The sequence below is a fragment of the Cygnus olor genome, chromosome 28 (genome assembly GCF_009769625.2).
Source record: "Cygnus olor isolate bCygOlo1 chromosome 28, bCygOlo1.pri.v2, whole genome shotgun sequence".
NCBI classification, from domain to species: Eukaryota; Metazoa; Chordata; class Aves; order Anseriformes; family Anatidae; genus Cygnus; species Cygnus olor.
Genome location: NC_049196.1, coordinates 2523810 through 2746636, shown reverse-complemented (window position 1 = coordinate 2746636; position 222827 = coordinate 2523810). Strand labels below are relative to the sequence as shown.

Genomic DNA, 222827 nt, shown 5'->3' with positions numbered 1-222827 from the left:
TCGCACATGAGCTTCCTCTTCTCTCCCAGACGTGCCTGCAATTCCCATGAGCGCTCACAGAGGATGCATCTGCCTGCAAAGATGCCAGGCTCGTATTAATGGCATTTGTGTCCCTTTGCGTGGTTATCAGGATGGAAGAAGCTATCTCCATTTCCCAGAGCCTGCTGGCCTGGCACTCGCACAATAAGGGTTTCTCAGCAGGAACCAGCTGTGAAATGCAATGGTAAATTACGCTTTTCTACCTAAATGGGTATTTCTGGATTTCCTGCTGGGGAGCAGCCGCTGTGCTTAAGCAATGGTAACTGCTGCGAACCGGCTGGCCGAGGGGGCTTTGCTGCAAGACCTCCAGACCAGTTATCGCCTCTTCCATGCCAGTATTTTGACAGAAGTGGGGGTCCAGAAGTGGGGGTCCAGAAGTAGAGTCAGATTCCTGCTGCAGAGGAGCTGCTGGGTGAGAGGGGAGTGGCTGTGCCCACGTTGTGCTGGTGGAAGGGGAGACGTGGATCAGAAAGACCAAAGAATTAAAACCATAAGGTGTCATTTTCAGAAGTCCTAGAGACCTGGCCAGATGCTTGCAGGGGCTGAGTTTGAGCCTGCTTGACAAAGTTCCAACCTGACCTAGGAGCAGCGAGCACAGAACCTGGTTCAGGCAAGTCCCTGAACGTCCTTTCAGAATTCAGGAGGCAGAAAGCAAAGAAGTAACTTCACTGAAAGTGAACATCATCCTTTCCACTAATAAAAAAGCAAGCTGATATTCTGAAGCTAAATATCTGCTCCTGTGTGCTACGTACGCCTGCCCTTAAGGCTGCCTCTGGAGGAGGGTCGGCTCCTGCCCCGCCCTGGCGCTGGGCTCTCAGGAGCACGCTGCTCTAGGGATGTCTTCACTGGCCAGGTACAAGCCAGAAGCAGACTTGAACTTGGATGAAGCCACTTGAAATCGTAGCCACGACAAACAGTTTAATGGCATTAAGCTCTTTTCCATTCGAAAAATGCCATTGTGTTTGGGGTGATAACTGGCGGGCGGTTTCCAGGCGAGGGCAAGCACCAGGGCAGAAATCCCAGTGAAGTGTCACGTTACCCGCGCGCTCTCCTCCAATGCCTTGTGCTGACACGGCTTCCTCTCCTCTCTCCTCCTCTGGCTCTTGCTGCTTGGAAGAACATCTCAGACCTTGGAGGTGAGCCCTGTCCCCAGGTGCCGAGGTGGCACCGTCAGCTCTGCGCCGCTCCCCGGCTGCTCCTCGCCTCGCGCTGCCACGCCAAGCTGGCGTGGAGCCGGGGAGGATGCTGCTTGCTCCAAAGCTTGCACTGAACGTTGGTTGGGAGCAACAGGTTTTGTACTAATTAAAGAGGAATCAATTAGGCTGCAAGATATTCAGCCACCTGGTGCTTCTGACTATTTTTTCCTCCTCCTTCTCTTTTTCCTTAATGTGCTGCTGCTGCCTCCAGGGAAGTCATGAAAGAAGCAAGACACGTTCCAGTTTCTTGCTTTCTTTTAGATTAAAAAATGCTGTTTGTGGGGAAATCTGTGCAGACCAACCAATTAAAGCACCGTACGTGTCCCTGAGATCTGCAAACAACTATCTTCCGTGCCATCCATCATTCCCTCCAGCCGCCCTCCTGCCTACCCATCTATGCGAGTCACTGATCTACAGCTCTCGGCTCTGTCAGCTGGGTTGTGCCGCGTGAAAAAATAATTCACAGCGAATAAAGAAAAAGCCGAGAAGAAGGTGTAATAGGATCCTGTGGGAGGCACAAAGAAGTCCTACACGCAAGGAAGCCCTTTGGAGACCCGGCTGCGCCAGGCTTTCCCTTGCGAGACAATCCATTAAACAGTCTCTCTGTGCTCAATAGCTCCATAAATAAAAAGGAGCTGAGAGCAGCGGGCTGTCTGTCTCGCTGCCTCCCCAGGCAGCTCCCGAAGTTTGCAGAGCGCTGACCTTGAAGAAAATGGCAGGGTCAGCAGGGAGGCGGCTCGGCTGAGCCCTGAGGCAAGCGCCGCGAGCGCTGCGGATGAAAAGCCGCCCCTGGCTTCCTGCCCTCGGGGTGGTGACGAGCAGCAGGGGAGCTGCGAGCGGGGAGCCCTGTCTGGGGGTGCAGCCCCAGGGGATGCGTTCTGCCCCCGGGCTGATGCTTTTCCCAGCCGAGGGATTGTGAAATCCCTTTGATTTGTCTGAGTGCACAGTAAAGCCCTCTCCCTGCCAAATCAGATTTAATATTAAACACAAAAGGGAGTAGCAAAGGGCAAAAGGGAACTGGACTGGGTGGCAACGTAAAGGTTACAGAAGAGAGTATTAATGCCATATATTAGGGAGCTCCTCGGAATCTGGCATTTGGAAGTGTTCATTAATGTAACTGATTCACTCTGGGAGCTGCTGCATCAATTCTCAGTGGCCGTGGAGTCCCCTTCATGCTGATCCCCCTCCAAGAAATCTCTGCGAGAGGTGCTGGGCGGCTGCAGCCCAGGGTCCCCCTGTGGTGCTTCAGCCGCCACCCGAGGGACGACAGCTTGATAAGGAGGAGATGACCAGGCTGGAGCAGCGTGAGCCACGCCAAGGAGCAACGCCGGTGTCTGAAGGCAGTAAAAGGCCAGAGAGCGCTTGGTCACGGTGGCAGCGGCGGGTCTTCCTGTCCCCGAGCCAAAGGAGCCCCTGGCAATCGTGGTGCGAGACTGAAGGAGAACACCCCAGGGAAAAGTTGCCAAGTGGACACTACGATGGCCATGAACCCACGACAGATAAGCCTGTGATCATCCAAGAGCTAAAGGCGAAGGCTGTGCTCACGTGGCATCCCCAGCCACGCGAGGATCAGCCGGCGGCGGTGCCACGCTCCGTCTCTTGCCTGTTTTCCAAGCAACGCCCTGCCTTTTGTAAGAGCCGGCACAAACCTGCGCTCCTCGCCGCTGCAGCTGCGCTGGGAGTCACTGCTGCGGCTCCTGCCACTGCCGCGGCTCCTTCCACTGCCGCATCTGTGCCTTCCACACCTGCCTTCCCACGCCGTGCTTCCCAGCTCGGCGCTGAGGACGTCAGCCGCAGGAGCGTGCTGTCCCGTCCCCAGAGCAGGGCAAGCAGCGTGTGGACGGGAGAAGCGGCAGAGTCCCCCCCCTTCCCCTCCGCACCGGGAGCTCTGGAGATGAGTAATTGCTGCTGACATCTCTGGAGAGCAGACATGGCAGCTGCCGGGGCTTTATCAAAGCTCAGGTTCACGCCTTTGCTGAACAGCAAGGAGCCTTGGAAGAAAAAGCTTGCGCGATGCTCCGCGTAAGCCTGCTGCTTCGCCAGCTGGGAAACAGCCCCGGGGGGGCGGGAGCAGGCTCGGAGGGGTTGAAGCAAAGCAAAGAATGGCAATTCAGCACCTTCCCCTGGTGCCCCAGGCTCAGGATGGGGCAGAATTTCCCATGTTTGAGAAAAAAGAGGCCGAGGGCTGGAGGTGTGAGCGCAACCTCCCTCCGGATGAGCAGGTGTCCGTGCATCTGTCTGACGGCGAGCGCCAGCTGGTCCACGCAGAGCTCGGTCCTGTCCTGTGATGCTGTAACAAGCTAGGAGTAATTCTTCTTCAGGCTGATTAATTGCTAGACACTTGTATAAAAAACGTACCACCAGAAACACACTCCTGGATGGACCCATCGAGTTACCTGCGCGGTGTTTTTAGCTACAAAAAAAAAAAAAAAAAAAAAAAATTATCTGTTGGGGAAAAAAAAATCCTTTGCATGGGAACTGAAGGCACAGGAGCTGCAGTTTTTCCACGCCAGCTCCCAGCTTTGCATCTGCGCCCAGAGAGTGAAGAGCAACGCTGCCTGTTTTGGAGAATGTAGGGGCTGAATCAGCACAATTCCTTGTGCGAGGAACCTAGAGGGCTTGATGGGGGCTCCTGCGAGAAGGCCAGCACCTAATTGCACCTCTCGGATCCGCAGCGCGAGAGCAGAGCTTGCCCCTGGGGTGGAGGGGAGCAGGCACCGGCAAGCCCGGTAACGCAGCACCGCTCCCAGGGCCACGTTCAATTAACCAATGCAGTCATCTGATCCAGGAGAGTAACAAAACGTCCCCTTTGCAATCGAGCCATCAGCTTTTATCTCCCTGGTAGGAACAGGCTGACTTCAACAGCGAGGAAGCGATATTTCAGAGCGTCTAATAAAGCAGTTTTAAAATGAAGCTCGGCGGAACAATAGCCGTACCCAAGAGCTGGCATTCGAACAGGGAGTCGGGCGGGGGAGCTGTGCTACAATTTATTTCACCTCATTTCATTTCAGAAGAGGGAAGCAAAACAAAGCGGACACCTGAGGCATCTCCAGCCCGTCAGTGCCTTAGCAAATGCTGCCACCGCGCGGGGACGGCGGCTGCGGGAAGCCTCCCGCAGGGCCCCGGGGGAGCCCCCACGGGGCGTGGGGCGGGACGAGCCCCGGCGGCCCCTGCTCTCGGGTGGGTGCTGCTGCCGGGGGAGCGAAGGGGCCCTCCTCAGCCTCGGCCAAGGGCCGGAGGCAGCAGCCTGGAGGCGGCAGCCTCCGCCTCGGCTGCACCAGCACGGAAAGCGGCGATCGGCGCCTTATCTCCAGCACAAATTAAGTCCCCAAGCCCATTTCCAGCGAGCGGGAGCCCAGCGTTAGGCGGCTGCGATACGGGGAGGCCACGGGAGCTTCTGCCAGCACGAAGCAGATAACGCCGCCGTGCTAACGCCGGGCCTCCGGCAGCTCGGCTCGCACAGTCTCAAATCACGTTCCTATGGAAACGAGCTTGGAGGCTGCCCAATTTTCCACAAACGAGGAGAACGGAGAATGAACTCGTATCGATTAAGTGGCTAATTGTCGCATTCGGGGCGCTGCAATCCGAGAGGATGTATGGCTCCGTAACCCCAGCTATAGATTATTTCATGGACAAGGTATATCACATCGACACCACAGAGAGCAGCTCGGTAACCCTTCTGCTGTGCCTCAGGAGCTGCAAAAATGAATCAAATTCACTGAGGCTGGGTTAAAGCTTCAGAGCGATCACAGGAAATTTAAAAGGGAAAGGAAAAAACAAAAAGGAACAGATTGAGGATTTGATGGTTGTGTGCTCTGCACGCCGCAGTCATTCACGCTTCTAATGAGCGGGTGAGAAACGCTGCTTGTCTGGGCTGGTAGTGCCTGACCCCTGTGTCTGCAGGTCTCGGGTGAGTCTCATCCCAGGCAGGGTTTTCTGCACTCCCAAATCCTCCTAGGAATCAAGAGGTGAAAATTTCAGCTGACTGAGGGGGTCCTTTTTTAGAAAATGGGTATCCCTGTTACAGAAAAAAAAAATAAGTAAATAAAAATAAAATTCAGAAATCAGCCTGGGGAACACAAACCCCAAAATCTTCCAGAAAAAAAAAAAAATAAAAAAAATCCCAGAATCATTTAAAAAAAAGGGAAGGGAAGGGAAGGGAAGGGAAGGGAGGGAAGGGAAGGGAAGGGAAGGGAAGGGAAGGGAAGGGAAGGGAAGGGAAGGGAAGGGAAGGGAAGGGAAGGGAAGGGAAGGGAAGGGAAGGGAAGGGAAGGGAAGGGAAGGGGAAGGGGAAGGGGAAGGGGAAGGGAAGGGGAAGGGAAGGGGAGGGGAAGGGGAAGGGAAGGGGAAGGGAAGGGGAAGGGAAGGGGAAGGGAAGGGGAAGGGAAGGGGAAGGGAAGGGAACCTAAACAACCCTCAACCTGAGCTTCACAAAAACGTCACCAAACATGAGCAATAGCTGAGCCTGACAATTCTGGGGCCTGACTCACAGCTCCTGCGTGCCTGCAGCACTCCCAGGCTCACTTAAATGCCTTCGTGAAGCCGCGGGGAAGCAGCCCCGTGGGTGTGCGATCCCCACCCCGAGCAGCGACCTCGTTGGGCCTGGCAGAGGCTGGGGTCCTCTGAGGAGCTCATCCACGTCCTCGGGTGCTCTGGTCCCTGGTGGGCAGACGCTTTGAGGGCAGACGCTCGTGGGTGCCCCCCTAAGCCGCTCCCCAGCCCTTCCCTCGGGGCTCCCGGACACACGAGTCGGGGGCTCCCGCTCTGCCAGCCCCGGAGGTGCCCGCTGTCCCCCTGCGTACACCCCCCCCACCAGGCACACCCCCACGAGTGTGCACACCCACGCGCACGCTGCCTGGCGTGCCCGCAGCCTCCGGGACGAGATGTGCAACCTGCTGGGAGGGGGGGGGGGGGGGTTCCTGCCTCCCCCCCCCCCCCCACGGGCACCATCTCGCTGCCCGCATCTCGCTGCTGGACGGCGGCTGACACACGGCCGCGTACGGGGACGAGCTGCTCCGTGCCGGGTGTGATCTGCGGGGGGGGTGCCCGTGAGGGGGAGGCCGTGTGGGGGCCGAGGCTGTCCCCGTGATGGAGGATGGGGGGCGCGGGGCTGGGGGGGGGGGGGGGGGGGCGGCTTTGGGGTGCTGATTTGGGGATGGCGGAGCCTGGGGGAGGGGGGGCACCAGGGGGCTGCAGGATTTGGGGGGGGCCTTGGGGTCATGGGGGGCTGTGGGGCCGGCCCCCCCCCCCCCCCAGGGCTCGCCCCCCCCCAGGGCTCGCACCCCCCCGGCCCCGAAACCCTCAGGGCACGCGGGCCGTGCGCAGCGCGCATGCGCGGCCCCGCGGCGGGGCTATGGCGCATGCGCCGTGCCGGGCACGTGCGGGCCCAGGCCTGAGGCGGCCGCTCCCGCGGCTCCCCGGGATGAAGCCGGAGCCGCCGCCGCCGCCCCCCGCCACGAGGTACCCCCGCAGCGCCCCACCCCCCCCGGCGGAGCGGCCCGGCCGAGCCCTCGGGTGTCGTGCCCGGGCCTCGGCCACGCCGCGGCGATGCGTTGCCCTGCCCGAAAGCGGGCCCTGAAGCGCTGTGCCCTGAAGGAAGATGGCGGCCGCGCGGCCTCGGGGCGCTCCGCGCAGGCGCAGGCGGGGCTCGGCTGCGTCATCACCGTGCGCCCGCCGCGGCGCCAACGGCGGCGGAGGGGGTAAGGGGGGCGGCGGAGGGGGTGAGGGGGCGGCGGGGCGCGGGGGGGGCTCGGCACCGGGAGTCCCGGGGCTGGGGGGGCTCGGGGAGGCGGGCCGTGCTGCCCCGTGAGCTGCTCGGTACGGCCCGGGGCTGCCCGGTACGGCCCGAGGCCCCGGCTCGCCCCCCGCCCACCCCCCCCCCCGTTCCCCTCCCGGTGTCCCGGAGGCCGCACGCGACGGACACGGAGCCGTCCCGAGTTCCAAGGGGAACCGCCCCGCGGAGCGGCGGCCGTCAGGGGCCGGGGGTCCCGCAGCCCCCGGTACAACCGGGGGAGCCCCGGTGCTGGCGGCCGGGCCGAGGCTCCCGCCGGGAGCCGCTCCCCGATCGCTGCCCAGCCCCGGGCCCTGCCTGCGCCCCCCCCCCCCGCGTCCTTTCCCCGCCGCCGTCCCGGGCACGGGGCCGAGCCTCGGCGCCGCCCGCCCCCGGCGGGGCGGGGAGGGTGCGGGAACCGAAACCGAAAGGGAGCTCGCGGCCATCTTGCGGGGGTGCCCGGTGGGGCCCGGTGCTGCCTGCGCTCTGCCCGGTCGGGCCTCGCTTGTGCTGCTCTTGCTGACAGAGTAAGTGGCGCGTGCGGGAGCTTATGGACAGGAGCGAGGTAAGAGCCTTCAGCGTGGGGATAAACCTTTAACCCCCCCTTCCTTCCTGCCAGCCCTGCCTCCGGCGCGGGGCTCACCTCCCGTGGAGCCCGTGTTGTTCCCGGGGGGTGGAACAAGTCCCTGTGGTGGTGCCTGGGTGCAGGCAGGGGTTGTTCACCTCCCTGTTTAAAGAGTGAACCTCCCGGCGACCTTGGGCTGTACTTGGTTCTGTGCGTTTTGCTGTTACTCTGCCTTTAGGTGACTTTAGGAATGAGTTACCCCGCGCGCAGCCCACCTCCTTCTCTCCTTTTCACCGTGTAACTGCCAGCTCCTGCGTTTCACCCATCAAAGCTCGCACCACGTGGCTGCAGAACTCTCACAAAGGCCTCTTTACGAAGGAGGGGAACTTTCTCCACGAAGTTAGTTTTCCAAGGAAAGGCTTAGCCACATAGGTGAAGATAGGTGACTTGGGTGTCACCGAGAAGGAGGTAGGAGGGTATCATTGCATGTTTTTAGCCGCTTGGTTCACAAGCAGCCGTGGTGGAAGGGCTAGATTTTATCCTGTGCTTGGTTTGTTTTCTTTAAAAAGCGTGTAAAAAGCTTAGACCTATGCCCTGTAGCACAGGGGGATGGCCCAGCTGTCAGAGATGCGAGTGAAATTGGGGCCGCAGTCCCAAAATACCTTTCATACCGTTAGAAAGCACGCGCCTATCCGATTTCTCTGTATGTTATCACTTTACTCCTCTTGCGGTGCGATGCTTTACTTCTGTAGGTCACGTCCAGGAAGGAAAGTACATTTAGGGTGTCAGACTTCAGGCCACGAGTCTAAAAACTGCTCTGAGCCCGTTGCAGCTCTGCTCTGTCCTGTGCCAGCTGCTTCACCTCCTCGTGCCGCTGTTTCTCTGCACAACAGAGCTGTGATTCTTGCCTCCCTGAGGGCAGCCAAGTGAAAGCTGCTTGTGTTCTGCAGGCGCCCGCTGAGCCTTTGACAGAAGGCGTCGCCAAAAGGCAACCAGCCTCTGCGCAGCCGGCTTGAAATTCAGCCCCGAAAGAAGAGAGGGTCGCTCTTTTTTTTAAGCTGTTTTCTCGGGGGTAGCTTCACGTGTGATTCCCAACTGCTGGCTTTTGTGCTGGGCAGACAGAATTTGCCATTTGTGCCTACGTGAATAATTTAAACCCTGTGGAAAGCAGGGAGGCTTGGCAAGGCGAAGACGCCTCAGATGTCTCGGTAGCAGGGAGGCTGTTCGGACTGACTTTCTGGAAGCCTGTAATTGTGTAACTGGGTTTTGAAGTCCTGTTTTTCCCCCTCCTAGCAGGTTCCTGTTCAGGACTGGAGAACGCCGAGCGACCCACGGCTTCTCTTCTACCCCTGCGAAGGCAGCCCGGTTCCCCCTCGCGCTCCAGCAGTGCGCTATGAACAGAGGCACCGCTCGAGGCAAAGGCTCGTATTTTACCGGTTCAAGACCTAACTACTCCGGCGCTAATCCAGGTTTCTTTCACCGCCCCCATACCCCACAGGAAACTAACCCGGACGCCTTTTCACGACAGCAGTTCCTAGAAGGGCAGGACAGCGAAGTCTGTTTAATTCAGGAGCTGCGATCGTACAAGGAACCGCGCGCCGGAGGCTGGCAGGCTGTGGCACCGGCTCCTGCAGGGAGATGGCAAGCCAGGCGCAGCAGAGCGGGATGCCATAGGTTCTCCAACAAGTGCCTGCGGGTGGAAACTTCATCGCATTGTCACCCTCCTCAGTACCACGGTCAGGAGAACTGGGGGAGAGATTCTGACACCATAAGTCTGAATTTCCAGCGACTGTCTCTTGCTGGGCAGAACCATGAACAGGAAATTCTGAATATCTTCAGGCAGCTTGGGGTGGGGAAGACTTGTACGGTTTATGATCTTGCACGGAAGCTTAAAACCCGAAAGAAAGAAGTCAATCGTGTTTTGTACAAGCTCCTCAAAGAAGGCAAACTGCACAAAGGTGAAGAGACGCCGCCACTGTGGAGGATTGCCAGCCCAAGCGCGGGGAGAGAAAGAAACCCTCCGGAGCACGGGGGGGGCAGCGCAGCCTCGGCTTCTGAGAGCAGAGGGGAGAGGAGCGCGGCCGGCTCGAGAGACATCAGCCCCACAATGGCTGAGACAAAGGACAAAATCTGCAACTACTTGTTCGGAGTGGCAGAAACGACGGCGCTCAACCTTGCCAAAAACATTGGCTTTTCGAAGGCCAAGGACGTTAACGCCTTTCTCAGCGCCCTGGAGAAGCTGGGCGATGTCCACAAGGAAAACTCGAACCCTCCACGGTGGTCCCTGACGGACAGGAAACGCGAGCGGATGCAGATGCGGCTGAAGGGCAGCGCAGCAACCAGAAGAGCAGATCCCACACCTGGGTCGAGTTTGCCATCTTCCTCCGTTCCTCCAGACCCCCGGGAGATGACCGTGGCTGTAGCTTCGCCAGCGGCAGGATCGAGTATAGAGAACGGACAGCAGCCTCTGGGACAGACTGGTCAGAGCAGTGACAGTGACACAGAAGCAGCCGTGCCGGAGGACACCAAGCCCGTCTTTTCTAGCTTCAGTACCTACGACAGCTCTGAAAATGGCAGGTGGGCTTCGGATGACATCCCAGACAACCTGAACACTATCAACAAGCAGCCTGAGGAGTCGGAGTCCATCATGAACTCCCAGGCTTCCCCCAGTTACGCCGCCCAGTTTGACACTGGTTTCCCGTGTACGCCTGTCGAGAAACTAATGGCTTGTCAGGAGAAGAACCCAGTGAGTGGCCTTACCGAATATTCCCAGTACACCTCCCAGCACTGTGAGTTTGACATGCTGGAGCAGAGCGGGCCCTCTCACGAGCCACGGTAAGAAGATTTCCTAGCTTCCCTGAGCTCTTTGTTTAAACTAGCCTGAACCAACTTCACCTCAGCCTTGCCCTGAAGGGCCTGCTCATTAATGTTTACTTCATTTGGGACTGATTAGCCTAGCTGATTCCTTGTAGCAGCTTAAAAAAAACAACAAAACACTAAAATTTAACCCCAGGCAGCCCGGAGTTCATCACTTTCAGATTGCAGAGAGTAAAACTGGCATTTCGGGGGTACCTCTCACTTATCCAAAGGCGGTCGAGATGTTCTCTCTGTGGAAGTGGTATAAAGGGAGCCCCAAACAAAGCCCTTGGGCGTGGATATCTCGGGTTAGATGAGGTGAACCCGCTCGGAACATCCCTGTGGTGCGGCAGGTCAGAGTGGATGCCGTGCGAGCAGAGCGTGGCGTGACGCTACGGTTCGTGGAGTCAGTTTCTGGAGTCCTGCCTCCACTTGCTAAATTGTGGCTGTTCCTGAGCACCAGTGAGACGATGAAAAGTACGTATGTGCCACACTGGGGTATGTCAATAGACTCGCTAGACAGGAAAATTGGCCTAATTTCTAAAGACAGAGTCCCAGGCTTTTTTTTGTAAGGGGCGATCTGAATGGATTCAGCCCCACAACCCATCTCCAGATCCCACTTGACCCCTTTTTTCTGGAAGCAGGTTTCCTCTGCACGGAGCTGGAGGCCAGGAGAAAAGCCGTGTAGCGCTCACAAGGAGGAGGGAGACAAAAGCATGGAAGGCAAGAGGTTTACGTGCGGCAGCACCTCTCTGAGGTGGTGCGAATGCACTGGGTGGTTCAGGAGCACTTTGGGTAGTCAGGGAAAACACCGGAGGGACAGATGACCCTGAATGACCAGGTGCAGATGGAACTGCAGGCTGCTTTTAAGCTTCCTCCGTGTGCAGGAGACGTAACCGAGCTGTTATTTGCGTACAGCCATTGCACTTCTCGGGCTTGGCAACTGTGGAACGAGACAATTCATCCTTTACTTTCAGAACGAAATCTAGAGCTGCTGTACGTCTCGTGAACAGCTCTGGAAATGCTATGAAGCAAGGCCCAGATGCAGAGCTCTTGGCATCCCTGATATTTTTGTCCTTTCTGCACGTGGCAGCTAGCTGTTCCTTCTCACTTGAATCCCAAGGGGAGCTGCTTGCTCTGAGAATACTGTGGGTTTGCCTCTTGGTTTACCTTGCTTGTTTTTTTCTTTTTCTTTCGAAGATTTAAGTTCCAGGCAGTGATCAGCGGGCGCCGATTCCCACCAGCAGAAGCAGGGAGCAAAAAGCTTGCTAAGCAGGAGGCAGCAGCTAATGCTATGAAGGTGCTGATGCAAGAAGCAGAGAACGGAAGGCCCGATGGAATTAAATGTGAAGAGCCGATTCCATCCAACAGTTCTGAATCAGAACTGGTGAGTCTTGTCTTCTATTTGTAAGTCTGGTCAAACAGTGCTCGGTCTGAAATTGGTTTCTTGCTGTAGCCTTTGCATTCAGAGCCAGAGTCATCGTCTGCGCCAGCTCAACTGAACATGCTTCCCGGGAAGCACCCCATCAGCATATTAATGGAATACGGACAAAAATCAGGGAACACGATTGAATTCCAGCTGCTCTCTCAGGATGGCCCACCTCATGATCCTAGGTATGGCATGTCGTTGTCAGCTCTGGGGAGGATAGAAACCCTTTCTTTAATATCCTTGCTGTTCAGCATGCTACCCACGTTCCCGGGGTCATCGCTGACCTAGCTGAGTGCTTCTCTTATCCCAGGAGTCTGGGAATGGCTTCTCCAAGACATCTGCCTCCAGAAAGAGACCAAAAGTAATGCCTTTTCTCAGAGAAAAAGGATGCTGTTTGTTCTACCAAACCAGGAGCAGCTTCTAGTCTTGTACCGTACCCGGTAGTGCTGGACTGGCATTTTAAACTGTTTGAGGCCATCGTGGTAGACTTAAATAAGAGAGAATGCAGAAGGATTTAATTTGAGCTGGGAGAAGGGGATAATAAACAGACTGCAACATCTATGCTTAACACTCTCCGTATGCTATAATGTCCTGTCAGGTTCAGCTACTGTGTGAAAATGGGTGACCAAATTTTCCCTGCTGTGGTAGGAAACAGCAAGAAGGGAGCAAAGCAAATGGCAGCAGAAGTTGCCATGAAGATTCTTTCTGGAGAGCCTGTGCCACGTGTCTCACCGGAACAGGTACAAAGAGCTGCTTTATGAGACCCAAGTATTTTGTTTGTCGTATTTCCCCTTTGTTTTGTGTTCCATTGGATTTCACCCCACAAAGTCATGTTCTGGCTCTAGCAGAGGTTTGCTTTGTCCTGCAGTAACACCAGCTGTTCTGTATTTAACAGCCTTCTCCTGTCTAACTCTGCTCTAGCCTGTCGTGAAGCCCCAGGGTGAGCAGTCCACGCGCGGCTGTGGAGCACAGGTCATCGCTCCGGATGAATCCAAGGCAGCAAAAGCGAAGGGTGTTGGGGAGCTCATCAAATACCTGAACGTCAACCCTGTCAGCGGCCTGCTGGAGTACGCCCGCTCTAATGGCTTTGCTGCAGAGTTCAAACTCATCGACCAGTCGGGACCTCCCCACGACCCAAAGTAAGTAGCTGCATCCCTCCGGGAGGAAACTGTGCGTTTTTGCTGTTGTGTTCTCTATCCGTTCTTCAGGACAAAGTTCCTGATGCAGTTAAAGGTGGCAACAGGCCGTGCTGCTGCCTCCGCCAAACCTCGTGTCCAGACAACGATAAGCTACCTCCTCTCTGCTCTTTTCTACGCTGAGATATAAAAGCAGACTGAAATCCAGGGGTCTCTGAGGTTCTCAGAAGTGCACTGCTGTCTTTACAGGTTTGTCTATCAGGCGAAGGTTGGAGGCCGCTGGTTCCCAGCTGTAACTGCACACAGTAAAAAACAGGGCAAGCAGGAGGCAGCTGACGCAGCGCTCAGAGTCCTGATCGGGGAAACGGAGAAGGCTGAGCGCATGGAGGGAATCAACATCACAGAGGTAACATCCTCTTCCTCCAAGGCTGGGGCTGCTTTTTTAGCCCTGCCTGTCCTGTGCTGTTCAGTCCAGCAGAAAAATGCCTTCAAGAGCAACTGTGAGATCGTTGTTCTCTGAAGGTGTAGATAAGCTGATGCTCTCCTAAAATGGGTTAGATGTTTCCTCAGGGCATAGACGTTCTCTTCCCTCATGATGGTGCCTGCTGTAGGGCTACATTATCCTCAGATACTTCCACAAGCTGCTAAAATATGCTCCTGTGGTGGAGCAGGAACGTGCTCGTTTTTGTTCTTTGATTCAAATAATTCCATTCTGCATTCCTTCATAGTACACTAAAAATTCTGTCAGCTCAAAAAGTCGTGTATCAGATAAGAACAAAGCCCTGTTTGTGTCAGGATGGCTGTCCCAAACCTGTGCTTCTTTAAATCGCACTTGAGTTTTGTGGTGTCTTAAAAGCTGCATTCCCAGCTGCACAGCTGAGTGTAGCAGCTGTGTCTGTAAATAGAAAATCCATCAGGGACGATGTGGCAGTCAGCAGTGCTAGAGGAGGCAAGTGCCCGTTTGAGACGGAGTGACTGTGCAGTCTCCCAACAGGCAGCCAGAGAAGGAATTCCTGCGAAACCAGTAACAGATTTCCTTGGCTGAGTCTCTGGGAACGGGCAAGATTGGTTTTGTTCCTTTGCAATGGGGTTCCCCCGGCAATCCCAGGAGGCCACTCCTCAGCCCGTTTAGCTCGCTGCCAGGAGGACAGCTTGCTGCTGTCTGTTGATGATGCACTTAAAGCGGAGCTCAGCGCATTGGAGAGTATTTCCCCAGAAATAACCAAAAGAACCTCACCCACCCCTTGATACTCTCCGCGTGCTCAGCCCAAAATTGCGTTCCCTATGGTCTGTGTTTTCTGTGTCCCTGCCTTCTGCTTGGATAGCTGTGTTTCAGGCTAGCTGCTGCTGCTCGAGCTGTTTTGTTCACTGACCTGTTTGTGGTCTCTTAGCAATCCTGGTCTGCGTCCCCGTTCCAGCTCCCTGTAAGTGGCAGTACCCTCCACGATCAGCTGGCCATGCTGAGCCACCAGTGCTTCAATGCCCTCACTGCTCGCATCCAGCACAGCCTGCTTGGGCGGAAGATCCTGGCTGCCATCATCATGCGGAGGGGAAACAACGACCTGGGAGTTGTGGTCAGCATCGGAACAGGTATGGACAGCTTCTTCCAGCATGAGCTGATCTCTGAACCCCCTGCTCTTCCCTGTCAGCTATGACTAGGGAATTGCTGTAGGTTTCTTCAGAGAGGGCAAGAAATGCTGCCAGGGCTTGCGTAGTGTCACAAGTGATTTAGTTAGAGGGAGAGAACAAAGTGATTGTGCCTTCAGCTGTATTGCTCTTAATCTTTGCTTGCATTGCTCTGTGCTAGTCTGTGCGCATCCATCAGAGCGTGGATTCCTGCGTTGTATAGAACAAGATCCCCCAGTTTTTCACAGCTTTGTATACCTTAGTCCCCTTTCTAGTTAGCTGCTATGCTTCCACCCAGAGTGGTTAGTTGAAAAGCACAGAGGGTTTTGAAGGGACACTGCCCTAAAACTGTGGCAATTTAAGCCTTCACTATCCCTAAAGTAGCGTGTACTTTGTCCCTTATTTTCCTAACTGCCTGGATCAGGATAATGATCTAATAGTCAGGGTGCTGCTGCTCAGAAGCCCAGAGAAGTAAAACTTCAGGTGAGATAAAACCTTCAAAACCCTCCCTTCTTCTGTGAAGCTGTGTGTTGACTTTGTGACGTGTTTTCTTTTTTTTTTCTTCAGGTAATCGATGTGTGAAAGGAGAAGAACTGAGCTTGAAGGGGGAGACTGTGAATGACTGTCATGCGGAAATCATTTCTCGAAGAGGTTTTGTGAGGTGAGACAAGGGGAAACCCAAAGGAGAGGGAGAGGTGCCTGCCAAAAGGTGCTCACCCCATCCTAAAGGGATGTAGCCGTGATGGTTCCTTCGGAGGTAGCCGTGATCCTTTAACACCGCTGTTTACCCATGTGTTGTTAAACAGAGGGATATTATTTCTGATAAGAAAGGGCCATGCCTGAATGGTCCCAAATTAGTACCGAACTGGAAACCTGCCAAGAGCCCAAGGGCTGCTTTGGATGTACTTAAAATAAAGCATCCTGCAGAGGCTGCTTGGCCAGCACGCAAAGCGTGGTTTCAGTCTGAGCCCAGCTTTCTGTCAGAGGCAGAGTGCCGGGGAATCTGCCCGCCAGATCCTGCTGCAGCCTTTCTGGACCCAGGTGTAGAAAGCTTCAGGAAAATTTGTCAAACGTGTTCGTGTTGAGAAGTGAGAAATCCTTTTGCATTAGTTGGGAGGGGCTTTCCCCAAACCAAACAGCGCAATTGTTCTCATCTTTGTATAAACATTCAGCATGGCGCTTTTTCTTTTCTTAAACTGAAGTGAGATGCAGTTGGGCAAGCCTTTTATAATTGTCTGCCCTTCCAGTTACGAACCGCGAAGCCAGCTGATTTTGTAAAGCCTTTGTCTGCTGCTGTTAGGATCTGTCTTCCTCGGCGCTGGAAGGTGTTGAGGGCTGCTCCCCAGCAAGCTGTAAAATCAGAGCGTTGCGCTCTTGCTTACTGTCTGTCTCTGCTATTAATTTTGACAGCTGTGGCTGCTGGGCTGCTTTGGCACAGCAAAGCCTATCAGAGATGAGAATGGTGGGCTCCACCTCTCCTTGCAAAGTGCCTGCACAGGTTTTATTTGAGGAATCTCTGTGAAGCCGCAGTTTTTCTTTAGTCCCTGACAGCATGTTGGAGACCTCAAGGTTTTTAATCTGTTCCCAGACAGAAGCAGCCATAAAAGACCCAGCCGCTGTAAATGGATCGTGGGGTTGTGCTAACAATTCTGCTTGTGTTCAGCTGCCTTTGGGGCCGTTTACTGTTAATGTGAACTTGGTGCTGACTGAAGGTGCTAGGTTACCAACCTTGAAGTTGTCTTCACGCTTGGATCAGATGCGTGCAAGCAGCAGAGCAGAGCCAGCCAGGCTCCTTTCTCTCCCCTTCCAGTGCTTCTGTCTGCTTACCTGACAGAATACTTATTTTCTACTACATGTCTTCTGCATTGCAAGAAATCTGCTTTATTTCATGCCTTGTCTGGAGTGTCAAATGCTGTAGGTTGGCTTCCAGGTATTCCCCGCCATGACTCCTGGTCTTTGCTCTCGTGTGTGGCAGGATGAGGAGCAGCGTCCTCAGTTTGTGGCAGTGGTTGGGCTGAGGTACTCCTTGTTAGAGGAGCAAAGCAGCCTTTTGATGGTATGCTGCTGTTATTTTCAGGTTTCTCTATAGTGAGCTGATGAAGTATGACCCGTCTAATCCTTCTTCTGCAAAAGAGAGCATTTTTGAGCCAGCGGGGAAGAAGAGACTCAAAATAAAGAGCAATGTCACCTTTCACCTCTATGTCAGGTCTGTATGGGGTTGTACAGGCAATGACCTGTGTTGCTGCTGCACCGCTGGCCTCGGCAGCTTTCTGCAACCTGGTTCTAACCTGGGAAGCATTTCTTTTCTAGCACAGCGCCTTGTGGGGACGGGGCACTCTTTGATAAATCCTGCAGCGATCAGACGAGCGTGGTGGGGCAAGCCCAGCATCAGCCTCTCTTTGAGAACCCCAAGCAAGGCAAGCTGCGGACCAAGGTGGAGAACGGTGAGTGTGTTTGCTCCCTGCATGGCGGAGCCAGGCTGACTTCAGAGATCGTTCGGTGCCTTTGTGTAGAAGATAACTTCCTGTACAGCTGTTGATGGGGTTTTGAGGTTTATTGAATATCTGACTCTACAGAAAAGCTTTCTTCTTCCCTTGTGCAGGGGAAGGTACCATTCCCGTGAAGTCGAGTGACATTGTGCCAACTTGGGATGGGATCCAGCATGGGGAGAGGCTGCGCACCATGTCCTGCAGTGACAAAATCTTACGCTGGAATGTACTCGGTTTGCAAGGAGCGTTGCTGTCACACTTCATAGAGCCAGTTTATCTCAGCTCTGTTACGCTTGGTATGAGACCCACCGGTTCTTTCTGGGTTGGGGGGCAGCTGTGCTGCCCTGCTGCTTAGAAATGGGCTGCACTGACAAATAACCTCCCTCCCACAGGGGTGGAAAAGCTCGTTTGTGGAGGCTGTAGGAGTAACAGACTGAAACGTCATTCTTGGCAGAGCTCTTCTGTTTTGAAGCATAAAGGGAGTTTGTGGATTTTATGTAGTAGGTGGAGTGAGTTTTTCTCCAGGGTTCTCGATTTTTAGAAGGCACATGTGATCTAGGAGGGTGAGACAAAAATTGCCTGCATGTGTCTGGTGGTAAATGTCGCAGTCTAGAAATCTTCATCTTACACATCTAGGGGACGTGTAGCAATGAGGAGGTCACTCTTGCTGATCCCTGTGGCTGCCAGCTTTCTGTAGGTTGTGGGAAGTGCTGTGGTTGTCAGTGTTTGCCTTCTCCGTTACCTGTGCAGTTTCCTGTTTCCTAATGCCTTCACGTGTATCTTCACAGGTTACTTGTACAGCCAGGGCCATTTGACGCGTGCAATCTGCTGCCGCATGGTGCGAGATGGGGACGTGCTGCAGAAGAAGCTCCAGGCTCCGTATCACATCAACCACCCTGAGGTACTGTGGCCCTGACACCTCCTTATTTCCCTTCTGTCTTCCACCTCTGCCCGTGGGCTTGGACCTCACTGAGGCCCCTGCAGGGGTGTCACCTGGCAGAGTGCCTGCAGCCAGGGTCAGGAGGCTAGTGACCAGTAAACCAGCCCTCTTCGTGTTGTTCCCCCAGTGTCTGTGGGTTACTGGGAGAGAGGAGACCAAGGGTTGCCCCTGTAGCCTTCATGTAGCCTTCAGCTTGGTAAGAACCTAGCGCGTGGGACAAGCTGAGCCCCTCTCTACAGGGAACAGAAACGCCTCAGATTTCGCTTGCCCCAGATGAGATCAGCCCTAGCGCGATCACTTCCCAAAAGGAACAGCAGTGGGGTAGCTGGGATTTTAACGCTTCACGAAACCCTCCTTTACCTCTGACAATGCAGGTTGGGCGAGTCAGCGTATACGACTCTGCAAGGCAGACGGGCAAGACGAAGGAGTCTTCGGTGAACTGGTGTCTTGCTGATGAAAGCGAAGTTGAAGTCTTGGATGGCACAAAAGGGAAAGTAGATGGGTAAGAGGAGCCTCTCCTGCTGATTTTCTGTTTGGGGGGAGAGGGGCGCAGCCATGAAGAACCAGTATGCTCCGGGCAGTTACAGTATCATGTGTGGGGAGAAGAATTTTGAACTGATTCGAGCCAGTGCTCTTGAAGCAGAACAAACACTGCCCAGCCCAGGCCCTACACCAGTTTCACTGAGCCAGATCTTGCAGGCATCCGATTGTGAGGTTGTTCCCTGTGTCCCCTGCTCCTGCTTCTCTCTCTGTCATGTCTTTCATGGCTGCCTTTTTCTCTCAGACCGAAGCTGGAGGTGTCTCGTGTGTCGAAGAGGAAAACGTTTGCCCTCTTCCAGCAGTTATGTGCCAAGAACAACTGCAAAGACTTGCAGAAGCTCTTGGTGTACTCAGAAGCTAAGGAGGCAGCCACGTCGTACCAAGAAGCTAAGCAGTGCTTCTTCAGTGTGCTGGAAGAGATGGGCTATGGCAGTTGGATCCGCAAACCCCAAGAGGAAGATAATTTCTCTTTCCTTGATGCATAATGAGATTCCCTGTGGGTGTGTGGCTGAGTGCGCAGGTGGGAGCATGGGTGTACGCGTCCATCCTTTTTGAAATGGAGTCAGTAGTATGCAGCAGTTTCCCCTGTAGGCCTGGCTGCCTTCTCTTTGCTCCTGTTACTCTGAGACCCTGCCCTTTCTCTTTTAAAACATGCATGAAATTTGTTGTATTTTTTTTAAGCTGGGGCAGGCTCAGTCTCTATTTGCTTTTATGTTCACATCTTCTCTTTTTTAAAAGAAGGCACAAGAAACCAGAGGGATTCTCGGACTGCAAACCTGGAGCACTGCACTGTGCACCGCAGCTCCCTCTGGCAGGTTTTGAGGCAAATTCTCTCTTTTGAGAAAGCTGGCTGGTTTCATGTCTCTTGTTCTCTCTGTTGGATGGTGACTGGCAGCCCGTCTGGGCTGGGACACGAACTGATCTCTGCAAGATGGCCAGCACAACATTCCCTGTTTAATAAATTTTCTGTATTGTTAACTGGGTCTGTTCCACAGCTGTGTGAATTGCTGCAGGTTGAAAAAGGGATCCCTGGGTAGAGCTGAGGGCTTTTGTGGAGGGGGGAAGGGGCTATGTGAAAAGGAATCTTCTGCACAAACCTCTGGCAGGTGTGAGTTTAACCAAGAGGTTTTGGGGCTGGGGCCCCTTCCGCTCTGCGTGCCCCCTCTGTTATCCTGCTGGCAGCTCTGGGTGCTGTGGCTGGGGGACGGGGGCTCCTCCCCCCCTTGGGCTCTCACGGGGTCGTGGGGGTCTCTGCTCCCTCTGTCCTCCAGGCCTGTGCTCCCCCAGAACTGCACCCCAAAGGTGAGGCAAAGCATGACAAACCCCCAGCCTGCTGCGTTAAGTGGGGCTCTTGCCCTGTACGTACCACGGAGCACCCTGAGAGGAGGGGGTTGAAGAGCATTGACTCCAGCAGCCCGGGGTTTCTCTGGCTGGGTGAAACGTCTGGGTTTTAAATCCTTTCTGGGGCGCGGCTTCCCCCAGAGCTACGCGCTGCTGGTCACTGTCTGCTCCTTGCTCCCTGGCTGCACAGAGGATAAGTGGTATTTATAGAAAACACTCAATTTAAAATGTTCCCCCATGAGGCCAATTCCTGCCTGCAAGTGCCAGCCCGGGAAGCGCTGCTGCAGCAGGACCAGCTGGGGCTGCTGTCCCCGTGCCGCGACCCTCAGCCTCGAACTCTGCACCGTTTAAAATAAAATGAAAATAAATCACGACTGCAGCTCGTCTCAGGGCTGCTCTTGGTTTCAGTGGGCCGAGCCTGGGTTTTTGCAGGGGATGGCGGCACCGCTGCCGCGCTCGCTGCCCTGTCCATGCCTCCAGGTCGGACCTAAAAATAGCGTCCTGCTGCCAGTGCACTCACTGCGGGGAGCCGGAGCAGCCTCAGCCTCCTCCCGGTGCTGCTGCATCAGCGCAGCCCCAGGGAGCCCCGAGGGATGCAGGGCTCGGGCCCCTCACCCTGGTTTGGGCATCGCCAGGGGAGATGCTGGGAGCACCCAGTGCTAAAATGGGGACGTGGGAAGGAGTCAGACGCTTCCCCAGGAGCTGTTTTCACACCACTACGCTCCAACCCTTGGCAATTTTGGTTTTCTTCTTCCAGCGCGTCATCCCCCCAGCCTCTTACCTGGCTTGGGGGGGGGGGGGGGCCTGCCCGCATCCTGTTCCCTCACCTGCCCTGTGCCAGCACCTCTGGGGAGCAGTGCGGGATGAAATGAAAGTAAAACGAAGCAGTCCCCTCCTGTGTGAGTATTTATTGGTTTGCAGTGGCTGCCTGGAGCCCAGCGCCCAGCCCCAGGACCTGCCCGCCTGGCTCCACTGTGGGGCACGGGCAGGGAGCCCACGGTCCCCCGCTGTCCCCCGGCACTTGGGGGCTGGCGGGGAGGGCGGGCGGCCCCCGGCACTATTTGGAGGTGGGGGTGCCCTGGCCGAGCTGCAGCAGGGAGTTGGTGGCGTAGTTCTGGAAGAGGGGCTGGAGGAACATGCCGACGGTGCCGAAGACGCAGACGAAGACGAAGATCCACAAGAAGAGGCGGTCGATGACCATGGCCACGTACTTCCAGTCCTCGCTCACCTGCACGGGGCCGGGAGAAACTCGGTCAGCCCCCGAGGTCGAGCTGCCTCGCACCAGCTTTGCTCTCGCTGCCCGTGTCCCCACGGGCTCAGCTCCTCGCTGCTCTGCAGAGCCCCGAATCTGCACCCTCAGCACTGCGGCTCCTGGGGCCGCCTGCCAGCCCGCGGCACAGCCCCGGGGCCCTGCCGAGGCAGCCCCTCTGCTGAGCCCCGAAAACTCAGCTCGCCGCTGAGCTGAGCTGGGGGTTGAGCAGCCCCGGCCGGGACCGCCTGCGCTGAAATCTGCAGCCTCACGGTGCTGCTGCGGCGGCTGCACGGGGTCAGCCCTCCCGGGATCCAGGGCTGGAGCAGCCGCATCCTGCTGGGCCTGGGGAAGGGGCTGCAGCAGCGGGGTCGGGGCCAGGAACGGGGTCCCGAGGGGCCCCAGGGATGTGGCCAGGTGGGAACGTCGCTGGTGGTGGTGTGCACGAGTGCACGGCCCTTCCCCAGGTGCAGCCGGGCACCAGCACGCACACGCTGCACCACACGCACCCCACGGTCATGCGCGCACCCCACAGCCCCGTGTGCACCCCATATCCCTGCCTGTATCCCACAGCCCCACGTGCACCTCCCAGCCCTCCGTACACCCCGTAGCTCTACACGCACCCCACAGCCCTGCCCCAACTCACGCTCTGGTCGTCGTCCTCGCTGCGCATGTGGTCGGCGATGAAGCGCACGCCCTCCACCGCCTCCTCCAACCCGCAGCCGCAGGGGGCCGGGGGGGCCAGCGCCTGCCCCTGCCGCTCCCGGTAGCCATTGAGCCCCTCGGCCTTGGCGGCCCCGGGGTTGGCGTAGCAGGCGCAGGCGCGGGCGCCGGCCCGGAGGAAGAGCGTGGCGGCGGCGCGCTCCTGGGTGTGTCGGCGCTGGCGCAGGCGCTGCCGCGCGCAGTTCTGCCGTGGCTGCTTCATGAAGAGCAGCGCCGGGAGCTTGTGAAGGAAGAGGGTGCGCACCCAGGGCGGCATGGTGTGCGTGGTGGGCGAGCGGTGGTGCACGTTGAGCACGCAGACGCTGGTGACGATGGAGAAGGTCACCAGCACCATGGTGAACATGAGGTACTTGCCCACCAGCGGCACATCCAGCGAGGTGGGCGGCACGATCTTGGAGATGAGCAGCAGGAAGACGGTGAGGGCGAGCAGGACGGAGATGCAGAGCGTCATCTTCTCGCCGCAGTCGGACGGGAGGTAGAAGACGAGGATGGCCAGGGAGGTGATGAGGATGCAGGGGATGATGAGGTTGATGGTGTAGAAGAGCGGCTTGCGCCGGATGATGAAGTCGTAGGTGATGTCCACGTAGGTGGAGTCATCGGGGTTCTCGTTGCGCCGCCCCGGCAGCGCCACGATGTCCCACTCGCCGCTGGGCGTGAAGTCGTCGAGGCTGGCCACCTCGCTCTTCAGCACCAGGTCGATCTCCGTGCGGTCGTAGGTCCAGGAGCGGAACTTCATGGTGCAGTTCTGCTGGTCGAAGGGGAAGTGCTTCACCTCGATCTTGCAGGCGCTTTTGTAGATGGCTGGCGGCAGCCAGAAGATGCTGCCGTCGTAGGAGATCACCGCGTTGGAGTAGAAGGACACCTCGTACATCCCGTCGGCGCTAGGGCAAAGGGATGCACTGTGAGCCCTGGCCCTGCCCCAGTGGTGCAGCGGCACCACCCCGTGCCCCGGGCGGGGTTGGGGTGTGCACGGCCCCCCCCCCCCAAAAAAAAACAACCACCTACTTGTTGTAGAGCACCACGTCAGGCAGCCAGATGTGCTTGGAGGGCAGGCGGACCTTCTTCATGTTGTCGAAGTCCTCCGGCTTCCAGGTGAGGCGGTAGTCCTCCCATTCCTGCCGGCACCCACGCTCAGCCCGGCCCCGCCGCAGGCAGGGGGCATAGGGGGTCCCGGGAGACGGGGGGGGGGTCCCAGGGCACAGGGGGGTCCAAGGGAAGAGGACATGGAGGTCCAGAATCCGGGGGGCTGGGGGTCCCAGGGCAGGGAGCACAGGGGTTTCTAATCAGGGGGGTCCCAGGGAAGGGCACAGGGTCCCCAGGCAGGGGGGGTGCGGGTCCCATGGCAGGGAAATGGGGAGGGTCCTAGGGCAGGGGGCACGGGGGTCCTAAATCAGGGTGCATGGAGGTCCAGGGGGAAGGCTGCAAGGGGGGGTCCCGGGGCAGGGTGCAGGGATCCGGTGCAGGGGCCCCTGGTTCACAGGGTCCTGGTTCAGGGGGTCCCAGTGCAGGGGGTCCCGGTGCAGGGGGTCCTGGTTCAGGCGTCCCAGGGCAGGGGGTCCCGGGGCAGGGGTCCCGGTGCAGGGGGTCCTGGTTCAGGGGTCCCAGGGCAGGGGGTCCCGGGGCAGGGGGTCCTGGTTCAGGGGGTCCTGGTTCAGGAGTCCCGGGGCAGGGGTCCCAGTGCAGGGGGTCCCAGGGCAGGGGTCCCCGGGGCAGGGGTCCTGGTTCAGGGGTCCCAGTGCAGGGGGTCCTGGTTCAGGGGTCCCGGGGCAGGGGTCCCGGGGCAGGAGTCCCGGTGCAGGGGGTCCCAGGGCAGGGGTCCCCGGGGCAGGGGTCCTGGTTCAGGGGTCCCAGTGCAGGGGGTCCTGGTTCAGGGGTCCCGGGGCAGGGGGTCCTGGTTCAGGGAGTCCTGGGGCAGGGGTCCCGGGGCAGGGGGTCCCGGGGCAGGAGGTCCCTCACCTGGGTCAGCCAGACGTTGGTGGTCATGATCTGCTCCCGCTCGTGCTGCGGAGAGAGGGGCCCGGTTACGGGGTCGCCCGGTGCCGGGCGGGGGCCGGGGCCGAGCCCCCCGACTCACCACGCTGATGAGCTGCGCCAGCGACACCATGAGCTGCACGGTGACCAGCTGCGAGCCGTTGGTGGCCGGGCGGATCAGCTTGTTGTAGCGCGCCGGGTCCAGCAGGTACTCGACCAGCCGCTCCTCCGTGTCCGTGCCCAGGCCGCCTGCGGGGCGAGACGGGCGGCGGGGCGCGGGGTGTGGGGTGGGGGCGCGGCGGGGTGGGGGCGCGACGGGGTGGGGGTGTGCGGGGTGGGGGTGTGCGGGGTGGGGGTGTATGGGGTGCGTGCAAGGGGGTGATTGTAATGGGGTGGGGGGTGTATGGGGTGGGGGTGTAACGGGGTTGGGGTGTATGGGGTGAGTGTAATGGGGTGGGGGCGTACAGGGTGGGGGTGTAATGGGGGTGTACGGGGTGGGGGTGTATGGGGTGGGGGTGTAACGGGGTTGGGGTGTATGGGGTGAGTGTAATGGGGTGGGGGGTGTACAGGGTGGGGGTGTAATGGGGGTGTACGGGGTGGGGGTGTATGGGGTGGGGGTGTAACGGGGTTGGGGTGTATGGGGTGAGTGTAATGGGGTGGGGGCATACAGGGTGGGGGTGTAATGGGGGTGTATGGGGTGAGGAGTGTAACGGGGTGGGGGCGTAATGGGGTGGGGGTGTATGGGGTGAGCGCAATGGGGTGGGGGCATACAGGGTGGGGGTGTAATGGGGGTGTATGGGGTGGGGGGGGTGTAATGGGGTGAGGGGGTGAGGGTGTATGGGGTGGGGGTGTATGGGGTGCATGCAAGGGGGTGATTGTAATAGGGTGGGGGTGTATGGGGTGGGGGTGTAATGGGGTGGGGGTGTAAGGGGGTTGTATGGGGTAGGGGTGTGAGGGGTTGTGTGGGGTGGGGGTGTATGGGGTGAGGGTGTAAGGGGGTGGGGGTGTAAGGGGGTGAGGGTGTAAATGGGGTGAATGTAATGGGGTGGGGGTGTAACGGGGTGGGGGTGTAACGGGGTGGGGGTGTAAACGGGGTGAGTGTGCAATGGGGGTGAGCGTGCAGTGGGGCGAGCGTGTAAATGGGGTGAGCGCAGTGGGATGAGGGTGTAACGGGGTGAGCGTGCAAGGGCTGCAGGCGCAGGGCTGGGGCCGTGCCGCTGCCCCCAGGGCCAGGAGCACCGGGGGGTCCCCCCCAGCCCCGGCCCCGGTGCCGCGGGGCAGCCCCCTCCCGCCGGCATGGCGGGGCCGGCCGGGGGTCGGCGTCGGCCCGGAGCCCCCCCCCTCCCCCCTCCCCCGGGCCGCGGCGCTGCGCGGAGCCGCGGCGCGTCCCGGGGCCCGGTGCAGCCCCCTCCCCGCCTCCCCCGGTGCCGGTGCCGGTGCCGGTGCCCGGCCGCACTTACGTCGGAGGGCGGCGAGGAGGCAGAGGACGCGGAGCAGCGCCATGGGGGCGGCCCGGTGCCGGTGCCGGTGCCGGTGCCGGTGCCCAGGCGCTGTCCCCGGTGCTGCCCGCGCTCTCCGCGGTGCTGGAGCCGGCGGCGGCGGCGGCCCGGGCGGGGCGGCCCCGGGCGGGAGGCGGTGCCGGGAGCTGTGCCGGGGCCGCCCCGCGCCGCTCCGCCGCCGCCGGGGACACCGGGGAGGGCGGAGACAGCGGCGGGGGGGGCTGGGGGCTCTGGGCCGCCGGGGCCGGGCGGGACCGCCCCAACCGGGACCGCCCCAACCGGGACCCTCCCCCCCCCCAGACCCCCACTCCAAACCGGGACCCCCCCCAAACCGGGACCCCAAGCCCCGCCCCCTCCGCAAGCCCCGCCCCCCTCCCCGGGGACCACGTGACCCTCCCGCGCCCCTCCTCCCGTCGGGCGGGGCGTCGCCCCCCCCGCCCCGCCCCGCCCCGCCCCCGCCCCCTCCCGGTGCGCGCCTCCTCCTCCTCTTCGCGTCACTTCCGGCGCGGTGCCGCCCGCCCCGCCTGGCGCTCCTCGCGCTTCCGGCGCTCCGCCCCGCCCCTTCCCGTGGCGGCGGGAGGGGTCACTTCCGGCGAGCGGGGCCGTCCCGCCGCCATCTTGGGCCGGCTCCGGGGGCTGCGGCGGCGGCGGCGGCGGGGCCCGGGGCCGGTGGCGGCGGAGCGGGTCCCTCCATGGGAAGATGCAGCGGGCGGGGGCGGAGGAGGCGGCGGGGTCGCAGGCGGCGGCGGGGGGGCCCGGGCGGAGCGGAGCCGGGGCGGCGGCGGCGGCCCCCCCCGGGCGGCTCCTGAAGCGGGAGCTGCGGCTGCTCGAGTCCATCTTCCACCGGGGCCACGAGCGGTTCCGCATCGGCAGCGCCTGCCCCGACGAGATCAGCTGCGAGTTCGTCCCGGGGCCGGGGGCCCGCGCCGGGGGCTCCGCTTCCCGGGGGCCTCCCCCGGGGCCCGTCCGCATCCACTGCAACATCACGGTGAGCCCCGGGGGGGGCCGCGGGGAGGGCCCCGGGAGGCCCCCGGCTCGGCCCCGGCGTCGTTGCGATCGTTGACGGCCGCTACCGGCCCGCTGGAACCGCCGCCGGTGCGCGGGGCCCGGCCCGGTGCCGGGCCCGGTGCCCCCCCCCCCCCCCCGCCCCGCAGTCCCGTCCCGGTGTCGCTGCCGGTGGGGCACGGAGCGAGCCGGGGCAGCCGTTACCCGGTGCACCGGCGGTCCTGCGGCCAGCGGCCCCCCGGTGGGGGGGAGTTCCCCGGAGCAGCTCCGTCTCCTGCCCCCGGGAACGGGGACACGGGTACCGGGACCTCCCCCCGGGGCCTGAGCCCCGCGGTGGTGCTGCCCCGGGGCTCGGGGGAGGGATTTGGGGCACGGTTTTGGGTTCGGGGCGCCGCCGGGCCTCGGGGCAGGTGCCTGCTGCCGCAGCCCGTTATTTACGCCAGGCGGTGCCCCCCGGCTCTGCCCCGGCTGGGTCCCCGGGAGCCTTTTTCCATCGTTTCCAGGCGGTTTGGGCCAAACGGAGGCGCAAAGCGCGGCGGCAGCGCTGCCCCGAGCAGCCCTCGGCAGGCCCCGGGCTCGGCGCAGCGACCTGCGTGGCCATCGGGCACCGCACGCGCGAGCCTCCCGCAGCGTTCGTCCCGCAGCTTGCGGCGCGAGCGGCCTCTGCGGTCGCCTGAAGCACCCTTGGTGGCCCGCGTTAATCGTTCTCAGCCCCCAAACGCTCCGGGAGCCGCAGGGACGGCCGAAATTCCCCCCGAAATTCCCCCCTCGTTCCATCGAGGCGCCCCAGGCTCGCGGGGAGGAGCGGCGCCGAGCCCCGGCTGGCCACGGTGGTGGGACTGGGGCGGTTTGCGGTGGCTCCAACGCTTTCTCCTTCCTCCTAGGAGTCTTATCCAGCTGTCCCCCCGATCTGGTCCGTGGAGTCGGACGATCCGAACCTGGCAGCTATCCTGGAGAGGCTGGTGGAAGTCAGGAAGGGGAACACGCTGGTGAGGGGGGAGCTGCGTGGGGAGGGGGTGCCGAGGGGCCGGCTGCTTCCCGAGTGCCTGCGCTGAGCCCCCGGGGTTCTTAGGGGCTTAGGAAACCGGGGCTGAGCAGCTCTGACTTCCCTCGGGTGATTTTACTCTCCTGGAGCGGGGCGGTGTAGGAAGGAGCTCTCGGGGGGCCGTTACTCGCTCGGGAGGGGAAGCGGTCGCAGCGCTGAGGGGGGCTGAGGTCTCGGGGTCGCCGTGACGCTCGTCTGCTCTCCGGGCAGCTTTTGCAGCACCTGAAGCGAATAATCTCAGACCTGTGCAAGCTGTACAACCTCCCCCAGCATCCAGATGTTGAAATGTTGGACCAGCCTCTGCCGGCAGAACAGGTGAGGAACCTGGGACGAGGTTTTCTAAGATGGTAGGACGAGCTCCCTCGCTTTAAAGGCTGCGGCTTCCTAACGCTGCAGGAGGGGCGCGGCGCGTGCGGGGTTTTTCTCCCCTCCCTGGGGTTGAATCCCCTCCTTGGCAGTGCAGCTGCCTGGCCAGCTCGGGGTCTGGGTTTTGTCCCCCTGGACTGATACCTCAGATGTTATTCATCTGATTTATTCTCGCTGCTTCCCTCCCTTCGTTCCTGTACAGCCGCTCTGCTGCGGGTGCCTGTAAAGGTCCTCGGCTTCGCTCTGTTTTTAACCTGATTCTGTTTGTTGGTAAATCCCTGCCTCGGAAGTGTCGCGGGAGGCAGGGGAGCATCGCCAGGGGAAGCTAACGGTGCAGTCTCTGTCCTTTTGTCCTCGCAGAGCACGCAGGAAGAGGTGTCCTCTGAAGAGGAAGACGAAGAGATGCCAGAGGTAAGCGTCTCCTCGCTGCGCGAGGGCGCGCGCCCGAGAGCTGAGCACAGCAACTTGCTGTGAGCTGCCTGATGGAAGGTGCTGAGGCACAGAGATCCAGTGTGGGAGGAACTGGCGGAGTGCGGACAGGATAGAGCCCGCCGAAGCCAGCTGGGCTCAGAAGCTGGATTTTTCCCAGCGTTTTGCTGCTGGGGACCTGGGTCCTGAGCCCCAGGTGGGAGCAGTGCGTTGACAAAACGCAGGGACGCTGCTGCGGCCTCTGAAGGCAGGTAAAGCAAGTGAGGATGGAGCCCCTTGGACAATTTCTGTTTGTGCTGCTGTGCCCTAGAGTCTGAGATTTCCTCGGCAGCAGTTTGGTGTCAGAGGTGTGCGGGGCTGAGCTCCCGCTGCTGACGGGGGAATCGCGCCGCAGCGACTCCCGCAGAGAGGATTAGGTGGGACGGCTCGGTGTGCGAGCCGCGTAGTCACCGGGAGAGGCAGAGGAGGCCGTTCTTCACTGCAGGCTGAGAATATCACACTGCAAAACCCACAGGCTTCGCTTGTTTGGTTTGTGGTTTAGAGATCTCTACAAGTGGGTGGAATAATCTTGAATCTCCATGGTGACACTTCGCGGTGCACTTCTCCTTGGGCGCGCGAGGCCTGCGCACCTCGTCAGCAGCACCGCAGAACCTGGGGGCAGGTCACTTGGCAGCCGCCCGCGGAGCAGCTGGCGGGGTTTTAGCGAAGGTAACGGCCTGTTAAATCAAGGCCAGCCTTCGCGAGGGTCCCCGGGGAAAACGCGGCGGCTCCGAGCGTTACCACGAATAACCTCGCTTGTCTGCAGGCTTGCCGCTTCCCAGCAAAGTGGCGGCGGGTAAGTTGTCACGCTCCTGTGAGCTGGAAAAGAAATCCTCGGGATCTGAGGATTAGCAGCGAGCGTTCCCACTTGTGCTCCCTGCTAACGTCTTGCGTCGCGCGGCAGACAGCGCTCTCGTTCAGAGCAAAGGTTTCTCGCTGAGCAGCGGGATTTGCTGGCCTGCGCTGGAAGAGCAGAGCAGCGGAGCCGTGCCCTGGTGCGGGGAGGCGTTATACAGGTTAATCCACTCGAGGGATTTTCTAGGAGGATCTGTTTCCCTGTGTGGCGATCTAAAAATGTCAAAGCCCTTCCCAAAACGCTGCTCACCCAGAATAGCAGCAGCCAGCCCAGAGAGGCCGAAGTAAACACTTGCTCAGAGGATTTAAGGCCAGCGCCGGAGCTCTGCGTGTCCGCAGCCACTTGCAGGCAGCCGAACCCCGCGTGCTGACGCGGTGACGGCGGCCGCGTGCAGCACGAGCACTGTCTGCAGCAGCCGCTGGTTGCTGTGGCTCTTTTTTTGCTGATTATTGCCATCGGTGGCCTTGTGCACGTCAGCCTGGTGAGCGCAGGGGAAGGGGACGAGGGGCTGATCCTCCGACCCTTGCTGGGGGAGCATCAGGAGCTCGCTGCGAGGGCGGAGAGCTGAGCTGACCGTAAAAGGGCCTCTGGATACACCCTGAAACGTGGCCTCTCTTGGAGGGGAAGAGTGTCCTGTGAGTTGTGTGAGCGAGTCTCTCCTTTCCGTGCTTCTGGTGACCCGTTTGCGTTGGGAGCTTGTTCACGCAGCGGGGATGTTCGTGCCGCGCCGTGTTCCGGCGCCCAGAAAGCGGCACGGGGCTGCTCGAGCCCTGCCCCTGCCGAGATGCAGCACCCTGCAGTTCCACGGGACTTGCTGGGGAGCACGCGTAGGATTAGTGGCTAATTATGAGCAGGCGTGAGACTTGGCAGAGAAGAATCCAGCCAACAAAGAGCTTGTAGGAGCCCAATTTAAATCTGGAAAGGGAAGTGTGCCTCTCTGCCTGTTGGCTTTGGCACAGGAGGGCTGCCGGGGCCCGGGACCCGAAACTTCTTTATGGGGCGTACCCAGGCGTCGCACTGAGCCCTTGTGTCTCCCACCCCGGTGTCTGCACTTGGGATTTCCTGGGGAGGGAGATGGGCACCAGGAATCCTCCTGGGCTCAGGACACCTCGTCTCTACGCCGCTCGGAGCGGGGAGGAGTGAAGGTGGGTCTCGTGCTAGCTCACCTCTCCCCTTCGCAGGACACGGAGGACTTGGACCACTATGAGATGAAAGAGGAAGAGCCAGCAGATGGGAAGAAAACAGAGGATGAAGGCATTGGGAAGGAAAACCTGGCCATTTTAGAGAAAATAAAAAAGAACCAGAGGCAAGATTACTTAAATGTACGTGTCACCTGGAGGGCGGGAGGGTTGGGGAAGCAGAGGGACCCAAGGGCCCCAAATCAAAGGGGCCAGCTCTGGCCAGAGGTGCAGCAGCAGCTCGGGGGTGGGTGAGGCTTACGCAGAGAAGTCGGAGGAGTGCCCCCGAGCTTCAGGCAAGCCCGGTGCACCTGAGGCAGTGGTGCCACGCAGGGCAGCCGGGATTTGGGATTCCCAGGAGCTGGGTCTCGCCCTGGGTCCTGGAGAAGGTTGGTGGGTTGTGCTTTTATACCCCTGGGCTGAGGTCTCCTGCGGCTGAGGGGGCAGGGAGGTATTTCTGCTGCAGCTGCACCACCTGGGGCGCGTTCGTCTGGGGCAAGGGAAGTTGCTGCAGGGAGAAAGGGGAAAACTTGAGAGAGGTGGGGGCGCGGTGAGGTCTGGTTTAGAGGCTGGGAAGTTTAGTTTGGGCGTTCGCTTCATCCAGCTGCGGCCGCGGTGGGAGCAGTGTAACAGTGCAGCCCCCGATTCCTTGCAGGGTGCAGTGTCTGGGTCTGTGCAGGCCACTGACCGGCTAATGAAGGAGCTCAGGGATATTTACCGATCACCAAGTTTCAAGGGCGGTAAGTGCGGCGAGGAGCGGGAGGGAGGGGGCCGCTGGTTGTGGGGACCTTTCCCTTCCTTCTGGGCAGCACCTGAGGGGCCTCGGAGCTGGATCCTTTCGATCTGTGGTGTTGCTGCGGGGGGGATCTCGGGCCTTGGATTGCTGTGGCTCAAGAGCGAGCAGAGCAGCCCCTTATGGTCTCCGTTCCCTGTCAGGGCTGGATGGAAGTGAGGAGCCTGCCGTGGGTGGGAGGGCTTCTGAGGCAGAAGCTGTTTTTTGATGCCTTCAGCTGTTCCACCCTGCCGTATGTAACGGGCTTTGTGGGCCGTGTTGCCCATACCCTTTCCCCAGGGCCTTTGGGAAGGAGCAGCCACAGAAAAACTGCTGCCATCAGGCTGCCCTTTTCCAAGGGGAGCCCGTGCCAGGCTGAGGTGGTGCTGCAGGGGATTTGAAGTCCAGCTGGTGGCTCGGCCCCCTGTCCGTTCCTCCTGTGCTGACGTCTCTCCTCTGCCTTGCAGGATACTATGCAGTTGAACTCGTGAATGACAGCCTGTACGATTGGAACGTCAAAATCCTGAAGTAGGTGACACAGCTTGGGGTCACGGATCTTGGTGGTGGGACCAAAACATCCCCATGAGCCGGGGGGAAGCGAGCAGGGCAGGGGAGCACCTGGCAGAGCGGGGGTTAGCCTCTTAGTCTCACGGGCAGCTTGCTTGCTGTCTGTGCACCAGAAAGGAGGAGACATCTCCAGAGACAGATGAGATAATCTGAGGGCTCTGCAAGTCTGTCTGCTGTTCCTAGAGTCCTGGAAGAGGTGCATCAGGCAAAACCCCGAGCTTTCACACCCTCCAGACACCAGTGCTGCCTTTTCCTTGGGCCGGGCAGTCTTTATATTTAAGCTGGCATGCAAAAAGGGTGTGTGATGGTCTTCTCTGGAAACCAGGAGCAGAATGCTGGCAGCGCATGCTGTCACTGCCCTCTGGGTGTGAACCTGAGGGCCCACGTGGCAGCCGGGTTGTGCAGGTACGGTAGCTCTGGGCTTCACTGGCAGGGAGCGTGGCTGACTTGATGAGCGTGACCTTGACTCTGAGCCTCTGGGGTTTTCCTTCGGCAGGGTTGACGAGGATAGCGCTTTGCACAACGATCTCCAGATCCTCAAAGAGAAAGAAGGGACAGATTTCATCCTCCTAAACTTCTCCTTTAAAGTAAGGCCTCCCAAAACCTGTCATCCTTGATGCACGCCTGCTTCAGTGACTCATCAGAGGAGATGTTTCTCAATGGCTTTGCTTCCCTTCTCTTGTTCCAGGACAACTTTCCTTTTGATCCACCGTTCGTAAGGGTCGTGTCCCCTGTGCTGTCTGGGGGGTGAGTAACTCTTTGCCTGGCTCTCCTCTCTGGGGTCTCTAGCTCTGTTTTCTGGAGAGGTGTTCATTAAGAGTTTATCCGTTGGGGGGTGCTGCCAGTCCTGTCACCTTTGTGGTATGAGTAGTACCATGTAGTAACTCTCCTGGGAAGTACAGACAGGGTTGGTGGATGGTTTTTTGTGTTTTTTTTCCCTGAGAGATCCGCTCCGAGAAAATGGCTCATCTGCAGAGCACTGGGTGGGTGGGGCCCTGTCCATCTCTCGCGTAACTTTACCCAATTCTTTCCCCAAGGTATGTTCTGGGTGGCGGTGCCATCTGCATGGAGCTACTCACAAAACAGGTGGGTACCAGGCGTGACCCTGTGAAAGACCCAGGGCTCAAAGGCTGCCAGCATGGTCCTGGGTAGCTGCTGCTGCCTCTCACCCCTCGTATTCCAGCTGCTGGCAGCCAAATCCCGCTCCTCTTGCTGCCTGCGCCTCCTGCCAGCAGCTGAGAGCTGGCGTGGCTCTGCGATGCCTGTGCAGGGCTCGGGAAAGCCCTTCCCCTGCCTCGGGGCCCTGCTCCTGTCCGTGCCGGCCTCACTGGTGCGCTCTGTCCCGCAGGGCTGGAGCAGCGCCTACTCCATCGAGTCGGTGATTATGCAGATCAGCGCGACTCTGGTGAAAGGGAAAGCGCGAGTGCAATTTGGAGCCAATAAGGTAGGGGCCGGTCAGGCAGGGTCTTATCCTTCTTGGCACACCCCGACCGCTTTGTGCAGCTAAGGCAGAGCGGTGCTCGTAGGCGCTTGGGATCCCGAGAGCCCAGCGCAAGGGCTGGCTTCTGTGGGTGTGCTGTAGCCCAGGGAGTTTTTCTTGGGAAGGGAAGGGCAGGCATGTGGGAAATCCCCTCTGGCGTTGTGTAAGGGAACTGGGGAAGTGGTTGGTGGGGGAACAGATGCAGGTGAGAAGACAACCAGCTCTGTGGCAGCGCAGTTGGTGTGGGGAGGCCTGTGAGATGGCTCGCTTGTTATGCTGGCTTCTAGCCGGACTGATTGTCACCCTGGCTTCCCTTGCAGAATCAGTACAGCCTGACAAGAGCACAGCAGTCCTACAAGTCCCTGGTTCAGATCCATGAGAAGAATGGTAAGGCCTGAGGGACAGGGGGTGCCTTTCCCTTTGCTGGTCTGGATTGAGGCTTTTCTGCCCCAAGTCAGAGATCACCCAGAGCACGGTGATGCTCCCGGTCAGCCGCTGCTTGCTAAAGCAGGGAGCACGCTGCAGCACCCCTCTGCCCTTCCCGCTCTGGCCCCAGAGGTCAGAGGCGGCGTGGCACTGTTCGCATGGCGTTGTGAAGTAACGGGGAGGGAAAGCCCCCAGTAATTTGGGGTCCCTTTTGGACAGGCTCAGTCCTTGTCCGCAGCCCTGTGGGAGTGGACTCGGTGTGTTTGTGCTGCTGGGTATTCCCAGGTGTAGAGCCAGCTATTTCTGGGTATGGCATTTGTTTCTGTACAGCTGCATCCCTCGTGCATCTCTGTTCTTGTTTCAGGCTGGTACACACCACCCAAGGAAGATGGCTAGCACGGATACCGCAGGAGCGATCTGATCATCTTCTGAATGCTGTACTTGGATCTTACGATGCCTCTCTGGCTTTCTCCCAGGATATAATAGCTCTGCCTGTTGCAGGACAATAATGGCTGTTATAAACTCTAAAGAAAACTGTTTAAGCAGTTGGACTGACCTAAAACACTTGCTGGACCCTTGCTAGCAGGCATTCTTATTAAAACAAACTTTTGAGCCTCTTGTATCGCTGGAAACTTTCGACTCTACTCCAGTCTAGAGCGTCCTCCTTACCTATGCTATGGATTTAATTTATTTTCTTATTTCATGTACACTGCTTTTTTTGTTACAGTGTATGATGGATGTGTATGGAAAATGTATCTTTGGAGAAAAATTACAGTTTGTTAATTTGAAGATACCGGTCTCACTATCTTTTTTTTCCCCACTCTGTGTTGCTGCTGGGTGGCTTGAACCCTGTGCTGGCAGCGGCGTAGAGCAAACCAGTTTGTGGTGTCTGTGCCTGCAACGTCTTCCACGCTGGTCCAGTCCCGGGGTGGTGTTGGAGGTGGGTGTGAAGGAACAGCTGCAGCTCTTGGTGGTGTCCCTGCTGCAATGGGCCAGGACGAGCCAAGCAGCAAGGGCTGGTGCAACCTTTTTGGAAGAGAAACCTCCCACCCCTTTTTTTTTTTTTCTGGGCAGCCAAGGAGAGGGGCTTCTGCCCCCTCTCTTACACCAGGAACAAGCCTCTATACAAACTGCAACCTTGTACGCCTCTGTGAGGGGAGAGGGGAGTATTTGTAGCACTGGCCCCTGTTCTGCTGTGGACGACGGGGTTTGTCTGTGCAGCTGGGGGCTGCCTGCTCCCACCCGGAACTTTTCAGTAGTGTATTCTGCAAAACTGAGAGATGAGCAGGGGCTCTGCTGTGCCAAGCCTGGGGCTGTTGTCCTTCTTGCCAGTCTCTCCCCACTACCCCTGTGCCGAGGGGAGAAGCCTGTGTTCGTGCAGCTGTGCTCTGGAGGCTCTGCATGCACACAGCTGTGTGCGATCAGCCCTGGCCTTGTCCCTGTGCTGTGGGTGGAAGCCACCGAATTCAGGGAGTGTGGGCTGGGACCTGGGCTGCCTCCAGGCTTGCTCCTGCAGCATCCACCTGCAGCGAGCAGCCCGGCTCCGTAGGATTTCGTTTTTCCTCCTCTGCTGGGTGCGGGGCTGAGCTGCAGCCGCGACCGGGAGGCGTCGCGCAGTCTTGCCCCATTGCTCGAGCCTCGCTTGCTGCTGCTGGAAGGAGTTGGGTGTTGCGGCTGCTCCGGCTCCTGGTGCTGAGTCCTCGGCTGTAGGGCACAGCTGACTCATCAGCGGCAAAGCCAGGCCATTGGTATTAATTCATTGCGTTTGAATCAAAGTTATTAGGAAATCAAAGGGCCTCACAAGAAGTCCATTATCGTGTCCAGCAGCTGCTCTGCTCATTACCCGTTGCCCTGCTTCAAGCCCTGGAATAAAAAGATGCTCGATGAGCGGGATTACTGAGGGCTGTTCGCTGCAGGAGCGGCTCCAGCCTCTGCCAGGGACCATTTTAAGTGCGTGGCTGGAGGGCAGGCGGGAGAAGTGGGCGGCCAGGGACCTCGTGAAGCTTAACAAGGAGAAAAGCAAAGGGCTCTGCTCCCCTCCGCAGCTTCATTAGCACCAAGAACCGGCTGGGGAGAGGACGAGGGGTCACCACGCTCACGTCAAGTGGAAGAGCAGTGGGAGCTGGGGTTAAACGCTGCTGTCCTTCCTCCTCTGCCTTGATCCAGAACACCCAAAGGACACCAGGACTTCTCAGCCGAGCCGCTTGATTTAAGTTCTGCCCCAGCCTGCCCACAGAGTAGATCGGTAACACATGGGTAGGGGCTGGCGGGAGATGTCTGCACCCACACAAAGTAAAACATTAACTAAACCTTGCAGGAGGGATGATCACCGCCCCGCGTCCAGCAGTGCTGGCGACGAGCTGAGCTTGGACTTAAGCCCTGGGGGAACGTAGCGGCTCCGCTCCTTGCTCCGGATGGGTGCGAGGCTGGGAATCTGTCACTGCCTCGGGAGATGCTCCTACAGCCTCCTACAGCCGGAGAGCCTCTGTCCTGGGGCTGGTGGAGGGGCTTCACCTGCAAAGCCCCTGCCCCGTCCCCGTCCTTTCCTCTTGTCTTGCCGTGAATGGCGCAGCGCCAGCCCCGGCACCGCACAGCCCCGCTCCCCGCCGTGCAGGAAGCCAAATCTCTGGGCCCGATCGGGGTTTCCCGCAGGGGTCTCGGTGCACCTGGCAGAAATGGGGCTGAGCCCCACTGCCGAGGCCCAGAAACCGCAGCCATGGTGGCAGCAAGTGCGCTGGGGCTGAGCTGGTGGGTGCGTGGCGAGGGGGGGGGGAGCTGCGTGCGGGGCTGTGCATGGGGGTCTGTGGTGCCTGCGTGGGGTCTGCGCGCAGGGTCAGCACGTGGGGTCCTTGCATGGGGTCCGTGCAGGCTCAGCACCTTCCCCTCCCATCGTTCAAGCAGCCCCAGGACCCCACCGGCCCCGGGGAGCCGCCGGACAGACGGGATCAGGCCCCCCCCCCCCCCGACCCCGACCGGCCGCGTCCCGGTGCTGTCGGGGCAGGGTCCGGCCCCGCCGCCCCCCGCGGCCGCGCCGCCCCCTCCGGATCTGGGCGGGGAGCTCCGGCCCCGCCGCCCCCTCCGGCCGCTTCCAGCCCCGGCTCCGCTCGGCTCCGCTCCGTCCCGTCCCGTCCCGTCCCGGCCGGTCCCGTCCCGTCCCGATCCCGCCGCCGCCGCATGGGGCCCCCCGGGCCGGCCTGACCGAGCGGCAGCCCCCGGGGACCGGCCCCCGTCGAGGAACCGCGACGGCACCGACCGCCTGCCGCGGGGCGAGCAGCCCGGGCTGCGGGAGCTGCCCCCGGAGCACGGCGACAGAGACCCCCCCCCCGGGGCCGGCAGCCCGGGGCTGGAGCCCCGCAGAGGACCCCCCCCACCCCCCCCCCTCCCCGCACCTTGCACCCCCTTCCGCGGGTGCTGCCCCCGTCCCCTGTGGGGCGAGGGACGCTTGGGGCCCCCGCGCCCCCCCCTGCCCCGGGCTGGCCCCCGGTGCCTCGGGCTGGGGGAGCAGCGCTGCCCCGCGCCCCGCGGCTGAGCTGGCCCTGACCCCCTCCGCCGGCCCCGGGGGGGCCGCGCCCCCGGCCCCATGGCGGCCAAGTGGTTCAAGGAGTTCCCCGCCAACCTGAAGACGGTGTCGGAGAGGGCTCGGCCCGGCGGCGGCAGCCTGGGCAAGTTGTGCGGCCCCTCCCGCAAAAAGCTTGGGGCCCGGCGAGCCGCCCGGAGGGGCCCCCCCGGGGAAGAGCCGCAAGAACTCGGCGGCGGAGCTGGGGGGCTGCCGGGCCGGCCCCGGGGCCGCCAAGGACGGGGGCAGCCGGCTGTCGAGGGACAACCTGCAGGGACTGCTCCAAGCCGCCACCGGGAAGATGCGCAAGAACTCGCGGGCGGAGGGGGCAGCGCCCGAGGGGCCCCCCAAGACCTGCGGCACCTACATCAACCGCCTGATCAAGGTGGAGGCCCACGAGAAGAACGGGAAGAGCTACCCCAGCACCGGCCCCGCGCCCGAGCAGGACAAGGGGAAGAGCGCCAAGACGGAGACGGTAAGGGGGACCCTTACCGGAGTGGGGGGTGGGGGGAATGGTTCCCCCCCCCCCCCCCAGCATGGGGACGGTGGCCGTGCCGAAGCCACCGCATCCTCAGAGCGGGAGGGGAGCACTTGGCACTGGCAGCTCAAACCGCCTCAGCATCATTAGCCCGGCTGACCCCGGTGTTTCATCATGCCCAGCGCCAGCTGCCGTCAAGTTCCTTTCATCCCAATTTCCCTTAATCCGTGTTGCCCCCCCCCCCCCCGGTCCCAGCCCTGCAGGAGCCCGGCCTGACCCTGCTTGCTTGGCACTTCCTCGGGTACTGGTTAAATAAACGCTTACATAAAGCTGTGCTGGGACGAGCTGGGGGGGGGGGGCAGTGGGGCTCTGGAGCCCAGTGTGGCATTGGGGTGGCCTTTGGGGTCTGAGCCCTGATGCTTCCTGAGTGTCACCTGAAAACGTCCCCATGTCCTGGACTGCATGGGGATGGATGCTGCACCCCCCCCCCCCCCACCAAAAGGTGCCACTCGTGGGCATGTTCCACATCCCCAGTGAGTGCCCTGTACCTGGGGCTAGCACCCCACTCCTCGCCATCCCCATCCCACCTAGGGATGTCCCTGTCCCCTGCCAAGAGACACCACGGCACACTATGACAGCGTCCCCATCGCCACTATGGGACCCCCCCCCCCCCCCCCAAGTCCCCTCAGCCGGTGCCTGTCCCTCCCCAGGTCATCATCCTGGAGGACTACGCCGACCCCTACGACGCCAAGCGCACCAAGGGGCAGCGGGAGGCCGAGCGGCTGGGGGAGAACGACGGCTACATGGAGCCCTACGACGCGCAGCAGATGATCACAGGTGCGTGCCGCGCCATGCCGTGCCGTGCCGGGCCGGGGGGGGCCGCGGTGCTGGCACCGCTCAGGACCGGGGCCGTCAGGCGGGGACCCACCCGGCGCGGGAGGCTTTGGGAACAGGAAAGCCGCTCTTCTGTTTCCTGCTGCTGCACGGGGAGAGATAAGGCGCGGGTTCGGCGATGGCCTGCCCTGGCCGGGCACTGACCCACGGCCGCCGGTGCAAAGTCCTGGTGCCACTGGGGAGGGTGCACGGGGCCGGTACGAAGCCCCGGGGCTGGGCGCTGCCATGCGGCCGTACTGGGGGACCCGGCCCCACCGCGCCCCTTCCCCACCCCATGGGGACCCTGCTGCGCTCCCATCACCCGCCCCGGCTTCGGGTCCCCCCCGCCGCCCCTTGGCTGTGCCCCCCAGGCCGGCGACCCCCGCTCCACCCAGGAGGCCGCACAGCTGGACAGAATAACAGGAACTGAGTCGGCCGGAAGCTGGAAATAAAAGATTTGCTGCTGATGGTTTTTTTCCGTGCAGGGCAGCCTAGGCTGTTTGTCCAAGCGGTGTTGGTGGAGTCAGGGGCGAACGGGGCTGGGGAAGGGGGAGCCCTGGGGAAGGGGAGATGGGGCTGGGGGCGACCACTGGGGGGTGTCCCCAGGGTGGTGGTGGTGGGGGGGGGCAAGCCCCTGCTCAACCGCCCCCGCGCTGGGGCGTAGCATCCTGCAGCCACGGCCCCGCTTCCTCCGGGATCCCAGCGGCCCTGCGGGCGGGCGTCTGTGCCGGCGGCGCCAGCGCTTCGGGGCCGCGACGGCGGCCGGGCGCCACGGGGATGGGCTCCTTCCTGCCCCGGCTCCTCCCACCCCCGGCACGTGGGGTCCCCACCACATATCCCTCCCCACGGGCAGCGTTTATGGGGGTTGGGGGGGGGGGGGGAGGGGGGGGGGGGGGGGGGGGTTGCAGCCCCCTCCCCAACCCACCTCCCTTTTGCCCCACAGAAATCCGTCGCCGGGGCTCCAAGGACCCACTGGTCAAAGCCATCCTGCTGCTGGACGGCCCCAGCGAGCCCGGGGAGGTGGGGGGCAAGGTGGAGGCTGCCAAGCGGCCGGGGGGGCAAGGAGGCAGCGGGGAAGGGGCCGCAGCTCTACGACACCCCCTACGAGCCCGGCGAGGGCACCCCGGAGCACAAGGCGAGGGCCGGGGACGGGCGCCTGCCTGAGAACGACGAGCGCCCGGCGGCCGAGTACGAGCAGCCCTGGGAGTGGAAGAAGGAGCAGATCGTGAAGGCGCTGTCGGGTAAGGGCTGGGGCTGGGGGGCTGCGGGTGGGCGTGGGGGGGCAGCAGGGGCTCACGCCTCTCCCCCTGTCCCGCTCCCCAGTCCAGTTCGAGGGCTCGGAGCGGCCCAAGGAGGAGGCGCCGCGGCAGCACCTCCGCCAGAAGAGCTGGACCCCCAAGATGCTGAAGCCGGCGAGCGCGGAGCACGGCGAGGGCGAGCGGGTGGACCCCGCCTTGTCGCTGGAGAAGCAGCCGTAAGTCACGAGGCCGAGCCACGTGGGGCAGTGGTGGCGGTGGTGGGGGGAGGGGGGGGCTGGGTCACCTCTCAGTGTCCCCCCGGTGTCCCCCCCGCAGGTGGTACCACGGGGCCATCACCCGAGCCGAGGCTGAGACCCGGCTGCAGGCGTGCAAGGAGGCCGGGTACCTGGTGCGCACCAGCGAGACCGGCAGCGGCAAGTACTCCATCGCGCTCAAGTGAGTGGCCCTGCAGCCACGGGGGGGGGGGTCCCGGCACTGGGGGGGTGGGGTCCTGGCACGTGGGGGGGGGGGGGGGGGTCCCACCACGGAGGGATGTGGCAGCACAGGGGCCGCAGGAGTTACCACTTTAAGCATGGACACCCCAATGGGGTGGGCAACGCCCGTGTCCGGGGGCTGGCACCCCCTCGTCCTACCCCACCAAGGGGACACGGCTGTCCCTGAGCTGCCCGGGGTTGGGGAGGGGAAGGGGGGGGGGGGGGGGGGGCGGCGCGTCCCCCTCCCCACCCGCGGCGCATTGTCGGGAGCGCTGGCGGCATTTCCTTCCTGAGGAAGCGGAGCCCCTGGAGCCGAAACAATCGGAGCGGGAAGGGAACAAACAGGGGTGGATGCGGCCCCGGAGCGGCCGGGCTGGGACCCCGTGCTGGGTGGGTGGGTGGGCGCCGGGGGGCTGCCAGCCCCCTGCTGACCCCCGCGGCCCCCTCCCCCGCAGGACCAGCCAGGGCTGCGTGCACATCATCGTGGCGCAGACCAAGGACAACAAGTACACGCTCAGCCAGGCCAGCGGCGCCTTCGCCAGCATCCCCGAGGTCGTGCACTACTACTCCACCGAGAAGCTGCCCTTCAAGGGGGCCGAGCACATGGCCCTGCTGCACCCCGTGCACTGCAAGCTGCACTAGCGCCCACTGGGACTTGGCTGCCACCCCGGCACCGGGCAGGGGGCTGCATGCCATGGGGGGGTTGGGGGGGGGGTGGGGGGGGGGCGGTCCCGCAGCAGCGTCCTGTGCCCCCCCACCAGCCCCTGGGGCTGCCCGGTGGTTGCTGCCCACCGCTGGACTCTGGCAGGGCTGCGCTGGCCTCCCCGCGGGATGGATGCGGCCATGGGAGGGCTCGGGGCCCCGGGGGGGGGGGGGGGGGGCTGCAGCCCCCCCCCAAACACACCCTGGGATGGGGGACGGGTCGTTACGGGGCCGTGTAACGAAGTAGTGAAATAAACTCGTTGGCTGAGAGGAGGTGGGCAGGGATAGGGCTGGGGGCGGGGGGGGGCGCGCTGGGGGAGAAGGGTCCCAAGGGTGCAGGGGTGGGGATGGGGGGGGGTCATAATAGCGCAGAATGGGGCTGGGAGCAGACCCTGGGGGTGTAGGGAGAGGGCAGTGATGGGGCTGGGGGGGTGGGGGGGCACTGCAGGGCGGGCAAGGGCCCCCAGGGATGCCGAGCGGGGCTTGGGCATGGACAGATCCTGCCCTGAGCACCCTGCGTGGCCGCGTGGGACAGGCTCAGCACGAGGCTCTGCCTCACACAGCGCTGGGTGCTGCCGAAACCAGGGCAGGTTTCCGGGCCGGGGCCGTTGGGGCTGACCCCAGGGCACAGCCCCGGATGGGGCCCGTGTCGGGGCGCGGGAGAACAAGGGCAGAACAGCCCCGGGGGGGGGGGGGGGGGGGGGAGGGGGCACGTGGCAGGGCACCCCAGGGTGACCTGGGTGCCACGGAGCGCAGACATGGGTGGCGACCCCAAAGCCAGGGCAGCGAGCGTGGACCAGAGCTCCCCCCCCCCCCCCCCCCCCCGCTTTTGGGGTGGGGGGTCCTGGGGCTCCCCTCCTCCCCAGCCCCCCACCCCCCTCTGCATCCTGCTGGGCTTTTTATAGAGCGGGGCCGGCCCGCGGGGAACGCGGCGTCCCCAGGGCACTCGGGCACCCGCTCCCCTCGCCCTGCGGTTTCCTGCCTGGGCACAGCTGCAGCTCCCCAGGGCCTTGCACAACGCGGCGCGGGGTGGGCTGCTGCCGGGGGCACGGCCCCGGGATGCAGGGCATTAGGGGGCACCGGCTGGCACAGGGTACGTGGCATAGGGTGCAGATGAAGGGGGTGCACAGCCCAGCCTGCCCCCAGCACCGCCGGTACCGTTCCAACAACAGGGGCTGCAGGGACCCCCCCCCACACACAAGCAGCCTCGCGAGGTTGCTCTGTTCAAAACACCGGGCGTTTATTTGGGAGGCGCGTTGTGCCGCGTGGCCCCGACACGTGCTTTAAAAACAAAAAAAATAAATTTTTGCACAGGGCCAGGGCGGCGGAGGGATGGGGCTGATCCAGCCAGGCCCTCCCATTCCTGCGGCACTGGGCGTGGGGGGGGGGGGGCTCAGCCCTTCCCCACGGGACCCTCGGTGCCACCACCCCAAACCCAGCCCCGCCGGCGAGTGCGGCCCTGTTCTCACGCTCCGGCACTTCCAGCGCCTTAACCCCCGGCCACCCCAGCTTGGCCGTGGCCCCAGAGCTGCCCCCCCCGGGGACCCAGCTTGGGGCCCCCCCGGGGTTGGGTCCCCATGGGGGTGGCACCGATCCTGCTCTGCAGGGACTGCTCGAGCCCCAGAGCCTGGGGAGGGCACGGGGGGGCTGGGAGAGCTGCCAGCACCGGGCTCCCCCCCTTCTTCCCCCGGCTTCACCCATGGGTGTCTGCCAGCGTCCTCCCCCCCCGGCTACTTGCCCGAGAAGAAATAGTCCAAGTTGGTGACGTGAAGGGGCCCCGGCGCAGGGGGGGTGGCCGGCGGGAGCAGAGGGGTGACGCTGAGCGGGGAGCTGGGGCTGGGGGGCCCCAGGGGCACCAGCGCATGCTGCCCCTCGCCCGCTGGCTTGGCCCCCCGCCGCACGCCCAACCGCCACGTCTGCTTGTACCTGCGGGAGGGGAGAGCAGCCCTACGTCAGAGAGGGCTGGCGGAGCCCCCCCAGGTGCCCCCCCGCCCTCCAGCACTCACCTCACCACGATGGCGACGAAGAGGGCGATGCCCAGGAGCAGGCTCCCCCCAGCCACCAGGAAGGGGTAGGGGTAGGCGACGGAGTGGGTGCTGGCTTCCAGGACAGCTCCTGCGGCACAGAGGGGACAGGGGCTCGTCTGCGGGACCAGGGGTGGGCCCAGCCCCTCACAAAGCCCCCAGCCCTCGCCTCACCTCCAGCGCCGTCAGCAGCATCGTCCCCGAAGAGCTCGGGCGGCAGTGTGGCCCCGTAGCCGTAGGCGCCATCCTCTGTGGGGAGCTGCAAGAGCCAGCGGGGGGGACACGGTGGGACGGGGCAGCTCCGAGCAGCGCCGTGCAGGGGGACACGGGGCGGCGGGGGGCACCACGCCACATCCTACCTGCGAGCTGTAGGGCCCCATCTCGGTGATGTCCCTGGGGTCTGCAAGGTGAGAGGTCTGTGAGACACGGGGACCACGGCACAGCCTGGGGGTATGCACATCCACGTCCCCCCCCGTACCTGTCCACGGGGTGCCCACCGCCTCGTGGCTCCACTCGCTCCACGCGCCGTGGCCAAACTCCTCCTGCGCCCGCACCTGCACCACGTGCTGCGTGCCCCGCCAGGCATCGTGGATGTCCAGCCACGTCCTCGTCACCTGGTCAACCTGGCGGGGACACAGGTGGTGTGAGCTGGGGGGGGGACAGGACAGACCAAGCGGCCCCGGGGTCCCGCTCCGCTTGGGGTGGGGGCTCACCTCGGTGAAGGTCGGGGTGGGCTCGGGGCGGTAGCGGACCTGGAAGCGGAGCCAGTAGAAGCGGGGGTCCCAGGAGGAGGGGTAGGTCCAGGTGACACGCAGCCGCTGGGGGGCCTTCTCCAGCGCCTCCACCGTCACGTTGAGGGGGGGGTCCGGCTTCACTGCGGGCACAGGAGGGGTCAGGGACCAGCGCCGCGCGGTTTGGCCAGCGCAGGGGGGAGCTGGCACTCACGGATGCTGCTGAGGGTGATGATTTTGTCCTCGCCAGCCGAGCCACCCGCGGCGTTGCGGACACACGTGGACACCACGAGGGGTTTGTTGTCGTCCACGCCGGGGGGCACCTTCACCCGGCAGACAAATTTCTGCGCCTTGGAGAAGAAGCGGCACCGCTGCTCCGTGGCGTTCTCCACCGTGAACCTGCAGGGACGCGGCTTGGCCAGGGACGTGGCACGGCCGGGGACGGGGTGGCCCCATCCGGCATCGGGAAAAGGGCTCGCGGGGAAGAGGGGTGCATGGGCAGGCGGGGGGCTTACCCCCTGTGGGTACCCCAGAGCGCGCTCACCTCCGCTTCACCCACAGCATCGCCCGCGTCCCCGGGGACGGCTTCGCCCGCAGCCGCCACTCGCACAGGACGTCTTTGTCGTGGCTGCGCCGGTAGCAGGAGACGTGGGGGGTCCTCGGGGGGCTCTGCAAGGCAGGGAGGCGCTGGGGGGAGCGAGCAGGGGCACGGGGAGGACGGGGGGTGTCCAGAGCAGGCAATGCTCCAGGGAAGCCCCTGCCCCGGCACGGACCCACCTTCCACCAGCAGCCGCAGGGTGCGCAGCGTGCGGCCCCCGGCGTGGCAGCTGTAGAGCCCCGCGTCCTCGTACCGCAGCCGCTGCAGGAGCAGCGCGTGGCCCCCCGCCAGCCAATGGCCCCCCGCCGGCACCCGCTTCTCCATCCTCCAGGCCACGGTGCCGTTCAGCGGTCCCTCGGTCCCGCACGTCAGCGTGACGTTGGCTCCCGGGCGTCCCAGTACCGTGTCCTGCGAGAGCCCTGGGAGCGAGGCGGGGACAGGGGGGGGTCAGGCGAGGCCCCTCCGGGTGTCCCCCCCTCCCCGTCCACCTGCTGCCTCCACCCGGAGGCCGCTCAGTGTCAATATTTGCGCCCAGCGCCGAGCGGGCGCCAGCTCCTGCTGAGCTGGCAATTCCCCGGCTGAGCCGGGCACTGCCGGGGGGGACGCGGGCTGGGGTCCCAGGAGGTGGAAGCGTGGCCGGAGGAAAGCAGGGGCCTGGGGGGCCGGGGGGGGCCGCGGGCGGTGCCGGAGGGGTTAAGCAGCGAGGCCGCTGGGCTGCGCACGGGGCCGGGCGCTGGGCTGGGGCCAGGGAGGCCGCCAAGGGCAGCTCTGCCCCTGCTCCTTCCCGGGCCGGCCGCAAAGGTCAGCGGGGACCGGGCGGCTCCGCCAGCTCCCGCTGCGGGGAGTGGGGCCGGTGCTCAGCACCGCCAGCGCCCGGGACCCCCAGCGCCCCTAGAGCCCAGGACCCCCAGGGACCCCAGCGCCCAGAGCCCCCAGCGCCCAGGACCCTCGGCGCTCAGCACCCCCAAAGCTCCAAACCCCCCGGCGCTCCGGCCCCCCGGAGCCCCTGGGATCCCCGGTGCCCAGGACCCCCAGAGTCCCCAGGACCCCCTCAGAGCCCCGCCAGCCCCGGCCCCAGCCCCGACCCCCCCCCCGCCGGTGCTCTCACGGGGCCGGTAACCCCGGGCACACGCCTGCCCGCAGCTCGCAGCCCCCGGGACCGCGGTGGGGAGCGCCCCGACCCCCTCGGGCAGCGCCCGGAGAGAAGCGGGGCGGCCCCGCGAGCCGGCACCGGGGTGGGGGCGCTGCGGGAGGCCCCGGTGCCCCCCAACCCCGTCCCGTTCCAGGTGCCGGTACCGGGAGGCACTCACCCGCGGGGCCGCAGGGCCGCCGGGGCACGGCGGCGGCGGCGGCGGCGGCGGCGGCGAGGAGCAGCGCGGCGGGGAGCAGCGGCCCCGCCATGCGCCCGGGGCGAGCGGCGGCCGGGCCCCGGGCCGGGAGCGCACCCGGGGAACCGCCGGCGGCGCTGCCGGGCCCCGCGGTTGTGAAACCGGCGCGGGGGCGGCCGCACGTGCACCGGGGCGGGGCGGGGCGGATCCGCCCCCCCCCCCCGGGCCTCCACTCCCCGCCCCCCCCCCCCCCCCGGACCCTCTCCCACCCCCCCTGCCGGTGCCCCCCCGGTGCCCCCCTCTCACCCCCGGGGGCAGCTCCGGGAGGGGGGGTCCCGGCCCCGTACCTGGCCCGCGGCACCTGCGGCCCCCCCGTTCCACCCCCCCCAACCTCCGGCACCGGGCCAGGAAACAGAGACACGGCAGAAGCTGCTGAGAACATTTATATATATATATAGATATAGATATGTGCATATAAAAAGCTGGTTATTTTCCTCTGTGTACCCATAAAATGATACAGTTCGGCAAGTATAGAAATGTGTAATAAATTATACGCGACGGTCCTCGGCCCCCGCCCGTCCCCACCCCTCCCCACCCCGAGAAAACCAGAAAATAAACCAAAACTCCCCCAAAAATAGACTCTAGACCCCGCCAAAGCCGGTCCTGAACTGTTTCCTCTTTGGTATGAGCACGGAGCGGTCCCGGGGGCCGGCACCCCCCGGCCCTGCCGCCTTCCCAGAAGGCCGAAAAGGAACAAAGCGACCCCGGGGAAGGGCACGGAGGGGATGGGGACGTCCCCCTGGTGTCCCCCCCCTGCTCGGCCCCCCAGACCCTCACCCCAAGGGGCAGCACAGGGGAGGGGACGATGCCACGAGGTCCCCACGGGAGAGGGGCCCTGGCTGCCCAGGGGGCTGGGCGCCCTGCAAGGATGAGGATGAGGAGGGAGAGGTCCCAACGCAAAGGAGAAGGAAGCAGAGGCCCAGGGTTGTGCAAGCCCCCGGCGTGGGAGTGAATCACGGCAGCGTGCAAACGCCGCAGGGCCTCGGGCTCCTGCCCGCAGAAAGCAGGAAGGCGCCAGGGGCCGCTTCCCCTTTCCCACCGCACGCCCCACGGGGGTCCCGTGCCCTGAGAGCCTGGCCCAGGGCTCACCCTGCAGGGGCTTCTCTCCTGCAGGGACCTCTCCCTCTCGTGCCCACGCGGGAGCGAGTGGCAGAGGACGGCGACGTCCCCTGCACCCGCAGGGACCTTGCCCCCCGTCCCCGTCCCCCCCATCCCCGTGCTCTCTCCCTAACCAGCTGTGCCAACGCTGAGAGAAACGAGGCGCTCTGTAAACTTGGAGGGTTTTTCTTCCTTTTTGATGTTTTTTTTTTTTTCTTTTTTTTTCCTTTTATATATAAAAAGAAGACACGTGGGTGAGGGGTGGGGGGAGCGGGCAGGGCGCAGGGTGCTGCCCCCTAGGCCCCCCACGCCCTGCCCGTGGTGGTGGCTCTGGCATGATACATTCGCGTGTGATCGGGGTGTTTGCACGCTGTGGAGGTGAATACTGATAGAGAAGTGCCCCGGGGGGCGGGGGGCGCTGCCGGGGGCCAGCATCCGTCTGTCCAGCACAGGGACAGGGAAGAGTTTCTTTTGTATTTTTGTTTTTTGGTTACACTGCAACAGTCCAGCCTCCTCCAAACCTCAGCACCCAGGCCCGCACGGCCCCTGCTCCCCCCAGGGAACCCCCAGGAGGGGGCCTGGCTCATGGCTGCGTGGAGAGAGGGCACAGGAGCCGGGGGGAGGCCACAGGCTGGCGCTGGCTGGACCCTCCCCCCCCGGCTGCACGGGAGGGGACGCGACCCCCCCCCAGCCTCACACCTTGAGCGTCTTGTCGGCGGCGGCGCCGCTGGGGCTGCAGGCGGTGCTGCCCTCGCCGCCCTTCTTCTTGCGCAGGGTCTCGATCCAGCTGGCGCTGGGGCGGGCGGCGAAGCCGGAGAGCGCCAGGGAGCTGAGGCGCATGTTCTTGCCCGACATGATGAGCTCCCCGAAGCCCTCCTGGTGGGAGAAGGCGTAGCCGGAGCGGCGCGAGCCCACGCGCCCCACACGCCGCATGCAGCGGTGCTGGGTTTTCTGCTTCTTCCGTACCAGCTGAGTGTAGCGCACCTGGGGGCAGAGGCAGGGAGCGGGGGCACCGTCAGGGTACTGGGGGGGGGGGGGGGGGCACTGCGGCTCTCCGTCGCTCCCCCCGCGCTCCCCCCAGGGGCTTACCGTGTCTGAGAGCTCAGGTTTCAGATCCAGCTTGAGGAAGCGAAAGGCAACGACAGGCATGACGCAGACCACAGTGGTGAGGGCGATGGTCAGCCAGACGGTGGGCTGCGCCAGGGTGTTCTGCGCGTTACCTGGCGGGGGGAGGCATGAGCCAGGGCCTGGCGGGGACAGCGCCCTGCCCGAGGACCCCAAAAGGGGGGGGGAGCAGCACTCGGCCCCACGGGACTCACCCACGAAGCGGAACTGGTTGGGGAACATCTGGAAGAGGCCATCGCTGTGCATGGCAAAGAGGATGGCGAAGTAGGCTGCCAGGCTGCCCCAGATGAAGAAGTGGTTGATGGCCGTCCAGAAGCCTGTGTCCAGACCGATCTGGCAGAGAGGGGAAGGAGGAGGCAGGGCTCGAGGAACAGCCAGGGTGCCCTGAGCATGGCCACAGGCCCCTCACCGCACGTGCCCTCGGTGCGACAGCCGCCTCCCGGCATAGCACAGGACTCCCTCCCTACCTGCACGCTGACGACAATCACGAGGGAGGTGGCAACGGTGACAGCAAAGGACTGGTAGTCGGCCAGCTGGGCACCGTCGTCACGGGTGGCGTCAGCGAAGACGCCGTAGGGGATGAAGAACATGAGCACGGAGGTGTAGATGCCCTGGGCGATGCAGATGAAGAACTCCCGCTTGTTGAAGAGCAGGTTCAGCTGCCCGGGCTCGTAGAGCTTGGGGTACTCCATGCTCCGCTGCTCCGGCACGTCCTGGGGGCACGCAGCAATCTGGGCGCCTCCCTCCAGCCCCAGGCAGCCTGGGGCCGAGCCAGCCTTTGCCACCGCCAGCAGCAGGGACAAGGACAGCCCAGCCCAGCCCGGAGCAGCCTTTCCTCCCGCAGGACGCCAGGCGGGGGCAGCACGGATCCTGGGCAGCTCCCACAGCCGCACCCGGAGCCCCTGCAGAGCAGCACCAGCTCCTTGTGCCCCCGGACACCCCCTCAGCAGCCCCCGGCCTCGTCGCGCCCCACTGTACCTGGTCAAAGACGCCCATGGCGAGCACAGGCAGCGAGGTGTAGACGATGTTGTACAGCGTGATGAAGTACTGGTCGTACACGGTCTGCGTGGGACGGAGGTCTCAGGGGGATGCAAGACCTGCGGGCCCCACGCCCGAGCCAGCCCACACATCCCCGTGCCCACAGTCCCCAGAGAGCGGGGACGCAGGAGCCACCCCCAGCGCCTGTGGGTGCCCAACCCGAGCAGCGTGGGGTGCTGCTGCCACCGCCTGGCAGCCCTTGTGACACGGGCTCCTCGCACCGAGCACCGTGCCTCCAGAAGGAGCCCAGGCTCTGCCTGCTGGTGCAGGATGAGGCGCCCCAGGGACTGGGGCACGCTTCTGAGAGCGCAGCTCACGCACAGACCCTGCGATGAGCACAGAGCCAGTAACTTACCTGTGCCGAGAAGCCGCAGAAGAAGCCAAACCAGAAGTGGACCATGGTGAAAGCAAAGTTCTTGTAGAAAAAGTAGCAGAGGAACTTGCACATGCGTAGGTAGGACCAGCGCCCGTGCACGAGGAGCAGCCGCTGCAGGAACTTGAACTGTGAGAAGGAGTAGTCGGAGGCCAGCACCGCCTGGATGCCCTCCTGCCCGCTGATGCCCACCCCGATGTGAGCAGCTGTGGAAAGAGAGACGTGGGGTGAGTAGGGCCCTGCCAGGAGCACAGGGGACAGTGACAGCTCCCCCCAGCCCGGATTGTGCTCCTGCACGATGCAGAGGGGCAAGGACGGGGGCTCCAGCAGGCCCCAGGACAGCACGAGGACGGACCCGTCCCTCCCATGGCTCGCCAGACTCCGGGACTCACTCTTGATCATGCTGACGTCGTTGGCGCCGTCCCCGATGGCCAGGGTCACGGCCTTCTTGTACTTCTTCACCAGCTCCACCACCTGGGCTTTCTGCAAGGGCGTGACACGGCAGCAGATGACGGCCTTGCAGGCACACGCCGTCTCCAGGAACTCCACCTCCATGTCCGCCTCCAGCGCGTGGGCCTGCAAGGAGAGCGTGGGGACAGTCGGGGACAAGAGCAGGGGCAGGCGGGGCGCCCGGCCCCGCGCTCCCCAGGCCCTACCAGGCTGTGCCCGTTGATGACCAGGGCGTATTCGCCCGCGATGGCTTCCAGCACCGAGGTGAGCTTGGTGGAGGAGAGTTTCTCCTGGTAGGAGAAGCCGTTGCCCATGGGGCGTGACGCATCCATCATCTTCTCCCGGGCCTTCCTGAGGGGAGAGAGGTCGGGGGGCTCTACTCGGGGTACCCTAATACCCCCCAGCTCCCCCATGCAGAGCTGTGCCCCACAGGTGTCCTCTGTCTGCCCCCCTGCCCTCACCTGAGCTCCTCGCGCACCTCCAGCACCGTGTGGCCCGTGATCACAAACACCTCGGTCATGTCGTCGGTCAGCATCTTGCAGGAATAGCCGATGTTCACAGCTGTTTCTGGGGACGGGGAGCCAGGGGCTGAGTGGGGGGTGGTGTCCCTCCGCATGGCAGGATCCAGCCCATGGATGTTCTCATCTCCCACCAGCCCAGACGCCCGCCGATAGCTCCCCGCCAGCGGTGGCTCACCCTGCTTGTCCCCTGTCAGCACCCAGATCTTGATGTTGGCCAGCGTCAGGATGGCGATGGTTTCGGGGACCCCCTGCTGCAGTTTGTCCTCGATGGCCGTGGCTCCAAGCAGCTGTGGGATCCAAACGGGCAGGGGGTCAGCACGGGCTGCCCCCCGGCCACCTCCCTGCCCAGTCCCCCAGCCCACGCACCATCATATCGTGCTCCACCTCATCGTAAAGCCGAGCCAGGCGATCCTCACGGGCCTCGGGGGCCCCGCTGGCTCGGTGTAGCCGCTCAGACCAGTCCTCGTAGTAGCTCTCCTCCAGGTCTTTGTAGGCCAGCACCAGCGTCCGCAGCCCCTCGCCGGCATACTCCTGCAAGCAGCTGAAGCTGGGCACGCAGGCAGACCCCCAGCAGCGTTCCCAGACTTTAATTTCCCCCCAGGACGGGGCACAACCCAGGCTCAGCGCTTCTGGGCAGCCCCCCTGCCCTTCGAGCCCTGTCGGCAGCCCCCTGCCCCACTCACATTCAGGTGGTCAGTGGTGACATTCGTCAGGTCCTGGTTGGTGGGGTGCAGGCGCTCCAGCAGGATGGTGTCAGCGCCTTTGCAGTACAGCCGGATCTTGCCCTCGGGGCTGCGGACTGCGGGAAGCAGGGGACAAGCTGCCAGGCTCAGGGGTGCAGGAGCAGGTCCTGCTCCAGGCCCCAGCCGTGTTCCTCCACAGCCACATCGCACCACGCAGAGCCAAGCACCCCGGCCCCACTGCAGCCCTCCCGCAGCCCCGGTGCCGTGCCCAGAACCTCACCGATGACAGACATGCGCTTGCGGATGTTGTTGAAGTCCAGGATAGCCAGCAGCTGGTAGGTGATGGCTCGGCCCAGCTCGTGCACTGTGATGGTTTTGGGTGTGCGGGACCGGAACACGAAGCCGAAGTTCCTGGCGGCCGTGACTAGCGCCCCCTCGTCCGGGGACTGAGCCTTGTAAAACAGCTCCCCTGGGGGCAGGGGACAGCACGGGGATCAGGGCCGGTGCCCTTCCTGAGCTGGGCAGGCAGGTGCTGCCCTCCTCGCCCACCTTCGCTCTTCTCCTCGGACATGACGGTGTGGCAGAGCGAGAGCAGGCGGAAGAACTCGTGCACGTGGGGATCCCCCAGCTTGACAGCTTCGAGCAGGCTGGGGTCCCAGAACTGGAACCGTGGATCCGCCAGCGGGTTGAAGGAGAAATCAACCGGCTCTGGCCTCTGGCAGGGGGAGAGGACAGGGTGACATCCATGACACATGGCCACCAGCACCGCAGGCACCGGCCCTGAAGCACCCTTACCTCTCCCAGCTCTGCCTTGTGACCCAGCACGTCCTGCACGTCGCCTGCAAACCAGGGCACGGAGTTAACCGAGGCAGGGACCGACGCCCAGGAGTGCCACAGGACAGCCCCACGGCGCTGCACATGGCCCCCCTCATCCCCCCATCTCCCCCGGGAGAAGGAAACGGCTGCCCCAAGGCATCTGCGGGAGAGCAGCCGGTGCACCCACGCCCCGAGGCGGCCCCATCCTTATCCCCGGTGCTCACCGTAGCTGTGCCCGTTCACGGAGCACTTGCTGAAGACCATGATGTTCTGGGTGAGGGTGCCGGTCTTGTCGGAGAAGATGTACTCCACCTGCCCCAGCTCCTCGTTGAGGGTGGTGGTCCGGGCCTCGGCTGGCGTCCGGCGCTTGGCACAGTACATCTTCTTGTCCCAGTTGATGAAGTAGCTGTGCCCGAGCCGGATCACCTCCACGCTGCGTGGGGGGCACAGCCAGGTGTCACCGGGGAGGGCAGCCCGCTCTGCTGAGCCAGCGATGGGCACACGCACGCCCACCCCAGGCCCCCAGCCCCGGGGGCACCCTGGCACCCAGGGCCCCACGCTGCTTTCCGTCTCCCGCGCCCTTCCCCGGGGCTGGCCCGCACCCACTCCTGCCAACAGCCGCCACCAGGGACACGGAGGGGACAGCTCGCAGAGCTCCCCGAGCTTCTCACACACCTACGTGCCCCAAAACCCCCTCCCCAGCCCCCAGGGCAGACAGCAATGAGCTAGTGGGAGGGGTGGGGGCGACACGTTCTTACCTCGGGGCTAAGGGTGACAGAACCCATGCTGGGGAACGAAAAGAGAGAGAAATTAAAAGAGAGAGAGAAAGGGACAGTGCAGGAGCCTGGGAGCTGCAGGAGGGCAGAGCAAAATAACCAGCATGCAGCCAGGGCAGGGAGAGATGAGCAGCCAGACAGACACAGCCAGGGGGGCCCCGAGGGACCTGCAGGGCCTCAGGTCTTGGGGTATCCCCAAGGGCAGATGTGGCCCACCTCCAGGAGAGCAGCCCGCGCCCGCCCCGCGCACGCAGCCCTGCCCCGGGGTCTCCATCCCCGTCTCCCCTCCCCAGCCCTGCTCCTGGCGCCTGCCCCTCGCACGCCCACAGCCCAGCCCCACAGCCCCTGCCCTACCTCACGTAGAGCGAGATGGGCACCACAGTGTTGAGGATGATGATGTAGGACCAGAAGGAGAGGAAGCCGGAGAAGAAGGCACTGTGCACTCCCTCGTCCCAGGGCAGGTAGATCTGGAAGCAGACGCCCACCTCGTGCTCCCAGATGGCGTTGCCGATGGCCAGGATCACACCCATGCACACCAGGAACCCGAAGATCTGGGGACAGGAGGGGACATCAGAGCCCCAGCCGGGTCAGGGACGGGTTCCCCCAGAGCTCCCTTTCCACACACCCAGAGCACCAGCGTGTTCATCAGCCGGTCGATGCTCGTCCGCTTGAATTTGGTCCGGCCGCTGTTTTGCATCAGCTTCGTGTCGGGACCTGGGGAGAGGGAAAGCTGTTGGTGGGTCCCCTCCTCTTCTCTCCCCTCCCCGGAGGGCAGCGGCGGCAGGCTGTCCCAACCCACCTGCGAAGATGACGAGGCCGAAGCACCACTCCGTGTTGCGCAGGACGCAGCCCCGCAGCAGCATGTTCTGGTTGCTCAGGGGGTACTTGTTCTCCTTCCAGTACAGCGTCCCGCCGAACTTGTCCAGCTTGTTGTTGGGGGGCTCACAGATAACCTCGCCTGGACGCAGAGGACAGCTCAGCTCTAACACACCTTCCCCACCTGCCCAGCTCCATCCCAGTGCTCCCAGCACCCTCCCCAGAGACCCTTTTTGAGCCACGGGACTGCAGTGTCACACGGATGGTCCTGGTCTCTCCAGGAGCAAGGCAGACCCAAGCCAAGTGACGCAGGAGGATACCCGAGAGCTGTCCCCATCGCAGAGCGCTGCTTTCAGGTACTCACCATCAAACAGGGCCAGCTTGCTGGTGTCACCCAGCTCCGAGGTCACGGGGATGGCTTGTCGCACCTTCATGTTGGTCTCTCTGTGGGTAAGGAGACGTTGCACAGGGTTAGCAACAGCCTGGCAGGGAGGAACTCAGGGACGCTCCCCAGTTTTGGGCCCCCAGCAGCTCCCACCCTGCCTTCAGCCTGATCTCACTCCTACCTCTTGCCTTCCCCTGCGACCCGTGGCCCAGGGATTGCCGGCACCCAAGGAGAGCGGGAGTTACCTACCCATCCAGCTCCGCGGTCTCTATGTAGCACAACCCATGGGGTTCACTGCTGGAGAGGAGGAGGAGGTCAGCCTGTCGGGAGAGACACGCTGAAGGGCTGCGCTGGCACTGCGGCTCCCCTCTGCCTTCCTCGGGGAAGCTCCTGGCCCTCCGATGCAGCCCTGCCCTACAGAAGCTAAGGCCAGCAGGGTCTCTGGAGCTGACTTGGATGCCATTGCCTGAAGTGCCCGTGTCAGACAAATCCCCAGACCTCAAACGCAGCCTAAATGCAACTTCCAGCCTCAGGAAACCCCGCAGTCTCAGCCCCAAGAGATGACAAAGGAGCACGAAAGCAGCGTGGGCAGAAAGACCCATGTCCCCCGCACGCTGCCCAGCCAGGGCCGTGCTCATCTCGGGGCCAAACTCACTGCCACGAACTGGTTGTTCTCCAACTTGATGATGTCCCCAACGCGGACGTTCATCCACTGCTCCTGCCGGAGGCTGCAGAGGGACAGCGGGGCGGCGTCACACGGGAGCCAGCAGCATCGCTTCCCCGTGCCCCTCCGGAGGGGGCTGCGTCCCATGGGGGTCCCGAGCCCCCTCCCCGGCGGCCCTGTCCCCGTGACACTCACACTCCGCTGATCAGCACCTGAGACTGCCGGTTGTTCACCTGGTTGTCGCTCTTGTGGCGGAACTGGGCACAGAAGGGAAGAGACAGCAGCGTCAGCCACACTGGGGATGGGGTCCTGCATCCGCTGCCCCCCCACCACCACTGCCACAGCCCCAGCATCGCCTCCACCGGGCAGCACCATGCACCCACCCCAGGCTCGCAGCCCCCCGCCCAGCCCCAAGTCCCTGTGCCCGACACAGGGCGAGCAGCCCCGGGGAGAGGGGCGCACGGGGAGCACTCACGTAGTCGTCGGTGGCATCTTTGACAGCTGTGATGGTTAAGACAAGAACCAAAGGCACGATGGTGGTGAACCAGGAGAGCGAAGAGATCTGCGGGATCAGCTGGGGACGGGGAGAGAGAGTTATAGGGCCAGGGCAAGCCCCGGCCCCACGCCACCAACCCTGCAGCTCCCCAGGGGCAGGACGTGCCCTAGGCCCCCGGGTGCACGGCCCGGGGAGGACAGCGCAGGGACCCCCGTCTCTCCGGGCCCCCAGCACTCACCTGCAGGATGAGGAGGAAGAGGAAATAGGTGTTGGCCACTTCCTGGAACTGCTCGAAGAGGTTGACAGGCAGGAAGGTGACGATGTTGTACTTGGAGGTCTTGATGCAGTTGCTCTGAGGATGGAGCAGGCCAGAAGCGAGGCTCAGGAGTCGCCGAGGCCCCGTGGCTCCCAGCATCGCTCTGGGGCAGGGCTGCGGCACAGCTCACCCCCGATTTGGGGGCTCTGGATATAAACCCAGACCCCCGGCTCCTGCCCTAGTCCTAACACTGTGGCACCTTCCTCGAGAAGCCGATTCCTCTGCCGCCAGCCGGTACCCGGGGCTGGCCTCCTCCTCCAGAGCATCCCAGCAGCTCCCAGTCCCCCCAGCGGCTCCCAGTCCCCCCAGCGGCCTCCCAGGCGGTGAGGCTGAGGCAGGGCCTGGTCTGGAGCAGCCAGAAATAACCTCCAGCGTGGAGGGGGAGGCCAAGGTGAGCGCTGCCCCTCCCCCGGCCGCTCCGGAAGCTCGTTAATTAGCCAGACCTTGGTGCTCCAGGACCGGGGAGGGGGCTCAGGCAGATCTGGGGGGGTCAGGGCCCTGGTGGGGGCCGGGTAACCCCCTGGGAGCACAAGATGCCCCCCTCCAGCCCCGGCCCCGCAGCTCCAGGGCGTTAACGGCTGGTCAGCACAATTTCCTCAGGCACAAACACCTATTTTTAGCCCCAGCTCCCTGCACCCAGCCGGTGGGCAACGCAAGGCCCAGACCCCAGACCCCCGAGCCCCCGACCCCGGCGGGAGAGCCGCGGGGGTGCTGCCGGGGTCCCCACTCACCGCGTACTGGAACTTCTCGTTGTACTCCCGCGCGTTGGCTCGCACCCGCCGCTCCTCCTCTGCAACACAGCGCGTCCTCAGCCCCGCGCCCCCGGCCCCACAACTGCCCCCCCCCCAGCCCCACAACTGCCCCCCCAGGCTCTCCTACTCCCCCCCCCCCCCAACTCACCTGCACCCCAAATCCCTCCTGGCCCCAAAGCCCCAGCCCTGTCCCTGCACACCGTGAGACCCCCACCCGGGCTCCATCCCCCCCCGCAGCCCCGGGACCCCCGGCCCTGCGCCCCCGGGACCCCCGGCCCTGCTCTGGGCCCCCCCCGGCGCTGCGGCCCCGTTCCTCCTCCCCCTCCCTCGCACATCCCCGCAGGCCCGGCCCGTTCCCGGTGCCGGGTCCGGCCCGCACCCACCTGCCCCCCCGGGGCCCCGGACCCGCGGCCACTTCTCGGGCATCTCCCGGGGCACCGTCATGGCTGCGGGCCCGCGGCGCGCCCCGGCGGCGCCATCCCGCGCGGCCGGTGCCGGTGCCGGTGCCCCGGGCCCGCCCCGCCCCGCCCCGCCCCGCCGCTGCGGGAGCCGCCGCGTTGCCGGGGCAACGACCGCACCGGGCCCGCCGCGGCCTACCGGGGCCCGCCGGGGCCTACCGGGGCCCGCCCCGCTCACCTGGGGCCCGGCGGGCCGCGCACCGCTCCATGGCCCGCGGCCCCGCAGCCCATGGGGAGCGGGCGGGCAGGGGCCGGCCCGGGGCCGGGGCCGGGGCCGGGGCCGGGGCCGCTGCGGCCCCGTTGCCGCTGCCGCCGCCTCAGCGCCCCATGGCCGCGGCGGCGCCGGTCGGCGGGCGGCGGCGGAAGTGATGCGGGGGCGGCGGGGAGAGACCGGGGAGGGGGGGGGGGGGACGGACCCCGGGGCACGGCGGGGAGCGGGGCTCGGGGGCGGCCGTCGAGGCCCCCATGGCCGGGCCCGACGGTTGTGACCCCCCCCCTCTTGCCCGGTGCCCACCCCCCCGGTTCCCCCTCCTCCCGGTACCCCCGTTTCTCCGGTGCCCCCCCCTCCTCCGCCCGGTGCCCCCCAGCACAGACACACGGTGCCCGCATCGGGGCTCCTTTATTGGGGCCGCGCCGCTGCCCGCTGTCACTTGTCCCAGGGCCCGGCTCCCAGGGGGATGGCGGTGCTGCTGCTGTCCCGCTTGGCCCCCCGGGCGCCGCCGCCGCCGCCGTCCTCCGCCGGGTGGTGGAAGGCCACGAGGAGCTGGTAGAGCGCCGTGCCCACGGCCGCCCCCAGCAGCGGGGCCACCACCGGCACCCACCACCAGGCGTTGTCCCTGCTGGGGACCGGGGCAGCGTGGGCACGGGGGAGTCCGTGCTGCCCCCCCCCCCCCTTTCCCCATGTCCCCCTGTACCCACCTGAAGACCTCCGCGCCCCAGCCCGCCACGTAGGTGAAGAGCCGGGGCCCGAAATCCCGCGCAGGGTTCATGGGGCAGCCGCAGTTGGAGCCCATGGAGACCTCGATGGAGAAAACCAGCAGGGCCACGGCCACCGGCTCCAGGCCCTTGGGGACGCCCTTGTTGCGGGTGTCGGTGATGGCCAGGATGCCCACGATCAGCAGCGCCGTGCCCATCACCTGCGGGGCCGGCACGGCAGCTCAGCGCCACGGGGGTCAGCACCCCGGCAGGGGGCCGCGGGGCTGGCACCCACCTGGTCCAGGAAGCCATTGGAGAGAGAGAGGTACTTGGCAGGGTACGTGGCGAAGATGGAGGCGGTCTCCAGGGGGCCGGAGGCAGCGAGGGTCCCGTTGCTGTAGAACTGGATGGCATCTGCGGGGCAGAGCCAGTGCACGCGTGCCGGTGCAGGGCACATGCGGAGCCAGGACCCCGGCAGCACGCCCGCCCCGTGCACACCCTGTCCCCAGAGTGCCGGGGTGCACATGGGCTTCTGCATACCATAGTACAGGGCGTAGACGGCTCCGGCGGCGATGAAAGATCCCAAGGTCTGCACGGCCACGAAAATGGGAAATTTCCACAGCGGGAGCTGCCCCAGCAGGCACATGCAGAGGGAGAAAGCTGGGTTCAGGTGAGCCCCTGCAACAGAGCGGGGAAGAGGGGCTGGGAGCTGGGGGCCTGAAGGATCCAGAGCCGGCAGCAGCCTGGTGCTGGAGGGGCGAGCGTAGGGAGCGCAGAACAGAGCCCCCGCAGCAGCGCAGGGACCCCAGCCTCACCAGAGACTCCCCCCGCTGTGTAGACGGCCACCATGACAGCCAGGGCACCCGCCAGGTAGGAGGTGAGGATGTTCCCCTTGGTCCCGGAGCTGGTGACCATCTGCGCCGAGCCGCTCAGCGTGATCAGCTGGGGGAGAGGGGCACGGCTCCACCACCGCCTCCGCACCCCCAGCCCCTCACTGAGCCCCTGCACAGCACCTGTGGTCCCGCGCGCTGCGGCCACTGGCGGGACCAACACCACCCCGTGCCACGCGCTGCCCCGGTGCCTCTTCCCCTGCAGTCTCCGCGGTTTTGTGTGGTTGGGCGCGGGGCTCCCCCATTTTCTGGGCTCCAGCTGCCCACGCGGGACGGGCCAGGCAGGGCTGCAGTTACTGCCCTTGCTCACGTTTTTGATGATGAGGGAAAAATATTATCAGTAACTGAGTCATCTGCTTCTGCAGGGAGACGTCGGGGCTGGGGGGCGCTGGCAGAGCTGCGGTGCCAATGTTCACCGCTGCTGGATCCGTCCCAAGTGCCCAGCACAGCTCTGGAGCCCAACCTTTGCCTGCCTCGGGGCAGGAGGCGTCAAGGCACGCATTGCCCTGCTCTGCTCCCTCAGGCACACGTGGCAGCACCCGCTCCCTTATCACACCGAAGCGCCCGCAGCAGAGGGTGCATCAGGCATCGTGGGACCAGGGTTCACGCCGGAGGTGAGGCGGGTTTGGGGTCACTGTCAGTCACGGCACAGCCACCCCCCCAGGCAGCCCCATCCCATCCCCGTCCTGGGGCGCAGCACAGCCGCGGGGCTGCAGGACCCCAGCGGTGGCCGCCCCGCACTCGGCCCCGTCCCCAGCCCACCCGCAGCCCCCATGCCCCACTCACGATGAGCACGAAGACGGCCAGCAGCTCGGCCAGGCACTCCCGCAGGAGCCGGTTGCGGACGTGGAGCAGGGCCTGGGCCCTCTTCAAGAAGGACGCGGAACCCATGGGGCCGGCCAGGCAGGGGCAGTGGCAGCAGCACCGGCTCCCTGTGGCATTTTATGAGCCCCGGGCTGGGGTGGATGATAACGCGCAGACTTTAAACCAATCAGGGCTGCGAGATGCAGCGGGGAGACGCCTCGCAGGGACCAGAGTCCCGTGTGGGGCTGTGGGCAGCAGCCGCGTCCCTGCTCCCACCCGTCCCTGCCTGTGGTGCTGGAGCCCCCCGAGGATTCCCCGGCAGCCGCGGGGCACCGAGTCCTGGCTCGTGTAAGTCCGCCCTGCCCCGCGTCCCGGTGTGGGAGCCTCCCCAGCTGGAGAGCCACTGCTTTCCTCCGCCGGGTCCCTTCCCGAGCCACAACCACAGGCAGCGCTAATGAAAAGGCCTTGGAAGTGCTCCCAGGGCCCTCGAGAAGGGCCCGGGGGAGGCGATGAAGCGGGAGGGGGAGGCGGGCAGGGAGCAGCGCAGGCACAGGGCCAGGGCAGAGGAGCCCCGTGGGTGTCTGCGCCCGCAGGGCAGCCCCCGGAGCTGCAGTGGGACCCCCACCTCCAAATCTGGGGGGTCCCAGCCCACCCCGTGCCCGAAGGAGCCTCGCACGCCACCGTTAGCATAAATAGACTTTATTGCTCTGTACACATATACACGCTCGCCCCCAAAAGGCGGCGGTGCCCCAGAACGGGGGGCAGCCCCCAGCACAGCCGCTGCGTCCCAGCAGGACCTGACCCACCTGCAAGGAAAACAGGCGGGGAGAAGGGGCTGCACCCGCCCCGGGCAGAGCCAGGCAGCCCCCCCGGCTCCCCCCCACCCCTCTCACGTACGGGGGCAGCTGCCAGGAGGGCAGGGCTACCAGCCGGAGAACCAGTGACGGAAGAAGGTGCCCAGCACGGACGAGGGGTCGCTCAGGGTGGGAGCGCGGAGCTCGTCTTGCTGCGGCCACGTGCCTGCGAACTGCGCCAGCTCCCCTGGAGGGCAGGGGGGGGCTCGCTCGCAGGGCGCCATCCCGCTCCCCTCAATCCTCCCGCACCCCCCTCGGCGCCCCACTCACGGTCATCCATGTTGAGCACCTCCTCGCGGTAGTCCTTGCCCGTCCCGTCCTCCTTGGTGGTGGTGACAAAGGCCTGGTCGCCCCTCCGGAGGGTGACGGTCGTCTCGCGGCGCCCGTGGCTGTCCTGCACGGTGCGGCGCTCCTCCACCGCCTGCTCGGGGCACCCGCACCGTGGCACGGGGCACCCACAAAGTGTCACGGGGCACCCAAACGGTGGCACGGGGCACCCACGCCGTGGCACAGGGCAGAGCACACTCACCCCGTCAGGCAGCGTCACTTTGGTGACGGAGACGCTCTTGAAGTAGGAGCGGGGCTGGGGCTCGTCGGGCCTCAGGATGGTGCCCAGCCCCGCCGAGGACACCTGCGAGTCCAGATCTGCGGGGCGGCCGCGCGGTGAGCGCGGGGAAGGGGCGCCCGGCCCCGACCTCCCCCCACCAAAGGCGCCCCCCTCACCCACCTCGGTCCTCCCTGCGCTCCGGGGGGGCCGGGCGAGCGTCCTCCAGCTGCAAGGCAAAGCCAGCACCGGTCACCGGAGCCCGGTGCCGGGGCCCGGGGAGGGGGGGGGCTCTGCCACCCGAGGCCCCCCCCCGACAGGGCAGGGCCCCCTCCACGCACCCCCGGGAGGGGGCTCCAGGGCCGGGCCGGGTCTCGGGCGCCCTCGGGGCCGTCCGGGTGCTTCAGCATCGAGTCGCGCAGCGGCCGCCCGGGGCCGGGGCCGGGCAGGGGGGGCTCTGCGGGGCACAACCGGGGCGGGGGGGGGGTGAGGCCGGGCATGGGGGCTCCGCCGAGCCCCCCCACCCCCCCACGAGCCCAGCCCCGGTCCCGTTCCCACCTATGGCCAGAGGGGGCCCGGCCCAGGGCCCCGCGAAGACGCCCAGGAGCTCGCCCGCGTCCCGGAGCAGCTCCTCCAGGGCGCCGCCGGGGCCGAAGCCGAAGCCATCGGGGGGGCGGCGGCCGGGGGGGGCCCTCGGCGTCCTCGGCCCCGTCCTCGTCCCGCGGCGCTCCGCCGAACAGCGGCTCCCGGGGCCTGCGGGGGGGGGGGCGCTGAGACCGGGAAGGGGAACGGGGGTCCCGGAGGGGGTTGCAGGGGACATCCGGGGGGGGTTCGGGGGGGCCCCGGGCCCGTCCCGGTACCTGCGGCCCCCCGGGAGCCCGAAGAAGCCGCGGAAGGCGTCGTAAAAGCTCATCGGGCCCGGCCGCGAAGCGCCGCCGCCCGCAGCCGCAAAGCGTCGCCGCCGCCGCAAAGCGCCCCCGGAACCGGCACCGGGAACGGGACACGGCCCGGGGCCTCCCCGCAGCCCCCCCGCCACGGCCCGGCCCGGCCCCGGCGCTTCTGGGGAGGGGACGGGAGCGGAGGGGGCCTGGGGCCTGCCGGGGGCGCGCAGCGCCAGTAGCACACCAGTAACACCAGCGGTCCCAGTAGCACCAGCAGCCCCACTAACACACCAGTAAGAGCGGTAACACAGCAGCCACTCCATCAATGCCAGTGGTCCCAGTAACACCACCAGCAGCCCCAGTAACACACCAGTAACCCCAATCACACCACCAGCAGCCCCAGTAACACACCAGTAACCCCAGTAACACCACCAGCAGCCCCAGTAACACACCAGTAACCCCAATCACCCCACCATCAGCCCCAATCATACCGCCAGCAGCCACAGTAACACCAGTAACCCCAGTAACGCCAGAGCATGGCCCCGAGGCAGAGGCAGGGGGAGCAGGGCCAGGCGGTGACGTCCCTGTGCTGGGAGCCTGGGGGGCCCGAGGGGAGAAGGGTCCCACCGGGGGGGAGTCCAGGGGGGCCGGGGCCAGCGCTGCCCCCCCCCGGGGCACAGGGAGGGATGAGAAAGGACACACGTCGCTTTGTGATCTTTATTCTCTTCAGTAAATAACCCCCACGGGGGCTGCAGTTGAAGTGAGCGGTTTGAACTGAAAAATACAAGATCTGGACTGCATAGAAAAAAAAAAAAAACAACAAAAAAAAAGACCAAAAGTAGAGGAGAAGCAGGAGATACTTACAGCGTGCAGGGGGGGCAGGACCTGCGCTCGGGGCCCGTGGAGGGAGAACAGAAAATGGGGGGGGCCCTCCCCAGCTCCTGGGGGTGGTCGCAGAGAGCAGCGGGGCGGGGGTACGGAAATGAGAGAACTACAGGACGGCGTGGGGTTTTTGTTTTTATATACAAGACACATTTATCCATTAAATTTAGAACACGGTACAAAAAAAACACTTCAACTAATTCATCTTACAATGCTGTTCATATCAATTACTGTTCTTATTCCTAATAATAAGGGGGTTTGCTGTAGGCGACTCGCAGCTTCCACTCCTTTGGATCCGAGAGGTTCTGGGGCAGCAGGAGGTGCGGGGAGGGGGAGGAGGGAGAAAGGAGTAAAAACCAAAAAAGGCCCCTACGGCAAACGATTCAGAATCTGAATGCAGAGAGAGGAGGAGGAGGAAAAAAAAAAAAAAGAAAAAATACAAATTCTATATTACATACAACAGGAAAGGTGGCTGAAAACAGACAACGCGGAGCCGCCTGCTGGCCCGCCCTGCCCTGCCCGGGGGCCGTGGGGGCCCGGGCACTGCCCCGCGCAGGGCGCTCTCCTCCCCGCATCCGTCGGTGTCGGCTCCGTGGGACTCATCCGGAAGCAAGTGGTGGGCGAGGGCCGCCCCGGCCTCAGTTGGCGCCCCAGCTGTAGCTGTTGTAGGCAGACTTGTTGGCCTGGGATTTCTGGGGGATGGAGCTGCCTTGGCTGCGCTGCCCGGAGCCGCTCTGCGGGGAAGGGGGGCAAGGAGGAGAAGCAGAGGGTTAGCACCGGGGCGCGGGCGCTGCCATCCCTGGGGTCCCAGCCCCGGGCAGCTCCGCAGGGTGACGCTGGCACCGCTGGCCCCGGGCGCTGCAGGCTACGGCTCCTCGCTGACCCGCCTCAGCCCAGCGCAAAGCTCCCCGCGGCCTCCGGCACCGGGGGGCACGGGCTGCCTCCCGCACGGGCAACCGGAGACCCTGGCGCCGTGCCGCTGTCCCCCCCCCTTGGTGCCGTCCTCCGGAGCAGTGGCGGCAGCGAGGGCCCCGGCCGCACCGCGGGGGGAGAGAGGGGAAGGGGATGAGCACGGGGGTGTGTGTCTGTGCGCGCGGGTGTGTGTGTGTGCACATACTGACTGCGGGCCTCTCTCCTCGCCTGGCGGGGCCACGGGGGGGGGGAAGGAGGGGGCTACGTGAGCCTGGGGGGCCTTAGGGGCGGGGGGAGACCCCAGGGCAAGTGCAATGCATTATCAGAGAGGTTCATTACCTGATCTTCCTGCTGGCGTTGGCAGCACAGTATCATCTGCAAATATGGAAGCTGTTGCAGTACCAGGATATGTAAAATAAAGGGACAAACTATGACAATAGAAATCCACGGTTAGACCTGAAAGCTACGGCGGGGTCGTGGCTGTGGCGAGGAACCCCTTTAACTGCCTTACGGCCTGCGGAGCCGCCACTCCGAGGACCGGGGAGGTCAGGACGGACCAGGCATGTCTGCGTGAAGGGGCACTACCCGACCGTACCTGGTACAGCCCAGCAGCAAGGGGCTGTGCCGAGTACCCCCCAGCGGAGCGCACCCCGGGGCCTTCCTCACCTCGTCCTCATCGGCCCTGTGTGTATGTGCATGTGCGTGTCACCGCGTGTCCGCATGTGTCCGCTGCGGGGCGTGAGGGAGGGAGGGAGAGGGGGGGCTGGGGGAGCGAGAGCCCTAGAGATACCCCCGCGAGGGGTATAGGTACCCCTGGGGCGGGGGGGCTGCTTACCTGCCCGTCCTGCTGCAGGTGGTGGTGGAGGATCTGCGAGTGGGGCTGCTGATGCGGGGTCAGGATGTGCATGAAGGGGGTGGGGGGGTACGCCGCCGCCGTCGCGGGGTTGATGGGGCCGCCGCTGCCCAGCGCCGAAGGCAGGTTGAAGGAGGCTGCCGGGGTTCCAGTGTGAAATCCCTGCTTCTCGAAGGATTGCTAAGAGGGAGAGGCCAACGGCAGAGTAAGGCCAGGCACCGGGACGCTTCCCCTTCCCAACGCAAGTCATTGGCAAGGGAGCCGGTGCCTGGTGCAGGGAACGGACCGATTCTCTACCCACAGCCCTCCCTGGGCTCAGAATTGCTTTAAGTGAGGGTAGGCCAAGCGTTTCCCTTCTCCCTGTCCAGGGGCTCCAAGGGGAGACCCCTCCTCGCCCAGGGAGGCAGTGCCTGAGCTCCCCAGCAAAGCAGTGCACGGCAGGCACCCACCTGAGTTTTGGAGTAGACAGAGCCCGAGATGTCCGGCACGCCTGTGTTACTGGATGTCACAGATACACCTGGGGAGAAAGAAACACCAGCCTTAGGGTTCAGCAGGAGCTGCTGCTGGCAGAGCCAGCACCAGGTGGCAGCGAGCAGCCCGGCGATCTGCCAAGGCTGGGAGACATCCCCCAGGGAGCAGAGCCTTGGCAAGGCCAAGGTGCAGTGTGCCAGCACGAGGGCAAACTCTCTCGCTCTGAACAATGGTAGTTTCTGAAAGCATCCAGAAAAAAAAGTCAGGGGCCTGTTGCCACTCAGAGAAACACAAATTCCTGAAAAGCTCAGAAAAGAACTCTGAGAAGAGCTGAGAGGATGCAGCAAATTAAACAACCCCCCAGGCATGATGCACTGGCAGGAAGGGCCTGCGAGCTCCTTGGCCACGAAACAGGCAACGGCATGTGAAGGCGACTCAACTGTAGGCTGACAGGGTTGGTGCCTTTTAACAACTGGCAACACAGACACACAGTCCGCACTTGGTGCTTGGTGTTTCTAAAAGGTGGGGATACAGAGAAAAGCCTCTGCAATCATTTAAGGCATGCAAAAAGTGTTGAAGATTTGAAAGACTCAGGTTTTGCTTTCTCAGAAAGTTATTTCAGGTGACCTGTCGCATAGCTGAAGTATCTTTGTGATGAGAAAACAGTCCTAAAAGGTTCTCAGTCCTAAAAGGTTCTAATGCAGTGGAAAAAGGCAGCACAACTGGAATCTAGAGGCTGGAAGACAGATCCAAAAGCAGGCCCTTCACAATCAGCCAGATGCTGACCGGTGAAACAAGACAAGCGGCAGGTTCACCGCCACCTTGCGTCTTAGAATCGAGACAGGACACTTCTCTAGAAACATGCCAAGCACAGGAGTCAAACAAGTTCCCAGGCTCAGATCTGGAGTAACCGTTGATTTATCGATCACATGTACATGGTAAAATAATTCAATTCAGTGACATCAGCTCCAGTGTGAGCCAAGGCCCAGCCGTGCAGCTGCGAGTCTCAGAGGAGGGCGTGAAATGCTCTGTGCTCCTCAAACCCACACCAGGCCTGTGAATGCAGAACAAGCCTGGGCCTCCTCGAGGAGAATCAAACCACACGTGAGCTGCACCGAGGCCATTTCCCCTTCTGGATGCTGCTGATGTGAAGGCAGCGGTGCCCTCACGCAGTCAGGGAGACCGCGAACAAGCCCCACAATAACGACTCTACTGATGAAACGATGCCCGGCCAGGTCTCTTACCAGCGCTGTATCCGTGGGAGCCATAGCCGCTGGGCTGCTGGAAAGGGGTCGCTGATGCATTGACGCTGACATTCACACCATGCTGCTTGGAAGAGGTAGGAGCAACCTAAAGAAAGGAGAGGAAACGAGTGAGAAGCAGCTCTGCCGAGGTGTTCTCCTGACCCAAATGCCAAGCCCTGCCTACAGGGAACTCACAGGGAACACGGCGGGCCCGTACTGGAAGGTGCTAGGGAGCCCTGGTACCCCTGTGTAGTACGGCAGACTGGTGTAACTGTAGCCAGGAGGCAGCGCTGGGTTCAGGAACGTCTGCTGCGTGGTGTGGTGAGTCTGGGTCTGGCTCTGCTGAGGCTGGGCCAGAGTCGTTGCAGGAGCGGGGGAAGAGGCATCACCTCGACCGAATTTTGTTAAGTCACCTGGAACACAGATGAAAGGAGAGTGAGGAACAGACATGCCAAATCCTGGCCCATTGCAGCTCATCAGGAGGCTGTGTCACCTCTGGGCTAACAGTGACACGGGCCAACCCCTCTCCTGCTGTGCAGGCAAGCCCTCAGACCGCAGCGTGACGTGCCAGCTAGGTACCAGTGAGGCTGTGCAGCTCGCTGCTCGCCCACCCCTTGCTCCACTGACAGGCAGAACTTCAGCAGAGAAAGGAAACCCAGAGCAGCTGAACCAAGGTGCTGCAACACCCGACACCAGCCCACCTCCAAGCCCTGCATAAGCCCCGCTGCCGGCCGCCTGCACAGGAGCAGGGCCGGGGCGCTGGAGCATCCCAAGTTCCCTCTGTGCATCGACAGCGACCCCAAACACTGCTCCCCCCAAACCAGCCCCAGGCAGCCTGGGGGCCCTGTCCTCCCAGCAAACAGCTCTTTGAGGAGCTGAGCCAAATATCTTCCAGCTGAGGATGTGTGAATGGCCCCTTTTTTTTTTTTTTATTTATTTTTTTTTTTTTACAAGCAGGGCTCACACCTCCCTCTTTCTTGCCTGGTGGCACTGAATCAAATGTCACTGCGGAGGGCCAGCAGCCCGCAGGGAGTCATCGGAAACCTCGCTTCCTCTCTCCCCGGTCTGGACTCGGCTGCGGGGAGCGGGGAAGCCTCCCTTTGCCCTTCTTTAGGAGCACCTGCTTGGCTCCTCCACGCAAACACTCTCCCTATTCAGAGCTCACACAGTAAAGCCAGTGAATTTCTCAGCGCTGCCCCAGCTCACAGGCAAGACCAGGGTAGCCACACACATTAATTATCATCGATGTTAACTTGGCGAATTATGCAAGCAGCAGCCCTGTGCTCTGAGCTTGGGATTTCAGCCTCAGCACGCCAGGCAGAAGCACTTCTGCACAAACAAGCTCCCGCTGAAGCAGGGGAGAAGCCGTGCTGGAAAAGGAGCGATCCACAAAGTGCAGCAATTCCCAAAGCATGTAAAGGCTCAGAGCAACTGCTGCTCACAGGCCTCCTTTCTCTAATTCACCCAGTGAATCAGCAGTTCAGACAAACAGCACCTTCCAAGGTCAGTGAGAGATCAACCACCTGCTGGGCGTTTAGTTTATATCTGACAGATCCCAATTGCCCTTCTTCCTCTCAGACTGTTGCATGGTTTAGAAACCAAATCTCTCCAGATATTTCATCCCAATTTTCTTGATATTTTCACTCCAAGTGCCTTCAAAGCAGTGCTGACTGCTTAATCTCTGCCTTGCCTGAAAAGCAGCTCCCCAGTTTTATGCCGTAGGGGTACTTCCAGCCCTTCCTCACTCCTTTTCCAACAGCCCCATCATCTCCCACATCCCCATCCTCCTGGTAACACGCCTCCACATGACCAAAGACGTGAAGAATTCAGCTGGTGAGAAGAGTGCTCCAGACCAAAGGCAGGGCGGGAGGCTGGGGCTGACGTAGCTCCAGTGGACCACGGCACAGGGAACCACCAAGCAGCAGTGGTGTGTTTGGCAAGAACACCTGAGCAGACACACAGCCAGCTCTGCCTTTTCCCCTACCAGAGTACGGATTGCTGCTCAGGCTGCCATCTCTTCCAGTCAGCGGGGTGGTGGGTGTAGGGAACGGGATGCTGTAGTAATCCTGAAGGATAAAAACAGAGGAGAAGCAGCTTTATAAGCTCTGTTCTAATATGAAAAGCAGCATCATTTGGAAAACGGGGATTTCCAGACTGCAGCCACTAGCTGTGTTGGAGTATGGCAGTTCAATCAGTCACATCAAGGCTGATGACAGCCTGCAGCAACCCCAGGTTTTTATTGCATGCACCGTCCCCCTCGTCTGGCTATTAGAAGAACCAGATAAGGTCTACTGGTGTGCAGTCCTTAAAATGCCTGGATTTTCCCCACCACTTCACAAGTGACATACATCGTATTTCTAAATAAAAAAATCAGGTTCAGAGGTATCAGGTATCTACAGGAGCTCCTCACTCCACTGCTGGACACCACAGCTCTGCTTGCAGCAGCGCACGTGGTCCCTAGCCCCCCATCAGCACTGCTCCCTGAACTAGTGCAATTAGTTCCCGAGTGCGAAGGAGCAATCGATTAACTCCTCCCTAGTGCCAAAGAGGTGCATCCACTCGGCACCCCGTTCTGCCAGCTCTTCAATTCTTCCTCGCAGCCTGAGGGGGCTGTGCACCCAGCGCATGCAGCACGGGCAGCTGTTAGGGAACATGGAAGTGGTCTGTGCACGTCAGCCTTCAGTACTCACCAACGGGAATCTCGTCTGGAGCATTTGCAAGTCATCATATCCATACACCTGTGGCTAGAAAAAGAGCAGATGATGTTAGGGACACAGATTAATTTAATTTTACATTCAACATTCAGATGAACGTTGGATAAAGCCAGATCAGAGATTACACCAGCTGCAGACAGTCAGCATTCACTACTGCAAGACTGATGCCGCAAAGAGTTTCTCCAAGCTGCTCAGAGGAAGAGAGCACCAATGCCTAGCACCACTGCCTCAGACTGCAAAGGCACTCAACAATTCTCCTCTAGAAGTTACTGCAACACTGAAATATGCCTTCACCTTCAAAAGAAAGCCGTGACATAGCCCTAGCCTCTGTGGCAGTTGTCTCCCTTGTTCTGTTTTCTGTCATAGCACATTGCTAATGCAGCTCCATACTTTTATGAGCCTCTGACTTTGGCTGTTGCTCCCCAAAGGCTGGGAAGGCTGCAGAGAACGGACAGACAGTACCTGCTCTGTGGTGAGCAGCTACAGCCCCTTACCCACAAGCGTACATGGATTTCCTCTGCCACTACCTAGGGAGCAGCAGGTCCAAACTTCCTGGCCCAGGCTGCCCTGCTGGGCTGCTGTTACCAGCTTTAGCTCATGCTGTGAACCAGCTAAATCTGCCTGGCCATCTGGTGGCAGGTTTGGTTTCACTGCTGCACTCCGTCCCTCCCTGCTAGCTGCAGGCTGAACTAGAAAGGCCCTCGTGGCACGAGGTGGTCGTCCCACTCACCGGATAGGCGTGTAGCAATCCTGGAGCCATGATGTATGGGTTAGGCAACAACGGTGGGACTCCAGGAGGGAGATTGGGAGGGGCTTTTCCTGAAGAAGGAAGAGAAAGGAAGAGTCACACAGTGAAGCACACAGCAGAAGCTGTTTCTTTGTGCCTCCCCTCATTCAGCAGTACCCGGGAACATACCTGATGTCGTTGCAACGGAGCTGCGAGTCGAGGCTGTCACCGTGGAGTTACTGCTGAGGCTGAGGCCCAGGCTGCTGACACTGCTGAGACTGGATGAAACGCTGACGACTGGCGGGGCAGCTGATACCGTGCTAGAGGAGGTGGAGAAAGTGCTAGCAGAAGAATGGAGGCTTGCTTCACTCTCCACACTTGTGTGCTGGGGAAGGAAGAGAAGAGAGTGAGGGAACCGGGCTGACGTAACTGGCTGCAGAAATCCTGCAGGATGTGTGCAGAACATTGCGCAGCTCTGCCTGCTCCCAGACATTCCCGATAGCCTGCAGTGAACTCAGCTGCTGCAGCCTACAAAGAAACCTGCTCTGCACCTGGCCTGAGACCAAAGTCCTGAGGAAGCCAACCCCTAACGCTTCCAAGCCACTCGCGCTGCTGTGTCCCAACGCATCGAGCTGCTGGGAGAAGCAGGACTGAACACCACGCCTGCAGCGAGGAGATTTATTCTGCGGCAGAAGCCAAGAGCACAGGGCTCTACTGCAGGAGCTCCAGCAGTAAATGTTTGAACGGCGACACTCCAGCAGCTACAAATTTGCTCTGACATCTTGTTGCAACTCCGTGCCATTTTTAAGATCTACTACAGGCTTGAGAGAAGCCGCTATTATGTCTGAAACAGGCAGGGGGACAAAAGCCCTAAGCCAGGGGTGCACAGACAGCATCTGGACAGCAATAGAGGAGTGCACAGTGCTCGAGCACACCCAGACTCACCAGAAGAGTTGAGGTTGACGTTCGCCCAGAGGACGTGGATGAGGACAGACTGTTCTGCTGGGTGGGTAACGTACTGCGGAGAGAGGAGAAAGGCTGTCAAGCCGAGGTGCAAGAGTCTTCACTTGTAGCACCAGGCCAGATCCCATTCCCCACCTATGCTATGTGGTGAAAAAGTACATCCCCTGATGAGACACAGATCACATCCAAAAAACCCCACGAGGCCTAGCTGCACCAAGGTGCATCCCAACACAGCCAGCAGCTCCCAGCCCAGGCCTCGAGCTGGCAAGGCTTCCCAGACAGAGCACCTGCACCACCCTAAAGGAAAGGGCCTGTCTGCCTCCTGAGTGGAAGGACCTCCAGCCCCACAGTCACTCCTCTCATCTAACTCTGGATATTTAAAATTTGTTGTTGGGGCTGCTGCAACAGCCGACCAGCTCCAGATGGACCCAGACCTCTTCGAGGAGGCGCCTTGGGACGGGACGAATCATTTCAACCCATCTCCCCCTCCCCACTGCACGGAGCCCGTACAAGACAGACTTGGATGCTTTGCCTCCCTAGAAATCCACCCCGTGCGCTCACCTGCTGAGCTGGGCGGTTGTTGTACTGGGGAGCTCCTCGCTGTGGCTCAAGCTGCTGAGAGCTGTCGAGTGCTGGCTGGCTGTTGTCAGCAAGGCCGACGCAGACACCCCGTCGTTGAGAGGCGCGATACTGGGAGCAGAGGGGGAATCGGACTTGACTGCGGGGCCTGTAGCACCTGTGAACAAAGAGCTTTGGGTTAGGGGCAGCTCGTAGAGGACAGTTCAGTGGCAAGGATCAGCAAAGGTTCATCCACAGGAGCAGGGAGGTCTGGGGGTCTCAGTACTGCCAACCAGTTCCACACTTGTGACAGTGTCACTGTGTTGCATGTCTCGCTTTGCCCCAATACCCCCGTAGGGTCAATGGCTCTGCAAAGAGCTTCACGCCCTGCCAATGAGGAGCTTTTCACAGAGTAATTATTGTCATCAGGGAGAAGACGTGAGGGCTGACTCATCAAGGATTTCATGGAATCACCAGCAGAAGGCTGAACAGTTCCAGGTAAGCAAACAGTGTGAGTGGCAGCATTTAGTCCAGCACAGGAAGGACTTCCTATTAGCCCAGGTGAAGCTTTTCATCCAAAGCACAGAATCCCAGCACTACAAGAGGCCCAGGACACCCACGGCACTGGCAGACTCACCTTCAACGGCCTGTGTGGTTTGTAATGGCGTGGGTTGTACGGAACTGAAACCATTCTGAGGAAAAAAAATAAAAATAAATGAGTATTGGGCATCGCAGCTGCTCATTTCCAGAGGCAGATCTAATGTCAACCCCTGCCCACACTCCCTCCTCAGCTATGAAAAAGGGCACACTACCAAATGCCACCAGACCACACTGGGTTCAGTCCCTAGCTCAGCTAGTCCAGCACCAACGTGAGCCCCAAGCACATTTGAGACACATGCAAGAAGTGCCTCTGCTGCTGGCAGTTAGGCTGCCTCAACATCCCAAACCCAAGCTAGCCAAAAATCGACGTTACTGAACCTGTGTGGCACGCAAGAATCAAACCCTGCAGATAAAACTAAATCCTTAGCCTGAATGTCACTCTGCTGCAGGGTAATTATGCGCGACACGAAACATGGCCCGCAATCCACTTAACCTCTGCTAACCCCACTGGCCCAGCCCCAGGTAAGTCACGTAACTGAGGGCTCCGGTACCAGCCAGCAGAGCTCTCACCAGAGGCCACACGCCACGGGGTGAGGCTGGAGGATCAGACACGCTAGCTCAACCACTTGGCTTCCCCCAAGGCAGTGCTTCGTACCACACTTGCCCAGCAGAAAGGATGAGCGAAGCTGTTTGCCTACCTTGGCCTGGGTCAGATCTTTCTGGGGCGAGGAGGAGATGGAATTTGGGTATCGCCTCGTCTGGGTGGATCTCTGTTCGTACAGTGGTCCCTGAGCGCTGTTCTGGGAGGTAAACGTTGCTGTCTGTATTGTGCCGCTCTGGTAACCAGACTCCTGGCTTTGATTGGACGAAATTGTGGATGAAGATTCACTACAAAGAACAAAAAGGTTTCGTTTTCCTCCAAATCAGCCCCGTCTGCGAGCTGCTGACACAGACTGCAGGCTCACTGTTCCAAGTCTTCAAAATAAAGAGCCCCAAGCCCCGGCACAGAGGAGACACACAACGCAGCCAAGGGCAGGAGCAGACCCAGGAAAGAGCTGACCCCGCTGCAGGAGGGTGCTGGCACCCAGCTGCAGGCTCACCTCACGCTGCTCTGCTCCAGGTGACATTTCATGAGCTGTCACCACTCAGGTCCCAGCACTCAAGGGACCAGACACCGAGTGGCAGCCCAAGAGAAGATGGGAGAAATTTGTTTTGGCCACACATCAGCACCGGTAGCTACTCCTCCTGCACCACGTCCCGGTATGCCAGGCAAAAACCCACGGGAAGCACACGGAACCTGCTCACCAGGAGCGAGGAGGAGCTGGGCTGGGGATTCCCCTCCAGTCTTTCCAGCAGACCAGTTTTCTGCAGCAGGAAACCTCTGCTTTCTGTACAAGCACCCGAGGCCAACCGGTCACAAAGCTGCCCGAAAGCCTGCTGGCAACTTGCGCTTTGCTGTTGCATACCTTGTCCCCCCTTTGCGACCACGGGCAGGGTCAGAAAGGGTCTACTAGCATGCAGTGTGACTGCAGCCCACGGGGCAAGCTGCTCCCTGCTCGGATCAATCCCCCCTTTCCTCAGGGGGTCCTCACCTGGCGGTGCTGGTGTACAGGCTGCTCGGGGACTGGCTAACGGCGGCGCTCGTGGTGGGCGTCGATTCGTACTCCGCCAGAACAGGCTCTGAACCAAACTGTAATGCCCCAAACTGCAGGTTTAGCCCTGAGATATCTGCTGAGCCAGGCATTTCCACCGCAAGTGCAGGAATCTGCAAGGCAGGGAAAACAGAAATGCTCAGTCACTCCCCGGGATAAGCACAGAAAAAGACTTCAGCTCCCCCAGTCCCACCGCACAGCGGTGGCTCACGTCCTCTGCATTACTCTGTGCAACCCAGGAAGGCAACTTATCTCCATCGCCTCCCCTCCAGCCCCCCGAAGAGCCAACGCCAACCCCAGGAAGGCCAAGAGCAGCCTCTCCCTCAGCAGCACGAAGGCAGCTTGCTGGAATTCTGGCAACACAACGCCTCCTTCCCACCATCACTGTGCACCTTGGATGTTAACGACGCTTTTTTCTTTTGCTGCTTCAGCTTCTGCTGTGCCGGCTGGGGACTGGAGGACTGGTTGTCTGAGGAGCCCGGGGACATTTGGGGAACGGGATTGGTTTTGCTGGGCAGCGGCGAAGAAGGGGGTGCCGGCACGGTCGTGGAGGCAGTCACCACGGGCTGCTTCTCCTGCATGAACACTTCGATCATGGTTGAAGTTGACGTGAAGGCCTGACGCTTGGTGAAGGGACTATGCACAGAAGAGTCCGTCGGGTTCTTGAGATCTGCCGGGGGCAGAGAGCTGAGTTAGGCTGCGTTTCCATAAAACGGAAGCAAGTTCTGACATTTCTCACTACCAAGAAAAATAAAATCACTTCACACTGCGCCTCCTGGAGCCCCTTAAAATGAGAGCGCAGGGAACCCCAGCACCCCTAGTCCTCACTTTGCACTCTCAGCACCATCCATGCTGAGACTTTTAAGCCCCTGTCCCCAAAACCTATTCCATCACCTCCAGGGGACAAAGCAAGCTCGGACAGCAGAAGTCCTCCATCCTCCTAAAAAGCCAGACTTTAACGTCCCTTTTGTGGAGGCACCGCATGCCTGCCTGGCACGGGCTTGGCAGTGTTTCCTTCCCCTTCTCTGCCAACATTGCTGCGTTTCCTTGCCTGCTCTTTCCCCTGCAAACGCAGGGCACCCTGTGAGCAGCACCCCCAGCCTCAGGACCACCCTCCTCTGCCTAAAGCAGCCAGGAGCACAGCCTATTAATACACAGCTCCTGTTCCCTCCGACGCTCCTCTGTGGCTCCTTGTCTGAAAAGATCGGGAACTGCCAACACCGACTGCAGCTAGGACAGGGCTCAATTTTTCTTCAGCTTAGATTTGAACCACAGCCATATCTCTCCGGCAAGAAATGAAATGCACGATCGGAAAGAAACGGCACTAGTACCCAACCGCAGTATTTCTGAGATTCAGGCCTGTAGGGCTCAACATCTCATCTGAAAAGCACGAGCCTCTCTTAACTGGCGTTTGCCCCTTCGTGCCAGCCCAGAGGCAGAATTACTTCTTGGCATTTAGCAGTCACCAGAATCGCATTCCTTTAAAAGATGCATCAGGTCAGCAGCGAGACGAGACTGACAAGTGTTTGTGTTCAGGAAGCGTTTGCTGGAAGCACCTACTTGCAGATCTCCTGTTACACAGCTTTACACCCAGCAGTAGCTCTGCACAGCGAGGGGCTTGGGAACCCCAGATCCCCGGCCCCGAGGCTGCCTGGAACAGCCAAGAGGCTGTGGTTTGCCTGCTCCCCATATAAAGGGAACGGGGAAAGGCTCAGATGCACTACTATGCTTTACTCTTGTCAGGGAATGCCTTATACAAACTTGCACCTGTGGCTCTTTTAATTTCCCCAAGCTTGGTTGCAAACTTGAGGGGCATTTGGTCAAAGGGTTTGAACATCTGTTCCTCCTCCGAATCCCTCACCCTGCTGTTTGCAGCACGCTTCTGCAGATCTGGGAGAGCACAGAACGCGTCCCCCGTTGAGGACCTAAGCTGCTTTCCCTTACCGTACTGCACGAGAGACGAGGTCTGCGTAGTGGATCCCAGGTCCCAGGAGGAAGCAGTGGTGCTGCTGCCAGGCTGGGTGTGCTGAGCAGCCAGCTGAGCCAGAGCCTGGGCTGTCTTGAACTGCTCCAGGAACTGAGAACCCGTGGTACTGCTGCCTTTGGCCTCCCCGACATCTCCGAACCCTTTCCCCAGCATGCTCACCTGCAATTTCAGCAATGAAACAAAGTCAGCATCTCCCCTGCCTTGGAACTTGGCTCAGAGGACAGGCACATCTCCTAACACAAGCCCGAACTCTCTGCACCCTGCTTCTTCTCGCCGAGTGCCTCGGTTTAACAGCCTTGAGCTTCAGGTACACAGACACCATCGGCAAGGAGGCCTCACACTTGTCTCACAGCTTTTACCACGCTCGAGCCCAGGTAACTCTATCTATTGCCTAGCCCACTGCATCGTGCAGTGTCCTGGAGGCTTTCAAAGCCAGTTAACAGACAGATCTTTAAAAATGTACTGAATTATACACACGCACTCGGCTTCACCAGACAGGACAGCCACCACTAGAACTTGGCTTTTCCGTTGGGGTAGGTCAGGAAGGCGGCTCAAAACCACCTCATCATTTAACGCACAATTTCTTCGCTGAAGTTATATGACAATATTCCCAGGTCTGCGCACACCAATTCAGATTCAAGACCTCCTCCCTTCACCCATCAGCGCAAAGGTGCTAGCACTTCACCCCACACCAAACCCCCAGCCAGTTCCAGGTCTCTAACTGATGAACTTGCAAGCCTCTGGATTGCAAGAGCTTCTCCTTTCCTCTGAGCAGGAAAGAGGAAAAGTTGCAAGCCCGGCAAGGGCAGCAGGGCAGGAATGATCCCATTTATTTCTAAGTAAGCAACGGGTTGCATGCTTCTGCTTACAGCAGACTGGCAAATCACCCAAGTGGAAGACTCTGCCACACGAAGCAGACAGGTCTCAGAACTGGAATTTCCCACGTGGCCCAAATGCAGGCAGAGAGCGGCAGGGAAACCAACGTTTGTACAAGCCCGCATGCTGGCAGCGAGCGGCATTTCCTTACCATGCTGTGGTGAGAGAAGGAGTTACCGGAGGTCGGCTGGGCCATGGCACTCTGCTTGGAATTGCTGAACACCAGCGGCTGGGCCAGGGAAGGAGCCTGGGATGACTCCAGGTTTGTTGACTCGTTCTCCATGGAAGAGGGAGTCTTTCCTAGCAGTACTGCAAGGTCGATTCTGGTTGAAGAAGGAAGACAGCCCGCTGAGGTGAACAGGAGCTGTCACAGCCCTTGCCTTTACTAGAGCAGTGTGCTACCTCCAGCCACAAGATTTGTGCTTTTTACTTTAAACATCCGATGAATCTGCAGAACTTTAACTCACAACTGCCACTAGCGACCTCCAAAGGACAGAGACTAGGCAACATCCTGCACAGCCTTCTGTTTACATCATGGAACACGTACTTTTAGCACTGGCAAATGCCCCAAAATCTGAAGAACCAGTGGCAGAGCCTAGAAGAATCCTGTAATCCAGACCTTCTAACTCAACTTCTACACTTAAATACGTATTAGCTCATTCAGAGCTGCTGCATTTTTATCTAGTTGGCAAGGTTTAGTCTCCAAAAGCAAATTGCTCTGAGACTTGGGTGCCACTTGTCCCACAAAACCGGGCTCTCACCTCTGTCCAGCTGTGATTGTCACATTCTCTGTGGGCAGAGGCACTGAAGACACGTTGGAGGCAGTGAAGATCTTAGTCTCAGACAGCTGAAAGATAAAGAGGGAAAAAGGAATTCCAAAATTCACACCAGCATGGTGGGACTCCGAGCGAAGCACACAAGTGTTTAAGACACAGCCCCAGGATGATTCAAGAAATTAGGTGTTAAAACTTCAACATTTGGCCCCCATCAGAATCATCTTTCTGCGTATTTCTTCTTGGACAAGTGCACAAATCACCCCTAAGTCAAAAAAATAAATCCCTCTACAAATTTCCTGTAGTCCACAAGGCCCCAGCACCCCTGGTGGATTTAGTTAGGTGCTCCAAAGTCACGGTGTTCAGCACCCATCTGCAAAGCCCACTGCACGGGTTAGGTGCAAACATTGCTGAAGAAGTCAAAGGGAAAAAAAGCTTCAGACTGATAGTTTAGCTTCCAACACTCCTGGTTTCACCTGGGTGATCTGACCAGACACCTATTATACCAGATATCTATTTACACTGTGGAAGGGAAAATAACGCTTCTCAAAAACGAACGAAGGGGAGGTTTAACAACTACCTGAGGCTGAGCTCAGAATTCAGCTGAATACAAACAGCTTCTATTCCAGATTGAGGAGCTGCCAGCAGCTAAGCTGCAGGAGTTTAAAAACAAAACCACAGCAGAGGAACCTCTGAGAGCATATTACACACACTGAAGGCAAGACAGGCTACCAAGACACTCTTTAAGCAAAGACCTGGCTGGAACAGACGGGAGCTGCCTGCGTCTCCAAACCCAGCAGGAGAGCCTCCCTCAGACAGTGCCTGGAAAGCAAAAGCTTTCTCTTCGTGCCCGTTCCGTAGGCCTAGCTAAAATGAGCATGCAGAACTAGCAATGCTACTAAAAAGCCCAACCCTGCTCCCATCTGCAAGACCAGAAGTTCTCCCTCGATTCAAAGACTGGTCTGAAGCCCAAATCAGAAGAAACTGATAGACAGGCGTTAACAGCAGGTGATAACATCCACTGTCTCTCAACGGAGGCTCCAGGTAGAGAACAAAACTCATCAAGACAAGCCAGAGAGCAAGGCCAGTTGATGGAAGAATTCAAAAAATGCTGCTGGAAGAAATAAGAGGACCACACTCAATGCTCCAGGAGAACCCTTGCTGTCCTGGGCTCCTGGGACAAGCTCTACGACACCCATGTTTTAGCAATATTTACTCTCCTCGGTCATCAGAGCTCCTGGAGCTGGGAGCCTCGGGCTATGCCCGGAGCGTGCAGAGGGTGGACTTTGTGCTTCTCTCCTAGCTGTGTACACGGTCAGGACAGCACCCCGCCAGCAGCACGCGGAGGAGAGGGGTTCGGGGAGTACCTACATCTTCATTCCAGTCCTCCGTGCCCCATTCTTCCGTCGCTGCCCTCCACGCACCTGAAGGACAACAAGAGGCAGAGAAGTTAGGCGTGCATCGAAGCTCCGCTTACAAGAGCCGGGGAAGCACTGGGAAGCTTTGCAAGCAGCCGAGAGGACTTTTATTTGCCAACCAGACAAGTTAAAGCAGCCGACCCCAACCCAAAATTCACGGGCAAGTTACCACGAGGGGATTGCCCCAGCCTGGCTCAGGTTGAGCAGCACCAGGGGGGGCCCTGGGCCAGCAGCTAGGGCAGCGCGCGCCCCCCGGCACCAAACAGGAAAGCTGAGCCTGGCGAGGAAGCCCCGGCACCGTCCCCGGCCTCCTCATCCCATTTCCCTGCTCTCCCTCCTCCTACGGCAGCAGCACCCACGAGCAGTTGGTGTGACCCCAGCAGCTCGGACAGAGCACCTCTGCTGCGGGCCCCCTTTGTGCAGGACCCACCCGGCCGAGCCTTGAGCCTCCGCAGCACCCAGGGGCAACCGAACCGTTCGCACGGTTGTTACCCCCCCACCCCCCCAAAAAATGTCAAAGCCTCGCTGCACCAGAAACCCCCGTGGAGAGGGGAATGGGAATCTGAAAGGAAAATTTCTGGGGCTAACCAACCCATCAGTGTTCTAGGTCCAATTCTGGAGAAATGCTCGAAGTGAGGAAGCTTAGGGTATCAGGGGGAAAAGCACAAGGTTTCAGCCACAATAAATCGCAGCGCAATTTGCGAGACGAGCAAGATTTACCAAAGGGAAAAAAAAAAAAAAAAGGCAAGCTTTGCCTGGCTGCATCTTCAACTTGTTCGGTCCCACACAGACACCACCATTTAACCCCAGTACTTTGAGCTGTATGCGGTGGCTTCCAAATCCATTAGGCGAATGAAAATTTGGCGTGGGAAGAAAGCGGGAGCATTTTCCATCCCCAATATTCATAGGGAAAAAAAAAAAAAAAAAAGGGGGGCAAATAAAGAAAGCCCCCTGCCCAGGTCAGTTCAGCCCACGCAAAGCAGGTGAACAGAGGCCAAGACAGGCAGGGGGTTAATTCTGGAGGGAGTCACAAGGACAGAACAAGTTGGCATCAGCCCCTTTATCAGCTGAAAGCCTTTTACAGCATAAAAACAGCACGTGGAGAATGAGGACTTTGCAGATCCTTCTGTAGGACACGATCAGGCTCTTGGGTTTTGGGGGGAAGAGCTCAGCAGATCTCCCCATACACACTCCAATTCTGAGGCCAAAACATCTAAATAGCTGCTTATCTACAGGTGAGGTGTTCAGAGGACCAAAGAAGTATTTTCTTTTATTCTTTGCCTGACATTGAACCAATCCAAGAAGCTTTCCTGGATTTAAGTTCAATTTTGGGGGGAATTTTTTTTTCTTTTTTTTAACTCAACACAACTTCCCTGGCTCGTGGGAGTCTCGAGGCACACGACCCTTTCCTCCTGGGACAGAAGCACCGGATAGAGTTCAACACACCCAACCCAACACACAGCAGGGGTTAAGGAACAGCCTCCCCCCGTTCCTCAGCCTGGTCGTGCCCTCGCTCACGGGCAGCAGGAAGGCTGCTTTCCAGGCTGCAGGGATCGGAAAATCCCTGCCCGGGAGGGAAGCGGGAGCTGCGGGTTCCTCACCCCGCTGCAGTCCGCGGGGGAGAGCAGGAGGCTCGGAGAGGTCCCAAAGAGTTTGTGCACGGAGCGGAGCGCAGGGCTCGGCTTTAGCTTTGCTCACGTGGGGGGAAAGGAGAAGAAAAGCAAAGCAGCAAGGAAAGCGGGAAGAAATCCTGCAGACGAAGAGCAGCCACCGATGGGGCTTTCCTGGTGGGCATCACCCTGGTGCCAGGCACCCAGGGAGAAGGACGAGGAACAAAAGACCTGCCCGCTCCTGCCATGCTCATGGAATTCTCTGGAAATGCTCCAGGAAGCTCCCTAACCAGCACGGCACGCTTAGCTTTTTGGTTGGTTTGCCCTGAAAGAAGCCGAGCATCTCTCCCCACGCAGCTCTTACCAACGGGGAGAGCAGCAGCGCGGCACTGACACTGCCCCCGCCACTTCGGAGCGTCACCCGAACGGGAACCCCTCCTCCCTGCCCTAAGGGAGCTTCAAGGAGCAGCTGATCTCTTTAAGCTCCTCCAGGCAGGAAAAGAGGGCTTGAAAATAAGATTGTCGTGTTTTTTTAGGCAGAACTTGAGCGTCCCATCGTGCAGCAGAGAAGGGTGTAAGTAATTTAAGCCACGGCGTGCCGCTCGGCAGCACGGTGAACTAAGAGGCTTGCTGCAACCACTGCTGAAAACCAAAATCCCATCGTGTCGTCAAGGGTTTCTTTTTCTAAAGAAAGGAGCAAAGCAGAAGGCTCTGCAGAAGAGTTTTAGCCTGGATTTCCAGACCTCGGGGACCGCAGAAGGGCTGAGGTGGGAAGGGACCTGTGGGTCCAACCCGTGCTCAAGCAGGGCCACCTGGAGCAGGGTGCCCAGGACCACGACCAGAGGAGAAGACATTGGTTAAATGTTTTGAGCCTTCTCGGGGACACTAATGGGATTCGATGGGCTTAATAGGGCCAACTGGATCAGCCCATCGGTCTCTCTTGGCTTCCTATGGCGTAATAGTAAAATAAACTGGCCAGGCACCGAGCAGCTTCGCCATCAAGCATCCTGGTCATCCGAATATCTCGATGGAGATACGATTTAGTAGCTTAGTATCGGTGCTAGGAGGACGGTTGGACTAGGTGATCCTGTAGGTCCTTTCCACCCTTGTGCTTCTACGATTCTATGCAGATAGGTGGCCACCTTCGGCTGCAGGGCAGGTCTGCTCGGGGGCAAGCAGCGTGGCAGTCCGGAGGCAGCCGTAAGCAGAGGTAAAGCGCTGAGACGGTTGAGCAGGACTAATCACCCTCGCAGCAGCGTTTGGAACCTGGGCAGAAACCTAGCGGGGAGGCGAGCGGAGTGACTGCTGCAGAGCGAACTGCGGAGGCAAGGGGACAGCACGGGGAGTACAGCAAGTTATAGCTCTCTGGATGTGAGACAGGCAGGAGAGGGCTGAGCTGCCTCGTGCTTCCCCCGGGGCAGGGTGCTCTGTCGGTGCTGGGGACACAGCGCTGCTGTGGGTGCTGAGAAGCAATGGCTGAAGTCAAAATTTACATAATCCACAAGTATGCAGGTTAACCTCTCCCAATTTACATTCAAGGAGTCAGCATTAGTAAAAGCAGAGTCAGAACAAACGTCAAAATTCATTAAAATGAACAAATTAAGAGAGAAGAATGACATATCCACAGATATTTCAGTTTGTTTTAAAAAAAAAGCTATGAAGTAAAGGTATCCGGGGCAGTTAGTGCACCTGGATGTATCGTACCAGGAGCAGTGTCAAATTTTCGGGGATAATTTGACCCCTCACCCCCAATGAAATCAAGTCCTGAAACAAAAGAAAAGAAAAGAAAAAAGACAACCAGTGAAATTTTGACTTAAATGAAAGAGTTTCATTGCCCCCACGTACATCAGCCACATTGTACCTGTGGATATTGTTAATTCAAAGAGATGCCTGAGGCTACTACAACAGGAACAAAATGACCACACACGACACAGGTGAATGATAAACTTTATGGCTGCGCTGTAACTCTAGAGCAGATCCAAACTGCTGTGTCAGAAACAGTCTTAATTCCAACTCCGACCATGCTCTAAACCACTTTGTTCCGTATTTCCAAAAAACACGGACAGAGACAAGCACACACAGACGTCTGCTCAGACCAGACAGCTCAATTTGCAGCTCACAGCTCTGCTCCTTCTGCTTTTCCCTCCAGAGACACACGTGCCCCCACTGCCCTTAACCAACAGACTCCTATACTACACCCCTCTGGTACTTAGAAATGAAGCCATTTAGCTTTTAGAGTCATCAACAGGATGATCACTCAGTCTGCTAGAGTTTTACGCATCCAGGCCTACTTTCTCCTTTCGGAAAAGCTCTTTTTTCTGGAAAATAAAGTCTAAACTAACAACGTGTAGCAAAAGGGACAGCACTTTGCAGTCCTGTCCTGCTCTTTGCAAAGCTATTAGCTTGTCAGCAAACACAAGAAATATGAAGCCGGCCTAATGCAGCATTAACGTAGAGCTGTGAATGGTTCTAATAACCAAAACGTGATGTTTGAGCACTCGTGTCACGTACAAATGGTTTGCGGTACAAGATTGCTGCGGGGGGGACTCAAACATGCAAGGGCAGGTGGGTGTTTGGAACCACCCAGCAGAGAAGTGCTTGGCTCCAGCAGGGAAGCGATGAAGGTTTCTTTTCGGCTAACTCCTTGTATCAAGGTCTCACCCTACAGCAACCTGAGCAAGATGACCACGAAAATGTGAATGCTCCCCGTACCAAACCCAACATCTGAACTCAGAACAATATTCTCAGGAGGATGCACTGAACATCCAGGGAGCCTGCGTGTGTTTATCACGCTCCTGTCTGTAAAAAGGCTTCTGCAAAGACACAGCACGGTTTCTGCTGGAAAATAGACCTGAGGTGAGTGTCCCTGTGCCTCTGTCAGCAACAGCACACACAAGATCACACCTGAACAACCATCCAGCTCCAAACTTCCAGCACGGTTACCCCTAACAAATGACCTGATGCAGCCTTTATAGTCAGACCTAAAACCTCAAAGATTATTTCACAGGAAACCCAAATACGCGCTGGATACTCCTCAAAGCAAAGGCACCTCCGGATGCAAAGACGCCGAGCGACTGAATTCCAGCTCTGAACCAACAACCTGTTCCACCACCCTCAAGCCTAAGACCTGCCCAGAACCTCCTCAGCACGACTGAAGGGACACAAACCCCACTTTTGATCTAAAAACACAACAGCGACAAGCTGAAAGGCCGCTTACTTGTGCCATCGTCCGGTTCAAAACTGCCAGTGTTGTTCCACGTGTTGTTGTTGCTGTTCCCATAGTTCTCGTCCGTGCTGGCCGGCTCAGCGTAGTCAGCCGGGTTGAAAGTTCTGTACGAAACACAGGGAAGAAAATTTGTTATTCCCTCTTGCTAAACATTTTAAAAACAGCTGATGTTATTTGTGCTGTATTATAGCTAGGAGATTCCCCGAAGACTGCTCTGCTCAGCAGAGGAACGCCCCAGCTACAGCGGCCTTTCCAAATTTAAGTTAGCACGGTGCAGTTTTTGTTTCATTAAAAACAACAACAGAAGACAGAAGAGTGAAGCAAACGGTAGTATTCACGCACAAAGGTTTTATATTTTTTGCTGTGGTGTGTCCCAGCGAAACTTACCCCATGCCTTGGGCAGAAAATCTTCCCCCCCGCCTTCCGGAGCCACCTGTAAAACACACACACGCACTGCTGAGCATCTCTCTTGGCTCTGCGCCACTGGGAGAAGAAACATTTGAACAACATATGGAGTTCTGATGCCCAAAATATAAAGCGTTGAGGATCGTCCCGAGTAGATGGGATCTCCAGCAGCGGCTTCATGTGTACATGAATGACCTCAGCTGGCTGGCAGTGTAATTAGTGATGCACGATTCCAGGCTCAGATGGGGTTTCCAGCTGGCACGAAGCATAAATACCGGACCCCAGGTTCTGATTTCTGTACTGTGTCCTCGGCAACAATTCCTGAGCAGCACGGATTTGGGGGAAAAATGAATTTCTGCCACTGAGTCTTTAAAAACCAAGCCAAGTGTTTGCACAGCACTGGTGCTGAGAGACACATGCGCAGGGACGGGGCAGATCCAGGTGCTGTCGCTAACAAGCAGCCTGCCCGCCTGCCAACAGGCTCCTAGGTCTTCTGGTATCCCAGCTCTGTAGGATAAAGCCGGGCTCAGTTCACCTCCCCGGGTGGGACACAAGAACTAGTCACTGTTTCTACCATGCTTAAAAGGGGAAGCAAGGCGTAGGCACTAGGCCTAACCCTGAGAACAAAAATCAAGTGCTTCTTTTCGGCTTGCCGATTCCTCTGATAGAGGCACGGCACAGAGGAGCCGCGCTGACACCGTTCTTCTCCTCCCACCCCCTGACCCGAAGCCCAGCACGTACCTCGGCCTCGGCCACGTCCCCGTCTCCCTCGTTCTGTGCCTCTTCCAGAAGAGCCTCCACTCTTGCCACCGTCCAGTCCGTTCTCCTGGCCCCGAACTGAAAGAGAACAAGGCAAAGAAACCTTCAGGATTCCTCCTGCTTTAGGGAGGATACCAGAACAGACGTCAGGCACTGAAGCGTGGTGGCTGTGCAGGAGACCACGCTGCCAAACGCTCCCGGAACTTTTCTTTAACCGGCGATGCCGGGCGCAGCACCCAAGGGTGCATCTCAGGTAGGGGAGCACCAAACGGGTCGCCACACACACAAGGCTGATTCTCCTCAAAGCCGTGTCTGCCCAAGCAGCTTTACTGGTAGGTACTGGGTGTTAGTAAAGGGCCGGTCCGTACACTCTCTTCCACGGCTGGCACCTCGCCCCCGCCTCGGCGGCCCGCCACGTCGTCTGCTGAAATCCCGATCCCTCTCCCGGTTTTCTTTGCTTTCTTCACTGGGCTCTGTCTGTCCGCTCTCCTTCTGTCCTTGGACACCCTTCTTCTTCCCGACCATTTCCCAGGAATGCTGAAGGTTTGCAAAGGGGAGAGCAGTTAATCACAGGCTGACCAGCGCTGGATGCAACGTACACACATGCTTAATCAGGCTACAAAGAACATAACTCCGGCAAATAAATTGTTTCCAGCCTAATTTTATTGGGAAAGACCGTCTGCCAACACCAGGGTGCTCGTACAGCCGGCTGGGATGCCAGAGGAGGTACGAGAAGATGGCTCCTTCTATTTCTGCAATGATCCTTGGACCTCTGAAACAAAGCCTGGAAGCTTTGCCCTGTTCAGTGGGAACAAGGCTGGCACTTCACACAGGTCACTGCTTTGGGGGAGCTCCCGCAATAACCGGGTAAATATTCCAAAGTGCCCTGCAGTCAACGTTTCAGGGTGAGTTATTCTCCCAAAAGCAGCTGTCTAAGAAAACCCCTCCCTGACCAGCAGATCCCACGGAGGAGAGTATCAGAGTTTATCCACAGGCAAGTTCAACTCATCCCAAGTTGGGCTGTAAAAAGTTGAGCACGCCTCCAGCTCACTGTTCTAAGCCCACACGGGTTTGTTTTATGACAGTCTGCAATGGTTTCATATTCTTAAACTGATGCTGCACACTGTTAGAATAATTAAAAATAGTCACAAGTCATCGACAAGCACCTGAAAACATAACTGGCAGATAAACAAACAGCTGGGTTTGGATGGCAACATGCAGGGACAGTAACGAAAAACCTTAGAGGCACAAACTGCCTTCAAACCAAGGGCTTCTCAAGTCTCTCTCCATGGGTATCTGGCTCAGAAAGAAATTCAGGAAAACGTTTACTTGGAATACTGCAATTTTAAGCAGAGTCTAACTTAACGTGAAGATCGTGCTGGCTCCTCTCCCGTTTGAAATACAGTAAATTATGAGTAACTAGCTCAGCAGGTGAGCGTTTGAGCCATTAACAAGCCTGTCCCTTACCAGAAACCCCTTTCAGGGGACTGCTGCCCCAGCTGAACCCAGCCCAGAAGCAGCTCCGAGAGGCTGCCGGCGCTCGTGCTGCAGGTAGCAGCCCGCAGGCCCCCCAGGGCACTGGAGGCTGAAGAAGTGGCAGCCACTCGAGGGCTCTGCTCTGCCACCACCACCCCTGCCTCTACAAATCTTCCGCAGCGAGCGTGCCTTGCCCTGCATCTCGCGCTGCTGGGGGCTTCAGCTGCTCGAATAAAGGAGACGCCGCGGCTTGCTGCGCGCTACCCCGAGCGCTATTTTCGTGAGCAATGTGTTCATCTAGGAAAAGTAACTGCTGCCATAGCAGGGGTTTGGCGTTTAACTGGAAGCCGCCGGTTACAAGGGACGTGGAGGAAAATACAGTCAGAGCAGAGCTTTGCCTCAGCGATGCACATTCATGTCACCCCCCTTCCTAAAAGGGTTTTCCAACAGCTGTTTTGTTCAGTTATCAATGGAAAGGGCTCTCTGAAGGCAAGGCAAGAATCCTCACGTGCACCACATCGAACTTGGCCGCTGCCAGAGCTAGCAGAGCACCTGATGTTGGGAAGCAGCTGCCTTAGACAATACAGAGCTGTCCACAGAATCACAGAATCCCAAGCCATCCATCTACCTCATGGCTAATAAAGAGGGGAAAAAAAGAGCTGGTGTGTGACATTTGGAAGCGTTAGCTACAGCCTCAGCTTTGCACGCAGAGTTCGGCTGGCTCCGTCCGATCTCGGTGTGCTGGGGGATCTGTTCAGCAGCGGTGGGGAAGGGTCTGAGGCTCGGCGGCTTTCTGCTGGTTTGTAGCAGAATTTGTGTCTGCTGCCCTCGCCACAGCCCGCACGCCTCGTGGAGGAGCTCCCACTTGTTCACAGAGCTCACCTTGGCTCACCTAACTCGACAGAAAACACTGCTGGCACAGAAGGGGCAAAAAGACCCGAAAATGTGCGGCACGGGCAGTGGAAAATCAGCAAATCGCTGAGGACGGGGAGGGAACATTTAGGGCCGGAGAAACAAAAGTGCCAAAGTAACAGAAAGGAACCACCGCTGCCACACCTGCCCTTCACCACAAGTCCCTCAGCCCTCGGGAGAAAAGAGAAGTTACTTCCCGCTCACGGCAGTGTGAAAGCTTTGCCACCAGGACGCTGGCATCTGCACAACTGCTCGGATTCAGAAGGAATAGGAAGTAAATCGATTTATCACATTTTCCCCTCTATTTCCCTATTCCAGGCTGGCCATGCTCCTGTTTTCTGCAAACCTATGGCGTTAAGAAGCCCGGAGATAACCACACTTCCCATGCTACTCGTGTAACTAGTGAGTCATTTTGGCTTGTTATCTGCAGGTACAGTAGTACGTCTCGTCTCCAAAAAGGCAGTCACACCAAACTAGGCCTCACCAGATTTACAGGACCCAATCCTACCGTGTCCGGATTGCCCTCCAGCAGCACGTTGATGGCTCTGTTAACATCCCCGTTGCAGTCGTGCAGAGCAATCACACACTCATCCTGGTTCTTGCCTGTGATGTCGATCAGCTGTAGGAGAGACACCGCCACAGTCAGCGCGTTCCCAACCAAGAAAGCACCAACATCCCCTCGGCTCTCTTACGAGGCCAGCAAACTGCATCCCAAAACAGAAAGCGTCTGAAGGAACAATGGGGTTTGGCAGTCTTGCCAGCCTCCCCAGCTTAATTATGCCCCCGAACGAGAAGCAAATCCCCAGAACCGAGGGTGGGAATTTCTGAGTCACCGAGTTTCACCACAACCTAGCCTCCCAGCGCCGTGCCTCGGGATGCTGCTGAGCCTTGTGCTTTGGGGCTGAAGACAGCAGGCACGCGAGGCTTTGAAAATCACGGTGGCCTAAAGAAGCCCAGGGAGCAGCCTCCTGCCCTGCCCCAGGGTTTGCACTCACTTGTTTCACCTTCTCCTCAAAGTCAGCGTCGTTGTGGTCCGAAATCATCTGTGCAAGTCGGATCTGTTCCGCAGTGGCCTGAGGAGATGGAACATCAAAAGAGAGCGGGGTTAGCGTGGCACACCTCGCACTCGCCCTCCTCCGAAGGTCGTGCCGCTCCCGAGGACGCTGGAAAAGAACCGACGCGATGAGGAAGAGGCGCAAACGAGGGCCGGGAAGAGGCAAGCTTCAGAAAGCAAGGCAGAGAGAAGAGAAGCGAGGGCGGGGAGTCTAGGAGAAAGGGAAACACCGCCGGGCGACCCGTCTGCAACGGGTGAGCCCAAGCCACCGAACCTAACTCCACCTTGAGGCAGCCCTCAGCACCACCAGGACATCGAGACAAGCTGCAGACGGCTTCACGGCCGCCTGCGTTTGGTAAAACAAACGGGGCACAGCCGGAGGGAATCACAGAACTGTAGGGGTTGGAAGGGACCTCGAGAGATCATCGGGTCCAACCCCCGTGCAAAAGCAGGATCCCTAGAGCAGGCCGCCCAGGTAGGCGTCCGGACGGGCCTCGAATATCTCCAGAGAAGGAGACCCCACAACCTCCCTGGGCAGCCTGTCCCAGTGCTCCGTCACCCTCACCGGGAAGAAGTTGGTGCGGAACCTCCTGGGCTCCATTTTGTGGCCATCGCCCCTTGTCCTGTCCCACTAACCACTGAGAAGAGGTTGGCCAAACCCCTCCGTCTCCCACACTTCAGGTATTTGTAAACACGTTTACAAATGTTTACAAAGCCAGGGAAGGCAGCACCCCGCCGGCACAGGCTCCCAGGCGGAGGCGCCCGCCCGCCCTGCCTCCGGGAGCGCCCCGCGGCTCGCAGGGAGCGCTGTCGGCCTTTGTTGGGCCAAGCCCAGCGCCCGGCCGGGAGCGCCAGGTCTCCACCTCCACGCCAGCTGGTTTCCAAGGACGCTCCCCTTACCTGCGGCCGCTGCTTGTGCTGTGTCTGGCTCTGTGTCTGTGTCTGCTCCCAGTTCCCCCGGGCTCGGTTAGTGCCCACCGATGTCATCATTTACAGTATATACAAATAACAGTATTTACAAGGTAGAGCTCTGCGGTGGGGCGGGGGAGAAGAGAGAACAGGCTGTTAGAAACTGAAAACACAAGGCAGCACCGAGACTGAGCGACCGAGCGAGGCAGTCGGCACGGCCCCACCCTCCCGACGCTTCCCCAAAACCGCTGCGTGCCCGGGGCTGCCGCGGGCTCCTGCGGCCGGCCCCGCCACCGAGCGCCCCGCGTCGAACGCGGCCGCCGCTGCGCCCCGTCTGCAGCCCAGCGAGCGGCCGGGACCGGGGAGAGGAGCCCCGTGGCAAGGGTTCAGCCACTCGCCGCCAGAAGACGCGGGCGAGCGGGCACGGGGTCGCCAACTACAGCGAGGAGCGCTGCGAAAAGCTCTCGAGAAGCTTCTCTTTGAGAGCGAACATCTCCGAGCCTCAGGTGTGCCGGCTGAGCGCCCGGAGCTCTCCTCTCTCCTGGCTTGACTTCGGTGCAGAGGAAGCAAAAACCTGCCGGCAAAAGGTGCCGCCGCAGGTTTGGGGGGTTTGTTTTTAAAGGAAGACGATCCCGGTAGAACCAACCGTTTTCTCTTATTTCAATTGTTCCCCAGACCTAGGAACATCACGTTTTTCTTCTACCGAGTATTCTGAAGTTACCCAAAAAACGAACTCAGTGCCGACACGGAATAACAGCGAGTAACGCTGCTGGGGAGCTGCTTGAGGCCAAAAATCCCCGCAGGAGCCGAGGCCGTGGAGCACCCCTAGGAAGTGAAGTTTTACAGTCGCACGCCCCGGGTGTGGAGGAAGGAATCCCACACAGCGAAGGGCTTTATCCTGCCCATGATCTCCCCAAAGCAAGGAGCACCAGGTACATCCCGAGGCGCTCGGCAGGCCTCGCTGCCTCTGAGACCCTGAAATCTAAATAATTGCCGGCCCCACACCGCTGGGGTTTGCTGGTAACGCCGCCGAGCCCTCCTCCGAAGCAACAGGTTCTGCTCCAGCTGCTGCTCCGAGGCCTGGGGCAGAGGAAGGGGCCGCGGGAGGAGACCCGAGCAAGGAAACGCAGCCTGCAGGGCGCAACCCGAAGCCCTCCTCGTCACCATCACCGCAGAGCAGGACCCAGGGCGCAGGAGGGAAAAGTGGAAAAGCCGCGACAGCCAACGGCCCTGCGAGACCCGGGGAATCGGAAGTCTGCGAGCGCAGAGCAGCGGGGCTGGGGGCCCTTTCCAGCAGAGCTCAGGGACCCCACGTCACCTCCGCGCCGTGGCAGACCCCCTCCGGCTCACGCCAGCGCCTCGCGCCGCTCATGTGGGGCTTCCAAGCGCTCCACTGCTTCCCCCAAAGGCCGCCCTTCGGGGGTGCCCGCGCCTCGTGGCACCGCAAGAACGGAGCTTTCTGGTCACACACCTCCAGGTTTTAGGACCGGGAGGGAACCCACGCCGCCTCTGGGGCCAGCAGGAGCGGCTGGGCGCACCCCGCAGCCGGCGTTTCGCCAGGGGCTCCGAGCCCCAGCACCCCCCACAACCAATGCCGCCGCGGCCACGCAGCGCTGCCTCCCGCGCTCCTTCCCCACGGAATTTCTGCTCGCTCCCCATGGCCCCGTCTCGCCCAGCCCCACGTATTTCACACGCACACGAGCCGCCCCGTTAAACCCATCTGGCAGCGGGGCCGCGGGCCCGGGGGGGGGAACGACGCTGCGTGCCCGCAGTAACTCAATCTGCGGCTCCACGGCAGGCTGCCATCCCCAACCCTCGAGCAGCGCCGGGCATTGTTCGACAGCCGCCGCGCTCTGCTCGGTTTTGGTGACCATTAAAGCATTTTTTAGGTGTAAAAACCACCAGAGAAAGAGCCACGGCAGAAGCACCAGCAGGCCTGGATGCTGCAGAGACCTCCAGGTGAGCGCGCGGCGCCCTGCAGACGGGGGTTTGCCTGCTGGGACTTCATCCCTCCAGCAGGGAGCTTTGGTGCAGCTCCCGGGCAGTATTTAAACGCAAACATCAGCCCCGACGTTGGCTCCACACCTGGGCTGGCCGTGCACGCGTAACGACGAGCCTAACAGCTGGCTTAGAGCGGCGTTTATCGAGCGTTTTGCCTCTTTTTGTTAAAAAAGGAATAAAAAAACGCGTATGTGCGGCAAGAGGGACGTAACGGAGGGGCACGGCCAGCTAACCGCAGGACACCCGCGGCCGAGGGGCCGCGTTACGCCCGGCCAGCTCCACGCCACGAGGACAGCGATGCGTTCGCCGGGGTTGACGGAGAAGGAGAAGCGTCACGGCCGCAGGTCGCAGCGCCTCGGCTTCGCGGGGCTGCCGGGGAAGCCAACGCGCCCGGGGGTCGCCCGCGGTCCTTGCAGACCCCCCCCCGCGCCTGCAGGGCCCGGGGCAGGAGGGGTGCCGGGCCCCGCGGGACGCGAGGCGTCGAATGAAGCATCGGAAGAAGAGGTGATGCGCGCACGGGGCGCAGCCGAGCTCTTTATTGGGGCTCTGGGGCGAGGTACAGCACCACGGCGGGGCTCCGCGGCCCCGCTCAGCACCCCCCGGCCCGCGCCCAGCACCGCTCCCCTCCTCTGCTGGCACCAGGAACCCGCGGCCTCTCCCCCCCCCCCCGGTAACGGGCACGTGCGGCAGGGCCGGCGGGGGGCAGGGCTCCGGGGGGCTCTGCCCGCGGCGTGGGGCGGGCCGGGAGCACCCGAGGGAGGCGGGCACCGGGGGGGGGGGGGGGTGGCGGCTCGGGGGCTCCCGCCCGGTGCTGCCGCGGTGCCGGGGCCCGCACGGGCGGCGGGGGGAGGCACCGGGGGGGTGACGGGTTGCACCGCGGGGGTGGCGGGGAGGCACCGGGGGGCGATCGGGGCTACCGGGGGCGTCTCGGGGCCGCGCCCTGCCCACGCCCCGCGGCTCCGCGCCCCCCCCCCTCCGGGGTTCGGGGCCCTTTGTTCGGAGCCCCGGTACCGGGCCCGGCCGGCGGGGGGAGGCAGCCCGGGGCCGCCCCATTGTTAGCGCCGCGCCGCGGGGCGGCCGCTGAGGGCCCGGTGGCGGCGGACAATGGGGCCCGGCGGGGCGGCTCCGTTCCCGTTCCCCCCCCCCCCCCCAAAGCAGCGCGGCGCCAGGCCGGGCCCGCTTCCGCCCTCATGGCGGCGGCCGCCATTCCCCGCCCGGCCTCACCTGCGGCGGGCCCGGCCCGGTGCGGCGCGGCCCGGCGCGGTGCGGTGCGGCCGGGCCCTGCAGGCCGCGAGGCGCCCGGTAACGGGGGGGGGGGGGGGGAAGGGGGGGGGCGGAGGGGGGGGTGAGTAAGGGAGGGGGGAGGGGGGGGAGCGCCCCGGGGAGGGGGGGGGGCGGGGGGCGCGGGGAGGGGAGGGGGGAGCGGGGAGGGGGGGGGCGGGATTTAAAGGGGCCGCGCGCCGCCCGCCGCCCCGCGCAGCCAACTTTACCTGGGTCGCCGCCGCACTGACAAGCACCCAGCGGCGCCCGCCCCCATCACGTGACGCGGGCCGCGGAGCTTTCGGGAGGGGGGAGGCGTGGCCGGCGCCGGCTTCGGCCCACGTGACGCGGAGGGAAGGGAGCGAGGGCGCGGGGAGGCTTCTACCCCCCCCCCTTCCCCCCCCCCCCGCCTCTCCCCGCAGGGTCACGTGCGGGAGGAGCGGCGGCGTCACGTGGAGGGGGCGCGGGGAGGCTTCGGCGGGCGCCATGTTGTGCGGCCCCGGGCCGGGCCGGGGATGGCGGGGGCCGGCAGCAACTGGCTCTCGGGGGTCAACGTGGTGCTCGTCATGGCCTACGGCAGCCTGGTGAGGGCGGCGGGCACCGGGGGTGTGGGGGGGGGCCGTGGGCCCGGTGCCGGGGGGGCGTGGGGCCCGTGGGGCCCGTCACGGGGTGTCGGTGGGGCCCGGAGGCCCCGGTGCTCGGTCCCCGTGGGGCCCGCACCCGGTGTCTGGGGATCCCCGTGGGGCCCGGCACCGAGTGTCTGTGAGGCCGGACGCCGGGTCCCCGTGGATCCCCGTGAGGCCCGGTACCGGCTGTTCGTGAGTCCGCGTGGGCCCCGGGTCCCGTGGGTCCTGTCACCCGGCGTCGGTGGGGCCCGTAGGTCCCAGTCCCCGTGGGGCCCGCACCCGGTGTCTGGGGGTCCCCGTGAGGCCCCGCACCGAGCGTCCGTGGATCCCCGTGGGGCCGGGCACCGGGTGTTCGTGGGTCCCGTCACCCGGTGCCCGTGGGGCCCGTAGGTCCCGGTGCTCGGTCCCCGTGGGGCAGGCACCCGGTGTCCGGGGGTCCCCTTGGTCTGGGCACCGGGCTGTTTGGGGGTCCCCGTAGGGCTGGGCACAGGTATCTGGGGATCCCCGTGGGGCCCGGTACCGAGTGTCTGTGGGGCCGGGCACCGGGTCCCCATGGGGCCAGGTACCGGGTGTTTGTGGGGCCGCGTGGGTCCCGGTCCCTGTGGATTCCTGTGGGTCCTGTCACCCGGTCCCTGTGGGGCCAGTAACCCGGTGTGTGCGGGGCCCTGTGGGTCCTGTCCCCCGGTCCCTGGTGGGGGTGGGCCCCAGTACTGCGCGGGGCTCCCGTGGGACGCATCCTGGGGGGTCTCTGGGGAGCAGGCATGGGGTCCTCGTGGGGCTGGGCTGGGGGGCCTGTAGGGTCCTGCACGGCTCCGGCCCCGCAGCGTCTGTGGGGCAGGGGGAGGACGTGAGTTGGGGCCTCTGCAGTCAGTGGGGGGGTGCTTGTGGGGCTGTCCCGGGTGTCCGTGGGGCTCCGGGTGGGCTGAGCGGGGTCCTGAGACCGCTGGGGTTTGGGGGAGGGTGTGGGGCTGGTTGTGGGGTGTCCGGGGGCGCAGCTGGGTGCGCTGACCGCCTGTCCCCCCGGCGGGGTCTAGGTCTTCGTGCTGCTGTTCATCTTCGTGAAACGCCAGATCATGCGCTTCGCCATGAAGTCCCGCCGCGGCCCTCACGTGCCTGTGGGACAGCACGCGCCCAAGGTTGGTGCCGGGGTTGGGGGCATCCCTGCAGGGGTCTGCTCCGAAACGGCATCGCCGGGAGCCGCTGAGGGATGGGTTTCCCCCTGCTTTACACCAGAAAGCCCTCAGGATTTGCCTATAATCATCCTTAGAATCCTACTGAAAAAGTGAGTGCTCTAAATTCTTTGTGTTTTTTTTCTTTTTTTTCTGCTCTGCAGGATTTAAAGGAAGAAATCGACATTCGGCTGTCACGGGTGCAAGACATCAAGTACGAGCCCCGGCTGTTAGCTGAGGACGACAGCAGACTTCTGCAGCTGGAGACACAAGGTACCCCCTCGCTGGACGAGAGCTGGAGGACACCAGGGACACCACCCGGCCTTGTTCTGCCGCGGCGGCCTCTGTCCGCCTGCGGCGGTCGCTCCCCGGGGGCTGAGCTGCATCGCGCATCGCTGGCCTCTCCTTGGTGCTGCCATCGCGACCCCGCGTTTGGCTGGCTGATCGGAGATGGTGTCTCTGCGCCCTGCTCCCGTCCGCTCTCCCCACCTCCCTTTTGCTGCCGAGTCGTGCAGAGCTTTCAGTTTGGGTTTTCTCTTTCCAGGCTGCTATAACTACCTGTACAGGATGAAGGCGCTGGATGCAATTAGGACATCTGGTAAGCGAGTGCACGGTGGGAGGGAAAGAGAGGGGAGAGAGTGCGTGTAGGAAATAAGGGCGTGCGTTGGGCAGCGGTCCCGTGGTAACGCACGGCTCTTTGGGGAGCAGCAGTCACTAAATCCCCCCAGGGCTGGCTGCCTGAGGGCCGGCTCCGCTCCCATGTTGGAAGCAATCGGCAAATGGAGGCAGTGGAAGCGGTGGGAAGCTTCGTTAGCTCGTCTCACTTTGTGGGCGAACACAAGCGTTTGACCTGTCCTTCAGACGGTGGTGTTGTGCCTTCTTGTTTCCTAGAAATACCATTTCACGCGGACGGCAGATACCCAAAGTCTTTAATAGGGAAGAACTTCTGTGCCTACCTGCTGGAGCTGAGGAATTCCAGCGCCTCCTTCAAAGGCATCCGCAAAGCCTTGATCGACACCTTGCTGGACGGGTACGAGAGCGCCCGCTACGGCACTGGGGTAAGCGCCGGGCCCCGCGGGGGCTGCTCCTGCCCCCCGGCCTGCTGGGCTGGCAGGGCTGGGATCGCGCAGTTCCCTCGGCCAGGCTTTGCAGGGTCTTTTCTGTTTGCGTCCAGGTCTTTGGGAAACCAGAATATCTGAAGTACCAGGATGCTCTGAACGAGCTGGCAAACATGTGAGTGTTTCTGTCCGGCGTGTGGCTGCTGGGGGACGGTGTTGGCTTCTTGGGCCTCGGCGGCCTGTCGTGGAGGCGTGAGCAAAGATGGGCTTTGGGGCAGAAAGCCAGCCTCTGAGAAGCAGGCTGTTCACGCCAGTCTGTGCTTCCAGGTTTGGTTATTCTTTGCAGCCTGTCTCTTGATGCATTTTGGGGTCGTTGCTAGGTCGCATCCACATTCCTGCTCGCGCCTTTGAGCCAGGGACTCTGGGGAGGGGCCGCATCCTTCCCCTGCCGTGATGGTGCCTCTCTCTGCAGGACCAAGGCCCGGGGAGGCAGCAGCCAGCGGCAGCACCAGTCAGCAGCCAAGGACCTCACTCTCTCCCCCGAAGTCTCCAACCCTGCCACCATCCAGGTCACCTACCTGCCTTCCAGCCAGAAGAGCAAACGTGCCAAACACTTCCTGGAGCTGAAGAGCTTCAAGGACAACTACAACACGCTGGAGAGCACCCTGTGAGCGGGGCGGGGAGCGCTGCTCCGGGGACCTGCCGAGAGCAGAGCCCCTTGCTGGGTGCAGCTTAGTGTCCTGGGCGAGTTTTAGCCGCGGGTCAGCGCGCAGGCGGCGCTGGGAGGAAGCGGCCACGCTCTTGGGCCTCCCTCTTGCACGACGTCGGATATAAGAGCTCAGCGGAGGCTCCGTTTCAGCTGGTGGAGCTCACCCCGCGCCGGGAGCCCGTTTCAAAGCACTGTGCCCGCCCGCCAAACCCGGCGGGGATCGGCCCCTGCGGCCCCCCTGCGTCAGGCTTGGGCGCGCTGCGGGCGTTGTTCTGGCTTGGAGGCCAGCAGCGCCTCGGAGCCCCGGCCCTGTGAATAAACTCTGGTTAGCTTTAGCTTATTTATAAAAGACATCCCCCCAGCCAGCGCTCTCTTCCACCTCTCCTCTTCCCCGTGGTGGCCAGCAGGGGCTGATGCTGGCTCTCCGTCCTGTCTGTGTTGAGCTCAGGCTTCGGAGCCGCTCGTCTCTTCTCTCCAAAGACCAATGAAACGTTTTCCCCGTGGCACCATCGCTGCTCTCGGCCGGGTGTGCACCAGGGGCCTGGACGGAGTGTAAATAGTTTGGCGGGCAGTCCTCCCCGCGGCGGGCGAGGTGCCTCTTGGGGCTGCGGTTTCCGTCCTGCGGCTGGGCGTTCGGGGACGTCTCGGGCAGACAAATACCAGCTTCAAACGTCCTGTCTGCCCTGCCGGGGGGTTCCTCCCGCTCTCACCAGCGCCTCGTATGCCAGTGGCCACCGAGCCCAGGGGAAGGGGCTGCTGGCGGCGGGGGGAGCCCAGCTCGGGGCTGGAGCTCGCAGCCCCTGGCTCGATGTCGGCGTCCTGCCGGCAGCGCCCGCTGCTCACCGCAGCGCGTGGGGCAGGAGCTGTGCCCCTTCCCCGGGCCTCTGCACTCTTTTTAATTGCTGTTTAATAAAAACAACAGTTACCCCGAGCTGGATGCGTGCCACGGGCCTCTGGCTGCCGGGAGCCCTTCCCTGCGGGATCCAAGGAACCAACGGTCACCGTGGGGCTGTCACCGCGCTGCCGCCCTGGTGACGGTGACGCCGGTCTGGGGGACGTTGGTAACGGCCCGGCTGGGGCAGGGGGTGGTTGTGGGGTCCCCACAGCACCGGCCATGGCTGTGGCGATCAGTCAGACCCTGTCCCTGCGGCGGGAGCAGGTGGGGACAGTCACCGTCCTGCGTCCCCGTCGCGTGGGGAAAGCCCGGGCAGGTTTGAGCCCCCCAAATGTGTTGGTTGCAGGTCCTGGCGAAGGAGAGAGCCTACGCGCAGTGGCTGCGGAGGTAGAGCCAGCAAAGGGGGTCCCTGGGGGGAAGGGGTCCCAGCAGGAGGGGGGGGCACAGCAGGGAGGACGGGGGCCCCGTGCTGCCCCATTGTCCCATCGCACCATCCATCCTGTCACCCCACGTCCCCGCAGCTGGGGGCAGGCGGCCGGGGAGCACCCCCAGCGCCAGGAGCGGATCTGGGCCACGTCCCTCGGGGCGCTGCGGTGGAGCCTCGCGGTGGGGCTGTGCCTGGCCTCCAAGGAGCAAACCACGGTGAGGTCTGCTCATTTTCGGCAAGGTGCCCTGCCCGGGGCGCGTGCCCCTCGTCCTCGGGGTGCTCCCGGCTCCAGCACCCTCCTGCCCGGCAGCGGAGGGCTCAGGACCCCTCGCCAGCACGCCGGGCAGCAGGAGCGTGGCTCACCGCTGGCCCCGACGCCCCGCAGGTCCGACGGGCCGCCCTGCACCGGCTCCTCCAGGCCGAGCACCAGCAGCACCAGCGGGAGCTGCAGCAGCTCGGGAAGGCTTTCTACGTGGAGCGGCTCTGAGCGCACGGCTCATCGGGCTCAGCCCGGCTGGCAGCACGGCGGAATAAAAGGAGCTGAGCGAGACGGGGCTGTGCCCGCTGGGTTCGGGGGCAGCCGCGGGGCAGAGGGAAGGGGCAGCGCAGCCCGATCCCCGCGGTTGGGATCCAGCAGCGTCGCCCGCGGCCCCTCTGTGCCAGATCCTGGCACGCGGTCCCGGCCGTGGCTGTGCCAGGAGATGGCAGCACGGCCACCGCGCTCCTGCTCTGCTTCTCTCCGGCTGCCCCACGTGTGGACGTGGCACCGGCAGCCCCTCGTGCTCCGTGGTCAGGTCCCGCTCCCGCTGCGGTGCCCGGTGCCAGCCGCACGCCGCTGTCCCCCCGGTGCTGGGGACGGGGCTGGGGTGCGATGCTCCGTGGCCCCGCTCACCGTCCGGGCACCCCCTGAGCCCCCGTCTGCCCCTCGTCCCCGCTGCCTGCGCCCGACCTTGGTGTCTCCCGGCCCCAGGGCCCATCAGCGCCTGCCCTGGCTCAGTTTATTGACAGGGCTGGGGGCCGCTGGGCCGGCACCCCCCCCGCCAACGGCCCTTCATTAGCTCATCTGTCGGGTCGCATCACATCACCGCCACCGCACGCAGCTCCCCGCGTCCCGGCCCCGCGCTGCTTCCACGTGTGTCCCTGCCGTCCCCAGCGCCACCCTCCCGGCTGTCAGAGGCAGCCCGGGCAGTGGCTGTGTCCCCGTCCCCCCGTGGTACTGGGGCTCCGGCCGCCCCACGTCCTGCCCCACGTCATGCCCAGTGGTTCTGGGCCCCGCAGAGCCCCCAGCTCTGTTCCCTAGGCCGGGAGCTGCGTGCCCCCTGGTGCCAGGCACCCCACGAGGCCCCGCGTGCCCTCCCAGCTGGACGGGGTCATCCGTGTCCCAGCGGCCGCCCCACAGCAGGTCTGGGGTCCTGTTTTGTCACCCAGCCGTACCCAGGACAGCGGGGCCACGTCCCCACGAGGGACGGTGCAGGAGGACACAGGCGCTCGCCTCCTCCAGCCACCCGTGGAGGGGATGCTCCTGCACACCGTGCGTCCTCGGTGGCTCCCCCAAACCAGAGGCACTGGGACAGGATGGAGCAGGAGGGGACGTGGGGCACAGCGCCCCAGCGCCGGCCAGGGCTCGTCCTTGGGCAGGGTCACACGCAGCCCCACAGCAGCGGGGAGCCCGCCGGGACGGGGACGGCTCCCCAGTATCGACATCCCCACTAATGACGGCGGCGTGTGACCGGGGGCAGGAGCAGGCAGCGCGGGGCCATCGACCCGTATCGACCGGCTGCGCTCCACGGCAAGGGCGCGGGGCTGCGCAGAGGGGGCAGGGGGACGTCGATGGGTGGTAATTAATGGGAACGAGGCCACGTGTGTGGGGCCGGGGCGCTCGCCGGCCGCGTCCCCCCGCCGGGTGCAGCTGAGCACAGTTATAAACGGCGGCCGGGCGGCCCCCGCGCCAGAGCCGCCGAGGAGCCCCCCGAGCTGGCCCAGGTAAGGCAGCGATGGACGCGGCGACCCCTCGGCCCCGGATGCGCAGGGACGGGGTGAGCAGCGCTGCCCGCCGTGCCGTGCATGCCGTGCCACACTGTGCCGCACCGTGCCATGCCGTGCCGTGCCATGTCAGGGGACACCCTGCTCCAGCTTCATCCCCGCTGCATTTCGCCTCTTCTTGGCCACCAGATCCCCAAGGATCCCAGAGCCGATGGAGCAGGAGCCCACAGCCGAGGACACCAGGGCCAGGGTGCAGCACGTGCGGAGCCCCCAGGTCCAGCCCAGGCAGACAGCGACGAGTTACGGCCCCGCTCCGCCTCGCCCTCTCTCTTTCTCTTTCAGGCAGCCGAGCCCCGGGTCCCGTCCGCCTCCGCCTGCCCCTGCCTCTGTCTGATATGTTTGATATTAGGTTGTTTTATTGGAAAACCAACTAAATATCAAACATATTCTTACAGCGCCAGGGCCGCCCAGCACCGACCCGCCGAGATGCCGCCCGCGGCGGGCTCAGCGCTCGCCACCTGTCCCCTGCCCACACTGGGACGAGCGCGGGGCAAAGGCGCGTGGCCCCATGCCCACTGCTGGCTCTGCTGCCTTGGGCCAGCGGCTAATTACGGCTCCTGACGGATGGAGCCAGGGGGCACGGCAGCAACCAGGACCCTTTGTGGGCACTGACCCCCCCTGGCTCCTTCCTGCCCCGCTCAGCCCCCGGATCTGTCCCCGGACGGGTGCAGCCGATGTCCCCTGCGGGAGATCCCAGCCGGGCTCGCAGGGCTGGCTCCAAGGAGGCCGATAATCCCCCGGCAGCGTGGGAAATGCCGAGGAGCTCGCTCCCTGCCAATTCCTCCCCGCGCCAGGGGAAATCGCTCCTCCGGATGCCAACAGCATCTTCAGCCTCGCGGCTGAGCACCAGCGTGGCCAGCGGGGACTCAGCGGGCTCCTGGGGGGGCTCGGCTCCCCCCGCTGCTCCCCGCTGAGCCAAACAATTTGGGCTGGGGGCTGCTGCTAAGCTCCTGCTCTTAAAATAGCAGCGGGCTGAGCTCGCCCTTTGCCACGCCACCCCCGGGCACGGATAAATGTCAGCCTGGGGTGCCTGGTGACACCAGTGACATGGATGGCCTGAGCCCCCGCTTGGGTGCAAACAGGGGGGGCTTCACTTCTGGTGCCACGAGGATCTGGGTCAGCGCCTCCCCAGCGTGTCCCAGGGGCCGTGGAGCGGTGGCACCCACTCCGTGTGTGCCCAGCAGTGCCACCGAGCCCCAGAGGGTGCCAGGCTGGGGACCGGGGCCCCCAAGCCCCCCGTGCCCACCCCAGCGGTGCCAGCACACACACAGGGGGTGCCTGGCGGGGTGGGACACGGTGTCCCTGTGCTGCCAGCCAGGGTGTCCGCTTGCACGTGGGGGCGGCGGGCAGCCAGGACAATGCAGGACCCCCTGCTCGCAGACCTGCCGCTGCTTTTTATAACTGCCCCAGCTGTCCTGCAGGAGCCCAAATAAGGCCGCGGCCGCCCGGACCCCCCCACGCCAGACAATGGGTCCCGAGCAGAGACTTTTTGGGAGCGCGGGGAGGCGGCTCAGCCCAAGAAAGGCAAAGCCCCCGCGCCCAGCGGGCTGGGGCGCGCTGATAAACCGGGCGGCGGGGCGGCGGGCAGCAGTGCCACCCCGCCTGCCCCCTGCCCGCCCCGCTGCCTGCTGCAGCCCCCCCGAGCCCCGCCAACGATGGAGGCCATCAAGAAGAAGATGCAGATGCTGAAGCTGGACAAGGAGAACGCCCTGGATCGGGCGGAGCAGGCGGAGGCTGAGCAGAAGCAGGCGGAGGAGCGGAGCAAGCAGGTAGGACGGGTGGCAGGAGCACGGGGAGGGGTGTGGGTGATGGTTGTCCCCGAGCTGCACCACGGAGCCCTGCCGGACCCATCACAGCGTGGGAAGGGGGCCCAGGGTGCAAGAGATGCTCCGCAGAGCTGAGCCATCCAGGCTGGGGCTTTGCGGGCAAACCCAGAGCGACAAAAACCCCACGGCAGAGGTCAGGGGCATGACGTGGGGCAGTGCTGCTCATGGCAGCCCCGTCGTGGGCTGCCCACGGCTCAGCCCCCACCAGTTTGGGTGGTGTCGGGTGGTGTGGGGCCGGGAGGGAGCCTGTGGGGCAGAGCTGGTCCGGGAGGAGAGAGGGAAGTCTCTCCCATGGGGTGGGAGCTGGTACCCTGCGGGGGTCCTGGGGGTGTCTGCCTGCGGTGACGGCCACTGCCCTTCCAGCTGGAGGATGAGCTGGCCGCCATGCAGAAGAAGCTGAAGGGGACGGAGGACGAGCTGGACAAGTACTCCGAGGCCCTGAAAGACGCCCAGGAGAAGCTGGAGCTGGCGGAGAAGAAGGCGGCGGATGTACGTATGGGGGGCAGGGGGCAGAGCGGGGAGCTCTGACGGCAGCCTCCCCGCAGAGCTTGGCCATCCCCGCAGCCCTGGGGACGGAGGACGGTCCCTGAAGTGGGGCAGGGGGCCGGGGCAGAGCCGCAGGGAGCTGGGAGGAAGCTGGCAAGGGGCTGGCGGCCGCGAGCAGCCCCTGGAGCACGGGGTCAGTGCCCGGCCCCGCGGAGCTCTGAGTCACGGCTGCCGGTGGAGGAGCCAAACTCCAAAGAAGGACGGAGCCTCTCGTCTCCCCCAGGGGCAGGCGGGGACCGCGTGGGCAGCGCGACAACTGCACAGTCCTGCTATTGTTGGCCGCCCTTTCCAGGAAAACAATGGCGCGAGCGGTGCAGGGTTTCACTACCCGGCCGCTCTCCTGGCAGCCACGTGGCGCGATGTCCCCGTTTGTCACCTGCGGGGATGGGGTGGCCAGAGGGGCTGGCACCCTCCGGCACCCGGGGGGTCGAGCACTCGCGGGCTCCCCGCTGGGAAGACGCAGATCTCGTGCAGCGCAACGGGGAAAACCCCAAGCCACGGTGCCTGGGCTTGCTTTGCTGGGCTGTCCCGGCTCCAATTATCGTAACCAGGACCCCCGAGCCCTCCCCGAGCCCCCAGGCGGTTCGACAGCCCCGTGGCTTTGCTGTCCCAGCTCGGGAAGGCGCTGAGCTGGAGCTCTGCACACCGGGCACAGCGCTGCCTGCGCTCACCGGGAGCCCTGTCCCTCCTCGCACCCTTCGACCTTCTCTCCGCCGCCCTCCCACACCCTCGCGCCCTCTCCCTGAAGCTTTCCTGCCCCTCTCCATCACTGCAGCACTGAGGACCACGTCCCTGCTCGCTTTGCATCCCGTTCGTCCCCGTCCCGGCTGCCCTGCGGCCCGTCGGAGCAGAGCGGGGACTGCGGCCGCGAGCGCTGGCCGTGCCGAGCTCCCTGGGGAGCGGACGCTGCCAGCCGCAGGCAGCGCTCGCACGTGGGCGCAGGGTCGGGCCCTTTCGCTCGCCAGCTCGTCCCAGGGGGCCGTGTCCAGGCGCTCGGCCGGCCAAGCGCGTGCAGGGCACACGCGATCCCTCCAAACGTGCCCCTGGGACTTGGAAGAGGTGGCGGAGGCGGCCCCGTGTCCCCGCGTCCCCACCAGCCTCCAGCGCTCCTTCCCCCTCCGTCTGCCCGACAGCCTCGCTGCGAGCGCAGCCCCAGGGCCCGGCCGTGTTTTTATCGAGCATTTTGTGCCCTAACCCCAAACCGGAGGGTTTTAGCCCGGGCTGACGCCGTCGCAACGCCGGATTTTGGCGCACAGCGGGGCAGGAGCGAGGCAGCAGCACAGAAGGCACGGAAGGGAGCAAGAAAAGTTCTTATTTCGGCCCGTTTTTGAGGTGACGCTCGGCCCCGTCGGCAGCGCTTGGGGGTTCGGAGCCAGGCACCCGGGGCGACCCCGAGGACGGGAAGCCGGTGACCGGCAGCGTGGCGGGGAGGGGGGCCGCGGGGTGAGCTCAGCCCCCGGGAATGTGCAGCCGCCGGCCCGGCCGTGCCCGTATAAGGCCCGCGGGGCTGTGGGACGGCCCGGCCCCGGTGCTCAGCTCCCCGGTGCTCAGCCGTGGGACACCGGGGGCTGTGGGGGCCGTGTGGGGCAGGGCAGGGGCTGGGGGGCACAGGACCCGTGTTCCCAGTCCTGCGTGGGGCCGGCCCCGGTGTCCCCAGGCTGCTGCGGGGCAGGGCCCGGAGCACCGAGGCCGGTGTGGGCCCTGCCGGTGCCCCCGGTACCGTGCGTGGCAGGGCCCGGTGTCCCCGGTTCCCCTTGGGACAGGGCCTGGTCCCGCAGGGGGCCGTGCCCGGTGTCCCCGCTCCTTGGGGGGGGGGGCGTGCCTTGGTCCCCCGTGGGCTGTCCCTGGTGTCCCCGGTACCCCGTGGGGCACGTCCTGGGTCTGTAGGGGGTTGTGCCCGGTGCCACCGGTACCCTGGGGGCTGTCCCCGGCATTCCTGCTCCCGGTGGGGCAGGTCCTGCTCCCGGTGCCCCGCTCCCAGTGAGGCAGGTCCCAGTCCCGGGGCCCCTCTTCCCAGTGCCCCTGGCTCCCGGTGGGGGCCGTGCCCGATGCCCCGACTCCCTGTGGGGCCGGTCCCGGTTCTGTACGGGGCCATGCCCGGTGCCCCCGGTCCCGGTGGGGGCCATGCCCAATGCCCACACCCCCACTGCCCCCGGTCCCGGTGCCCCAGCTCCCGGTGGGGCAGGTCCTGGTCCCGGTGGGGCCAGTCCCGGTCCCGTAGGGGGCCATGCCCGGTGCTCCCGGTGCCCCCAGTCCTGGTGGGGCAGATCCCAGTCCCGGTGCTCCCGGTCCCGTAGGGGCCGATGCCCGATGCCCACACCCCCGGTACCCCCTGTCCCGGTGCCCCAGGTCCCGGTGGGGCCGGTCCCGGTCCCGTAGGGGGCCATGCCCGGTGCCTCCGGTCCCGCTGGGGCAGACCCCAGTCCCGGTGGTGCCCCCGGTCCCGGTGGGGGCCGTGCCCGATGCCCCCCCTCCCGGTGCCCCCGGTGCCGGTGGGGCCGCGCCCGGTGGCTGCTCCCGGTCGCCACGGCAACACCGGGGGGGGGAAGGGGCGGGGCGGGGCGTGCCGCATCCGGACCGGGGCGGCGGGGGTGCGGGGCGGAAGTGACGTCACGGCCGGTCGGCGGGGCCGGGGCGGCGGGTTCCGGTATCGCAGGGCGGGGCGGGCGCGGCGGCAGCGGCCGGGACCATGGCGGGGGCCACCACGATCGAGGCGGTGAAGCGCAAGATCCAGGTGCTGCAGCAGCAGGCGGACGACGCCGAGGAGCGGGCGGACCGCCTGCAGCGGGAGGTGGAGGCCGAGCGCCGCAACCGGGAGCAGGTACCGGGACCGGCACCGAACCGGACCGGACCGGACCGGGGGGAGGCGGCGTGGGCCGGGCCCCGGGAGCTGCCCGCGGCCCGGCCCGGGGTGGGGGGCGGCGGTGGGAGCCCCCTCCCGGTGCCCCCGGTGCTGCCGGGCCCCGGGGGCTCGGTACCGGGAGCGCCACCGGTGCCGTGCTCCGCTGCCCCGGGGCTCCCGTTGGGTTCCCGGTGCTGGGGGGGCGGTGGGGTTCGGCCGCCGGCCTCGCTTGGGGGCGGCGGGGGGGTTGCGGGGGGCTTGGCCCCGGTGCGGGGGGAGCCGCGGGGTCCCCTCCCCGGTACCGGGACCCGGGGGGAGCCGGAGCGGGCTCCCGGTGTGCGGGGAGGGAGCGGCCCGGCCATCTTGTGGCGGCCCCGGCGGTGCCGTGGGAGCGGGGCAGGGCTCGGCGGGGCGCTCCCGGGCACCGAACGGGGCTGGGGGGGGGAGGGCACGGGGCGGCCCCCGCCCCCCCCGGTCGTGCCCCGGTGCCGCGGGGTCCGAGCAGCGCTGGGGGCGCCGCGGGAGGCGGCCGGGGCGGCACCGCGTGTGCCAATTCTGCCCGTTCTGCCCCGAAGCTGCGGCTTTTCCGCCCCGAGGGCCGAATCCTGCCGTCCCCGGGGAGCGGCTCGGTGCCGCCTGGCCCCGAGCGGGGCTGGGGGCGAGGTGCGGGAGCGGCGCCGTGCGGGGAGATGGGGCCACTCCCAGGCCCCGGCCGGGCTCTTTCTTCGCAGCCACATAAGGAATTCTCCCGCAGTAGCGGAGTTGTCATGGGAACCCGCGTGCTTCCACCCCGCCTGCCCGAGCCTCGCCGCACCGGAGCGAATCCCCGCTCCCGGCCTCGCAGTCGCCGCAGGGTCTGGGGCCTGGCCCCCGGGTCCCGAGGGATTTCCCTGCTCCGATCTCCGTGGGCTCGGGAAGCGGCGCTGAGCCTCGCGCTGGCTCTCTGCAGCTCCCTGGCTCGGGGCTCCCTTCCCGGAGGAAGGAGGAGCGGGAAGGCGCTGGTGGGCAGCGGGGCTGCCTGGGAGCGTCGCTGCCGCGTGCAGGGAAGGAAGGATCAGGCCCTTGGCAGCCCCCTGAGCAGGGCAGAGGCAGTTCTTGGCAGCAGGGGATTTTCTTGGGTGGGTTTCGCGCTGCCCGCAGGAAGCCGGGGCTGGGCGGCGAGGTTCAGGAGGGCAGGAAGCAGAGGGCTGGTGTGTCTCTGTCCCCCGGGGGAAGGAGGAGGCTCAGCGGCCTGACAGCTCGCTGCCTCTTTAGGAGGCAAAATGCGTGTGTGTGCCAGGCAGCCTCCTTCCCAGTTCTGCTCAACGTATCGTTTCGTTCCTCTTCGAGCAGACCACTTCCTCCTCCGGAGGAACGTGCTGGCTGCTCGGCGGGGCCCGGCCGCCCCTGTGGCAGCCTGCCGGCTTCTCTGAGCGTCGCGGTGCCGCGGGCTTCCGCGGGGAAGGGCAGGGCGCCGGCACCCAGCCCCTCCGAAAGCAGCTCGGGGTTCCTGCGCTGGCTGCGGGAAAGAGCTCGGCAGCCTCTCCCGAGCGTGGTTTGTGTCAGGCCCCGTTCCAACACTGGCCTCTTTCATCGCGCTGCTCCTCCTTCCTTGGGCATCGGCGGGCTCGCTTCGAGGCAGCGCGTCCTCGCAGGCGGCTTTGTCGCAAGCGGCTGGGATATTTCATACGTGCCCGGCATGTGCGTGCGCACTGGCCTCTGTGGCGGATCACCGTGCTGCTCTGAGGTGGCCGCAGCGCTCTCCACCTCTGCAGCAGTGTGGAAATCTTGCTGGAGGGGATGCCGGCTTCTTCTGGGCTGGCCGAGATGAGGTGTCGGTGTCCCCAGGGCTTCTCGGTGTCCGCTCGGGATTCGCCACAGACCGAGCCTCAGACGCCTTGTGGCTGGTGGCGATGGAGCTGCAGCAGGCCTGGCTGGGGGCGCGCGACGCCTTCAACGTCACGGGTTCGTTAAACCCTCGCTCCTTCTCGTGGTCACGCTGCTGGCAGCCGTGCGGAGCCCGCGGGCTCTCGGCAGCTCGCGACTCCAGAAATGAGGTGGCCGAGGAGCGGCCTCTCGGGGCTGCCGGAGGCTTTGGCTCTTGCTGTGGGCTGTGGGTGGATCACGGAGCGCGGCTGGCTCCTCGCAGTCTGAGGCCCCCCCGGAGCTGCCGGCGCTGCAGCTATCGGCTGAGCCCGCTGCGGAGCCCGGTCCAGCGCCGGGCAGACCCCTGAGCCCTGTTGGTCAGCTCAGGTCGCTGATGAGAGGGCTTGTTCCAAGCAACATTCCCGTCCAGATCACACGCGTAAACTGACTTGGTGCTAAATAGTAGCTGTCAGAGGGCGCTGGGACGGTGGATGAATGGGACTGATTGATGGCCTGGCAGGATTAGAGCAGCTGCGGAGAAGACACATTAGTGTAAGTCATCTACTTAGTGCTTATGGCTTCAGCTGTCACCTCAGCTCGAGCTGACAGGCGAGAAACCTGCGTGGTGACTGCTGCGCAGCCAAACCCGTGCTAAATGTTGCAAGGCTCAACTTGCAGGCGTCTGGGAGCGCAGGCCTTGGTGTAAAAAATTGGGCAAAGCCCCTCGGCTTCGGTTCGCTTTCCTGCGCGCCGCCGCTGACCTGCGGGCAGAGCTCGGCTGCCCTGCACCGGCTGCTGAACCTGCTGCGGGCTGAGTCACCCCTTCCGCTCCCCCCAGGCTGAGGCAGAAGTGGCATCTCTGAATCGCCGCATCCAGCTGGTAGAGGAGGAGTTAGACCGGGCCCAGGAGCGCCTTGCCACGGCTCTGCAGAAGCTGGAGGAGGCGGAGAAGGCTGCAGATGAAAGTGAAAGGTGAGCAAGGGCTGCTGCCGCTCTCGCTCTGAGTCCCAGGCGTGTTCCCGACGGAGGGCCGGGTGCCGGCCACTTCCTGGGCTTCTTGGAGGGTGGGAAGCGGCCGCCACATCAAGGCAGGGTGTGGGAGCCGGTGCCTGCTTATGCAGAGCCGCTCAAACAGTGCTGCTGCCCTCGGGAATATCGCGGAGCCTGAGGCTAAGGGCGAGTAGTGCTGCCTGCTGCTGTGCAACTCCCCTCTGGGGGAGAAGGAAGCGGGGTCTGGGAAGCCCTGGGTTGGCGAAGGGCGCTGCTGGGGCTCGGGGCTTCTTCCTGCTGCGCCCTCCCCCCTGGCAGGGAGCTCCCGACCTGGGAATGTGATTTAGAGGGGAGCGGTCCCATCAGAGCACTTCCAGTTGGCCGCTGCGCTGCGCAGCCTGACCCAGCTGACGTCCTGCCATAAGGACTTGGCTCCTGCTGCCTTTCGGCTTGGAAAGTGCTTGGCTCGCCCGTGCGGAGTCCCTGCGACATCCTGACTTGTTCTCGGCGGCAAAGTTTCTCGTGGTCCAGGAGCCCAATGAGCTGCTGGAGTAATGCTCCGAGGAGCAGTTAGCTCTGAGCAGGCGAGGCTGCTGCGTTTGCCTCAGCCCAGCAGCGCCTGCTTTCTGCGCTGTCCTCTGCGCCTGGAGCGGCGCTGGCTTGTGTGGGACCGTTCCATACGTCACCCCTTGCTGTGCTTTTTTTTTGGGGCAGAGGCATGAAAGTCATCGAAAACAGAGCTCTGAAGGATGAGGAGAAAATGGAGCTGCAGGAGATCCAGCTCAAGGAAGCCAAGCACATCGCGGAGGAGGCGGACAGGAAGTACGAGGAGGTGAGGCTCAGATGCTCTCGCGCGGCCGCCCCTGGCCGGGAGCGGTGGCTCCTCTTCCTGCAGACAGGGCTTTTCTCAGCAGACGTGGCGCGGGGAGATCCCGGCTCTCGGAGCTTCATCGCCGTTTCCCCAGCCAGAGGAACTCTGGCAGCAGCAGTAACTCCTGCAGGCGTTCCCTTCCGTGCCTCGCACGACCTGCCAGTGCAAAAATCTTCCTTGCTGTGACCTCTGATTCTCCCCCCCCCCCCGCCCCAGGTTGCCCGGAAATTGGTGATCATAGAAGGAGATCTGGAGCGCACTGAGGAGAGAGCTGAGCTTGCAGAGTCGTGAGTAATCTGCTCACGTGTGACTGGCATGTCTACCTTCGCATGGGAACTAACACTAACAGCATTTCTAACCTTGTTACACAAGGCCTGAAGTACAGGGTGGGTTTAGAGCTGCCGATGAAAGAGATAGGAGCGTGCTCCTGCTCTGAGCAGGATTAGATCCACCGGGGATGTGAGTTTGTGTCCCCCACAATCAGCATGGTGTGCCGCGCAGCCGAGTTGTTCCGCCCCCTTGCACGGAGCGGCTCCCTAGGTGGCGAGGTCAGAGAATCCTCCCCCGCTCGGTTTTCCCCAGCACTGCTCCGTACGTCTGGTCACTGGCTCCCTGCACACCGCTACGGGGCACACGAGCGCACGGTGCTTGTCCTAAAAGGGCCGAGGCCTCCCGTGAAGCAGCACGCAGGATGTCCAAGAGCAGAGCTAGGGCCGGGGCTGCTCTGTGGCCTCGAGTTATTTTCAGCAACCACTGCAGACGTGAGCGCTGCTGCTCAGCAAGCTAAACAACTTCTGCTTGGAGCAGAGACACCGGCCGTGTGGTTTGGGCTCCTTTCACGTGTCTGGATGCTTGAGCAGGTCCTCGAGGAGCTGGTCAGGGCCTTTCTGTACCGTGGGCCTTGTCTAACAAAGCTAGCATGCGTGCAGCTGTAGCACTGTGCTTCCTGCCCAGACGTGCATGTCATGACCATGACTTCTTTGTGTTTTTTCCCCTGCCCCCTTTTTTGCTCTGCGGTATTGTGTTATCGGTGCTCCTTTTGACCCTTATCCCCACCTGGCTTGTGCCATCATGCGACCGTCACTAACAGTCGTGTCCGGGAGCTGCAGGAGCAGATCAGAGTGATGGACCAGAACTTGAAGTGTCTGTCTGTTGCCGAAGAAAAGGTACTAACCGTTCCCTTCTCGACCCATTAAACCAGAACTCTTGTGGTCTTCTTGCTACGCTCCTTCCCTCCGCTTCGTTGCGTCTTTCTCTCCTGGAATGTTCTGTCCTCTCTGCCCACGAGCACTCCTGTCTGAGTGGCGGCAGCCGTCCGTCTGTCCGCCAGAACAGCTTCCCTCCTTACAGCAAACCAGATGTGCGGCTGCTACGTGAAGGTGCCAGGTCTGGCAGGAGTCTGTGTCCACGTCTCAGCCGCTCAGCCCGGTGCCCTGTGCGCGTGCTGGCGGAATATCTAAAAAATGACCTTGGAGGCCTTGGAAGGGAGCTTGCTTTCTGCAGAAGTGCTTCAAAGCAGGGTCCCATCCAGTCTGATCACAGACAGTCTCCTAAAGAACTCCCTGGTCTCCCCTGCACATGGATTCACTTCTCATCTCTCCTGTCTTTCCCTCCCACTTCTTTTCCTTTTTTCTCCCCTCTTTCTTTACAAAACCCCACAGTAAATGTTCCGAGCTGGAGGAGGAGCTGAAGAATGTCACCAACAATCTCAAGTCTCTTGAGGCTCAGGCTGAGAAGGTAGGGCTGCTTTTCAAAGGGCCAGAAACATTTCTGTTTTGCTAGAAGGGGGTGTGACAGCGGAGCACCCACTGGGATGGAAATAGTGGAACTTTGCAGCCCTAAGCAGCAAGGAGAGCTAACGGATCTCAGCGCAGGGCTGATGCTGCCTGTAGGAGCTGGGAGTGCGGGAAGCCTGCCGGCCCTTCCCTGCCTTGGGGCAGACTCGAGCAGCCGAGATGTTTATGCTGCTGGGATGAGAATTTTTCTGTGCCCGAGTTTCTGTGTTACGTGCGTGGTGTGGGACTTGCTGTCTGACCCGGTCCTCCTGGAGCAGGGTAGGGGTGTGAATAAATTGGAAGTCCGTGGGCACGTGCACCGCAGCGAGGAGTTTAAGCCTCCTCTTGTAGCCCTGGCTCTCTGGAGTGGGAGATGCATGGGGCTGCTGCTGGTTGCTGACACCTCTCCTTTTCCACAGTACTCTCAAAAAGAGGATAAATACGAAGAAGAGATCAAGATCCTGACTGATAAACTCAAAGAGGTGAGTGACCGTGTCGGGATGGCCTCAGTTTGATCGGTGGGAGCACCCTCAGGCTGTTGCTTCTGTGGCCCCCCAAGCTGTTGCTGACCGACTCGCTCCTGTCTGGCAGGCGGAGACCCGTGCTGAATTCGCCGAGCGGTCTGTGGCCAAGCTGGAGAAGACCATCGATGATTTGGAAGGTACGTGCTGGGGATGGGGAGCCAAAGACTTTGTGGTGATGAGCTGGGGAAGGAGAGCTCCTCGGTACTGGGAGCAAAGCCTGGCTCAGCCTCTGGGGTGAGGCTGGTGCCTCTTAGGTTCTGGGGCTGTGCCCTGTGCATCTGCTGGAAACAATTCCCTGGCCGTGCTGCGGCAGGCCTCGAGCTTTTGATCCGAGCACCTTGCCCTGTCTGACTGATAGGACAGATAGCACGGCTGCTAGCATTGGTTGTGGTGTCCTCGGGAGCATAACTGGATTCCTGTGCTCCAGCTTAACCCAACTTGAGGAGTGGCGTAGGAAAAAAAAAAAAAGAAAACAAAACACCATGAACTCCACAGGAATTGGTTGCGATTACATACCTGTGTGTGGAATCCCATGCACGTGGCCGTCAGCAGACAGCGTTACTGCAGTCGGTGGGTCATGAACCAGCCCTGGGAAGACTCAGACTCCCCAGCATCGGTTCAAGATAAAGTCACCAGAAGTCCCACCCGTGCAGTGTGGTGGTCGGCCTGGGTCGAGGCCGGGCTCCCCTCCTCCTCCTGGTTTCACAGAACTTCAGGAGCACTCCTGAGGCTTGCCGTTGCAGAGTCCTAACTCTCCCCGAGCCACGGAAGGAGAAGGTTCCACGTGCCTGCCTTAGCTCTGGGGCTGTGGCTGGATTCTTCCAGAGATAGCTGTGGCTAGAGCGGCTGTGCTGGCACGCCAGTGCTCTTACAGGCCTCCTGCCCCAACCACAGCATGTGCCTTAGTGGTCGTTCAGTGCCAGGTCTTGGAGATTCAAAGCCACATCCTACAGTCTGGAGTCACTCAGGAGTTTTATCTAGAAATAGCAGCGGTGTCAGCTGAGCCGTTCCAGAACTGCAGCCAAGCAGCAATCTGAGCCACCTCATGATCCGGGAGAACCGCAAAAGCTCCGAGTCCCTGCGTGCTGCCCCTGAAACGCGTTGATGGGGAGAGTTGGCTCCAGTCTCCGGCCTTGCTGTGGAAGTGACCTAGTTTATGACAACTGACAAAGTTCTCTAGGCTCCGCGAAGCAGTTAACAACATTACCAGCTGTATCGCAGCCTAGGCAGCCAGTGCTGGGAGGAGCCCGTGCCAGCGCTGTGCAATGCTAAAGGAGTCCATCAGTGCAAGCTTCAAGGCTGCCTCCTCCACGGGAAGGTGGGTGATTGCCAGTCTGCTCCATTATCTGATGGAGAACGCAGGTGTGGCCCGTCTGCTCGGCGTATCCTGCTGAGCTGTGTACACACATAATGGGAATTCCCTCTGATGCTCAGGACTATTACTTAACTGACTTCTCCCAAACAGGTTTTTATATTGAAACCGAAGGTGAGAACAAAGCGCTTCCATTGATCCGTGCCTGCCTTAGGTGTTGCAATCGCCTCCCCAAGTGGAGTTGTCCTCCCTGGTACTCCTCCTGCCCATGGTTCTTGCTAAGCTAGCCAGCAGCTTCTTCTCACGAGCTGGTGGGGTTGGAGCTCTTGGCTCTGCTCCCCTCGGAGCTGGCTTGGAGTCCTGCAGGGCCCTTGCTGGTCAGGCTGCCCTCGGGCTGTCTGAAACCTCCCATCCATCGCTCAGGAGCGACCGGAGTCCAGCAGTCGTGGTGGCTCCACATCTGACTTCATTTTCTTCTGTTCACAAATCCCACACTGCTTTTCCTGCCCCAGGGTGTTGGAAGAACTCCTCTGCCTTCCCTCATTGTTTCCCTTTTGTTCTCCTCCTAAACCTCTTCTAGATGAGCTCTATGCCCAGAAACTGAAGTACAAAGCAATTAGTGAGGAACTGGACCACGCCCTGAATGACATGACTTCCATGTAAATATGAGCTGGCTGGTGTTTGCCTCTCGCTTCAGCAGGCTAGACCGCCGGAGCTTGCTTGGTTTGCTGTGATTTTCATAGCCGGAGAATCAATGGCACTGTGTTGTCTAGGTTACTTCTACAGATCTCTGCCTCTCGGATTGAGGCTTCCCTGCAGCATGCTGTGTTCTAACTCCAGGGCCTTGTGAGCTGCATGTGTAACACCAAGTGCTGTGCTGGCCTGGCAGAGTTCGGACCTGAACTCCAGTGCAATTCCCAGCCCCGCTGGGAAGGGCTTAATGTGCCTTTGTTGCCTGCTGGAGCCACTGGGCCACGGTCTCGGGATTCTTCCCGGGAGAGGCTGTGGGCAGTGCTCAAGCAGATGCCTCAGGAATTGCCCTAACAGGCTTGAGATGGGCTGGATCGTGAAGTGATCTGTGGAAGTAGCTGACCTCGTGTTCCTGCAACTTTGCTACTTGGCTTCTTGTTGAGACTGGCGGTGGGTTCTGCTAACAGCTGCTCTGCACAGTCCTTACCACTAACCCAGGAGAGGCCAGGTACTTGCGCTGCAGAGAAGAGCCTTAACGCTAGCATTCGAAAGCTCCCTGAGCAAAGTTTGCCGTGCACAAACACTCACGTTTCTCTTAAAACTAGTGTCTCCTTCTGTTTCACACAGATAAGTCTTGCGATTCCAAACTCCACTTTGGATTTGCCTCTCTGCTTGGTGGCTTGTTCTGCATCTGCACCCTGCACTCGTGCTCTCCTCATCTCACTCTGAATTCCAGTACCTTTTTCCAGTTACTGTGCACAGGGCATCCCTGGGAATGAGTGCTGTACAGACTCTGAAGCTTGACAGCAGCAGCAGCCCCCAGTTATGCTGCACTTGCTCCTAAACAAAGCTCCCTCTGTTTGACCCGATGTGCCAGACACTGCCGTGCTCTGAGGGGCTGCCCTTTTCAATGTCTGGGTGTAGCTGGGAGTATGTTGTTCTCATCTGCATATCTTGTGTAGAGCTATAAAGCTCCTTTTGTATTTCTCTTGCCTCTTGCTTGAGCATGATGTCACCTTTTTTAAGGAAAAACAACTCTTGTATAAACTGAATGGAACGGCTGGTGCTGTTGAGAAATGGGTTTCTAGTGACCACTTGCTGCTTTGGAGTAACTGTTGCGATGTTGCCTTCAAACCAGTGTAACCTTACCCGCGCTGGTGGAATACACAGACTTCATTAACGCACTAGATTTTTCCCTTTGGGTGTCTTATTGGCTCACAGACGTGCGTCGCAGCCCTGCAAACGCTGCCTCGGTGCACGGCACGCTCTGTAGGTTCGGGTAGGCTGCTGGGGTTTGTAGCCAGAGGTCCTCACGCTGTCTGCTTCAGGAAAACGTTCCTCACCTGCCTGCTCTGGCATTCACTGGCGCTGGTTGCCAAACGCTGGCTTGCAGCGGGAAGTCGCCGATAGTCACTGAGGTCGCTGGCAAGTTGTGAAAGCTAATAAATATTGCATAACTCCGGCTGGTTTCCAGCTGGGCAGGGCTGGGTGGGTGCTGTGCCTGCGGGGGGGATGGATGGCTCCTTGCTTCAGGAAGGAGAAGCGCAGGGCTGAGGGCAGCAGGGCCAGGGCATCCACGCACAGCAGCGCTCCAGCTCCCTGCGTGGGGCTGAGGGTCGTAGGATCCTCCTGGGAGCGTGGCCTGCAGCGCTACACGGAGCTCTGTGGCTGGCAGCAAGCACCTGGCACGCGCCACTGCTGGTTGCTCGGGTACCGTAAGCACTGATCAGCCTCGTAACCGTGCTGCCTTACGGTGGCTTGTCCGATACTTCTTCCCTCCTGGGTCGGTTTGTCTGCCACAGTGCCCGAAGAGCCCTTCAGGAATCGAGTTTTGGTGAAATGGGACACCTCCCGTGGTTTCCTGAACCTCAGGTTTGTGTGCACTCCGCTCTCTGCACAAGTGGCACTGGCAGCGAGCGCAGCCTGGACGTGCCGAGCTGCCCCAGCCTGTTCTCACTCTGTCTTCTGCGTCGGGGCTGTCCCCTCTCTGCTGGTCTGGGCAGGGAAGGAGGGAGCACTTGCAAGGAATTCCCAAGAGAATAGCTTGGAAAGGGCTGGCAGACGGTGCTCTGGCTCTTCAGGGTAATAGCTCTGTGCCCCAAAGCAGGAATCCTCTCAGTAACCAAACCTGCAGCTGAATTTGAGGGTGGGGGCTGCGTCCTGTGGGAGGGGCAGGGGTATCTCTCAGCTGTCTGGGCGAGGGGAGGCCTCCAGCCTGGCGTTCTCCTGTTGGCTCTTACCAAGCGGGAGGCAACATCACGCTCCCTACCCTTGTGAAATGGCCTCTCTCCTCGCGGGGTGGTCTTGTCGGCTCGGGGCCGAGCGGGGCGGGTGGCCCCCCGTTGCACGGCGGTGTCGCAAGCGACGTTCTCGAGGGTTGGGCTTTGGCAGGCCCTTTCCCTGCTCGTCCCGGTGGAACTCCACGCTGGCTGGATGGGTGGTGGGTGATGCAACTTCTGCCCTGGGAGGTTTTGTGAGGCTTCTGGTCTGACTGGATTGCTAGGCTTGTGCAGGCTGGTTACCACGAGCCGAGCTGTTAACCCAGGGGAGCTGTGAGTTCAGATAAGCTGACCAGGAGGCACAGGTCTCGGAGCTCCCCGTGGCCTGTAAGGCTGCCCTGCAGGCTGGGCGGGCAAGGGAGCAGGCCAGACGCTGCAGCTAGCCCCAGCAGCCCTGAGCAAGTGCTCCGTGTCGAGAAGCCGTTCCCGAGGTCTTGGGAAGGTCACGCTAATTACCCCAGTCAGTCTGCTCCCTCGTGGGTGGATCGTCAGGTCCCTGTCCGCAGGCAGGAACGCTTGCTTGAAGGCTGGGAGCTGTTGCACCAGCCTTGAGCTGCTCGTACTTCTCTTGGTGGCAGATCCCTCCCGTCCTCTGCTCTTCCAGAGACCCGGGACCAGCCCACGTCACCTGGGGCTGGAGGCTGCCATCAGGGTGCCCAGCCTATCTGCTCCGAGCAGGGTCCCTAGCACTAGTAGCCCACGTGCAAGGCAGGCTCCGGTGTAGGCTGGCACCGAGTGTGCTTGTCTGCTGCACCACAACTTCCCTCTACTTGTAGTCAAATTGCAATGGGGCAGAAATTGTCAGCTGCTCTGGTTGTTCCTTGGTGGCTTTAAAGAAGAGACAGTCGGCATTACCAGCTCCTGTCCTGCAGCGAGGCGTCACTAGGGCAGGTGCTGAGGGCTGAGAGGAGCTGGGTGAAGGTGAAATTCCCTCTCGTGTGTGGCTGTCATGCTGGAGGGACTGAGCTAGGTCTCTCGGGCAGGGGGCTGTGCTTTGGCTGCTCTGTGTGAACACTTGAGTGTCCTGAACCTTATGTAGCCAGGTCTTGCTCAAGAGCAATTATTCCGTGGACAAAAGTAGTGAAGAATAGTGTAGACCCCCTTCAGAGGGTGCCATAGATTCCTGGGGATCTTAGACCTTTGTAGTAGTACCAAAAGGATTTGAGAAGAAGCTTAAGGCCAGCAAGAGTTGCCGTGCTGTAGATACTAACTCATCAGGCAACGGCAGCACGCTGTGCATATTGCTTCAGTTTGTGGTGATTGTTTCTACCAGGCTGGAAGCCCCTGTATAAGGATTTTTCACTGCATGGAATTCCCCCAAATGCAGGAATGGGAATTGTCAGGCTGGGAGGATGCTGCCCGTGTAGACAGACAAAAACAGATGCTCAATAGGTTCTCTGTTGTGGCTGATGGGCTGCAGGGCAGTGGCTGAGAGGTGACCCGAGCTGGGAGAGGATCAGACTGGTACTCCCTTTCCTTAGATGCTGTCTCCAGTCCTTGTTTAGACGTGGTGGGTTGTTAGCGTGGCACAGTCGTGTCCTCTGGGTTAGGTAAGATGCTGTCATTCTCAATTCTGCTGTCCTTAGATGCCTGTGTCCCTGTCCAGCTGCCTAAAACCCTCAGTCCTACTGCTGTGCCTACTACTGGGCGGTGTGACGCACCCTGGAAGGTGCTTCTTAGTTCAGCTGCTGTAGGACTTCTTTCTGCAGGGTACTCCGCGGGCTTAAAGCACATCCCAGGTCTCTCTCCTTACCTGGGTACGGTGCAGCCGAGCCTGCAGGCTCCTCTTCTGGTGTTCTTCTCTTCGTTTGCCTTCGCAAGCCCTTGGCAGCACTTCCATTTCTGCCCGCACTTGGCTTCCACTGTGATCTTCTGAGCTGAAAAGCAAGTTAGAGTAACACAAACCTTTGTTCTTCCCAGCTTCATCTGTGTAATAGCCTAGACTTGATCTTCAGAGGCACGTGCTATGGAGACAGGTTATTTGATGTGCTCATCTTGGTACTCTACTAACCTTCCCTTTCTCTCTTTTTCTCTCTTCCTCTTGTTTCCCCTAATCCTGTTGCTGCTGCAGAGCGCCTGTACAGCCAGCTTGAGAAAAACCGCCTGCTCTCTAACGAGCTGAAGCTAACGCTGCATGATCTGTGTGACTGAGAAGGGGGCCCACTAATGCCATTAAACAAGCTTATTGCGACCACCAGTGCTGTGGACCACAGTGAAATCTGATCTCTCTTAAGACTGGCAGACTTGCAAATTCTATGCAATTGCTGCTGTTGAATGGGGCAGTTGAATTCATCCTCTAACTTATTTTAAGAGCTCTTTTTATAAAAGGTAACCTGTGTTATTGGTGAAGAAACCCTCAGACTTGGCAGTTCTTTGAGCGGTCTCGCCTGGCTCCTCCATGGAACCAGAACTGCTGCACCCACCAAGAGAGGAGTGGGGTGAAGTTAGGCTTGTCTGCTAGAAGATACCTGTCAAGTGCTATGGCTTAATTTACTGTTAGCTGAATGACTATAGGATTTCCTGCTGCATGGAATGATGGCTTCTAACAATAAATGACTGACCTTGTGGTCTAAGACACTGCACACCTGTAGTACTTTCATATATAGCCGAGTCCTGACCTAGATAGAAGGCTTTGGGGGAAGTAGTTGTGCCCAGGGCCTGATCCCAGTGCAGTTGTGGAGTCTCAGGACGGGTTGGGAAAGCTCAGGGACATTTTGAAACCAAGTCCCTGTATCCATGACATGAAGCTGTCTCTTGAGTGCCTGCAGGGAGTCGTTAAACTCTGCAGTTGCTAGTGCCTTAGGAGGAATGCTTCTTGCTGTGTGTGCAGTGTGCTCTTTCTGACCTTGGGTTGCTGCAGCCCCTCGGCAGACCCCTTGGGAGCGGGGAGGTGGGGAGCAGCTTTGAGAAACTGCCTGTGCCTAAAGGACATCTTTCTACAGCCTGTCTGTCCAGTGTCCCGGCGTGTGGATTTCTTCAGTGGCAAGGGTGGGCTCACCTATGGAGTAAAGCCTACCTAGAGTGCTAGTTGCTGATCTGAGCTCTCCTGGCTTAAGGAACATGTGAGAACCGACTGTGCAAGCTGCCTGTAGTTCTGGGCAGAGTTGTAGCACCTTTGCTCCTACTTGCTCACTGCCTGCTGTTCCCTGAAAACAGCCTCTGCCCCACTGTCCTTGGTTGTCTGCTCCCTGCTGCTAGGTAGTTACGGTCTTGGTGACCAGCTTGGCATCACTATCCTGTGCTGGGGGGAAGGGGGGCACAATCAATTGGAATTCCAGGGGTTGATTTTCTAAGTGTTTAATCTTCGAGTTGCTCTTGGGTGGCTTGCTGGGCCACTGGGGACTGCTGTCTGAAAGTGTTGAAGCCCTGGCGAAAGCTAGCTACAATCTGAGGCACCTGCATGCAAAATACTGCCTAGAGCACTAGCTAAAAGTACCTCCTGACCGTGCCAATTTGGAGCACCAGCAGCACGAGAGGCGAGGGCTACAAATGAGCCAGGTAACTTCAGAGCTTCTAGCTGCAGCCAGCCAGGCACCCACGGTCTGAGAACTCGCTACGGCAGCGTGCTGGGAAGGGGCTAGTGCAAGCTTTCTTTGGCGAAGGTTTCTCGGTTGTCTTAAGCTGACTTGTAACTCTAACTCTTGCTTCTTGCCAGATAAACTGAAATCCACCAAAGAGGAGCATCTCTGCACGCAAAGAATGCTGGACCAGACCCTGCTAGACCTGAATGAAATGTAATGGATCCCTGCCACTGCCTCCGCCACACGATGCCATGGGGGGCCAGCCCAGCCGCTGCTGACCTCTAACCCTTGGGGACCAGGGTTTACTTTCTGTTGCCAACTTGACCAAACACAAATCTGCTATTTCACCTCAGGGTTAAAGGTCATCAGGTTGGGCAGAGCTTCAAACAGCATTATTAAGGGAAATAAACAATGCAATAATGTTTGGGGAGCATGTTTGAGATGTATACATTTTGTAACTACCTTTTTTTGTAGCAACCATTGTAAACATTCCAAATAACTGAGGCTGGTGAGCAACACTTCAAAAGCTCTTGGCTTTAAACTTTGATATTAACCTTCTGTTAGTTAGCTCTGGGCCCCTCTGCTTTGGCAGGGGAGGAAGATGGGTGTGATGGTTCCTGGCTGTGGGCCGCTGACTAGGAGAGTAGGGCTAGGAATGGAAGCCTGTTGGGAAAACTTCCACTCCAGGAGCTGTTTGCCAAAAGAGCAGTTCAGTTTTCAGCTTTAAGGTAACTCTGTCGTGGAGAAGCAACTTGAGCAAAAGCAGACTTTTTTTTTTTTTTTTAAAGCCAAGCCTATTATCTGAACAATTGAACCTTCACAGGGGTTGTTTCCCTTCCCTTCCCCCAGTGTTGGCCACTTCCTTTCCCGGTAGGCTTAGAGAAGCCACGGCCCCGCTAACACATTGCTACACAGGGGTTGAATTTGCCTTCACTAAGTGCTGATGCACCAAGCTTTATCACTCATCGCTGGGTTAAACTTAACAGCTTAAAGTCTTGTTTTCTTTGAAAAGTTCTGCCTACCCTGGGGGGGGGAAGCCGAGGCCTTCCCTCTCCTGGCCAGGAGTGCTCTTAATGTCTTAATAAGGTACAAGCCATCTTGCTGTGCAGTGTTGATGTAGTTTTTGTGAGGCGTGAGTGTGGAGATGTCGAGCTCGCGGTGTGTAGCTTGTGGTTCGAGCATGCTGCTTGGTTGTAGCAGTTCTAGGGGCCAATCTGGAGAAAAGAACCATATCAAGTGTTTTGATACTAAATTGAGAAATTGTATTACTGTCTTTTGAAATAAAAACCAATCCCTCCACGCTGCTGTCCCCTTGCAGTGCTTTAGTGGGTGAAGGAGGGGGGGGCGGAGGGGGCGGCGCCATTTTTTACCGGGGGGCGGGGAGTGGCAGCGCCAGTGCGCGTGCGCAACGCTCCGGCGGCGAGGTGGGCGGGAAGCCCCTGCGCATGCGCGGAGCGGAGGCGTGCCGGAAGGCGGGAACAGCGCCGTGCCGGCGGCGCCATCTTGGTTCTTCTCTGACAGGATGGGGCGGGCCCGGCTCTGTTCTCTCCTTTTCCTCCCCCTCGTGTTCTTCGTAGTGCCCGTCCTCGCGTTTAAATTAAACGTGCCCAAAGCGTTACTGCCCTTCAGTCGGGAGCTGCGGGTCCCTTTTGTGCTGGAGGCTGAGGGGGGCTGTTACTCCTGGTGAGGGAGGGGGCAGTGCTGAAGCGAAGATGGGGGCTGGTGAAAGGGGGTTGCTGACGGGACAAAAAGGGACCTGGGGAGCCGAAAGGAGACGGGAACCCTCTAAGGCTAACGGGGAGAAGGGGCAGGGCCCGAGGGAGAATATCTGAGGGAAAGTATAGTGGTGTCCCTGGCTGTGCTGTGTGCCTGTGAGGCAGGCTCTTGGCTTGCTTAACAGCACAGTGAGAGAGGCCTCAGCGTTCTGCCAGGGAGCAGGTTAGCAAGGGGATATTGACCCGTGCGTTGTGCTGAGTTGTGAGGGACGGGTTTACATGGTCAGAGCAGGGGTTGTTTGTTTTCTGGGCTCTGTGTCAACATTAGGATTTGGAGAAGGGGGACCATAAACTATTGGCCTTTGGAACTTGAAACTTGAGCCGTTGTGACTAGGCGGCACCCAGCACTAAGACTAATGGATTTAAGCAGGTTGTTACAGGAATAAATAATAAAAACTACAGTGTTTTGAGGGCAATATAAACCTGTGTTTATTTGAGCAATCTGCCCCCCTTCTCCCTCTGTTTTTTGGAACCCATTTAAAGGTACACTTTTGAGTAGAGCGAGGAAAAATGTCTTCCTGTCTTTCTTTCAGGTATTCCACACATAACGATATAGTCACTGTTGAGTCCATTTATGAGAATGGTACCATTTGTTCCCAAAAAGCGTTGCTCTCTGCTCGGTCTTCACAAGCCACAAAGCTAAGCAGTGTTGTGATAGCTGAGGAACGTGGTAGGTGGAAAAGCAAAAATCCCTAAAGCAGAAGGTAATTTGTGAGTTGAGGCTTTTTATGGAAGCCTAGGATTGTACTCATACATTTTTAGAAATATAAACACTTTATTGTTGAAAAACCTGTGGTCTGTAAAAAAAAAATCTTATTCAGGTTCTGTAGGACAAGAAACCACCTATTTATTAGTTTCACTAGTACTAGCTTCTCATGATTCTTAAGCCATTATGATCTAGTAGATGCTGAATTAAGGATTATTTGTTCTATTGCTACAGTGACAGGCCATTTACTCCGCTGTGATGTTATTGTTGATGTGATAAACAGTATTGAAATTATCTCCCGAACTCGGGAAATCTATGTGGAAGATTCTCCTCTGGAGTTGGCTGTGAGAGCTCTGGATGTTGAAGGTATTGCTTGTGAGACAAGCTTTCCTGATATAATTCCAAAGTTCTACTCTGAGAAACAAATGCTGCTTCTTGTCTTCGTATTTAGAAGGAAAGGAGGTTTGATTTCACTGTATCAGCTGGCTAGAATACATGAGTTTATCTCTCGATACAAATTTTAATTTCTGTTTTCAGGAAACACATTCAGTAGCTTGTCAGGAATGACTTTTGAATGGAGCATTGCAAAGGATGATGACATCGAAAGTTTAGAACTGTCAAACAAAGTAAGGTACCTATGTTAGAAATTATAAATGAATGCTTCGCAGTCGCTTTCATCCTGGGATACTCCTAGAATGGGTAAGAAATAGGATGGGTAAATTGGGACAGAGATGAGAAGTGATTTATCACTGCACCACCAGTAGGTGTGAGAGTGCTGTTAATTTAGCTTTTAGATAAATCACGTGAGTAAAATTGGCAGCAGAGGCAGTCTGCTGAGAGAATGCTTTTGGTTTGAATGCGAGTACAGTAAGTATTGTACAGTTTAAAATGATTTGTGATAGCCTAGCCCATGTTGTCATCACAGGGCCCAATAGTTTTGAGACAATGATCAGCAAATCTTGTCAGAGCAATTCAGAAGCTACATTTTTGGGGCCCTCAAGTACAAAAAAGAGACTGAGAAACAGACAGGAATCCAGCAGACACTTGTGAAAAAGTGTCTGGAGCAGGAGACGTGATAGGAGAGGCTCAGGGAATTGGGTTCATTTAGCTGAGGAGAAAGGTAATTCATCTACATTGTCTGTACTAGTGAATCTGAAATGATTATGGAGATCATACCAAAAGTTACTTTTGTTTTTTTTTTTTGGTCAGCATTTTAAAATACTCGGAAGCTGACTACTCTCCACCAGACTACATAGTTGAGATGGAAAAAGCAGAAAAACAAGGAGACAGGATTCTGGTGTCAGGAATCAAAACTGGTGCAGCAGTCATAAAAGTCCGAATGCAAGAATCAACCTACAAGGTGAATAATTACTGTAAAATCCTTCTTTTCAGTTCAAAAGAATACAAATTCTTAAAGTTTGGGAACCCATTTTTTAGAAGGTGAAATTTAAGAGTGTGCATAAGTACATGTGAAATTATCTATCTTGCTGCGTTACAGAGACAGCTAAGACTACCACAAGTAACAGATAAGAGAAAAAAAATCTCTTTATTGCCACTTCTAGCAGTATTGTTAGGATTACCAAGCTTGCTGGTTTTTCCCCACTAAATATTGAAGATACTGTGAGAGTTATTTTTTTCCTTGTCATTAGTTGTCCTTCACATAACAATAGAAAAATAAAAGTAAGCATGTAATTGAAATACCAGATTGGCAAGGGAATGTAGGGCAACTAGAATATTGAGCAGGTAAGGATATGGAGAAAGTGTTACTAAATTTTAATTTGTGCTATTAAAGTGTATTTACTCCTTTTCCATTAGAAAGTGGCTGCTGCCTCGATACGTTTGCTGGTTCTAGAGAATATACTCCTGATACCGTCTCACGATGTTTACCTCCTGGTTGGAGCATATATAAAATACCAAGTAGCAAAACTGGTCCGGGGGAAGATGACAGGTAAATTATTCTCTTAGCACCACCATGTTTTACCCAATCTTCCGCTGGCCTTCATAGCTAAATACTATCCTAACAGTTCGGTTTTGTAGCAGGGAAGCTGACCCTAGAGATGGTGAAGTCGTGTTGTTAGCAAATTCCCGACCGTTTGGGCCTTGTTAGTGCTGACTGAAGAGGGAACGCGGGGAAATGTGGGAACGGGGAAATGGCCAGGCCTCCGCGCGGTGGGGCAACGGGCCAGCAATGATCCAGAGGGGGCTCCAATGGAAGCCCTCTGCTTGGCCCAGTAGAACTGCTCTCTAACATCTAAAATGAGGCTCCAAGGAGGGCTGCAAAACCACCCCGGGATTGGTTCAGCAATGGGCAGAGAGGGCTCCACAAACACCCTGGTGTTGGTTCAGGACTGGGCAGAGAGGGCTCCAAAATCACCCCGGGGCTGGTCCAGTGGAGGCTCCAAAGCGTCCGTGGCCTGTTCACAGTGCGGTGAGGGCTCCAGGGAAGGTGCAGGGAGTGGGCCAGCAACGGTGCGGAGAGGAATCCAGAGGGACCCTGGGGACTGGCTCAGAAATGGACCAGAAATGGGTGCTGCAGTGAAGGCCCAGCGATTGGCTCAGAAATGGTCTGTTGAGAGCTGCAGTAAAGGCCCGGGACTTGGCCCAGTAACGGTCCGATGGGGGCTCCAGTGGCAGCCCAGCGATGGGCCCGGTGGCAGCCTGGTGGAGGCTCCAAGAAGCGCCTGAGGGCTGTGAGTTTGTTGGAGGTGGCTGGAGTTGCCCCTGATTTTTCAAACCTCGTGCGTCCATGCCTGAGAGTCGAACTAACGCACGTGTGCCAGTGGGGAGAAAATGTCAGCTAATTACGTGTTAATATTGCTTGTTTGCTGTCATTATTGTCTGATCCTTGCATTGGTACCCGTGTAAAGATAAGGTTTCATAGGGGAGTGTAGATGATTATCAAATTAATGTAACTTTTAAAGTAATCTTTTTGCAGATTTAGAATTTCCTCTTGAACATTACGACCTTGAACTTTGCGATCAAGTTATTGGGCCTGGTGGCTCTGACCTTCTGCCGGTGGCCAGCCTGGAGGTGAAGACAGCCATTGTGAGAGCAGTGCAGTTAGGACAGAGCACTCTTGCCTTTGTTCATAAAAGTATCCTTCTAAAGAGACTTCCAGCCATATATTATGTGCTAGTCCATAGCTAGCCTCTTTCCCAAGCATGGGCAACCCTATCTATAGTAATAGAGGTTGTGAGTGAAAGCGATTGTAAAGGCAGACGGGATTTTTTGAGATTTGATTCTGAGTTTCTCTGAATTCTTTAACTTTTCAGAGTAGTTTGTTAGACAGGGATTCCTTTTTGAGTCCCCACCTTTCTTCTGGGTCAGCATGTCAGCGTGCTCGGTGTTCAGCCTCAAGAGCCTCCTCACTGTTTGCCGGCTGTTCAGCAAGAGATCACTTTGTAGCCTGTACGCTTCCTTTCTCTCCTATTGACAATGACTCCTCCTCCAGCCAATTACACAATGTAGTTTTTATTGACGGGAACAGAAAGACACTCTGACGTCGATGAAAATTGGATCAAGCCCCAGATTCCCTCGCTTATTCTGTGTTTAAACCACTTTGAGTTTTATAGATCGCTGAGGATGGATGTGTTCTTTTTTCATAAAATGAAAATCCCAAAAGATTTCCTATGCAAGAATAAAGATGCTCACATGCGAGCTGTATCTGGACTTCCTAATTCCACTATCTATGTCGTAGAAGCTGGATTTTTAGGTAATAAGGAAGTGGAAGCTTGACTGTAAAAGTAACTTTTTTATTTTTTTAATCAGGAAAATACTGCTTGAAAATATCATTGCAGTCTTTATGCTGGCAGTAAGCACCTAAAACTTAAGGCAAAAACAGACTGCATCTTTTCAAGTGCACTGATTTGAAAATTGAAGTTGGCTTTGCTCCGTTTGATGGGCTGCTTTCTAAATCAGAGTAATTAAGCCAAAGATTAGCAACAGAGAATGTGCCTCAGAGCTCGGAAAGAATGTGTCATAATTGCCTTACATGCCATTTTTGTGCTTCTTGCTGAACTATATATTTTTCTTAGAGAGTGCTTGGATTCAAGAATTTGTTTTTACATGATACTGGATACTTTAGAGGATGAATAATGAGAGCCTTTCTGCTTCAGTCACTATTTCTTATCCAGGAAAGTTTCATAGTGACTGTAAGCCCTTACTGCCTCATGGCTGGCATTCTTCATTCTACACTAAAATCTGTTTATTGGCAGCAGAAAGATGTCTCTGTTACAAAAAATGGCATCGCTGGCACTCTCATTGATTGAGGACAAAGCGGAGTACAACCTTAAGATTTCTAAACCAATTCAGGAATTCTTCCGTTACCCTTCGGATTAAGAAAAGCAACTCTAGTATCAGAAGTTATTAATGAAGGATGTTTTACCACCGCTGGTTGCTGCTGATAGTGTTCTCAAGAGCGAACCACGTTTTTTATTTCAGGTTTCACTGTCTATCCAGGAGACAGATGGATCCTGGAAGTGCAGCGAGAGTATGTGATCACTGTAGAAGTTTATGATAGAGACAGCACTAAAGTTTATTTATCTGATGTGAGTACGTGTTTAGTTAGCAAGGAGCAGCCGCCAGAGGAGTGCCCTGATGAATTATGTTACTGTCATGGAGGGTGTGGAATGAATACAACATTCCTGCCCTTTCCAAGTTTATTGAAAGTACTTCCTAATACAGATGTGGAGGTAGATGATCTTTAAGGTCCCTTCCTAAGCCATTCTGTGATTCGTCCTGTATGTAGGACCGGTAAGGAAATTAGAGAGAGAAGGAAATTAACTCTTGCTCTGTTATCATCTCAATCTTTCCTACAGTCTCTCAAAAAAATTTCCATTCGGTTTCATCTGTACCAATCTTCTTACCTGTGTTACAAACCTCTACAGAAATGCACAATGCTGTGGGTGTTCATGGAAAATGAATCAGGTTTTCCTTGGAAGGGGGACACAATGTTCACCGATTTTTGTCAATTTGCAGAATCTCCGAATAATTCACCACTTCTCTAAGGAGTATTTTGAAGAGCTAATATCTTCTCGTAATGGGTCTTACCATATAGTTCAAGTCCTAAAAGATGGCATCACAGGGATAAAAGCTGAATTGGTTTCTGTTCTTCAACAGGTAAGAGACAACGATGGTAGTAATTTTCTTCAGGATATGTTTTTTTTCTAGTCCCTCAGGTTGTCGCATAATACTGCGCACATCTATGTGAAACGAGCTGCTCTGTGATTCAAGTTATGCTATATTTATCCTGCTAGAACAAGTTATTCTCCACAAGGTCTTTGCAGACGATGTCTTCTGCAGTTCCTGAATTGTGAGCAGTCCAAGAGGCAAATATGATTTTCTTGGATATGTGAGGAACCGGGCAGATGCAAAGAAAGGCTGGGAAGAAATGAATTACACCAGGGATTGTTGAACTTTCTGCTCTGGTGTTGGAGTAGCAACAGCTCTTACCAGAGCTGCATGCAGCATGTCTTCTTACACAGGCCGCGTACGGGTCAATGGCACTCTTGTTCTTTGCCAAGTAGCGTTCTTGTAAACAACCTCCAAAGTTTTGGAATGAGGGTGTTCCAGGGACTGTTCTCCATAAGGGAATTAGGTGTAGTTGTTGAAGCTGATGAGTTTGAAAGCAGGAGCAAGTTAGTCCATGCCAGCTGGCCTCAGCAGCTGGGAATATAAATTAAATGCGTTAAGGAGATAGTGTAAATGTAGCCACAGACTCCTGCCTCTATTTGTATACAAAATAAAATATGTTGGAAACAATTGGACTTGTTGCAGCTGCATTTGGATCACTCCCCCAAAAGCAGCAATTGATTTCAGATACTTTTTTTTTTTTTTTAAGCTTACATTCTAAGCAATCAGTACAATCTTCGTGGGGTTTCAGGCCTGTTCAGACCTATATCAAGTGTATTAAAAACCTTAGCTTTCTCCTGTCAGTTGTAAGCTACTTGGGTTGAAAGACTGTCTCCTTTTTCCCCCTTGTTTGTAGGACGGCTCTCAGGCTTACTTACCCGTACCAGTCAGCCACGAACAGGAGGTGAAGATTTACCTTCCCATCAAACTGTCACCTTCTCTCCTTGCGTTTCCACACCATCCCACGGAAGTCCTGTATCGATACAACCTTCAGGTGAAGCTGACTATGTCTTGGGAAATCATGAAAGCCTCCTTGGCTTGAGATCCTCTTCCAGAAGAAAAGTTAATTAAAAACTTGCAGCAAATTGAGGCTCAGTGAGAATCCTGAGCACTAAACAGGCAAAACCGCTCCTGTTTTCCTACTTTAACCTTGTAACTGTGCTGCTCCCTCCAGCAAAATCCATTTTTCATTGATAAAGTGACATAATCTTTTCCTTTCTCCAGAAATGCCATGTTCTAATCCTCCAGTGCTTTTTTCACCCCTTTGCTTTTCCATTTTCTTTTTCTGTCATGTCTTTGTTGTTTTGTTCTTTGGTCCAATGCCTGTGTTCCCAGTTCATTTGTTGTTCACTTGGCTATACATCACTAAAGTTCACTGCAGTTTTGAACTGTTGAAAGTGTTGTGTAAGTATAAGAAAAGGCAGTGGAGATGTACTTTTATTCTGTTCTTTCACTAGGTTTTCTCTTTACTCATCTGGGGAAAGGATCCTCCCTTTGACTTGGCTGGGAATATTTGATTCTACTTGAGTTGTAAAATAAGCCTACTTGTTTTTCCTTTTTACTCCTAACAGTCCATCATGATATGTACTAGAAGTCTGAAAAGTACTGTGAGATCTTCAGCTGAAAAAATTATAGGAATGCCGCTGTTTTATTTATTTTTACTGCTGTTCCATAGCTAAAGAGCCCAAACTGATATATATATATATATATATATTATATATACGTATTTGTCAGATCAATAATGCTCATGTGATACCAGCATGTCATCCTACTTCTGTTTCCAGGACGCTGTTTACCTTTAGTTTACCATGCTTGCCTTTTCTTCTATTTTTCTAGGTAGAAGGAGGCAGTGGCAATTTCTCATGGATTTCCTCCAACCAGACTGTGGTCACGGTCACCATAAAAGGCGTAGTGACCGGAGGCTTGGCCCAGGGGCACTGCACTGTGCAGGCCAGAGATGTACAGAACCCCTTTCATTACGGAGAAATACAGGGAAGTCTCTTTTCTGGGCAGATCATTGGTCTGAAATGACGGCTTGTCCAGGCTTAGAAACCAAAAGTCTTTGCTTGAAGGTCAAAGATTGTTGGGCACCTGTTCAGTAGCAATGGGCTTGGTTCTCCTGTGGCTTTTATTGCAGTTTTGTCAGTGGAACTAGTTCCAGTTTACATTCCTGTTAATGAGTAGACCTGAATCTTAGTATTTCTTATTTCTTGAGCGTCAGGTGCTTCCTAATGCAGTACTATTTAGCCATTGAATACAGCATTGTTTTATTTTAGGTTGTGTTTAGTTTCGTATAAGAACTATTAAAGCATTTGTAAACAGACGTGCTGTCAAAACATTTTCATGTACTTTAATTTGGGGTGTTTCCTGCTCAAGCCTGGGCTATTAGGCCATGCTGTAGTTCTGACCTCATCGTGCTAGCTCCTTCTGCTCTCACAGGGTGCTGCCCTGGACTTTGCTCATGCAGGTGTATGTGGAACAGCTGGCAAAGGTGGAACTTTTGCCGTTTCGTGCAGACATTGAGATTGGCCAAATTTTGGAAGCTCCTCTCAAGATGTATTTCACGGAGAGGGAAACAAGGCAGAACATTGCTTTCACTGATTGTTCCCTCTTACCTTTGGATATAAGCATGGAAAAGCAAGGAGTATTTGTCCTTGCTGAAGAAGGTATGATCGCTTAGCTCCAAAATACTTGTTTCCCTAAGTGTGTTTGAAATAATTTCCCTGAAGTCACCCCCATGTACAGTACATGGGGATTTCATTAGCCACTAACGAAGTCTGAGGCGGTCACTGCGTTGAGGAGTCTCTTGTGGCACTTTGTAACTGACTCTCCCAGCAACTAGATGGAAGCGTTGGAGAGATGTGACATTTGGGGAAACCTTTTGGGAAAAATGGCTAAAGATTCTGCTACAATTCATCTCTCGTAAGAGACCTGCTGCAAAGATATTCTTAATTTTTAGGTAATCAGAAGCCTGGACAGACATTCTGCTCCAGCTTCCAGTTAGAAGCAAAGTCTGTGGGACATACGTTACTGACAGCAAGCATTACTGTACACCAGGAGCATTTTGAAACAAGTGCAGTGTTTGCTGCTTATGAACCTCTCAAGGTGAGGAAGTGCGCATGTTCACCCCGTTCTGTTTGAATTACTAAATTGTTGAGGAGTTAATGCATTTGTTACACAGTCCCAAATCATTTTCTCTAGAAACAAATTTGCAGCTGGGAATTGACTGACACCTACAGAAACACGAACCTCTTATTCTATCAGATAGAAGTAAATCAGTTTAACAGTCAACTTGCCCTTTGTTTTAATTGTGAAACATCAGCAGGGCATTTGATGTAGTCTTCATTTTTCTGAGCTGTGTGCTGTTCTATCAGCATTTCAGTAGGTGTGCACAAAGCTAGATTTCTCGGTTAGATTGGAATAAATGAATAGAAGAACAAATTATGTTATTTTGTAAGGATGTGTAGTTCCTTGTCTGCTTCTCATATGTGTGAATGGCCCCATGTACAGCTCCAGCACTGAAAAAGTCCTCTGGCTTGGTCTTAAACATCCTTTATATTGTCAGAGTAGTTAAGAGGCCTTATGCTAGATGGTAGTATCAGTGGTTCTTATTTTTGTCCATTTTTGACCAGTGTCTTACTAGCAAATCGCATTAAAAGCAGGAATTTCTGCTTTTTTGTCTTCACATGATCAGGCTGTCAACCCAGTAGAGATGGCTTTAGTGACCTGGCAAGCAGCAAAGGAGATGGTATTTGAAGGTGGGCCAGGACCGTGGGTTTTGGAACCATCTCGTTTCTTTTCGGAACTAACTGTGGAGCATAAAGAGAAAATTGAAGTTGTACAAGTCCGATTTCCAACCAAAAGGAAACTGAACCAGTACGTTTATCAGGTTGTATGCCTGCAGCTGGGGGAGCAGGTAAGGAAACCTCTGATCTGTCTGGCAACTTAATAAGCAGCTGCAAACAGTGTGGATAAAATTGCATGTAGAGTCTCACAAAGACCATTTTCCTCGACTAAAAGGTGCATACCCTATGGTAGTATTAGCTAAGCAAAGGTGGGTTTCATGCTTATTAAACCTGTTGGTCTAACAGTTCCCCCTCTACTCAGAACTGTGTTTAGGAAAAAAAAAAAGTGCATGTCCTATTCAGGCCAGCGGTTGTGTCATACATACGTAGACAGTTGTAATGAAAATTTCCTATAAACTGTGCCTACAGAAAGTTTCTCAGGTCATTTTTGAAAGACAAAAAAATAGCCGTCTTTCCCTCACAACGATACTGGCATGCACGTACTTCAGTAGTGTACATTCAACCCCATGCATGCAATCCTTTGCATTTTAAGACACTGCTGAACATGCCAATTGTATGCACAGATGGAATGGATGAAGCTAGCTGTGTAACCGTCTTGTTGCCTGTCCTTGAAGGTGCTCACGTTCCAAGTAGGTAACCGGCCAGGGCTCCTGAACCCTGCTCCTGCCGTGGAGGCGATCCAGGTGACCTTCATCTGTGCTCATCCCGCCAGTATGTCTGTGACCCCCATGTATGAAGCAGCTACTGGTATCCAACCTTGTCCATTGCCGCAGCAGAGCAAACAGCTAGTAAGACTTGAAACAGAGCTAATGTTAATCCTGTGTTAGGATCCTGCATTCATTTGGGGGATGGTTGGGAATGCGGGATGTATAAGGTACTGTCTGTCCTTAGGTAAAGATTGTGCATCGTTAACTGGTGGTGCAGAGCTCTGTACTGGCAAAGTTGTCTATCTAGCAGTGAAATAACTTGCTTCACAATAACTGACATCCCGGTCCCCTTGCTGACGAGGTGTTCTCTGACCGCTGTGTTCAGTTTGGCAGTAATTGACTTTCTAAACTGGAAAGCTCAAAAGAGGAATCTGAAGAGCCTGAGCCCTGTAATGCGTTGGGGTGATGAAGCTGTAGCTGAGATGAAAGGAGCGGTCACTGCTAAATAGAAACCTGTCCATCACGGTTTGACTGATTCTTGTTTAGGAGGAGGAAATGTTTCTTCTAAGGCTAGGCACGAGGTTACCGACAGAAACTGTTTCTTTGGATGTAGATCCCCGTATCCAGTGTGAGGAGTACGGTTCTGGAGCTAGCTGTGTTTGATCATCAGCGGCGGAAGTTTGACAACTTCAGTTCTCTGGTGCTCGAGTGGAAATCGTTCAATGAAACCCTTGCGCACTTTTCTGATGCTAGAACCATGAAGATGGTAGCGAAGGATGATGGGACTGGGCAGACCCAGCTGCACGGTACTGCTCAGAGTCTATAGGAATTATGCCTGTTCGCATCATCGCATTCAGTCTTTCTTCCTCCTTTCCACCTAACAGAAACATGACTAGAGTGCTTACTTCTGTTTCCTCTAATAATTCGAAGCTCATAGTGCGGTTGTGAGATACAAGTGCTCTCAGAGTTGTGACCCATCTGTAGTGTGGACGGTGTAGCATCAATACTTACGCACTGCATGGTTATTTTTTGTTATCTCCTTAACACTGTGAATACAAACAGGTGTCTTTCAGAGGCACCAAAACAGGTATTCTCTGTAAAGCCAAGAACCGAAGAATTTATTGGGATTAGCTTTTAGTGAACACGTTGTCATCGTAAGTCTTCCGTTCCTGGGAGTTCAGTCTGTTTCCCTTGACAACAAATATTCTGTCTCCGCAAATCAGTAACACCTACTTTCAGAGCTTTTCTAGTATATTCATGTCCTAATAGCAGGGCGATTGATATATTTCGGGCTGATATTGTGGTAGGTTATATTGTGTGTTTGTAAATGTAAAGAGAAGGACTGGTGAAAGAATAATTCAAGTAAATAGCACAGAAGTAGATTACTGTATCCTGATGTTTAAAATTGGTTCTCAGGAACTCAGTGAAATTTTAAAAATCTTCAAAATTCTGATTATTTCTTACATCCTGGTGTGTGTGTTTTGCATCTGTTGCTTGTAGGACATCAGCTTCTAGAAGTGCACCAAATTAAAGGTACTGTTTTTGTTGGAGTCAGCTTTGTGAAGTACACAATACAAGGTGGCCCAAAAGTGAGTAATGAGGAGCTTTTCTGGTGGGCAGAAGAGGGGTTGCTTGCCTTTCACCTGATCTTTCTTTCATTTGATGGCAAAATATCCTTGACAGTCAAGGGTAACGGAGTAACAATTCATTTTCAGTTCTAAATACCGACCTTTGTGCTTTCACAGGGAGGGTTTATTTCAGCGTGTAGTTGTATGGGGGAAATGCTCATTTGCTATCTGCAATCATCGTTTCCTTTCTGTACAAGAGAAGGAAGAAAGTGGTGCTTTTGTAACCTGAGCAATACTGATGTAATATCTTTCTGACTGTGTTTGCGTTCCTAGGAAGTGTCTAACTTGCTTACCTCTGCTTCTGTGGAGTTTTTATTGGTAGAGGATGTGACTATTGTGCCAGATAATGCCACTATGTATAATCATCCTGCTGTAAAGGTAAGAACATTGCTAACAGCTTATTTTGTGCCTTTGCATTCCTTGATGATTTGGGTAGCCTTCTACTGTCAAGAGATGCTTCCCACTGGTTTTGGAAGGCAGAAAGGACCTATCTGCATAAACTCACGAACCCATTTCACTTTGGTGAAGCAATTTTCCCTTTATTATTCAAAGTGGTGTTTGATACTAAGTGTAGTTTCTGTGCCATGATGGCATCACACCACTGCTAACTCAGTGATGTGTTATTTGTTGTTTGAGAGGAATAACTTTTTGTCATCAGGTTTCAGACATCTGCCTTTCTACATTGGTATTTTAATCTGTGAAGGAATGGTGACCCTGTGTGATTGGCTAGATAGTTTTGGCGATGTCCTCATTCAGGGGCTGATTGCTGAGGGTTTTATTCTGCTCTTTATTCAATTCTTTCTTGAGCAGGATCCCTGCTGGTAGCTTAAAAAAATACATAAATAAAAATTAAAAAAGACCTCAGATTTTATAGCTCAAAGCCTGTAGTGATCTCCCCTTTTCTTAGCAAAACTTAAAACAGTTGAAGACTAAGGGCTTAGATCTTTCATATAATTTTGTTTTCATTGACAGGAGCTATTTGATCTAGTGGAAGGATCTGGATACTTTCTGGTCAACAGCAGTGAGGGTGGAATAGTAAACATGAAGTATCGGGAGGCAGAAAGTGCCATCGAGGTGATTATAGTCGAGATGTTATGCGCTAGAGAAGCCTGGGTTGAGAATTTTTGAAGAGAAGTTCATCCTCTGGAAAAAGCAAGAAATAATAATAATTTTTTTTCCTTTCCTCTGTCTGAGTCATTGTTGTTCTTAGAGCTGGTTACATATATTTCATTTTTGTGTCCCAGGCCACTTCATCTTAAGCAACTATGTAATTCAGGCCAAACATTTGCTTGAAAGAGCATTAACTTAAGGGGAATCCTGTTAGTTATTAAATAGGCCGTGTTAGTTGTGCATAGATAATCACTATTTTTATTCTTTACTCATGGCTTACTTCCACATCCTGGTTAGTCTGAGATTTTCATTTTATCTAGTTCCTTATCAAAATTCCTTCCTACAGATTTCTGCACTGCTATATCCTCCAGCAGTATCTGCAGTACAGCTTGGCATTCATGACCCAAAGGGCATGAGTTAGTAGCTGAGTCAGAAATCAAACCTTTGTCAGGTTTTATTTGAGACAGAAATCTAATCTCACTGCCAGAGAAGAAACACTCTGAACTTTTGACTGCTGCATAGTTTTGAAGTGGAAGCCAGATGTGTTAGGGCATTTAAAATTATGCAGGACAATGCACTGCTCCTTTGTTCCAGGAAAGAATCCTGTGGCGAATTACACTGACCAAACCCAGTGAAGTCTTTCTTACGCACCAAATCAGCATAACTGAGTACCAGTGAACAACGTGGTTGATTTGAGCAGTGCCTTTGAGCAGAATACCTCATTTTTGTGAATCTATATTCTCTGTAATAGAGATACAAGTATTTTCTTCAGTTACTATGGTTGTGCCTGCTTGCTTTCGTTATAGGTCACCCCTCTGCAGCCTGGATTTTTAAGCCTGGAAATTTATGATCTCTGTTTGGCATTGTTGGAACCGGTTGCTGCCTATCTGCATGTGTCTGACATGTATGAGGTGGAAGTGCATCTCACTGATAAGGTGATGCAAACTTGGAGAAGCTCAAAAGTTTCTAAGACCTGATGTGGTAGGATATATTTCCCTGCCCACAGGGAGGAGGCAGCACCAGGAGATGCGTCTTAGGATCGAGCATCCAGAGCAGGGCATAGACATAGAGGTCTTAAGAAAGAGTGTAGGAATCCCTCTCTTCCTTTCCCCTCTCCTTTTTTCTTTTTAATCTAGCTTGAGATTGGCAAATCTGTCATTGTTACTGTTCAAGTCCTGGGTTTTCAGCGACTTCCCTTGCAGAGTAAATACTTCAAGTACATGAAGCTGGAGCTGCAAGCAGCATCACCTATTGTTACACTTGCGTAAGTATTACAATTGGTGGGTTGGAACATTCTTGAGTACTAACTGATAATATTCACCTTCTATTGAAAAACAGAACCAATAATTACAGAAGAACTGTTTACAACTTCCTTGCTGTTTGCTGGCTTTGCATGAATGTCGATGGAGTGCATGGAAGGTGTCAGGACTGTAACTGCCAGTTTTAGCAATTGGTTCTCAGGAGAATCTCCACTTACCTTTCTGTAAAAAGTAAATTAATGTATGCATATCTTTTGTGGCAGGCTGGGTGATTTAACTCATATTCGCAAAGCTCTTTGAGATTTGTGGTTGCAGATGACAAAATGTTTTGCAAGATGTTTTGTCATCTCTACTGCCTGTGTTTCTGTGTTACCACGTGAGTGTATTAAATATCTGAAAGAGGCTGAAATATCTCTGCGTTACTTTACACCTGGTAGCTCTGGACATAAACTTTTCTTTTGATGGAGGAATTGATTCTCTCACGTTTATTGTATTTATTGTGTGGTGTTTTGCCACTCAGAGCTCTATGCATCCTATATCTAGGACTATGGATAACTTGAAGTAAAAACCTCGATATTATAGTAGTCACACTCAGTTCCTGCCCAAGTTCTCTTTTAGTTATAATACAGGAAATGCAAAGTGAAGTCATGCTAAAGTGTCTTCATAGGCAAATGAAAGAAGTGGGAGAATATTCTGAACTGCACGTACTTCATGCTGTTGCCGCAGGCCAGACTACTTTGGTAGCTACAGCCTGGGACAAGATGGGAAGAAGAATTACTTCTGCTCCTCGGAAAGTTGAGGTAAGAATGCACAGCTTTTAAGTCTGCTCACTTTTGAGTGTTTCTGACCCACAGTAGAATCCTTGTATTCAAAGTTCTTTAGGAAAAAAAAAAAGCCTGCTTGTATGATGACGTTCTAAAGCCTTGATGTTCTCTGACTCTTAAATTCGTGTAAAAAAGGATCCATATAAATATCATCAGTAATCATTGGTACCATTTCTGTATTTTGGCAGAATATCTGTTGTTCTCCTAGTCCCTCTATTCAGAACGCAGAATCCACTTCCTTTACTAGAAATCTTTTTACACGATAATACATTTTTCGGAAGGATGTCGTAAGATCTACTTAGACATGCTCATGTGACAGTTCAACACTAACAGTCCTAGTATTCTGTCTAGTGACATGTTTTTTCCCCCACAAAAACAAACAAACAAACAAAATGTGTAACATTTTAAAGTAGAATGTTCTTCCCTTATACCAGGTCTTTCCTCCATTTAAACTGATTCCAAAGAAAATGACTCTTATTCCACACAACATGGTGCAAGTGAGTATTACTTCTTCTGAGCAAACGATAATTTTTTGCTTCCTTTCCCCCTCAGTATTGGTGTGCTTAATGTTGGTGAAAAGAGCTTGATTAAACTAGGAGTAAAGGCTCTGAATCCTATTACCAGTCTTATTCCCAAATCCTGGCTTGTGGTAATCCAGTGGTGGCCAGACCTCTCTTTATCAGCAGTTAAGTGGATCAAGGTAGACAGTAAATTCCAGAGCCCTTCTGTGTCTTTTATATTGAGCTTCATTGATCCAGCTAGCTGCTTCTGGCATGTGCATCCTGGAACAGGGTCACTGCAGGCACAGCAAGCGTGGTCCTGAAGCTTGGCCACTTCTGTGACTGGTCTGCTTGGCCAGCCTAAAGGGCACGTGAAGAAGGGTTTCCACGTGGAACGCTGATAGTTTGAAGTGAAGTGGCTACAGCATGTTCAGGTGGAGAGGCAAAGAACAGGCAACTAGAGACAGAAATTAGTGAATCTAGATGCTGTGGTTTAGGGAATTAGTGTGTGTTTGTTTTCTCAGTGAACATCTTGTGTTTTATTTGAATACACTTCAGGTGATGTCAGAAGGTGGTCCCCAGCCGCAGTCCAGCATCCACTTCTCTGTCACTAACTCCTCCGTCGCTGAGGTTAACCGACTTGGACAAGTCACGGCAAGAACAGTAGGAACAACCACGATACAAGGCGCTATCCGGGTGGTTAGTGAAGACACGGGAGGAGTTACTGTTTTTTCACAGGTATCTTTCCATTATATTCCTCAGTCTATCTTCCTTGCCCTTTTTCTTAGAAAGGATGGTAATGGTTTGTCAGGCTTTTTAATTACCTTGGTTGCCCTGATATGGAAAATTTGACCTTGGAAAAAACTTCCATTAATATTTGTAGTGTGGCGGCAAAAGGAAGAGGCTAACTTCTTTCCTATTGTAAACAAGAGACGAGGCCACCACAAGTTGGATGGGAAGCTTTCTCCGTGCATTTTTTTTTTGCTTACTGGCGCCCCCAGTGGGATATTGTTAAAGGCGCTATGTAGTCCATGAGACAAGCCCACAGGAGTCAAAGATCTTTAAAAGAACTCCTGAAGTGTCAGGGTTGTCAGCAGTTACCGCCACTGGAGAGTTGACAGTTTCTGTAGATGACAAGGCAGCACGGCGATCTTACTGCCTACTTGGAGGCTCCGGGAGATGTGCTAGCTAAACCTTCCCTGCCTGGCAAAGAACAGTTAAGCCCTTAACCAGATACGGACAGTTTGTTTCAGAAGTCAAGCTACAGGCCACTTGCAGGCTGTTCAGTTTAGTTCGATGCCTCAAAGCTTAACTGTTGTTTTATTTTGCAGGATCAAATGGAATTAGAAGTAGTTCAGTTAAAAGCAGTAAGAATTCACGTACCTGCTACAAGACTTATAACAGGCACCGAGGTACGCATTGTAGCTGTACTGGAAACTTCTGTTGGCCAAAAGTTGAGGGGGATTCTTATCCTAATAGGCAGGTCTAAACCCTGAGGTAGGTGTTGACTTGAGTGCGGGAATCAATAAAAAGAATGTCAGTGTTCTAGTTTGGTAAGCCTAGTGTGCTAAAGAAAGCAGCACTGCTAGATTAAAGAGAAGCAACAGCCTTGCCCGGATGTTTGGACTGGTTGTTTACCTACTGCAAGGAATTCAAGTCTTGTAATCGGCTACAGCTCTGCACTTAACTGAAGTTATGATCTGGGAAACAACTGTGTGTGAGGTCAACAGAGCTGTACCATGGGGCTAGTGAGGAGGAGCTTAGAATGCCGAGTCACAGATGCCTGAAGGAGTGCTTCTTAGTTGTGTTTTAGCTCACAAATGCAGGGTATGTACTGTCTGAAATTTCTTTTTCAGAAATGTGGAGGGCTGTCACGTGCTTTGGGTGCTTTAAAAATGAATGAGAAAGATTCTGAAGGGAGATTTTTGCAGTCAGTAAGGAATGCATTTTCAAAAAGTGAATTTCTTAGCTGCTATGGAATTTCTGGATCCGTTCAGATAGAAAACATTGTTTACAGGCAGCTTGCCCCCTCGTTTCCCTGGAGATACAAGGGCCGGTTTCAGATCTTGAAATATATATTCAGCAGATTCTTGGTGGGAAGAGGGTGTGATCTTTTCATTGAGGTTAGTTTTTTAAGCAAGGGAGCGGAGGGCTTGTGTTGTATTTTGAAGGACTGCAGACAATATACTGCTGGTAATAAATTCATGGTGTATGTGTCATACATGATTCCCCTTCTACTCCCAATTTTAGGGGGTTGCGTTCAATTTCTAATGGCATGGATGACCTCACATTTCTATGGTGACAGTATTCTTCCTTTCCAGATGCCAGTCTTCGTCGTGGGGCTGAACAACATGCTGACTCCATTTTCCTTCAGTAATGCTAACCCAGAACTGCGATTTCAATGGTCAGTGAGCAAAAGAGATGTTCTAGACCTTCTTCCTCGACACATGAAGGTATGGAGAAAGCCACAAGAATGGGTTTAAGACCCAGTGCTGTTGCCGAAAGCATCAGAAGATTTTTCAGAACATTTCGCATACAACTTTTGAACCTGTAGTAGTGTCGCTGTAATTTATTTTTTTATTTTTTATTTTACCTATTATGTATGTGTGGTCCAGGTTGAGATGCTTGAGGCTGTGTGCCAGTAGAAACTTCTGTACGTCTTGTGAAAAGCAGCGAAGTCTGAACAGATGAAATCGCATCTGTGATAAGAGATCTTGTCATTAGGAACAGAATCTAAAACAAAAGCGAATTTTTCTGTTTTTACACCTCTCCTTTTTCCTTTTGTAATCTCCGTACTAACACTAGCCCTTTAGTCTAAAGACTGGCTGATATGTAGTGAGATCTGTGCCCTCTCTCTAGCAGGTTTCCATCCAGCTCCAGTCAGACAATAATGTTGCCATGGTTGTGCACACAAAATCAGCAGGTAGAACCAGTATTAAGGTGATGGTGCAGTGTCTGAATGCATCTGCTGGGCAGTTTGAAGGAAACGTGACCGAACTATCAGATGAAGTGCAAATCCTGGTAGGTGTTGCTGGTGCAGCTTGTTGTAGAGGTAGGTGTATTTTGAGAGGAAGAAACCTGTGGGCAGTATGCATGAACAGATGCATCAAAAAAGGTTCCTTTGGGGTGTACACGTTGGGCGTAGCTGCACAGAGAGGTTTACACCTCCTTTTGTTTGTTTTTTTTCTGATGATCAATAAGTGGTTTTCCTTCACTCTTAACTCCCAGCTGTCATTAATCCATTTTAAAAAACAACAGCTCTGTTTAATAATTTCTTTTTGTTCTGCCTGTAGGTATTTGATAAGCTGTCACTATTCTCTCCCTCGTTTTCCACTGAGCAAATTTTAATGTCCACGAATTCTCAACTCAAGCTGTACACAAACAGGTAGACAAAGGAAAATCCAGTCTGCAGAGACAGCTTACAATGTGTTTCACTCCTTTCAGTGCATAAAGCTGCCTGTTGGCTTATTTTTCCTGTCCCAAGATATTTAGCAGAGATTTGCGTACTTCCTGCTACAAGAATGAGATTTTGAGGCATGCTCAGTTTCAAGTTACTGTCTAAAAAGACTGTATTAAGTGCAGTTCACCACAGAGCAGAAAATGGTAGTCAGATTTTAAAGGGATAGCACTGTATGGGTGAAACATTCCCCACTGGCACCGACAGACAGGGCAACGTGATTAAGCTGAGCAAATGAACTCCTGTGTACCTACAAAAACAGATCTTGGGGCTTGGGCAGTGTCTGTTTATACAGATTTTTGGTTTTTGCTGGTAGGTTTACGCTGCATGTTTCTGGAGGCTTCTGGGTTACTCCACAGCCTGCAGATGTATTTTGGAGTGACTGCTGAGCAGGGCTGCATCTGCCCCTTACACGCAGTTTGACAAATCTCTTCCAGAGTAATGTGCCTTCATGGTGCTCAGGCTGTCAGCACAAAGCTGAAGTGCGCACTTAATGCCGTCCCCGATCTCCTGCTATTGTCGAACCTGCCAGTCAGTAATTTAGTGTGATATTGAACTAGAAGAACTTAGATACGTTTCTTGTTGCTTTAGTGGCTGCCACTTAGAGTGAAACAAACTCCCAGCCTATCCAAGTCTAACAGTCCTTTTTCACTTTTGTTCTTGGCTAAGGGAAGGGGCTGCATTTGTGAGCTTCCAAATCTTGCAGTGTTACCCCAACTCTTCCATCCTCGAGGAGCACGATCAAGGTGTCCTGAGAGCTGGACCCATCACAGGCATTGCAGTGTTGGAAGTGACTTCTCTAGAGCTCTTTGGAGTCAATCAGACAACCGTAACGGGCATCCGGGTAAGATTTCAGGCATAAACCGGTGTTTTTGTAAGGAAGCAACTAGGAACAGCTCTTTATTTCTCAATCTACTGAAAACAAATCGATGGAGAGAGACTGTATTTTGTGATTCTTTTCATCAGTGTCATTGTATCTTAGGTGTAAAAGGAAAGATTGAATTTTCAACCCTGTGAATGGGTCAGGGTTCTTATTCAAATCTTAGTATACCAGTCTGTAGAATGGAAAAAGACGTTAATATATTTCATACTGAAGAATTATTTGTTGTATGGAAAGCCTCACAGCAGTATAAAATGTTTTGTTTGCAGCTTCCTTACGTTTATTCAAAGCTATACCAACCCGCTTGACATAAATACATTGTGTGCTTTATCAGTTTGGGAGCAACTGTAGGTCCTTTGACAGGACTCTTCCAAGAAAAATCCAAGAGCTTCAGAAAATGATGCTCTGGCTGAGGAGATGGCGGTCATCCCTCTGAGTCAGGAGCCAATCATAGAAAAGTGAGACAGAAAGGGAGTGTGCTGTGCCGCAGGCAATCGCATTACGTGTTGACAAAGTACCGTGACAGCAAACAGCAAGCTACAAAGGACTCTCCAAGGGACAAATACCAAGACTTAGCTTGACTTAACTTTTTTTCCAGGTTGCACCCATTTCCTATTTAAGGATAAACATTAGTCCCAAAATCTACACAGCTGGTGGCATGTCCTTGGCTACATTTCCCCTGGGGATGTCCTTAACCATTACAGTTGAGTTCTACAACAGCATCGGGGAGAAGTTCCATGCCCAGAACGCCCAGCTGCGCTTATCTGTGAACAGGTACGGCCTTGAGAGCACTGGCACGTGGTAGGGAGACGAGAACTCAGATGACCACTCTTATATCACAAACGATAACAGAAATGTCAAGTTCCATCTTAAACATGACATATATTTGAAAACAGCTGTCCAGAACTGGGAGCTGTTTCACTTAGTCACCGATACTGTAGTAACGTGTGGATTTCCATACAGGAAACACGCAGCTTTAGATGGATGAAGTTTATCACTTTCCTCTTGCTTAGGAAATCTTTGTTTTCAGAGATGACTTGCTGCTCATTAGATCTGCAAATAAGAATCACACGTACATTGCTCAGGCTGTGAACAGAGGAGTGACGCTCTTGACTGTGCAGGACGAGAGGCACCCAGGCGTGGCTGACTACATCCCAGTGCCTGTGGAACCCGCCATCAAGCCAGATCTCTCAAAGCCTGTGGCAGTAGGAGATGTGATCTGTTTCAGCTCACCCCTTGTAAACCAAGAAGGTTTGTACGCGTTTTTCTGTAGCCTCTGACCGGGCTGTTAAGCAGGGAGACTTGTCACGTGGTCTCAGTCGATTTCAGAAGCTGAGCAAAACCAGGCTGACTGTATTTTAGTGGGAGAACTCTAAGAATTGCGAAACCTCGAAACTGCTTCAGGATGGGGTGCCTCGCCTGAGAATGGGAATGGAGCTGGTGCTCTGGCATGGTAGCAGGTGTCCACGTGCACAGAAATTCCTGAGTCTTAGGCTCCGTGACTCCTATTTATAGGAAGGCTCACTTTGTTACCTTTTCAGAGTTCAAGTGCGGGCCCAATTTTGTCGTCTTTTACACTGACACAAAAAGAGCATTTTTCCCTCATTTTCCCCAACTTCAGAGTGGCTGTTTCATAGCTATTCAAGAGGACAGGCTGCTCGGGGGAATTTACTGGTACTTAAACAAAGCATTCCTTAACTGCATTAAAAGACTCCATGCATAATGGAGTGACAGTCCTGCCTCTACAGTTTTGTTACTGACTAATCAGAGCTACATGGTAAAATAAGTCTTTGATAGTATTTTTAGAATGAGAGGTAACCAGAGGGCCTCCCAAGGAATGCAAAAAATGTTCTCCCCATTCTGTGCAATCTCAGTTGAGCATTCTCTTTACTTGCTGAACCCCAAAATTAACCTTCTGGTTTATGGTCCCAATTTACTCGAGTAAATACGATTTATGAGCTCTCTGTCCTGGAGAATAAGCAGATGCTATTTCGGTGTATTTCACTGGGAAATGCAGGGAAGGGCTTCACCCGGGATATGTTAATATTTAGGAAGATTCATTGTAGGAGGCCTAAAAAGAGAAGACCTGTGTGTTTCAGCATGCTATAGGAACTCTCTAATCATGCATGGGAAAAGATACGTGGTGTTTATTGCCAGGGTGTTAAATAAATCCCCCTCATCAGAGGCCCCTCAGTGGTCTCCCATCCTTTTCGGTAGACTGCATTCGGCAGAATCCAGCTTGTACCTCGGTGTTTGTAGGTGCCTCAGGGATGTGGCGTATCTCCCCCAGTGATAAGCTGGACGTAGACAGCGTGAGTGGAGCGGCGTTAGTGAAGAACACCGGAACAGCTACGGTCTTCCACGATATCCCAGGGATAGGGAAAACATACAGAGAGGTATTTGTCACAGCACAAGGGGAGAAGACCAGCTTGCTACTGTGTACCAGGACTGGATATGTATTTATGCTGTTCTACATCAAAAAAAGAAAACCAATGTCAGCTTTTCTCTCTGAATGCTTTGCTTATCGGAACGTCCAGTACATATGTAGGTAGGCGGTGTTAGCACAGGGATTGAAACCCTCACAGCAGAGGCGTGCAGAGCCTTTACTCCGACTTGCTGGGTGTCTGCTGCTGGCTTGCAGCTCAGTTCCTAGGTGCGAACAAAAAATGTTTGCAACTGAAGGGCCAGTTCAAAACAAAACAGAGAGAGCTTGGTTCTCATTCATGTTAAAGGTGTAAATGAGACTAAGCTTTAATGACAAGTATCCAGTTAAGCAAGTTTTGTAGAATAGCAGAAGAAAAATGAAGCAGTAAATTTCCCTGCTGTCTGTATGAATCAATGTTTTGGGCACAGAAGTGTACTTTTCTTAATATTACAGGTAGTTGTCAACGGTTCTTCAAATCTAAGTTTCCAGATTGGTCAAAAAAACTATTTAACAAACGCTCCTGATTCTTCTGCATTCCACGTTCTTGTCGCCACAAGCAGTGGAAGAGAAACCCTCAAAGGTAAAAACCCGTATTGGTGAATTCCTCTTTCCTGGTTCATGCTGACCTTTTCTGCAGTAAAATGTTTATACTATGGACACAAACATGTTCTTAGTCCGTAGCAGTAGGAACTGAATCACAATTTATCTTAATCATCTACGTGCTTTAGAAAAACAGTGGATTTTTAGTCTTTGAAACACCAAATTGCATGAACTACAACCCGCTCGCAGTAAATACAAGACTATGGACTACTGGTGGGAAATAAGTTTCTGCTTAGGAAACGGGAATGACAGTCCCAGGCTGACAGCCGGGCCGCTCTGTGCGTTAGGGAGCGTTGCGTCTCGTTTTGCTGAAGGGTCATCCACTGGAAAGAAGCTGACTGACTTGTTTCTGCTCGTCTCCTTCAGGCCCCTGCAGCCCGCTTCAGCTCAGCGCGATCACAAATCGGCTTCTCCCGGAGTCTTACTTGAAATGTGGAGTTGGGTTCAGCAGCACCATGTTGGACGTTTCGGCTGGGGAAGTCTTCCTTGTGCAGTCAGGATTCAGCATCCAAGAAGGCAGGCGTGACCTTTTAAATCTTCACGCTTTGGGCTTCATTCTGGTGATATTTTTTTCCATTTCAAACGCAAGCTCTCATTTGTTCATTCTGTTTTGAATCCTGTCTTGAATTTAGGTCTTTATGCCTGTGTGATCACAGCTAAACCCCAGCCCAGTGAAGTCCTCCTGGCTCTGAGCTTGGCTGATGCTTCTGTATACGTGACTGTTTCTCACAGCAGTGACCAGAGGAAGGGGGACACGCAACGAATCCTTGTTCCTTTCCTCCCTGCCTTCTACCTTTACCAGTCAGAATTAGTTTTTAGTATCACACAACTAACTGGTGTGCTAAGAGTGCTGGGAGTTGAAAAAGTATTAGAAAAGCTGGAGGTACGTGAAAAGCTTCCTTTTTTTGTCTCCGTTGCCGGGAAGGGAAATAAACCCCGCTACAAGGGTGTTGGGAGAGATGTGGGCTTGAATGCACCGAGTTCCTTCTGAGGAATCCGTTTGCTGGGCCACTGGGTAAAAATTGCGGTCTAGTTTCTGTGTTCAGAGATGGGTTGTGTGGGGTGATTCTGCATTTTCCCTCCATCTGACAGCTGTGTAGAGAAGAGAGGCAACAAATCATCACCCGTACTAACGCGACTCGCTGTTTCACGACTACGTAGAACATCAGTATGTGCACTCGTACGGAATTTAGGCGTGCTGCTGGCTTTCATCTTAAAGCATCTCTGCCTGTCTGTCCCAAAAGGTTCAGCCCAGTTCTCCGGCTCTGACCGTGATGCCTCCGGAGCGTTCGCTCAGCATGCCCGGGCTTGTCTCCTACGTGGTCGGCGTGGTCAACTTCACCTCTCTCCAGCAGATGCCAGCACCGGCCTTCGTCAACGTGTCTTGTGCTCTCACCGCCCAAAGGGCAGCGGTAGCAGTGAGAGCTCTCACCGGGGAGTGCGCGCCCGGTGAGCACCGTTAGGGGAAGCTTTTTCTGGGAAGCTCTTGCAAGCCGGGAGCTACCCGCGTGCAGCACTTACCCTGTCCTTCGCGCCGCAGGTCAGTGCAGGGAAGTGGGAGTTCATCACCGGCTAGCGAGCTCTTACCAGGTCCTTCTCTTCACTCTCTTTGCTGTTTCAGCGTTGACAGCTGTTATGTTCCTTGGTAAGTGATTTATAACTCAAGAGTTCACCCCTAGAGAAAGCAGATGTGCGCTTCCCTCGCTGTGATTTTAGGGCCGGTTCCGCATGCCCGCCTTTCACAGCGCAGCACTCTTCGGGAGCTTTAGAAAACTGACTGAAGTCATTCTAGAAAAGATGCGACAGCAGTTGTTTTTCTTGAGCAGTCCTCCCTTCGGTTACTGGGGATCTGAACCTCAGCCAGAGGCAAGAGGCAACAAGGAAGGAAACTTTCACTCGTGACTGCAACCCCTGCAGCTGTAGGCAGTGTAACGTGATAGAATCCAGGAGGATGGAGGGGGAAGCAGCGTTCTAAGGAAGAGCTGCCAGATTTGGGGGAAAAACCAAGCTGCTAAGTTGAACGCAGCCAGCCTGCGGTGCAGTTAGAGCACAGCCTGAGCAGCTCCTGGGGGCAGCTGTCATTAAAAGCAGCTGGTGGCTGACCTGCAGGAGTCAGCAGTGGGATCTGGGCCCAGAAAGGGCTTCCAGGTGCAGCCCAGGGAGGGGTTAGACCAGGACCCCACCTTCATGGGTTCAGAAATGACAGCCCAAGTCCCTGACCGTAGCGCGCGTCCTCGAGGGGGCTCAGAATCTAACCAGGGTGCTGGTTTTGTGCAGCCCACAACGCTTTCCTGACCAGGCTGCAAACGGTGCCTGTTGTGTACGTGCCTACCGCCGCTGTACCTCAGACAGGTAAGAAAAGGGTTTTTGCCAACTCTTCTGGCGGTTTCTACTCCGATTTACTACACGCGTGCCAGGCTGGCATCCTGGGTTCATGGCGCAGTGCGGCTCGGTGAGTTCGTCACCACCGCTTTAGGCACAAACACCCCCAAAATTCACCACCAAGGGTGAACTCCAAGAACAACACAGGGCCTTTGGAGGGGTTTGGAGAACGTCCCCTCTGTGAAGGGTCGGGAATGCTTGAATTCTCAAAGCAGCCTCCCTTTATTTCCTTTTTTTGCAGGATATTCCTGTCCTGCCAGTTCCCAGCACGAAAGGAACAGGCCTCAGCTGGGGCTCTGGAGCGTGCGGAGGTGAATCCACACCAGAGAGATCCCCACTGCGAGCGGGGATGGGTTGTTCCCGACCTGAACGAAAGGAAGCGTTTCATTTCCCCTGTTACCTGCTGATCTGAGCCTCGGATGTTGAGTACCTGCGCTCTTCTGACGTTTAACTGCACGGTGGGGGCCGGGCCCGGTTACTTTTTGGGATTAAGGGCAGGCCCGCCAGCCATGTTCCCTCTCACGTGCTCTGCAACCGCTCACAACCCCCGTTCTTTACCAGCCCAAGTTCAAGTTATTCGTTACAGCTCAAGACAACAAGCGCATTAAAGGCAGACCAGCTTGCGTGTATTTTATCCAAAATTTATTGACAGCAAGATGGGTGGGGCTACAGGGACAGCATGACAGTCACATTCCTGGCTGGCCTTCCTGGACAGCACGCTCAGGTCACACCTTGGCGTCTCGTTCTGCGGTCACCTCTCCTCCCGGCGAGCTGTGCGGGCATCTGTGCGCGTAGTCCCAGCCATCGCAGCTCCCTCCGCTTAGTGCTGCTTTCGCCTGAAGGAGCATCCTGGGGGGGGGGGAGAGCGCAGCGGTGAGCGGCTGCTGCCCTCTGAAACCCCTCAGGCTAACGCCCACGCAGCGCTTCTTGGGGCTGGTAAGCCGGGAGATTTCTCCGTCTCCCCACAGGAACGCACCTCCCTCCTCCTTCCTTGCCGAAGGAAATCGCCCTGAGGCCCAAACCGTTTTTTTAACCCAGCCGCAAACCGTTCCGCGCCCCCCACCCCTCCGGGGCTCGGCGCCCCCCCCCCCCGCCCCGCGCCGCCTCACCCACCTTCTGTGAGCCTCGCCTTGCCGCCGGTGGGCTGGCACAGCACGGTGGAGCAGCCGACGCACAGCACGACGGTCTGCGCGTGGCTGAACACCGTGGTGATCTTGTAGCACCCTGCGGGCAGAGCACGGGGGGGGGGGGGGGGGGAGGGGGAAGGCGGCGTTAGGGCAGCACCGGGAGGGAACCGGGCCCCGCGCCGCCCCCCGCCCCCCAGGCGCCTACCGGGGCACTTGACGTCCATGAAGTAGGAGTTGGGGCTCTGCACCAGGCGCTTCTTCTTGTGCTTCCGCTTCTCCTCCTCGGGGGACGGGTGCAGCAGGTCCTTGGCCAGCTGCGGGCGGGAACAGCCGCGCTCAGCACCGCCGCCGCCGGGCCCCGCCGCCCCCCGCCGCCATCTTGCGCCCCCGCCGCCGAGGAGATGGCGGCGGGCACGGCCCCCCCCGGCCCTCCCCGCTCTCCCCCGCCTCCCCTCGCCGCCCCCAGCCCCGCGGAGCCCGGCCCCGGCCCCCGCAGCCCGCGGCGGGGCGGGGAGCCCCGGGCCCGGCGGCGCGGCGCACTCACGGGCATGGTGGCGTGCGGGCGGCCGCGGCCGGAAAGGGGCCGGAGCGGAAGCGGGCGCCGCTATATCCGCCGCGGGGTTCCCCGCACGGGCGGAAGCGAGGCGCGGCGCCATCTTGGGAAGGGCGCCGGCAGGGCGGGGGCGGCCATCTTGGGAGGGCGGGGCGCGCCTATTGGGCAAGGGGGCGGAGCTCCTGGACGACGGGGCGTGGCTCCGGGCGGGGGGCGGGCCCGTGACTTAGCCCCGCCCACCCCCCCCCGGGGCCGCGCCGGGCCCCGTGGCGGCCGCGGGGCAGAGCGGCCCGGCGGGCGGGGGCCATGGCCAAGGCGTACGACCACCTCTTCAAGCTGCTGCTCATCGGGGACAGCGGCGTGGGCAAGACGTGCCTCATCATCCGCTTCGCCGAGGACAACTTCACCAGCACCTACATCTCCACCATCGGTGCGTCCCCAACGGCACCGGCCCCCCCGCAACCCCCCCCACCCGGGACCGGCCCCCCCCGCACCCCCGGAACCCCCCCCACCGGGACCGACCCCCCCCGCACCCCCGTGCACCCTCCTCCACCCCCCCCGCACACCCCCCCCCCGGGACCCCCCTCCGGCCCCCCCCGCCCCGCCCCGGCCCCCCCCCCCCCCCCGGCCGCTCTTTCCCCGCTCCCCTTGCACAAGCAGGAACAAATCCGGCCCGCGGAGTTTTGCAATCCCGGAGCAGCCGGGACCCCCCCTCCGGGAGCTGGGACCGGGGGTGAGGCCCGGGGGTGCCTCCGCGGGGCCTCCGCTCGCTGCCCGGCCCCGCTCGGGGGAACGGGACCGGGACACCCGAGTGCTGCGGGGAGCTCCGGGACCCCCCGGGACCGGGTCTGAGCCGTCCCCGGGGGCCCACGGCAGAACCACCGCCTGTGGGGCTCAGCCGCCCCGCCACCAAAAAGGACGAGGAGGGGACGCTGATGGCGGCCCGCTGTCCTGGAGCTGCCGCCAGGCCAAGACCCGAGGCCAGCCTCCTCCTCCTCGTCCTCCTCCTCCTCCTCCTCCTCCTCCTCTTCCTCCCGGCCCTGCCTTCCCCCGCGCTGGCAAAGCCATTTCCTGAGCCGGCGGCAGCTGCCCCGTCCCGCCATAAACTCCAGCTCGCTCCGGCTGCCAGCTGCCGGCCGGCGGCACCCACACCCACAAACCGGGCTGGGCGCTGGGGGGGCAGGAGTGTGGGCGCTGGGGGGCTGGGGGAGGCAGCCCGGCTGGGGGGCTCCTGGCAGCCTTTGGGGCTGGGTTAACCCCCAGCCGGGCAGCCCCCCAGTGCTCCCCCAGTGCTCGTTGCAGTGTGATGCCGTCCCACGGGAATGCCTCGTCCCAATGCTGGGGGACCTGGGGGCGCCCCCCCCGCCCGCTCCCACCCAGCTTTGCCCCTAGCTACATCCCTGGGGCTGTTCGTGGCCGGGCAGCTCCTTGACCCGCAGCCGGGTCCCCGCTCCCACCGGCCTCTCCTTCCCCTCCCAGGCATCGACTTCAAAATCCGGACGGTGGAAATCGATGGGAAGAAGATCAAGCTGCAGGTCTGGTGAGTTGGGGGGCGCGGGGGTACCCCACGTCCCTCAGCACTGCCAGGATGCCCTCACACCCCCCTCTGCTCCCTCGCAGGGACACGGCGGGGCAGGAGCGCTTCAAAACCATCACGACAGCCTATTACCGCGGGGCCGTGGTACGGTGGGGGCAGTGCGGGGGGGACCCCAGGGGCTGGGGCAGCCCCTCAGTGGTGTCGGGTCCCTGCCCCGCTGACCGCGCCGTCCTCGCAGGGCATCATCCTGGTGTACGACATCACGGATGAGAAATCCTTCGAGAACATCCAGAACTGGATGAAGAGCATCAAGGAGGTGGGTGCGCGGCGGGGCCGGGGCTGTGGAGGAGCCGGGCTGGGGCAGCGGGTGGGTGGGTGGGTGAAGCTGCCACGTCCCCGTCCCCCCCTGCAGAACGCGTCTGCCGGCGTCGAGCGGCTCCTCATCGGCAACAAGTGCGACATGGAGAGCAAGCGCAAAGTGCAGCGGGATGCCGCCGAGAAGGTAGGGTGGGGGCACGAGCCCCCCCGGCCGTGGGGCAGGGCTGTGGGGCCGCGGCCCCCCTTCCCACGCAGCGTCCCCTCGTCCTCCAGCTGGCCAAGGAGCACGGGATCCGCTTCTTCGAGACCAGCGCCAAGTCCAGCGTGAACGTGGAGGAGGTGAGAGGCGCGGGGGGGCCGCCGCCCCCCATGCTGGGGGTGGTGCTGGGGGGTCCCCGTGCCGGGGGCAGCCCCCGCTGACCCCCTCCCCTCTCCCCTCAGGCCTTCAGCACGCTGGCGCGGGACATCCTGCAGAAATCGGCTCGCCGAGCGGTGAGTGGGGCGGGGGGGGGGGGAGCTGAGCTGGGGGCGCCCCCTTCCAGCCCCCCCCTGACCCCTTGTCCCCCCCCATCCCCCCCCATGCTCTTGCAGGTCCCGAGCACCGCCGCCACTGCCGGCTCGCTGCCGGAGCCCAGCGCCCCGCGGCGGGGCAGCTCCAGGTGCCAGCTGCTGTAGGGCTGCCACCGCCCCGGGGCAGCGCGGGCGCCTCTCCGGGAGCCGGGCAGGGGGGGGGGGGGGCTGCAGTGGGGGCGGCCCCGCGCCAAGTGCCATAAACCCGGCCTGTGCCTTGCCCCGGCTCCGCTCCGTGTCTGGGGGACGGGGGGGGGGGGGACAGGGAGGCGCGGGAGGGGGACGCGGACACGCGTGGGCGCGCCGGCGGGCCGGGAAGCCCCGCCCCTTGGCGCTAAGCCACGCCCCTTGGATCAAAACCGCGCCCCTTGGCGCCAAGCCGCGCTCCTCGGATCGAAGCCGCGCCCCTTGGCGCGAAACCACGCCCCCGGGACAAAAAAGCCACGCCCCTTAGGTTAACCCCACGCCCCTTGGCGCGAAGCCGCGCTGCTTGGATCGAGGCCACGCCCACCGGCGCTAAGCCACGCCCCTTGGGCCCAGCCCGCGCCCCTTGGCGCTGAGCCGCGCTCCTTGGCTCAAAGCCCCGCCCATCGGCGCGAAGCCACGCCCCTCGCGCGAGCGGCGCCCGAACCCCGCCTGTACGCGGAGGCCACGCCCCCTCCTTCCCCGAGCCTCGCCCCCAGCAGAGAAGCCGCGCCCCTCGCAAAAGGCCCCGCCCCTCACGAAAAGCCCCGCCCGTCGCAGAAGCCCCGCCCCCCCTTATGTGGCCCCGCCCCCCGGCCGAGGCCCCGCCCCTCTCCCGGCACTCCCCGCGCCCCGCGATGGCGCCGCGGCCCCGGTGCCGGTAGCGCCATGGGCCCGGGCGGGCCGCGGGGCTGGGCGCTGCTGGCGGCGCTGGGCGCGCTGGGCCTCGGCCTGCGGTGAGCGGGGGCACGGGGGGGCACCGGGACCGGGACCGGGGGGTCGGGGCCAGGCCCGGCCCGGCCCTGACGCGCCCCCCGTGCTCTCCCCGCAGGGCGGCGGCGGCGATGGCGGCGGGCGAGGAGCGGCGCTCGGGTGGGTGCGGGGCGGGGACGGGGGCTGGGGACCGGGACCGGGACCAGGACCAGGAGCTGGGACTAGGGTTTGGGACCGGGACCGGGGCTCGGGGCTGGGACCGGAACCGGGGGCTGGGACCGGGGCTTGGGACCAGGACTGGGGCTCGGGGCTGGGGACCGGGACCGGGGGCTGGGACTGGGACCGGGACCGGGACCGGAGGCTGGGGGCTGGTGCTCGGGGCTGGGACAAGAGGATAGGGACCGGGACCGGGACCGGGGCTTGCGGCTGGGGACCGGGACCGGGGCCCCGCCGGCCCCCAGCCGCGCTCAGCACCCGCGCCGCGCCCGCAGCGAGCCCCACGCAGGCCACGCCGTGCTGGCGGGTGGAGGACTTCGTGGTGGCGCAGGAGTGCGGCCGCTGCTCCAGCTTCCAGGCGGTGAGTGAGCCCACGGGGGCTGCCCCCGGCACCGGCACCGGGCCCGCCGCCCGGCCTCACGGCGCCTCGCCCCGACCCCTCTCGGTTGCAGAAGACGGTCCCGGAGTGCGGCCCCACCGGCTTCGTGGAGCGCATCAGCTGCGCCGCCTCCAAGCGGGACGAGTTCAAGAGGTGGGCCGGGGGCCGGGGGTCGCGAGGGGCCGGCGGCGTTGCGGGGCCGGGGCCGTTCCCCCCGGGGATCGCGCCCCTGCCCTCCCCTCTTCTTCTTCTCCTCCTCCCCGCAGCTGCCGCTCGGCGGTGATGGAGGCGCACGTCTTCTGGAGGTTCGTGGGCACCATGATGTGCGTGGCGGCCGTCTTCGCCGTGCTGGTGGTGTGCCGCCAGCGCGTGCTGGACAGGAAGGCGCTGGAGAAGGTGCGCAAGCAGATCGAGTCCATCTAGCGCCCGCGGGGCACCTGGCACGGCGGCAGCGCCCCCGCCGCGGGGACTCGGCTCCGCTGCCGCTCCCGAAGCAGCCGGGAGGAGGAGGAACGAGCGCCCGCGGGACGCCTGCCCCGCTCTGCCGTGACCCCACGGGCGCTGCGGCCCACCGGGGGCTGCCCGGTGTCCCGCGGGGTCCCCGTGGCGAATCGCGCTGCGCGGGGTGCCTGGGGAGCCCGGTGCCCCAGGGGACGCCGCAGCCGCCTGCTCCAAGCTGGTGGCGTGCAATAAACCCCGGTCGTTATCAGCCGAGTGCCGCTGGTGTTCGTCCTCGTGGGACTGGGGCGTTCCCCCCGCTCGTGGCCCCCAGCCCCCTTTTTGCTGCCTGCCCCTGGGGGGTGCCCCCTTCCTCGCTGAGCCCCCCCAGCCACGTTTGGGTGCGAAGCAGGCACGGATTTATTCACCGGGAGCTGCCTGCGAGCGCAGAGCTCCCTTCCCCTGCGCTGTGCGTGGGGTGCACCCAGCGCCCCTGCCTGGGGCATGGTGGGGGGGCCCCCGACTGCCCCCCCCCGTCCCAGTGTGGCTCCCGGCCCCCAAAGCGGGGCCGTTCCCCGGTGGCTGTCACATCTCGTCCCCGTGTGCCTGTTTTGCTGCCGCCGCTGCGTCCCGCAGCCACGGCTGAGCCCTCGGATCCCCTGGGGGAGCCCGGCCTGAGGAGTTTGTGCCCGGCTCCCTGCCGGGGGGGCCCGTCCTGTCCTCGTGCCCCCCCTTGGCACCGTTCTCCGCTGCAGCCCCCAGCTCTTCCAGCTGCCACCACGTCGCCGGGGCTTCTCCAGGCGGTGGCGGCGGCTCCGCGCGGGTCAGGATGTGCCTGGAGATCACTGCAGGGACGGGGAGCACTGGGCAGGGCTGGGGGCAGCTGCTGCCTGCCTGCCCCCCCCCAGGGGATCCCGCAGCCCCCCCCAGCTCCCCATTACCTCCCGTGGGCTGCTGGGGGTCCCGGCGGCCCCCCCGGCCCCAGCAGAAGGGGCTGTAGCTGGGGAAGAGGATGAGCACCAGGGAGAGGAGCAGGATCTGGGGGGGGAGGACACACACGTGGGGTTACAGCACCGGCAGGTGTGCGGGGGGCGCCCACCCGTGGGTGCGCTGCCCGCGGGTGGGGGGTCTGAGCCCTTTGTGGGGGGTTGAAATATGCACGTGGGTACCAGGACGCAGGTGCTGGTCTGGGCGGCTTTGTTGGACGTCTGCTTGATGAGAGCCTGGAGCGCCTGCAGCTGGCTCAGCAAGGACCTGGGGGGGGCAAGGGGGGGGACAAGGCAGGGGAGCAAGGGGGGGTCCAGGCATTGCCGTGCACCCACCCGGGGCGTCCCCATCGCGCCGTGCTCACCCGTTGCGCTGCTCCAGCTCCCGAACCTTCCTGTGCAGCTCCTGGTTCTGCGCCGAGCACGAGGCCACCCTGCCCGGGGCGAGGCGGGGGTGCTGAAGGCCCCCCCAAAGATGAAGGGGGGGGCAGGGGCGCGGGGGGGTCCCCACCAGCACCCACCTGCTCTCCAGCCCGTCCAGGTACTCCTTCTTCCTCCGGCGGCTGTCCTGCGCCAACTGCTTGTTCCGGATCTTCCTCCGCACCTTCTTCAGGACGCGCTCCTCAGCCTGCTGCGGCCGGGGGGGGCTGAGCCTGGCCCCGCACCTTGTTCCCCCCACCCGGGACCTCCCCCGCGGGACCCCCCCCCCCCAAGCCCACCTTGGTGAGGGGCAGGGAGCCGGGCAGCGTCACCCCCTCCTGCGCCAGCAGCCGCTTCTCCTCCTCCGACAGCAGCAGGACTGGGAGCTGCGGGGAGAAATGGGGGGGTGAGGGGGGGGGAATTGGGGTGCACAGTGCTGGGGGGGGGGGGGGGCAGCAGAGCCGGACTCACCGTGGGGGTGGGCAGGGGCAGGGTGGGCAGCGCGGCGATGACGCAGGACTCGGGGGGCAGCAGCGTGGGGGGCAGCCAGTCTGGGGGGGGGGGGGCGGGGGAGGGTGATGCCCTGCCCTGCAGGATGCGCCCCCCCCCGGGCTGAGCCCCCCCCCCAGCCCCACTGACCCAGCTGGATGGTGACCCCGCCGTGCGCGGGGGTCCCGGCGCTGCAGACCACCTCGTAGACGGTGGCGGGGGGGGGCTCCTCCGGCTGCTCCCCGTCCCCCGGGGGGGGGTCCTGGGGGCTGCGGGGGGGGGGGCCGGGGGGGGCCGCACACCTCGTCCGGGGCCACGGCCGGGCCCAGCGGCTCCTCGGGCTGGGTCCCGTCCTGCGGCCGGAGGGGACGCGCGATGGGGACCCCGAGGGTGGCACCTCCCGGGGTGCCCCCCCCCCTCCCCCGTTTGCCCCCCCCCCAGCCCCACTCACGCCGTCCGGGGGGGGCCCCCAGCCCCCAAAGGGGGGCAGGAAGGGGTCGGCCCCCAGGCACAGCTCGTCCGGCTCCATCGCGGGGAGGGGGCGGCGGGGGGGGCCCGGGTGGGTCCGTCCCGGTCCGTCTGTCCCGTCCCGGTCCGTCCCGGTCCGCCCCCACCAGGATCTCGGCATCCTGGCCGAGCCCAGCCAAGTCCCTCCCCCAACCGGCGGCGGGGCCGCGCTCCCCGCCCGCCACCGGGGGGGCTCGGGGCTGGCTGCGGGGGAGCGGCCGCCGCCGGGGGCCGCACCGGGACCCCCGGGACCCTCCCCCCCCCCGGGACACCCCCGGGCCCGCCCCGGATCCCCCGCGGACCGGGCAGAACCGAGCCCCCCTTACCGGACCGGTGCGCTCCGTCCTGCCCGGTCCCGGTCCCGGTCCCGGTCCCGGTCCCGGTCCCGGTCCCGGTCCCGGTCCCGGTCCCGGTCCCGGTCGGGCTGTCCCTCCGCCCGGTCCCGGCCGCGGTCCCTTCCCCTTCCCGTTCCCAGCCCCGTTCCCGTCCCGCCCCTCCCGCTCCCTTCCCGTTCCCCTTCCCGTTCCCGTCCCGGCGCCGTTCCCCCGCCGGCCGCCCCCAGCCCCTCTCGGGCCGCCCCCCCCCCTCCGCAGCCCCGTTCCCCCCCCCCCCCCCACGGGACATCTCCGCGTGTCCGGGGCGGGACCCAGCCCCGTGCCCCCCCCCCCCCCCCCGCCCCGCCCCGGGACGCGCAGCGCGGCCGCCCGGAGCCTGCCCGGTGCCGGTGGCGGCGGGGCCCGGCGGGATGGCGGCGGGAGGCGGCCCCGGGGCCGCGGAGCTGGCCTGGAGCCCCGGGGCCGCGCCGCGGGTCCCCCCCCCCGGGGCTGGGGCTGAAGCTGGGGGCGGTGGCGGCGCTGCTGCTGCTGCCCCTGGGCTGCGGGCTGGGGCCGCTCTGCTGCCTGCGGCACCCCGCGGGCACCGCCGGTACCGGGGGGGGACGGGGCGGGGGGGGGGAAGGGGGTGAGGGGGGGCAGGGGGGGAGGCCCGGGAGGGGTGGCCCCAGGGGTGATGGGGGGCAAACCCGGGGGGTGCTGGGGGGGGGACCCAGGGGCCGGGGGGGTGCCCGGGGGGGGTGCCCGGGGGGGTGGGGGGTCCCGGGGTCAACCCGCGGGGGTGGCTGGGGGGGGGGGTCTGGTGGACCGGGGGGGCTCCAGAAGGGGTTGTCCCGGGGGTTACGGGGTCTGGGGGGGCGTTGGGGGAGCAACCTGGGGTCAGGGGTGTCTGGGGGGCCGAAGGGGCTGCCCCAGGGGTGGGGGGTACCAGGGTCAAGCTGGGGGGGTTCTGGTGGTCCGGGGGGGCTCCAGAAGGGGTTGTCCCGGGGGTTACGGGGTCTGGGGGGGCGTTGGGGGAGCAACCTGGGGTCTGGGGGGGCTGCCCCAGGGGTTGGGGGAGGCCTGGGGGGATCTAGAGGGGGGGTTGGGGGGTCAGCTCGGGGGGTCGGGGGGGGGGTCTCATCCCCCCCCTTGCCCCCCCCCCCAGACTCGCACAGCCCGGGGCTGAGCCTGCTGAGCTGCTTCGCGGGCGGCGTGCTGGTGGGCACCTGCCTGCTCGACCTCCTGCCCGCGTACCTGGCCGGCATCGCCGCCGCGCTGGAGGAGCTGCGCGTCCCGGTGAGCACGGGGGGGGCGATGGGGTCGGGGGGGGGCAAAGGGGACGGGATGGGAGGGGACGGGACGGCGGGGTTGCGACGGGGACAATGGGGATGGGGTGGTGGGGACGGGACAGCGGGGAGGGGGTGGCGGGGGTGGAAAAGTGGGGAGGGGGACAGTGGGGTGGGAAGGTGGGGACGGGATGGTGGGGGGGGTTGGGGGGGCAGGGTAATGGGAATGGGACAGCGGCGACTGGGTGGCTGGGAAGGGAACGACGGATGGGGAAGGAATGGTGGGGACGGGACAGGGGGAGTGGGACGGTGGGGATGGGACTGGGGGGTGGCAGGGACTGGGAGGGGGCGGTGGGGAGGGGGCAGTGGGGAAGGGGACAGAGGGGAAGGGGACGGAGGGGACAGGGCGGCGGGTTGGGGGCTGTCGGAGAGGCCGCGCTGTCCCGCCGTGACTCATGGAAAGATCCTCCCTGGTACGGCTTCCCGGCAGCCTCCGCCTCCGTCTTCCTCCCCCCGTGGAGGGTCGGGGGAGGGGAGGGGGGCACCGCCAGCAGCCCCCGCACTGAGCCCCCCCCCCTCCCCGCAGCTGCAGTTCCCCCTGCCCGAGTTCATCCTGGCCATGGGCTTCTTCCTGGTGCTGGTGCTGGAGCAGGCGGCGCTGGCGCAGCAGGACCGCGCGAGCCCCCCCGCGGGCGAGGAAGAGGACGAGGAAGAGGCGACGGCGGCACGAGCCCTGCTGGCGGCCGGCACCCCCCGCGCCCCCCCGAGCCCCCCGAGCCCCCCGAGCCCGCTGCGCGCGGGGCTGCTGGTGCTGGCGCTGGCGCTGCACGCGGCGCTGGAGGGGCTGGCGCTGGGGCTGCAGGAGGCCGGGGGGGCCGCGCTGCGCCTCTGCCTGGCGCTGCTGCTGCACAAGGGGCTGGTGGCCTTCAGCCTCGCGCTGCAGCTGCTGCGGGGCCGCCTGCGGCGCGCTGCCGTGGCCGCCTGCCTGCTGCTCTTCGCCCTCATGGCCCCGCTGGGCGTCGCGGTGGGGCTGGCGGTGACGGTGAGCGGGGGGGGGCCCGCGGCAGCGGCTGTGCCGCAGCGTGCTGGAGGGGCTGGCGGCCGGCACCTTCCTCTACGTGGCCTTCCTCGAGGTGCTGCCCCGCGAGCTGGGGGGGCCCCGGCTGCGCGTCCCCAAGGTGCTGGCGCTGCTGGCCGGCTTCGGCCTCGTCACCGCCGTGCTCTTCATCAGGATCTGACCCTGAGCCGGGGAGGGGGGGGGGCACCCCCGGATCCACCCCTCCAGGGGGTTAAAGGCCCCCAAACGCCCCGTGAAGTGCCAAAGGGTGCAGGTGGGGGGGCTCAGCCCCCCCCCGCTCCAGCAGCCCCGTGCCTCAGTTTCCCCTCCTGCACCAGCAGCGCCGCTCCCTGCCACGGTTTCCCGGGTGGCGCCCCCCCCCCGGACACCCCCCTCATTCAGGGACGTGCAGGGGGGTGATCAGTGCCCCCCCCCCCCCAAAAAAAAGTGCCCTTAAAGCACCGTGCCCCCCCCCAGGGGGTGTGGATGAAGCAATAAAGGACTGGGTGAGGAGATGGCGCCCGGTGTCCTGTGCCTGGGGGGGGGTTGGGGGAGGGGGCTCAGCCGTGGGCCCCCCCTCGTGGGGGGGAGGTCCTGAGTGGGGCCTTGGGGGGAGATTTTGGGGGTGCTTGGCTGTGAGACCCCCTTGTGGGCTCCTGGGGGGGTCCTGAGTGGGGCTGTGATGGGAGGGGGGGATTTGGGGAGTGGGCTCCGCCGTGGGACCCCCCCGCTGTGGGGGGTGGTCACGAGTGGGGCCGGGGGGGGGCGTTTGGGGGTGCTCGGCCGTGGGACCCCCTCGTGGGGAGGGTCCTGGTTAGGGCCGTGATGGAGGGGGCACTGCGGGGGGGGGCACTGCAGCGATGGGGCTGGGGGGATCTCGGACCCCATTTTTTGGGAGGTACGCGGGGGGGGGGGGGGGGGCTCTGTTCCGGGCTGGGAGGGGTGACACAGCTCCCCCCGCCCCTCCCCATCCCGCTGGGCGCGCGGGGCACGCCGGGACTTGTAGTCGGCACCGCCCTCCCCGCCCCGCGCACTTGCGGGGGCGTTCCCCGGGGCGGGGACTCCATTTCCCTTCACCCCTCGCGGCCGCGCCGCGGGGGCCGCTGGGAGTCGTAGTCCCCCCGCCCTCTCCTCCCCGCGGCGGCGCCCGGCCCGCGGACTCCCCGCCCCGGCATGCCCCGCGCGGCGGCGGCGGCGGCGGCGGCGGCGGCCGGAGCGGCCCGAGCAGGGAAGATGGCGGCGGCGGGCGCGGGGGCCGGGCCCGGGCCCGGTGCGGGTTCCTCGGCCGGCGCCGGGGCCTCGAACCCGCGGAAGTTCAGCGAGAAAATCGCGCTGCAGAAGCAGCGGCAGGCGGAGGAGACGGCGGCCTTCGAGGAGGTGATGATGGAGATCTGCTCCACACGGGTGAGCGCGGCCCGCCGCCGCCGCCGGATGCGCGCCGGGACGGGGCGGGGGGGGCCCGGGGGGCGGGGGGGGGGGCCCGGGGGGGGGGGGGGGCCCGGGGCGGGGGGCGGGGGGGGGGGGGTGTGGGGGGTGTGGGGGGAACGGGGGGGGAACGGGGATTTCACGGGGGTTTAACGGGGGCTATGGGGGGGTAACGGGGGGGTAACGGGGATTTAACGGGGGCTTCAGCGCCCGGAGCGGGGGAGGGGGTCCGGGGGGGAGCGGGGGCGCCGCCTGGGGGGGCCTGGAGGGGGCCGGGCTGGAAGGCAGCTCCCCGCCGGCCCCGCTTCCCCGTCCCCCCTCTTCTATTTTTTTTTTTAATTCTTTGATCTTTACGCATTTTTTACCTCCTGGCCGTGGGTTCCCCACGCGGGGCCGCACGTGGCCGCCGCTGCCACGCGTGGGGGCCGTGGGCACCCCCCACCCCCACCCCCGAACCGGGGCAGGACCGAGCCCCCGGGGGGGGGGGTCCCGTGGCGGGGGGGGCTGCGGCCGCCCAGCCCCGCGCCTCTACCGGGGGCCGCGGCTTCCAAGGCACCGGCAGCGGCTGCTCGCGGCCCCCCCCGTGGCCGGTGCCCCCCCGGGCTCCGTCCCCTCCGAGCGCCGGGTCGGCTCCCCCCCGGGGAGCGGCGGATGCTTCGTCCCCGGAGATGCTTCAATTCAGCTCGGCCGGGGGCTGAGAAAACGGAGCGGGGCCGGTGCCACGCGCCTGCGCCCCCCCCTGCTGCCCCGTGCCCCGGGGGTGCCCGCTCGCAGCCCCCCCGGGGGGACCGAAACCCCGTTTTTGGGGGCTGAAGGAGCCGGGTCCCCCGCCCGGGGAGGCGGCACCGGGCTCTGCTCCGTGCCTCGCTCAGCGCCGGCCCCGCCGAGCCGGTGGGGATTGCGCCAGCCTTGCCGGGAGGAGGAGGAGGCGGCTCTGGCCGCGGTTCAGCTGCCGGCGGCGCTGCTTGTGCCCGGCCCGTGGGGCGGGGGGGCTGCGTGGCCCCGTCCCCACGGCAGGGCAGCGCCGCGGGGTGGGGACCCCCCCCGTGGGAGCGGGGGCAGAGGGCAGCCCGCGCTCGGGGCCGCGGGGAGGCTCCCCCGGGTGACGGGGCCGCGGCTCCGGTGTCACCCCGAGCTCGGGGAGAACGGGGCAAAACCCCCCGGGGTTTTCTCAAATTTGGGCTGGAGACCCCCCGGGGCAGGCGAGGCGGCGGCCGCCGGTGACCCGAAGCCCACGGAGCCGAGGCTGCCCCGCGGGGCCGGCGGCCAGGAGCCGCCCCCGGCAGCCCCCGTTCCCCCGGTGGGTCCCACCCGGCTCCGCTCGGCGCCCCGCGGGCATCGCCGCTGAGTTTGGGAGGGGGCCGGAGCCTCGCGGGCGGTGTTTGCACAGCAAACAGCTGGTTAATGTGCAGCAGGGCCGCGCGAGGGAGGCGCCGCGCTGTCCTCGTCGCTCCCTCCACAACCCGCTCGCTGCGCCGGGCAGCCCCGGCTGCTGTCCCCACACCGGGGCCGGCCCGCGGCCCCTCCGTGTCCCCCCTCCGTGTCCCCTGGGAGCCGCCGCCTCCTCCTGGGCTGCCCCAGCCCCCGTCCCTGCGGCTCCCGGGTCCGCAGCGGCCCCTCCGGTGTTTCCTGGCGCTCCCCCGGCCGCCCGCGGGCTCCTGCCCGGGTCCGGCCCCGTTTGGCCCCGCGGGGACCCGGGTGGAGGGGGGAGCAGGATCCCAGGACCTTAAGCCCCCGCGCAACTCCTCGCGCTAATCCTGCGGTGCCAGCGCAGCCAGCTGTTGACTAAATCTCCCCTTTTTTTTTTTTTTTTTTGCTGATGTTGTTTTTGTTTATTTTTTGTTTTGTTTTTTTTTTCGCTGGATCTGGATTTCGCCGGTCGTAAGCTCGGGGATTTGCTGCTGCAGGTTTCCTGCCCGCAGCCTCCTCTGGGCTGCTCCCCGCGCTCTGGCACCTCGCTCCCGGGGTCCCGCTGGGCACGCTGCGTGCGCCGGGGCGGCTCCGGGCCCCAGCGGGGCGGTGGATTTGTGCTGGGAGCAGGGAGCCCGTCCTTCCCGGCGGGGCCCGGCCCCTTCCCAGCACCCAGGGAGGAGAAAACCGGCACCGGGCTGAGCCTCGGGCACGCGGCCCCGGGGTCGGGGTCGGCGCTGGGGGTGCTCGTGGCTGCCCCGTGCCGCGGGGACCCCGCCGGGAGCGCGGCCGAGCCGTTCCCGGTTATCTCCCCCCTGTGGTTTTCACGGCTCCGTCCCTCGGCCTCCCCTGGCCTTGAGCGGGGCCGGCGGCGGGCGCGGGGCCGTCCTGACCCCGCTGCGGGTCTGCGGCGCTGGCTGTGGGGCCGGCGGCAAGCCCGGCGGCGGGGGGGCGGCGTTCCTGCCCCTGCTGCGGGCCCTAATCCCGCTGGACGGCGCGGGGCTGGGGGCGCTCGGCCCCCCCCCCCCGACTCTCCTCTCTCCTCCCTCTCCTCCCCTCGCGGCCCAGCTGCAGGCGCAGAAGCTGAGGCTGGCGCACAGCCGGGGCCCCTACTACAGCGGCTCGCTGCCCAACGTCAACCAGATCGGCAGCGGCGTCTCCGACTTCCAGGTGAGCGCCGGCGGCAGCGCGGCGAGAGGGCGGGCACCGCGGGGCCCGGGGGACGAGGGGATGGTTCCTCGTAACCCCCTCGTCCGCCCCGGGCCCGTTTGGGACCCTCCGTTGCGCCCGGGGTCCGATCCTGCCACCTCTCCTCCCCGCAGGGCCCCTTGCACTCGCCGCTGGACTCGACGCGCAGCACGCGGCACCACGGCCTGGTGGAGCGGGTGCAGCGGGACCCGCGCCGGATGATGTCCCCCCTGCGCCGATACGTGCGCCAGATATCCTTTCGCGGGCGTCCCTCCCTTTTCCCCGGGCTCCTGCCCCGCTCCCCGTGCCCCCCGGGGCTGGTCCCTGCGGGGCCGGGCAGCGTTGGCTGCGCCCGCTCGGCCGCCCCCGTTCGCTCCTTAACGCGCCTCCCACATCGACAGCTCGCCCTACGGCCCCACCTACCTGTCGCCCCCGCCGGAGCCCAGCTGGAGGAGGTAAAGACCCCAGGTCGCTGCTCTCGGCGCTTTTTTCCCTGCCCTCCAGCCCCCTCCGGGTGCCGTGCCCGGGGCCAGCCGCGTGCTAAGGAGGGCCGGGAGGCCGGGGCCGGGGCCGGGAGGATTTACGCGGCTTCCCCTGCGAGGGGAGGCTGGGAAACGCTGGGGGAGCGGGAGCAGCTCTGCCCCCCCCCCCCGACTCCTTCCCGGCGCTGTCCCACAGGCGGGTGTTTTTCGGGAGAAACGCTGGGGCTTTTGGCAGCGAGCAGGCCCTGGCTCTGCTCCGTCCCTCCCGGATCCTTTCGGAGCCGGTTGGGCTCGGCTCATCCTTTCAGAGCTCGCTCAGGGCTTCGTTTTCCAGCCTGCCCTTCCTCCTGGTGCGCGGCACAGCTCCTGCCTCCTTCCTCCTCCCCCCCGGCCCGGGGCTGAGCCGTGGCAGCCCCGCACCACCCGGCACGGTGCTGAGCTCCGGGGCCGCTCCGTGCCGCGCGCTTTGGCCCCCGCCGCGATCTTCGGCCCGGGTCCGCGGCCCCGGCCCCATCCCGTGCCCCCGGTGCCCTCTGCGCCTCCCGGGGCAGAGCCCCTGCTCCGTGCCCAGCGGGGAGGTCGGGGGGCTCCTCTCCTTCCCCCACACGGGCACTTTGGGTTCCTCTCGCTCCTTCCCCAGGGCCGAGGAGGGGGGAGGCTGCTCGGGGACCCCCCGGCGCTGCCCCGTCGGAGCGTCGCGGCGCCGGCCCTTGTGGCGCCGCCGGGATTTCTCCCGCCGCGGGGCCTCGGCGCCCTCGTGGGAGCCGCGGGGTGTAAACGAGCGGCTGTGCTCTGCACGGGGCGGCTGCTGGATGAGTTTTGGGGCCCCGTGGGGCGGCGCCCCCCAAGTAACCCCGCTGCTTTTCCCTGGAAGGACCATGCCCTGGGGGAACTTCCCCATGGAGAAGGGACATCTGTTCAGGCTGCCGTCCGCTCTCAACAGGTGAATGAGTTTTGATGCCGGTCTCTTCCCCGTCTTTGCCCTGAGCTCTGACCCGTCCCCAGGACCCCCAGGGCGGGCACAGCCCCCCAGGGAAGGGTCGGGGTCCCCAGGCTGCCCCTGCGGGGCGGCCCCGGTGCCTCCGCGGGCTCCGTGGTCCCGCAGCATCCCTGAGGGCGCCGCGGCCGCAGGCTGGTCCCTGGAGCCAGCCACGCGCCAGCCCTCGGTGCCTGTTGGCGTGGGGGCTCGCTGCAGCCCCCTCCCCAGGTCCCAGGAGCTCCTCGCCCCCCAGCTGGGCCCCGCAGGGGTGGGGGTGCGTCCCATGGGCGCCCGGGGGGGGGGGGGCTTCCTGCCTCCCAGCTGCGCCGCCGCCGAACAATGTCCCCGTTGTGCGGTCCCAGGACGCACCGGCAGCCCGCGCAGCCTTCTCCCAGCCCCTCCCCGCGCTCGTCCGCTTCGGGCCGACTAATTGGGAGCACAATGGGTGGCGGATCCCTCCGGGGCCCCCGGGGGGGGGACAAAGGGACACGGGGGGGGGGTTGCCCGTCCTCCTTGCTGGCCCCACGCTGAGGGGTGCGAGGGCCGCGGAGCCCTTGCTGCGGTGCTGGAGCTGCCCCAGGAGCGGGCAGCGGCTCCCCCTGGGAGGAGATGGGGCTGGGAAGAAGCCCCTGAGGCGGAGGGCGAGGGGCCCGGGGTGCTGACACACGCCTGGGGCATCGCGTGGGGGGGGGGCGTCCCCACTTAGGGGCTCGGCGTCCCCGCTGCCGGCGGTCGCAGGGGGCTGCGAGGGCGGCGCTCGTTCCTCCCGCGCGCGCTCCCCGTCCCTCCGTCCCCTCGGGGGGCACCGGCTGCAGCCCTCCCGTGCCGCCGTGCCCGTCCCGTGCCCGTCCCGTGCCCAGGGTGGCTTCCCCGGGCTGCGACGGGGGCCAGGCCCCGGGGTGCCCCCGCTCGGAGCCGGCTGACGGGCGCCCCTTCTTCCCGGCAGAACAAATTCCGACTCGGCGCTGCACACGAGCGTGATGAACCCGGCCCCGCAGGACGCCTACCTGGGCCCCTCGCAGGGCGCCCCGCCGCCCGGCCGCCGCGGCGGTGAGTCCCTGCCCTGCGCGGGGGGCCCCGAGCACCCCGAGTTACCCCGGAGGGGTCACTGCGCCCGCCCCCTCCGTCCCCGCCTGCTGAAGGTCTCTCGTTTGGTTTTTTATTTTCAGGTTTTCTGGACGGGGACGCGGACAGTAAAGGTAAGCGCCCGCCCTGGCGGCGCTCAGCACGGCGCGGGGCAGGATGGGGCAGCGGGTCGCTCCCCGCACTGCCCTCACCCTCTGCTCCCCCTCGCCAGTGTTTCTTTTCCAAGTGCCTCCCATCGAAGAGGGCTTCGACGACAACAAGCACTCGCTGAAGCCCTGGGACACCAAGAAGGTGGGTGCTGGGCCCCTTCCCCCCCGGGGGGGCTGCGCGCTGCTGCAGGGGGGGGGGCCGCGGGGAAGCCGCCGCCGCGTCCCCTGCCCGGCCGCCTGCTTCCTGCCGGGGAGCGTTGCGACACCGGGGCCCGCGGTCTGCTTCCTGCCCCCAAACCGCGGCCGGCCCGGCCTGGGGGAGCGGGGCATAAACATCCTGGCCGCGCTTCACTCCTCCTCTCCGATTTCACAGCTCTCCTCGTCCTCGGCCCGGCCGCGCTCCTGCGAAGTCCCTGGGATCCAGTAAGTGCGGGGCTGGGCAGCCCCGGCCCGGGGTGGCTGCGGCCGGGGGGCTGGAGGATGTCGGAGGCGGCAGCGGCGCTCCCGCGCTGAGCTCGTCTCTCTTTTCCCCCTCCCCCAGCATCTTCCCATCCCCGGACCAGCCTGCCAACGTCCCCCTCATCCCCTCGGCCCTCAACACGGGGGGCTCGCTCCCCGACCTCACCAACCTGCACTTCCCCTCGCCGCTGCCCACCCCGCTCGACCCGGACGAGAGCGCCTACCCCAGCCTGAGCGGGGGCAGCAGCACCAGCAACCTGGCCAACACCATGACGCACCTGGGCATCAGCGGCGGCATGGGGCTGGGCACCGGCTACGACTCGCCAGGTGAGCGCCGGCCCCGGCCCGCGGCTCGGGGACGCCGCAGCCGGGACCCGGGGCCCAACGCTGCCGAGCCCGCCTGGCTCCGGGTCCTGCTGCCGGGGCTGGCACGGGAACGGCGGCGGTGCCGCGCCTGGAGCCGGCCGTTTGGGCCCAGGGGAATCGGCATCCCCGGCTCGTGCCGGGGCGGTCGTGGCAGAGATCGGCAGCTCCAGGTGGTCCCCGGTGGTCCCGGTGGGAGCCCGCCGTCCCCGTCCCCGGGCCGTGTGTGTTTGTGTCGCTGTCTCCATCGTTCTGGTCTCCTCCGTCACCTTCCATCCCATCCGGGGCAGACGGGGAGCCCCAGCCTGGCCCAGCCCGGGGAGGGGAGCCGGGGGCGGCGGCCTTTCCGTGGGTAACGGCGCTGTCTCTTCTTTTTTGTCCCCACAGGACTTACCTCACCTATGCAGAGCTCCCTGAGTAACCCGTCCCTGCAGTCCTCGCTTAGCAATCCCAACCTCCAGGCCTCCCTGCGCAGCCCCTCGCTCCAGTCCTCCCTCAGCAACCCCTCGCTGCAGTCCTCCCAGAGCAGCTCCTCCATCCCCTCCTCGCTCTCCAACCAGTCCCTGCCCTCCTCGCTCTCCTCCTCGCTCAGCAACCCCTCGCTGCCCACGTCCCCCCGCAGCCAGCCCATGCAGTCCTCCCCCAGCAACCCCAGCCTGCCCTCCGGCTTGAGCGCCTCCTCCTACCCCATGGTGCAGGCGTCCATAAGCACCTCGCCCCGCCGACGGGTCCCGCTCAGCCCCCTCACCCTCCCAATGGGTGGCGACTCCAGGAGGCAGCACCCCAAACAGTTCTCACCAACAATGTCACCCACATTGTCCTCCATCACCCAGGTATGCATGGTCCATCGCCCGCGCCGGCCCCCGCGCCGCGCGCCCGCCTCCGCCTCCTCCTTTCTGTCGTCTCCTTTCCATCCTCATCTCGGCCACCGACCCCCGCGTGCCGGCGGGGGCCGCGAGCGTTCCCCCATCCCGGCCGGTGCTGGGCGCCCCGAAACTTCAAAAAGGGGGGGGGGGGCACGGGGGGAGCGCCCACTGACCCCCGGCTCCGCTCTGCTCGCAGGGGGTGCCCCTGGACACCAGCAAGCTGCCGGCCGACCAGCGCCTCCCGCCGTACTCCTACAGCCAGCCCGGCCTCATCCTGCCGTCCCAGCCGCAGCCCGGGCAGAAAACCCTGCACCAGCCCCCCCAGCAGCCGCCTCTGCCCCCAGCCCCGCCGGCGCGGCCCCCCGGCCCCCCCGGCGCGGCCGCCCAGCGCCCCTACGCCCCCCAGTACCAGCCTGACGCCTCCCTGCAGCACCCGCCGCTGGGGCAGCCGCTGGGCGACTTCGGCATCGGCAGCGTGAGTGCCTGGGGGGGGACGGGGCAGGGGGCTCGGGGGACGGGGTTGGGGGGGGGGGGCGCGTTTCGGGGTCGCGCGGCCCCACAGCGGCCTCTCCCCGCAGTTCGAGCAGTTCGGCATGGGGGAGAGCCCCACGGGCAACAGCGGCGCCTTCCCCGAGGAGCTGGGGTCGCTGTACCCCCCCGGCGAGAGCTACGACCCCCACGTCCTCAACCGGCAGAACCTGAGCAACTGCGGCCGCCACGGCCCCGTCCCCAACATCATCCTCACCGGTGGGTGCGGGCTGGGGGGGGGACGCACCACGGGCTGGGGGGGGAGACGAGCTGCTTGGGGGGGTGGTGGTGGTGGTGGTGGTGGTGGTGGGGGGTCCTTGCCCGCTTGGCACCGACGGCGCCGCTGCCCGCAGGGGACTCGCCGCCCGGCATCTCCAAAGAGATCGCGACGGCGCTGGCCGGCGTGCCGGGCTTCGAGGTGGAGGCGGCGGCGCTGGGGCTGGAGGAGGACCTGAAGATCGAGCCCCTCAGCCTGGACGGACTGAACATGCTGAGCGACCCCTACGCGCTGCTCACCGACCCCGCCGTCGAGGACTCCTTCCGCACCGACCGCCTGCAGTGACCCCCCCGCCCCCCCCGGGCTGCCCCCCCCCCCCCCGCGCACACACACGACACCCCCTCTTTTCTTTTTTTTTTTTTTTTTTCCTCCTCCTTCTCTCCATAACGGGAAGGGGGGGGGGGGGGGTTGGCCAGGGGGGGCCCCAGCCCTACAGCGGGCGCTGTGGGGCCAGCCCCATAACCCGGTGGGGACAGGGGGCTCAGCGCCCCCCCCCCCCCCAGCACCGGCGTGGCCGAGGGCGGCTGTACATAAACCCCATAGGTAGAGCCTGGGGGGGGGGGAGGGGGGGGGGCGCTCCGTTTTGGTGTTGTTTTCCGGCTAATCATCATGTTTAACGAGAAATTCCGCTCCCCGTCCCCCGCTACGCCGCATATGCACCCCCCAGACCCCCCCCAGCCCCACGGGACCCCTGGGGCGCGGGCACAGCACTTCCACTCGGGGCCCCTCAGCAGGGCGCGCGGGGGGGCCCCGGCCACGGCGGCAGGGTGATGGGGGGGGGGGGAGGCACCGGGGGCCCCAGGACCGCGCTCCCCCCGCCGAGGAGGAAGCCAGAGTGATTTATTATTATTATTATTTTTTAAAATATATTATATGTTAATTAAAAGCTCCGCGTGATGGTGATTTTGGGGGGGGGGGGGGGGGCAGTGAGGATGGGGGGAGAGCCTGTACTTGGGGGAGGGGGTGTCCCTGTGGATAATGGGGTGCTGGGGGGGGAACAGGGTTGGTGGGGGGGGCGATCCTGGCAATTTTGGGGGTGTTGATCTTGGCAACTTTGTGGGTATCTGGAAGGGGGGGGGGGATCTTGGCAGTTTTGGGGTGCTGGGGGGGACCTGGGAGGGTCCTGGCAGTTTTGGGGTTCCTGGGTGCTTTGGGTTTTGGGAGGGGTGGGGCTGGGGATTCCAGGGAGTTTTTTTTGCGGGTGCTGGGGTTGTCCTATGAGTTTGGGGGGCCTGGGGGGGGCCTGGGGAGGTCCCATGAGGTTTTGGGGCGTTGGGGGTGTGCTGGGGGTGTCCTATGAGTTTTGGGGGTTGGGGAGGCCTGGGGATGTCCCATGAGTTTTAGGGGGTTCGGGGGGGGGGGCCTGGGGGTGTCCCATAAGGTTTTGGAGGCCCCGGGTGGGTCTGGGGCTGTCCCCTCACTTTTGGGGTGCCGGGGGGGCCCTGGCAGCTTTGGGGGCGTTGGGGCCCAAGGGGGGTCCCCAAGGGCTTTCTGCCGGCTTTGGCGCCCCGGCGAGGGTGGGGGGTGGGGGGTCCCGGTTCCCAAGGCTCCGTGGGGGGGGTCCCGGTTCCCGGTTCCCGGGGGGGGCCCGGCGGCTGCAGAGCGTCCTCCCGGCCGGCAGGTGCCGGTGGCGGCGGCGGCGGCGGCGGGGCCGGGCGGCGGTAACGGCCCCGGCGGAGCGAGGCGGCCCGGCCCGGCCCGCAGGTACCGGGGGGGCCCCGGCGGGCGGCGGCGGCGGCGGCGTTGGGCGGGGGTCGGGCCGGGGGCGGGGGGGGGCGGGGGGAGTGGGTGGGGGGACCGGGGCCGTTGGGGGCGTGGGGGCGGCTCTGGGGGGCACCGGGGCTGCTGGGGGGCGCAGGGCTCTATAGGGGGTGTAGGGCCCGGTGGGGGGGGCATAGGGCCTGCCAGGGGGCCATAGGGCCTGCTATGGGGTCTGCAGCGTCTGCCAGGGGGCTATAGGGCCTGCTGTGGGTTGCATAGGGCCTGCTATGGGGTCTGCAGGGTCTGCCAGGGGGCCATAAGGCTTGCTATGGGGTCTGCAGCGTCTGCCAGGGGGCTATAGGGCCTGCTGTGGGTTGCATAGGGCCTGCTATGGGGTCTGCAGCGTCTGCCAGGGGGCTATAGGGCCTGCTGTGGGTTGCATAGGGCCTGCTATGGGGTCTGCAGCGTCTGCCAGGGGTCTGCAGGGCCTGCTGTGGGGTCTGCAGGGTCTGCCAGGGGGCTATAGGGCCTGCTGTGGGGTGCATAGGGCCTGCTATGGGGTCTGCAGGGCCTGCTGTGGGGTCTGCAGGGTCTGCCAGGGGGCTATAGGGCCTGCTGTGGGGTGCATAGGGCCTGCTATGGGGTCTGCAGGGCCTGCTGTGGGGTCCACGGGGCTGGCTGTGGGTGCACAGGGCTTGCAGTGGGGTGCAGAGGGGCAGCTCAGGGGGCTATAGGGCCTGCTATGGGGTCCGTAGGGTCTGCTATGTGGTCCATAGGGCCTGCTGTGGATGCATAGGGCCTGCCATGGGTGCAGGGGGGCAGCTGTGGGTGTACAGGGCCTGCTGTGGGGTCCAAAGGGCTGGCTGTGGGTGCATAGGGCCTGCTATGGATGTATAGGGGCAGCTGTGGGGTGCGTACAGCCTGCTGCGGGGGGCATAGCGGGGTCTGTAGGGCCTGCTGTGGGGACATAGGGGCAGCTGTGGGGTGCATAGAGCCTGCCACAGGGGGAATAGGGCCTGCTGTGGGGTCATTGCGCCTGCTGTGGGTACATAGGGGCAGTTGGGGGGTGCACAGTGCCTGCTACAGGGTGCATAGGGCCTGTTGTGGGGTCCAAAGGGCTGGCTGTGGGTGCGTAGAGACTGCTACGGCTGTATAGGGCCCGCTGTGCGGTGTGTAGGGCTGTCAGAGCACATAGAGCCCGCTGTGGGGTGTGTAGGGCTGTCAGGACACGTTGGCTTCTCGATGCCCCCGTTTCCACCCCACCGTTTCCAGCCTGAGGCAGGTGCAGGGAGGCTGCCCGGCATGGGGCGGCCGTGGGGCATGCTGCAACCCTGCCAGCCCCATGGGGCAAAGGACACGCCGTGGGGCAGAGGGCACGTAGTGGGGCAGGGTCCCCATGCCCTGTAGGGCAGGCTCACCCTATAGCCGGCCCTGCAGCCCTGGCAGAGGCCGGGTCCTGCCCCGGGGCTCTGGGGGAGTGCAGTCGGGGTCCCTTGGGGCTGGGAGACCCCAGGATCAGGGCCCCCGATGTCTCCTGCGGGCTCTCAGTGGGGTGCCCTGCTGTGGGGTGGGCGGGCTGCGAGATGGGGGCACGGCCCCCGTGCCCTCCGAGGCCGATTCCTCCCCACAGAGCTGGGCTGCAGGAGACTTAATCGGGAGGCAGCCTGCGTCGCTGCAGCCCGGCCGTCATCACGCGGCGCTGGGCTAAAAATACCCAGGCGGCAGCCAGCGGGCCCGGGGTGCCGGCCCCGGCGTCCCCGGGGTCCCCAGGGTCCCCGGGACAGGGATGGGGACAGGGACGGGCTGCGCCTTGCCCACGCAGGGGATGCTGGCTCTGCCCGCCCCCCCAGTTAATGGAGTGTCCTCGGACCCCCGTCCTGGGGTCGCAGGTCCTGTGGGGACACGGCAGCTACTCCGGTTCCTGCTCCGGGTGTGCATGCACGGGGCTGGGACCGGTCCCATCGCCCGGTGTCACACCCCGGTGCCGCGTGGCCCCCCCCACGGTGACAGCCCCCCGGCTCAGGGCTTCGTCGCCCGCTTCCTTCCCCTTTCCAGCCGCCCTGCGCAGCGCGGTACACAAGTCACCCTGGGCGAGCGGGGGACGTGGGCACCAGCTCCCAGCCTGGGGGGGGCTGCGCCACAACCCCGCGGGACCCCCATCTCCGTGTGCCGTGCATCCCCCCGTGCTCGGGGTGGGGGCACGGCCCCAGCCCCTCTGTCGGTGCCAGCTTCCCCGTCCCCTCGCCGCGCAGCGTGACCGGCAAACAGGAAGCCTCCTCCCTTCCCGTCCCCGGCGCTTTCGCCCCGTCAGCTCCGCCGCCTGCGTGCCCCACGGCCGCTGACTGCTTGCCGTGGGGCGCCCCACGGCACCGGGTCCCGCGGGCAGGGCGGGGGTCCGGGTGCGAGCCGTGCCGCTGCCCGCCGCCCGTCCCCAGATGCCGTGAGCCATGTCGGACGAGAAGCCCCCGCAGCTGGTGGACTACTTCGTGGTGGCCGGACTGACGGACGCCTCGCGGCCGCTGGAGGACGAGAACCAGCAGCAGCGCCCGGCCCGGCCCAGCGAGCCCATCACCGACGTGGCCGTCATCATCCGCTCGCAGGGCGAGGAGGTGCCGCACGGCTTCACCTGCATCGAGACCACCACCTCGGGGCACCCCGTGGACCTCAACGCCGGGCTGCTCAACAACCCGCAGATGTTCATCTGCTACAAGCGGGGCCGGGACAAGCTGCCCCTCATCGAGCTGGGGTGCGTCCCCGCGCCCCGGGGGGGGGTCCCCGAGCTCTCCCCCAGGTCCCTCTCACTGCCCCCCTCTCCGCAGGGTGCACTACGAGGGGAAGGACCGTCCCAGGCCGGGCTACACCATCCTGGACACGACGCCCTACAGCCGCTCGGCCAACCTCAACTCGGGGGGCCCGGGGCACCAGCGCACCTTCCTGGTGTACCGGCGGGCGGCCGAGCCCCAGGGCCACAACGCGCTGGGGGTGACCGACATCTGCCTCATCATGCCCAGCAAGGGCGAGAGCACCCCGCACACCTTCTGCCGCGTGGACAAGAACCTCAACACCAGCATGGTGGGCGCAGGACCCCCCCCCCCCCGCTTTTTTCCCCAGCGGGATGCCGCCCGCACTCACCCGCTGCGCTCCCTCCTTGTAGTGGGGCCCGGCCTTGTTCCTGTGCTACAAGATCGCCATGGCCAAGGCCAACACGCTGGTGTACGAAGCAGGTAGGAGGGGCTGCGGGCTGGGGGGGGTGGCTGGGGGGGGGTGGGGGTCACGGGCTTGCGTGGGAGCTGGTGGTGGCTTCGCCTTCGCCACCCAACCGCTCTCGTGCTCCTCAGCGGGGTGGGGATGGGAAAGGTTTGGGTGGAGGTGAGGGTGGGAGATGGTACCCAGCCGCCACCGCAAGCGAAACAGCCTCAATTTGGGGAAGATTCATGTAATTTATGGCCGTTAGCCCGACCGGCGGCACCTCGCTGCCCTGCTGCACCTCCGTGTGCGTGGGGAGAGGGGATCCCCGCTGCAGCGCCGTCCTTCTGTCGGCGCAGGGCTGCTGGGGCGCTACCCCGAGCAGGACAGCGAGTCCTTCCCGCTGCCCGAGTCCGTGCCCGTCTTCTGCCTGCCCATGGGCGCCACCATCGAGAGCTGGCCGGCCGACACCAAGTACCCGCTGCCCGTCTTCTCCACCTTCGTGCTGACCGGCGCCTCGGGCGACAAGGCGAGGCGGGGATCCGGGGCTGGGGGGGCGTCCGGGGGGGGGGGCGGGTCGCACCCTGACTCCCCCCCGTCCCCTCGGCGTGCAGGTCTACGGGGCCGCCATCCAGTTCCACGAAGCCTTCGCCCGCGAGCGGCTGTCGGAGAAGCAGCGGCTGCGGCTGGGGCTGCTGAGCGTGGTGGACCGGCGGCCCATCGGCGGCCGCTCGGTGCAGACCCGCAAGAGCATCTGCGTCCTCTCCCACTGGCCCTTCTTCGACGTCTTCCGCAAGTTCCTCATGTTCATCTACCGCTACTCCATCTCGGGGCCCCACGTGCTGCCCCTGGAGACGTGAGCGCCGGGCAGGGCGGGGAGGTGGCCCCGCGGACCCCCGGTGCCACCCCGTCGCCCACCGGCCGCCCTCGTGTGTGTGTCCCCCCCCCCGTTGCAGGCACATCTCGCACTTCATGCACAACGTCCCCTTCCCGTCCCCGCAGCGCCCGCGCATCCTGGTGCAGGTGCGTCGCCGTGCCCGTGCGCCCCGCGGTGCCCGGCGCGCTCCCGGCTCACCGTGCCCCCCTCTCCCCGCAGATGTCCCCGTACGACAACCTGCTGCTGTGCCAGCCCGTGTCCTCCCCGCTGCCGCTCAGGTGGGGACAGCCGCGGGGTGGGGGGGGGGCTGGGGAGGCGGGGGACACCCGGGGACACCCTGCTGACGCCCCCCCGCCCCGTCCCCGTCCCCGCAGCGGGGCCAGCTTCCTGACGCTGCTGCAGAACCTGGGAGCCGACAACGCGGTGACGCTGCTGGTGGCCGTGCTGACCGAGCAGAAGCTGCTCATCCACTCGCTGCGCCCCGACGTGCTCACCAGCGTGGGCGAAGCCCTGGTCTCGGTGAGTGCCGGGGGTTATTGGGGGGGGGTGGGTGGGTGGAGGGGGGGTCCGGCGGCGCCGGCTGCGCTGTGCCCCCCGTGGCGCCGCGCTGACCGCCCTGTCCTGTCCCCAGATGATCTTCCCCCTGCGCTGGCAGTGCCCCTACATCCCGCTGTGCCCGCTGGCGCTGGCTGACGTGCTGAGTGCCCCCGTGCCCTTCGTTGTAGGCATCCACTCCAGCTACTTCGACCTCCACGAGCCCCCCAAGGACGTCATCTTCGTCGACCTGGACACCAACAACATCTTCCAGTGAGTGTGGCACCCGTGGCTGGGGGGGGATGTGGGGGGCACGCTGCGGAGGGTCCCCCCCCGAGGGGGCTGCGGGGGGCTCTGCTCTCTGCCAGTGTTGTGGGGGGGCTGGTTACCAGGGTTGGGGAGGGGGCTGGGGGTGCTGGGGTGCTGGGGGCTGGGGTTTTGGGGTGCTGCGGTGTTGGGGTGCTTGGGGAGATGGGGGTGTTGGGGTGCTGGGGGGTGTAGGGGTGCCAGTTGTTGGGGTGTTGGGGTGCTGGGGGTGTTGGGGTGCTGGGGGTGCTGGGGATGTTGGGGTGCTAGTTGGTGAGGTGCGGGGGGTGCTGGGGATATTGGGGGTGCTGGGGGTGTCGGGGGAGGCCGGGGGTGCTGAGGCCCTTGCTCTGCCGGGCTGCCAGGGTGTTGGGGTGCTGGGGCTGTGAGGATGCCGGGGGTGCTGTGCTGCCGGGGGCACCGGGACAACGGGGTGCTGGGGGTGCCGGGCACCGGGGGGGAGCCGGCGGTGCTGCCCCCCGTTCTGTCCCCCCCCCAGGAGCGAGGAGCGCAAGCTGCTGTCCCCGCGGGCGCTGCCCCGCCGGCCCTGCAAGGTGCTGCTGGCCTCGCTGCACAGCCTGTCCCAGCAGCTGCACGAGAGTGAGCGGGGACCGGGGGGGGCACACGGGGGGGGGGGGGGGGGGGGGCTGGGACTCACGTGGGGGGGCTGGCACCCACATCTGCCCCCCCCCCCCCCCCGCAGTGTACAACAAGCCGGTGGAGGAGGCGTCGCTGGAGTTCCTGCTGACCGACTACGACCTGGTGTACGGGCGGCGCAAGCAGCTGGAGCTGGAGATCCGGGCGGCGTTCCTGCGCTTCATGGCCTGCCTGCTCAAGGGCTACCGCTCCTTCCTGCAGCCCATCGCCCCCGCGCCCCCCGAGAAGAGCCGCGAGACCGCCAACCTCTTCCTGCTGCAGGGTGGGCGGGGGGCTGGGGGCGGAAGGGGGTTGAAAGGGGGGGGAGAGGGGTCTGGAGGGGTCAGTTGGGGGGGTCTGGAGGGGCTGAGGGGCATCTTTGGGGGGCTCAATGGGGGTCTGGGGGGGATGAGGGGCATCTTTGGGGGGCTCAGTGGGGTCTGGAGGGGATGAGGGGCGTCCTGGGGGGCTTGGTGGGGGTCTGGAGGGGCTGAGGGGCATCTTTGGGGGGCTCAATGGGGGTCTGGGGGGGATGAGGGGCATCTCTGGGGGGGCTTGGTGGGGGTCGGGGGGGCTGAGGGGCATCCTGGGGGGCTCGGTGGGGGTCTGGAGGGCTTGGTGGAGGTCTAGAGGGGTTGGTGGAGGTCTCTGGAGAGGTTGGTGGAGGGTCTTGGAGGGGTTTTAGTGGGAATCTGGACATGTTGGTGGGGGTCTGGGGGCTCGGTGGGGGTCTGGAGGGGTTGGTTGGGGTCTGGGGGGCTCGGTGGGGACCTGGAGGAGGTGGTTGGGCGCTGGAGAGGTCGGTGAGGGTCTGGAGGGACTGGTGGGCATCTGGGGGGGTTGGTGGGGGGCTGGAGAGCTTGGTGGGGATCTGGGGGGCTGAGGGGCATTTTGGGGATCCAGGCGGGGTGTCAGAACGGCCCTGACCCTGCTGCCCCCCCCCTGTGGTGCCCCCCCCAGGCTTCCTGAAGTCGCGGGAGCGGGCCTACCAGAAGTTCTACGGGCAGCTGCTGCGCACGCAGCTCTTCACGCAGTTCATCGAGGACTGCTCCTTCGCCAGCGACCGCTACACCTGCCTCGAGTTCTTCGACAGCTGCGTGGACAAGGTGGGGCCCGGCCTCACGCCGTGTCCCCGTCCCATCCCGGGGCGGGGGGGGGGGGCAGCCCGCGGTGACACCGCCGCCGCCGCCCCCTCCCCAGGTGCAGGTGGAGCTGGAGAAGCCGGAGGACGTCCCCTTGATGGAGCTGGACGACTCGCACGGCAGCGAGCACACCGTCTTCATCATGCCCCCCGAGGAGCCCACCGGCCCCGACGGCAGCGAGCTGCCCGCCTCCTACTGGTGAGACCGCCCCCAAACTCCCCCAAACCCCCCCCCGAACCCCCCCAAAACCCCACTGAGCTGTGCCCCCCCCAGCTACGACGGCTTCCCCACGCTGCGCCCCGAGCTGCTGGAGCCCGCGCAGGACCTGCTGATGGCGCAGCTGTGCCAGGCGCGGAGCAGCGCGCCCAGCAGCCCGGCCCCGCGCCGGACCAAGCAGGTGGGGCCGTCGGTGCCACGAGCTCGCCGCGCTCAGCGCCGTGCCCCCGGGGGGTTCAGCACCGGGTTGGGGACACCCACCCGCCCTCTTCCCTCGCCCAGGAGATGAAGGTGGCCCAGCGCGTGGCGCAGAAGTACTTCGGGGTGCCCGACATGTGGGCCAAGTGCCTGCTGGGCCACTGCTACGGGCTGTGGTTCATCTACCTGCCCACCCACGTGCGCGCCGCCCCCTCCAAGGTGCGGGCGCTGCAGCTGGCCTACGAGGTGCTGCGCAAGATGGAGACCCACAAGGTGGTGCTGCCCGACGAGGTAGGCGACGCCCCCCGCTGCAGGGACAAGGATGGGGGGGGGGGGGCTCCTTCTGACCCTCCCCCACATGCCCCCAGGTCTGCTACCGCATCCTGATGCAGCTGTGCGGGCAGTACGGCGAGCCGGTGCTGTCGGTGCGGGTGCTGCTGGAGATGAAGCGCGCCGGCATCGTCCCCAACACCATCACCTACGGATACTACAACAAGGTGACGGCGGGGGGGGGGGCACCGGGGGGGGGGGGCACTGGGTGGGTGCCTCCTGGGTCCTGACCGTGTCCCCGTTTCGCCCCCCCCCCCCCCCCCGTGGCAGGCGGTGCTCGAGAGCAAGTGGCCGGCCAGCACCCAGGGGGGGCGGCTGCGCTGGGCCAAGCTGCGCAACGTGGTGCTGGGGGCGGCGCAGTTCCGGCAGCCCCTGCGGCAGCGGCAGCGGCAGGCAGGTGAGCTTGGGGGGGCTACGGAACGGGGGGGGGGGGAGGGACAGCGATGGGGGTGCCGCCCCCGCTGCCACCCCCTCCTCGTCCCCGTGCAGAGCTCCAGGAGCCCCCCGCGCCCCCCCGGCCCCGCGCCGCCCTGCAGCGCCAAACCACCTGGGCCGGCCGCAGCCTGCGGGACCCCCCCGCGGCCCCCCAGCTGGTGAAGAGCGGCAGCCTCAGCTTCCCCCACGCCGAAGCCACCACTTTGGAAGCCGGAGTCGGACAGAGTGAGTGGGGCCGGGCCGGGCAGGGGGCGCTGGGGGCGGCCCGGACCCCCCCACCGCCCCCTCTGCCCCCCGCAGTGCTGCGAGCCCTGGGCGCGCCGGAGCCCCCCCGGGTGCGGGACGCGGCGCCTGCCTCGGCTGAGGGCAGCCTGTCGGACGTCAGCTTCGCCACCGACGAGAGCGAGCGGGCGGACGAAGCGGGGGCGGCGGGGGCCGGCGGGGGCCGGCGGGAGGCGGAGAGCGGGGGCACGCCGCGGCGGGGGCTGGCGGCCAAGCTGCAGCAGCTGCTGTCCCCCGGCAAGCGACCCTCGCCCCGGCACGCCGCCGACGGCCACGGCGGCCCCCGGGACGGCGGCGGCACCGAGCAGCGGGACCGGGACCCCCCCCAGCGCCGCAGCCCCATGGACACCCTGCTGCACCCCCGGGAGCGCCCCGAGTCCACCGCCTCCGAGGTACCGCCCCCCTGGGCTGGCGTTGGGGCACGGTGGCGGCCCCGTTCTCCCGGCGTTGGCACGGCTGTGCCCCTGTCCCCGCGTGTCCCCGCGTGTCCCCGCAGAGCTCCGTCTCGCTGGGCAGCGAGTTTGACTTCTCGGAGACGTCGCTGGGCAGCCACAAAGCCGCGGAGCCCCCCGGGGATGTGGCGCAGGAGCCCCCCGCCGTGGAGGTGAGCGTGGGGGCCGGGCTGGGGGGAGCTCAGCCAGGGGTCTATGGGGGGGCTGACGGTGTCGGCGGTGCCGCCAGGTGCTGCTGTCCAGCTGCTCGCGGTGCCAGGGCTGCGGCTCGCTGGTGTACGACGAGGAGGTGATGGCGGGCTGGACCTCGGACGACTCCAACCTCAACACCACCTGCCCCTTCTGCGACCGCGCCTTCGTGCCCTTCCTCAGCATCGAGATCCTGGACTTCCAGCAGGCCCCCAGGTGGGCACCCCCCGTGTCCTCGGTGGCCCCTGCCCTGCCGTCTTCTGGGGAAAACGCTCTGCAGCCCTGTTGTGTCCCTTCTCCGTACCTGGTGTCCCCACCTGCCATCCCCTCTGCTGGCCTAATGCCCCCGTCTGCCCCTGGTGTCCCCTATCTGTCCCTGGTGTCCTCTGTCCATCTCTGGTGTCCCCTACCCATCCCCGAAGTCCTCTGTCAGTCCCTGGTGTCCCCTGTCCTTACATCCTCTGGTGTCCCCTGCCCGTCCCCCTGTCCATCCCTGGTGTCCCCTGTCCATCCCTGGTGTCCCCTACCCATCCCCGAAGTCCCCTGTCCATCCCCGGTGTCCGCCATCCTTCCATCCTCAGGCATCCACCCCTCTGCAGCCGTAACGTCCCCTGCCCACCCCCGCTGTTGTCCCCGCTGTCCCTAACCCCCTCTTCCTTGCGCAGCGGGGCCGAGGACGGCTCCGTGCCCGCCCCGGCCGCGCAGGGCCCCGTGCTCAGCGACCGCCACCGGTGCCTGGCGCTGGACGACGCCGAGCAGGAACCGGGACCTCCCCCGGGGCTGTGCAACGGCTGCGCGGAGCAGGCGGCGCGGGGCCCTCCGCGGCGGCAGGAGCGGGTGGCCTTCGCCTACCTGAGCCCGCTGGTGCTGCGCAAGGAGCTGGAGAGCCTGGTGGAGAACGAGGGCAGCGAGTGCCTGGCGCAGGCGGCGCTGGTGGACAGCCACCCCATCCTCTACTGGAACCTGCTCTGGTACTTCCAGCGCCTGGGGCTGCCCAGTAACCTGCCGCGGCTGCTCCTGGGCTCGCAGCACGTGGCGGCCCCCCCGCAGGTAACGGGGGCTGGGGGGGGGGGGGGCTCTCTTTGGGGCGGGGGGAGGGGGGGGCCCGGCCCGGCCCCGTGCCCACCGCCGTGTCCCGCAGGCGCAGCCGCCCGACGCCGCCGCCGCCTCGGTCGGGGTGCGCTTGTTGTGGGACGTCCTCGTCCCCGAGCCCGACAGCGTCCCCCCGCTCTACGTGCTCTGGAGGTTTCACAGTGAGGTTTTGTTTTTTTTTGGGGGGGGGGGCAGGGTGAGGAGGGGGGTGCTGACCCCCCCCGCCCTGACGTGCCGTCCCCCCCCCCCCAAGGTAACGTCCCCGGCCGCCTGCAGGCCTGGCAGCACCGCGAGCACCCCTTCTCGCTGGCCTTCCTGGAGGCCGTGCTGAGGCACGTGGGGCTGAGCGAGGTGCACAAGGCCATCGCGCTCTTCCTCGACACGCCGCCCGCGCACGGCGGCCCCCGGCACACGCAGAGGTACCCCCCCAATCCTAACCCCCCCCCCCCAATCCTAACCCCCCCCCCAATCCTAACCCCCCCCCAATCCTAACCCCCCCTCAATCCTAACCCCCCCCCAATCCTAACCCCCCCTCAATCCTAACCCCCCCCAATCCTAACCCCCCCTCAATCCTAACCCCCCCCAATCCTAACCCCCCCTCAATCCTAACCCCCCAATCCTAACCCCCCCTCAATCCTAACCCCCCCCAATCCTAACCCCCCCTCTATCCTAACCCCCCCAATCCTAATCCCCCCCAATCCTAACCCCCCCCGCTATCCTAACCCCCCCCAATCCTAACCCCCCCCTCTATCCTAACCCCCCCCCAATCCTAACCCCCTCAATCCTAACCCCCCCCATCCTAAACCCCCCCCATCCTAAACCCCCCCTCAATCCTAACCCCCCCCCTCTATCCTAACCCCCCCCATCCTAAACCCCCCCTCAATCCTAACCCCCCCTCTATCCTAACCCCCCCCATCCTAAACCCCCCCCCCATCCTAAACCCCCCCTCAATCCTAAACCCCCCCATCCTAAACCCCCCCTCAATCCTAACCCCCCGCCCCAATCCTAAACCCCCCCGGGGGGGGGGGCTGCGTGCCACCCCCTCACCTCTCTGCCCCCCCCCCCAGGAGCATCTACAGGGAGATCCTCTTCCTGATGCTGGCGGCGCTGGGCCGGGAGCACACGGACATCGGTACGGGCTGATGGAGGGGGGGGGGGGGGGACACGGGGGGGGGTGCGGGGGGGGTTTGGGGGGGGCCGTGGCCGCGCTGACGCCCCCCCCCCGTCCCCGCAGCCGCCTTCGACAAGAAGTACAAGTCGGCCTACGCCAAGCTGGCGGGCAGCCTGGGCAAGGAGGAGCTGCGGCGGCGGCGGGCGCAGCCCCCCAGCTCCAAAGCCATCGACTGCCGCAAGAGCTTCGGGGCCACCCTGGAGTGTTAGGGCCGGGGGGGGGGGGGCACGGGGGGGCAGGGCCCGGCCCCGCAGCCGGCACACGGGTCCCACCGCAGCCCCCCCCCCCCCCCCCACCCGCTCCCAGCAGGTTTTGTACGTCCGCGTTAAAATATTTTTATTTATTTATTGCCCCCCCCCCCCCCCCCGCCTCGCTGGAAGCCCCCGCCCCCCCCCCGCCCCCCCAGCCCGTGAGGGCCGGGTTTTGGGGGGGGGGAGGGGGGGGGGTTGTCCCTGGGGGGGGCGGGGGCCGCCCTCGCACTGTGCAATACGGCGCCCCGCGGGGCCCGGCTCTGTAAATAAAGCCGCTTCAGTATTTTCCTCCGCCTGCCTCCGCCGCCGCCTTTTTTTTGGGGGGGGGGGGGGGGGGGCCGGTACCGGGGGGGGGGGGCCCCCCCTAAAAGGCCCGGCGGTACCATAGAGAGGAGCAAGCCGTGCCAGAGCGTCGCCGCCCGGCGGCCATCTTGAGGCCTAGCGGAGGCCCCGCGCCTCCGGGCCTGGCGCCCGGGCCCGGCGGGCTGAGAGCTTGGGGGGGGGGGGGGGGGTGCGGGGGGAGGGGGTGCGCGGCCCTGCCCGGTTCCCGGGGCCAGGTCTCCCCCCCCCCCCCCCGGCGTCGCGGCGGGCACGTGCGGGCGGCGCCACGTGGGCCCCGCGGGCGGTACGGCGGCCGCCGTGGGCCGAAAGGCCGCGGGGGGGCTTTTTGCCCGCCGCCACTGAGAGCGGCCGGCCGAGTGCCCGGATGTCCAGGCTCGGGGACCCATTAAAGGCGCCCCGCGGGGAAGCTCGCCGGCTTCTCATTGGCCTCCCCGCTTGCCAATCGCCCCCCCCCGCCGGCCAGTGAGAAGCGCGGGGCGGGCCCTCCGCGCCGCCCTCCGCTCGCCGTTGGCCGACCGCGCCGTCTTTCCCCGCGCCGCGCCAATGGGCGTCGTCGCTGGGGTCGGGAGGCGGGGCGAGCGCGGCGGGGCCGCTGCCCAATCAGCGGCATTGTTTGTGGTGGTGCCGGCTGCGCTCCGCGGCGGCTGCTGGCGGCGGCGCCGCGTCTGCTCCGCCCGGCCCGGCCCGGCCCGGCCTCGCTCGGCCCCGCAGCCCCGGGGCGGCGCCAGGTGAGGGCGGGCGGGGGGCACCGGCACCGGGAGGGGACCGGGAGGGGATCGGGGGCGGGCCGCGGAGGGCACCGATACCGGCACCGGGAGGGGGAGGGGGCACCGGGAGCGGGCGGCCCGGGAGGAGGGGGTGGCCCCGGGGGGGTGGGCGGCGGCGGCGGCGGCGGCTCCTTCCTTCTCCCCACTGGGAACCGGGGACCGGGACCGGCCGGGCTGGGGCGGGGCTGGGGGAGCCGGGACCCGCCTCCCCGGTACCGCCACCGGGAGGGGAGGGGGGACGTCACCGGGAGGAGCCCCCCCCGGTGTGTCCACCCCCCCCCTTCGGTGTGCCCGGGGCGCGATCCCCGCCCCCCCCCCCCCCCCCCCCCGGCGTGTCCCCCCCCCGGCCTCCCCCCGGTACCCGCACCCCCCTCCCCGCACCCCCCGTTCTCCTTCTCCGCCTCCGACCCGCGGGGGGGGGGGGGGGCGCGACCGGGGAACTCCCCTCCCCCCCCCCCCCCCCCCCGCCCTCCTCCGGCCTCGCACCGAGCGGGGGGGCCCCGGTGGCCGCCCCCGGCCCCGCCAGCCCCGGGTCGGCCGCGGGGTGGGCGTCGGGGCGCGGCCGGGGGGGGCAGGCCCGGGCCTTTCCTCGTCCCATGGCTCGGCTCCGGGACGCGCCTCGCGGGGGCGGGGGGATCACGGAGAGGGGGGGGGGATCACCGGGGGGGGGTCACCGGGGGGGGCGGGGGATCCCCGGGGGGGGTCACCGGGGGGCGGTTGCTCCGGTGTAGGATGGGGGGGGGGGGGGGCAGAGTACGGCTGCGATCCGATTGATTCCCTTGAGCCGCCGCGCCGTCCTCGCCGAGATCGTCCCCCCCCCCCCCCCGAACGGCTTTTTGGTGCGGTGTGCCTGTTTTTTTTTTTTTTGGGTTTTTTTGGTGTAAAATTTTTTTTTTTTTTTGAGGTTGCCTCGAAGGCTGCCGGGGGTGGGGGGGTGGGGGGGAGGCCGAGTCCCTGCAGGGAGAAGGAGTGGGAGGCTTCGCCTCGCGGGGGTGGGGGGGGGGCTGGGTGCGGATCGCGGCAGCTCGAGGGGCCGCACGGAGGCAACCGGGGCTCGGCCGCTCCCCCCCGGTCCTGCTCCCCCCGGGGCACCGGGTGCCGGTGGGCTCCGTCCCTCGTTCTCGGGCACAGCTGGCTTTTAAGCAGCCCGGGCGCTCCCGCCGTCGTCGCTCGGTCCCCGCGGGGCTCGGCTCGGTCCCCGCATGCCCCCAGCTGGCTCCGTGCCCGCGGAGCGGGGCCCGGCTCCCCTCGAGGCTCCCCGCGCTGTAGGGCCGTGCTCGGAATTCGTCGTCGTCGTCCTCCTCCTCCTCCTCCTCCTCCTCCTCTCGGTCGCACCGGAGCCGCTGTCGCCCGCCGACGGGCACCGGGAGCCCCGCGGCGGCGGGGTCTAGGTCTTAGCCGAGCCTCGGCGCTTTTCCCGGTCACGAGGCGGCGCGGACCCGGCCGTGACGTGCAGCTGACAGGGAGCATCCATCTTTGCAGGGCTGCGCTCTGCCCGTGCCGAGCGGGGCCCCGCTTCCTCTTCCGACGCCTGCCGGGCTCCCGCGCCTCGCCGCGGCCCCCGCTGCCGCCTCCGGGGACTTGGGGGGGGGGGGCGGGGGGGGAGCAGGGAGAGCCGCTCGGCGGGGCGAGCTGCGCCCGAGCCGCTCCTGAAGGCGCCTTTTCTGCCGGCGGTTTTCTTCCGAGGGGGTGGCGAGGAGCCGCTGGGATGCGCGGGGCTCGAAACGAGGCGCGCTTCCTGGCCGCGCTCGCTCGGTGCCTTTCGTCGCTCGCTGCTCCCTTCGGGTTTAAGGAAAGCCGATCAAATGAGGCTTTTTTCCCTGCCTTTCCCTGTTAATTAGCAGCCCTCTGGGCCGCGGTCCCGCCCCCCCCCCCCCCCCCCCCCCCGACCCCAAAATGTCCGGGGGGGGGGGTGGCAGGGCCAGGCTGCGTCCCGACGCGTCGCACCCCACGCCCCGCTCGCTTGTGAGAGCTGCTGCTCTCGGCTTCCTGAAACGTTCTGGCAATAACGAGAACTGGGGATGGGGGGGGGGGGGGGGGGAGGGAAAAATCCCCATTTTTTACACCCGACTTTATCTGGGGAGAGACCTCTTTTTATCTGCACAGGGGCTGAGGAGCGCCGAACCTGCGGCTCCACAGCACGTTGGGGCTGAGGCGCGGCAGCGAAATGTTTCTGTTGCAGTTTAAAAAAAAAAAAGAGGAGGAAAAAAAAAAAAGATTGGCTATAAATCTAATCCCAGCGTAAAGCTATCCACCTCTCGCTCGCCGAAATTCAACCTATCAGGCAGTGCCACATGCTGCTGCAGCTTTACGGCGTTGGACCGGCCGCTGGAAGATGGAGAAGAAAGTTTTCTTTCCGCGCACGCGGCGTGCGGCTGAAATTTGAGGATCCCTTCGCTTCCCCCCTTCCGCGGCTCCTCGGGGGCTGCTGACGATCCCTGAACGAGCCCGGGGCTCGCGGGGAACCACGCAGTGCTGCGCCCGAGCCTCCCGGTGCTCGGCTGCAGGTCTCCGGGGTTTCCTCTGCCGGCGCCGGTTGTTTTGCAGGTTTTTTTTTTTTTGCTCAGCACATGGGCTGAGGCGTTCGTCGCCGCTCCGTAGCTTGCTTTGCATCGGCTCGGTGCAATACGGCGAGCGATGGGGCCGGGGAGGTGCCGTGTGGCAACGGCTCCTCGTTCCTCCCCTCTGCTCTTGGGGGTAGGCTTGGGGCCGCTTCTCTGGGGCTCTTTGGGGGGACTGAGGCGATGTGGCTGGCCCGAGAAATGGTGAATGCTCTCGGTGGCGGGGCGCACCAGGCTGGTCCTTACCGAATGAATCGCTCAGAGACCAGAGCTTACGAAGCCAGGGGTGCTGCCTCAGCCCCGCGGGTGATGGGCGACACCGGGGAGCTGCCTCGGGGGCTTTTTTTTTTTTTTTTTGGTCTTTTTAAAGGAATTTCGTTTGGAAAGCAGTAAGAAAAGCCGGGAGCTGCGCTGCTGAGCATCCCGGCGGGCCAGCCGGGTGGGGAGCGGCTCGTTCGGCCGCGGCACGTCCTTACTGGAAGAGGTGGGAGTTGAAATGGGGCGTTGAGGGGCGTTACCCCGCGGCTGGGGCTTTAAGCATGTGCTGAGCCCCTCGGTGACATCAGGGTTCCGGAACGCGGTCCCGGAGCTGCGGCGTCTCCCCGGACGCTGCCCCCAACGCAGCGGCGCCCCTCGCCTGCCTCCCGCTCCTCCGCCTCGCTCTCTGCAGGGAATCAGGAGGGGAAGAGCCCGGGTTTGTCCGCGAGCAGCACGCAGGAGGTGAGAGGTTTTGGGGCACGGAGCGGTCCCGTTTTACCTTCAGGGCTGGGAGCTGACGGGAGCGCGTCGAGCTCCTCGGCGGGGCGCTGCGTGCCTGCTGCCTGCCCCGGTGCTCCTGGGATGCTGGGGGAGCAGCCGGGGCTGATGCCGGGGCTGATGGCTGCTCTCGCCCTTCCTCGAGCATCGCCAGCTGCGCGCAGCGTACCGCGGCTGGAAGCACCGTTTTTCTGTTCCTTTCTGGACCTCGAGCTGAAAGGAAAACTCGAAATCTCGCTGGGCTCAAAGGGCACCGGCCGGATTTGGAGAGGTGACTTAACGGGGCGCAGGGCGAGGGGACGGCGCGGCAAACGGCCCGGGGCTGGCAGAGGATGATCCTCATGCTCGGAGGGTCCCTCGGCCCTTCCGTCTCCCATTCCCGTGCCAGAAATCTGAAGGAATGCCGTCGGGATCTTGCGCCTCAAGGGAAAAAAGGAGCAGTTTGAGGCTGGGTGCTTGTTTTTTCGCCCCGTGTGAGCCACGTGACGGGGGCAGCGAGCTCTGTGCAGGGGCGCACGGCAAATACACGGCCGAGGTTCTCCCTCCGTTCGTTCTGCCAGCTCCGGGTGCTCCTCGCAGCAAACAGAGCCGCGCTTCCCAGCAGAGCTCGGCCCCGCGTGCCGATAGCGCTGCCCCGAGACCCGGGGGCTTCCTTGTTGTGGCTCCCGACTTCCCTGCTTCTGTCCCGTGCTCTTAAATCGGAGTCAGCGATTATCTCGGGCTGCGCTTTTCAATGTTTTGAGGTTTGCAAGGTGCTTTGCTGCACGCGTAGCCCTCGGAAAGCTCCCCCGTCCGTGGGAGAGGAGCGTGGGGGCTGCTGGGGAAGAGCCTGCGCTGCCGGGCTCGATCCCTCCGTGGTCTCCTTGGTTTTTTGTACAATTTGGGGCACCTCGTTTCTCGCTGCTCCTGAGCAGCCCTTGGAAAGAAAGGTTTACCTAAGAGATTGTGTTGAAAAAGGGGAGATAACGGTAAACTTCGGGTCCCGATTCGTTTGGCAACTGCGGTCCTTGGCCGTGGAACATTATCGGGTTACTCGCGATAGCGGTATCCAGAATATGCCCGAAATCCTTCTGAAGACTCGCATCCGTGTTGGAATTCGAGTGCCACACAAATGTGAGGGTGTGAGGAGAGGAGCTTCCAAGCCTCCTCTCTAAAATTAGACCGAAGAACGGCGCAGAGGAGTCTATAAAGAGCCTCGGGGGCTTTTTTCCACGCAGCCTCGGCGCAGCGAGCGTCTCGCCTCGCTCCTGCGCCCGCTCTGCCCAGCCCCGTCCATTTTGTGCTGCTCCGGATCGAAGCCATCCGGCGGCGGCGTTCCCAGGTAGGTGGTGCCGAGCTCTGCACGCCGGGATGGCTTAACGGGCTTTTAGTGGGGGTTTTGGGTGCTTGTGGCTAGGTTTGAGCACGTATTTTGGGGCCGAACGCTGAAATTGTCCCATCTGGGGGTCACGGTGCTAGGCGGGAGGCTGGCAAGCGCTACGGCGGCGTTGGTGAGCCCTGCCTGGCTCCTCGAGGTGCCAGGGTGGTCGGGAGAGCCGCGAGAGGCAGAAAGGCATGAAGACACCACGAGGGTTGCGATGGAAGACGGAGGAATGAGGGGGTTCAGGCCGCAACGAGAGCGGCGAGGACGGAGGAGAGGCGCAGCGGCGTCGGGGCGGCCGGGGAGCCGCTGCCCTCGGCCGCGCGTTTCCTCGCGGCTCTGGGTTTGCGTCGCAGCAGTCGACGTCCTCACAGCAGCTCTTTCTCCTGCGTGCGTTTTTCGTGCCGTTTCTTGAAAGGCAAACATCGCTGCTGCTGAATATGCAAATGCGCCGTGCCGTAGGTGGGGTGCCTGGCGCACGCGCGGTGGGAGCCTGCCTCCTGCCTCCGGCCCCGCGCTGCTGCCTTTCGGGCACCCGCGTCAGAAGAGCAGCGCCTGCAGCTGGGGGGCAGGGGGGCAGCAGCTCCTCGTGGTCCTGCTCGGCCACGGGGCTGGAAACGCCTCGGGCTGCCCCGTGCCTGTGACCCCGCGAGGGCGGCGGTGGCGGCGCTGCTGGGCTCGGGCTCCCGGGGCAGGTTGTGAGGCGGGGGTGAGCCCCCAGCGCCCGCAGCCCCCTCGGTTTTGCATCGGGGCCTGGGTTCAGGCCTCGCCGTCACCGGATCTGGGAAAAAGAAGGCAGAAATCCCGTTTTTCTGAAAAGAGAGCTGACCAGAACCCGGCTGCCGTCTCGGGAGAAGGCCGCGCTGCTTGCCGCTCGTCATCCTTCTCACGGACCTGCGGCGCGGGGCTCTGCCCGCGCTTATCTGGGAGCAGAGCGGCGTGTTTGGTGCGCGAAGACAAAACATTGAAACGCTGCGCTTCGTTCCGGCTGAAGCTCTGGTGTGGGATCCCGGGCTCCGATAGCATCTTTATCACCAGACCTGCACAGAGACAAATATTTGCAAATTGGCGGCGGAAGGGAACAGAAGAAGCCCTCGGCACGCGCTGCCTCTGCGCGGCGCCTCCCTCGGCCTCCAAAAAAAAACGGGGCTGCGGAGGAGAGGGGCCGGGCTCTTCCTCGCCGGGCTCTTCCTCGCCGGGCTCTTCCTCGCCGGGCTCTTCCTCGCCCCTCTTCTCCTCCCTGTTGCACCCAAGAACCTTCCAGTTGAGCCAGGAAGCAGATGGGAGCGAGATCCTTCAAGCTCTCGGCTCCGCGGTAAGGAGGGAGGACGTGTTCTCGCCGTGCTTAAAACGCCTCTTGTCTGAGACTAAAGTTGACGCTTTTTCCCCAAACTGTCGGGCCTGGTGGAGCGCTTCGGAGCGCAAGCCAGCTCCCGCTCCCCGTTCTCCTCCCGCCCGCGCGAGCAGCTCGCTCATTAACATCCCGGCACCAACGCTCGCTGCGTGCGGAGCGAACGTGAGATCTTGCTCCGTGCTCCCCTGCCATCGCGTCTCGGGTTGGGGAGACGCTAAGTGAGATGGATAACCTGAAATCCTCCCGCAGACAAGATCTTCGCTGCTGACAAGTTCCGGGTTTAACAGTTTGCGTGTCTCCTCTTTTTTTCTTCTCCCAGCCGCCTAACGCAGTTCGTACGAGAGGAAAGATAATTCACTTTAATGAATTATAAAACTTGTTTCACTGCAGTGGGTCTTCATTTCTCCTCTTGTCTGCAGCAGAGTCGCTGTTTGAGTAGAATAAAATTGACTTAGTCTCTGGAAAGACAAAAGAACTGAAACTCCTTGCTGCTGAGAGCAGTCGAGGCAGGGAGGAGACGGGACATTATCTCGAAGGCCCCGTATGTGCTGCCAATCGCAGTGTTTTGGGGGGCTTTATCATCCCGGCTTTTCATTTAAACACTTCGCCATTGCCAAATGGATCTTCTCTACTTTGGCCTTGTGTTCTGGGGCTGCCGTTGAGAGCTGTACGTGGATATCCAGAAACAAACTGCGGACAGAGCCGTCCACAGCAGCCTCACGGACGCCTGCGGTGCCTCTCCGTGTCTCACGCCCTGGCAAACCGGCGCTTTCAGCAGCGGGCTCTAACGTTTGCTGGGAGAGCTGCCTTCCCTTTCAGCAGTGGGACCTGCTGCTTAGCCAGAGGGGGGTTCTAGGTCCGGGTGTTGAAGTTTTGGCTAAATGTGGATCCCTCTCCCTCTGTCCTGGCTGCGGGGCTGCTCCGCGGCTCCTGCTCCGGCTTCCCAGGCTGGTGGCGGCGCGGGGCGCAGCCAGCATCACCCAAAACGCGCCTGAGCACGGCCTCGCTCACCTCTGTAAGCAGGCGGGAGGCAGCGCTCTCTACATTTCTGGTTTTAGAAAGGAACTTTTGAGTGAAAGGAAATCAATCAGACAGATGCAGACTTTTGGAGAGTTTCAAAATGGTTGCTTGGGACTGGTCCCTTGTTGTTGCACGCGGCCAAACCTAACGCACTTTCCCCTTCTATGAATCACTCCTCAACTTGCTTGTTATTAAAGTCCCTGATTCTAATTTAATCTTGGAGACTCGACAGCTTTAAATACCTACTAGCGCAGTGTGATTCTGCTCTGGCCCTTCAGTGGCTTCTTCTTGTGCTCCCTGCCACAACTCCACCAAACCGGCGGCCGCGCGGCAGCGCTCGGGGTGGCCCCGGCCCCAGCTCGGCGGCAGCGCCGCGTGCCACGGGGGACCCCTCGTGCCCCCAGCCCTGCTTGTGGCGGAGCGGCTTCGGCAGAAGATGGGGCCCTGAACTCGTTTCTGTAGCCCGACTGTTCCCAAATGCTTGGCCGTGTTCCGTCAGCGCGCTTCTGTCGGGGTTGGGTAAATGGGAGCGAGTGGTTGGGTAAATGGGAGCGAGCGGCGGTCAGGAAGCTGTTGTAAGGCCCCGAGGGGGTCTTGGGGCCGGCCCCAAGGGGGGTCTTGGGGCCCTGCTGGGCACCACGTGCCCGGGCCCGTGGCGTGGGCTCACCAGGGGAGGGTTTGAGCGCTGGGCCCTGCTGAAACCAGCGGTGCTTGGAGCCCGGCAGCTGTTGGACGTGGTCGGATCCCCACGCGCTGTGGCGGGGATGGAAATGGGACCTGTGGGGTCCCACCGTGATGGAAACGTTACGGGGCAGCCTGTCCGTGTTGTCCTCGCTGCCACCAGGCTGCTGGAACTGCCACGGATGTGACAAGCAAGAGGGCGAGGGGAGCTCGCCAGGGTGAGCTGGACAATTCTGAGCAGGTCGAAGGACTTAGTTAAGCCTTGGTTGTGCGGCGTTTTAGAGAGAATTGATAATTTCGGAGGAGGCTGCCCCAAACCTGGGCTGAACTGAAGCGGTGCTGCAATGCCAGTTTTGCCTAGCCCACAGAAAACAAAGTAACTTTGGATTACGCTGAGGCAGTGCTCGCTGTCTTTTCCTGTTGAACATTGTTCTGCTCCGTGTCAGCTTGCTGGGAGCCTTGTTTCCACTTAACCAGTTCCTTCGCGTTGAGATTGGCAGCCTTTGAAGTTATCTTGAATGGCAATTTAGGTCTCTAGTTAAAAAAAAAAAAAAATCACTCTTTTTCCTCATGTAATTGTGTTCCAGTTTCACCAAAACGTTTTTCAGGGTCCTCGGTGTGAGTCTGCAGCTGCGTCGTGCTGGTGACGATCATCTGTTTGCTATTAGTTAATGAGAGGGAAGGAAAAATGGCCAAGGAACACGACGAGGAAGGGATTTGCTCCGGGGTCCCTCTGTTTTGGAAGGGAAGAGGCAGCTCGGGCGGCAGATTTCCGACCCAGGGTGAGCGCAGGTGGGGAGCAAGCAGCGAGGGGGGGACGAGGCTGGGGGAGCACAACCCCATTCCCTGCAGGAGAACGTCCCGCGGGGCCTTTCCGCATCCCTCGCCACGACGCGGAGCAGCGCTCGCATGGCAGCCCGCTGGAGTAGGGTTTTCCTTCCGAAAAGCCACGAGGGGAGGTTTGGCCTCCTTAGATGCATCGATTCAGAACGCCAGCAGCACCAGGGCACGTCTGTGTCCTCGTCGCCCGGAGATCCAGCGCGAGGAGCAGGCTGCTGGTGGCCCCGTCCCTCGTTTTGAGCCGCTGACTCGATTCCTTCTTAATTCGCAGCACCAACACGTGTCCGCTGCCGGACCGAATTTAAAATTCACTCCAGTCGCTGTAACGAAATCTTTTTCTCCCCCACCTCTGCTCCTGCCTCCTAAGCTGGGGTCCTGGTGGCATCGCCGGTGCTTCCTGGGCTGCCATCAGCCCTCGGGTGTCGGGCTGGCCCTCGCCCTGCCCCTCTGTAGGTGCAGCGCCGTGCCAGTCCTCTGGAAGGTTTCATCCAGTCCCTGCTAAACACCAAGTCCCAATAAATGAACTCCAGGTGACCACATCCCACTTCTCCGCTCGGCCACCTCTCCCTTACCTCCCCGATTAGCTGCCTCGGAAAACGTCAAGGTTTGTCGTGCCGCAGCCCCCTGCCACCCGTCCTTTGTGGCCCGTCTGGAAGAATCGCGGCGAAAGCGTAAATGAAGAGAAGCCGGCGACTTCTGGGCTAATCACCCGGCAGAGCCGGTGGGGAGCGGGCGAGATTTCTCAGCCGTGGATCACCTGCAGATAATGAATTGGGTTCGGAGACGGAGCTGCATAAAAGCAGCTATTGTTAGCACTTTTGCAGATTTAGTCAAAGGCCTTTTCATGCTGGAAATAGAAGCACCCAGAGGATGGGTCCTTATGAAAAGACCCTAAAATTCAATTAAATGAATAGTCCAGTGATGTTTTACCCGTACCTTTCCCCATCCCGGCCATAAAGATCTCTCAGAAGCGTTGCGGCCGCGCGATAAAGGACGGGGCAGGAGGAGGGATGCGAGGCGTCCCAGCCGCCCCTCGTTTGTGGGAAGCAGCTTGATCTCTGCCCGATCTCCTCGCGCCTTAAAACAGCGATGAAAGGTCTGGAGGGAGGTGAGGAGCTCGGGAAAAGGGCGAAGCGATGCTAAAAAATGGAGAAACGAAAAAAAAAAAAAAACGAAAGAGCTGCGGGCAGAGAAAACTGCCGAAGCAACTTCTTGCTGCCCTGTGCTCGGCCCGCGCGCTTCGAGCGAGCACCACCCGAAAAATAAATCTTAGGGGGGCCCCGACAACCACCTCATTAGTTTATAAATCTCTGGTAACTACCATGTAATTAAAGCCTAATTAGTTATTTCCCCCTTTGTAAACTAAATTGTTCCATTTTATCTAATAAAGGCGAGCTCAGATAGTACCGGCGCTGAGAGTGGCGTTGAAGCTCTGGTTTAATTACCAGATTCTCTGCAGCCCATGGGTTGACGAAGTGCACGATAGTCGCTGGGTATCGCAGATTACATGGTTATTTGCGCGCTCTGTAATAGGTTTATTTTTAGGAGATGATTTGATAATGCTTTCCGCATGTAAAACCAGCGAAACCTGGGCGCGCTATCTTGAAAAAGATGTAATTTGTACGTCGGTCACTTCTGCCTGCTCCACAAATAAATGAAGTGCGGTGCTAATGCTAATTACACGCAGGAAGTCTCTTCAAATTTACTCCGGCGCTCTCGTTAACCTTTGATTAGCACCGTTTTGCAATCTGCGGCCCAAAATGGAGGGTCCCGGTTCAGGAGCTATTTCAGCCCCGCGGTAACGCGCGCAGTCCTCGGCGGGTCCCTGCCCCGTGTCCTGCAGGGAGGCGGGCGCTTAAAAACCTGCTCCAGACCTGCTTTTAGCTTCTTTCTGGACCCGTCGAAGTAGACGTTTGCGCTCGGTGAGCCTCAGAGGCCCGGCTCTGCCTCACGTTCACGCCAGGCTCTTCATCTCTCTTGTTCTCCATTCTGGCTTGCGAAGGCGCGAGGACACGGCTTTTATTTCTGCCGTCGGTGTGCGGGAGCTGAACTCGAAACCTCTTCGGGCTTTGTACAAAAGCCGGCGACCTCGGCAGAGCGGGACCGAGACCAACGTGAATCGTTTCTGTCCTTGTTGCTTCCGGAGGAGCTGCTTGGCGCGCTGCGTGCTCCTAATTCCTTAACGAGGCCGCAGACTCATCAGATCCTTACTGCTTACTTCGGTCTTCGGCGAGGACCGAAGGGTCGGGTCTGAAGGCGTGCGGGGCGAGAGCTGGGCTGGGGGCACCCGCCTTCCCCTTCTCGCCTCGCTCCCGGCGCAGGACGTGGTTGGGTCTCCGTAGGGCGCAGCTCCCAGCCGCCACCCGCTGGGAACAGGCGTGCCGCCGGGGCTGTCGGGTGCTCGGCGGCCAGATGAGGCTGGCGCGCGGCTCCGAGGGACCTCACGGCCTTCCTCCGTGCCCTCGAGCGAGCCGTGATGGTGGCGATGTCCCTGCGTCGCCGCAGGCTGGTTGTTGCTCCCTGCCCGCGTGCTCGTCCTTCGCCGCCTGCGCTCGTGCCTCCGATCGCTCTTGGTGAAGTCGCGCCTGATCCTCTGCTTGTCCCCGGTGCCGTCCGCCTCCTTCCCGGTGTTTTTTGTCTCTGGTTGTTGTTGGCCTCCACCCTTCGGCCTCGTAGCGGGGCTCCCCCTTCCTGCAGCCGTGGGGTGCGGAGCCGGGACCCCACAGCGCAGCGGCTGGGGGCTCCATAAAACCCGCTGGGGCGAGACCCCGCGCGGGGACGTGGGGATTGCGAGATGGCGCGGGCGGCGCGTGGCCTCCTCGGGGGCGGTTTTGGCATCGCAGGTGGGGCACGGAGAGGACCGGGCACGTGCTGCCGGGGGTCTCGCACCCATCGGGGGGCGCGGGGAGCACCTGGGCTTGCCGGGTGCAACCGCGACCTGGTGGCCTCGAGTCCCTTTGGCCTTGAACCCCTGGGCCTCGAGTCCCTTTGGCCTCCAACCCCGGTGGCCTCGAGCCCCCTGGGCCTCGCCGCGCCGAGGGCTGGAGGGCGCTGGAGCGGCCGCGTCCCCGGGTGCCCCCGAGCTCCCCGGAGAGGGGCACCACGCGCGAGGGCCCCGAGGGAGCGGCGGTGGCGGCGGCGGCGGGCGCGAAGCGGTTAAAATCGCGGCGGAGGAGAGGAGGAGAAGGAGGAGAGGAGCTCTCATGAATGAAGACAAAGTTGGGCCGGGAGCCAGGGGCTGCTGGCGGCCGGGGAGGGGGCGGGAAGGGGGGGGGGGTGGGGGGGCGCAGCCAACTGACTTTTATACCGCAAACGACTTTAAAAAAAAAAAAAAAAATTAAGAGATAATTCCATGTCCTGAGGTTACAAACCGGCTGCAACTGGTTTTTTATTTTTTTTTCTTTCTTTTTTTTTTTTTTTTTTTTTTCCTTTTTCCCTGCCCCGCGAGGCATCATGGGTAAAAGTAAGCATCCCCCTTTTCTTTTGTTTAATATAACAGTACGGCGCATGATTGGCAGGGAAGTGCCCGTTTTGAGACAGGGTTTCTGCAGGTCCCTGGAGGGGGATGGCACGCGGGGCCGCCCATGCTCTTCGGAGAGGGCTCCTCGGCAAAAAAAAGCTGCCTCTTCCTCTCCCTCCCCCTTCCCACCCTGCCTTCCCCGCTCGCTGGCTCGCTTTTCCCCCCTTCTTTCCTCCCTGTCTCTAATTTTCTTGACAACTAGAGGAGGCAGCAGGAATATTGTACCTGTAAGTATTCTTTAGACTGTCCTTTTTTTAATTTTTTTTTTGAACAGACAAAAGGCTCTTTATGGATTATCAGATCTGCTTTTTTTTTCCTCTTTTTTTTAAAAAAAAAAAAACCAAAAAAAAAACGTGAGTTTGGCAGCTGGATGCAATGCCTTTACAGAATATTTTAAGGAGAAAACTGGCACTGTTGCTTGGATTCGCGGTTGGAGCCGTTCCCTTCCCTTTCCCCCGCCACCCCCAAAAAAAAAAAACCCACCTCTCCCCAGGCTCCTTCCTCCCCGCGCCGCTCTTCTGCTGCAGTGCCCGGCTCCTGCCCTCCCGCCGCGGGGCACGGCTCCTTTCGGGTCTTTAAAAACCGATCCTTATCGATATTTAGCTCCTCCAATAAATAAATAAATAATAATAAAAAAAGGGGATTCCTTTTGTCTGCGGCGCGTCCCCCCCCCCCCCCCCCCCCCCCCCCCCCCCCCCGGCCCCGCGGCGCGTCCCCCGACCCCCTGCCCGGCGGCCGCCAGCTGATGGGCGCCGTGGCCCCGCGCCAGCCCCGGCCCCGCGGCCGCCCCGCGCACAAAGGCAGCCCGGTGGCAGTCGAGGAAATCCCGGCCCGGCCCGTTATTATATAAGGCAGGCAGCCTGCGTCATCCCCGCCGCTCGGCCTGCCCGAGGGGAGGAGAGGCGCAGCAGAACCGCCGGCAGCGCTCCCCGGGCCCCTCGTCCCCCCCCCCTTGCGCCTTGCCCCGAGGGGACGGCGGCGGCCGGGGTGGGGGGGCCGCCTTGCCCCGATTGCTCCTGAACCTTTTAATTTAATCTTATTTTGCCAGCACTTTAGGGGGAGTGGGGGGGGGGGGGGTGAAAAGCAGCTTTTTAATCTTTATTTCCACCCCCCCCTCCCCGTGTCACAACCTGGAAATGTTTTTGTGGGGCGCCGCGTGAGGAGCGCTGGTCGGATGCGGCGGCCTCGCTTACCCGAGGGCTTCCCGGCACGGAGCTCTCTCCTAAACCAACTTGGCTACAACCGAAAACTTGGGAAGGGCGGACGGCAGCACAGAGCACCCCTCGCTCCTTCCCCTCTGCCTCCATGGCTTCCGTCGCGTGCCGGGGGCTCGGTGCCCTTCGCTTCGTGCCGTACCGGTGGCTCGGCGCTGCTGTCGCCGTCCGCGGGCGCAGGCATTGCCGTGCCACCGCGCCGTCTCCCGTTCGTTTCTGGGGCTTTGCTTTCTCCGTACGCCGCGGCCTCGCAGCCCTCCGGTCCGGCGGGGGAAGCGAATTCGGCGTGAACAGAGCCGTCGGAGCCGCGCCGTTGTCTCGCTGGGAGCGCTCGCGGCGGCTCCAATCGCTCAGCTCCCGAGAGCGGGGTAGGGAGGGAAGCGGCGGAACTGTTTAACGAGTTTGCGCCGAGCTGACTGTAAGAATTTATGGTCTGCTGCAACCGAGAGACAGCTCCCCGGTCCTGTCGAGAGCGAGCCCTACGGTTTGTCTTCCGGAATATTTTCTTTGTCTTTTTTTTTTTTTATTTATTTCGCTCTCGTGCATCTGAGTAGCAGCGGAGAAGCCTGGCTTAACCCCCCCGATTTATGAATGACTTTTACACACGGTGAATTTTTAAAGAATCTGTCAGCTCTTTTCTCTTTGTTCAGGGGGCATTTCGGATCGTGTGTTTCTTTAAAGACTCGTGCATGCTCTGTTCTTGATAAAATCTCCGTGATAGGCCTACATATTTGCTTTCTTACCTGCATGAAATTCCTCCACACAGCTGTAGCGTAGGATTTCTCCCTGCAGCTTGCACAATAACCCGAGCTGAGCGTAGTATTCCTTGACAACTTGCAATCTGCAGCATCAGGATTCAAAGAGCAGCACGTTTTTTTATTTGATAGCTTTTTTTTGTTTTTTTTTTTTTTTTTAATCCGTCTTCTTGCAGATCTCTCCTCAGCCTGCCTCGCCGTTAAGTCGTAATTACCTTTTTAGGTTATTATCCTTTTTATAGTATTGTATGGAAATGCTCGCCTTGGGAGCCAGCCATTTTGTGTGTGCTGTGTGGAAATGCATTTTACGACATCGATGTTGGTTTGTGCTCAGCCTAGATGGAAGTTAAGACGTTGTTAGCGTTGCGTATGGCAGGCTCTCGTGAGCCCCCAGACAAACGGTTTCCTCACCGCGCGGGGCCCGTTCGCCGCCCCAGCGGGCTGGGGACGAGCGGCCGAACCGCGTGAAATCCTTGCTTTACATGTGGGCTTCTTCTGTTTTCAAGCGCGCAGCGGCGCTGGCGGAGCCCAGATGCGCCGAAGTGGATTTTGAGCGGCGAGAGCGGAGCACGTGCAGGTGAGCCGGACCTCGGCGCGCCGAAATCCCCCTCGTGCCGCGGTGAGCCCGCGGGGACGGGCCGAGGTTTCGGCAGCTTTCACTCGGCCGGCTCCGTGTTGTGCGACGCGTCGGCTACCGCGCGGCGCGGTGCCGGCTCCGCCAGGTACCGGGATGGTGGCGGCGCTTTTGGCGTCGGCTCCTCCCTGGCCGAGGAGCATCGCGGCGCCGGGCTCGAACGCCGGCTTTCCGAAAACCCCGCGGGTGCCGTGGGGACGCCGCGCTCCGCGGGCTGGGTGCTGCTGTGGGTGCGCGCCCTGCGGTGCCGGCGCGGCGTTGTCCTTTCCGTGCGGGTCACGGCGCTGCCCCGAACCCTCCCCGTTCCCACCGTGTTCGTCCCGGTAACCCAACGCGTTTGCTTTGTTGAACTAAAGCCGCTCCAAATGTTTCTGAATCGCGTTCAAAGTGTCTGCTCTCCCTTGGGTTTTATTTAATCGGATGTCTGAGCGCGGGCACGCGTCGCATCTGCGGGCCCTCGTCCCGGAGGGGTTGTGTCCGTTCAGCTCCGCGGTGCCTGCCGGGGGCAAAACCTCGCGTGAAATCGGGGCCGAGGCTGGAAGCAGCGCCGGGGCGTTGAGTTTTGGCCAAGCCTGGTGCTCGATGGCAGGAGGGAGCCAGCCTGTGGCACCGTGAGGCTTCCCTGGGGCTGCCTGTGCAGCGCGGGAGGGGAAAATTCTCCGTTTAGATGCTCTGGCCTCGTTCGCTGGTGTGCGTGTCAGGGACCGAAGGGCTGGGGGGCTTCGTGCTGGTGGCGGTGGTGGCTGGAAGCTGTTCTCACCCGCTCGGGAAGCGCTCTGCCGTGCTGGACCTGCTGGACATCCCGCAGCGCCGGGGCTTTGGGTGCTGTTTCTGTTCTTTCTCCCCTTTCGGGCTGGGGATAAAAGCGGTGTTCTGCCCGGGTGGCACGCCGCCACGCTGCGGCGGTCTGGGCGCCCCGGTGGGCTTGCACTGCGCTCAGCAGGAGCAGGAATGCAGCAGCTCCCGAAGCTGTCCTGCTCGGGGTGCTCGGGGCGCTCCCAGCCTCCTGCTTCGGCGCTGGGCTGCCTCGCTCCCGGCATCGGCAGGCGGCCTTCGCCGCTTCTGCTCGGCGTTCAGATGGCCCGCGCGAAGGGCTGCGCAGAGCTGTCCCTCTAATAAATTCCTCCTGTTCTCCCAGGGCTCGAACTCGGTGACCCGCTTGTCACGGAGAGGGTTTTCTCTCCTGTACGCGCTCCCATCACCGCGTGTGCTCGGTACACGCGCGCACGCGCTCGCTGCCATGAAATTTTTGGTGCCTGCTGTGCCTGAGCATCGTGCGGTGACGGCCGGCGGGTCGGTCCCACGGCGCTGCCAGCAGCCGGGGATTCCTGCTGGCTTTCTGTCCGAGCCACACCTGTAGATAAATCCACGTGCAGCCCCTTCCTTGCCGCTGGTTCTGTGCTCCCTGCGAGCACCGAGCGACCCCGCGTGCTTCCAGGAGCCTCCGAGGGCTGGGGAGCGTTGCACCCCAAAGCAGGCTCGGGCCGAAAGGTTCGTGCTTGGTGCGAGCAGCGCTGCCCGGAGCTGCCCCGTTAATCCTTCCCGTTCCTGCTGCTTAGAGAGGCGGTGTCACACCTGGGCGGCGAAGGAAGCAGAAATCCACGCGAGCTCCCCCCGCGGAGCGCTGCGCTCCGCTCTGCGACGCTTCCTGCACCCGCGCTCGTGGTGCCCGGCGCGTTGCCCGGGCCTTGCCGTTCTCCTTCGCGGAAGACGGGCGGCTTCACTAGGAGCGGTGCAAGGACCTTGCTTTGGTTTCTGCTTTTACTCTCCTTTCGTGCTCCCGTTTCGTGCCTCGGCGCGGGAAGCTCCGGCCCTGCCCGCGGTGCTCCCCGTGCTGCCGCGGCCGGGATGGCCGGGAGAGGCGGAAGCGGCTGGGTGGGAGCTCGTGTGGCTGGGACCACGTGGCCGGGGAAGTTTTTCCCTGGAAGAAATGTCAGCGGAGGTCTGTTGCAGAGTCCATCTTGCCTCGGATGCCCGTGGCAGCGGCCAGCACAAACAGCCCGGCAGGAAGGCCCGGGGAGGGATGCCAGGAGAGTCTGGGAGCACCCTGCACCACGCCGCAGCGCTCGCTCGGGGGCGGCTCGGAGATTCCTCGTGGCAGAGCTGGAAAAGAGGAAAAGAGGAAACTTTCTGCTGTGCCCAGCCTGGGGATGGAGCAGCGCGTCCTGTCCCGGCTGAGCCAGGCCTCTGCTGCGGGGGGAGGTCGGGGAGCTCAGGACCGAGAGCTGGAGGAGGCTTCACCAGTGGTGCCTGTGCTGCTGGTGGGCTCCCGGACGTAGTGGCCTTGGCCTCGGGCGTCTCTCTTGGACTCCTGCAGGGAAGGAGAAGTGCAGGTGGCACCTCCCGGCTGGGATCGTGTGTGGAGGCACCGGCTGGAGGCTTTCTGTCTCCTGCAGCCTCCCTCTGTGCTCGGCGAGGAGCGGGCTGCGTGCTCTGGGAGTGCAGGAGGTGATCGCGTGCTGCCGCGCTTTGTAAGGCCTCTCCTGGGCGCCGCTGGTGCTTGGCTGCGTGGGGACACCCCCTGTTTCCTTCCGGCCTGCTAATTGCAGCCCCTCAATTAGGAGTAGGGGGTCTGAGGCTGGGCAGGGCGGCTGGACGACGCGGTCGGTCCTGTAGGAGTGGAGGAGCACCCAGGTGTGGGCTGACAAAGCCAAGGGGCCCAGAATGAAGACACGGAGGGGGCTGCAATCTCCTGCAGCTGCCCCCAATAAAATCAGGTTGAAGTTGACTTTTGCTGATGTTGCCAAATTTGTGTAGTTCTGTCTCATCTTCCTCAGGTGAATCTTGGGATGATCGCTATCTGGGCAGGCTGTGGTTAGGAGAGGCTCTATCTGGTTCCTAGACATACTCGCTTCTCCAGTATGCCATTAATTTTTTCAGCTGCACTTGCTTGTTCCAGCTTCTAAAATAGCGCCGCGTTTGTATTTTTACATGGTGTGTGCACTTGTGGGTGCTGTATCAAATGTAAATGGAAAACTGGGCCGCTGCTTTGTTTGTCTGGGAATGGAAAACCTGTATTTCTAGCACCGGAGAAGCGAAACCGCCTAAAGCCAGAGGAACGCAGCGAGCAGCGCATGATGCCGAAGCGGCTCCCGCCCGGCGTGCCCCTGACTGTGCCGAACTTCGGCTAAATGACCCGAGCGTCTGCGGGCTGCCTGCTGGCCTCTGCGCCACGCCGCTGCGCCTGCGCTCGGCGCCGGGGTGTGCTCAGCGCTCCCCTTCCCCTTGGCCTGTGTGGCGTGAAGCTGCGCCGCGCTTCGGCGCCGAACCGCTGCGGGGAGCGGGGCAGGAGCAGGGCAGGAGCAGGACATCGAGGAGCGGGACATTGGGGAGCAAGGAAGGAGCAGGACGTTGGGGAGCAGGGCAGGAGCAGGACATCGGGGAGCAGGACATCAGGGAGCAGGGCAGGAGCAGGATGTCAAGGAGCGGGACATTGGGGAGCAAGGAAGGAGCAGGACACAGGGGAGCAGGGCAGGAGTAGGACATTGGGAGCAGGGCGAGAGCAGGACATTGAGGAGCAGGGCATCAGGAGCAGGGCATCATCCGGCCTTCACTTCTGGCCGCCTCCTCCTCCTCCTCGTCCTCGTGGCTGCTGAGCGTTGGGCCTAAACCGGCACCGGCTGTCTGAGGCAGCCAGTAGCTTGCTCACCTACGGAGGTGCAATTGGAGATAATTACAGCCTGTATCGAGTCAGAAACAAAACAAGTTTTATGGCTCTTTTGTTTCCCCTTAGGGGATTTTGCCACCATTTGAGAATTTTGTTTCTTTTTTTTTTTTTTTTTTTCTCTCGGTTAAATAAAGTTCCTTTAGGGAAGTGAAATGGAGAGCCTGCTCGCCGGGCTGCGCGAGATCTCCGCGGCGTTACCGGCGTGGGCGGCAGGAGGCGAGGTTGGTTGAGCCACCTGCACCCCGTCCCCGGCGGGGGGACACGCGCCTGCGATGCCCGCTGCTCTCCGCGTGCCCCTTCGGGTGCTGGTCCTGGTCCCGTGGTCCTGGTTATTACCCACCTGGCTGCTTCTGGAAGGTGACCGGGATTGGGAACGGGGGGAAATCCGCTCCTGCCTCGTTTGTGCTCCCTGACACCGAGGCGATGCTCAGCAGCCGGTCCTTGAGCCCGCCTCACTCCCAGCTCGAGCCGCAGAGGTTTAATCTCTGCTCTCCGCTGGGGTTACGCTGACACAGAGCAGGCTGGCACCGAAGTTCCTGACTGTCTGACCTTCAGGCTCGCTAAATAACCGGCGGTTCGAGGGATTCCTGCTTGTTTCTGCTACTTCGGGACTAAACGGCCCCTCGGCGCCCACAGCTCCCGGGAAAGCCGCAGCTTCTCCCCTCCCCTGCCCCCTCCTTGCAGCCACATGCTCACGCCGAAGGGCCCCATTCAATAGCGAACCTGAAGCCTGATTTCATTTTTATTGAATCTGCCTGCAAGCGCGTGCTCCTTACCGAGCCTGGAAAGCCTCCTCTTGAAGGGATTACACAGTCGTGGTACCTGGGCCCGATAACGGCGCTTCTCCTTTGCTTCTCCTACCGACGCTGCTTATCTCGAAGGGGAGGGCACCCCGAAACTTTTTACCGTGTCCCGGTGGTTTTCCCTGCACGGGCCCGTCTCCCTCCCCTTCTGAAGCCCAGGAGAAGACCGCTGCGCGCTCAGGGAGCCCGCGCCTCCTTTGTGTGCCCAGGGTTGTTTTATTTTTCTGCCTGCCGGCGATATCACAGCCGCGTTTGTCTTGGTGTCAGGACGCACGGCGTGAAATACCTGCGTGCGGGAAGCGGTGCAAGGTTTTTGAGCACCGAGACGTAATTCAGGGGAATTGCTTCGGATCGCTTATCAGTCAAGGCGGCATCGGCTCGCCCGCGCTCGCTGCGCCTGGCTGGGCTTTCAAACACCGCGTTGGGCTGTTCCGCTTCCAGCCCGACGTGCAGCTCCTTCCGCGAGGGCTCCCCAGGCGGGACCAACCTGCAGGGTGGGTACCAGGGGCTGGGGACGCGTGTGGAATTCGCCCCCGAGCCTCCTCCGGGTGCGAGCGCTGCCTCTCGGCGCCCCAGCCCTCGTCTTGCCGGGCTCCTGGCCGCTCCTGGCCGCAAGCACCGCGTGCAGCAGAGCCACGCGCGCCCCGGCATTGCCGCGTCGGAGCCCGGTGTCTTCCCAGCGGCGGCGCGGGGCGCGGTGAGGCTTCGCGCCGTGCCGTGCCGTCTCACCTCACCCCCCGCCGCTCTCGGCTTGGATTTAACCTGGGGTCACTTGGTAGGGCCGGGGGCGGAGAGCTGCAGCTCCTGCGCCTTCCAAAGCCCTTCCTGAGCTTGTCTCTGCTTGCCTTTCTATATTTGGTTACCGCAGACGGGAATTTTCCTGCACAGAGACGAGACTGTCGAGCAGAAAGAAGCCTGAGGTGCTCGCCCTGAACGTGGCAGCCTGTCCGGCACCGGAGCTGTGCCACAGAGGCTTGTTTTAGTGCCTTGCCTTTGGTTTAGCGCCTTGATTTGCTTTGTTTTAGTGCCTTTTAGTGCCTAGATTTCCCCCCCGGTGGCTGTGCCCCTTTTTACGGCAAGGCTTCCCCGAGCACTTCGTACCCTTGCACCCACATTGCCGCCTCGCTGCTGGAGCTGAACTCGTGTGACAGCTGTACTCGGGAAGATGTGTAATTAGAGGGGATTGAGAGCCGAGCCAGAACAACATTTTCCTGGCAGAGATTTGGCTCTGCGAAGCTTTATCTCGTGAGGGACTTGAAGCCAGATTTAGGCAGGGCTGTGCGAGCTCCGCCTTAGCAGGGGGAGTAGGAGCCGCGGTGCCGGAGATGCGGGTGCTTTGCCCTCGTCTCCCCGCTCAGGGCACGCAGGCACCCCTAACGAAGCAGTGGAAGTGAAACAAAGCACCCGAAGTAATCTCTTGTGCTCTGTGTGACCGCCTTGGCGCCGTGCTACAGCAGCCCCAAACCACCGGGCTTGTGGGCAGCTGCTGGAGACCTCGAAACGTCTGGTTCCTCTGTGCCGCGCTTGTGGCTTCGCGCAGGACGGTCCGCCCAGGGGGGCAGCTCTGCTCTTTTTTCTCTCCTTATCATCCTGCCGAGTGTTTTTCTGCCGCGTTCTCCTTTGCCTTTCCCTCCCCGGGTGCCACCACGCGCTGCTAGCACGCGGAGGGGATGCAAGCTGTGGGCTCTCCTGCAGATCCTGCCCGCGGTGCTCCCGTTCCGCTCCTGGCCTCCTCCCCAGCTCCTGGCCTCCGTCCCCTGCCTGCCGGTGGGGAAGGACCTCGCCGAGCTGGTCTGGCCTCGCGTTCAGGTGGAGCCGCCTCGGCTCTTCTGGGAGCTGCTCTCTTATCAGCCTGGGAGCAGAGAGATCAGGCCGGGAGGGCTCTGCGGCTCCTTCCCCTTTTGGCTGCAGCTGTTTGCCACGGGCTGTTTTTGCACCTGGAGGAGAGGCGGGCGATCGGCAGGGGAAGGAGAGGAGCAGCGCGGGCGGGGATGGCGCCGGGCGCGCCTGCGCCGTGCTCGCGAGACCCCGGTGGGCCCAGCAGGGCCGCCTCGCTCGGGCCTGGGGAAAAAAACACACCCATTTTCTTTACTGAAAGGGGGCAAAAGCTCACAAACGCCGTGCTGTTTGTACCGACAGCGTCGCGCCTCTGCCCCGCTCGAAGCCGAGCCCGCGGCACGAAGCCGCCGCACGGCAGCCGGCGTTAATGCCGCGTGCGGGACCGCGCCGCCGCTCTCGGGGGGCTCTCGCCCTTCAGGTGCGCGCGGTTCCCCGCTCGGGAAACTCCCCGTCGGGCCGGTTGGGGCCGGGGATGAAAGCGCGCGGCGTGCCGCTGCCGGCAGGTTCCCGCACGCCGGCGCGTGGGAGGTCGGCGCCCCGGGGAAATGCCCCGCGCGGGGCCGCTCGCTCGCAGGGCTTCGCGCTCGGGCTAAGCCGGGCCTGCCGCAGCCGCGCTCCGTTTGCCGTGGTGCTGAGCCTGTCCTTATGTCAACCTCTGCCCCGCAGGATGGACAGGATGACGGAGGACGCGCTGCGCCTGAACCTCTTGAAGCGGAGCTTGGACCAAGCGGATGATCGGGACGATGTCCTGGCCAAGAGGTTGAAAATGGAGGGACACGAGGCGATGGAGCGCCTGAAGATGCTGGCACTGCTGAAGAGGAAGGACCTCTCGGGCATCGAGGTGCCCCACGAGCTCCCAGTGAAGCAGGACGGTGTGAAAGTCTACGAAGAAAAGCTGAATGGGAGCCTCAGGCCCCATGGGGATGGCAGGACTGCAGGGAGGCCGGGGAAGGAGAACATTAACGACGAGCCGGTGGATATGAGCGCGAGGAGAAGGTAGGTGCCGAATGGCTCGCCTCGGTAGCTTGCCTCTTGTGAACCCAGTGCTGCCAGATGTGAACCCCCAAGCCGGGAATTAAACGGGCATTTCGTGGTCCTGGGGCTCGAGCGGTTCCCGGCGCTGTGGTGCCTGCGGGGTGCCTCTGGCCGAACGCCGAGGAGGGGAGCCGGCTCTGCTCTCCCGGCAGAGTTGCTCTGGGAGCGTTCAGCGCCGTTCTTTTATTGCTTTTACCTCTGCTGTCCTCCTTGTTCCCCCCGACACCAGATGGATTGCGTTGCTCCCTCTGTCCGTGTGCTCAGCGTTACAAGCTGCAGCAGTCGGGTGCCTTAGAAGCAGACCGCTGGCGTGCGCAGGGCAGGGGGCTTCGATTCTGTTGGGACTTTTTATTAGCGTCCCCAGAAGTGTCAGCAAAAGCCCTTCGTGTAGCTGGAGGCCAAATCCGATGTAAGGGCACGGATCTCGCTCTCAAACCCGGCCCTGGCTGGGCTGTGACCGGGGCAAGAGGCGTTCGCTTCTCGCTCCTGAGCCAGGACTGCCTGGGAAAGGCAAGCGCTCGGGCGACCGGGTGCTGGGGAGCCGTGCCCGCTTTCCGCCAGCTCTTGGGCGTTCCTCGCGCGCTCTGCGTTTGCATCCTGCCGGTGCACGGCGCTCCCACCTGATTTCTGTCAGGGGGGAACTCTGGCAGCTCGATTTCCGCAGCCAACACCTGCAGCCAGGCTCTGCCGAGGGGGTCGCACGCGGCGCCTGTCACGCGCAGCGCCCGCGCTGCGTTCCCGGTTCGGCTTTCTGGGGGAGGAGATCAAACAAAAGGCAGCGGTTCTGAGTTTCGGCTTGGTTTGGATACCGAGCCAGCGCAGGCTCGGCGAGCAGGCAGAGGGGCGGAACGGAGGAGTCCCGCTGTAAGGAAGCACCGAGAGCCGGGACCCGCCCGCGATGCTCTCCGGCTGCTCGAAGGTGCCTGCGCCCCGCTCGGGAGCCGGCCTTGTGCCGTGCAGTGTGGCTGAAGGAGGCGGTGATCCCCGAGCACAGCCGCGGCCGGCGGCCACGGGCGCGTAGTCCAGGGGCCAGCGGCGAGGTGCCAGCGTCGCGAGCGTGGGCCGGGAGCCGGGCTCCTGCGGCGGGGCCGGGCGCCCCTCGCGCTCCCTCCCGGCCGCCTCCCCCGGTGCAGGGCTGCGCGCTGCCAGCATTGTTTGTTCCCAGCCTCCCGTTGCCCCGCGTGGAAGGCACCGGATCGTGATTCAGCACAACTGCGACTGCTCCTCCTCGCCGCGCCGCTGTGCCGGGGCCTTTGTGCGGCTCTCGGGCGGGCAGGGGATGCAGGCTGCCCCCCGCCCCGGGCCGGGAACAGGTGCTAGCGGGGGGGCGGGGGGTGCGGCGTTTCAGCCCCTCTCTGCTGCAGCGTGCGCGTGGTGCCGGCACGCCGAGCGCTGTAAAGCCTGGAGCCATCAGGGCACTCCCTGAGCCAACGCACCCGGGCTCGGCCAGCAGCAGAAGGGGCGACCGGGCCTGAAGGGCCGGCGGTGGGAAGGAGAAAATCCCCGGGGTTGTTCGTCTTTAACGGCACCGTGCGTGGCCCTAATCTGTCCAGGCATCTCTGCCGCTGGCTCAGCCTCCTGTGGAGCGTGGAGAACCACGCGGGTGAGGCAGGAACGTCACTGCTGGATTCCCCGGTGTCCCGTTTGTGGTCGTGGGAGCATTCGGATACCGGCAGCTCCCTCCGTAGGCACGTGGGGCTCGCTGGCAGCCTGCTGCGAGGGTGTCGCTGCGCTGCTGCACCTCTGCGAAGTGCAGTTCTGCCCCCAAACCCCTCGCTTCGCTCCAGGTTAAGGCGGCTTTGCAGGGGCAGAGGGCTGCCCGGGGGTCAGGCGTCCCCGGCACAGCGTTTGGGTAGGACTCGCGATAACCCAATAATCCTAACACGGGGGATATCCAGCTCCTCGGCGTGGTTTTGGCTGCTAAATGCTGGGGAAAAGTGATGGTGCCCGGCTGCTTCGTGCTGCGGATCCTCGGCTGAGCTGCTGGGACGTGGGGCAAGAAGCGGAGGATCCGGCCGGCTGCCAGGGCTGGATGTGGGCACCGCAGAATGGACGCGGTCGCGGCGTCTCGGGTCGTGCGCCCGAAACCCCGAGCTTCTCCCGGCGGGTTTGGCTTCCGGGAGAGGCTGGGACCAAAAGCTGCCCCTGGTGACGGCTTCACAGGGGGCCAGCCCGAAGGAGAGGGAGAAGGATTAGGGCGAGGTGGTGTTTAACCTGGCTGCCAGCTGATAAGGGGTCATTAACTAGGGCGGGCTGGGAACGGGCTCCTCTTCTCACCTTTGCCTGCCTCCTGCACGAGCAGCGGAGCTTTCCTTCCAGTAGTTCTGTTGTAATTACGCCCTTGCCTCGACAAAAGTAAATAAAACAACCCTGACATATTCAGCAATTCTTTGCAGATGGCCCCGTTTTCCCCTGTCTGGCTTTGACGCTGGCTTTTTTTTTTTTTTTTTTTTGCCTTTTTTTTTTTGCCTCCATGGAATGTAAATAAAACAGCCCGGCCGTATCTGGGTGCTCGTCCAAAATAACCACCGGCAGCCATCGCGGCAGCAGCGCGCCTCCAGGAGAACCCCGAACCAGAGCCCGGCGCTGGGTTCCTCCGGCTGTGCCCGAGATGTGCCCGGGGTGGGGAGGGACCGGGGGGGACCCTTGTCGGCCCCCCCTTGGGCTCTGTACACAGCCCATTTGCTCTGGGCTCGCCAAACGCAGAGCTCCACGGGGTGCTTTGGGGCCGAGTCCCTCCCCGCGGGGCGTCCCGGACCTTCTCTGCCAGCCGTGCTGGGGGCTTGCTCCCAACATCCCGGCTGAATTCGTGGCCCCTGGAGTACTCCAGCCTGGGGATTTGGGCTTGGCTTTGTGGCTCCTGCTGGCTTTCCCAAGCTCGAAGCCCCGGATGAGATAATCCGGGCATCTCCTCCCTCCCGCTACAGCCTCAGAGACCTTCCAGTGGCGGGGATGCGCTAAGTCAGCACCGCGGTGGCAGCGAGCCCGACGCCGTCGTAGCTGCGGTGCTCTCACTGCTTCACCCCGACCGCTGAGCGTTTTCCAAGGCTCTCCAAGCACCATCGTGTTAAGTCAGCGATAGTAAAGGGCTTTTACTAGCATCTCCTCGCTCAGAATGATGCCACAACAAACGAAGCAGTGCTCGGGTGCTGCCGGCTTACGGCATTGATTTTGGTTTTGATTTTTTTTTTCCCAGAGATGGGCTCTTGTCATTCCGCTCCTTTCGTTGACCGATTTCTAGGTCACGGTTCAGCTGCGTCTCCTGCCCCTGCGCAGGGTGTTTACTCAGGCTTTCCTTTATGGGCAGCCTTTTCAAATAGACTTGTAGGAAGGGAGGTTTGGAGTGCTTATGTCTGTGTTGACCTGGGGACGCGTCCCATCCTTGTCGTGCAGGGGGTGGCGATGGTTTTGAGAACGATGGTTTTGGCTAAGAACGAGCAGCACCAGGCAGAAGCGTCGCTGCTGCCCCACCCCCTCGCAGCACCTGGTTCCGGATGTCTCTCCCCGTTTGCTTGCTCCCTGGCTCGTTGTTAACCTGCGTTGTAGCATGTGTTTGCTTACCTTGCACTCCGAGCAATCCACCTTTCACCCCGGTGCAGGAAACATTTCCAGCGAGCCCGTTCCCTTCCGAACGCGATCTCCTGCGAGCAGAGGATGCTCCTGTCCTGGTGCTGGCGGTCTGCTCCACCAGCTCCGCGGACAGAACAAGAAGCACCGAGCTCCCAGCTCGCTGCTGAGCTCTCGGAGTCGTGGCTCAATCTTTTTTCTCCCTTCTGTCCCGCAGCGACCAGGACAGGGGGCGATTAACCCCTTCTCCAGATATAATTGTCCTCTCCGACAATGAGGCGTCCAGTCCCCGGTCCAGCTCTCGCATGGAAGAAAGACTTAAGGCAGCAAATCTTGAAATGTTCAAGGTAAGGGCTTCCTCGGCTGCTCTCGGGAAGTGGGGGCAGCGAGCAGGGGGAGCCCTTCTGCTGCAGGGGGGGCGCTTTTTGAAGGGCTTGGGAACCGAGGGGATTTCCGAGCAACGTGGTCACTTCTGGTCATAGTGGCTCTTGTGTAGTTCATTACCTGTGCTACAAACTCCTGCTTGTCGTAACCCTTCCTAATGCCCTCTTGCCGCCGAGGCACAGCAGCAGGTTTCGACTGCGCAAGTTCTCACTGATTTTCTGTGTGCTTGTAGGGTAAAAGCATAGAGGAGCGACAGCAGCTCATCAAGCAGCTTCGGGATGAGCTCCGGCTGGAGGAGGCCAGGCTTGTGTTGCTGAAAAAACTGAGACAAAGCCAACTGCAGAAGGAGAACGTGGTACAGAAGGTGAAGCTCTGAGCAGCATCGCTTGGGGCTGGCGGGGGGTGTGGGTGCTATAAAGAAGCCTGTTAGTGGAGAAATGCTGAGGACTCGCTGGTTTTGGACCTTCCTTCGCTCCACTTCTGTGTCTGTGTGATCTTTCTTAGCTAAGTGCAAGCGAATCCACAGGCCAGCCCGCCTTGCTGCCCGTGAGGCCAGCTGGGGAGGTGAATTTGTGCAGCTCTGAAGCATCGGCTGAGCACCAGCTGGCCTTGGTCCGCGTCGTGTCTTGGTACGTCTCCTTTCTAGCACCGCGCGTTGACCCAGTATTCGTTTTCTCTCGATCCAGACTCCGGTTGTCCAGAATGCGGCGTCTATTGTCCAGCCATCTCCTGCTCACGTGGGACAGCAGGGACTGTCCAAGCTTCCCTCCAGGCCTGGAGCTCAGGGGGTTGAGCCTCAGAACTTAAGGACATTACAGGTGAGCCTTCCTGACGCCGTTTGCTGTGCCAAGGGCCCCACATCACCCCTGACGCGTGAATGAATGAATGAATGTCTGTGTGCACGTCAGTTGTCCTGGCTGACTGAGATGCTTTTGCCAAGAGGCAGATAAATGCTGGCACTTTTCAGCACCCTGAGCAGAAAAGTGGTCACAAAGGCTTGGAAATAAAAGCAGTGACCGCTGCCGGTGAGCAGCAGCTGGACGAGGCTGCGGTCCCGCTGTCCCACAGCCGGAATGGGAAAATCTCTGCAGGCAATGCCATCCCCGAAGCTGATGGGCAGAGCAGAACCATCTCCGGGGTACTTTGTGCCTGTCCCAGCTCTCGGCCCCTCCTGTTTTTGCCGTGCGTGGTGTGAAGGGGGTGGGCTGGGTGGTGCTCTGCCGCCGCAGGAGGGGCAGACTTGGAGCAGGGAGGCTTGGAGGTTCATACAGCAGCAGTTCAGGAGGTGGAAGGAGCTGAATTTAGGGGCTGGTGCTGACCCTGAAGAAAGTTGCCTGCTGCCCGGTGACACAAGTTCTGGGGCTGCAGGAGGAAAACTGTTAAATTACACTTAGCGGCGGGGACGGCTCGGCAGCGTTCTGAAACAGCACAGAATGGGCAGAGGAAGAGGGGGAAGAAAAATGCAAACAAAACACGGAATTGAAATGTTTGCCTTCTTTGGGAAAGTGCTACGGGCAGAGCGGGGTGCCGGCCGAGCCGGCTACCTCTCTGTGCTCGCTCTGGATGTCACCAGCCGGAGCTTTGGGTGAAAGCGCCCCGCTTGGCTGCTGCCTCCCCAGGGGGAGCGGGGCTCCGTGGCATCACCCCGTGGGCTCCGTGGCATCACCCCGTGGGCTTTGCCCTGCTGGCAGGGGGCCGTGGGACAGCAAATGAGATGCACGACGTCCCTGCGATGCTGTTGTGAAAGCAGATCCTGGGAAGAAGGTGCACGGGCCGTGCAGGAGGCTGCCTGCCTGTGGCCTTCTCGTGCTTTTGCCGAAGACTTTGGTTGCAGCCTCGCTGATCACTTCTCCCTCCGTTAACCATCTCCTTTGTTGGTGGCATTTGTTTGCTTTGCTATGGCAACGATTCCGGGGTCAGGTCTATTGTGGCTTCACAGTGGGACGGGACTGGTAAAGGAAACGGGCTGTAGGGGAAGAGGAAACGCATTGTTTGCACGGGCTTTGTGAAGATTTTCTTGTGTATGACAATGAAGAACCTCATCTAGAAAAAAATAGATTAAAAAAAAAAATAAAGGGGGGGCAGAGAAAGATTGTCAGACAGGAGTGGTTTACGACACACAAAAAAATCGAGCCCTTCTACCTGCCCTCCTCCCAGTGGAGCCCTTCTGGCGGTGCTCAGAGACGAGCGGACCCTGGGCGGGTCGGCCCTGGCCCTCGGCCTCCTCGGGGACCTCCCGAGCCCCGCACCGAGCCCCGCGCCGTGTCCGGCACTGCCCAGCCCCGGGGCCACCGCACATCCCCGCGTCCCACACCCGAAGCAAAAGCCCAGCTCCGTCTTGGTGAGGGGCCGTGCAACCGTTTTACTTGCAGCTCGAGCGCCATCGCAGCCCTCGTGCATTCTGGCACTCGATTTTAAGAGCATTAGCTGGCAAACTGCCTGCTGCTTTTTTTTTTTTTTTTTTTCCTTTTTCCCTTGCATTTTTACGGATTGATCAAATCGGCTCGGTTGTTTTTAATGCAGTGTAGGCCACGAAGATGGGTCTGGAGAATCGTCTCCTGAACCATCCCAGCCTACAGCCTAGAGGGGAAAATAGGAGTATGTTAACATGAGACACCCTTGTTGCAGGCAAAATGAACGTGGATATTTAAATAAAGAATGTTTAGAGGAGAAGTTACATCTTTGAGCAGTCTCTCTCCTTTGAACGTAACATGAATTTCGGATAAGTGGAGATGCTCAGCTGTCGTAGAGCCTGCTCAGGGAACTAAAAACCCTGGTTTGCCTCCAGTTCTTCATTTCCTTCTTGTTTCCTTTCTTGACAGGGTCACAGTGTCATTAGGTCTGCCACAAACACGACTCTGCCCCATATGCTTATGTCGCAGCGTGTGATTGCTCCGAACCCTGCCCAGTTACAAGGGCAGCGCGTTCCTCCTAAGCCTGGCCTCATCCGCACTACAACTCCAAGCATGAATCCAGCCATCAACTACCAGCCGGTAGGTTCCCGACTCGTCGCTCTTTGGGCAGTTGTCCTGCGGGGTTAGCCAGGAAGGGGAATAGGAGGTGCCTCCGGGCCTGGTGCGTGCCGTGGAGGGGCTCAGGGTGAAGTCGTCGGAGCGAGGTTTGGAAACACGTCCCGAGCGTGGACACAGGCAGACGTCCCAGACTCATGGAGTGGAATGATAACTAATGGAAAGCTTCCCGACGTGGAGCTGCCACCACGCTGGGTCACCCAAACGGCGCCGCCAAGGCCCCAGTGCAGCGAGGCGACCGCTTTGGGAGCAGCCCCGGTTCCTCTCCCTGCAGTCAGCAGCACGCACTTGCTCACGTGTGCTTTTTTCCCTGCTTCTCTCTGACGGAAGGCTGAGACAAGCTCTAGGAGCCGGACACTTAAAACCATTCGTTTTACATCTGGAAGTCAAACTGGCAATGGAGAGGAAAGAAATACCACTTCCCAGCTGGAGCACCGGTCTCCTCAGTGCTCCATAAAGCAAAACAGCCCTTCTCCTGCGCACAGACCAGTTCCCTGGGATGCGCCCCCGTGCTCTGTGCACAGTCTTGTTTCCTTGTCCCGGGCTACAACGCTTGGCTGAAACGCTGTGTGGCTCTGTGGGCCCAGGTTAACAACCACTCCTAGCTCCTTTTAGGGGTTGTTGCCAGTTCTTAAGCCATTTAGTCTGTCCTAACGATGCTCTACTGCAAATCTGTATAAATTACAAACGTGACTGCACAGCGGTCCAAAAGCCTTGCGTTTGAGCAACTGTCAAACGTAATTGCACGTCTGATTTTAAAAAAGAAAACAAAAAAAAACCCAGCCTCTTACAGAAGAGTTGCAAGTTCATTGGTGTTAATTCATCATCTTCTTATTTAAATCTGCGTGAGTCATCCCCGATCAGCTCTACCATTAGTTTGAACCTACAGTAGACCAACTGGTTTGGGATTAGCTCGGTTCTCTGCCCTTTTTCACAATCAGCTGGGTATTAGCGGGCTTCAAGCAGTTTGCCCCAGTTTTCTGTTTTATCTTCTGCGTGTTATTCTCGATCAACACAGCGTTGTCCCCCGAGCTTTGGTAGTTGACCCTGTTTGAGTCGCTGAGCCAGTTTGTTGCTGTGTGGGATTTTCTCCTCTGCAAGCGTTGAAGCGTTGGTACCCCAGGAGACAGGTAGGCTGCACGAAAGGCTGGCAGCAGCGGCAGCCGTGGCAGCCGTGCTCAAATAGGTTGCAGGCTGATGGCTTCTTATCACAAAAGACTGCGAAAGCTGCAGCATCAGGTCAGCAGAAGCCTTTGTGCTCTGTTACCGTCACGTGCCGGAGGGACTGCGAATCCAAACGAACGGAGGATGCCGAAGGAAAGCTGCTGGAAATGGAAGAGGAGGGAATTGGCACGCTCGGAGCACCTGTGTGGGAGGGACGGGCACCATCTGGCAGCGGGGATGCTGCCTGGGCGCGCGCCAGCTCGGTGAAGCAAAAGGTGGAGGAGCAGAACTTGCCGTGAACAATGGTGCCAGCGAGTGAATCACGGCGCGCGGAGCTGCCTACACGCCGCTGGGCCTGCAGCTCTGCAGCGCGCCTTCCCTCGCCTGCAGGGCTCCTCGGGCTGCTCCGCACACCGAGCCTCGCCGGGGCGCCTTGCTCCGTGGGCACCTGCGTTGTGCCTGGCTCCTCGAGGGGCTGAGCCGTGCTCCTGAGTCCCAGCACGGCCCCTTCGCAAGGCGTGCGGGCAGAGGGCAGGTTGTCAGGGGGCTGCTTTAGGAGCTGAGCCGTAGCCGGGGCGCACGAGGCTCTCTCCTGCTCCCGAGTGTCAGCCCTGCATTAATCCCCTTCTCCTCTTCCTCCCCAGCAATCAAGTTCTTCTGTTCCTTGCCAGCGTACGTCGTCTTCAGCCATCTATATGAACCTTGCCTCTCACATCCAGCCTGGCACTGTGAACAGGGTGTCGTCTCCGCTCCCCAGCCCCAGTGCTCTGAACGACGCCGCCAACTCCCAGGCAGCCGCCAAGCTTGCCCTGCGCAAGCAGCTGGAGAAGACGCTGCTGGAGATCCCACCCCCGAAGCCGCCCGCGCCCCTGCTTCACTTCCTGCCGAGCGCAGCCAACAGCGAGTTCATCTACATGGTGGGGCTGGAGGAGGTGGTACAGAGCGTTATCGACAGCCAAGGTGAGCCCCGGGGAGCGTTCCCCCGCTTCGGCACCGGCAGCGGCGGCGCTACCACGTGCCGGCTCCTTCCGTCCCCTTCTTGCTTTGCACAACGCTGAAACCCGTGGCTTGGGGGCTGCAGGCGAGCGCTTGCTCCCCGTGCCCGGCTCTGTCCTCCATCCCCTCTTGCTGCAGCTTCTTCCAGCCGAGGGGAGGGCCGAGCCCGGCCCCGCAGCGCTCGGGAGCTGTGTGCCTGCCAGCCCCGCGGGCTTGGAGCCCGTCTGGCGGGGCTGGCGCTGTGGGAGAGCCTCTCCCTGGCAGCAGCCTTGATGTGCCGAGCCTGCAGCCCTCCCGGGAGCCCTGGCTGTGCCGCGGGGCTCGGCGGCCGGTGCAACCCGCCTGGCAGGGCCCGGGCGTGGAGATGGCTCTCGTGGGCCCGTCCCTCTCCCCAGACGTTGGGGAGCTGAGACGCAAAACCCGCTGAGCCCCCAAGCTGTGAGCGCCCGGGCTCCGTGGCCGGCCGCCGTCCCTGTCCCTGCAGCGAGGGGCCGTGCCCCTGCCTGTCCCCGGCACCCCCTCGTTCCCCGCGGCCGGTTTTCGAGCATCTTGCCCCATTTTTGAGCACCTCACCCCGGTTTTTGAGCACCTCGCCCCGTTTTCGGGCTCTACTGCCCGTTGCCATGGGAACGGGACGGTTAGCCGGTGGCGGAGTCGCACGAATTGGGTTACGTAAAGCCCACGGCAGCGTTTTTGGGGCGAGAGCCCCCGCAAAAGGGAGGTGAGAGAGGCTGGAGGGGGCAGCCCGCCCTGGGCAGAGGCTCGCTGGCTGCTGGCTGCTCCCATGGGAGCCCCGAGGGTCCCCGTGCTGGGGGTGCCAGGGCCTAGGGGCAGCAGCGGGTCCTTGCGATGCTGGCAGCGGGGTTTTGATGGCTGTAAGCTCCCGGGAAGCCCCACCAGCTCCCACCTCGCCCTTCCCTTCGCCGTGCAGCCTCCCAGGACGCTCTTCCACCCCTTGGAGCGCTGGCACCTTCCCTCGTGCGCCGGTGCCGTGCACGACGGCCTGTTGGTGTTGTGCCCGAGGTGGGAGGAGGCGGTGTAAGAGCAGAGGCTGCCCCGTTGCCCCACTTAACTCCCGCTCCTGGCGACTTGCAGGGAAAAGCTGCGCGTCCCTCCTGCGTGTGGAGCCCTTTGTCTGCGCTCAGTGCCGCACCGACTTCACCCCGCACTGGAAGCAGGAGAAAAATGGCAAGATCCTGTGCGAGCAGTGCATGACTTCCAACCAGAAGAAGGCACTGAAGGCAGAGCACACCAACCGGCTGAAGAACGCCTTCGTGAAAGCTTTGCAGCAGGAGCAGGCAAGTACACGGGCACGCACGGCAAACCTGCTGGGTGAACCCGGCTCCCCTCGGGGCGCCGGGAGCCGCAGCTCCCCTCCCTTTGTGCACCTCCATCCTTTTTGGTTCCTCGGCTGGGGCTCCTCGTGCTCGAGGAGTTTCACCTCTCCCTGGGGATGCGCCGCCCGCTCCCGCCGTGCGCGGGGTATTCCAGGAGCGGCTCTGCCTCTCCCTTTGTGCGCTTCCCCGCTGGATTTGTGACTCGTCCCGCTGACAGCAGTGGGAGGCAGAGTGGGCTGAGGGCTGAGTCAGGACAGCTGGCTTCTCTCCCCACTTTGCCACTGACTTCCTGGAACTCGAGGGAAGTCGCTTAACCGCTTGCTGCCTGCTCGCTCGGCTACGAAAGGAGGAGGGGCGGGGGACTCGCTGGGTTCCCGTGATAAATTGGCGTTGCAGAACTTGTTTGGAGGCCCTGGGGTGAAATAAACCGGAATCATAATTTGTGAACAGTTTAAACAAAAAAAAAAAAAAAACCACACACACAAAATGAAGCGGAATCCGGCTGCTGACAAGTCGGACGTGCCTGTTTTGGAGCAAGAGGAGTCGTCTTCTCTGGGCTGTTTGTAACAAGTGGGTGCAGAGAGAAAAAAGCTGTTCGTGCTGGCTGCGGCGAGCCTGCAGTTCCAGTCACACCTTGGGAAGGCAGCCGAGCTCTAAGTGGGCAGCAGGGCTTCAAATAAAGCTGTGATTGCACCGCATGGGGAGAGCAGCCCGTGGGAGGAACCTGCTTTCCCCTGCTCCTGGGATGCCACCCACTGCCGCCGGTGGCAGCTCTGCCCTCGGAACCTGCTTGGAAGGGCGGCGGGCGCGGGGCGAGCTCCTCGGGCAGGGCTCTCACCTTGCGGGGTGAGGTCTAAGCCTCCTACCTGAGGCCGCTCCTCTTCCTTTCTTGCAGGAAATTGAGCAGAGGCTACAGCAGCAGGCAGCCTTGTCCCCCACTGCGGCTCCTGCCGTCTCCAGCGTCAGCAAACAGGAGAACATCATGAGGCACCACACGCTCCGGCAGGTGAGCGGCTCCCGCCCGTCCCCGACACGCCGTCGCCTCGCGCGCGGGCAGGATGCGAGCTGGCTGTGAGCTGGCGGGGTGCAGCGAGCCCTCCTGCAGGGAGGGAGCCGTGAGCACCCTGCTGCCTGCAGAGCAGCCTTCTCCCGGTCCTCGAAGCAAGTTTAGGCTCTGGCTCCCCTTGGGCACTCTGCTTTTTCCTCTGGACTCCACGGTTGCTTCTAACCAGAGTCCCGTGACCCGTCTCGCAGTACCAGCAGCGTGTAGCTGCTGCCGCCTCCTCTCCCCCCCTTCCCCTGCGAATCCTGGCCCCGTCGGTCCCGTGCTGTCCGGCGGGGGAGCCCGTCGCGCCGCTGGGACCGCGCTGCCTCGCTCCTGCAAGCGGCGCTTCCGTGCGCCGCGCAAGGCCACGGCCGACTCCTCGTCCTCCGGCTGCAGCCCCGGCACCTTCCCGAGGGCCGTTCTGCCGGGCGTAGGGCTCGGCGTTGGGTGGGCTCTTCCCAAGAGACTCAACTCCACCTGTGTCACCTGTACGGGCCGAGTCCTTGCGGGTCCCGGCCACCGCCGGCACGCCGTGAGCTCACGTCCCCTCGTTCCTTCTCTCCCCCCGCAGGCTCCGCAGCCCCAGAGCACTTTGCAGCGTGGCATCCCCACCTCTGCCCGCTCCATGCTGTCCAACTTTGCGCAGGCGCCCCAGCTCTCGGTGGCGGGCGGTCTCCTCGGCATGCCAGGTAACGGCCCCGGGGACGGGGGCAGCCGGGGAGCGGGGCCGGGCGGGCGGCGCCTCGATGCTGTGTGTGTGTGGGGGGGAAAAACCACTGCCCCCCCCGGCTGCCGCACGTCTTAGAGGCGTCCCCAGCTGCTTTTCTCTCCCCTCTGCAGGTGTTAACATTGCATACCTGAATGCTGGGATCGGAGGCCACAAAGCGTCGAGTTTGGCGGACCGGCAGCGGGAATACCTTTTAGATATGATCCCCCCCCGGTCTATATCGCAGTCCATCAGCGGACAGAAATAACGCCTGCTGACCGCTCCCCTTCCTCCCCACCTCCGTCGCATGCAGTGCCTGTACTGGTGCCTACCGTACATGGGGAAAAAGACAAAAAAAAGAAACAAAACAAAACAAAACAAAAAAAAACGACAAACAAACAAAACGGAAAAAAAAAATCCACAAAAAAAGAAAAAGAAACAAAAAACAAAAAATCCCATTTCAAACCTTCAGCGACCTGTCCTTTTCCAAACCTTAACTTCTTTGGTTTTCTATAGCAGTGAGAGGTCACTTCCTTTGCCCGAGGTCAGAACAATGTCTGCTTGAAATCAGCACTATCCATGTGTTAAAGCTTGTTTTATGCTATTTTTTTTGTAATGACAAAGCATAGAATTTTTAATTGTGTTGTGTTTTTTTTTTTTTTCCCCCCTCCTCCTTTGCTAAATGGATGGTTAAACCTTTTTTTTTTTCTTTTTTTTTTTTTTTTTTTTCTCCTTTCCAGAGACTTGTAAAGGGTCATCCACTTTACATAAAGTGACCGTTTTTTTTTTCCAAAGGGCAGCCTGTGCTGACTCACGGGGGAAACTGGGGCAAAGCGATGCGATGGGCTTGGAGCCTGGACGGCCGTCCTCGCCGCCGGTAGGGTGCTATTTTCCCTTTGCTCACCAGAAGAAGCCAGGAGAGACGCTCCACGGCCAGCCGGGCACCTCGGCGCGTCCCTCCCGGAGGAGGGCAGCCCGCGGCCGCCGGACGGTGCCGGGAAGCCGCCGGCTGCGCCCCCCCCCACACACCCCCCCCACCCCCCCCACTTCGCCGTGGGGTCCCCGAGGGGGGTCTCGATGGCCCCGCGTGGCAGCGGCCCCCCCCCCGCTCGGTGCCGCGTCCCCCGGGCACGGCCGGCCCCGCGGTGCTCCTGGCGGCTGGCGCGCGGGAGCTGGGCTCCGGACGGTGGTGGCAAACCCCAAAGCGAGGAAAAAGCCGCGGGAGTCGTCGGAGAAATGCTCGATTTGCACTTAACCTTCACACTAACGGGCCCTCCCTCCTCCTCCTCCTCCTCTCCTTCCTCCTCGTCCTCCGGAGAGCAGAAACGGGCGCCCCCCCCCCCCCCCCCCCCCCGGGTCCTTGCGCTGCCCCCCCGGTGCCCAAAGCTGCCCCCAGCGCCGCGATGGAGCAGATCCCCGCAGGCGGCCGCAGGGAGACCCCCCCCCAGTTGTGTTTTCGTTTTTTTTTGTGTGTGTGTGTGTGTGTTTGATTTTCATTTTTTTATTTTTTAAAGTTTTTCTTCTTCCTCACCTTAAAATTTTCTCGTGCAATTTTCAGCCGCCCGCGGGGAGCCGCTTTTTGGCCCCCCCTGCCCCCCCCATCCCCCCCCCCCCTCGCACCGCGCCGCGGCCCCCGCACCCCAACCGCTGCCGGGGCCAATTTTGGGGCTGGGGGGGGACCAACTCTGGGCAGCGCCCCCCCACCCCCGACCCCCACCATCTCCCCCCGGCGCCCCCCCCTCAGTTCGATGAGCACTTACTCCCCGAGGGGTGTGGGCGCCCCAAAGCCCCCGCCCGGGGCCCTCCAGAAGCAAAAGGCTTTTTTTGGGGGGGGGGGGGGGGGGGGCTAGTGAAGCGTAGTGGCATATATATATATGTATAGAAAAAACATATATATATATACACACACACACATATATTTTGTGTGTGTTTTTGTTTGTTTGTTTTTAATCTCTTTTAGCTGGCGTGGCCCCCCCCTCCCCGCCCCCCAGGACCCCGGGTTCCTCCCCAACCTCTCCCCTTTTTTCTCGCCCGGGGGGGGGCTGTGCCCGGTTGTCCTTTCCCCTGGGATCCAGCTGAGACTTTTTGGGGTTTTTAACACCCCCCCCCCCGACCCCCCCCCCCCAGCCCTCGTTCAAGTGCCATTGTCCCCAATCAGGTGTCGCCGAGAGGTACGAGGTGACCTGGGCGCATTGGTTGAGATGAAATTTTAAAAATTTAAGGAAAGAAAGAAAGAAAAAAAAAAAAAAAAGTGCAATACTTCGGAGATGAGTCTCTGCCGCCGGGGGGGGGGGCGGGGGGGGGGGGTGGGAAGGGGCCGGGGGGGGGGGGGCACAGCGTCCCGCTGCGGGGCAGGCTGGTGGCTTCATGGTGCTAAGGGAAATTCGGGGAGGGGCCCGGCCCCTGCTCCAGGCCCCCCCCCCCCCCGGCCCCGACACACCCGGGACTGGGGGTCCTGCCCCCCCCCCCCCCCCCCCCCCCCCCGACCCCCCCGCCCCCCCCGTCGGATGCGCAGCTCCCGGTTTGCTTTCGTCTTGACCACCGCGTGCGAGCCCCCCCCCGGCCCCCCCCCGGCCCCCCCTGGATGTGATGTACGGTAGAAAATCGTCATTTCTTCTTTTTTTTGTTGTTGTTGGTGGTTTTTTTCTTTTTCTTTTTTTTTTTCCTGTTTTTTGGCTACAGAAATGAGGGTTTCTTTCCCGCTTTTGTTAGCTTTTGTTTTACCGCTAGCTGTAGAGCCGCTTGTGAAAAAAAAAAAAATGCTTATTGGGGTTTATTTTTATTTTTTTTTTTTTTTTTTGGTTCCTCCAAAGGCGTTCCCCCCCCCCCCCACCCTCTAACCTCCCCCCTCATCGCCCCCCCCACCCCGACGAGATCTTAACTAGCTTATGGTATTGCTGCCGAAATGTTATAACAAGGACTCATTCGTGTATATAAGCTATTTCTTGACACATTAAAAAAAAAAAAAAAAAGGAAAAAAAAAATTGTACATGGTGTAGAAAAAAATAAGGAAAAAAAGGAAAAAAAAAAAAAAAAAAGAAAAGAAAAAAGAACCCAACCCGAAAAAAACAAACGACAAAAACCAGACGAGCCTAGCCATGGGTGTTGTGGAAGTTGTCACGTCCTTTTCGTAGTGTGGCCTCGTGCGTGTGACATGAACCGTGCAAAAAGTGGGGGGGGGTCCGGCTGGGCTGGGGGGGGGGGGGGGGGGGGGCGGGGGGGGGGGGAGGGCGGCGGGGATGCACTGGTGGCGGCGGCCACCTCCCAAATCTGTGCCTTCACACACACACGACAGGACCCCCCCCCCCTCCCCCCACGCCCCCCCCCCTCCCCCCAACGCCCCCCCCCCCAAGATCCCCCCCCCCCCAACCGCCCCCCCCCCCCCCCCAACCCCTCCCAGCACGGCGGGGCCGGGGGGGGGGCTTCCCGCAGAGCACCGGGAGCGGGGGGCCCGGGGGGGGGGAAATCGGGGGGCGTGGGGGGGGACGGGGGGGGGGGGGAGGGGACGGGGGGGGACGAGTATTCTGAACTGTAACTGTATTTGCACTGTTTTTATTATTGCATTGGCATATATACAATATACAGCTATAACAACCTGCGGTGTGCCGCCTCCTTCGTCTCCCCCCCCCCCCCCCCCCCCGACACCCCCCCCATCCCCATCCCCTCCCCATCAAAACCAGGAACTTTGGTCCCCCCCAAATTGCAGAGATTTTGTCCCAAAGCTGCTAGGAGAGGTTTGGGGGGGGGGGGGGCGGGTGCTTTCATCTTCTCCCCCTCCCCCCCCCCCCCAAATGGGTGCCAGGATCAGGCCCCTGAAACACGCCCCCCCCCCCCCCCAGCATCCCCCCCCCTTTGCACTGAGACCCCCCCCCGCCCCCCATCTCTACTAGAGCCCCCCCACCCCCCCACCCCCCCCTGCCCCAGCTTCCATTGCTCTTTTGGGGCATGGGAGGGGGTCACTGCCCAACCCCCCACCCCCAAATTGCCCCCCCCCCCCCCCCCCACGGTGCCCCCCCCCCCCCATGATTCCCAAACTGCTGCCCCCACCCCAGCTCCGTCACCTTTCGGGGGGGGGTGGGGGGGGGGGCACCAGCATCACCCCTGTGTGAGCATGGGGGGGGGAGGGGGGGGGCAGCCATGAGAGACACCCCCCCCAAAAAAAAAGAGGGGGTGCCAGCAGCTGAGCAGGAGGTGTGAAACTGCACAATTTAAAGGACACCCCCCCCCCGACACCCCCACCTTCTTTTTTTTTTTTTTTTCTGCATTGTGTTTGAAAAATCTGGTTTAAAAAGGAAAAGAAAAAGAAAAAAAGCCGTTTAAATCCTGCCAACTGGTTATGCAGTGACTGGTTACAAATAATAAGCTAATTTTTGGAGAAAGGAGTTAAAAAAGAAATAAAAAAACTTTGTAATATTTATCACTTGCAAGCTATGTTTAATAAAGAAAGGAATGATTTATAACTTTGGATGCGGCTGCTGTGGTGCATTGGGGCTGCGGGAGGCGGGTGCGGGTCCCAGCCGGAGTTGTTTTGGGGCAAAATCCCCCGAATTGAGGCCAAGCGTCATTGCTGGCCTTGGTGTCACCCCCTGCCCCGAGCCCTCGGTGCCCCCCATGGGTGCCCCCCGCCCAGCGCGGGGTGGGATGGGGGTGACAGACGCGGTGACGAGGCTTGCTACAAAAAGTTTTTATTTGCCAAAAAAACAACCCGAAATGGGAGAATTTTACATAGAAAGGGCCCCGAGGAGGGGGAAGGCACCGGCGGCTGGGGCAGGAGCCCCATGGGGGGGGACAGGGAGACGGGGGGGACCTGGGGCTGGCAGGACGGACGGGGGGACCCCAGGACAGATGTGGGGGCTGTAGGATGGATATAGGGACCGCAGGACAGATTTGGGGACTGCAGGATGGACGTGGGGACCTCAGGATGGACAAGGGGACTGCAGGATGGATGTGGGGCATGTAGGATGGATGTGGGGGCCACGGGATGGACATGGAGACTGTAGGATGGACGTGGGGGCTGCGGGACAGACATGAGGACCGCAGGACAGACCTAGGGACCACAGGATGGACGTGGGGCCTGTAAGATGGACGTGGGGCCTGTAGGATTGATGTGAGGACTGCAGGACGGACGTGGGGACTGCAGGACAGCCAGCCACGGATCGCCGTGGGCCACCCCCTCCTGGACCACTCGGCCCCTCGGGGCACCGGCCTAAATCCGGACCCGCCCGGCCACGACGTCCTCCCAGAGCGCGGGGCCGAGGGGCACGTAGGCCCGGGTGGCCTCGTCCAGCAGGAAGAGGGGGTCAGGGACGCGCGCCGGGTCGAAGCCCTCCTGCGCCAGGCGCACCTTCTGCTGCTTGAAGGTCGCCGTCATCTCCAGGCGCTCCTGGCGCGGCGACACGGAGGTGCTGGGCCCCCTCCCCTCCCCGCGTCCCCCCCTGTCCCCGTGTCCCCCCCCGGCCCCCCGTTACCTGCAGCCGGAGGAAGCGGGGGCGGGCGTAGGGGGGCAGCAGCTCCACCACGTGCTGGTAGAGCCCGGCGCCGTCCAGCCGGCAGCCGGGGCGCAGCACCAGCGCCGCCATCCCGGCACGGCCCTCGTGGCCTGGGGAACGATGGGCAGAGCTGGGGGGGGGGCACCGCTGGGTGATGGGGGGGTGGGGGGCAGCGGGGTGGCTGGGGGGGGGCAGCGCTACCTGGCACGCTGACGCCGTAGACGGTGACTTCTTGCAGCGCCTCGTGGGCCGCCAGGGCTTCGGCCACCTCTGTGGTGGCCACGTTCTCGCCTTTCCACCTTGGGGGGGGTTGGAGGGGGGCTGAGCACCCCATCGTGATAGGGGGAGATGCTCTGGGGAGGGGAAAAGGGGGGGGTTGCACGGTCCCCATGGGGCAGAGATGGGGTGGGGGCCGCGTGCTCAGCACCACCTGTACGTGTCGCCGGTGCGGTCGCGGAAGCGGACGAACTGGGCCGCATCCTGCTCCACCAGGTCGCCGGTGCTGAAGTAGGTGTCGCCCTCGGCGAAGACCCCGCGCAGCAGCTTCTGCTCCGACAGCTCCTGGCTGCCGGCGTAGCCCAGAAAGGGGGTCCGGGGGGTCACCGGGGCGATCAGCAGCCCCGTCTCGCCTGCGGGGACGGGGGCTGTGTGAGGAGGATGGCCGTGGGACCCCCACCCTCCCTGGGACCCCCAACTTCCCTGGGACCCCCACCCCCCCCAGCTCTGTCCCCAGCCCCCCGACTCACCCGTCCCCACGCGGATGCAGCGCCCGGCCGCGTCCCGCACCGGGGCTCCCTTGGCCACGTCGTAGCGCACGATCTCGAAGGGCGAGAAGAGCTGGGGAGCGTGGCGTCAGGATGCTGGGATGGGGATGGGGACGAGGAATTCCCCATCCCAGCCCCCAGCTCCGTCCCCCCCCCGCCCCCAGCACCTTGTAGATGAAGCTGCTGCGCCCCACGGCGCCCGGCGTGCCGGTGTAGTTGAAGAGGGTGACGTTGCCCTCGGTCAGCCCGTAGGTCTCCACGATGCGGATGGCCCCGAAGCGCTCCAGGAAGCGCCGCCAGACATCAGGGCGCAGCCCGCTGCCCACCGCCAGCCGCAGCCCGTGCTGTCGCTCCCCAGGGCACTGCGGGAGGCAGGGTCAGCACTGGGGGGGGGGCTCTGGAACCCCTCCCGGTCCTGCCTCCAACCCCCAGGCCCCCCCAGACCTGGGGCTGGTTGACCAGGTAGCGGCAGAGCTCCCCGATGTACTGGAAGACGGTGACGCCCTCGGCACGGCAATCGTCCCAGAACTGGCTGGCCGAGAACTTCTCCTTCAGCACGCACGTGGCCCCTGCACGAAGAGGAGGAATCAGCCCCCCCCCGCCCCCCCCTGATGTCACCCGGGGGCCCCCAGCGCCGCTCACCGATGCCGATGCAGCCGACGATGCCCAGCAGCGACCCGGCCATGTGGTAGAGCGGCAGCGCCAGGTACACCACGTCGCGGCTGGAGGCGCCCACCAGCTCGTAGAAGCTCAGGCACATGATGGACTTGAGGTGGGAGACGCGGGCGGCCTTGGGTAGACCTGGTGGGGAGATGGGGGAGGATGCTGAGCCCCCCCCGGGCCCCTTTCCCTGCGGTGCCCCCGTCCCACCAGTGCCGTCCCCACCGGTGGTGCCCGAGGTGAAGATGTAGAGGCAGGTGTCGTTCATGTCCTCGGGCTGCCACACGTCCTCGGGCTCCAGCTCCTCCGAGGCCTCATCCAGCAGCTCCTGCAGGGCCACCACGCCGGGGGGGTACGGCCCCGCGCCCAGCACCCACACCACGATGCCATCCTCCTGCAGGCTGGGCAGGATCGGCTCCACCATGGGAAACAGGTCTGGGGAAGGGGGCATGGGATGGGGTGGGGTCAGGCCCTGGGCATGGCCCCAGTCCCCCCCCCGGCCTGTCCTGGTGGGGCAGAAGCTGGGCACCCACATCTGTGGGTGGCATCAGCCTTCGGGGACCTCCCCCCTCCCAGCCAGGGCTGCCCCTTTGGCACCCCAAACCCTGGTTTTGCCATGAGGCAAGGGGATGGGGCACATGGCCGGGACCCTCCTGGGCACCCCCAGCTCCCTGACCCCGCATCGCCCCCATGCTGGAGACACCCCAGTGCACCCCCCCCCCCCCCCCCCCCATCCCAGGTGGCCGTCCTGAGCTCGGTACCGCTGCCCCCCCATGGCCCCATCCCCAGTACCACCATCCCTCTGTACCCCTGGTACCCCTGCGCCCCCATACCTGGTACCCAGGTACCTCCGGAGTCCCCAGTACCCCAATCCCTGGTGCCCCCGGTACCCTGGCACCCCTCATCCCTGTGCTGCCTCGGTGGCCTTGTCGGTACCTCTGGGATCCCAGTGCCCCCACCCACCATGCCCCTGGTACCCCAGTATGACCGCTTGGTACCCCCATACCTCCATCCCAGTACTCCCAGCATCCCCATCTCCTACACAACCCCATTGCCTTTATCTCTGGTATTCTGGTGCCTCCATCCCTGGTGCTCCCTCCGCCAGTAATCCCAGTATCCCGGTTCCCCCAGTCCTCTCGGTACCCTTGACGCCCCCACCTCTTGGTGCTCCTTCTCCCAGTACTCCCAGCCTCCCGGTGCTCCCACCCCATAGGTAGCCCGGTGCCCTTAGCTCCGGTACCCAGGTGCTCCCAGTGTCCCCATCCCCTGGTCCCCCCATCCCCGGCACTCCCAGAGCCCCAGTGCCCCATCCCCTGGCCCCGCCGGTGCCCCCATCCCTTGGATCCCCCCCCCAGTCCCCCATCCCCAGTACTCCCAGTATCCCAGTGCCCCATTGTCTGGTCCACCAGGTGCCACCATCCTTTGGTACCCCTGACCCCCCTGCTTCCCCCTGGTGCCCCCACCCCCGTACTCCCAGTATACCGGTGCCCCATTACCCGGTGTCCCCAGTGCCCCCAGTCCCCCCACCCCCGGCACTCCCAGTATCCCAGTGCCCCATCTCCCGCCCCCTCCTGGTGCCCCCATCCCTTGCTCCCCCCGGCCCCCTTGCCCCCCCGCTCTGCTCCCAGCACCCCGGTGCCCCCCCCCCCGTACTCCCAGCATCCCGGTGCCCCCCCCCCGCTCCTCACCGTGCGCCACCAGCAGCGCCCTGGCCCCGCAGGCGCGCAGGCAGTGGCGGAGCGCTTTGGGGCGCAGCGCCGTGCCCAGGAAGGCGGCCCGGGCCCCCAGCGCCGCCAGCCCGAGCCAGCCCCAGACGAAACCGGGCTCGTTGCCCGCCAGCAGCCCCACGGCCACGCCGGGCCCCAGCTCCCCGCCGCCCCCCGCCAGCGGCCGCCCCCGCAGCGCGTTCGCCACCCGCGCCACCGCCGCCGCCGCCCGCCCGTAGGGCACGGGCCCGGCCGCCGCCCGCAGGAACGGCCGCGCCGGGGCCGCCCGCGCCGCCCGCAGGAACCGAGCCGCCAGGCTGCCGCCGCCGCCGCCCCCCCCCCGAGCCCCCCCCCGCCGCCGCCGCCGCCGCCGCCGCCGCCGCCGCCGCCGCCCGCCGCCGGCACCGCGCCGCCCGCGCCACGAAGGCGGCGTCCGCCCAGAGCCGCGGCCACAGCAGCCGCTGCAGCAGCGCCAGCGCCGCCAGCCCCGCCGCCAGCAGCGCCGCCAGCGCCATGGCCGCGACCCCCGGACCCCCCCCTCAGCCGCCCCCGCCGCCACCGACAGCCCCGGCAGGGGCCGCCCCCGGGAGGAGCCGCCCCCGCCCCCGCCCCGGGGCCGGCCCCGCCGCGGCTCTGCCCGCCCCCGCCGCGTAAAGCCCCCCCCAGCCCCGTCCAACCCCCCCTCCTGCTCGCCCCCCCCCCCCCGCACCCCCATCCTGCTCGCCCCCCCCATTTCGTCCCTGGCCTCCTCCCCACGTCCCCCCCCCTTCCAGCCCCGTGCCCCTCGCCCCCCCCATCGCATCACCGTTCTCCTCGCCGCAGCCCCCCCCGCAACGTCCCCGTCCTCCCCATGTCCCCCCCATTCCAGCCCCGTGCCCCTCGCCGTGCCCCCCGTCACGGCCCCAACCCCCGTATCACAGCCCCCCCATTTCATCCCTGT

At 61.6% G+C, this 222827-nt stretch overlaps 23 protein-coding genes and 1 non-coding gene across 75 annotated transcripts; 14 read left to right on the top strand and 10 right to left on the bottom strand.

Annotated features, from left to right (window-relative positions):
- The first annotated feature begins 6612 nt into the window (after nucleotides 1–6612).
- On the top strand, nucleotides 6613–19564 carry ADAR (adenosine deaminase RNA specific). Of its 7 annotated transcripts, none has more exons than XM_040538685.1 (15): nucleotides 6613–6934; nucleotides 8864–10405; nucleotides 11627–11813; nucleotides 11883–12040; nucleotides 12454–12595; nucleotides 12777–12994; nucleotides 13241–13397; nucleotides 14383–14581; nucleotides 15185–15278; nucleotides 16695–16823; nucleotides 16928–17061; nucleotides 17220–17402; nucleotides 17895–18007; nucleotides 18421–18548; nucleotides 18831–19564. In XM_040538685.1, exons 1-15 carry the CDS (start codon nucleotides 6783–6785, stop codon nucleotides 19069–19071), a joined length of 3777 nt encoding a protein of 1258 aa, XP_040394619.1. In that variant the 5' UTR covers nucleotides 6613–6782; the 3' UTR covers nucleotides 19072–19564. The 7 variants fall into 7 exon arrangements, with proteins under 7 accessions (XP_040394619.1, XP_040394622.1, XP_040394620.1 ...); XM_040538688.1 differs by having other exon boundaries at nucleotides 6619–6934; nucleotides 8867–10405; nucleotides 14410–14581; XM_040538686.1 differs by having other exon boundaries at nucleotides 6619–6934; nucleotides 8867–10405.
- Nucleotides 19565–20820: 1256 nt separating this feature from the next.
- CHRNB2 (cholinergic receptor nicotinic beta 2 subunit) lies at nucleotides 20821–25510 on the bottom strand. The gene is made up of 6 exons (XM_040538743.1): nucleotides 25331–25510; nucleotides 23974–24119; nucleotides 23856–23900; nucleotides 22905–23014; nucleotides 21823–22780; nucleotides 20821–21155 (listed from the first exon to the last, which is right to left on the bottom strand). The coding sequence occupies exons 1-6, from the start codon at nucleotides 25371–25373 to the stop codon at nucleotides 20985–20987; spliced, it is 1473 nt and encodes a 490-aa protein (XP_040394677.1). The 5' UTR covers nucleotides 25374–25510; the 3' UTR covers nucleotides 20821–20984.
- A 479-nt stretch (nucleotides 25511–25989) lies between these two features.
- On the top strand, nucleotides 25990–34321 carry UBE2Q1 (ubiquitin conjugating enzyme E2 Q1). Its single transcript, XM_040539265.1, has 13 exons — nucleotides 25990–26357; nucleotides 27259–27363; nucleotides 27630–27734; nucleotides 28146–28196; nucleotides 30291–30431; nucleotides 30943–31027; nucleotides 31527–31587; nucleotides 32123–32213; nucleotides 32315–32373; nucleotides 32664–32712; nucleotides 32975–33070; nucleotides 33427–33493; nucleotides 33897–34321. The coding sequence occupies exons 1-13, from the start codon at nucleotides 26070–26072 to the stop codon at nucleotides 33926–33928; spliced, it is 1230 nt and encodes a 409-aa protein (XP_040395199.1). The 5' UTR covers nucleotides 25990–26069; the 3' UTR covers nucleotides 33929–34321.
- Nucleotides 34322–36628: 2307 nt separating this feature from the next.
- On the top strand, nucleotides 36629–41143 carry SHE (Src homology 2 domain containing E). Its single transcript, XM_040539263.1, is given in 8 exon segments — nucleotides 36629–37217; nucleotides 37219–37563; nucleotides 38277–38403; nucleotides 39383–39488; nucleotides 39490–39680; nucleotides 39763–39913; nucleotides 40014–40133; nucleotides 40627–41143. Coding segments are annotated over 8 exon segments (1332 nt in total). The 5' UTR covers nucleotides 36629–37112; the 3' UTR covers nucleotides 40814–41143.
- Nucleotides 41144–42092: 949 nt separating this feature from the next.
- Nucleotides 42093–45632, bottom strand: IL6R (interleukin 6 receptor). Its single transcript, XM_040539262.1, has 10 exons — nucleotides 45537–45632; nucleotides 44398–44645; nucleotides 44173–44297; nucleotides 43843–44027; nucleotides 43611–43771; nucleotides 43376–43520; nucleotides 43257–43297; nucleotides 43072–43156; nucleotides 42880–42988; nucleotides 42093–42799 (listed from the first exon to the last, which is right to left on the bottom strand). Exons 1-10 carry the CDS (start codon nucleotides 45625–45627, stop codon nucleotides 42604–42606), a joined length of 1386 nt encoding a protein of 461 aa, XP_040395196.1. The 5' UTR covers nucleotides 45628–45632; the 3' UTR covers nucleotides 42093–42603.
- A 1250-nt stretch (nucleotides 45633–46882) lies between these two features.
- Nucleotides 46883–56663, bottom strand: ATP8B2 (ATPase phospholipid transporting 8B2). 4 transcript variants are annotated; one of them, XM_040539261.1, is made up of 27 exons: nucleotides 56560–56660; nucleotides 55903–55961; nucleotides 55094–55207; nucleotides 54835–54933; nucleotides 54555–54616; nucleotides 54351–54423; nucleotides 53945–54015; nucleotides 53675–53754; nucleotides 53294–53452; nucleotides 53120–53208; nucleotides 52849–53045; nucleotides 51943–52151; nucleotides 51698–51741; nucleotides 51452–51617; nucleotides 51183–51371; nucleotides 50903–51018; nucleotides 50586–50750; nucleotides 50395–50506; nucleotides 50160–50265; nucleotides 49905–50049; nucleotides 49641–49824; nucleotides 49231–49454; nucleotides 48816–48899; nucleotides 48305–48550; nucleotides 48032–48170; nucleotides 47802–47932; nucleotides 46883–47696 (listed from the first exon to the last, which is right to left on the bottom strand). In XM_040539261.1, the coding sequence occupies exons 1-27, from the start codon at nucleotides 56588–56590 to the stop codon at nucleotides 47406–47408; spliced, it is 3585 nt and encodes a 1194-aa protein (XP_040395195.1). In that variant the 5' UTR covers nucleotides 56591–56660; the 3' UTR covers nucleotides 46883–47405. The 4 variants fall into 4 exon arrangements, with proteins under 4 accessions (XP_040395195.1, XP_040395193.1, XP_040395194.1 ...); XM_040539259.1 differs by lacking the exon at nucleotides 56560–56660 and adding an exon at nucleotides 56307–56438; XM_040539260.1 differs by lacking the exon at nucleotides 56560–56660 and adding an exon at nucleotides 56307–56438 and having other exon boundaries at nucleotides 50160–50259.
- A 284-nt stretch (nucleotides 56664–56947) lies between these two features.
- Nucleotides 56948–59583, bottom strand: AQP10 (aquaporin 10). 2 transcript variants are annotated; one of them, XM_040539255.1, is made up of 6 exons: nucleotides 58973–59583; nucleotides 58112–58238; nucleotides 57837–57974; nucleotides 57592–57710; nucleotides 57300–57517; nucleotides 56948–57220 (listed from the first exon to the last, which is right to left on the bottom strand). In XM_040539255.1, exons 1-6 carry the CDS (start codon nucleotides 59075–59077, stop codon nucleotides 57028–57030), a joined length of 900 nt encoding a protein of 299 aa, XP_040395189.1. In that variant the 5' UTR covers nucleotides 59078–59583; the 3' UTR covers nucleotides 56948–57027. The 2 variants fall into 2 exon arrangements, with proteins under 2 accessions (XP_040395189.1, XP_040395188.1); XM_040539254.1 differs by having other exon boundaries at nucleotides 57592–57974.
- Nucleotides 59584–59676: 93 nt separating this feature from the next.
- On the bottom strand, nucleotides 59677–61316 carry HAX1 (HCLS1 associated protein X-1). The gene is given in 9 exon segments (XM_040539257.1): nucleotides 59677–59796; nucleotides 59888–60031; nucleotides 60115–60265; nucleotides 60374–60489; nucleotides 60572–60617; nucleotides 60730–60939; nucleotides 60942–61064; nucleotides 61066–61141; nucleotides 61249–61316. Coding segments are annotated over 8 exon segments (894 nt in total). The 5' UTR covers nucleotides 61302–61316; the 3' UTR covers nucleotides 59677–59796; nucleotides 59888–59912.
- A 656-nt stretch (nucleotides 61317–61972) lies between these two features.
- Nucleotides 61973–91875, bottom strand: UBAP2L (ubiquitin associated protein 2 like). Of its 12 annotated transcripts, none has more exons than XM_040539239.1 (29): nucleotides 91742–91875; nucleotides 88242–88371; nucleotides 87283–87360; nucleotides 86796–86906; nucleotides 84268–84436; nucleotides 83882–83977; nucleotides 83123–83168; nucleotides 82727–82839; nucleotides 81199–81273; nucleotides 77853–77905; nucleotides 76470–76555; nucleotides 75860–76031; nucleotides 74790–74991; nucleotides 73238–73515; nucleotides 72786–72958; nucleotides 71892–72081; nucleotides 71231–71285; nucleotides 70597–70771; nucleotides 70018–70090; nucleotides 69262–69457; nucleotides 69076–69164; nucleotides 68322–68375; nucleotides 67616–67697; nucleotides 65827–66044; nucleotides 65632–65737; nucleotides 64366–64433; nucleotides 63899–64096; nucleotides 63403–63465; nucleotides 61973–62885 (listed from the first exon to the last, which is right to left on the bottom strand). In XM_040539239.1, the coding sequence occupies exons 2-29, from the start codon at nucleotides 88329–88331 to the stop codon at nucleotides 62790–62792; spliced, it is 3405 nt and encodes a 1134-aa protein (XP_040395173.1). In that variant the 5' UTR covers nucleotides 88332–88371; nucleotides 91742–91875; the 3' UTR covers nucleotides 61973–62789. The 12 variants fall into 12 exon arrangements, with proteins under 12 accessions (XP_040395173.1, XP_040395174.1, XP_040395178.1 ...); XM_040539240.1 differs by having other exon boundaries at nucleotides 63403–63453; XM_040539244.1 differs by having other exon boundaries at nucleotides 63403–63438.
- Nucleotides 67799–67933, bottom strand: LOC121061031. Its single transcript, XR_005814961.1, has one exon. It is a non-coding gene; the product is annotated as a small nucleolar RNA SNORA58 (small nucleolar RNA).
- A 61-nt stretch (nucleotides 91876–91936) lies between the features above and the next one.
- Nucleotides 91937–95408, top strand: C28H1orf43 (chromosome 28 C1orf43 homolog). Its single transcript, XM_040539252.1, has 7 exons — nucleotides 91937–92095; nucleotides 93172–93273; nucleotides 93471–93579; nucleotides 93851–93904; nucleotides 94198–94364; nucleotides 94481–94539; nucleotides 94837–95408. Exons 1-7 carry the CDS (start codon nucleotides 92027–92029, stop codon nucleotides 95033–95035), a joined length of 759 nt encoding a protein of 252 aa, XP_040395186.1. The 5' UTR covers nucleotides 91937–92026; the 3' UTR covers nucleotides 95036–95408.
- Nucleotides 95409–96059: 651 nt separating this feature from the next.
- Nucleotides 96060–96969, top strand: C28H1orf189 (chromosome 28 C1orf189 homolog). Its single transcript, XM_040539253.1, has 4 exons — nucleotides 96060–96232; nucleotides 96315–96355; nucleotides 96490–96610; nucleotides 96781–96969. The coding sequence occupies exons 1-4, from the start codon at nucleotides 96188–96190 to the stop codon at nucleotides 96880–96882; spliced, it is 309 nt and encodes a 102-aa protein (XP_040395187.1). The 5' UTR covers nucleotides 96060–96187; the 3' UTR covers nucleotides 96883–96969.
- A 3105-nt stretch (nucleotides 96970–100074) lies between these two features.
- On the top strand, nucleotides 100075–100876 carry LOC121060999 (tropomyosin alpha-3 chain-like). The gene is made up of 2 exons (XM_040539238.1): nucleotides 100075–100207; nucleotides 100628–100876. The coding sequence occupies exons 1-2, from the start codon at nucleotides 100094–100096 to the stop codon at nucleotides 100790–100792; spliced, it is 279 nt and encodes a 92-aa protein (XP_040395172.1). The 5' UTR covers nucleotides 100075–100093; the 3' UTR covers nucleotides 100793–100876.
- Nucleotides 100877–103404: 2528 nt separating this feature from the next.
- TPM3 (tropomyosin 3) lies at nucleotides 103405–118758 on the top strand. Of its 16 annotated transcripts, none has more exons than XR_005814956.1 (12): nucleotides 103416–103631; nucleotides 106336–106469; nucleotides 107202–107319; nucleotides 107575–107645; nucleotides 109020–109095; nucleotides 109553–109615; nucleotides 109725–109794; nucleotides 111550–111628; nucleotides 113462–113531; nucleotides 115859–115914; nucleotides 116881–117000; nucleotides 117594–117733. XR_005814956.1 is itself a non-coding variant. In XM_040539226.1 (11 exons), exons 1-10 carry the CDS (start codon nucleotides 103500–103502, stop codon nucleotides 116956–116958), a joined length of 891 nt encoding a protein of 296 aa, XP_040395160.1. In that variant the 5' UTR covers nucleotides 103416–103499; the 3' UTR covers nucleotides 116959–117000; nucleotides 117594–117733. The 16 variants fall into 16 exon arrangements, 13 of the variants coding, with proteins under 13 accessions (XP_040395164.1, XP_040395160.1, XP_040395161.1 ...); XR_005814957.1 differs by lacking the exon at nucleotides 109020–109095 and adding an exon at nucleotides 108449–108524; XM_040539226.1 differs by lacking the exon at nucleotides 115859–115914.
- Nucleotides 118759–118908: 150 nt separating this feature from the next.
- NUP210L (nucleoporin 210 like) lies at nucleotides 118909–145217 on the top strand. Of its 7 annotated transcripts, none has more exons than XM_040539200.1 (40): nucleotides 118909–119142; nucleotides 119768–119904; nucleotides 120175–120306; nucleotides 120478–120571; nucleotides 121150–121300; nucleotides 121756–121888; nucleotides 122876–123034; nucleotides 123584–123652; nucleotides 124381–124487; nucleotides 124918–125058; nucleotides 125927–126064; nucleotides 126907–127062; nucleotides 127538–127736; nucleotides 128030–128175; nucleotides 128765–128986; nucleotides 129491–129664; nucleotides 130137–130329; nucleotides 131024–131112; nucleotides 131425–131529; nucleotides 132124–132225; nucleotides 133068–133196; nucleotides 133398–133525; nucleotides 134188–134320; nucleotides 134779–134841; nucleotides 135403–135582; nucleotides 136176–136256; nucleotides 137166–137297; nucleotides 137704–137865; nucleotides 138138–138229; nucleotides 138971–139145; nucleotides 139780–139955; nucleotides 140212–140432; nucleotides 141441–141577; nucleotides 142060–142186; nucleotides 142573–142722; nucleotides 142839–143089; nucleotides 143451–143655; nucleotides 143828–143851; nucleotides 144484–144558; nucleotides 144830–145217. In XM_040539200.1, exons 1-40 carry the CDS (start codon nucleotides 118982–118984, stop codon nucleotides 144901–144903), a joined length of 5523 nt encoding a protein of 1840 aa, XP_040395134.1. In that variant the 5' UTR covers nucleotides 118909–118981; the 3' UTR covers nucleotides 144904–145217. The 7 variants fall into 7 exon arrangements, with proteins under 7 accessions (XP_040395134.1, XP_040395131.1, XP_040395135.1 ...); XM_040539197.1 differs by having other exon boundaries at nucleotides 118910–119142; nucleotides 143747–143851; XM_040539198.1 differs by having other exon boundaries at nucleotides 118911–119142; nucleotides 137707–137865; nucleotides 143747–143851.
- On the bottom strand, nucleotides 145214–146402 carry RPS27 (ribosomal protein S27). The gene is made up of 4 exons (XM_040539223.1): nucleotides 146260–146402; nucleotides 145921–146029; nucleotides 145702–145812; nucleotides 145214–145437 (listed from the first exon to the last, which is right to left on the bottom strand). The coding sequence occupies exons 1-4, from the start codon at nucleotides 146263–146265 to the stop codon at nucleotides 145409–145411; spliced, it is 255 nt and encodes an 84-aa protein (XP_040395157.1). The 5' UTR covers nucleotides 146266–146402; the 3' UTR covers nucleotides 145214–145408.
- Nucleotides 146403–146487: 85 nt separating this feature from the next.
- RAB13 (RAB13, member RAS oncogene family) lies at nucleotides 146488–148913 on the top strand. The gene is made up of 8 exons (XM_040539221.1): nucleotides 146488–146698; nucleotides 147748–147808; nucleotides 147889–147949; nucleotides 148044–148121; nucleotides 148218–148307; nucleotides 148397–148462; nucleotides 148565–148615; nucleotides 148715–148913. Exons 1-8 carry the CDS (start codon nucleotides 146575–146577, stop codon nucleotides 148796–148798), a joined length of 615 nt encoding a protein of 204 aa, XP_040395155.1. The 5' UTR covers nucleotides 146488–146574; the 3' UTR covers nucleotides 148799–148913.
- A 599-nt stretch (nucleotides 148914–149512) lies between these two features.
- On the top strand, nucleotides 149513–150894 carry JTB (jumping translocation breakpoint). Its single transcript, XM_040539222.1, has 5 exons — nucleotides 149513–149613; nucleotides 149709–149749; nucleotides 150082–150167; nucleotides 150259–150338; nucleotides 150452–150894. The coding sequence occupies exons 1-5, from the start codon at nucleotides 149546–149548 to the stop codon at nucleotides 150606–150608; spliced, it is 432 nt and encodes a 143-aa protein (XP_040395156.1). The 5' UTR covers nucleotides 149513–149545; the 3' UTR covers nucleotides 150609–150894.
- Nucleotides 150895–151025: 131 nt separating this feature from the next.
- Nucleotides 151026–153649, bottom strand: CREB3L4 (cAMP responsive element binding protein 3 like 4). Its single transcript, XM_040538599.1, has 10 exons — nucleotides 153643–153649; nucleotides 153352–153541; nucleotides 152669–152871; nucleotides 152501–152580; nucleotides 152329–152415; nucleotides 152131–152240; nucleotides 151975–152043; nucleotides 151793–151877; nucleotides 151565–151661; nucleotides 151026–151496 (listed from the first exon to the last, which is right to left on the bottom strand). The coding sequence occupies exons 1-10, from the start codon at nucleotides 153647–153649 to the stop codon at nucleotides 151048–151050; spliced, it is 1377 nt and encodes a 458-aa protein (XP_040394533.1). The 3' UTR covers nucleotides 151026–151047.
- Nucleotides 153650–153723: 74 nt separating this feature from the next.
- Nucleotides 153724–156014, top strand: SLC39A1 (solute carrier family 39 member 1; the record flags this gene model as incomplete). Its single annotated transcript, XM_040538598.1, is given in 5 exon segments — nucleotides 153724–153743; nucleotides 153774–153949; nucleotides 154505–154635; nucleotides 155212–155676; nucleotides 155678–156014. Coding segments are annotated over 5 exon segments (978 nt in total), but the record flags the coding sequence as incomplete, so codon positions are not given.
- An 866-nt stretch (nucleotides 156015–156880) lies between these two features.
- CRTC2 (CREB regulated transcription coactivator 2) lies at nucleotides 156881–165726 on the top strand. 2 transcript variants are annotated; one of them, XM_040539220.1, is made up of 14 exons: nucleotides 156881–157086; nucleotides 159586–159687; nucleotides 159840–159956; nucleotides 160099–160160; nucleotides 161062–161130; nucleotides 162113–162216; nucleotides 162336–162365; nucleotides 162479–162543; nucleotides 162775–162824; nucleotides 162943–163187; nucleotides 163611–164056; nucleotides 164286–164564; nucleotides 164668–164836; nucleotides 164971–165726. In XM_040539220.1, exons 1-14 carry the CDS (start codon nucleotides 156916–156918, stop codon nucleotides 165177–165179), a joined length of 2118 nt encoding a protein of 705 aa, XP_040395154.1. In that variant the 5' UTR covers nucleotides 156881–156915; the 3' UTR covers nucleotides 165180–165726. The 2 variants fall into 2 exon arrangements, with proteins under 2 accessions (XP_040395154.1, XP_040395152.1); XM_040539218.1 differs by having other exon boundaries at nucleotides 162464–162543.
- An 804-nt stretch (nucleotides 165727–166530) lies between these two features.
- On the top strand, nucleotides 166531–177889 carry DENND4B (DENN domain containing 4B). Of its 3 annotated transcripts, none has more exons than XM_040539205.1 (26): nucleotides 166531–166595; nucleotides 169019–169341; nucleotides 169415–169667; nucleotides 169750–169819; nucleotides 170141–170310; nucleotides 170396–170637; nucleotides 170738–170804; nucleotides 170878–170936; nucleotides 171033–171177; nucleotides 171290–171465; nucleotides 171998–172098; nucleotides 172202–172417; nucleotides 173095–173240; nucleotides 173335–173474; nucleotides 173550–173673; nucleotides 173775–173981; nucleotides 174059–174187; nucleotides 174291–174417; nucleotides 174510–175129; nucleotides 175234–175341; nucleotides 175419–175594; nucleotides 176044–176428; nucleotides 176520–176631; nucleotides 176724–176889; nucleotides 177538–177602; nucleotides 177705–177889. In XM_040539205.1, the coding sequence occupies exons 2-26, from the start codon at nucleotides 169043–169045 to the stop codon at nucleotides 177848–177850; spliced, it is 4449 nt and encodes a 1482-aa protein (XP_040395139.1). In that variant the 5' UTR covers nucleotides 166531–166595; nucleotides 169019–169042; the 3' UTR covers nucleotides 177851–177889. The 3 variants fall into 3 exon arrangements, with proteins under 3 accessions (XP_040395139.1, XP_040395141.1, XP_040395140.1); XM_040539206.1 differs by lacking the exon at nucleotides 166531–166595 and having other exon boundaries at nucleotides 166787–169341; nucleotides 174510–174680; nucleotides 174756–175129; XM_040539207.1 differs by lacking the exons at nucleotides 166531–166595; nucleotides 171998–172098 and having other exon boundaries at nucleotides 166786–169341; nucleotides 171384–171465.
- Nucleotides 177890–178834: 945 nt separating this feature from the next.
- Nucleotides 178835–213906, top strand: GATAD2B (GATA zinc finger domain containing 2B). 7 transcript variants are annotated; one of them, XM_040539214.1, is made up of 11 exons: nucleotides 178835–178962; nucleotides 200672–201001; nucleotides 204825–204954; nucleotides 205224–205355; nucleotides 205678–205809; nucleotides 207814–207984; nucleotides 209829–210144; nucleotides 211276–211478; nucleotides 212413–212523; nucleotides 213134–213251; nucleotides 213403–213906. In XM_040539214.1, exons 2-11 carry the CDS (start codon nucleotides 200673–200675, stop codon nucleotides 213534–213536), a joined length of 1776 nt encoding a protein of 591 aa, XP_040395148.1. In that variant the 5' UTR covers nucleotides 178835–178962; nucleotide 200672; the 3' UTR covers nucleotides 213537–213906. The 7 variants fall into 7 exon arrangements, with proteins under 7 accessions (XP_040395148.1, XP_040395150.1, XP_040395149.1 ...); XM_040539216.1 differs by lacking the exon at nucleotides 178835–178962 and adding an exon at nucleotides 182134–182282; XM_040539215.1 differs by lacking the exon at nucleotides 178835–178962 and adding an exon at nucleotides 191153–191320.
- A 4030-nt stretch (nucleotides 213907–217936) lies between these two features.
- SLC27A3 (solute carrier family 27 member 3) lies at nucleotides 217937–222402 on the bottom strand. The gene is made up of 11 exons (XM_040538597.1): nucleotides 222293–222402; nucleotides 221870–222204; nucleotides 220407–220616; nucleotides 220164–220322; nucleotides 219966–220090; nucleotides 219689–219883; nucleotides 219504–219594; nucleotides 219188–219386; nucleotides 218959–219056; nucleotides 218737–218867; nucleotides 217937–218651 (listed from the first exon to the last, which is right to left on the bottom strand). The coding sequence occupies exons 1-11, from the start codon at nucleotides 222400–222402 to the stop codon at nucleotides 218475–218477; spliced, it is 1830 nt and encodes a 609-aa protein (XP_040394531.1). The 3' UTR covers nucleotides 217937–218474.
- Between the last annotated feature and the right edge of the window lie 425 nt (nucleotides 222403–222827).

Coding starts and splice junctions, on each gene's coding strand:
- C28H1orf43 (XM_040539252.1), top strand. CDS start 92,027: ATGGCGGGGGCCGGCAGCAACTGGCTCTCGGGGGTCAACGTGGTGCTC. Junction 92,096..93,171: donor TCATGGCCTACGGCAGCCTG/GTGAGGGCGGCG, acceptor GGCGGGGTCTAG/GTCTTCGTGCTGCTGTTCAT. Junction 93,905..94,197: donor GGATGCAATTAGGACATCTG/GTAAGCGAGTGC, acceptor CTTGTTTCCTAG/AAATACCATTTCACGCGGAC.
- DENND4B (XM_040539205.1), top strand. CDS start 169,043: ATGTCGGACGAGAAGCCCCCGCAGCTGGTGGACTACTTCGTGGTGGCC. Junction 170,638..170,737: donor CACGTGCTGCCCCTGGAGAC/GTGAGCGCCGGG, acceptor CCCCCGTTGCAG/GCACATCTCGCACTTCATGC. Junction 176,632..176,723: donor CGTGCTCTGGAGGTTTCACA/GTGAGGTTTTGT, acceptor CCCCCCCCCAAG/GTAACGTCCCCGGCCGCCTG.
- UBAP2L (XM_040539239.1), bottom strand. CDS start 88,331: ATGATGACATCGGTGGGCACTAACCGAGCCCGGGGGAACTGGGAGCAG. Junction 84,437..86,795: donor TGGAGGGCAATCCGGACACG/GTAGGATTGGGT, acceptor GCAAACCTTCAG/CATTCCTGGGAAATGGTCGG. Junction 63,466..63,898: donor ACCTGCAGCAGGACGGGCAG/GTAAGCAGCCCC, acceptor TTACATATCCTG/GTACTGCAACAGCTTCCATA.
- IL6R (XM_040539262.1), bottom strand. CDS start 45,627: ATGGCGGGGCCGCTGCTCCCCGCCGCGCTGCTCCTCGCCGCCGCCGCC. Junction 43,772..43,842: donor CATCACCCTCAGCAGCATCC/GTGAGTGCCAGC, acceptor CTGTGCCCGCAG/TGAAGCCGGACCCCCCCCTC. Junction 43,298..43,375: donor GGTGGGCACCCCGTGGACAG/GTACGGGGGGGG, acceptor CTCACCTTGCAG/ACCCCAGGGACATCACCGAG.
- ATP8B2 (XM_040539258.1), bottom strand. CDS start 56,612: ATGGGCTGCGGGGCCGCGGGCCATGGAGCGGTGCGCGGCCCGCCGGGC. Junction 55,962..56,559: donor CGCGGCCCGCCGGGCCCCAG/GTGAGCGGGGCG, acceptor GCTGTGTTGCAG/AGGAGGAGCGGCGGGTGCGA. Junction 51,618..51,697: donor ACAAGGCAGAGCTGGGAGAG/GTAAGGGTGCTT, acceptor TCCCCCTGCCAG/AGGCCAGAGCCGGTTGATTT.
- CREB3L4 (XM_040538599.1), bottom strand. Junction 152,416..152,500: donor TGCCCCTGCCCACCCCCACG/GTGAGTCCGGCT, acceptor TTCTCCCCGCAG/CTCCCAGTCCTGCTGCTGTC. Junction 152,241..152,328: donor GCTCCCTGCCCCTCACCAAG/GTGGGCTTGGGG, acceptor CCCCGGCCGCAG/CAGGCTGAGGAGCGCGTCCT.
- CHRNB2 (XM_040538743.1), bottom strand. CDS start 25,373: ATGGCGCTGCTCCGCGTCCTCTGCCTCCTCGCCGCCCTCCGAC. Junction 23,901..23,973: donor TGGCGCAGCTCATCAGCGTG/GTGAGTCGGGGG, acceptor CTCTCTCCGCAG/CACGAGCGGGAGCAGATCAT. Junction 22,781..22,904: donor GACGTGGTGCTCTACAACAA/GTAGGTGGTTGT, acceptor CCTTTGCCCTAG/CGCCGACGGGATGTACGAGG.
- C28H1orf189 (XM_040539253.1), top strand. CDS start 96,188: ATGGCTGTGGCGATCAGTCAGACCCTGTCCCTGCGGCGGGAGCAG. Junction 96,233..96,314: donor TGTCCCTGCGGCGGGAGCAG/GTGGGGACAGTC, acceptor TGTTGGTTGCAG/GTCCTGGCGAAGGAGAGAGC. Junction 96,611..96,780: donor CCTCCAAGGAGCAAACCACG/GTGAGGTCTGCT, acceptor GACGCCCCGCAG/GTCCGACGGGCCGCCCTGCA.
- UBE2Q1 (XM_040539265.1), top strand. CDS start 26,070: ATGCAGCGGGCGGGGGCGGAGGAGGCGGCGGGGTCGCAGGCGGCGGCG. Junction 28,197..30,290: donor AAGACGAAGAGATGCCAGAG/GTAAGCGTCTCC, acceptor TCCCCTTCGCAG/GACACGGAGGACTTGGACCA. Junction 30,432..30,942: donor AGAGGCAAGATTACTTAAAT/GTACGTGTCACC, acceptor GATTCCTTGCAG/GGTGCAGTGTCTGGGTCTGT.
- AQP10 (XM_040539254.1), bottom strand. CDS start 59,077: ATGGGTTCCGCGTCCTTCTTGAAGAGGGCCCAGGCCCTGCTCCACGTC. Junction 58,239..58,972: donor TGGCCGTCTTCGTGCTCATC/GTGAGTGGGGCA, acceptor CCTCTCCCCCAG/CTGATCACGCTGAGCGGCTC. Junction 57,975..58,111: donor CACAGCGGGGGGAGTCTCTG/GTGAGGCTGGGG, acceptor GCTCTGTTGCAG/GGGCTCACCTGAACCCAGCT.
- CRTC2 (XM_040539218.1), top strand. CDS start 156,916: ATGGCGGCGGCGGGCGCGGGGGCCGGGCCCGGGCCCGGTGCGGGTTCC. Junction 160,161..161,061: donor CCGGAGCCCAGCTGGAGGAG/GTAAAGACCCCA, acceptor TTTCCCTGGAAG/GACCATGCCCTGGGGGAACT. Junction 161,131..162,112: donor CTGCCGTCCGCTCTCAACAG/GTGAATGAGTTT, acceptor TCTTCCCGGCAG/AACAAATTCCGACTCGGCGC.
- SLC27A3 (XM_040538597.1), bottom strand. CDS start 222,402: ATGGCGCTGGCGGCGCTGCTGGCGGCGGGGCTGGCGGCGCTGGCGCTG. Junction 220,323..220,406: donor CTTCACCTCGGGCACCACCG/GTGGGGACGGCA, acceptor TCTCCCCACCAG/GTCTACCCAAGGCCGCCCGC. Junction 219,387..219,503: donor CTGCATCCGCGTGGGGACGG/GTGAGTCGGGGG, acceptor CCGTCCCCGCAG/GCGAGACGGGGCTGCTGATC.
- RAB13 (XM_040539221.1), top strand. CDS start 146,575: ATGGCCAAGGCGTACGACCACCTCTTCAAGCTGCTGCTCATCGGGGAC. Junction 146,699..147,747: donor CACCTACATCTCCACCATCG/GTGCGTCCCCAA, acceptor TTCCCCTCCCAG/GCATCGACTTCAAAATCCGG. Junction 148,463..148,564: donor CCAGCGTGAACGTGGAGGAG/GTGAGAGGCGCG, acceptor CTCTCCCCTCAG/GCCTTCAGCACGCTGGCGCG.
- GATAD2B (XM_040539214.1), top strand. CDS start 200,673: ATGGACAGGATGACGGAGGACGCGCTGCGCCTGAACCTCTTGAAGCGG. Junction 205,356..205,677: donor AGGAGAACGTGGTACAGAAG/GTGAAGCTCTGA, acceptor CTCTCGATCCAG/ACTCCGGTTGTCCAGAATGC. Junction 212,524..213,133: donor GGCACCACACGCTCCGGCAG/GTGAGCGGCTCC, acceptor CTCCCCCCGCAG/GCTCCGCAGCCCCAGAGCAC.
- TPM3 (XM_040539224.1), top strand. CDS start 103,500: ATGGCGGGGGCCACCACGATCGAGGCGGTGAAGCGCAAGATCCAGGTG. Junction 107,320..107,574: donor CGGACAGGAAGTACGAGGAG/GTGAGGCTCAGA, acceptor CCCCCGCCCCAG/GTTGCCCGGAAATTGGTGAT. Junction 107,646..109,019: donor AGAGCTGAGCTTGCAGAGTC/GTGAGTAATCTG, acceptor AAAACCCCACAG/TAAATGTTCCGAGCTGGAGG.
- NUP210L (XM_040539197.1), top strand. CDS start 118,982: ATGGGGCGGGCCCGGCTCTGTTCTCTCCTTTTCCTCCCCCTCGTGTTC. Junction 125,059..125,926: donor TGGTTTCTGTTCTTCAACAG/GTAAGAGACAAC, acceptor CCTTGTTTGTAG/GACGGCTCTCAGGCTTACTT. Junction 135,583..136,175: donor GAGTTACTGTTTTTTCACAG/GTATCTTTCCAT, acceptor TTTATTTTGCAG/GATCAAATGGAATTAGAAGT.
- RPS27 (XM_040539223.1), bottom strand. Junction 145,813..145,920: donor CATGGACGTCAAGTGCCCCG/GTAGGCGCCTGG, acceptor CTCTGCCCGCAG/GGTGCTACAAGATCACCACG. Junction 145,438..145,701: donor CAAGGCGAGGCTCACAGAAG/GTGGGTGAGGCG, acceptor CCCCCCCCCCAG/GATGCTCCTTCAGGCGAAAG.
- LOC121060999 (XM_040539238.1), top strand. CDS start 100,094: ATGGAGGCCATCAAGAAGAAGATGCAGATGCTGAAGCTGGACAAGGAG. Junction 100,208..100,627: donor CGGAGGAGCGGAGCAAGCAG/GTAGGACGGGTG, acceptor CTGCCCTTCCAG/CTGGAGGATGAGCTGGCCGC.
- ADAR (XM_040538685.1), top strand. CDS start 6,783: ATGCGTTGCCCTGCCCGAAAGCGGGCCCTGAAGCGCTGTGCCCTGAAG. Junction 11,814..11,882: donor ACAGTTCTGAATCAGAACTG/GTGAGTCTTGTC, acceptor TTCTTGCTGTAG/CCTTTGCATTCAGAGCCAGA. Junction 17,062..17,219: donor GCGGACCAAGGTGGAGAACG/GTGAGTGTGTTT, acceptor TCCCTTGTGCAG/GGGAAGGTACCATTCCCGTG.
- JTB (XM_040539222.1), top strand. CDS start 149,546: ATGGGCCCGGGCGGGCCGCGGGGCTGGGCGCTGCTGGCGGCGCTGGGC. Junction 149,750..150,081: donor GGGCGAGGAGCGGCGCTCGG/GTGGGTGCGGGG, acceptor CCGCGCCCGCAG/CGAGCCCCACGCAGGCCACG. Junction 150,339..150,451: donor AAGCGGGACGAGTTCAAGAG/GTGGGCCGGGGG, acceptor TCCTCCCCGCAG/CTGCCGCTCGGCGGTGATGG.